Source organism: Phallusia mammillata, chromosome 2 (assembly GCF_965637545.1).
Source record: "Phallusia mammillata chromosome 2, kaPhaMamm4.hap1.1, whole genome shotgun sequence".
Classification (NCBI taxonomy): Eukaryota; Metazoa; Chordata; class Ascidiacea; order Phlebobranchia; family Ascidiidae; genus Phallusia; species Phallusia mammillata.
Window position 1 is genome coordinate 18,407,905 of NC_137253.1, and position 235,867 is coordinate 18,643,771.

A 235,867-nucleotide genomic window follows, 5' to 3' on the forward strand; every position below is an offset into this window, starting at 1 on the left:
CCAGGGTTCGAATCCCGTGAACGACAAAGGGCAATTTTCAGTTCTCGGACTGCCGCCTGATTGTCACGGGCGCAACAATATTTGCGATTGTAGCCTATACTTCTATAATTGCAGTTTTTGGCTTTTCTTAACATAAAAAACACGAAATAGTGAAATGGTTAGTGAAAATGAGCCACAAACACACTTTTAAGGGTTTTCTTGAGTACAGCAAAACGCCGAACTATCGGAGCCACGTTAGATTGCAAATGTATGATGAACACAATCAACACATTCTGGTAGTTAAACTTCTTGTGTGCGTGTTAAAGGGGTCGCGTTGTGTTAGAAAATCTCTGAAGGGGGTCGCATAGCAAAAAAGGTTGAGAACCACTGATATAGACGGTAAATGAAATCGTAATTACGTCGTGATAATTAGCGGCGGTTGCGTGGAAATACCTTCAGTGTGATGTACTTGGATGGAAGAAAGATTTCTTCTTTGAAAAAAAATCTACAGTGAAGTTTTAATATATTTTTGTCATAAAACAAAAACCTAAATTTAAGAAAAATTTTGCCCATTTTTTGCCCTGTTTTATATATTTCGGTTGGAATACGAACAATAACGCGCCGTTGTATTTTAAATAAAGTCGTTACGGCATGTGCAGCTATCGTTGGAGTCGTCCGCGTAGTAAACTCGAACGTTTCCAATTCCAGAAACCACAATTATGACGTCATAGATAATGCGTCGAAAATACAGAGAAACCACGATGCACATGGGTATAGTGACAATGCCATCATTGCAAAGTTATTGGGCAACAATGCCATCTCTTGTTGAAGTGTTTTGTCCACAATACATGGGTCAGAATAGATTTTTAACCATCCTGCATGTTTTGCATGCTAATAATAATTGATCAAGCTGGAGAAAGATGGCCATGACCCATTGCACAAAATCCGTCCAGTTGTTGACATGCTGCAAGGTACATTTAATTTAGCAGTCAAACAGACTCAATCAATTTCCTTGGATGGGGCAACGTGTCCTTTCAAAGGAAGATTTAGATTCCGCAAATATAATCCAAATAAACCACACAAATGGGGAATCAAAACATATGAGCTTTGTGACAGGATCTGGATACTGTTTTTCTTTTTGAATGGCTTGTGACTCCCAACAAAGTGAGAGTAAAGGGTGAAAAATCCATAATCTAGTTATAGACTTGCTAAAAAATTATCTTGACAAAGGTCACATTGTGTATATGGACAGGTTCTACACTTCACCAAAAACAAATCAGTAGTACATGAAACAGAAAGGAGAAAAGGCCATGACCCTGCTGCAGTATGTCATGGAAGTCTCAAGCTGTGTGAGAAAAATAGTACATCAAGGTATGACACTCCAGTTGTGACACCACCATTAGAAAATAGGCTGACAGGGTGCCACTTTATACAGAAGATTTCACCAACAGGGAAATCCAGTATTGTACAGAGAGCATGTAGATATGATGTGAGCAGAAGAGACGAGTCAGCAGCCACAGCATTCCAAAATGCAGTTCATGCTGGTGTCCAACATGCAAAGCAACATTGTGTGTGAACAATTGCTTCGAAAAGTTCCACACCATGGTTGATTATTGTGATCAAGTGTAGTCCTGTATGCCTTGTATGTCTTTCTTCATTTATTCGTTTTTTGAAAATTTCAAAAAAAATGCATATGTTCAATGACCCTTTGTGGAAAAACTACACATGCTATCTTCAAAGTTAAAATTTTCCCTGAAAACACATTTCTAGCACTTCATTTGGTGAAAATTTCAGCTGCTTTGAATAAAAAACAAGCTTGTGAGTATTTCAAATGTTGAGCTGGCAAATAAACACACAAGCGCATGGTATAGTCGCAAATTTTGTCAACTGGTTTAGATTCATTATTGTGGTTAGATGTAAGCAGTAAGCATCCTACAAGACTAAAAGAGCTTCTGTATGAACAATTTCTGACAAGAAAGTTTACTACAACAAAAAAAATCACAAAATTATTTATTGAAATTTTTACCATAAATGATATAAAGTACTATTTTGATAGGTTGCTGCAAAAAAAACTACTGTCAATAGACACAAAATGAAATTTTTCCCTAGTCCTATATTACATAGTGGTGTTACATACCAAAAATCAAAAACATACATGTAACAGTAAGGCTGTGAGTATTTCATTTACAACCATACCTCAAAACAGTCAATTTAACATGGTTTGCCAAAAGTTACAAAAGGTACTGTCAGCATATGGCAAACAAACACATTTCCACTGCACCCAGGCTGCTGAAACTTGCCTAGATACAAGACAGGGTATTACCCTTTCAGATGCGATGCTGGTAACCGCTCAAACTTTAATATTGACGAAATGGGGAGTGGTCAAAGTTCATGATTTTGGGAGAAAAAATCCGGATTCTAGGGCCAGTTTTGCAAAAATGGCCCGGGGTGGAAAGAGTTAAATCACTCCTTTACATTTTGCGCAATACTTGATAAAAGTTGCAGTCAAAAGTTGCACGAAAAATAGAAAAAAGTTGCAACATAAAATTCCTACAAACAGCTTATAACATCATACATACTACATAAATTCTGAGTATTTAGGAAGCTGCCGGAAGCTGTAAAAAAAAGTTGCAAAAGTTGCAAAAACTTGCCCTAGTGATTACCTTTAAACGACTTTGTAAAAAGGTATTCAAGTTGTTAAAATGTTATGCAAGATTACACATAAAGTCTGAAATAAACTTTTATCCATCCAGCTTCCCTCAAGGCAAAATAAACTGTTTTCTGCACACTGTATGGTTAAGTATTTCACCATACTCACCTTCCATGGTTTCATAAAAAGATTTTAAAATCGATGGTTAAAAATCGATGGTTGGTCGAATGAAACTTACAGCTTTTACACCAACCCTCAAAACATCGTTCGTTATAGACCCAGTTTTTCTCAAACTTTAAGTCTAAATGTGTTAACGTAAGCCTGAATGTGTATTTCAAAAAAACGAAAGTTGATTGCAGGATTTTAACTAGTTATGCAAAATTGCGCATAGCAATGATCCAAATCTGACATCACAGACAAGACAAAAACATTACAATTGTGCGCGAACAATTGCATTTTGTTAGTTGTCATGCAATAAAGCCTTTTGTTTAACAATGGGGACGGTTGATTCTCACTTTCATTTTGATTTCAACTTATCCAGTTGCACAAACTGACGCCAAATAAGAATATACAATTACTTCCACCTTTTCGAGATCCCTGCAAAATGTCCTAAAGGACCGCGGACCCCAGTTTGAGAACCGCTGCGTTAACCATTTTTGCGATCCAAACATTTCTATTCCGGAATAAATTAGAATATTCGGAAGTCACACGGACGGCGACACGAGAAAACGTTACATACGATAACGTCAATTACTTTCTGCGTAGGCTTCTGGTTAGTAAATGGGAGTCACAAGGACCATTTAAAATTTGAAGAAAAATGCCACTTTAAAAATGTTTTTATGTCTCACCATAGATAACTTACTATGGATGCCAAACTGCCCTTGTCGGACCCCTTTAAAACATAAAGTATCGCATGTACCGTATGTACCGCATGTATCGTATGTATAGCATGTATAGCATGTATAGCATGTACAGCATGTATAAGCGTTTACCGCATGTACCCGGGACTTTCCCTAACTTGTGTTGTAAGAAAATCAAATGTGAGTAGAAGTAGACTGTACAAAGTAGTGTTGTTAAAATGTGGCTGCTGTTAAAAGACCTGGGCTCACTAGTCACTAGTTTAATTGGTGTGTAACAACAAAATTAAGATAAAAATTGATAGGAGTTTGACTGGTGAAGTGGTTGTAATTGGTTTAAAGTCAGTACTTTGTGCAACCTCTTGCTTTACGAAACTGATCAATGCTCCACTGCAGGCACAATTTTACTTTATAAAATGTACTACTTTCTGTGTTACATTTTGTATTGTAGATTGGTAAAGTTTTTGCGATCAATAGTAAATCATTCATTGTTGCTGTTTTTGTTGCACAAGTTCAGACAGTCATTTCATTAACTTCATTTTAAAAGTCTGGTATTTTAGTCTTATTGTTTTTCATGCAGCAGATTCGTAACAGAGTGGTGTTAATTTTAATTGTATTAATTATAGTGTGTACACTTTACTATGCTTTCTGGTGCAGGATTTATATGTTTTTGAACTAATTCATGATTCCATTTTTCAGCTTAACTTTCAAGATAAATGTTTAAAAAGTTACTGCTATAGACAAGTCTAACAGTTTTTCTGAAAACATATTTGGTTATCATGTTTTAGTTTATTGACAGTGTTGTCCTAGTAGCAGTACAAAGATTCCATCTGTGAATTATGATTGTACTGTTTACTCATTTGCTGACATTATCAATAATATTTTGTGTTTTTTTATGGTGCTTTGTATTTTTTTTATTGTAACCCCAAAGACTAAATTGTAATTAAAATAAATTAAAAACCTAAAATACTTGTTGGAAACTTCAAGGGTAAATTTAATTTCAGAACATCAGCTAATGACTGCGTAATGTATCAGTTGTCCATAAGTGGAAAGTATTGTACAGATGCTGAACGGGTTTTGAACTATATAACAATGCAGAATAGTTGACAGGAGAAAATTCCAAAAAATGTCCACTAGTATGTCAGTGCATTAAAATCATAAACGACATGCAGATAGGTAATAATATAATTTATTCAATTTTTAGTCAGAAGGTGCAGTAAAAAAATACCAAATACACATCAAAAACATACTAAATTTAGTTAGCAGACATGGAAAATAATGTGGTAAAACAAGTGAGGATAAAGGAAAGAATACTTTTTGACAATCATAAACCATTAGTACCAGAAAAAGGTGAAACACAGCAGATAGAGGTTGATATATATGCCGCAGAACTACTGAATCAAAAAGGACTTTATCAAATGCACAACAAAGCAGCACCTATTTTGTTGTAATTATAGACAATACTAGGTACTGCTTAAAGCATATGCATTCCAAACCATTTCTTGCTTGTGGACCAGCAAGGATAGAAAAAAATCATATTTTATCACACTGACCAACTTCCAGAACCTATCATCAATGATGACTAGACTTCTGTGTCTTCTCAATTCTAATGCACTAATCTTTGCCAGCTGACAATCAATTAGAAAGTAAGATAAAAGTTGAGACTGATAAGCAACAAACTTTAAAACCAAATGTCATCATCACACTTGTTTGTATCATCCAACTTTAATGGACCAAACTTTGCCAAGTTTGTTTCCACATTCTCTGAAGGACCCATGACCATAAAATTGCCACCAAAACAAGCTGATAAAAAGCCAGGAAAACACAAATAAATGTTTTAGAGTTCTGAGATTTGGATTTCATTCATTTTGTTGTTTGCTTGTTTTTGCATCAGCAACTGTGAACTGATTCTTCAATAAAGGATGTTGAAATAAAACACTGCTTGCTTTAGTTTTCTATATCCTTGCTTGCCTAACACATGTAATAGACATCCTGTAAGACAAAAGTCTTTAGATAGTAGTTGCAGCAGTAAAGCACATGAAGACTGTTACATTCAGCGTAAACCATACTCACTAAATCAGTTAACTGTAGACCAAGACCAAACTAAACTCGTACCTCATGTAGTTATAGCATTGCAACCGCGTAGTAAAGTACATGCGGTTACTTACAATACAAGTTGGGGAAAGTCCCGGGTACATGCGATAGATTTAGTATATAGGCCGTGTACATGCTATAGATGCGATACATGCGATACTTTATGTTTTAAAGGGGCCCCCATTGTCTCCATTGTTACGTTTTGATTGGACACGCATGAACGCTTCTAGTTTTTTTGCTCAAAACAAATCGCGGTAGATGGTAGTTTGAATACTTTAAACAAGTTTACTCACAGTTTGCGATAAAGCGATGACATTTTGCAACATTTTTGTCCCGGGATGCTTGTCGTAATACCAAACAGCAAAGTCTAACGGCCAAAGAACCACCCTTTTAATGTAAGAAAGTCCGAATTAGGCAAGACCCATACGAAACAACATCGTTCAAAATTGACGTTTTTTGTTGTCATTGAGGGATGTAGCAGCTGGTAATACAGCAAATGTTGCGGAAAGAAACACAAGAATCTACAACTCACAATCTTACATTATCACGCACTACACATTTTCAGCCGCGGTTACTTACACACACTGGAGCTCCATAATGTGGTTACTGGCTACACTATAGTGTATACGGCCTTACATGCAGAAACACTGATAAGACCTTACAGGTCGACAACAGTGTGGCCTGTTTACTGCTCACCTAAAAAGAATCGCACAAAACTGGATTTTGACATTTTAGGACAGAAACTGCACCAGGTTTTCTTGCTTCCATTGTCTGGCATTAAGGGTACAAACACCAAGTATACCAAATATTTGATGTAACCAAAAAGATAGTATTTTATATTGCTGTTTTTTACACTTATAATAATATGGAAATTTTTGTGTAATTTACACTTTCCTGCATCTATTGCTATTTTAAAAAGTTAAAATAGCGTCCGTCTTTTTGTCACTTGTTAAATAACACAATCATTGGCAAATTTGTATTCCACCAACAGGCACTTACATCTCGAACCAGTAGGTCAAACCACCATAAATTAAGAATGACAAGCATAGTAAAAGTTAAGGACAAAAAACAACGAACACCTTGTAGTGTTTGAAAAATGGTCAAGGAAAGAAAACAAAAGGTACAGCTGCATGAAAACTGATGGACATGTGAAAATATTTTCCAGGCTGATTTTGGACCTTCAGAAAATGAAACAAAAAAAATATATGTTAACCCTTTTTTCAATCACCATTCACCACGCGAGCCACTTTAATTGCTTGCTTACTTTTTGAAAAACTTCTTTCCAAATATATATGACAAAACTTTGACCAATCAATTTTTAAAAAACAAATGATAATGGTAAGTTGTTTTACAAACTCATCACTCAAAAAACTATTCTTAATGTGAATAAAATCAACTTAATGTGGGCAAAATATTTTTCATACACTCTGCACAACTAACTTTATATTTAGGAATATGCATGGCTGACCACATCTATATACCTTTTGGAAGAAAATTTCAATGCACCTGCTTTTTTAATTTAAACAAATTAGATCAATGTGTTTGTCACATACTAAGCTTTGTGTCAAATACAACACTTTTTATTGCCTTGTCCACGTGTATCCACCAATATATATATACATATTACAAGGTGTCATTTTTCTTGTTTTGTAGTGTGACATCTGATCTGCTTGGTTGCAGTGGCGTAGGCAGCCAAAAATTTTGGGAGGGGCCAAATGATTTGTTGTCTAATACAATGCTCGGCGTGCTTTTACCAAACACGTGACTTGCCAAACTGTGGTTCGACTGCATAGCCAAACGCTTTATTGATTTATTCCATGTCTGCATAAATAAAAAAAGCATGGATTCGCCTTACAACTTGGTGACAAAAGTCATTTTTGGTAATAAATATATTCCTTTGATAGTTGAGAGACGAAACCACAATGATGAGGGACGAAACTACACTAAATTAAAGCTTATCAATTTACAACTTTGAAAATTTGGGAGGGGCCATGGCCCCTTTGGCCCCTCCCTGGCTACGCCACTGCTTGGTTGCATTCATTTAAACACGCATCCAGTGTCAAGTATTTGCTATAACTTCCAAAAAATACCGGGAGGCATAAACAGCCGTTATCCAATTGGACACATGTTCCAAGCCACTTTCAGAAAACCTAGCATCTAGGTTGATTGTTTTAAGAAAGTCTTTTGGGTAAGAAACTATCAACTTCCTTCATGTTGCTAACCCAAGTTTCAAAATTTCGTTCAAATTCATTCTCTAGTAATAACACAAGTTGTTCGGGATTCTCGAAGTCATTGGTTGTGTATCGGACTTTGGACTTTTTAATTCAAAACATTTTAATTCGTGTAATTGTCGTGTCATATCATCACGGTCAACCCCGTTCATAACTCGCCTTTTTCTACACAAAAGCTTGACCGGCTGTTAAAACTGTTGAAACCTGTTTTACTTATTAATGCATCGGTCAATTACTGCTTAAGGCTATCGTTTTATCGTCCCCTTACGTGTTAACGTGAAGCAATGTCTTAAACTGCTTCCAGCCATGTTACACTTGACAATTCTATAAGCGATTTAAAGTATAATTACGGTTTAGAACACAGTTAATCTTCTCGGGCGTACGTTTTACGACTATGCCGGTGATAACGAGATATGACCTGAACGCTATAAATATAGACGTATTTTAGACTTAAAATCAGTCATCTAGAGTTATCTAGAGTTATCTAAAGTTACCTTAAGTTACCAAGAGTGACTAGAGTACGCATTAGAATTGATGTCTCACAGTTGATTCGTGCGCGGTGACTTTTGTGTTGCGTGTTTAGCCGCAAGAGGCGCTTTCGTGGCATGCTTTATTGAAATATAATGTGGGAACGTTAATTTAGCTTTGCGTCTTGTTGTTTGTTTAGGTAGCGATAGTTTAATTATTAGAGTCAGATATACGGCAGTGTTTTTATTGTCTACCCACTGGGTCAGTACAGTTGCACTGATACTAGCCATTTCTGTTTTTTTTTATATTGGTACAAAGCTTCAAGTCCGATGTTCCCAAAAATAATAACGCGAGCATTACTAGGCGAAGCCGAAATACGTAAAGCGTTTTACAACATGAAAAGTACGTAGCCTGCTAGCAATAACAGTGCACATTTCTCAAGAAACAACCAGAAGCACTCATCCATGACCGTAACAATGGGTTTGTTATCCATGGTAAGTGATCTATGGTCTCACGCATTCGACTTTTAGTTGTTAGTTAGTTCCCTGCATATTAGGTACACAGTTAAGGAAATGAAATTTCCGTTCTCATGTAGCATCGAATGCTGTGTTTTCTTGAGACGCGGATTTTTATTTGTGTATATAACGCATATTGTTAAACATCTAGTAACAAACAGGTATTGTTACGCGCGCACACACACCAAACAGTAACATGTACGTGAAACACCAGCCTCCTTAGAGCCTGTTGGGCGGCAGGTATGGTGTCTCAAGGGAATGGATAGATTGATGACACAAGATTCTTCTCCGTTAGGACGCAACCACAATGGCCTTGCAGGTGCGGCGTGCGTTAGCGTGATACACTCAAGTTGCTCACGATTAACCCGTTGATATAGTCTCACTGCTTTACTTATTTCGTCTGGGTTGTTACCGAAACTAGCCTGTTCAAGATCTGTGCTTGCAATTAAGCCTTGGAAGATTTCACACCTTATCTCCTGCAAACGTCGTCGTAGACCTTCAGCCAGATGTTGATCTCGGTCACTTGTGAATTCGACTAAAGAGATCTCTTCCTCCAAAGAACAAGGCTTGAACTTCAAATCAAACTCTCTATGGTTAGAATTCCAGACAAAGGTTGGAACTGCGTTCTGAACCACAGTTAAACGATTTATCTCACGCTTAGCTTCAGTAGAAAGTCGCAATGTGTGATCGCGGACACGATTTAATTGTTCTTCGTCCTCCTCACGATTTCTGGATTGTCTGTACTGTCTGGAATAGTTAAAGAGTCTTGCGAACCTGATGTTTCTATGTCGGAATGAGCCTCTCAAATTCGCACGATTCATCACTATCTCAAATATTAGGCACACACAGAGTTGATTAACACTCTGTATTCTTGATTATTTGCCTTAAACGATATCGTTGATTAGCTCTTGGCCAGCTAACCATAGCAGTGAGATAAAAACCAAATTTAGCATCCACAAATAGAAGAGAAATAGAATTCCAAAATAGAAGGGCGAAAACATCAAAGTCTACGCTTAAATAACAATGTGAAACCTTGGCCGGTGTACGAATTCTTTTTCTCATATTACTTATATTATTTATTTTAAGGTAGCCATGTAATTTATAGTGCCATAGCGCCTTTTGGTGAAACATATGCTTTTTCACAGGGTGGAAACGACGCGTTCTAATACGAATCACAACTGCGGAAACATTGCAAATACCGACGGAGATATGTGTCATAAGGGAATAAACACTATGTTTACTGTTAGATCTTTCTGGAACCCGAAAAATGGCTGAAAATAACTTATGACTACCATAGAAACGGAAATATAAACATTAGTCTATGCAGAAATGAGGGTAAACATTTCCATTTCGTGGTGTGAAACGTTATTGCGAAATAACATGCAATCGTTTTCATAAACATTGCACAATAGTGTTGTAACCGCTACAAAAAGCTCCCCCCCAAAAAGGATGCACAATGTGTTTGAATGAAAAACACATTTTATCAATATTAATGGTCGTTAGCGACACGCGACAAGAGAGATTGGTCAATAGATGGCGGTAGGTGCTGTTACGTGGGGATTTATACGTTGGGAAAAATATGCACAATTAAAGACGAAAAATGAACATAACAATTATATATCTTGTCAATAAGGGTTTGACTCTTCGGCTCTTAGAATAAATATCGTAAGGAAAATAATAAACGTCGTCAAGACAAGGTTGGAAGCAAAGAATATAATGTATAAGTATAGACTGGCGAAACATAATTTGACAAAATTGCACACAAGAATGTTTTATCGATTTATAATGCGGTTTGATAGCTATGATATTTTTTTTTTTTTTTTTTTTTTTTTAGTTTTATAAGTATATGCGATTCTTGTATAAATATATTGCTTTTACACTATTGTTAAAAAGGAATGGGCGGAAAAATACAATGCAAATTCATACAACAAGTAATGTGTGTTATTGAAATCTCCACAGGTTTCGAATTTTGAGTTTTTAGCCTTATATACAAGCATTGATTATATATTTTTGTAGTGGAGACACAATAGGGGTTTCTGCACTTGAATGAGAAAGGCGAAAACAAAGAAACATTTGTACATGCAAAAAGAAATTGTCATGCAAAAACAAAGTTAGTAATATTCACGAATAAGATATATATATTGGTTTTCCTTAAGCAAATTTTGGTTGACTATTCTAGCAGAATGACAAACGTGAAACGTTAAAGTTAATGTGTTGTGGTATGATCTGCCAAACGGCTAGAGTAATATTACGTTCAGGCTTATCTGAATGTGTGAAATGTTTAATAGTATAGTGTAACATATGCTGTTCGCTCAGCAACTAGTCTGGGAACAGTATTTCAGGCTTCTGGTTCTGTGTTAATGGCTTCCTGAGACTGACCATTCGTGTCGTCATCGTTGTTTTGTTGTTGATGACGTAAATTCCAGCGGCGTTGTAATTCTGCAACTGCCTGGTTGATTTTTGGTCTTGCTATAGGTTGAATACGTTGAAAAAGATGCTTTAATGTCAACAGGGACAAGGCTATTCCCCAGAACAAAGCTTGGATAACGAGGAAGGAGAGGAATGCATTTGCAGCAGGACTGGTCACAGAAGATAAAAGGGTGATGAAAGCTGACTTGAGAAGATTTTGCGGTAGAACCTTGTCATCAATTCCCCCTTCTGTGGAAAGGTTAGTTTGTGAGTCGAAGAAAACATTCATTCGTTCGTTGTTTAGTTGAGTGCTTGAGAGGACGGCTAGAACGTCCGATAATGCGCGATTTTCGCTAGGTATATATTTGAGAAGCTGGGCCGCTTCAACGAAATCATAAGATTGAAAAGATTCATTTATCATCTTGATAATAGGAGAAAGTAGTTGGATGTTGGTTTCGACTCTTGCAAGAGTATAATTGACGAATAAGTAATAAGTATTATGAACTTTGAAAGTGAACATTCGGTTGGCCCGAAATGTTTCCTTGTAAACTAGGTCTGGGAAAACATTACTCTGGTCATAAAGTTGGTAGGTCTTTTCGTCGATGTTCACATGGCCAGTATGAACTTTTTCGAAAAGAGGCCTTGTAGCAAAGTAATTGCTATTCTTTATTCGCAGACTTCGCAACAAACGCATTTTTGATGTGGTACAAGCGGTCTCTAAGAGTATGTCGCCGTGCGTTATCGCTGCTGTGGGCTTTCCCATCAGGTAGGATAATATCTGGCTTGGGGAAATATGCGCGCTGGCCCCAGCCAGTAATGCCGTTATTTGGGTAGACTGGCATTGAAAGTATAAGATGTCTGACAGCTGTCTTCTAAATGTTTAGGCTGAGTCGTAAATGTAGGACTCAAAAATATCGTTTGTAGACTTGTAAATAGTTGGAGCATGTTGCTCGAAATGTCTTTTTTGTAGACTTGTAAGTAGTTGGAGCTCTTAGCTCATAATTTGTAGAATTGTAAATAGTTGGAGCATGTTGCTCGAAATGTCTTGTTGTAGACTTGAAAATAGTTGGAGCTTGTTGCTCGAAATATCTTTTTGTAGACTTGAAAATAGTTGGAGCTTGTTGCTCGAAATATCTTTTTGTAGACTTGTTGATGGTTTGTTGATGGGAACATACATTCATATTGTAGAGTAGGGACGGGTTTACGCAATGCACAACTGAAAACAATATGTATATACATATGTACAATTTGTTGAATCGTAGGAGACTAATGAGATGTTGTCATCTGTAAGCGGTTGCGGGAGATCAAAGGGGCAGGAGGGCGTTTCTTGTTCCGGGCTGGAGTGGGAGATCGTCTCATTTTCGGTGAGTGGTTGGTCTGTCTGTTCTTCTGTCTTTAAGCAAGGGTTATGAAATCCGATGATGCGAAAGCGTAGATGTGAATGGATTGTACCAGGTATTCCAGATGCTGTGGCACTTCGTCGTCTGATTCCCACGATGACTCAACAGCTTCGTAGATGACCAAAACGTCGGCTTGCTCGGGAAACGAGCTTGGCAAGTTCGAACCTCTGGGATAGGGGCACCAGTTTGAAACACCAGCCTCCTTAGAGCCTGTTGGGCGGCAGGTATGGTGTCTCAAGGGAATGGATAGATTGATGACACAAGATTCTTCTCCGTTAGGACGCAACCACAATGGCCTTGCAGGTGCGGCGTGCGTTAGCGTGATACACTCAAGTTGCTCACGATTAACCCGTTGATATAGTCTCACTGCTTTACTTATTTCGTCTGGGTTGTTGCCGAAACTAGCCTGTTCAAGATCTGTGCTTGCAATTAAGCCTTGGAAGATTTCACACCTTATCTCCTGCAAACGTCGTCGTAGACCTTCAGCCAGATGTTGATCTCGGTCACTTGTGAATTCGACTAAAGAGATCTCTTCCTCCAAAGAACAAGGCTTGAACTTCAAATCAAACTCTCTATGGTTAGAATTCCAGACAAAGGTTGGAACTGCGTTCTGAACCACAGTTAAACGATTTATCTCACGCTTAGCTTCAGTAGAAAGTCGCAATGTGTGATCGCGGACACGATTTAATTGTTCTTCGTCCTCCTCACGATTTCTGGATTGTCTGTACTGTCTGGAATAGTTAAAGAGTCTTGCGAACCTGATGTTTCTATGTCGGAATGAGCCTCTCAAATTCGCACGATTCATCACTATCTCAAATATTAGGCACACACAGAGTTGATTAACACTCTGTATTCTTGATTATTTGCCTTAAACGATATCGTTGATTAGCTCTTGGCCAGCTAACCATAGCAGTGAGATAAAAACCAAATTTAGCATCCACAAATAGAAGAGAAATAGAATTCCAAAATAGAAGGGCGAAAACATCAAAGTCTACGCTTAAATAACAATGTGAAACCTTGGCCGGTGTACGAATTCTTTTTCTCATATTACTTATATTATTTATTTTAAGGTAGCCATGTAATTTATAGTGCCATAGCGCCTTTTGGTGAAACATATGCTTTTTCACAGGGTGGAAACGACGCGTTCTAATACGAATCACAACTGCGGAAACATTGCAAATACCGACGGAGATATGTGTCATAAGGGAATAAACACTATGTTTACTGTTAGATCTTTCTGGAACCCGAAAAATGGCTGAAAATAACTTATGACTACCATAGAAACGGAAATATAAACATTAGTCTATGCAGAAATGAGGGTAAACATTTCCATTTCGTGGTGTGAAACGTTATTGCGAAATAACATGCAATCGTTTTCATAAACATTGCACAATAGTGTTGTAACCGCTACATACGTTAACCTGCGCGCCGCCAGTTTACTTCTTTACGTTTTATGGTATAGACGCGGTTGTAGCTAACTACTAGAAACTTTCTCCGTTGGTACATTAATTTCATAGTATACATATGTATTTTTTCTTAAATTCCTGACTTTTAAGTACATTTTAACATTTCTCCCTGACGCAGATTTAAACACCAAATTCCCTGACATGTCAGGGAAAATCCTGACGAATGGCAACCCTATTTCATTTGCCCATATTTGCTAGTTACGTTGATAACTGCACCCAACAGAACGTATATCGACGCCTAATCTGTATCTGCATACGAATTTTGAACCCCAAATCAATTCAAAAGTTGAAGTGTAGAAATAATATCAGTGTAAAATAAAATGTAAGCCGCCCCGATTATAAGCCGCACAAACGGCAGGTAAAAAAACATAATAAGCCGCGGCCTACAATCGAGTAAATACGGTATAGGGAAAAACACATCAATTGTCTGATTTTTGCTAACTGGTGAGCTTTAACGCGAATTTGAATGGCCAAATCTAATGAAACTTTTTGGGTTCCAACATTTGAGCGTGACAATGCAAGAACTAAATTTTTGGGTTGGTTTCATTGAATTTTTTATTATAATACCTAAGCCCAACCTTAATAGCCCTGACCGTAAGCATATTTTTACATGTACCATTTTTAATAGGATTTGTCCTCTTTGCATTACCTATCGAAAATTAGCTAAATGTGTGGCTGACGTGAGTTATGGCAAAGAACTATGAAGAGTTTTTTCGTCATGGTGTTATTAGATTTTCCTCATACCGTATTTGCTCGATTGTAAGCCGCCCTCGTTTATAAGCCGCCCTCGATTGTAAGCCGCATGTTGAGGTGTTAAAAAAATAATGTAAGCCGCCCTCAAATGTAAGCCGCACGCTGGAATTTTAGATACGATTGTTTCCTAATACATCTTTCTGTAGTTATATGGTATGACTATTTGCCCATATCTGTTAGTTACGTTGATAACTGTACCCGACAGAACGTATATCGACGTATAATCTGTACACGCATACATTTTTTGAACCCCAAATAATTTAAAATGTTGGAGTGCAGAAATGATTTCGGTATAAAATTAAAATATAAGCCGCCCTCGATTGTAAGCCGCCCTCAATTATAAGCCGCACAAACGGCAGCTAAAAAACAATATAAGCCGCGGCTTACAATCGAGCAAATACGGTATTTTCGTTTTGAAATTCATACATTTATTTGCAATTTGACATGGTACCTAAGATATTGTGGTTAGGTTTTTGTTTTGGGGGAAATGAATTTGCCAGAACGACACTGGTCCCTTCCATCTACTACATTTATGAGTTAGCTCTGACTCTGACTACATATTTCCCAGAGATCAATGTCAGTGCCTCTGACCGACAAGATGACAGGCAGCACAATGCTATTTTTTTAATTTCGGTGACGTTTTGCATATTAGATGTATAAATGTAAATGGTAAAATACTGTAAAAGCAAAGGTGTTCCAAAATATCCATGTGGATGAACGTTTGTACGGAATGTCTCAGTGATGCCTGCGGATAATGCTATTCCACTTCTGGTCATAGGAGACTATGTAAAGGAAAGATGGAAAATTGTAAGTATTTCTGAGTAAATTTAAGGATGATTTTTTTTTACTGGTGATGGTAACTTGATGTCAAGTCTCACACTCTATTTGGTTTTGTTTTATTTGCCCAAATGCATTCATACTTGGTGATTGCACCATAATACTTCAATGCTGATTACTTAATGGGCCACTGTGGCAGCAAGACAATACTGACTAGAGCAGGGGTGTGACTGTGAACCATAAAATCTATGCGCATAACCATGATTTCTTGCGACCTAATTGGAAGTGGTTTATAGTTTTTAAAGTAATTAAAAATAGTAGTAAACCTTGAAGCAATGGCGCAAAAAAAGATTAGGCAGCGATCTACCTATTCTGCTTTTCCAACAAACACACGCTATAGCAGGGGTGGGCAACCTACGGCAACTTTTGAGCGGCCCGAGACCCGTATTTTATTTTGATCGGCCGGACGGAATGTATGTGTTAAAGCCCATTTTTGAACTGAAGGGCTGTTACATTAAATGTTGATAGTTATTAGTTTATTGCTAAGAAGAGGAATTGTTACGCACAAAGACAAAATCATTGTGTGTTTGACTTTGCATAGCACTGCTATGTTATTGCATGATCATTGTTGCGGCCCGCCGCCACAATATATCACTACTTTTTGGCCCACGCATGCAAAAAGGTTGCCCATCTATGCGCTATAGCTTGATGGAATGCTGAAATTTTTTTTTGCACACTCTTTGAGCCACCACCAATTGACATAATGCTACTGTGGCCATCATTAATAGAAGTAGTGACATGTTTTATATGTATTGTAACCGAGATAGAATATTTACTCTCTCAGAATGAAATCCATTCTCAAACCCAGGTCGCAGATTGCGACGTTAAACATGCCAATAGTCATGAGTATGGTGCAATCAACCACATGTAACAAGCAAAGGTCATTTTTTTTCAATCTTCGTATGATGAACTGTAAAACAAAGATCAAAGTGTTGTGGTCGTATTACAGACCTAATTGTGCTGTCACATATAATATACTTTATTGTGCTGTTTATGCCAGGCAAAACGTTGTTAATCAACATAAAGGTGAAAAAATAAACTTTTTTGAAAGAGTGATAAATGGTCTCAAAGTTCTCGTTGTCAGCTTGGCCGCCACATCACCACAGGTCACTAAAGGTCAACTTGTAGGTATTACATACACAGTTAAGAACGATTTTTCGTCATAACTTAGCTTTTTTTATTTTGGGCAAATCATTTTTTTTTGGCAAAAATCGTTAAAATGAGTCATTAACTGTTATGATTCTGTTATGAGACCCCTTCCCTGAAGAGGACACATCGTGATTTCACCCAGTTTTTTTTCTATCTTATTTCTTTTTTCCGCCGTAAAGTTTGTCCATGCACTTTTGGCAACAAATCTTTGATGGATTTGGATGAAACTTTCATAGATGCTAGATATGGTCATGTAGATGTGTTATTTGGTTTGTTTGTCTTAATAGCCCCAGTATTGACCCCACTAGCCCCCTAAAAGGTGTAATTTTTAAACATTGTCCAAATTGGATGAAATTCGGACAATTTGTTCATTTTGCAATAATTAGGTGTCAATTGTTGTGTTTCTCCCTGCAGCCCCAACATTTACCCCACCAGCCCCTAAAATGGGTGAATTTAATAAATAAGTTCAGAAATGGATGAAATTTTGACATGTTGTTCAGTTTGCTATAATTAGGTGTTGATTGTTGTGTTCCCCCTGTAGCCCCAACATTTTCCCACTGACCCCCTAAAATGGGTAAATTTTGACATTTTGTTCAGTTTGCCATATAAAATGAAATTTGGAAAGTTTGTTAAATTTGGTATTTATATATAGGTGTTGATTGTTGTGTTTCACCCTGCATCCCTAGTATTTGTAAACAATGTCTATAGAATACATCATCCATTGATGTCTTTTACCCTGTGAGCCCCACTTTCACCCCAGTAACCCCTAAATGGGTGTAATTTCTAAACATTGGACGAATTGCATGAAACTTTGACAGTTTGTGCAATGTCTCATTTTTTTGTGTCAAGTTTCACGTTTTATCCTGCAGTCCCACTAGCTACCCCATTAGCCCTCTAAACTGGATTTTTATAATATGCCATTTTGAGGTGTTGATTGTTATGTTTTGCCATGTAGCCCCACCATTTACCCCACTAACACCTAAAATGGTTAATATTTGCAAACAATGGCTGAATTGAATGCAACTTGTATAGTTTGTACCTCATATAGCATGATTATGTCTGCAGACTTTTTTATCACCCTGTTTAAACAGATAGCACCCACTAAAATTTATCATAGTTATTTTGCAAAATGCATAATTTACAACTTTGCATGTATAGGAGAACCATGAGTTTCTGCTTGCAGAAACAACTAAGGCTATAAAAGACAGTGGCTGAGATGGGACCGATTATTATAAATAAAGTGTATGTTATGTATGTGCTGAGCCACCCTTTTAGTTTTTATGTGAATCCGCTCATCTGTTTACAAATATTTTTTGTGTTTGCAGACACGGAAAATTGGTGGTGGTGGATTTGGTATGTACTTTTAAGATATGATTGATTGGCTTCAACGAGTATTTTTTGCTTATACATTTATTAACATGTGCAACTGAATGCAAGTTTTTTATTTTTTTAAATAATTTTCTTTTGGTTTTTAAGTTTTTGTTGGCAATAGTGTATTGCAGACTGCAGAGCAATACTTTTAGGATAGTTTGGCAAAAATAAATTCATGTATATTTGTCAAGGTGAAATTTATGAAGCTGTGGATAGCACTGTTGGTGAAGCTGTTGCAATTAAAGCAGAATCTGCAAGACAAGCTAAACAGGTACGATAATCAAACCTGAACCGGTAAATCGGGGCGGTCCTTGCCTATTATTTGTCGCCTATTAACATACCAGTGCATTACAATACACAGTTTGAGAATCATGAATCTACCCGCTCTAATTAAGTGAAGTTTATTTCTCGTGGTGATAGAAAACATAGTGATTAGCGACAAAATTGCACTAAAACAATCACCAAGATGGACAAAGCATTGAAATGCTATGGGGCATACAGAAGTGTATGGAATTGGTGGATATGTGTAGGCTAAATAAAATCAACTGTCAAATGCACTTACAACTCAAATACACAGCTACACCCCATTGTTGTAAGTCACTCATTATGTTGTAAAAATGCAAGTCATATAGGAAAACACAGTTTGAGGATTTAATATGCCTTTGCTACAACATAGTTGGACTGTCACAAATGTTATGGACCGCCCCATGACAATGTCCCACCAACAAGCTACCACAGATCATGGGTAATTTCTGTTTGTCTCAAATATATTGTTGCAGACGCTATTGTTTTGTTATTGTTCTAATGTGCCAGTTTTATCGCATTGCCGGTTGTAGTGTACATTGCTTTATCTATTGAAAATGGTCATCGCGAGTTAACACCTGTTACCCCGATCATCGTAATGCAAGCTTTATGAGGGCCCCCATCTAACGATTTAAAAATTTAGAATATAGATAATACAGAATAGAGATAACTCCAAAGTAGCGCCGGACTAGTGAAATTGTTGTTTTCGTTGTGTGTGGATAAAGTTGTACTTAAGAGTTATCTCTATTCTGTATTAACTATATTCTATATTTTTAAATAGGGGCCCATATAAAGCTTTCATTACAATGATCGGGGTAAAATGCCTTAACTCGCTATGGCCATTTCCCATGTATAAAACAATGAACACAGCAACAGGTATCGGCGATGCGATATAACTGGCACATTAGAACAATAACAAAACAATACCTTCTGCAACAACAGATTCGAGATGAACAGAAATTACCCATGATCTGTGGTAAATGGGTGGCAGGAAATTGTCATGGGGCGGTCTAGAACATTTGTGACATGGACCAATATCGAAGTTTCTTGATACTGCTCTGTATATAACATGTTTTTGTTTATTTTAGGTCCTCAAGATGGAAGTGGCTGTTTTGAAAGCTTTGCAGGGAAAAGAACATGTTTGTCGATTTATTGCATGTGGAAGAAATGAGTCATTCAACTATGTTGTGATGTCTCTTGTGGTAAATAAAATTGATATTACAGTTTGAAATGCAGAAATTTATATGAATACTTTTTTGCTTTTTTAGGGCAGAAATTTGGCAGAACTCAGACGCAACCAACCAAAAGGAATGTTTACCTTAAGCACAACTCTGCGGTTAGGAAGACAAATCCTTGTTGGCATTCAAAACATTCATAGTGTTGGCTTTCTTCATAGGTAAAGAGCATTTTAAGTTAATTTTCTTTCATTTTACTCTGTTTACTCACCACTGTTCATTGTTAGGGACATTAAACCTTCAAATTTTGCCATGGGAAGAACTTCCAGCACATGTCGCAATGTTTACATGTTGGACTTTGGACTGGCCAGGCAATACACAAACAATGCTGGAGAAATACGTCAAGTATTACCTATATCAAAACTATTTTTATGGATCTCCTTCCCTGAAGGGGACACATATTGATTTTACTCAATTTGTTGTTGTTTTTCGTCCTAATGTTTGTCCGACTTGTTTTGCCATGTAATTATAGGTCCCCTTCCCTGATTGGGGGCCCCATCTTGATTTTACTCAGTTTTCTTTTTTCTCCGGTAAAGTTTGTCCACTTTTGGCATGAAATCTTTGGTGGGCTTGAAAGAAACTTTCACAGATGGTAGATTGAGTTATGTAGATGTGCCATCTGCTTCGTTTGACTTGGTAACCCCAGTATTTACCCCACTAGACCCCAAAGTGTAAACGTTTTTGTATGTTGCTGCGTACCTCAAAGAAAGATTTTTGTGATGTAATAGTATAATGGCAACAGAACATATAGTACTTGTGTTTGTGCAATACTTGGTGGAAGATTTTGCACATGCCTGACAGAGGGGCATGTACCTTATGTAGTGGTTAGAAGTTTAAACATTGTCTGATTTAGATAAAATTTTACATGACTGTTTATTGGGTCATTTTGGTTTCATACTTTATCCTTTTGGGTGTTGAACCCCACCAGTTACCCTACTAACCCCCTAAAATGGGTGCGTTTTTTGAATGGTGTCAGAATTACATGAAATTTTGACAGCTTGTAGAATTGTCATGTATAGGTGTCAATTGTTGTGTTTAACCCTGTAGCCCCAATATTTACCCCTCTACAATGATGTGCAATTTGCTATTAATAGGAGCTGATTGTTTTAGCCTATTTTCTTACCTTTTTACCCTTTTTCCCTAGACAGACCATAAAATAGAGAAACCTTTTAAATACATGAATAAATTGAAATAGTTTCAACTCCATATAGCACATTTATTCACAGTACCGATCACTGTGTTTGACGTTACAATGCCAAACTTTCTCATAGTTATCTCTTGAAATGGATTATTTACAACTTTACATGTGTGGGGACTCATGCGTTTCCTCCTGCGAAACAACTAGGGTTATAAAAGACCGTTGATGATATGAGACGCAATAAAAAATAAGTGTAGGAAATATATTATTGTTTTAAAATAGGTGATAGTGTATAGGGTAATATGTGCAAAGCCAACCTTCTAGTGTTTGATGGATTTGGATGAAACTGACACAGATGGTAGATATTGTCATATAAATGTGCATCCCACTTTATTTGTCTTTATAACCCCAGTATTTATACCCCGCTGGACCCCTAAAAACAATGTCCGAAATAGATGAAATTTGGACTTCATATAGAGTGTGCTATTTACAGTTGTCGATTGTTGTGTTCAACCCCTGTAGTTTCAATATTTACCCCCCTAGTTTTCATTTAAATTTTTCATTTATTCCATTCATTTATTCAAATATTCAAATCCAAATTTGATCCTCCTAAAGTTTGACCCTGAATGACTCTGCGGTTCACCCTCAAAACCTAAGTACTGATCTAGGACAGGGCTACTCAATTAGTTTTGTCATAGGTCCAGATACAAAAGGTAAAAATCAACGAGGCCTGGACACATCTGTCAGTAATGCAAAATATCATAGCCAATTTTGGTTGTAACTAATCGCGGTCCAACATAAGCACATGTGTTCAAGCCGAATGTATGTCAGCAAAACAAAAGCTTGTATCAGGCACTAAACGTTAATTTACTCTTTGCGAAACTATATTGGCACAACATACAAAACACATTTTATCTAGTTTTGTAGAATCACTTTGGCAATGATTTGAAGGTAAGTTTATTACGTCACAGATAAAATTATGCACAAACAATGGCCATTTTGTTATTTGTGAAATAATGGACCCTTTTCACATTACAGTTGCACTATCTGACCTCACTTAAGATTTTGGACATAAGATCACTTAAGACTGTCATATAATCCCTATAAAAATCACAATGCGGTCCCCAGTTTAAAAACTGCTGCTACATTTCAATGATTAAGTAATTACCACATAATTGACAGTGTATGTAGCCGTAATAAAAAGACCGCTAAGGTTCACATCCAACGCCTCGAAGGTCCGGATGTGGACCGCAGTCCGCCATTTGAGTAGCCCTGATCTAGGAGTTTCATGCTTTGTTGGTTGTTGCAATGTAAGATATTCTAATTTTTTTCTTTTAAATCCAAAATTCTTTATTGGATTCACCCATTTTGCCCCCTTTAACCCCAAAATAATCGGTTTTAGTTTTTCCATTCCTCTAGGTCAGAAATGCAAGCCCGATATATGTGCTAGAAGGTAAAATTTAAAGAAAAAAAAATGTTTGCAGTGGGTTACTCATTTAGTGTTCAACATTTTGGCTCAATGGTCAAATGGTTGCCATTACAGCCCATAGTATGTGTACACTAGAAAGCCCAAGGGAGTAATTCACTGGTTTACAACTGCGGCAATTTAATGCATAGTGGGTCTTTTTGCTGATTGGATCAGCGCAGTAATGTTATGTGGGTTTATTAAGTTAGCACCCGTATTTTCAGCTTTAGCGAAAGTTTTGTATCTTAGAAGTGATTAAAACGATATTTCGGTTTTGTACATTTCAGGCAAACATTGTTGATTAACACGAAGGTAAAAAAGTACATGTTTTCCAAGATGCAATAAAAAGTCATTAAACAGGCATTGACAAGTTGGCTAATGACGACTGAAGGTCAACTTGTAGGAAATGCAGAACACAGTTGAGAATGATTTTTTTGTCACAACATAGCCTCTTTAATTTTTACACATATACTCCAGAAACAATACATAAGTTAAATATAAATTGGGAGAAACATAATTGTTAATCACTAAGGACTGTGTGCTATTAAAAACCGTGTCAAAAGATCTTCTAACGGCCGTTCGGCGACTACACCGCAATAGGCTACTGAAAAACAATTATAGGACAATAATGATGCAAAAAGAATACAGACAAAACTTAAGTTGGGTTAATGCTTTCTAATAATTTGTCCTTAAGAATCTAAAAATAACTGCAACATTTGTTTTCCGTAAATCCGCACAAACATGCATGTGGGGACCCATTAATTTTGTTTGCAAAAACAATCATATATGTAGATCAAATGATGTGTATAGTAAATTGGTAAATGTCATACAGAATATGTAAAATGGAAGTATATCAGAAAGCCACCTTTCTAGTTTAAACAGTGTCTGAATTGAATAAAATTTGGACAGCTTGTTGAGTGTACCATTTATATGTGTTGATTGTTGTGTTCAACCCTGTAGTTCCAACATTTACCCTACTAGCCCCCTAAAACAGTAAATTATTAAAAAAATGTGTAAATTGAATGAAATTTTGGACAGCTTGTACAATTTGCCATTAATAGAAGTAGATTGTTGTGTTTTGGCCTGTTTTCTCACTATTTACCCCGTTTTTCAGATACAACACAAACAGGAAAACCTTCAAAAATGTAAAATTGAAAGAAATTTGTACTCTATATAGCATGTTTATTTGTGCACGGTAATTGTGTTTCACTATACAACACCAAACTTTCTCATGGTTGTGTCTTGAAATGCATTATTTACACATCTGCATGTATGGGGTCAGCTCTGCGTTATTTGTAACAACACCCTAATGCAAACACAAATGTTTTACCATATAGATATTAAAAACCCTGTCAAGGTCAAATGGTTATTGTCTGCATTATCACTAAACTGCAAGAGGTTTCTGCAGGACTACATGCACATATTGCAACTGTGCCAATTTGCTACCTTTTTAATACTACCAGGGTTTCGTGACTGAATTAACAATCTCATTTTTTCCAAACTAAGAAACATGTTACTTTTAACACTGTTACTTACACAAGTCTGTGGGGCCCATTCGTTTTAGCAAGGCAAGAACAACTAAGTCAGAGGTCAGATGGTGTATAGAGAAAATTGTTAAAAGAAATAGAACATATGAATTGGCGATATATAGGAAAGCCACCTTTCTGGTTTTTGTAAAATTGAAGTGATGTATTTCTACTAACATTAGAAACACATTAGAAAATATAAACTTTATTTTAGGCCAGACAGGTTGCTGGTTTTCGTGGAACTGTTCGTTATGCCTCAATTACAGCTCACCGAAATCGTGAAATGGGTTGTCATGATGATTTGTGGTCATTACTGTACATGCTTGTTGAGTTTGTGAATGGCCAACTACCGTGGAGAAAAATTAAAGACAAGGAACAAGTAAAAATATTTTGTTTTTAAGAGTTCAAACAAAATTTAATTGACAATGTTTTGAAGGTGGGAATATTAAAAGAAAAGTATGATGAAAAAAGTTTGTTAAAGCACATGCCGCATGAAGTATTTGAGTTTTACAACCACATTTCAAAGTTGCAGTATCATGAGAAACCAGATTATCAAGTTTGTATTTTATGGTTTTTACATACTAGTTTGCATAGACTACATGATACTTTGATGTCAGATAGTTTGCATAAAGTTTTTATGATCGGTGCTGTGTTTTTTATAGTATTTGAGAAATCTGTTTGACAATGCAATTGCAAGAAAAAACATTCAAGACTCTGACCCATATGATTGGGAGAAAGGATGTGGAGAAGGTTCACTCACAACAACAACAACTTCAACACCTCCTCGTGGAGACTATCAAACTGCTGGCCCAGCAGGGTGTGAAAAAAATTAATTTGTGTAAAAACTTAGGTTCAAAAGATGTGATACAGTTACAACTTTGGTACCAGTGCAGGTGTAAATGGGTAGTAAAACTTGAAAGATTGAAGTTGTTAAGTTGTTACAAATTTTGTGTGCCCTCACCCAGAAGCGAATATGTTTTTTTAGACACATGTCTGGTCAACAAAGAGAGCATTATTATTTTTTTAATAACAATTCTCAAGCGTGATTCATTATTATCAATCCTTGAAAATTTTTCACCACGGTTAATCATCAGGAGTCACCTGCACAGTCCGAAAAAATGTTAAAAATGAATGTAATTAAGAACACAACCTAGAAGTTGTGTGGTTTATTGATTAGTACATTGTTTTTATAGCATTTTTTATGGGAAACCTGACAATTTACGAGCACTATTTATATCTGCTGGTACACACTAATGTTACACAAAAATATAGTGGCACATTAACCCATAATCATTTTGGACATAGTAAGTAAATTGACATGCAGCATTCAAAACCTTGCCAACCTCTGAAATAGTGGTACATTATCAGTTTTGTTTTACTTTTTTGCTTTTAGCTTTAAGGTTATAAAAGCTTGTATGCACAGTAGGTGCATTTGTACATTTTATGTGTAGGGTGGTTGTTGGTAGGCTTGTGTGCTTGATTTATGTCAACACTCATACATTCACTAAAAATATGCAACATTTTTATTGAAAAAGCTTTATTTCCCAGCATGGACTATGTATCTGGTATATTGGAGGCAAATACTGACAATGAGCTGGTGGAAGCTGACAACATGGTTTATGATGTGGATAAAATGAGGCCAACCCCAAGAATTTTAGATGAACTTTATCCCATGCAAAATTTAGTTGTTAACTCAACCATTACACAAAACCATCGCCGAAAGTTACCAATCCCACATACTTGTGATCCTTCTGCAGTAAGTTGTGATTTTCCCAATGTAATACTTTCTGACACAATGTGGCATGTTGATCTATAAAAAATAGTAAATCAGTGGTTCTCAAATGGGTGCCCGCAAACCGTTTTCAGGGGGTCCACGACAACTTTTGAATTCTCGCACATCAGGATTGACAAATCCGATTTTAAAAAAACTCTTCTGCTTTTTTCAATGACATTAAACACGGTTGCTATTTTATTCACCATGTTTTGTTTGATTGTTAGTGAAAAAAGAACAAAAATATCCAAAACTCAAAGGGGAGCGCAATTAGATCACAATATCGAAAAGGGTTGCAAAGTCAAAACGGTTGAGAACCACTGTACTAAATGTTGTTGTGAATTAGAAAAAGTGGGCATTCGTGTCTACACCCCCAAGATTTGCATATTGTTTTCGCCTGAACTTTTTTCTGATTTTAGTCAACACAGATTTTACTCACATAATGTTTACTGATCCTAAATTAAATTTCTTTGACATGAAAATGTTAAAAGTCTATCTTTGCTAAAGTACAGAACCCAGGTGTTCATACGGTGTTGGTACGGTGCTGATTGACCTTGTGACTATTTATGGGTCCCCTTCCTTGTTAACAGCCTTATGACATCAGAAGCGTTGAGGAATGTTGCTAATAACACCTCTTGTGGTCAGAATTTTAAACATTGTTCGATTTGGATGAAATTTTACATGACTGTTAATTGGGTCATTGTGGTTTCATATTTTATACTTTTGGGTGTTAAACCCCATCAGTTATCCCACTGACCCCCTAAAATGGGTGAGTTTTTTAAACGGTGTCGGAATTTAGTGAAATTTAAAAAGCTTGCAGAATTTGTCATTCATAGGTTTCAATTGTTGTGTTTAACCCTGTAACCCCAATATTTACCCCTCTAGCCCCCTAAAAAGGGTGAATTTTTAAAACATTGTCCGAATTTGATGAAATTTGGACAGCTTATAGAGTGTGCTATTTATGGTTGTTGTTTGTTATGTTTAACCCTGTTGCCCCAACATTTACCCCACTAGCCCCCCAAAATGGGTCCATTTTGTAAACAATGTCAGAATTGAATGAAATTTACATAGCTTGTACAGTGTGCCATTTATAGGTGTAGAATGTTGTGTTAACCCTGTTGCCCTAACATTTACCCCACTAGCCCCCCAAAATGGTTCAATTTTTTAAACAATGTATGAATTAAATTAAATTTGGACAGTTTGTAGAGTGTACCATTTGTAGGTGTTGGTTGTTCTGTTAAACTCTGTAGTACCTATCATTTACTCCACTAGACCCCTACAGTCAAGTGCAATTCACCATTAATAGGAGCTGATTGTTGTGTTTTGGCCTATTTTCTCACTATTTAACCCTTTTTTCTCAGATAGTCATAAAATAGGAAAACCTTAATGAATGTATGATTGGAATGAATTTAAATAGTTTGTACTCCATATAGCATATTTATGTATGCACAGGACCGATCACCGTGTTTGACGATACAATGCCAAACTTTCTCATAGTTATCTCTTGAAATGTTTTATTTACAACTTTGCTTGCAGAAACAACTAAGGTAATAAAAGACATTGGATGATATGGGACCCAATATAAAATAAGTGTCGGATGTAAATATATGTTAAGAAATAGGTCACAGTGTATGTGCAATGGCAATATGTGCTAAGCCACCCTTCTAGTTTTTATTTGTTGTGCTATTGCTAGACACTTTATTCCATGGTTGTCAAACTCAAACAACTTTAAGGGCCAGACACAAACTTTCAAGTAAGTTGATGGCCGCCCTATAGAAAGATTTGTTACATTGTAACATGACAACAACAAAACTGCATTATTAAAAAGTCAAATGCTCATTGATGCCATTAACATTAAAAAACAATATTTTAATACATCAGGGGTCACCAAGCTTTTTTGGGATGGTTTTTTGATGGGACGGCCAAGAGTCTATGTCTTTCTAATCTTGTTATGGGTCCCCTTCCCTGAAGGGGACACATATTGTTTTTGTCCGTATTTTTTTATATTTTTTTTCTGTCCGGTTTACCCACAGACCCCAAACACATAAAATTTTTAAACGCTGGTTTGTAACACTTGTTTGGTCAAGAAAGAGTGCTTCAAATTTATTTAAATTTGGATAGATGCTAGTTATTATTCAGAATTTGATCCTCCTGAAGTTTGACCCCGTATGACCCAGCAGTTCACCCACAGGCCCCAAAAACGTAATTTTTCAAACACTGGTTTGGTCAATAAAGAGTGCTTAAATTTATTCAAATTTACATAGATGTTAGCAATTGATCCAAATTTAATCCTCCTTAAGTTTGACCCCAAATGACCCAGCGGTTCACCCACAGCTTTCTAAAACGTAAATTTTTATTGATCCCCTTCAGGGAAGTATATTGTTTTTGTCTATTTTTTGTCTTTTTTCTGTCTAACGTAGATTTGTTCCCACATTTTGATCAAGAAAGAATGGTTCAAACTTTTTCAAATTTTCACACATTATAGATACAGGTCTAATGATGGTACATGTGAATTTTGACCCCCGTTTGATCCCTCGGTTCACCCACAGCCCCCCAAAACGTGAAATTTTTAAAATGGCTATACTTGCTAAAGCAGATGATTCTGGAGTTTCATACTTTTTTTATTGGTACATCGCAGCGTATTTTAAAGTATTTTGTAACTTAAAGTTATATATATCCATTTTCAACCCTTTACCCATATTTGTTTGTTTGCTCACATGTTAATGAGGTCAGAAATACAAGACTTAACCTGCTGAAATTTTAAACAGCTGCGGATCGGGTGCTCCTTGTTGGCTGTTAAAAATTTCAGTGCAATCGGCTTAGTAATTACTCTTACAGCCCCGAATATGTTTTTACATGCTGTCTTTTGTCAAATTTGTGCTCGCTCAGTGCACAGCTGACGCAATGGGAGTGATTGACGATAGTGGCGCATGGAAAAAAAATGCCTCTGCTTCCCGCATGAACTCAGTCGTCACTTGACCATTTTCTCACTGGTTGGAATTAAGATGTTATGATATGGCACAGTTTCTGTATGATGGAATATATAGGAAAACCACTATTCCAGTTTAACAATGATAGTGCCCTATTTTTACTGTTACCAAATCGCATATGCACATGTGTATACACACAGCGATAGCCTCGTTTTGTTTCATGCCATGTTTACAATGGAGATAGTGATTACGCTGACGGAAACGAAACCGTGAAATTGCGGACAACCTTTTTTTGTTTCGCACTTTGTTTTCAATCTGATGCGAAAAAAGAGTTTGTCGTTTATAACCTGCGATGGAATACGGTATAGTCGATTTAGACATCTTCTACACAAGATTGCTTGAGTAGTTTATATGCTATGGCAAAAAGTACAGATTTTTTTAGAATCTAAACATAACCGGGAACATTTATTTACCGTAAATCCCCACAAACACGCGTGTGGGGACCCATTTGTTTTTGCTTGCAAAAACAATTGTGTGTGGGGATCAAATTATGTGTATAGTTAATTGGTAAATATGATGATTCTATGTCATGATATAGAATATATATTATGGAAGTATATTAGAAAGCCACTTTCTAGTTATAAATTGCAACTATATGGTAAAAGCTTTTTAGTTTCCTTGTGATATGCTGGACCTATTTTTTGAATACTCTTTCGAAAGGGCTATTAATATTTTGTCTATATTTTTTAGCATTATGTAAACAAAGTATTTTTAAGATGTTACCTTATCTATATTTGATGACACCTGTCTTCTTAGAAACACTCTTTTAATTTATTATTATGGGTCCCCTTTCCTGAAGGGGACACATCGATTTTACTCGAATTGTTTTTTTCTGTTTTTTTCTTCCCAAAGTTTGTCCAAGTCGTTTTTCCATCTAATGTTTGATGGATTTGGATGAAGTTTACACAGATGGTACATATAGTTATGTAGATGTGCATCCCACTTCGTCCTGATAACCCCAGTATTTACCCCGCTAACCCCCTAAAATGGGTGAGTTTTTAAATGGTGTCGGAAAATTTGGATAGCATGTAGAGCAGTGCTTCCCAACCTTTTCCAGCTCACTGCCCACTTCCAAAAAAAAATTTTTTTGGCGGACCACCGTTTAATATTGCAACAAAACCACAATGAAAAAGAACAAACATTAAGAAAGAAAAATAATAACCGCACAAGCAATACTTCTGAAGCCTGAGCTTGCTGATTTGATATGATGAGATCAAGTCGGAGTTTAATTGGGAGACAAGTTCACACACAATGCAGCATTTAGTGTATCAGTGTTAAGACTGTTTCGTGTCTTCGATTAAGTAGTGTTGTAATGCGACAATTGCAGTTTAAGTACTGTTATGATGTAACAATTGCAGTTTGTTTGTGTGATAAAGCTTTGTTTAACGTGAAATTTTATGCGGCTTTCATAGCAACTAATTATGGGTCCCCTTCCCTGAAGGGGACACATTGTTTTTGTCGATTTTTTTTTTCTTTTTTTCTTTCTAACGCGCATTTGTTCCCACGTTTTGGTCAAGAAAGAATGGTTCAAACTTTTTCAAATTTACACACATTACAGATATTGGTCTAAAGATGGTCCATGTGCATTTTGATCCCTCGGTTCACCCACAGCCCCCCAAAACGTAAAATTTTTAACGCGGTTTGTTCCCATGTTTTGATCAAGAAAGAATGATTCAAACTTTTTCAAATTTACACTTATTATAGATATTGGTCAAAAGATGGTTCATGTGAATTTTTACCCCGTTTGACCCCTCGGTTCACCCACAGCCCCCCAAAACGTGAAATTTTTAAAACGGCTATACTTGCTAAAGCAGATGTTTCTGGAGTTTCATACTTTTTGATTGGTACATTGCAGCGTATTTTAAACTAAAACTATTTTGTAACTTGAAGTTGTATATATCCATTTTCACCCCTTTACCCCCAAATATTTGTTTGTTTGCTCACATGTTATTGAGGCCAGAAATACAAGACTTAACCTGCTGAAATTTTTAACAGCTGTGGATAGGGTGCTCCTTGTTGGCTGGTAAAAATGCAGTGCAATCGGCTCAGTAATAGTAAAAATATGTTTTTACATGCTGTCTTCTGTCATATTTGTGCTCGCTCAGTGCACAGCTGACGCAATGGGAGTGATTAACGATAGTGGCACATGGAAAAAATGCCTCTTCACGCATGAACGCAGTCGTCACTTGACCATTTTCTCATTGGTTGGAATTAAGATGATACGGTGTTAGTGATATTGCGCTGTAAACGTTAAAGCTGCGGGGTCACGGCAGGGACAGGCGATGCGTATGATGTCATGACCGTATTTGCCTGTCGCTCAGTGCACAGCTGACGCAATGGGAGTGATTGACCATAGTGGCGCATAGAAAAAAAATGCCTCTGCTTCACGCATGAACGCAGTCATTACGTGACCATTTTCTCAGTCAGATAGAAGTCTCAACTCTCAAGGGAGTAATTCACTTGTTTACGATTAAGGCGGGTGAATGCAGCGGAAGTGCTCAGCTTGACGTCCGGACCAACGTTTTATAAAACAGTCGTGTTGGTGATTAGAAATCAGCTGTTTTTGCGCAGCTATGCTATGTCGTTTTATTAAGTTGTCAAGCACATTTTAAGTTTTGGATAATTGTGTTTAAAAACTGACCTTGAACGACAATATCAAGGTCAAAGCATGAGAATCAATTAAAAGTATTTTTCCTGTTCCTATTGACTGTTTTTTGTAATTATATGACAATAATGATGCAAAAACAATACGGGCAAAACTTTTTGGGTTAAGGCTAAAGTTGGTTAAGCTTGTCCTTAGGAATCTAAAAATAACCAGGATGTTTGTTTACCATAAATCCGCACAAACGCGTGTGGGGACCCATTCGTTTTTGCTTGCAAAAACAATCATATGTGTAGATCAAATGATGTGTATAGTAAATTGGTAAATATCTAACAGTGATTGTGCCCTATTTCTACTGTTACCAAATCGCATATGCATATGTGTGGGGACCCATTAGATTATGCTTGCAGAAACAATTAGGTTATAAAGTGCCAGGAAAAAGATAGGGACCCAATGAAATGTAGGTGACAAATATATATCCATTATGAATATAGTAAATGGAATATGTGATACATCATTAAATATGATGTAGTATATATAACCCGGCAATATATAGGAAAACCACTATTCTAGTATTATATTTTAGAGAAATATAGTAAAACTTGAAAGTACGTTCCCACGAACTGTGTAACTTTTTGAAGTTTGACAAGCTTCGCGGCCCACGAAAAAGAACGTCGCGGACCACCAGTGGGCTGCGGCCCACCGGTTGGGAAGCGCTGATGTAGAGTACCGTATTTTACGACCATAAGGCGCAATTTAAATCCTTTTTTTTCCTCATAAATTGATCGTGCGCCTTATAAGCCGGTTCGCCTAATGTATGGATCAAGTAGTGCTTAATTGCCTAGGCTACACTCAAAACCAGTACCGATACTATTATTATATAAATAAACCACCGTCTTACACATTACTTCTAAAAAAATAAACCACCGTAAAACACATTACTTCTAAAACTTACTTTGCGGACGGCACAAAAATTGTTGGAGACCACATGTAGCCCATGGCCTGCATGTTTGACACCCCTGCTCTGTTTTTATAGGGGCTATGGAAGTAATCAAGAATGGCATTTGCCACATGCATGACCACACATGTCACTTGAAATGTTCTTTCTATTTTGTATGTTTGTAGGATAATCAGCTTCCAGTTATCACTGGAGAACCTGTAGTAAATGAAAATCCTGTTTATTTCCCTAAACCTGTACACCCTACCAACAATGAGGATGATAATATGCCTTCGGATCACAAGGACAATGGGGAAAACAAACCTGAACTGCATGTGCTGTCTGACCAAAAGGTATTTTGTTGGATGTTAAATGTCATCGACAAAATCTTAAATTTTATGTTTTATTTGCAGAGTCGAATTAAAGAAGATAGATTTGTACCTGAAGAAACCAATATGGTTATCAGAAACAATGACTTGTGTGATGATCAAAATTGTTCATTGAGTCCAAATGATGTTGCAGCAAAAGATAATGTCTTCTTTCAAAACAAGCAGCAACTTCAATTAATAAAGGACAGAAGCCAGAATCTTGCTAATTCTTCAGTGACTAAGCTAGGAAAACATAGTTGTACTCATCAAATCAATCATAGCAATATAGTTCAACCCATTTCTCTGGACTGTGATCCAAAAGCTCATGGTGACAGCTGCCCAAGTGCTGGTCATTCCTTCAAAAGTAACAATGGATATAGTGCGGAGTGCAGTGCCTCACAAGACCTATTCCTGTCATCAAGGTAACAATAATTTTATTTAAAGATATAATTTTTAGGTCCCTTGTACAAGCGGGCATTTTTGATATGTTTTGTTATGGGTCCCCTTCCCTGAAGGGGACACATATTGTTTTTGTCCGTATTTTTTTTCTTTTTTCTGTCTAAAGCTGGTTTGTTAAGTGCGTTTGGTCAAGAAAGAGTGCCTCAGGTTTATTCAAATTTGGACAGATGTTAGTTATTGATCCAAATTTGATCCTCCTGAAGTTTGACCCCGAATAACCCAACGCTTCACCCATAGGCCCCCAAAACGTATTTTTTTAAAAACGGTTGTTATGACTAAAGTGCATGAGCTAGGAGTTTCATGCTTTGTTGTATGGTACAATGTAAGGTATTTTAAAGAATTTTGTACCTTAAAAAATGATTTACCCATTTTCACCCCTAAACCACACAATATTTGTTTCTGTCTTACCCTGGTTTGTTAAACGCGTTTGGTCAAGAAAGATTGCTTCAAATGTATTCAAATTTGGACAGATAATAGTTATTGATCCAAATTTAATCCTCCTGAAATTTGACCCTAAATGACCTAGTGGTTCACCCACAGGCCCCCAAAACGATTTTTTCTAAAAACAGCTGTACTGACTAAAGTACATAATCAGGGAGTTTCATGCTTTGTTGGTTGGTTCAATGTAAGGTATGCCAAAGAATTTTGAATTTTGAAACGAAATTTTTGAAACTTATTGGATTTACCCATTTTTCACTCTTTAAACCCCGAAATATTCGGTTTTAGTTTTAGGCCAGAAATACAAGCCGAAATTTTTGAAAATTTTACCAATTGTTTAAGCAGGGTATTCGTTTAGTATTTAAAATTTTGCCAGTTACCTTTACAGCCCATAATATGTGTACACTATCAGTACGATCTAAGTGCCAAGGGAGTAATTCACTGGTTTACGATTAAGGCGGCAGAGCGGGAGTGTTTAGCTTGACATCCGGACAGACGTTTTACGAGACAGTCGTTTCGATAATTAGAACTCAGCTGTTTTTTTTGTGCAGCTATGCTGTGTCGATTTATTAAGTTATCGCGTGCATTTTCAGTTTTGGCGAAGGTTTTACACCTAAGACGTAATTTCAACTCAATAAGCGTGCTTCGGTTTCATTTGTGTCAGGCAAAACAGTGTTGATCAACATAAAGGTGAGAAAATAAACATAAATATTTCGAAAGCCGCGATAAATGGTCTTTAAATTCTCGTTGTCAGCTTGGCCGCCGCATAACCATGGGTCACTAAAGGTCAAGTTGTAGGCATTACAACTCAGTTAAGAATTTTTCTTCATAACGTAGCTTTTTTATTTTTGACAAATCAATTCAAGAATCAATACTTATGCCATGTATAAATTAGGCAAAACAGTATTGTTGAACACTAAGGGCTGCATGCTGTTAAAAACGATGTCAAAAGGTCATTAAACGGTCGTTTTTGCGACACGAAGTTAAGTGAAAAACAAGTTGTTATCTATACCTGTGTAGCAAATGACTTTTCAATTTATAGTGTCTAATACAACAGTTAAGGCTTTCAAGGAAAATTTGTGTTTAAAAACTGACCTTAAACGACAATATCAAGGTCAAAGCAAGAGATTGAATTGAAAGTATTTTTCCAATTCTTTTTTACTGTTTTTTTGTAATTATATGACAATAATGATGCAAAAAGAAAAACTTTTACGGACAAAAAAACTTATACGGACAAAAACTTTTAAGTTGAGTTAATGCTTAGTGAAAAATTTGTCCTTGAGAATCTAAAAATAACAGCAACATTTGTTAACCGTAAACCCGCATAAACACACGTGTGGGGACCCATTCGTTTTTGCTTGCAAAAACAATCATACATGTAGATCAAATGATGTGTTTAGTAAACTGGTAAATACGATATAGAATATATAAAATGGAAGTATATGAAAAAGCCACTTTTCTAGTTTTTTCTGCATCCCTCACAATAGACTTGATATCAGCCCGAGAAGAGTCGATTGCTATCGATATGTTGGGCACCCCTGCTTAAATAAATCACTTGATTACAGCTAAGTATTTATCATGATTTTTTTGTTTTATTTACAGAGAGGCCAGTATGAAATATCCAGCATTGGCATTGGTCATGCATAAAGATCAAGTTGTTCAATCTCAAAGTGAAATTTCTGACTCAAGTGTTGGCATCGGAAATTCTGCTGCTGAAAAAATTCGTTCTAGGAAAAGTAACAGCAGGAAATTTTTAAAAAGGTGTGAAATTTGTGTTTAACTTGCTTTAGGTTCAATTCTCTTCATAGTAGGGGGCCTAAAAAGCCTTATTTTATATCTTTATGACGCCAAGACTTCAACATTAAATATTGAGTGCTGAATAATGAGTCTGACCAGAAAGCAAATTAGTATTTATGGGTCCCCTTCCCTGAAGGGGACACATATTGATTTTACTCAAATTGTTTGTTTGTTTGTTTTTTTTCTTTCTTTTTTTTTCTTCCCAAAGTTTGTCCGACTCATTTTTCCATCAAATTGTTAATGGATTTGGCTGAAATTTACACAGATGGTAGATATAGTTATGCAGATGTGCATCCCACTTTGTTTTTGTTGATAACCCCAGTATTTACCCCGCTAGCCCCCTACAATGGGTATTTTTTCCCCGAAGTTTGTCCGACTCGTTTTTCCATCAAATGTTTGATGGATTTGGCTGAAATTTACACAGATGGTAGATATAGTTATGCAGATGTGCATCCCACTTTGTTTTTGTTGATAACCCCAGTATTTACCCCGCTAGCCCCCTAAAATGGGTATTTTTTCCCCGAAGTTTGTCCGACTCGTTTTTCCATCAAATGTTTGATGGATTTGGCTGAAATTCACACAGATGGTAGATATAGTTATGTAGATGTGCATCCCACTTTGTTTTTGTTGATAACCCCAGTATTTACCCCGCTAGCCCCCTAAATTGGGTGAGTTTTTAAACAGTGTCAGAATTGGCTGAAATTTGGATTTCTTGTAGAGTATGCCATTTATAGGTGTCGATTGTTGTGTTCAACCCTGTAGTCCTAACATTTACCCCACAAGCCCCTAAAGTGTAAACCGTATTTGTATGTTACTGGGCACCACAAATGAAAGATTTCTTTGGCGCAATAGTGTTACAAGGACAACCAGTTGTATGTTGCTCGTTGGTGGGTTGCTTGGTGGACGTTTTTGCGCCATGGCAGTTAGGGGCTTGTTAACAGCCCTATGACGTCAGAAACATTAACGGTTGTTGCTCAAAACACCTCTAGTGGTCGAAATTGTAAACATTGGCGGATTGGGCTGAAATTTTGCAGTACTATTGATTGAGTCATTGTGATTTTTATATATTTTTTAGTTTGTGTGTCGAACCCCATTAGTTACCCTACTAGCCCCCTAAAATGGGTCAGTTTTTTAAAACGTTAAATAGGACATACTTCAAACAATATCTGGGGTGAATCTAATTTTATAGTTTGTATTGTACATAGTATTATTATTTAAGCCCAGTGCAGATCACTGTGTTTTACCTTACAACACTCGACTTTCTCATGGTTATCTCTTGAATTGCATTATTTTCAGCTTTGCATGTGTGGGGACCCATGAGTTTTTGCCTGCAGAAATGACTAAGGTTATAAAAGAAGATGGCTAATATGGGACCCAATACAAATAAGCATAGGAAATATATTAATGTTTTAAAATAGGTTATAGTGTAAATGCAACAACAAAATGTGCTAAGCCACCCTTCTAGCTCTTATCCTAATATTTATGGGTCCCCATGATTTGGATAAAACTTTCACAGATTGTAGATTGTAGATTGTAGATATAGTTATGTAAATCTGCCATCTGCTTTATTTGTCTTGGTAACCCCAGTTTTTGCTGTACTAGCCCCCAAAGTGTAAAACATTTTTGTATGTTGCTGTACACCACAAAGGAAAGGTTTCTGTGGTGTAATAGTGTAATAAAGACAACCGAACATATGGTACATAGGTTTGCTAACTACTTGCTTTGCTTGGTGGAGCATTATGATGTAAGAAGAATTAGCAGTTGCTATTCAAGCACCTCAAATGATCAAAATTTTTAACATTTTCCAATTGGGCTGAAATTTTACAGAACTGTAGTTTGGGCCATTGTATTGTGGTATTTTATCTGTTCAGGGGTGTTACCCCACTAGCCCTCTGAAATTGGTGAAATTTTTAAACAATGTTAGTATGTAGACAGTTTATAGAATAAATTATTTTGAGGTGTTCATAGTTTTTCACCCCATTAACCCCTAAAATGTGTGTAATTTGTAAACATTGACCGAATTGGATAAAATTTTAACAGTTGATGTAATATGTCATTTTAGGTGTCCTTTGTTGAGTTTTGCCCTGCAGCCAGATTAGTCACCACATTAGCCCCCTAAAATGGGTGAATGTTTACACAATGTCCAAATTGGATGAAATCTGAAAAGTTTGCAGCATATGCCATTTTGCGTCGCTAATTGTTGCATTTTGCGTCGAAAAGTTTTACTGTATAGCCCCACCAGTTACTCCACTAACCCCTAAAATGGGTAAATATTACAAACAGCGGCCGAATTGAATGTGATTTGGATCATTTGTAGCATGATAATTATGGGTCCCCTTCCCTGAAGGGGACACATATTGTTTTTGTCCATATATGTTTTCCTTTTATTCTTCTTTCCACGTTTTGGTCAAGAAAAAATGGTTCAAACTTCTTCAAATTTACACACATTATAGATATTGGTCTAAAGATGGTCCATGTGAATTTTGACCCCGTTTGATCGCTTGGTTTACCCACATCCCCCCAAAACGTTGTGGATCGGGTCCTCCTTGTTGGCTGTTAAAAATTTCAGTGCAATCGGCTCAGTAATTACTCTTACAGCCCCAAATATGTTTTTACATGCCGTCTTTTGTCAAATTTGTGCTCGCTCAGTGCACAGCTGACGCAATGGGAGTGATTGACGATAGTGGCGCATGGAAAAAAATGCCTCTGCTTCACGCATGAACGTAGTCACTTGACCATTTTCTCACTGGTTGGAATTAAGATGTTACAATGTTAGTTATATTGCACTGTAAATGTTAATGTAGGTCAACTTATTCGTGTTTCGAAACGCAGAGCGACAACGCAGCACAATTTGTTACACCTGTGTAACGTGACTTATCAAACTGAAAGCGTTAATAAAACTGTTATAAGAAGGAAATCCTCACAAACAACAAAAAACGGAAAAGGAAAACAATCACTGAATGAGCAAACAAACCAAAACCAAATACTTGGATATTGTTTGGATTGCATAAAATATTTTCCAAAAAAAACAATTATTATTGTCATTAATTTCAACCAATTTTGGAGGTTTAACATTTTGGTTTTGTCAATTCAAGGAGCAAACAGGTCTTTAAGAAAATATTGCTTGTTAGGATAACAGCAACCCAAAGGAAATGGCTCGTTATCCCCTACAGTTAGGACAAATGGTTGCGTCTGTGCAACAATCAAACTTCGTGATTCGCCAGTGTTCCTTCTCCTATGTCAGTTTTCTGGCTGATTTTGTGATTGTTACAAAACAAAAGTTTATGAAATAATTCTTACCTAGCATATGCATGCGCCATTCATCCTGTTACGAATTCGAAATATATGTGTGGGGACCCATTGGTTTTTGCTTGCAGAAACAATTATGTTATAACAGACCACAAAAATATTGGTACCATACTGAATGTATCCATCAAATATATATCCCTTACAATTATAATGAATGGTGCATAAATATGGCACAGTTTCTGTAAAATGGAATATACAGGAAAACCACTGTTCCAGTTTAACAATGATTGTACCTAGGGCTGTTATCAAACAAATAATTATTTGATTATTTGACATTTTTAATTATTTGAAAATTTATCAAATAATTTTTTACTCATTTCAAATAATCAAATATTTTTTTCCTATGCAGTGCACCGCGATATCTGTACAAAATCAATTTATTTGAACACATTGGGGACTTTTTGTATGAAATTGCGTTTACACAGAAGCACTTAAACATATGTTTTCAGCCTTCACCCATATTAATGTTCATTACCCATTCCCCCAAAAATGTTGGACAAAAAAGCATGATAATTTTTTGTTCAATCCGGTATTAGTTACACCCAGGAATAATTAAAGTTTTTGAAGCAAGTGATTAAAATGGTGTAGATCAGTGCTCTTCAACCTTTTTGGGCTTGGTGAACCATTAAAGTTGTTGTGACGAACTCATGCACCCTGTTTACTTAAAAAGGTTAACTGAGATAAAAGCGATCATTATGCTTATCATCATGTCAATCAAACCGAGCGGAGCTCGCAAAAATTGCTTGAATTGCTACCAATACTCCAAGCATATGTTCGCGAATTTTCTGTGAAACACCGAAGAAAAAGCCAAAACTCGATGTCCCAATACAACCCGACTTTAACGCAGACACTATCAAACTTGACACGGGGATAAAACATTAAAAAAGTTTGCCTTGGTTCACATCATTTGAAACCTACATCCTTTTTCTAATATCAGTCAAATATTAATGGTTCAATAAAAGTTTGTGATGCACCCTTGTATACCCCTTCACACTGATGCACCCCATGCATATTTTGGTGCACCCTAGGGTGCACCGTGCACACCGGTTGAAGAGCACTGGTGTAGATTACAATTCAATTCAGCCAGTATCCAAGAAAAAGCTGATGTAATAGCGTAAAAATACACACGGAATATGTACACATGGTTTTGCCAAATTACGGAGAATAATTGAAGCTTGTCTCTATCTGTACTAATTTATTATTTTAAACAGAAAAAAAAGATGTAGCCTAGATTTAATGACTAAGAGCTTACAAAATTCGTTTAGTAATTTCAACTATCCTTATTTAATAATGACTCTGGGTCTTATGTATCCGGTATTGTAAATTATTTGAATTATTTGAATTATTTGATTATTTGATTATTTGATTTGAAAGGAACAAAATTATTTGATTATTTGAAAAATTTAAAACCTTTATTTGATAACAGCCCTAATTGTACCTTTTTTACTGTTACCAAAACAGAAACAATTATGTTATAAAGTGTCAGGAAAAAGATAGGGACCCAATGAAATGTAGGTGCCAAATATATATCCATTATAAATGTAGTAAATGGTATATGTGATACATCGTTAAATATGATGTAGTATATATAAACTGGCAATATATAGGAAAACCACTTGTCTAGTTTATGCAGAATTTTGCTTCCCTGTGTACTCATACCACAAAAACTTGGTATGAGTTTACACAAATAAACAAAGGTGATAAAAGTGTTGGCTGTTATGGGACCCATAATAAAATAACTAAACTAAATATAACTAAATAACATAACAACTAAATAAATACATTTTGAAAGAGGCCATAGTGTATGTTGAATGGCAATATGTGCTAAGTCACCCATCTAGTTGTGTTTTTACTTTTATTAACTTTTAGAAATATTGTGATTTTAACATTTTAGAAATATTGTGACCAAAGGTCTTCAAAAAAATAGTTCAGATTTTGCGCACTCTTCTCATGATGATCCTTCATTTTCAAGTTCCCTGTCAACAGAAGATTCAAAACAGACAGGTTTTTAAGTTTCTATTTCTTTGTCTGCTCTTTTCTTATTTTCTTGTTACCCTTATACCTCAGTCCACAGGTCTCCCCAAAAGGAAGTTTTGTAACTTGTGATAACTAATCTGGCAGTGTTATATATAGTGGTTTGGTACGTTAAAAGTGTATACCGTATATACTCGCCGATAGGTCGCACTATTAGTTTTGTGTTAAAAAAGTGTGATTTAGAGTTGACTCGCACATAAGTCGCACTGAAAATCTAGGGATTTAAAAGGCCCTTTACCTATCTTTTTTGCATAAATATGTTTTCTCAACAAAGTGGGAAAATCCAACGCATGTTGAGCCGTCGCGTGTGCGCTCATGAAACTGTCTCGCATTGGTATGTGCGTGTACGAGCGGATAGGTCGCACCTATATTTTTAAAAAAATTAAAAAAGTTGCAACCTATCCGCGAGTATATACGGTAAATAAAGTTTTTTGAAGGTTCATCCATTTTTTTCTTTTCATTCTCTGGTATTTTACATTAAACATACAAGGCCCAATAATTTAAAATTTAGAATTAAGGTGTGGTTGGAATGCAGATGGAACATAATACAATATATTTTTGCTACTGCTCTCGGTTATCAGTTTTCTATAAGAGTCCTTTACAATTAAATTGTTGAATACATGTCCTATACACAAAGTGGTTAAATTTGTTCACAGCACATGTGAAATGACAAGATGAGCAAAACCACTTTTCTACCTTTTTCAGTTTACTCCTAAAAACTTATGTTTTCGCCAGAAAAGAACTTTTTTGCTTGAATATGTAAATGGAAGGATGTCATTTTTATGATAGATTTAAAGGGCCGGGATGGAGATTTAATGAAGCATTATTTTGTTGCTGCTGCATCAAGAGTTGGAGTCACTTTGTCATCAATTACCCATTCTCAACAAGAAAAAAATCAAGTAATTCCCCAAACAAAATTAAGGTAAAAAAGAGACAATTGGTGCTTGTTTTTATTCAAAGTTTGACAAAAAAAACTATTGCAGTCGCATACCTGTTCGCATTGGATTGTGTCCAGCAAAAGAAGAAAAAGGTTTGGAAACCTGAAGTACATTGTTTTTGAAAAATGGCATTAATTGACAAAACAAAAATATTTAGGACATCTACGGAGTCAAAAAGGAATGTTAACTGTTCAAACACCACATCAAAACCAATCTTATGATCAGGCACATGTCAATTCAATGCTAATACCAAGGCCTCCTGAAAGCAAACGTCCAGCCATGAATATAGTACAAGCAGCCAGGTATTTATTGCTACTTTTTAGTAAAAATTACTTGCAAAATGTCACAATCATAAATTTTCTTTTTGTCAATTGAAGAAGTGCACCAGAATTTGTTTTCTTTAGAAAATCTTTAGGAGATACCATAAGCATACCTTAACAGTCTTGCTGATAAAATAAGGCCTTTTGTGTCAGCCAGTTTGGTCTTTACTGCAGCTAAATGTCCATTTGTTTTTTATGCTAAATGGGCTGAACCAGGATAGACCATGATTCACACACAGTCAATGCTGCAAGCCATGGACACTACATTGTTAATTCCCTGGTTTGGTCAATGTCAATCCATGTTATATTAAAAATATTGGGTCCGAATTATCTTTCTACTTTTATTTTATCATAATTTTACTTTCTTAACAAAACATGGATCAGAACATGGCTCTGAAAAAACATACAAAAAAGCATTTCTTAGAAAAGAATGTCAGTGAACACTTTTGGCTTAGACATGATATTTAGGGAACTATCTCAACTGTAAAGGTACAGAAACCCAATTGGTTGATCGAACTGGTATAAGTTGGCTGTTGCCCTTGCCCTTTAAATAAGATTTATATTTCCCTATTTTTAACAAAGGCTCCATTGACTTTCTGTCTTGGTACGATTGTCAACAAGAATGTTTTTAAATCCTGGACAGTCTTTACACAAGGCTGCCAAATGCGCCTACCATCGTAGCAGCGCATAATAATTGGTTTCCTTGTACTCTTATATGAACACCAAGAGAGTTGAAATTTTTTACATTCCTGGACATCTAGCTTTGAACAAAAAGTGATGTAACAAATTAAAAAGCCTAATGTTTGGTGAGTTTACTCCCCTTGGAATTTGTTCCCTTGCATACAGCAACAAACCATGTCACAAAGAGCATGGTATGTGTGAAGCTTTTGGTTGCTTGCAATCTAATATTGGTGCTGCCATAACACTCATTGTAACTAGAGTTGCATAAAACAGGTTCAACAAGCTAATTTGAGGAAACTGGTAACTAATACAAACCTTGGTTCTGATTAGAAACAATTACCAAAAATGCTGATAAAAAGGTATACAGGTGATAAAAAGTTAACTTCAGGACCGAACAAGACTTAGCAACATTGGTTTCCTAACAAAAGTATCTGTCTGTTTACAGAAGGAGGCGCTACAAACCATCACCTGGAATCCTTACATCAAACAGATTAAATAACTGCTATTGACATTATCAACAAACCTTGCCATACAATTTTCAGCTGGAATGTTTATGTCTTATAGTGTTTTGTTTTTGTGCATATTTACTTCATATTCTCCTTTTAAAAGTATTTGCACTACTTTTTGTGTTGTAGTTATTTGTTCAATAGTCCGCATTATTATTTGTTTTTGCATGATTGTGGTAAATGTTTTGATCTCTGCGTCATGTTTATTGAAATGTGAAGGGCATAGACCAGTGGTTCCCAACCAGGGCCCATGGCCCCCCAGGGGGGCCACGAGCTGTGTTCAGGGGGGCCACAGGTGTAGATTTACCAGAAACACCCACTAAAAATTCCCTAAATTAATCAACTATTTTGCATACTATTTGTCTATATTGAGGCTTTTTTACGAATGCGGACCCTTATTTACTCTATTCGACCTGCGTTTAAAGCCGATATTAGTATCCAATTTCCACACGAGTTTGCCATTTACATTTTAAGGGGGCCACATGACTTACAAGGTTACATGAAGGGGGCCACGAGGCAAAAATTACACTTTTAGGGGGCCACGGTCCATGGAAGGTTGGGAGCCACTGGCATAGACCATTGTTACAGTGCAATATTTTTCTCTTTCAACGATAGCATACATGTTTTGTGCCATGGAACATGTTTTAAAATTTACTTCAGAGATCAGTAAAAATGTGTTTATTGTTTTACTTTATGCTTGGTGAAATCTTACTTTCATTGCACAGGTCTTCGTGAATGTAAGCATATTTTATATTTTTATTTATTAAAGCAACAAATGTTTCTGTTAAATATTGTGTTTTTGTAATGATTATATCCAGGCATATCAAAGTTAACAAATAGGACAACAAACATTCAAATGTTATGTTGTTTTAAAATAGCTTCAGTAAAAGAATAAGCTTAAAATCTCGATACAGCAATGCGCACCATCGCCTTTAATTTTAAACATTTTACAAAACCAGTATAAACAGAATAAATATTTTTGTCACAAAAGTAAAAAGAAGTCTAAAGGTGAACACTAACACAGCAAAACAGTGTACATAGCTTCAACAACAAAAATAAATTATGCATTTAAAATCTGTGAACACTTAAGCACCAATTATGAAGTACTGTGGTTATTATCAACAAAGAATAGCAAGACATTTTCAATGGCACATATTTAGGAGTTTGTTACTCCATTTCTATCTTGCCACTCTAATGCTCTCTTGTGAGAGATTCGAATTATGGAGCGCTTGTTTTCCAGACGATGGAACAGATGTTTTACACATATGTGAGTTTGTTTGAGAGTTTGTGTCCTCAAGATATTTGGTGCATGTTCAAGGAGTGAATATCTCCGTAAGCAGCTGCATATATATAAAAAATTTATAGAGGCAGTTATGAATGGTGAAAAATATGGGCAATAACAAAGCAGCTAAAAAATATGTTGTACATACAGATTGTATATATTTACCTTCCCAAAATAGAATCAAACAGTATGAGTCCATTTTCACGTTGCATGTACAATAAGAAACTTGGTCCTGATGTCAACAGGTTAACCTTAACAAAACACAGCAGTTGAAAGTTTTTGTATGATGAGCTGCTGAAAGTTAAGTAAAACTTATAACTATGAAAAATTTGACAAATCAAATGTTATTGAATTTATTATTATAATCTGGTAATTATTTTCAAATAACCTCCCAACCATCCCTAATGTAACCATCTTTTACAGATGAATCAGGTTGATCACATAACCAATTAGCTGAGTTAATTTATGTGATAATCCCAATTCTGTGAAAACAGTACTTGTTTTCAATCAAAAAACTAATGGACACCATTCCAACAAAACTAGAAAGGTGGCTTTCCTATATATCGCCCATTTATATATTCATTACCTATTTAGCAATTTACTCTATACATCATCTGACCTACTGACATGATTGTTTTTGCCTTGCAAAAACGAATGGGTACCCACAGATGTGTACATGCAATTAAGTAACAGTATTAATATGATTCAAATATTAACTCAGAAGAAAAATGACAAAAAAAGGTTGTTAATTCAGTCACCAAATACTGATTATATTAAAGCACTAGCAAATTGGCACAGTTACAATATATGTATGTAGTCCTACAGAAACCTATTGCGGTATGGTGGTAATGCAGCAAAGCCCTGTGACCGTGACGCAGTTACGGTTGTTCATCGTCGATTTGTTTACGACATACCATGTTTTTGTGATTCCTCGACATAAGCAATATTTTGTTGTTTATTGCAATAAAGGTACTACTTTAACTATTTACACCTGTTCAGCCTTTTGTCAAGCAACATATTTTTTGACAAAAACAGCGTTTATGTGTTTGACAAAAACAGTAAAAGCTCTGTGGTAAAACATTTGTGTATGCGTGGAGGGGTTATTTTCTATCATGAACAGTTGGCTCAACCTGGCAATCCTGTCCTCTCTTTCCCTCATGCTGTGCATGGTCCTGGTGGGAGCCTCTGACTGGCTCTGCCCTCAGTAGACAAACAGTATAACATCTGGCACCCAATATATGTAATGTCCGTCATTGTGATACAAATAACTAAAAACGTTACAGCTCTATTCCAGCAAAAACATTACCCAGTGGCATGAGTGGTCATGCATGAAGCTACGGCCATTTCCTACTGACTGTAAACCAACCAATTGCTTTGTGGGATTTCATTGTCTGACAAAGACAGGTGCTCAAAACATTAGGGTAACTACCTGGCGAACTGAGCCAAAAATATTAAACAGCAAACAAGAAACCCACTACAAACAATTGTTTAAATTCAGCACAATAGGCCTTATATTTTTGACCTAAAGGACTGGTAAAGCTAAAATTAAATATTTTGGGGGGTTAAGAGGTAAAAATAGGTGAATCCAATAAAATTTTAAAAAAATCTTCAGAATACTTAACAACCCACCAACCAACAAAGTATGAAACTTCATATAGTTGACTTAGTCAGCATAACCGTTTAAAAAACATTACGTTTAGGGGGCCTATTGGTGAACCAGTGGGTCATTGGGGCTCAAACTTCATGGTTAAGTAACTAACATCTGTGTAAGTTTGAAGCACTATTTTTTGACCAAATGCATGTCACAAACCACTGACAGAAAAAAATCTGGACAAAAAACAATGTGTAAATAAAAATAAAAACAATCCCCTTCAGGAAGGGGGACCCACAATAAAGAAACTAGGACATTCATCTACAGTGAAAGAGATTCTTCCTCGGTTTCTATATCCAAAAGTGGATGAAATTATTCTCTCAGAACCCAATTAAAGTTCATGTGTGTTTCAAAAACAACTAGAAGGGTGGCTTACCACACATTGCCCTTACATATACACCACAACCTATTTTAAAACATTGATATATTTCCTATGCTTATTTTATATTGGGTCCCATACCATTCACTGTCTTTTATAATCTTAGTTGTTTCTGCAAGCAGAAACTCATGGGTCCCCACACATGCAAAGTTGTAGATAATGCATTCAAGAGATAACCATGTGAAAGTTTAGTGTTGTAAGGTAAAACGCAGTGATCGGGACTGCGCTTAAATATTAATACTATGTAGAGAACAAACTATATAAATTTAGATTTACCCCAGATATTGTTTGAAGTATGTCCTATTTAATGTTCTTTTTCAAAGAAATGAAGGAGTAAGTAGTGGCATAATGGGGTAAAACAAAAAATGAATAGCAAATGCTACAAGCTGTCCAATTTTCATTCAATTCGAACATTGTGAAAAGGGTTACACATTTTAGAGATTATTTGGTTAAGTTGTGGTGCTACAGGGCAAAACATAACATTTGAGGACTTAGTATGTTTAATAAACTTTGCGAATTTCCTATAATTAGGACGTTTTTCAAAAGTTCATTTATTTTAGGGGGCTAGTTAAGTAAATGTTGGGGCTACAAGGAAAAACACATCAATTGAAACCTAAAAATAGCATAGTCCACATACTACCCAAATTTTATCCAATCCCGACACTGTTTAAAAAACTGACCCATTTTAGGGGGCTAGTAGGGTAACTAATGGGGTCCGACACACAAACTAAAAAAATATACAACCTCAATGACTTAATCAATAGTACTGCAAAATTTTAGCCCAATCCGCCAATGTTTAAAATTTCGACCACTAGAGGTGTTTTGAGCAACAACCGTTAATGTTTCTTACATCATAGGGCTGTTAACAACCCCCTAACTGCCATGGCACAAAAATGTTCACCAAGCAATCCACAAAGTCACAAACGAGTAACATACAACTGCTTGCCCTTGCAACACTATTGAGCAACAGAAATCTTTCGTTTGTGGTGCCCAGTAACATACAAATACGTTTTACACTTTGGGGGCTTGTGGGGTAAATGTTGGGGCTACAGGGTTGAACACAACAATCGACACCTATAAATGGCATACTCTATAAGCTATCCAAATTTCAGCCAATTCTGACACTGTTTACAAACTCACCCATTTTAGGGGGTAGCGGGGTAAATACTGGGGTTATCAACAAAAACAAAGTGGGATGCACATCTACATAACTTTATCTACCATCTGTATAAGTTTCAGCCACATCCATCAAACATTTGATGGAAAAACGAGTCGGACAAACTTTGGGAAGAAAATAACCCATTTTAGGGGGCTAGCGGGGTAAATACTGGGGTTATCAACAAAAACAAAGTGGGATGCACATCTACATAACTATATCTACCATCTGTGTAAATTTCATCCAAATCCATCTAACATTTGATGGAAAAACGAGTCGGACAGACTTTGGGAAGAAAGTAACCCATTTTAGGGAGCTAGCGGGGTAAATACTGGGGTTATCAACAAAAACAAAGTGGGATGCACATCTACATAACTATATATACCATCTGTGTAAATTTCAGCCAATTCCATCAAACATTTGATGGAAAAACGAGTCGGACAAACTTTGGGAAGAAAAAAAAATGAAAGAAAAAAAAAAGAAAGAAAAAAAAACAATTTGAGTAAAATCAATATGTGTCCCCTTCAGGGAAGGGGACCCATAATTAGCAACGTCCACACTCAACAACAAAGAACATGTGGCTCACATACTGGGAGACAAAAATTACACTTATGGCACAGGATCAATGCTTCCGAAATGTGTCACCACATTTCTAAAATGCTGTGGGATGATGCAATCAGTAAAGTGTGTTTGAAGACAATGCACATCTTGCCAACCACTATGCACAGTTGTGATACTGTTGCTTCGATTTTATCCTTGGTGTTCAGGAAATATATTAATATTTTGCTCAAATTGAGTCTGCTGTCAACTGCCTGCTAGGTTGTTAGTCCCTCGGATCATTTTTATTGTTATTATTTATGACAGTCGGTGGGTTTAATTTAGTACAGCCCATCAGATTCTACTGGGCAAGAGAAATGTTGCCTAAATTTATTGCTCAGGTAAACACAAGTGGCCACATGTTTTAGATCAAAAATATATTGTGCAACTTATGCATAGAAATCCATTTTTTACTTTCCAAAAAATAGGCCATAAAAGATTAGCAACACCTTTGATGTGCGTTTTATGTGTACATATGTAATTTACACTTACGGTAAACTGCAAGTTGTTGGAGCTTTTATCACCCATTAACTCATACAGCTTTTTAGCCTGATTCACACTAAAGCAAGTCATATGCCAGGCACATATTTCATATCCTTGAGTAAGTAATTGCTCCATGATGTCAATGTATGGAGGGTACATTTTCAATAGTCCTGGTTTCTTATCTGATTTGGGACAATTGATTACTGGAGATGATAAAACAAGACAGACTGGTTGAATTTCCATTCCAGTAGTACCCAACAAATCTAAAAACACAACACATGTACTAAGTTAAATTCAGTCTTTACAAAACTTTATTTATGTCATTTGTTTTGGTTCTTAGAAGTGCAAACCTACTTACCAACGTTTGGATTATCACATACTCCCACTTCTCTTCCCTTTACTTTGTCTGGAAAGTAAAGCATTACAAATTAAAAACAAAAAAACAACACAAGGTAACATGAAATACAACTAGAAAGGTGACTTTCCTAAATATTGCTAATTTATGTGTGTCATATCCTTTTTACCACCATACCCCTGTTGACCTACCAGCATGATTCTTTTTGCAAGCATTAGCGATTTTCTTTTGTCCCTGTTCTTACATCATTACATTTTTATTAATTCACAAAAGTGGTGATAAAAGACTAGGAAAAAATACTCCCAGTCATCTGAGAATTTAATATCTCGCTTTAACCCCGTTAAGCACAATAACTACTGTATATGACCGCAGAGTAGCAAGACCAACAATATATGTAACATAATACCTGGCAATGCACCTACCTACAAAGTGCCAAAATCGTGGGTCTTATACTTTATTAGATACAGCTATTTTAATTCCCTGTTTTGGGGTTATGTGACTGTGCGTGAACTGCTTGGTCATCCACAGTAAAATTTTGAGAGATCAACTTAGAATAACTAACTATTATGTGTGCAAATTTGTTCTTGGCCAAATGGGTGGAATAAGTTTTAGACAGAAAAAATCCAAATAAAAGCAACATGTTCCCCCTACAAGAATGAAATCAATAACTACATGTGGAAAGAAACTGATAGCTGTGTACCAAAAAGCAAAATTTGATGAAAAATCATTTTAATTTAAACATAACATTTGAAGATTCTACCTTCTCTCATGACAGAGTAATCTTGCACGAATGGAATTTGCTCCATTTTAAGTTCAAGTGTTTGCTTACAACACAGGCCTTCAGGAAAAAACAATTTCTGCTCTTCACATGCAGCAACATACTTTTCAGACACTAAAGTACAGGTAACAAAGTTAATGGTATTTCTACGGAAGAACAAGTTATTTGTTTTCATTTTACCATGTATTGCATTGGAAAATTCATCTATACCGAACTCTGCTCTCCAGTTTCCATTCCCACAAGTAGTCACTTTATGTGCTTCTCTTGGATCAATAGGTCCAGCAACATCAACAAGTCTTCTTACTGCATTTATCCGTTGTACACAAACCACCAGAGATGCAGAAGATGTCATGTGGCTAGTAAAAACACTTCTTTCCCCAAGCATCTTAAAATATATTTCCTAAGGTGTTACATTCTGAATCTCGTAACTACTTACACATACTTTTTCGTATTTTGCACATACTTTTTCGTATTTTGTGGGCATGACTTGTGAGGCTTGATCCTCAGAAAGAATCGCCATGCGAATAGCAACAACTGAAAACTTCTCCTGGTAAAGGCGTCTCAAAATCTGCATTACAAAAAATATTACTTTTCAAAAAAAACTTTAAAACAGACATGTTTTGTTACTGCACAGCTATTGCTTAAACCAGGGGTGGGCAACCTGCGGCCCGCGGGCAGCATGTGGCCCTTCATTCAAGGTTGTGCGGCCCGCAGAGATGCTTGGATTTTAAAAGTACTGGAAAACGAGTCAAATTATCACATATTTTTGAGCTGATTAATGCGCCCGATGCTAGTTTTCTGCGATCTGGCAAAATGTGGTTAGAATCTAATACGAATTATACTTGTAGTTAAGGATATTTGGTAAGAAACAAAGCAAAATCACTTTGTGTTATGCACATGTGCGGCCCGCGATCCAATTTTGACATTTATAATTGGCCCTACAGTAAAAAAGGTTGCCCACCCCTGGCTTAAACCATTACTAATTAAAAAACTGCATGCACCTTTACAACATGGCGAGGAAAAGCATCAGGTTTAATGATTAAAACAGAGGTAATAGGACGAGGCCAACTCAACATAGCATCCAAAACTGATTCCTCTGTGTGAGATGTTTGATTTTGAAGTGCTTTCTGTTTTCCTGTAGTATAGAAGGTACATTTAGGGGTAAGTAAAGGCACATATTGCACATGCACCAACAGATACATTTTGTTTGAGTTCTGCAATATACCTCAGTTTAAGTAAAAAGATATGTCAGCAGTTAGTGTCTTGTGTTTGAATGTTGTATACTTTTATACAATTTACACTATTGTTTGAACTATCAACAATTCATGTTCATTTGATCCAATTTTGTCACGAAATGCTGGTTCTTGTGTGGCTCATTGGATAAAGCAGCAAAAAAGGGCACATGGGGAAGTGCCATAAAAACAAATACCCCTGGTTGTGTTTTGTGTGAAATATGTGAACTAAATATTTACTTTTTTTTCTTTTCTTAGAAGATTTGCTGCTTGAACTATGAGAAACTCCATGATCCCCAGTTCCTTCCTCCCCATCACTCCTCGACAAATACCCATTAGTGTATTGAGCAACTCTCATTGGGGGAGGAAGAAATTTTAACAAGGGGCGACATCTGTTATCAGCAAACAGCTCTTTTTCACCAAAGAAAGTCTTTATCTAAAAAAATCACAAGAAATGTAAATAGCAATCATAGGCAAATAGTCAGCAAGTGGTTGTTTTTGTCCACATTTTTATTATTTTTAAAATGGGGTTTTCACCACCAAACAATTATAGTATATCACACAGGCATGTATTGTGCATCTGATTGTAAAAAATGGCCACAGGTTGGTAGTACTTCACATGTTGTAAAACCCTGCTTAAGATGACATAGTGTTTAATGCACAGGACATGTGGGTAGTACTTAAGAGACCTGGATCCAAAAAATCTAACAGTTCATTTTGATGTAACAGTTACCTCCTTGCAAAAACTTGGGTTAGTAAATTCAAAAATAATATTTTAAATACATCAGTGTAATCCACCTGTGTTGTTTATTTTTCGACGAACAGTTATCTGTTACTGAACTGCTTTTGTAACACACATAACAATTGCTTTAAAATGTTTAGAGCCCTAAACAAAAATTTGTACATAAACAATATGTGTCCTTCAGAGAAGGGGATCCATAATAAACAGTCAGCCCAAAGCTCATTTTCTGTAAACCCCTGCAAACCCCAGGTTATGGCAACAAATTGTCAAAGGGTTTATTAATATGAGTAACATTTAACAAATTAAAAAATATTTTGGCACAGACAATTTGGCCCAAATAAGAAGGTATGTAAGACAAAAAACAAGCATATAAAGAGTAGTACTTTCATCTAACATACTTGTCTGTAAGAAATTTCAGGTGTAGATGACATAATTCGGTCCATATTTTTAATGTAACTTGAACTTTTGTCAATTTGATGAAGTGGTGGAATCTTTAACACAGCCTGAATAATCTGTGATTATAAAGAATAGTTTTGAAACATTTTCCTGGGTATGTATAACTTAATATACTTACATTAAATGCATTTATTCTCCGTAAGACACATAAAAGTGCAGAAGAATCTTTTATCATAGGTATACTGTCACACCATAGTTCAGTTCCAACTTCAAATGGAGTTAATTCCTTCAAACATGAAATTACATGTTAATAACTTTTACAAACAAATTTCATTGTTATATTTTGAGGGATGCATGACATATTTCACAAATCGGTGATTTTACCTTCGCATGCTGAGAAGAAACCATTGGAATAAGTTTAATTCCTAAAAGTTCAAACCCACGAAATTCTGAACAATTATCATTTCCCATGTCATCAAACAAAAGGTTTGTTGCACTATCCTCATCAGTTTGAAGATAAAACTCCCCATGAAGTAAGGCTTTGTATTTGAGTGAATTAGTTTGATACAAAATAACATCAAACAACATTTAACAGAAACCTACTTTGCAAAATGCAACCACATTCATTGATCATTGACTTGCCAAGTAGAGCAAGAACCACCACTTGTTCTAGCTCTGGATCAGAAAAGAATGACCTTGGAGTAACACCACTGCTTAATTCTATTTCTGGAAACTATAACAATTTTTAACATTAGAAAAGTGCCAGTTGTGTACAATGCCAAAAAAAATTAATCCAAGAATAGCAATTAAAATAAACAAAGAATTGATTTCATATTTTCCAAAGAAGCCTCACAATCAGTCACAAACCTTGCATATTGGGCCTATAATATGGTTTATTGCATCATTGTGTGGGCAAATATGAAAACACTGATTGGTAACTGAATGTAAGTGACCTTGCTCTGTGCTGGAAACCAACCGATAAATCAATTCGGACTGTATACCTGAAATCACATACATGTGGTATAAAGCCTTCTAGCTACCCCATAAACTTTACCGCATGTTTGCATACATACAAACATTTTCGAGCCTAGCAGAACTTACATGCAATAAGTCCAGATTGGTGAATTGATGCATTTTCTCTGCCCAGTAGAAGGATTGTCACTGGTCTCTGCCACCAGTTATCAATTTCATAATACTCTCCACTAAGTTCTTCTTCCATTGAACATTGTGGATTAAAGTAGATAGCATACCTGTTAAACAAAGCCACTATTTTACTGCAATGTATGTAAAAAAAATGGTTTTAAAAATTTCATGTACTCTACATAAGAACATACCGACTGGGAACATTCAATCCAGCCACCTTTCTTTCATTTAAATGTAGTCTTTTTATTCCTTCAATAAAGAATCCCTGGTCTGTAGCAATGGCTATAATATCACCAATGAATTGTGGTGGAAATCTCGAAGATATTACCAAACATATATTAGATGGTTTCCAAGTCACCAAATAAGCATTAGCAGAAAGACTGTTAAGTGCAGAATTTTTGCTGTTTAATTCTAAAAAATCATGGCGTTACAAATCTGAAAAAAAAACATTCCACAATGTAACATTTACTTGGAGTAGAAATGTTTCTGCCTCTTCCTTTATTTTTTGAACTACTTTTTAGTTTTGGTGACTTTAATCCCAAAGTTTTGACCGAGTCCAGGCAGTCGGACAAAATATCATCATTAGGAGAAATTCTACCCCCGAACCAGACAACCAACTGTTGCAACACTCGGTCAATGCCTCTTGGACAGTTAAACACATTCATTTCTAAACACATTGAAAAGTTATGGCATGGCACATTATGTAATGCACAGTTACATTTGAAGGTTATCTACCTGTAGGGACTTCACTGTCTCCTCTACGTTTGGAAAGTTGCTCCCCATAAACAGCATTTAGAGAACCATGATCTGTCATGCGAGCCAAAACAGGGTCACGAGGTCCAATAATATTTTGAACTTTTTTTATTGCAGACTTCCCACGAATTGCAACTGCTGCACATGGAACTATCTCTTCCAAATTCTTTTCACCATGAGATACTATGTAAAAAAAACAATGCCATTGGTGTTATTCAAAGACAGTTTTTATTTGCTTGCAACTTACATATATTCTTCTGTACAATCTTTTTTGTTACAAAAGTAAGTCGAAGACCAACAATATCCAGACAGGAAAGCTGAAGACGTACTACAAGATCCATCAAACACAGTGGGTATGAGAAGGAATCTTTTTGCAGTAAGCATATTGTTGTCTAAAATGCAACAAATGTGAAGCTATTTCTGGTTTTAGGGATGTTTGAGCACAATTGGGTAAATGTATTTCCTTTAACAAGGGAAAGCATATCCTGGTCCAAAATGGAGGAACTGCAATCGATTTTGGAATAAATTTAAAGCAGGAAAACTTTTTATTCTCTTACTTCAAGCTGATTGATTTCAGAAGAACCAGATATCATTGATTGATCATCAGGTGTGGCTACTTTCCAGAAAAAACCAGGTTTTTTGTTGAGGGCTTTATGTAGCATCTTAAACAATGCACAATTTAACTACACATCAATTAACAACCAAGCTAATTCTCACATACCTTTGGGTCATTAGAGATAGTTATGTAAGTAGACAATGGTTTTGTAGAACATGCCAATGCAATTTCATTGAGAGTGTAAATTGGGGACTCCGGTCTTGAGTACCATGGACACACATCTTGGACACGGTTGGATTGCAAAAAATGCCAAACCACTTGGAAGAAGGCATTTTCTTTCTGATTCATTGCATACATTTTTAGTATTGTTTGCAAAACGTGGTCCCAAATTTACTATTCAAGACTCATCCAGTTTTCACAACATAATCCAAATACCACCCAACTGAGTATACTATGCATTATCAGTATTGCCTTAAAACCAATAAATGTGTAAATGCAAACTGGAAGTGTTTAAGACTTGTAATGCATTCAGTGCAATTTTAGGCAAAAAGTAACAATGCACAGAAAGCTATCTCCATTCATAAATGTTACAACTGTTGTTTTTAAAACTGCCTTTTTTCATTAAGTCATAGTCCAGATAAAATGGAGCACACAATAAATGCCAAGGTGCCAAAGTATGCAAATCAAATCTGTATTAGACTGCAGGCTTACTAAAAACATGCAAAGTTGTTTTATGTTCAGGTTATTATTGCTATAATAAAACATTACAAACATGGTATTTACTACATTATTTGGACAAAACCATATTTGGTGACTTAGCACATTTTGTCGTTGCACATACACTATAACCTATTTTAAAACGTTAATATATTCCCTATGCTGATTTTTAATAGGTCCCAGGCACCGTCTTTTATAACCTTGGTTGTTTCTGCAGGCAGAAACTCATGGGTCCCCACACATGCAAAGTTGAAAATAATGCATTTCAAGAGATAACTATAAAAGTGGCTTTCTGATATACTTCCATTTTATATATTCTATACGATATTTACCAATTTACTATACTATACACAATTGTATCTACATGTATGATTGTTTTTGCAAGCAAAAACGAATGGGTCCCCACATGTGTGTTTATGCAGAATTACGGTAAACCTATGTTGCGGTTATTTTTAGATTCTTAAAGACAAATTTTTCACAAAGCATTAACTTAACTGTAAAAGTTTTTGTCCGTATTCTTTTTGCATCATTATTGTCATATAATTACAAAAAATCGGTGAAAAAAGAATGGGGAAAATACTTTCAATTTAATCTCTTGCTTTGACCTTGATATTGTCGTTCAAGTTCAGTTTTTAAACACACAGTTTCCTAGAAAGCCTTATTAGACACTATATAAAAAAAGTCGTTTGCTACAAAGGTATACATAACAACTTGTTTTTCACTTAACTTTGTTTTGGAAAAACAACCGTTTAATGACCTTTTGACACTGTTTTTAACAGCATGCAGTCATTAGTGTTTAACAATACCGTTCAGCCTAATCTATACATCACTTAAGTACTGATTCTTGAATTGATTTGTCAAAAATAAAGAAGATACGTCATGATGAAAAATTCTTAACTGTGTTGTAATGCCTACAAGTTGACCTTTAGTGACACGTGGTTATGTGACGGCCAAGCTGAAAATGAGAATTGAAAGACCATTTATTGCGATGTTTGAAAAAGTTAAGTTTATCTTTTCATATTTTTGTTGATCAACGATGTTTTGCCTGACATAAACGAAACCGAAGTACGTTTTTGAGTTTAAATCACGTCTTAGGTGTAAAAACTTCGCCAAAACTGAAAATGCGCATGATAACTCAATAAAACGACACAGCATTGCTGCACAAAAAACAGTTGATTTCTAATCACCCAAACGACTGTCTCGTAAAACGTCTGTCCGGACGTCAAGCTGAGCACTCCCGCTCTGCCGCCTTAAGCGTTAACCAGTGAATTCCTCCCTTGGGACTTATATCTGACTGATAGCGTACACATATTATGGGTTGTAAAGGTATCTGGCAAAATTTTAAATACGAATACCCTGCTTAAACAATTGTTATTTTTTAAAAATATTTCTGCACCATAGGGCTTGTATTTCTGCCTTAAAACTATAATCGATTATTCCGGGGTTTAAAGGGTGAATCCGAAAAAAAGATACAAAATTCTTTAAAAAACCTTACATTGCACCAAAGAACAAAGCAAGAAACTCCAAGACGCTGTACTTTAGTCAGTACAGCCGTTTTAAAAAATTTATGTTTTGGGGGTCTGTGGGTGAACCGCTGGGTCAATCGGGGTCAAACTTCAGGAGGATCAAATTTGGATTATTAACTAACATCTCTGTAAATTTGAATAAATTTAAAGCACTCTTTCTTGACCAAACGCGTCTCACAAGCCAGCGTTATTAAAACCGATTATTTTGGGGTTTAAAGGGTGAATCTGAAAAAAATATACAAAATTCTTAAAAAAACCTTACATTGCACCGAACAACAAAGCAAGAAACTCCAAGACGCTGTACTTTAGTCAGTACAGCCGTTTTAAAAAAATTACGTTTTGGGGGTCTGTGGGTGAACCGCTGGGTCAATCGGGGTCAAACTTCAGGAGGATCAAATTTGGATTATTAACTAACATCTTTGTAAATTTGAATAAATTTAAAGCACTCTTTCTTGACCAAACGCGTCTCACAAACCAGCGTTAGACAGAAAAAAGAAAAAAGAAAAAAAGAAAAAAAATACGGATAAAAACAATATGTGTCCCCTTCAGGGAAGGGGGCCCATAATTATGAGAAAGTCGGATATTGTAAAGTAAAACACAGTGACTGGCACTGGGCTTAAATAATAATACTATGTAGAGTACAAACTATACAAATCAGATTCACCCCAGATATTGTTTAAAGTATGTCCTATTTAACATTCTTTTTTAAAGAAAAGAAGGAGTAAATAGTGGTATTATGGGGTAAAAAAAAGCCCATTTTAGGGGCCAGTTGGTTGAATTGTGATGCTACAGGGCAAAACACAACAATTCAGGACTTAAAATAGTATGTTCAATAAAGTTGATCCTACAAGTCATTCAAATTTCATTCAATTTAAACGTTGTTTAGAAAATTAACCCATTTTAGGGGGTAGTTGAGTAAATGTTGGGGCTACAAAGTAAAACACATCAATCGAAATCTACAAATAGTATATTTCACATGCTACCTAAATTTTAGCCAATTCCGACACTGTTTAAAAAATTAACCCATTTTAGGGGGTTAGTAGGGTAACTAATGGAGTCCGACACACAAACTAAAAAAATATAAAACCACAATGCAATAGTACTGCAAAATTTGAGCCCAATCTGCTAATGTTTAAAATTTCGACCACTAGAGGTGCTTTGAGCAACAGCCGTCAATGCTTCTGACGTCATAGGGCTGTTAACAACCCCTTACTGCCATGGTGAAAAACGTCCACCAAGCTACCCACAAACATGAGTAACATATGACTGGTTGTCCTTGTAACACTATTGAGCCACAGAAATCTTTGTGGAGCCCAGTAACATACAAATACGTTTTACACTTTGGGGGCTAGTGAGGCAAATGTTGGGACTACAGGTTTGAACACAACAATCGACACCTATAAATGGCACACTCTACAAGCTATCACTGTTTAAAAACTCACCCATTTTAGGGGGCTAGTGTGGTAAATACTAGGGTTATCAACACAAACAAAGTGGGATGCACATCTACATAACTATATCTACCATCTGTGTAAATTTAATCCAAATTCATCAAACATTTGATGGAAAAACGAGTCGAACAAACTTCGGGAAGAAAAAACAAAGAAAAACAAACAATTGGAGTAAAATCAATATCCCTTCAGGGAAGGGGACCCATAATAATTGAGAACAAGGTGGATTGCAAATTATTGAAAAGAGGCAAGATTAACCAAAAACAAAGATGTCAGGGCTCTACCTTTGGTTTTTTTCTTCGCCCGCTAATGTCTGGCTTATAGAAAAAGTTTGGTATAACAACTGCATTTGTTACTATGGTCTGTGTTTCCTCTTGCCATGCCTGATGTAATGATACTACATTGAATGGAACTTCAATTATGCTGGGGATTAGATCATCATGACCTGCAAAGTATTAGGGTTTCATAGTGCAATAACTTTTGTTGTGGCCACAGAACTTGACTGTCAGAGTTCAATTTGTCAAATAATATGTTATATGTTTGTTGCCAATATCTCTCACAAACAAATGTTCACACATGCCAGGGACAGTAATCATAATATGCTTGAAAATGTTTCAAACTAGTAAAAAATTTAGCATACTACACACCATTAGGTAAATCACTATCTGATTCATGATCAGTGTCACAATCCAAGGTAAAAACATCTTCCCGAGGAGGGTCATGCGGTTTTTCAAGCTTGTCTGGAATCTATGAGATTAAGGAAATGACAAAATAATGCATAAAAATTTGCAATCTATATAGAACTAACCAAAGCAAGGAGCCAAGATATTAGCAAAGAGTATGTTAAAGAAAGATTGTTGGGTTGATCAACTGGATTAAATCGGCCAGAAGTAGTTTTGTTGTACACAATGCAGCCTGGTGAAACCATGTGAAATGTCAAAACAACCATTTTTGGAGTACACTGTAAATTGACTGTGTTGGGAACAGTGTCAATCTCATTGCTAAAAGTGGCTTCCTGAAAAAAAAATAACTGTAAAAATAATCCAAGACACATGCAGAGCTCATGGAATTACATTCCGAGGGAGCTTACAATACATTAATGCAACCATTAATTCATTGATTACTGGGTGCTGTTTTTTAACGTTGCCACAATATATTAACATTGTCAGTAGTATTTTAACAACTGGACATATATCACATGTAGATTAGGAAGGACAAGTTCATGAAAGGATTGTTTTTTTAAACGTCTGTTTAGTCAGAAAATTATAAAAGTATAATAAGCACTGAGAAATTGGCACAGGTCTAACAATTCATGCTAAGCTGTGTTTCACAATATGTTTGTTTACCTGAAGTAACCTCTTTACAAAGCACTGTTTCTTGACCAAACAGGTGGAGCAAACCACCCTGGACAGGAAAAAAAGAAAAGAAAAGAGGAGATAAAGATGGACAAAAAGTAAAGGGGATACATAGTTAACATCACCATGTCAACAACTCACCCTGTCATACAAAAATGGAAACATTTTTTTTTCAAGATAATCCTTGTTGTCTTTGTGCATATTTTCCAGCAATTTACATATTTTTGTCCGATTTTCAAAAGACACAGCTGGACCCACTGATGCACATTTTATTGTTAATGTACTTGATCCATGTAGTGGTGGCTAAAACAGAAAAGTGAACGCTTCTCAACATTATCCGTCAGCACAATAACACACTATTTTTTTAGATTCCAAAGCACAATTTGACGATTTAATCCCCGGCTTCAACCAAGCTATTTGTGTTCAAAGTCTGTTTTAAAACAAGTAAACCTTCCAGAAAACCCAAGCAGTATTACAGACAGAAACAGAGTATCAAGCTATATAGTGGCCAGGATAACAATCTTTTCTTAACTGTATTTGGGATGTGATAAAAGTGACCTGCAATGAATTCTGTTTTGTGGTATGCAAGCTGACAATGATCGTTTAATGACCTTTGATGAGGTTTTTGGTAACACAAAGTTAAAATGCTTTGCCTGACATATCCGAACGCAAGTTTTGTTTGCAAGTTTATTTGAAATGTAAAAGTTTGAAATCGTGGTTTATAGCACACAAAGGTTTATATTTCTGACCTAAAGGCATAGGAGCAAAAATTTAGAGTAATCATAGTTAAAAGGGTACAAACAAGTGAGTTTAACTAAAAGCTACAAAATGCTAAAAGAAGTTTGCACTGCACCAACCACTGTACTGTATCTGCTTTAACATTTAAAAAAACATAAAAGAATGAACTTTTCATACCTACCTATCACATGTGCATTTTTTAAAATTAAATGTGTAAAACATATTATACTTATAAATAGGAAAAAACAGAACAAAATGACTTTATCTAAAATATCTATTTCACAACCAATTACAATTTATGCCAGAGGTAATAGTATTAGAAAGACTGAGAATTTAAATAAGTTGAAACTTAAGTATGCATTTTGTGAAAGCAATTTTTCGTTATCTTCAACAACAATGATTTTCCTCATACAACCACACAACACTAAACTAATTTATATGACAGCAAAGCAAAAAAAACAGTCAACAAATAAAACAACTGTTGCCATTAATACTATGATATGTATCAAAACCACATATTTAAGTCAAACTGTAAGTGAATCCAACTGAAAGTAATTTTTTTTACATGATTATGTCCCAACAGGCACAGTTCGGAAATCCGGAGTCATATACTTGCAAGGTAAATGTAAATTTTTATACTTTTGGGACCTGTGGGGCAATAAATCAAAACTCACAGTACGTAACTTAAAGTACCTATCTGTCAATGTTTAAAAACTTTGAACCACTTTCTTACTGTAAATCAAGTCTCACAAACTTTTTGAAAACAAAAAAGGAAATAAACCTGACAAAAACAATTTCTGTCCCCTAATGAAAAGAGGTTCATAATATCCACTTGTCATTACTTAGACTTATTGAGTGTAATTTTACATGTAACATTATAGAGTTGTAATTAATATTTTACTTGTTTCCTTTGGTTTTGAACTATATTGTGCCTGGCCCCACTTGATATCACTTGTCTCGGAATCTTGGTTTCATTTTCTCCTAAAGTAAAAAAGTTTGTAAACGAATCATGTATATCTGGTTAAAGGTACTCACCAAATTTCTTTTGCTCAGCTACATTTTCAGCAGCAGTGGTCAAATCCCTTCGTGAAATGTTTAAAATTTCATTAGCATATTTTTTTTTGTCCTCAAGATTGTACCTAGAAGCAATAAAAGTTTGTCATAAATGTTATGAAAATTTATTTCAATTGAAAAGATCAACATTTTACTAATTGTAGACTTGAATTTTGAGCAATATTAAACAAAAGTTTAAACAATTAATACCATGTTGAAAATGATTCCTCAGTTTGTACACACATGGTTGTTGCTTGTGGGGGTTTGTTTTCTGGTGATATAAGTTGCTTATTTCGGAATATATGGGTTGTGTCAGATGAACCTTAAATGTCAATGCAACAAAAATACAGGATAAATTAGTATTATAGTTTGATAAATTGTAGCAACAAGTCACTTGATAAACTAGAGAGACTTAGGTTTGAACTATTGATATGCAATGCCATTTAGTAACATGGTATGACTTGATCGGTTTAAGTTTGTGAGCATCTCAATTAGCGGTAGGATTTTATAGCAAGCTCATAAAGAACTAGAAAGGTGGCATTCTTATATTTTTCATTTATTTATTCCACATCCGGATGTACCATTTGTTGTTGTTACAATGGACATACAATTGTTACCAAAAGTTTTGGACTCCTATCTCTTATTTGCACTGTACAACGTAATTGTAAAGTGTAACAACTTAAAGTGTAATTGTTTCGCATAAGTCACCACATGCGGGTATGTATAAAATAGAAACATTATTATGAAAGTGCAAATGGTTTAACTGGTAACATCTGTCACACTTCACAGCATGATACAACTGACAAAAAACATTACAGATTTATTCCAAACAAGGATAATATTGCCAGGTTTCACACATGCTCATGTGTGAAGCCAAAGCTATTCCCATTGCAAAGACTCCCAATAGAGCGTCTAGCAAGGGCATGGTGGTGTTTTAATGCATATTTTGGGCTAAAAAGATAATCACTTGGCCGATCTGACTAAAGTTTCATACAAAAACTGAAAAACACCTATATTACAAGTTTAACTAGAAGGGTGGCTTAGCACATTTTGTCGTTGCACATACACTATAACCTATTTTAAAACATTAATATATTTCCTATGCTCATTTTATATTGGTTCCCGTAATAGCCACTGTATTTTATAACCTTAGTTGTTTCTGCAGGCAGAAACTCATTGGTCCCCACACATACAAAGTTGAAAATGATGCAATTTAAGAGATAACCATGAGAAAGTCAGGTGTGATCGGTACTGTGCTTAAATAATAATAGGGGACCCACAATTACTGACCTAAAGGACCTATAAACCTAAATGCAACATTTGGGAGAATGAAAGAAATGAAAATCTTAGAATAAAAATGGGTGAATCTAACCAAAAAAAGACATGATGCTTTCCAACCAACAAAGTATGAAACTTCTGGATCATGTATATACTTTAGCAGATATAGTCATTCTTATATTTTCACATTTTTAGGCCTATTAATAAACCACTGGGCCATCAAGGATTAATTTGGATAACTAACTATCAAGTGCATAAATTTAAAAATTATTATTCCTTAACCAAACAAGTGGAACAAATTAGCATTGGACAGAAAAAAAATACGAACAAAAACAACATGTGAGGAGTAAACTAATAATATACATCAATTTTAGCAAAATATTGGTTTGTAGGTTCAGGGGGGGCAAAAGATAGTGTCATAGTGACCAGCTGTGGTACAAGTTTTTTATGTATCAAATCTCACTCCAAAATACATTTAGTTTCTGTAATTCACAATATACCTGTTTGGGGTTCTTCTGCAAACAAAACCGTAGATTTTCCATGAGATGTTAGTGGCATCTTAGATTGAGTGTCATTGTCACAACATAAACATGGTTTCTTTAGCCTTTGACTTGCATACAATCCATTCGGTGTTTCAGCATTTAAACAATTTTCGTTAGCTTTTATGGAAGTGCTATGTAGTATTGCATGTGGTGAGTTATTGTTTGTATTTTCACAAGACTTTGTTTTGTCATACATTTTACTATCAAACAGCTTGGATTTTCTGTCCTTCACCAATTTCATAGTAATTTCACGTAACTCTTGTTTTGTATCTTCATTGTTTAAATCATTCAAGTTTCCGCAAAAGTTTTTCAAGCACTTTAAACTGGTATTTGATGATTGAACATTAGCTGACTGTTTTTTTACCATCACATCCTCGAATGTTGTTTTTTCATTTTCTGTCATTAATTTATTTGATGTTGTTTTCATTGAAACACACGATGTGCTTTTAAACCTGCAAAAATAAAGAACTAACCACCCTGGCCTAGATCTTTGCAAACACTATTACGTATTTAGGGCAATATTTAATAAATTTTGTTGCATTGGGTACCATATTATCAACTATTTTATGACTTGGTTTTGTTTGGACATTGTTTACAAATTTACCCATTTAGCGGGTGAGAGGGGCAAATACTGGGGCTATCAAGTCAACCAATCCAATGTTTCATCCAAATCAATCAAAGATTTGCGAAGAGTGCATGGACAAACTTCACAGCAAAAAAAAAAGGGAAAAAAGAAAAAAAATGAGTGAAATCCAGGCTTTCAGGAAAATGGGACCCATAAATAAACTGCTTTATTTGCACCTAGTTGAAGTTCAACAAAACTTACCTATTTCGCATGGCTTTCCATTGCTCAAAATCATCTTCAGAATCATCACTCACTATTTCTTCTTTAGTAGTCAGGTTTGGAATGTTTGACCTACAGCATCAATTTATTTATTTTTTTTAGCTTGAACAGAATTGCCAAATCATATTCATTAACTAAACAGGGATTTGTACATGTTGGTAATTTTTATATGCTACTCTAATGATTTAATGACTAGCCACATGTACAATCAACAACACCTACATTATTTATTTTTGTTAAATTAAACCCAAAACTTGTTGTATGCATTATTTACACAAAAAGAACAAAAAAATATACCTAAAAAAATGCACTCAAAAAATTGGTGTGAAATGAAAACATGCATTAAATTGCATTTAAGTGTGAAGTTTTAAATCAATGAAATTTTCCCTACTGCAAACATTATTTATAAATCTGCAGCTTAAATATTACATGTCCACATTTACACTTAGCATTACAAATAGTGACAAATTGACATAATTGAATGAAGTCGTTCTTAACTGCATTTTACAAACAGATGTTGACCTGCAACAACCTCCCACTATGTCAAATCAAAGTGGGTATAGTCACGTTGTAATGGCCTTGTGGCGTAGCATCAGGAAAACACATAAATTCATCCAACCAACAATGAATGAGTCTCTGGGTCATTTACTTTAGTACAGTGGTTTCCCAACTGGTTGAAGGCATTTCTGGTGGTATGCGGATACCTTTCGGTATTTTATTTATTTCGTATTTTTGCACACAAATCAATTATTTTGACATTGAGTTGAGTTGAGTTTGATTCGCTTGGTGAAAGACAACATAGGGACACAATTGCACTAAAACAATCACCAAGCCGGAAACAACATTTGTTACTTAAAACGTTGGGATGTTTATCATTTGCTATGCTGGTGTGTAAATATATGAAAATATAGTATTTTTTATGTAAACAAAGTGTTTTACCTTGAATTGTTTCATCATAACCATAACAAAAACAATTATGTACTCACCATTAAACTTGTTTCTAGGGGAGATGCACTACAATTGCAAAATGCACATTGAATTTTAGACTCAGAATGTAACAGTTGTCTGATTGAAAATACTTATTTCTAAGCATGGGCGGTAAACGGCCACAAAAAGGTTGGAAATCAATGTTTTAGTAAGACTTACTGTTTCAAAACTCCATAGGAGGGGGGCTGTGGGTGAACCGCTGGGGCAAACAGGGCAAAAATTCACAATGCACAACTGCAAATACCTCTACAATATGTGTAAATTTGAAATTGGTTAAACAGCAATTTACTGATCGAAACATGGAAAAACATCCATGTAAGGTAAAAAAAACTACTTTCCATAATTGTATAATCAACAAATGATCAATTCAGAACATGCTTAATTTTAGAAGGGTGGGGACTATAGGGTTAAACACTACAATCTACATCCAAAAGCATGTCTTGTTCATTAGTCACTACAGTCACTACTTTTGAGGGGCTGTGGGTGAACTGCTGGGTTATTCAGGGTCAAACTTCAGGAGGACTAAATTTGGATCACTAACTAACATCTGTGTAAACTTGAATACATTTGAAGCAATCTTTCTTAACCAAACACATGGAACAAACCAGCGTCAGACAGAAAAAAAAAAATATGGAAAAACAATATGTGTCCCCTTCAGGGAAGAGGACCCATAAATAGCCATACTTGCTAAATGAGTGGGGTGAGTTTGTTCCCAAAGATGATGTGGAAGTTCCTGTATTAATTCTCCCATTTTGTATGTTTTCATTGATGGATTTGTTCTGTTAAAACCCATATGATTTAGAATGAGATTTATATAGATATAGATGCAATTCCAAAACGAAGCATTTAACACCCTAACATTAATCATTTGCTTTGGCTGATGTCAATTAAAACAGAAATAAACTGTCTTATTATCACCAACAACTTCATTTACTATAATACTGCATTGGAAATGATTTCATTATTTTGATAAAAAGGGTCACATAAATTAGGTCCAAAATATTTTTTTGTACAAAGTGCCAACTTTTAAAATCGAATCAACCTGAAATTTGTTGTAGAGTTTTGTTGCTGCTTTTGAACGAAGATCCAAAAAGATTGTTGTTGGTTCAGAACATCGCAATTCTATCCAAAATAAATTGTGTAAGTTGCCTCCTATTTTTGTATTTGCAGTTATACACACTCACCAGAAATTAAAAAATTAGTTGCCTTTTGTCTTTCATTCAATGGGGGTTCTACAACAAAAACTGATAACGGAAACATCACAAAATTTTAATTAATAGGTACTGACCACTATTTCTAAATTCCAAATCATGTTTTGTATCCAGATGTTGCTTGTTTAACCTTTGTTCACTGGACTGGTCCACACTTAAATTAACCAACTGGTTCATCAAAACCTCTGGTTCCAAAGAAGGTGAAATCAAACACCCTAAACAATAACAGACAGTGTCACGGTCATGTATTTTTCACATAAAAAGGAAGGTAAATGTACCTTTATCTGGACGAGTGTGTAAGTTGCCTACAGATTCAGAGAAGCTGCTCAGCATATCATCGAGGTCATATGAATTCAATGTCTATACCATAACAAGCAAAAAACATAGCACACAACTTCATGGCACAAAACATATAGGAAAAGATGAATTTTCTATATTTTTTTATTTAATGATTTTTCACAGACATTAGCAGCTGTAACAAGAAAGGTGGCTTTCCTATACGCTGCCAATTTATATGCTTTACATCCTACTTAATGGGTGTCCACATCTACCATTACTTTTGGGGGTATGTTGGTGTACCAATGGTTATATGCGGTCAAACCAAGGAAAACACTAGTAGCTAAACAAAAAATATAGCTTTATGACCTTCTAATGCGATTTTTGTTACACATTTCAGTGTTCACTATTTTATTTAAAAATGGAGTTTAAAATGTAAATTTGAGTAACATTTCGCAAACTGAAAAATGTGGGGCATCATTATTATTTGCTACATAAATATGCTATATGGACTACAAACTATTCAAATTTCATTCCATTCATACATTTTGAATAGTTTGTTGTCCATATAGCATATTTATTTATGCTCAGTACTGGTCACTGTGTTTTATCTTACAACAACAAACTTTGTCATAGTTATGAATAGTATATTCATTCCATCCATACAAGGTTTTTCTCTATCTGAGAAAAAAGGCTAAACACAACAATCAGCTCCTATTAATGGCGAATTGCACGAATTGCACACGATTGTAGGGGGGTAGTGGGGTAAATGATAGTGCTACAGGGTTAAAACAACAATCGACACCTATAAGTGGCACACTCTAGAAGCATGTCCAAATTTCATTCAATTCAGACATTGTTTAAAAAATTGACCCATTTTGGGGGGCTAGTGGGGTAAATGTTGGGGCCACAGGGTTCAACAAAACAATCGACAACTATAAATAGCACACTCTATAAACTGTTAAAATTTTATCCAATTTGGACATTGTTTACAACAGGGGTGGGCAACCTGGCGGCCCGCGGGCCACATGCGGCCCTAGGTTCAACGTTGTGCGGCCCGCAGAGACGCTTGAATTTGAAATGTACTGACAAACGAGTCCAACTATTATATATTTTTGAGCAGATTAATACGATGATGCTTTTTTTGCAACCTGGCAATATGTGGCTAGAATCAAATGCGAATTTTACTTATTTAGAGCTAATTTTGGCTTATGTTTTTGACCCCACAGTAACAAAGGTTGCCCACCCCTGGCTTAAAACATTCACCCATTTTGGGTGGCTAGAGGGGTGAATATTGGGGCTACAGGGTTAAACACAACAATTGACACCTAAAAATGACAAATTGTACAAGCTGTCCAAATTTCATTTAATTCCGACACTATTTAAAAAACTTGCCCATTTTAGGGGGTTAGTGGGGCAACTAATGGGGTTCTACACCCAAAAGTATAAAATATAATATTACAATGACCCAACCAACAGTCGTGTAAATTTTTATCCAAATTGGCCAATGTTTAAACTTCTGACCACTAGAGGTGTTTTTAGCAACATTTGTTGACGCTTCTAACGTCATAAGGCTGTTTTTTTTTGGGGGGGGGGGTTTCAACACGACGTCATAAGGCTGTTAACACCCCTCTAACTGGCATGTGCAAAAACGCCCCCCAAGTAATGCACAAAAACAAGTAGCATTTGTTCTGTTACCTTTATTATACTGTTACACCACATAAATCTTTCGTTTGTGGTGCGCAGCAACATACAAAAACGTTTTACATTTTTGGGGCTAGCGGGGTAAATACTGGAGTTATTAACTCAAACGAAGCAGATGGCACATCTACATAACTATATCTACCATCTGTAAAAGTTTCATCCAAATCCACCAAACATTTCATGCCAAAAGTGCGTTGAAAAGCTTTGGCGGAAAAAAACAGAAAAAAAACAGAGTGAAAGCAAGATGTGTCCCCTTCACGGAAGGGGACCCATAATAACCATTGCACATACACCCATTTGCACAAATGCTGGAACTACTGGGTAAAACATAATAATTGACACCTCAAAATGGCAAATTCTTTAAATGTCCACATTTCATTCAACTTGGACATTGTTTAAAAAATAATCCATTTTCGGAGGCTAATACTAAAAACAGGTAAAATCAAGACCTGAAGTGAGAGTGTTGGTGTAATGAAACTTGAATCATTTACTGTAGAAATATGTTCACATTTTTTATCGTCCCTTTGTTTAGATACTGCATCATCTATGTTGCGGAATGGTGTTTCAAAGATGGGAAAGTCTTCATCTGCAAAAAATGATAAAAGAGGTACAATAAAGGTGTTTATATATGCTCAGTTAATTTCTCACCACACATGTTTTGTAGTCAATTTAGCAATAGTTGCCAAGTTAAAAACGCACCTATATCAATATATGTTCGAGATGGGGCTTTGCATGTTAGACGTTGAAATAGAAGCAATCGGCTATCAGATGTCTCTAAAAATAACCAGCCATATACAACTTTAAATCACCAAAATTGCCATCGGATATCAGAATGTTAACAAATTAAATGTAAGTGGTCACATAACAAAACTGACTGTGGTTGGAGGGCTGAACCAACAATAAGCATGGATATATAACTGACTTTATATAAACAGTTGTTCGCCCAGCCCAGATAAATTTTACAATTGCGTCTGGATTAACCAAGGTTTGCTGTATAAATGCAGTACCTTTGTTTTTGCTTTCATCACAGTTTGAAAATAAATCAGGTGATTCGATTTTATTGAAAATGACAGGATTTCGTTGAAAGACGACTTCTTCTTCATCTGTATCATCGTTAGTAATGCTCACCTACAAGGTATGTAAAGTTTATGAACAAATTAGGTCAAAAATAGCTCAACAAACCACTAAAGAGAGATTTTTTCAATTGAAAAATTTAATTAGGTGTAAGAAAAGAAAACAAAAAAGCGCATTCAGCTTTGTTACAAAATTTTGTTCACGAGCATAGCAAAACACACATGTTTTTAGCAAAAACAATAAGCCATATTGTGTAAAAGACTTGCAACATAATATTTTCCATTAAATATCCACAATACAGACATATCCGGTTAATTCCTTTCTCTTGCAGCCAGATCTATTTTAAAAGATGTGTTTTGTAGCCAGGGGCATATCCTGAAATTTTGGAAGGGGCCAACATTTTAATTTGGGAACTTCCAAAAAAAATTTGGAAACGACAGTCGTTTTAGTTCTGCTTTGGAAAGTTTCCCTTATAAATGTGCTAGGCATCTTTCTTAATATACATGTCAAATGGCATCTTGTTTTTGCCTATGTCGGTTTCTATTTCAGAACGACGTGTTCAGTGGCAAAGTGTGTAAGCATGCCCAAACCTAAAAGTACAAGACCGAAACCTAGTCAAATAGACATTTTGGCACATTCTAACTCGGCGTTTTAGCTTACTCAGTATAGTATAGCTACTCAGTACTTTTAGCTTACTCAGTATAACTGCAGCTGCAAGATTAGTGTATGTGTCCTGTGATCAACGTACGATCTTGAAAAATTGAAACCAGGAACAACTACTAGTGGAATTGGTGCCTTTCTGAATCAGTGACCCACCAGTTAAGTTGCGCAAGGTCAGAGTAGCAGACATAAATTATGCCAAGCAGTGGCATGTTAACAATTGCATTTATCATTGTTAAAACTTCACTTTTAGTGCAGTTCGCAAGAAATTGCAAATCAGCGTCTTTGCCCGAATCAGTTTTGTAATTTCAACACATTGACATCTTCATTTAAACCAGTGGTTCCCAACCTTTTTTGTTACATTCCTCCCTTTGCCCATTTTCAAACTATTCATTCCTCCCCATAAGACGAAAAACAAATATAAAATAAAAAAATATAGCAATTTGAAATAGACCTTATAATTAGGGATGTCCATTTTAGAATCCTTTACAACCGGTTCCAAATGTAAACCGGATCCAAACTATAATGGACATCCCTAATGTAAAGACAAAAATATTCTGTAACATTTTCAATATAATTTTTTTACAGTTTTTATGAAATTCCTCCCCTGAACTCATAAAATTCCACCCTAGGGAGAAATTTCTCCCCGGTTGGGAACCACTGATTTAAACGCTTGTTATATCACTATTGGCGATTAGATAAGCCAACAAAAAAGAATTAATGCGCACGGCTTTGAGATTACAACTCCTTATTGCTCAGCAGTAAACTGAACATCAATTTAATCTCCTAATAACTTTTCAAAAAGGAGGGGTTCCAGAAATATTTGCATGTAATTTATTCAAAAGCTACTACACTTAGTCATTCGAACGTTGCGCAGCTATTTATATACATTGGCGGTTTAATGCAATAGTAAAACTTAATGTGTAGTTACGGTCAGACATGGGGTTGAATACACGCGTCCTGTATTCGAATACTTTACGAATACCTGCATGACTGTATTCGAATTCATGAATACTTTGGCAATTTTTGAGTGACAGCAATTCGAATGGTATTCAAATAAAACGAATCAAGTATTTGTATTCATGAATTGTTGACCAAACTACAACGACAAGTAATTCGAATACTATTCGAATAAACCAAGGCATGTATTCGTATTCATGAATTCTAAGCACTTTTTAAAGTTCGGCAATTCGAATTGTATTCGAATAATGCGAGTCAGGTATTCGTATTCACGAATTGTTTCGTAATGTTAAGGTGGCAGCAATTCGAATTGTATTCGAATAAAGCGTGTCAAGTATTAGTATTCATGAATAGTTGACCAAAAAACAACAACGTGTAATTCGAATACTATTTGAATAAACCCCAAGCGTGTATTCGTATTCATGAATACTTCGTACTTTTTGAGATGTAGCAATTCGAATTGTATTCGAATTAATAGTTCTAGTTATTTGTATTCACGAATTGTTCAGTTGTTGTAAGAAGCAAACAATTCGAATAACATTCAATTTGTTGCGGAAAATAAAAGAAATAAGTTGCGGAAAATAAAATGTCCCGAAAGTTAAAAGGTATTCGATCAAAAAGTAACATGGGTTTATGAATTGCAATTTTATTGGTAAAAATGTAAACCAACGAGCTTTTTTTGCCACATTAGCTTGGCTGATTTAAGTCTCCGTTATAAAAATTTCACCAAATTTACATGAAATGTTTGCTTCATGAACACGCTACACCTGTCATGTGCTGAGAACAACCCAATGTTGCAAGCTTTGTAACACAATTCCATTTATGTAACGTCACAATTAAACTTCTATATGTCATTGTTTCGTAACATAAACAAAAACTTGACAAATCAGGTCACATTCACTGCCAATTTGAATTGTATTCGAATCTATTTGGCAAAAATATAACAAAATATTCTCGACTACTTCTAGTCTGAAGGTAATCGACAATTCGAATTGTATTCGTAAAAATGTAGTCATGTATTCGATTTTACGTATCTTACGTTGCCAAAGGCTGACAACAATTCAAATTGTATTCGTAAAAATGTAGTCATGTATTCGATTTTGCGAATTGTTACCTTGCCAAAGGCCGACAACAATTCGAATTGTATTCGTAAAAAATATCGTGTATTCGAATTTGCAAATTCTTAGGTTGGCAAAAACCTACAACAATTCGAATTGTATTTGAATAAATTTACTCAAGTTTTTGTATTCATGAATTGTTGGTTCAAACTATTCGAATGGTATTCATGGACTATCGAATGAAAGCCACAATCATTCGAATACAGCACGAAGGTGCCAAAACCTGTATTCGAATGCATTCGAATACGAATGACAAATACGAATGGCCCCATGTCTGGTTACGGTTGGTCTTGCGTTTACAATAATTGACAGTTCAACAAAAGTCCATTTAATTTTAAACTGTTGCTTCAGGGCAGGCAATTAGGTGTGCAAAATATCAAAAAGAATGGCCCAATTAAGATTGCGCACATATGGGTTGATTACACTATCATGTAGTCATTTTCCATCTGAAAATCTCTGTGCGACTTTCACAAACAGATCATCAATCCGGATAATCACATGTTTCGTTTCAAATTAAAGCTATTATCCGGTTTATACGATAAACCAGTGTGCGAATAACCAGATGATTTTATTAACAAACGATGGCGCATTTGGAATTTTTAATTGTGATGCAACAAAACGGATTATGCGATTAACCGGTATGAGATTAACCTTATTAAGCAATAACCTAACTAAGCAGTTTTCAGCCGTATTTAAGCTGTGCCACCCTTTTTAGTAGGGGGAGAGTATGGCTAGTTATTGCCACTATACAATACTGAACACACAATACAGATGAAACCAGTTAATTGCAATTTGGTTGACCTGGGCAGTTTTGCAAATCCCCAACCATTGACTAAACTAGAATAGTGGTTTTCCTATATATTGCCAGTTTATATATACTACATCATATTTAAGGATGTATCACATATACCATATACTATATTTATGATGGATATATATTTGGCACCTACATTTCATTGGGTCCCATCTTTTTCCTGGCACTTTATAACATAATTGTTTCTGCAAGCATAACCCGGAAGTATCCTGGGTTTGAACCCCGTGAACGACAAAGGGCAAATTTCAGTTCTCGGACTGCCGCCTGATTGTCGAAAAATACAATTAAAAAAAAAGCATAATCTAATGGGTCCCCACACATATGTATATGCGATGTGGTAACAGTAAAAATAGGGCACAATCATTGTTAAACTGGAATAGTGCGTCGATTTTTCACTGTTGCATTTCCGTCAGCGATCATTGTCTCGCGTCGTGCGAATGTTGTTAGATAAAGATATGGCGCCGATCACAGCAGGAGGGGCCTGTCGTTAACCGCCATAAGACGCAAAACTTCGTGATACAACAATTGCATAACTAACGTTTTTAAATGATCTACAAACATATCTTAATTGCACAGTGCAAAAAGACTGCCTGATAGCACGTCCAGTTATGCGCGAGGCCAAGATATTCGCTTTTCAGTGGGCAGGTTTACGCTTTTCACGCCCAATTGGGCTTTTTTCGACATAGAGTTGCGCGTTGTTTTCATGAGGTGGAAAATGGATGAGTCCAACTATTTAAATTTTTGACAAAGTTTCAACATTTTTTTCCCTCAATAGCCCTTTGTTTGTTGAATTAGTATTTTTAATCCGCACATAGCGTTCAGGGAAGGGGACCCATAAATATATCAGTGAAATGTGATTCATTTAGTTAGCAAATTAGTATGATTATCAAATCATCACCTATGATTTATCAGGAAAATAATTCCAGAAAAACAAATTCAGTTGAGTAATTTTTGCCAAATGGATTGCCAAAAGTTGCACAGCCCCATATTTTATAACATTCTTGTGTGAGAAAAGACATTGTTACTACTCCAAAGACACTAGAGCAGGGCTACTCAAACTTTCTTGCTCTGCGACCCCCATTTAAAAAATTTAGAAATTTCTATGCGACCCCTTGATGGGTAAAGCCCAGGGATGCATAACCTTTTCGCTATGACGGCCCCATCACAGATCATTATTTCATCAACGGCCGCCGCCAATTGCCTGGTTGCTTGTGTTCTAAAATTACTGATGTAAAGAAATACTTGTATATTACATATATATATGCCATCTAATGGCGCCTAAAAAGCCTAAATTAATTTCTAACTTGATACACAGATTGACAGTCTTAGCTTTTATAACGTTATAATTTATACTGTGGCGCTTGTGGTATCTGCTTTTTCGCATTGTTTGCACACAATAAGCACAAAAAAGTCTGGCGCAAATGGCTACTAGGCTGATAATACTCTTTTAAGTTCCACAAAATGTGTTTTGAGCAGTTTGAAAGTCAAAATATTTGGCAAAAAAAGAGATTTTATTTATGTTGCGGCCACCAGTACTTATATATTCTAATAAACGTGTTAACGGCCGCACAAACTCGTCTCTATGCAGCCACAAGGTTGTGAACCCCTGGTATAGCCTATACACAGCAATGATGCTTAAACAATATGCCATTTGTTGTGACTCAGATAATAACGCATAATGTTTCGCGACCCCAAAATTATATTTCGAAAAAAAAACTAGAAGGGTGGCTTAGCACATATTGCCCTTGCATATACACTATAACCTATTTTAAAACATAAATATATTTTCTATGCTTATTTTGTATTGGGTCCCATATTAGTCACCGTCTTTTATAACTTTAGTCGTTTCTGCAGGCAAAAACTCATGGGTCCCCACACATGCAAAGTTGAAAATAATGCAATTCAAGAGATAACCATAAGAAAGTCGGGTGTTGTAAGGTAAAACACAGTGATCGGCACTGGGCTTAAATAATAATGGTATGTAGAATACAAACTATAAAATTAGATTCACCCCAGATATTGTTTGAAGTATGTCCTATTTAACGTTTTAAAAAACTGACCCATTTTAGGGGGCTAGTAGGGTAACTAATTGGGTTCGACACACAAATTAAAAAATATATAAAAACCACAATGACTCAATCAATAGTACTGCAAAATTTCAGCCCAATCCGCCAATGTTTAAAATTTCGACCACTAGAGGTGTTTTGAGCAACAACCGTTAATGTGATTAACCGGATTCGTCTGTACAAGGTTATTTTGAACACATAAGTGCATGGTTAAATTACACTAGAAAGGTGGTTTTCCTATAAATTCCCATTTTATATTTTGTATCTATATATATCATATTTACTGATTTACTATACAAACCATTTGACCTAATATCATGATTGTTTCTGCAAGCAAAAACAAATATGCACTCACACAAGCATTTATGTGAATTGGTTACATTACTAATGGTGAGATTATTTTTGCATTCTTTAGAACAAATTATTAGAAAGTATCAATCCAAACTTAAAAAGATTTATCCATATCCCTTTTGAATTATTTTGAAACCACTACAAACAACTGTTCAAAATTTCAAATTTAGGGTAGCTATCAGTTTGGAGTATGGTGCAGACAGTATAATAAATCCCAAATATTTGCCTATCATTTGTTTAGAAAAAAATTTAAGTAAATGCAATCACTTAATCAGGAAAACCAGTTAATCGTTAAGGTTTTTAAAATGTCGCCTATTATTCGTTAACAAGTATTATGATGGATAAACAGGGCAAAATAAAGTAATGTGTTTGATCAAGTGGATTGTTACATTATTTTTTAAAAGTTGCACAGTGGTCAACAAACCATAAAATTAACTTTAAGATAAACCTGACCACCAAAGAGAGAGCACAGATTAAATTGAAATAGACAGTGCTACCATTGTCCATATTAAATTGAAATAGACAGTGCTACCATATTCCATATCCTATTTACTGATTTACTATACACGCCATTTGATGTACACACATGATTGTTTTTGCAAGCCAAAACGAATACATGTGTTTTTGCGAATTGCTGACAGTCTAAAATAGTGCAATTATTTTTAGATTCTTAAGGACAAAAAATTAGAAAGCATTAACCCAAACCTAAAAAAGTTTTGCCGACATTCTAAAATCATTGCAGCATCATATAATTACAAAAGTAGGAAAAAGAATGAAAAAAATACTTCCAATTTAATCTCTCACTTTGACCTCAATATTGCTGTCCAAAGTCAGTTTTTAAACACTAATTTTCCCAGAAACCAACGAAGTATGAAACTCCAAGATTATGCTCTTAGTCAGTACAGCCGTTAAAAAAAGGTTTTGGGGTGCAGTGGGTGAACCGCTGGGTCATTCGGAGGCAAACTTCAATAGGGGCAAATTTGGCGAACTACCTAACATGAGTGTAAATTTAAATACATTTGAAGCACTCTTTCTTGGCCAAACATGTTGAATAAACCACTGCTGGACAGAAAAAAAGAATGGAAAAAATCATTCTCCCTATGTTAACAGTTTTGTTATTATTTTGACTTTTAACAAACTGCCCAAATAGCAGTTTGCATCTTAGGTAACAAACCATAACAACTAGCTTGAGGCAAATCTGATTAAAAAACGAGAGAGAATTGATTAAGTGTAGAAAGAAGATACTATTACCTCAAAAACAATTTAGCAAACATATGTGCAACGTTTGTGCAATTCGTATGTGTTGCTGATCTGTTATTGAAAATCATGTGACCAATTGCACCACACCCGAAGCAGCAGTTGTGGAATTGGAATCCCAATTAACTGGTTTCATATATATATATAGCATTAAGTGATATGCTGGCTAGTTTTTAGATATATATGCATTTGGCAAACTCAACATATAGTAAACCTCCATTAATCCGGACCCCATTGGATCCAAAAAGTTGTCTGGCCTATCCGGTGTATTTTTTTTATTTAGAATTGGATATTATGGTGGTATTAAACCACCAAATAAAAATAAGAAAACAGTACATGCAAAATTATAAATAAGTATATATCACACAAACTTCAGAATCGGATTCCACACTTGGTAGTTGCTCTACAACATTTGAAATTACAGTCCCCCAATTTGTAGTGATGCCTTTTTCAAATTCAGGCAGATTGTTGTGAGGATCTGTGTAGTATAAACATAAACGGTTTTACCATTTAAAAAGAATGTTTGGACAACAGCCTTTAAACTCTTAAAGCAGCAATGTGATACAGTTTTGAGTACCAAATATTTTTTCTACCAATTCAAATTTACATGTACTATACAAGTGCATTTGTGGTTTTAGTAACATGCTGCATAATAAATAAAAAGGTAGAACAAACCCCACTTAAGATATTTGTCTTTAATTGTCAGATAAACTCAGACTTCATACCAAAAGGAACTGGTGATATTTATCACATTAAAAATACCCAAAACACACTTACCCATGCTGAATAAAAAATGACTTGTTAAGATACCAACTTAAATTGACATCATGAAATCTTGACAAATACAACTGTCTTTTAAGTTGATTGATCGCCACAAACCCAATTTAAATACATCTATGTTCTAAAAAAAAGATACACAAAAAAACATAGTTATAATATCAGTTAATTAGCTTTACCCATTAAGTCAGTGATTACCAACTTTCTAGTGGTCGCAGACCAAGGTTACGAATTGGCACCGCAGACCACCCAAGCAAAAAGAGTATTTTCCATCAGACAATCATTACATTCTAAATCTAAAAACGTAGCACAGCAAAGAGCTCAGCACACTAATGTGCAATCTGTAAATTCCTGCTTTTCATCAGCCGATGAATGCGAAGCAAAACATCATTTGACAATATTTTGTAAGTAATGTTTTAGCTTGGCATTATGCGGAAGAATTTAAATTTTCGTACATTCAATGCACCACTTGCAGTACACCTTAATTCCCTAAAAACTAGTTTGATGGTGAGCGCATAATCGTTTTTGTTTCAGGTAAGCTGAAACGATTTAAGACAAAACATTTTGTTGACAAAAAGTTACTAGCATCCTAGATTGGCACCATCACAGCAAGTGATATGCAACCTGGTATTTTTAGTAACAAACGTTTTACAGGTCAAAATGGGCAATTTGTGTGAAAAAAAATAAGGAGGAAATAAAATACTGAAAGGTATTCGTGTACCATCAGAAATGTCGTCTACTAGTGGTACAGTCTGGAAACACTACACTAAGCTAAATTTTTTAAAAGTTATATAAAATACTTAAGTCACAAAACTTAAAAGTTTTTTATTGGTTCATCCAACAGAAAAATTTTGTGAGCAAATGTGCAGAATGACAAAAAGCAGTGGGATGCAAGTATTAATCATTGATCAACAACAACAGACTTGCATGAAACAAAGGGCCACAAAAGTTACAATTTTACAACCTATTGTTTGTGCATTGCTAAACTTTCGTGAAACATACATGGTCGATTGTATCATACCACATCAGTTATAATGTCACATTCATTTAGTTTTTAAGAGACTAGTTTTATCTATTCCTCTGGTTCCCAGCCTTTTTGAAGTCCATTCCTCCCTCCTCCCTCCTGCTTACCTAAAAACCTTTCTACTAGTAAAGGTCAGTAACTAAACAAATCTTATCACCTAGTGTTGTAAGTTTATGTCACTAATTCCAATTATAAAGTGATATATACACAGTTGAAAGAGCAAGTGTAAATATATATTTTTACACTTATACCAAATAACCAAGAAATTCCTGCCTAGTTGCAGAATTTTCGACTCATCTGGACAAGACAACCAGAAAGTTTAAGTATGTAAATGCAAAAATATGTCCTCATACAGCATATTTTTGAATTTTTAAAATCATAATACACAGACTAGAAAAATTTGAAACTAAACACATTGTTCAACATTTTTTGCTCTGCTTTCTTTCTTGACACTAAGAAATAAAAGTTATTAAAGCTGTGTTTCTTGTCAGTGATTGTTTTTTCATTCATTGAACAAAATTAGTAAACTCGTTGCAACATTGATTTGTGTGTTGAGTGACAAGAAGACTGTATTGTAGTTGTATCAATTAATCTGCTGCTGTGATTGTTCTGCAACCTGTAGATATCAAAAATTTCTAAGCTTCTACGTTATTCCGTAACAAAAATATTCAACGCTTGGAAATCATTGTCCCTGGTCCGCAATCCGCACATTAATCGTTCTGTACAGATCAAATCCAACGACAGCTTCGCTTTGCTGCTCATAGCGACAATGCCCAACGGACTGTATCAACGCATAGAAATCATCATTCTATTTACATAAAATTTTTACATTAGTAACTAATTTTTTCAGTTAGTTTTATTGAATTTTAAGTGCTAATACCTTACCCCGACCCTAATAGCCCTAACCGTGAGCATTTTTGCAGATATAACCAATCAAATTTGGGGTGTGATTCTCGTTATGGTGTTAGTAGCTCTACCTGCCACTGCCATACGTCAGGATTTTCCCTGGCATGTCATGCGTCAGGGAGAATATTAAAATGTACTTAAAAGTCAGGAATTTAAGAAAAAAAAATATATGCTATAAAATTAATGTACCAACGGAGAAAGTTTCTAGTAGTTAGCTACAAGTTGTAGCCTAGCCTATAACCGCGTCTTATGCCATGAAACGTAAAGAGGTAAACTGGCGGCGTGCAAGTTAACGCACAAAGTTACTGTTTCGTTTTGCATTGTGTGTGCACGCATAACAGTACCTGTTTGTTACTAGTTGTCTAACAGTACGCGTTAAATACACAAATAAAAGTCCGCGTTTCAAGAAAACACAGCATTCGATGCTACGTGGGAAATTTCATTTGCTTTAACTGTGTACCTAATATGCAAGGAGCTAACTAACAACGAAAAGTCGAATGTCGTGAGACATAAAAACGTTTTTTCGGGGCATTTTATTTCAAATTTAAAAAGGTTATTGTGGCTCCCGTTGTTAGTTTTTTTCTGTGTAAAATTGGTCCGAATGGCTTTTAGAGTGGTAAAAGTTGGAGACCCCTGATATATGTGCTTATTGTTTCAAGGATAGTAAGAGTAGTGAGCTTAGCGTAATAAACTTAACTAAACAGAAGCCTACACAGAAAGTTAATTGACAAGGATCAGAGCACCGTATTTAACGTTTTCTCGTGTCGCCGTCCGTGTGACTTCCGAAGAATCCAAATTTATTCCGGAATAGAAGTGTTTGGATCGCAAAAGTGGTTAACGCAGCGGTTCTCAAACTGGGATCCGCGGTCCTTTAGGGCAGTGGTCGGCAACCACTGGTCCGCGGCCCGGTGCCAGTCCGTGAGAGGTTTTTTACCGGGCCGCATAAAACTTGCTCAAGGTTCACTTTGAATCAAAGTTGTAATAATTGTCATTAGTTTTCAGTACTGATTATTTGTGGTTTTTGAAGGCCGGTCCGTGATATAAAATTTTAGTTTCAAACCAGTCCGCAGTGCAAAAAAGGTTGTCGACCCCTGCTTTAGGGTATTTTGCGAGGACCGCGAAAGAGTGGAAGTAATTCTATATTGATATTTGGTCGTCTCAGTGCAACTGAATAAGTTTAAATCAAAGAAAAAGTGAGGATCGACCGTCTCCATTGCTAAACAATAGGCTTTATTGCACAACAACCAACAAAAATGCAATTGTTCACGCACAACTGTAATGCTTTTTGTCTTGTTTCTGATGTCAGATTTGGATCATTGTTATGCGCAAATTTGCATAACTAGCTAAAATCCTGCAATCAACCTTCGTTTTTCTGAAATACACATTCAGGCTTGAGGACCGCGAGCCCTCGAAATAATGGCGAAGGGACCGTTTAGAAAAAATAACGAAAATGTTTGAGAAAAAATGGGTTAACGCAATCGAGATAAATTTTGTCAGGGATTGTGTATGATAAAATATGGCAACCCTAACCCAGCGGGCACCGGGCGTAGTATAAACGTCAATTTCACGTCGAAATTCCGTATCGACGTCTTTCTGACAAAAATCGACCATTGTGAAAAAATAGGACGTCGAAATGACATCAAATTAAGGTCGAAAATTAGTCAAAATCTTAAAGGTCCCAAAACAACCGGTATTCGACGTTAATTTAGTGGCATATCAGGCACGTTTAAGTAACGTTGAATTTTTCACGTTTATTCGACGTCGTAATTTAGTATCTTCGCAACTTTGTCGTAATTTGGATTTAATTTCAACGTCTTTTTTTTCACGTTGAAATTATGTGCATTTGTCGACGTTGAAATAAAGTCGCCTAAACGTCGTTGATGAAACTACGTTTGTTGGTTTAATAATCGACCACATTTCAACGTTGAAATCCGACCAAAAACCAAACCAAAGGAAAACTAAAACGTCAAAACCATTAATAAACGTCGATTTTTTGACAAATTAGACACGTTAAAGAAACGTTGATTTTGTCGTGAAAATTCGACGTCGTAATTTAGTGTCTTCGTAACTTTGTCTTAATTTGGATTGAATTTCGACGTCTTTCTTTTCACGTTGAAATTATGTACATTTATTCATGTTAAAATGAAGTCGATTAAGCGTCGAAGAAGTAAAGGCATTTGTTGGATTAATAATTAATCACATTTCAACGTTCAGAACAGGCCAAAAAGCAAGTAAAAATTAAAAGTTATAACCATTTCTGAACGTCGATTTTACGACATGTTTCGAACGTTAAGGAAACGTTGAATTTGTCGTTAATATTCGACGTCGCAATTTAGTGCCTTTGCAACTTTGTCGTAATTTGGATTGAATTGCGACGTCTTTCTTTCCACATTGAAATTATATGTATCAGGGAACGTTAAAACAAAGTAGATTAAATGTTGCGAACGAAAGGGCAGTTACTCAACAAAACAATTAACCACATTTTAACGTCGAAATTTAAACCATTTTGAACATCAATCTAATAGCATATTTTAAAAGATTTTATGTTGAACTTTTCATGTGTAGCCTACTTGTCATCGTCATTGTAATTTAAAGCATGTATAACTACGTTTCAACTAAAAAGTTTCAATTATATCCACATATGAAGAAAAGAAGAAAGCACACAATTTTTGAGTAACTCTTACTAAGTTACATGTTGCTAATTTTCACACGCTGATTTGACAAAAAAAATATCGATGTATAATATTAAAGCGTGATTGAAAAACATAGTCATTGACGTTTTATTTTAGCCAAATTAATTCTTGAAGAAGATTGTAATGGTAACCAAAAAAATACCGGCGCTCCTTTTGTCGATCAGGCTCATATGCCTGTAGTTTCATACGTCTCGTGATATCCCTCTCCCATGGGATCCAAACAATGGTACGTTATCGGACTGGGCGTTCGAACTCCCGCTGTTAGTCACTTTGATGTCAGTTTTAATAAATTCGATTTTGCGCTAATGCTTTCGCGCCTTTTTAGTTTTGTTCTCCCGCGCAAGGGTCATGTGACCACGGGATCCAATAAGCGCAAAGGGCGTGTTTGTCATTTTGGTCGAATCTACGCAAGTTTAGCAGTGTTACGAAAAGACGGACATGAGTATGGCTGCATATTACAGGCTGTCAGGCTTTATAGGATTCTTCGAGTTTTTCAGTATCTGACGACAAAGAAGAACCAAAGTAAACATGTAATGTTTCATGTCAACAATGAGCGTGGGACTATTGAAAGGGATTTAATACAAGCTCGCATTGACTCATCTCATCTCTTTAAAGTTGTGCAAGGTAAATTATTTGTATCACTATTATGAGGATCTTTACCAAAAGTGGCCTATTGTTCTAAAGTCTAGCCGTTTTTTTCTCATGTGATTCGAGAAAGTTGGTTTAAATGTTGCAAGTAGAATACACATGTACATGGTCTGATACGATTCTTCTTGTGGAAGCAATTAATTATGTTGAAATTGTATTTCTAAATGTATGACAAATGGAGTTTGTACGAATAGCCTACAAGAGAAATGCACTTTTTCCAATGCAACATATTTTTAATTAATGATTTTTTTTACACAGAGAGAAAGAGTTCGTGCAAGAAGCAACAAGCAACTCTGGTTCATTAACTTGGGAATTATCTCAAACATGGAAAATCCCGAACGTCCTCGGACAACTACAATTTCTTATTGTGATTTTTGGTAGTTTTTCTTGTAATAAATTCTTTATTCGGTTTAACTTTTGTGTATTGTGCAGGTAATTGGAGGATAGTTTAGTTACGTTAGGGTCGTTGTTAGACGTCAAAGTGGAAGAAAATTTGTTGCAGTTTCGACGTAAATATACAACAAAAAAGACGTCAGTAATAGGCCCGAAAATTACGTCAACAAAACTCGTCAAATCAACGTCATTGTTAGACGTCAAAATTCCTAAAATTTGTTGCATATTCGACCTAAATATGTAATGTAAAAAGACGTCAGGAATCAACGGGATTTTAACGTTAGTGAAAGTCGTCAAATCAACGTCGTTGTTAGACGTCGAAATACCTAAAATTTGTTGCATATTCGACCTAAATATGTAAAACAAAAAGACGTCAGGAATCAACGGGATTTTAAAGTTAGTGAAAGTCGACAAATCAACGCCGTTGTTAGACGTCGAAATTCCTAAAATTTGTTGCATTTTCGACCAAAAAATCTTGGTGCAATCGACGTCTGGTCCGAACCATATATTAACTTCATTTCGACGTCGCGGTGCCTGCTGGGAATTTACTCGATTTTAGGCCGCGGCTTATATTGTTTTTTACCTGCCGTTTGTGCGGCTTATAATCGGGGGTGGCTTACTATCGAGGGCGGCTTACATTTTATTTTGGCGATCCCCTACTACGAAGCTGACATGTGCAGCATACGAGGCAGGCAACGATGCTTGTGATTCGACTATCGGCGGATTCTCTACTGAGCCTGCGTAGCTCAGTTGGTAGAGCGCGAGTTTGGCCGGAAAGACCCCTGTCGTGGGTTCGAATCCCACCGCAGGCTAGATGTTTCTAGCCTACGCCTTGCCATGTGGTGGTAAATGCTTGGTGAACGGCTGATTCGGTATAGCACCTTCAATGGGCATGGCGTACTGTGATTTATACATGAGTGTGCCGTGATCACTGGTCTGCATAGACGCTTCAGGGCTGATCCCAGTTACGAATTTATGTTCTGAATCGTTACGAAGAGCGTACCGTACCAAATGTCAAAAATCCAAACGTACCACACCACCGTACCTGACGCGCGGTACCCAAAATCGTACCGTACCTTCAAATCAACCTATCGGAACCACATTTGGATAAATTTTATGACATGCACTTAAAGGAGAGGTGTCCAAAAAAGCTGCCCCAAATAAAAGGTTGATGCATTTTTTACGATGGGCTCGTGCAGCGACAGTGTGTTATTTTCAACATCATGTTTGTTTATGTCAAATCATTGCTGCAAATGAGACCACAAAACTAGCTAACTTTATTTAACTAACTTCAGAATCAATTACGAATGCAGAGTTAATCGATGCAATTGTCATGTGCGCGTTTTTTTATTAATAGGCCTACAGTGCGTGTAACCCTCCTTTTGCATAGCGATCAGCCCGTAAGCACAAAATATTAAGCAGTGACATCATCAACTTTTTTAAGTCCTCGTTTGGTGCAGTGACATATTGTGATGAAATCATGTCAGAAACAATTTAAATTCAAGTTTTATGCAATTTCAGTATTATCTGCCATTGGTAACGATTCAAAAATGAACGTTTAACCAACATTTTTTATGGGTACCAGTAAGGTGGTACGGTTCGCTTTTTGTACAATGGTACGCTCCGTACCATCGTATACCGTACCCGCACCTCAGCTTTCTTTGCATACCGTACTTTTTGATGAATTTCGCTGCGTACCGTACCGTACTGCCATCCTTGCAAGTGCGTTGAATGATTTCTACGTGATTTTTTCGATTTTTTTCGAATTTGTGACTTTAATTTAGTTGGACTCATCATGTTCCACTGGATAATGGTCGGGTCAACGGCATTTAAGTTTCTACCCAGCGAAACACAAGCAGCCGAGACAGGGAGAGGTTGCGCCACTTGGCGACAACATCAATCAATCAATCAATAGAGGTGCCGTGTCAGAATCTGACGTCGGCGACAATCAAATGTTCCTGTCTTTCCATACACTTCTGGATGATGTCCAGCGTCGATCTGTCCGTGACACGTGACAGCCATCTAAGATAAGTCATACGCTGCCGACTACGATTTGAAGTACTGTCGTGATTGTATACAAGGGGCATTGTACTCCCAGCTCCCTTCCGCCGGAGCTTTTGTCGAGGCTTGCTTGCTCCTCTAGATCCGCGCAGATCCCCTACCGAGGTAAGTTGTGAGTTTTCCTTCTCCTATCTCATGTGCTGGCTAGGCTAATAGTCATGAGCAACCCTTCATTCGACTGGAGATCAGAACTGCCAGTAGGGACATATCCGGAGCCATCGGGCCCTTGCTGGGGTAAGGTACTGCCTCTCAGTGGAACGACCAGGGCCCTCGAGAGCGAAAAAATATGCTGGTGCAAGTTAATTTCTGCCTAATCCTATAAGCCAGTGGTCGGCAACCGCCGGTACCGGTCCGCGAGGAGGTCGTTACCGGGCCGTATAATTTTTTATGTTAAATGCTATAAAACATTTTGCCCATGTATCCCGGGCATGATAAACTAATTTAAGCGTTTTTATAGCTATATATTTGTAGTTTTTTGAAGACCGGTCCGCGATAAAAATTTTAGTTTCAAAACCGGCCCGCAGTGCAAAAAAGGTTGCCGGCCCCTGCTATAAGCCAGTGTGTTACATCACAGACAAGACTACAAGTCTTAATTGCTCGCGAACAATTGTCTACTTTGATCACTTGTGACATAATATAGGAACATTGCTCGGAAGATAAGACTAACTTTAAAAATCGACAGTCGCATCACCACACTTCGAATAGTATTGTAGAAAGATATATTGGCGGTCCGATAAAATTTTTTGGAAAGACTACGTTAAGGCTTGCAAACTATGCGGCCCTCGCAAATCATTGTTAAAACGTATCCGGCCCGCTGTGAAAACAGTTTGGTGAACCCTGGCTTAAACCAAGCGGCAACTACAACACAATGCCAGCGAAAGAAAGGTTTTGCATGTAGCAGCGACTCCGTTAAGTGATAATTAAGCAAAAATAACTGCGAATGGCACAGTAAAGTTCTGCTGTTGTTAGGTTGAAGCCATCTGAACAGGTTATCTCAGGGGTGGGCATATACTACGGCCCGAGTTCATGTGGCCCGCTAAATAGTATTATGCGCATATGCATAGAGAGGTTTAAAAGATACCAGAGCCAGAGTGCGACTTGCCGATACCTATGCAGTATCTGTAGATTCTGTACCCGTACCATATTTAGGGACTAATCAAAAATACTTCGATCGGTTTCGGACGGTTGCTTTAGGACAGGGGTGGGTAACCTTTTTTACTGTGGGGCCAATTACAATTGTCAAAATTAGATCGCGGGCCGCATCTGTGTATAACATAAGGTGATTTTACTTCGTTGCTTACCGAATATGCTTAAATACAAGTATAATTCGCATTTGATTCTAACCACCTTTTGTCAGGTCGCAAAAAACTGGCAGCAGGCACATTAATCTGCTCAAAAATATATAATAGGCTAGTTGAACTCGTTTGCCAGTACATTTGAAATCCAACCGCACAACCTTTAATAAAGGGCCGCATTTGGCCCGCGTGCCGCAGGTTGCCCACCCCTGCTGTAGGACTTCAAGTGCGCATGTACGCACTGAAGAGACGATTTGCCGAATAAACAATTTTAACGACGATTTAGATTTTGGTTAATTTGCTACAGCGGTAGTAAAATAAGTAAATGCGATTTACATTTTCAAATACAGCCCACTTTGCACTGTTGACGCCAAAACTTTGGTCACTTTGGATCAAGTTTAGGTCGTTGCAGTACTTTGCAAACGGACACCTAAACACGGCTTTGGAATCGATAACACAGACTCGCACAACACCCCAAAAGATGGCCACTATAAAGCGACTCGCGTTGTTTGTTTTGAAACAATTACAGTTGTTGCGCTTCAACCAATGTTTTTACGATCAATAAAGTGACAACAGACGTATTTGTATTTAGCTGAATACATACTATGTTAATATTTTGAGTTAAATATAGGCCTACTATGCTGCCCCACAAAATTGAAAACTTTTGAATGCGGCTCTTGCAATGAAAAGTTTGCGCACCCCTGGGTTATCTGTTGAAAAATTTCCTTTTTCACTGCTAATTTGTTTAAAACAAGGTATAACTGCCTTGACGGTAATTTTCACAGGTAGGTAGGCCTACGTCGCCTACAAACCAGTAAAAAATGCTAATACGAAGGCAGACAGCAAAGTAAACGTAACTGTAACGTTTTATAAAATTTAGCAAATATGCTCCAAAGAAGTACTTCGCTTATTAACAAAGCTGTAACCAAATTAAGTACGTGTAACAAATCCTACTTTAAAACCCACCAGCACTATGTAGTCAGCATAAATGTGCACTTAACACCATGCCCTATGTTTGTCCAAATTACCAGGTGCCAAGTTGACCCTTTAATTTTTAACCTAACAATTATGACTCCCATGGGCCCCGGTGCGGCGCACCGGCTGCACCCCACTCTTGTGGGGCCTGGGAACGACGGATGCAGTTTAACGTCATACCCAGGACACGCAACAACATAGCCTACTTAAATATTGATAATCTAAAACTCACCCGATAGACCGTGTCAAAATATGTATTAAGATGTGGATAAATTTTTAATTATGATATTATAGTGAAAAATGACCCACAGGATAAAAAATAAAACAAATAATACTGGTTGAGTGAACCGATGTGAAAAACTTGTCAGAATCTTAAATGTCTTGGCCCAGTCCACCAAGTGACTAAATAGATGTTACTGTAACTATTACTAACTATCATTCTGTTGGAAAAATTGAGTGTATTCTTTTTATCTTTTTTTGGACAGAGTTTTTCTATTTGCAATGTTTTTTTGCCAAAAATGATTTGCTCTTTGTGTCACTTTACAAGTGGTTTGTTTTTGTGTTACATGCATGTTAATGTGCTCCTAAATTTTGCTGATCATGTGTCATACAGACAACCTCCCAGCCACTTTATGTAACAACCTAACCGAGCACAGTTGCTATTTTTTGTAGCACTGTAACTGTCATGCATAAAATTTAAAAATTGTAATGAAAATCTAGACATTTTTACTAAACAGTTTGTTCACAAGTTGTTGTTTTTCTACCATGTTTTTCTATATGTTGAGTGTTGTCATCATTTTTAGTCCCACTTTCTACATGGACCAAATTTTATTTTACAATTTGTTTGTTTGGGAGCTGTACCGTAGGTTGTTTAACATATTAAAGGTTGTGTCCTGATACACCAGGGTAAACAACAGTACTTAAAACTTAAAAGTGCAAAAAAACAAAAAACAAATATCTTGACAAATTAGGCAAATTTTGTGTTTATTTTGGAAAAAATAGCTAATGCACTAGATTTACATATAGTAAACTTTATTTCTCTTGATTGAATAAATTATAGTTACACAATATTATACCTGCACCAATAACCCAAAAAATAAGGTGTGATGAAGATTAAAGGAATGGAAAGAACAAATAGAAGATAGTAGCAAATCTAGAGTTTTTGTTTTATTTGCTTTTCTGTTTTTATTTGCTTTTCTGTTTTTATTTGCTTTTGGTTATGTTTATAAAACTATGCATTTGTGGTTATGTGTCTTGAAGGGTGTCTCACTTGCATGCATTGTGATTTAAGTGGTATTGAAAGCAAACAAAACATAGGTTTCTGTTTTTGAGTTGTAGTGTTACCAAAACGAATTGGCCCAAATGCTTCGTTTTTTACCGCAAATCTTAGCAATTGGTTTATGTTTTTGAAACAGGTTTTACCTAATTAATATTCCAACTGATAAATTTACTTTGAAGCTGTTGTTGCCTTTGCAAATAGATATGTCCCCAATGTACACGTTTCATCATAAAAATAAGGATGTGAACATAAATTTTCATTGAGTTTTGCACATCCAAACTGTCTAAAATGGCTGGAGAGACCTCTGGTACAATGGGAATGGTTGACATGAGATTAAGAACTTTGGAAGAAATCGTGCTAGGTGGAGGCCAGCAAACTGACTGGTTCAGCATTGAGACTCTTTTAGATTTAGTGGTAGTTCTCTTTGATGAATGTTGCAATTCAACTCTAAGAAAAGAAAAAAGTTTTTCTGGATTCATCGAAAGAGGTGATTATAATGTAATATTTTGTGGCTTCAACTAGGTATGTCCAATCGGTTTTGGTACACTTGCAACTGCAGATACTGATAATATTAGAACAATCATTCATTTTTGTTTTTAGAAAATGGCAGGGGTGCAAAATTTTTTTCGGAATTTGGTAGCACATATGTTTTTGTGTATGTGTTCTCTTTCCGCCTAGTGCACAACCATTTCACTATTAAGGAATATCGCAGGTTCCTATTTAACAAACGGCCACCAAATGTCTCAATGTTTTTGTTCATAATCTAATGATTTAAAGAATTTTGATTTATCTCACACTATCCCATTTGCTTGTGCCTGAAAGTTATATACGCCACTATCCAAATTGTTAAGTTGTGTGTTGCCTGAATATTTGACATCGTTTTCACACAATAGCATACAAAAAGTCTGTCAAGTATTGCTACCGAGATCTCTCTAGTAGCCCTGCAAAATCTATTAATACCAGTTTTTATACCTAAAAAAAGAATAAATCAACACATGACCGCCAACACATCTTCTTCCAAATACAGTTTCGCGTCAACACTAATTCATCTCTGAGTACGCATACGGCGACAAGTTGTGGAGCACTGTGCTTCCATAACATCACTGCATAGCCTGCCATCGGTTTTGGAATTGGGGTTTGCCTGATATCCAGTTTTTAATCCGACATCTACAGAATCATCGTTAAAAATGCTGATTTGGCAAATCATTTTTTGGCTCGTCTCAATATGTTCTCAGATACAAACAGCCAACGCTGACGCAGAGATTGTGTTGTAATGGCAACTGAGTCAAAATTCCGTGTGAAGTGACTGTTCCCAAAATTACTTGTAGAAATGGCAGACTAAAGCCTTTTTAATCGTTCATAAATGTATCGGTATTTGTTCCGATGCCACCAAAGTAGTGATGGGACGGGTACCCGGTACTCGGTATCAATGGTATGGAACGATTTCAGTGGTATCGATACTCGGTATCGAAATATTTTGTCTCAGTTTTCGATACCAACATGCGAATACCGATGGTCGTTTTACACCATCAGAATTGGGGATGTTCAAAGTAGAATAGCTGGGTATTCTAGAATAATTGTTTTGAATCTAGATTATTGAATCCAATTCTTCTATTATTTTTGTCTGTGCAATCAGTATTCTTGACAACAACTAAAGTAGACTAGTTTAATGCATTATAAAACATATTCTTCATTTATATATATTGTAAAAACGAACCAACCGCAACAAAGAAAAACACTTGGGAAAAAACTTTGCACAACTGCATTAAAACTAAATGCCCCAAAATCCACAAAGCCAGAAAAATTAGCATAAGGTTAAAAAATAATTATAACAATTTTATTCAGTGATTTTTATTGCCTTCAGTAGAAGTAACTATGTTGTAAGCATGCTGAGGTAATTTGATTTGTATGGCGATAGAGGACTGACATAGATTCCCTAGCGTACAAATATGTAATGTTTGTTAACCTAAAACAACTAAAAAAACAGGCACCCTAGCAAACAAAGTTTGGACATTGGGTGATTAATTATTTCAATTCCCAATAAACTACCTGCACTTTTGCAACACAAAACATGAACTTTGCAGCGTTTATTCACTACATTTTTATGTTTGACCCAATCGTCATATGTTTGGGATTCCTTTACTGTTTTGCGATATTAACACACAATCCCATGCTATAAATTGCTGCTTAACGCCATGACCGTTAAACGTTTTTTGTTGTCAAAGTCGGAAAACAATTAGATGCTGGTAAGACGTTGCAAAAAGTTGCTGGTATGTCGGTTAATGACATAAACGTAATGACGTGATCAGATGCGTAGCAAGTGCGCTAATCGTTAATTATGAGTCCCCTTCCCTGAAGGGGACACATATTGATTTTACTCGAATTGTTTGTTTGTTTTTCTTCCTTTTTTTTTCTTCCCAAAGTTTGTCCGACTCGTTTTTCCATCAAATGTTTGATGGATTTGGCTGAAATTTACACAGATGGTAGATATAGTTATGTAGATGTGCATCCCACTTTGTTTTTGTCGATAACCCCAGTATTTACCCCGCTAGCCCCCTAAAATGGGTATTTTTTCCTGGAAGTTTGTCCGACTCGTTTTTCCATCAAATGTTTGATGGATTGGGCTGAAATTTACACAGATGGTAGATATAGTTATGTAGATGTGGATCCCACTTTGTTTTTGTTGATAACCCCAGTATTTACCCTGCTCGCCCCCTAAAATGGGTGTTTTTACCCAAAGTTTGTCCGACTCGTTTTTCCATCAAATGTTTGATGGATTTGGCTGAAATTTACACAGATGGTAGATATATTCATGTAGATGTGCATCCCACTTTGTTTTTGTTGATAACCCCAGTATTTACCCCGCTAGCCCCCTAAAATGGGTGAGTTTTTAAACAGTGTCAGAATTGGCTGAAATTTGGATTTCTTATATAGTATGCCATTTATAGGTGTCGATTGTTGTGTTCAACCCTGTAGGCCTAACACAGTTGTTGCTCAAAACACCTCTAGTGGTCGAAATTTTAAACATTGGCGGATTGGGTTGAAATTTTGCAGTACTATTGATTGAGTCATTGCGGTTTTTATATATTTTTTAGTTTGTGTGTCGAACCCAATTAGTTGCCCTACTAGCCCCCTAAAATGGGTCAGTTTTTTAAAACGTTAAATAGGACATACTTCAAACAATATCTGGGGTGAATCTAATTTTATAGTTTGTATTCTACATAGTATTATTATTTAAGCCCAGTGCCGATCACTGTGTTTTACCTCACAACACCCAACTTTTTCATGGTTATCTCTTGAATTGCATTATTTTCAACTTTGCATGTGTGGGGACCCATGAGTTTTTGCCTGCAGAAACGACTAAAGTTATAAAAGACGATGGCTAATATGGGACCCAATACAAAATAAGCATAGGAAATATATTTATGTTTTAAAATAGGTTATAGTGTATATGCAAGGGCAATATGTGCTAAGCCACCCTTCTAGTTATGCTTTAAGTGCACAACCGTCGTTATGCGACTTGTGCTTGGCGTTGTATAGCGCTCCCTAAATTTGACGGCGACGAGTCACTTGCCGTCTTTTGCAACTGGTACAATGACCGGGCGTCGACGTAAAATCGTAACGCATGTGTTTACATTTTTACCAACGGCGAGAGCACACATTTATATTGGTTCCAATTACCCGGATTCGATATTCTACTTTGAACATCCCTAATCAGAATACAGGCAACCTTATGCCAATGGTTGCTTCGGACAGCACAAAATCGGGAAAAAGTATCGCCAGGTTAGGTACATTTTTTCGCTATCATATGGAGATTGCATTTTTCTGCATGTGTGTGTGCACGTCTGTACCTCGGCCATGTTAGATAAATAAGCCAGTGTACAACACTACTTAAGTACTCGGTACTCGGTATCGAAGGTATATACATGTGGTACTCGGTATCGGTACTCACTTCAAAACCTGGTGTTTTCCCATCACTACACCAAAGTATCGGGTGAGTAGCAAAACAGTATTACCGTGTCTACCCTAACTACAACAGCATATACTAATTTGTGTTATACGACGCAACATACGAAGATTCGAATCAATGACCTAAGTTTATTTGTTGTGGAAACTTGTTTACCCAAACTAATAGATACACATCCGTTATGAATGTTTGTGCGGCGTGAGTGATGTGTTGTTGAGTGCATGTGCATTGCAAATTCTTTTTGAGACACGCGTTTGCGATTGCACCTTACCCACGACGATTAGCATGTGTGACATCACATTCCCGCCCAACGCATAAGAACGCTTATTGTGAGAGTAAATGTTCTTTTTAGGTTAGAAAAGAGAGTATCGAAACCACTACTTCAATTGATGACAGTCACGTCATGTCAATTGATGATTGCACCTTTTACACAGTTAGTGTAGCATCGATAATTAAAAAGTTTCGAATGCGACTAACGTAATTCGGCCACGGCTTGATCCAAGCAGGTTTTTTACGAAAACAATATTGGTAGATTGTTGCCTAATCTCTGTTTTTACGCTAGTCGTGCCACTGCATCAGTACTTCATTATTATTCTGAGAAAATTAGTTGAAAAAATATAGACCAACTTTAATTGTGGCTACGAATTATGGTTGCGCACACAAGTTTGTTGGTTGCGCGACCACATTTTTGAACCCCTGGAAAATGGAAAAATTGCAATATATTTGGACAACAATGTCTTTTTTAAATAGTGCAAGTTCAAGTTTAGTTTATTTGCACTTTAATTAAATGGAAATAGGTTGTAATACAAAGATTGCCTGTGCGGGGCAGCGAAAGACCTCATGGTCATCCTGTCAGCCACCCCTAAATATGTGAAACATGTATGGCTTTCCAGTTTCCAAGACCCATTAATTACCTTTACACTCCCAAATAACTGTTGAAACACTTATATTTCCCGGACCAGAGTGGCCTAACTGCAGGCCTGAGATAATTTTGTTGGCCCGTGAAATGTTGATTGACATCAATAGATTTCGTTTTCAATGCTTTAAAATGTGAGGATTAGGCGACCACAAAATAATGTAAAATCTCCCATTCTGATACATGACAAGGCTATGTCGGCAAATTAGTCATTGTGATTTGGAGAAAACTATAAAAAATAAAAGCGATAGAAAGAGAAAGCGATAAAAGCGACATTTTTAAATTAATGGGTAGAAAATTATCAATTACTGAAGAAATTTACAAGAACTGGGGGATTCGCAAAATTAATTAGCCAACTATAACTTACAGCCAGCTTTTATTAGGCTTGCAAAGAAGACCAGGCACAAGGGCCGCATCAGCTCAAACATGCTGCTATTTTAATAAGTTGTGTACACTGGCGCTTGTTTGTGTTTTTGTGATCTCAAGAGTGATATTTTGCCACATGAGACACTGGAATAAGGCTATGCAAAGAGCTGGTCCATACTATTTAAGTTTTAAAGCTAGTTTGGAAAGCCACTTTTCTGGATAAGTTTGTCTGTATTTTGTGATCTCTGTGAGCACTGTGAGCAATATCTAGAAAAACATTTCGGTCGCCATATGAACCGTATGGCACTGTTGCAACTTATACTGTTAATAACATTTCTGGAATATTGTTTATTATGGGTCCCCTTCCCTGAAGGGGACACATATTGTTTTTGTCCATATATTTTTTTTCCGTCTAACGCAGATTTGTTCCCACATTTTGGTCAAGAAAGAATGGTTCAAACTTTTTCAAATTTACACACATTATAGATATTGGTCTAAAGATGGTCCATATGAATATTGACCCCGTTTGATCCCTCGGTTCACCCACAGCCCCCCAAAACGTGAATTTTTAAAATGGCTATACTTGCTAAAGCAGATGATTCTGAAGTTTCATACTTGTACATTGCAGCGTATTTTAAAGTATTTTGTAACTTGAAGTTGTGTATATCCATTTTCACCCCTTTACCCCCAAATACAAGACTTAACCTGCTGAAATTGTAAACAGCTGTGGATAGGGTGCACCTTGTTGGCTGTTAAAAATTTGAGTGCAATCGGCTCAGTAATTACTCTTACAGCCCCAAATATGTTTTTACATGCTGTCTTTTGTCAAATTTGTGCTCGCTCAGTGCACAGCTGACGCAATGGGAGTGACTGACAATAGTGGCGCATGGAAAAATGCCTCTGCTTCACACATGAACGCAGTCGTCACTTGACCATTTTCTCACTGGTTGGAATTAAGATCTTATGATGTTAGTTATATTGCGCTGTAAACGTTAATGTAGGTCAACTTATTCGTGTTTCGAAACCCAGAGCGACAACGCAGCACAATTTGTTACACCTGTGTAACGTGACTTCTCAAACTGGAAGCGTTAATAAAACTGTTTCAGAACAGGTTTTGGACATAAAAAGCCCAGCTAAGCAATCATATTGTTGGTATATAGAAACTTAACGGCGCCAGGGAACGCTATGTGCGGATTAAAAATCATAATTCTATTCCAGTTTAACAATGACTGTGCCCTATTTTTACTGTTACCAAATCGCATATGCATATGTGTGGGGACCCATTAGATTATGCTTGCAGAAACAATTATGTTATAAAGTGCCAGGAAAAAGATAGGGACCCAATGAAATGTAGGTGCCAAATATATATCTGTTATAAATATAGTAAATGGTATATGTGATACATCATCGTTAAATATGATGTAGTATATATAAACTGGCAATATATAGGAAAACCACTATTCTAGTTTTAGTCATTCTTAGGAAAAATAATAGACTTCTGGTTTACCCAGAATTGTATTAATGTAAAAAAATTCTAAACGCGTTCTAGTGTGTATATTATGCAGTGAATAGAGAAGCCATTGTTCAAAATGTCATGTGACTATTATTCTAAAAAGTTATTCTACTTTGTACATCTCTACCCACAGATCACACATATATATATATATATTTATTTATTTGTATATATATTTAGAACACTCATGTATTAATGATTTACAGCAAAACCATATGCAAAAATGATCAAAGAAAGTCGACTGCAACGTAATGATTTCGAATTTCTTAAGGTTATTGGAAGAGGTGCATTTGGAGAGGTAGGTCCTTTTGTTTTACTACAGTTGTAATTATGGGACTCCTTTCCCGAAGGGGAAAACCACACATATGGCCTCCAGTAGTTTGACTCCAAATGACCCAGCCATTTCATACCTTGTTGATTGGTGCATTGTAAATTATTCTAAAGTATTTTGTAGCTTTTAATTAGATTCACCTATTTTTTAGCCCTAAATCCCGAAATATTCGTTTTTAGGTTTACCGGTACTAAAATTATTTTTTCATAGGTTTCTTTCCCTGAAGGGGAAACATATTGATTTTACTTGATTTTTTTTTCTTTTCTTTATTCCCAAAGTTTGTCCACCTCGTTTTGCCTTGAAATGTTTCATAGATTTTGATAAAACATACACAGATGGTAGATATAGTTAAATGGGCTTATATTTTAACAGCATATTTGACCTAAATTATGGGCCAACTGAAACTTTGGGGCATCAATAAATAAATACGGTTCAAAATACTTGAGATTATTTCTCTTTATCCTGTTTAGGTTGCCTTGGTTAGGATGAAAGAAAATGAAAGAGTTTTTGCAATGAAAACTTTGAATAAATGGGAAATGCTAAAGCGAGCTGAAACAGCATGCTTTCGCGAGGAAAGGGATGTCTTGGTAAAAGGAAGCTGTGACTGGATAACACGTTTACATTTTGCTTTCCAAGATGAAAGAAACTTGGTAAGTATAACATATTAGAGGTGTAGCAGTAAAGGGCTTCTTTTTTCAGTTTATAATTAGCAACTGGAATGATTGTTTTTCTGTTAAAATACTAGGATTTTTACATCGATATCAAAGATATGGATAAAAATGTGTGTGCATGTCTTGTTATGCTAGTTGTCAGGTTTTAGGATATAAATGTCAGGTTTTAGGAAATGCTGGAAGGGAAAACAGATAAATGATATTAGGATTTTAATTGTACTCTATGAATTAACTTTGTGTATTTTTACAGTATTTTGTCATGGACTACTATGTTGGTGGCGATCTTTTAACACTCTTAAGCAAATTCGATGACAGATTGCCCGAAGACATGGCAAGATTTTACATTGCTGAAATGGTTCTAGCAATTGATTCTATTCATCAGCTTAACTATGTTCATCGGTAAACAATGGCTAAGAAGATTGATGTATGATCGCACAATTTTTTTTTCAGCAACAAAAATTCAGCAATTTATCAGAATATGTGGAGCAATATCTCGAAAATAACAGTAACATATAGATCCATGTAAAAAACCAATATAAAGGAAAGTCACCCTTTTTTGTTCTTTCATTTGGACTTTTAAAGAGCAGCCATATTTTTGGAATGCATGAATTAGCAGTTATTATGGGTCCCCTTAGATATTGATCCTCCTGAAGTTTGACCCTAAATGACCCAGCGGTTCACCCACAGGTCCCCAAAACATTTTTTTAAACGGTTGTAGTGACTAAAGTACATGAGCTAAGAGTTTCATACTTTGTTGGTTGGTGTAATGTAAGGTATTTTAAAGAATTTTTTTCCTTAAAAAAGGATTTACCCATTTTCACCCTATAAACCCCAAAATATTCGGCACAAAGTTTGAGAATCACTGTCCTAAACGAACAATTTTTAAAACGACTGTACTGGCTAAAATACATAATCTGGAAGTTTCTCTGTATTGGATTCAGCTATCTTTCACCCCTTAAACCCCAAAATAATCGGTTTTAGTTTTGCGCCAGAAATATAAGCCCAATGTGCTGAAGTTTTGAACAATAGTTTGCGGTAGGTTTTTCGTTTAGTATATATTTAAAATTTTGCCTTAATCGGCCAAACGGTTACCTTTACAGCCCATAATATGCGTACACTGTCAGTCAGTTGGAAGTCTCAAGGGAGTAATTTCTCAAGGGAGTGTCTGTATTACAATGGTTAAGGTTTTCTAGGAAAATTTGTGTTTAAAAACTGAACGACAAAATCAAGGTCAAAGCAAGAGATTAAATCGAAAGTATTTTTCCATTTTTTTACTGTCTTTGGTAATTAAATGACAATAATGATGCAAAAAGAATACTGACAAAACTTTTAAAGTTGGGTTATTGCTTTCTGAAAATTTGTCCGTAAGAATCTAAAAAAACGGAACATTTGTTTGCCGTAAATCAGCACAAACCTGTTTGTGGGGACCCAATCGTTTTTGCTTGCAAAAACAATCAGATGTGTTGATCAAATGATGTGTATAGCAAATTGGCAAATAGGATATACAATATATAAAATGGAAGTATACTAGAAAGCCACCTTTCTAGTTTTTCTATATTTATGTACATTTGTCTTTCTAAATCTGAAATTCGTTGTGCCATATAAATATGTTTACTAATTTGCAAGTCTGCTTGTGAGGAGGCTGTTAGTCTATAGCAAAGGTGGGCAACCTTTTAGCATGCGCGGGCCAGAAAAGTAATGATATTGTGGGTGCGGGCCGCCATAGGTGCCGAGTATAAAAATGCAAGGTGGCAGACGTAAAATATGACGTCACTTCAAGTGACGTCACTAATGCGTGCAACCACAAGTATCAAATTGGAAAATAATAATAATGCGGAACACGAACGTTTATCATGGTTCGGAAACATTTAAAAATGTTTCGTCAAGTTGCTTTATATCACCTGGGATTGTTGCTATATTACGACACATTTCCATTGTACGTAATAATGGCCAAACATCCATGAGTAAACAATTTTGTGTTTGACGTCATAAACAAGGCACTAACTCAAATACGTTGCAGTTTCAAAGCACGTTTTGTTGCTTTTTCGACAGCACGCTTGTTTAAAAGCAAATTTGTTTCTAATTTTTTTACGTTTTTTTCAAAAAATTTTTGTTGTTTCGTATGACAAATTAACAAACCAAAATATCCACGGCGGCCGCCACCGTGGCTAACAAAACCAAGGTGGCGGCGCCTATGTGGGCCGCAACGGTTCCAATGCAATAACAAGAGTGTACACAACTCAACTTCAAGTATTTGCTCAATGTGAATGTATACAATTGTCAAATCAACCTTGGACAGGTTTGGTTAGGTTACTAACAATCAGGCCAAACCACATTTACAACACAGTCCAAAGGCTAGCACAGCACACACACAATAATTTTGTCTTTGTACGTAACAATGCCTATTCTTAGTTATAACTATCAGCGTGTAGTTTGAAAATTATTTGGTGTACAAAAGAAACATAACGCATAAATTCGAATAAAATGCGAATTTTTAATGCGGTTGCGGGCCGGATACATGAAGCATTGGGAAATTGTTCGCGGGCCGCTCAAAAGCTTCACGCGGGCCGGATCCGGCCCGGGGGCCGTAGGTTGCCCACCCTTGGTCTATAGTTATCAAAATGCTATGTTGGTAAATGCCAGATAAGGATCCATTAAAACTGAGTAAAAAGGTATATCTGGCATACAAGTTTCAAATAATCATACAATGGGATGTAGTATGTATAAATTTTCATCATAATTACAGGGAAGCCACTTTTCGGGGGCATCTTTTTATTTACCCAAGTTTACTTGTTACTGCACAGCTTAAGTCGATTAGATTGAATCAAAGCTTTCTATTTTTTGTAGAGATATTAAACCTGACAACGTCTTGCTTGATGTCAACGGCCACATTCGCTTGGCTGACTTTGGTTCTTGTCTTAAACTAATGCCTGATGGAACAGTAAGTAAAACATAGTTCCCTCTTTTCACTTCTGACACTTTATTCTAAAATGATTTAGGTACATTCCAATGTTGCGGTGGGAACACCAGATTACATATCACCTGAAATATTGCAAGCCATGGAGGATGGAAAAGGACGCTATGGTCTGGAATGTGATTGGTGGTCTCTTGGTGTCTGTATGTATGAAATGTTTTTTGGAGAAACACCATTTTATGCAGAATCTCTTGTGGAAACATATGGAAAAATAATGAATCACAGGGTGAGTTACTTTTAGTTGTGTAGGCACACTAAACCAAAACTCTTACAGAGTAGCCTTACAAAGAACAAAATTTACATTAACAAGTGTAAAATGTGGTCATTGTTGGTCCCTTAGCAAAAATGGGACACATATTGTTTTGATTTGTATTTTCTTGTCAAATGCTGATTAGATCTTCCATCTTTTATTGCAAAAATAGTGTTCCAAAGTATTTTTAAAGCACATGTTACTTATGTTTGGCTACCACATGACAGGAGTTACTGCGGTTCATCGTATTTGTTTTGCAAAACTCAGCTTTAGAAGTACCTTAGTTTTGGTAAAAAGGCAATATCTTTAAGGTCAACATTACATTTCTTTGATTTTAGGAGAAGTTTCGGTTTCCAGCTCATATTGTTGACATTTCTGAAGAAGCCAAAGACCTGATGAGCAAGTAAGTAACATATATATGTCTGATGTGGTAGGTGCAGTCAATCATTTTTTTAAATTAGCAACATATACATAGGAAAAACGTATTTCCAGGTTAACTCTGTACTTGCTTACAGACTTGTTTGTGACGCAAATCAGAGACTTGGTGCAAATGGTGTGAATGACTTTAAGAAACACCCTTTCTTTGTTGGAATTGATTGGGAAAATCTAACTAACACCACTCCGCCATATCAACCCGAGTTTTCTTCACCTACCGACACATGTAATTTTGATGTTGATGACATGGATTTAAAACCAGCCACTGCAGATTCTCAACCTCCACCGCCACGCTCCCATGCAGCATTTAGTGGAAGCCATTTGCCATTTATTGGTTTTACATTTACTGCCACATCGTAAGTCAAAGAATAATTTGTTGCATTCAGCATGTTACTCATATTGTTTTTGTCCATTCTTTTGGTGCTGGTTTGTTCCACCTGTTTGAAATCAAATGGTGGTAAACAATAGAAATTCATTGCAATTGTGGTAAATTGTATATTATATGTGTACAATCATAAAATAAGTGAATAGAAATATAGTAGCCACTCTTCTACTTTTCATTACAATTTCATTTGCCAAAATACTTAAAATGTTCTACAGTTTTTAAATTATTTTTAAGGAATAGAAATATAGTAGCCACTCTTCTACTTTTCATTACAATTTCATTTGCCAAAATACTTAAAATGTTCTACAGTTTTTAAATTATTTTTAAGGATCTTGTCAGATGCTGGTCGACAAAGACTTTTTTCATCCACCAATTTAGTTTCTAAAGGTGACCAAAGTATAAACAAGTCTCATGGCGATGGTAATAATGCACAAACATTTGAAAGAAGAATTCACCGTCTTGAGCAAGAGAAAGCACAGTTGGAAAAGCGCCTACAAGGTTTTGTTTCTTTATTTTAATAGATCATATTTTTTGTTTAAGGGCAGCTTTTAATGTTTAATTTAAAAATATATTTGTAAGGTTATTTTTGGTACTATACGTTTTGTTTTATCTAAAGTTTATGTGGTTTTTATGGGTATCGTTTATTGATTTCACTCTTGTAGCCTGTCCTCGCACATGTGATATTATTGGGTCCCCTTGCATTAAGAGGAAACATATTGTTTTTGTCCTTATGTATTTTTTCTGTCTAATGCTGGTTTGTTATACGTGCTTGGTCAAGAAAGAGTGCTTTAAATTTATTCAAATTTGGACAAATGTTAGCTATTAATTTAAATTTGATCCCCTAATGACTCAGCGCTTCACCCAGAGGCCCCCAAAATGTATTTTAAAAATAAAACGGCTGTACTGGCTAAAGAACATCATCCAGGACAGTGGTTCTCAACTGGTGGTCCATGATGACTTTTTGGGTGGTCTACAGAAGTTTTGCTGATAAACTGAAGATGATTGCTTATTATGGGTCCCCTCCCTGAAGGGGACACATATTGATTTTACTCAAATTGTTTTTGTTTTTTTTCTTTTGTTTTCTTCTTTTTTTCTCCTCAAAGTTTGTCCGACTCGTTTTTCCATCAAATGTTTGATGGATTTGGCTGAAATTTACACAGATGGTAGATATAGTTATGTAGATGTGCATCCCACTTTGTTTGTCCTGATAACCCCAGTATTTACCCCGCTAGCCCCCTAAAATGGGTGAGTTTTTAAACAGTGTCAGAATTGGCTGAAATTTGGATAGCTTGTATAGTATGCCATTTATAGGTGTCGATTGTTGTGTTCAACCCTGTAGTCCTAACATTTACCCCACAAGCCCCCAAAGTGTAAAATGCATTTGTATGTTACTGGACACCACAAACGAAAGATTTCGGTGGCGCAGTAATAGTATTACAAGGGCAACCAGTCGTATGTTACTCATTGGGCATTGTGGCTTGCTTGATAGACGTTTTGCGCCATTGCAGTTCGGGGGTTGTTTACAGCCCTTTGACGTCAGAAACATTAACGGTTGTTGCTCAAAACACCTCTATTGGTCGAAATTGTAAACATTGGCGGATTGGGCTGAAATTTTGCAGTAGTATTGATTGAGTCATTGTGGTTTTATATATTTGTAGGTTTGTGTGTCGAACCCAATTAGTTACCCTACTAACCCCCTAAAATTGGTCAGTTTTTAAAAACATAAAATAGGACATACTTCGAACAATATCTAGGGTGAATCTAATTTTATAGTTTGTACTCTACATCAGGCCTGTCAAACTCGCGGCCCACGTAGCCCTCCAATGCAGCCCACAAACGGTCAACAACAATTGTAGTATTTTGTCCGATTTTTATCTAATTATACTCAATTTTTCTTACGTTTCAAGTTAAAAGCTATTATTATGGGTCCCCTTCCCTGAAGGGGACGCATCTTGATTTCACTATGTTGTTGTTGTTTTTCTTTTTTTTTTCTCCGATGAAGTTTGTCCATGCACTTTTGACATGAAATCTTTGATGAATTTGGATGAAACTTTCACAGATGGTAGATATAGTTATGCAGATGTGCCATCTGCTTTGTTTGACTTGATAACCCCAGTATTTACCCCGCTAGACCCCAAAGTGTAAAACGTTTTTGTATGTTGCTGCGCACCACAAACGAAAGATTTCTGTGGTAAAATGGTATAATAAAGGCACCAGAACATTTGCTACTTGTGTTTGTGCATTACTAGGTGGTCGTTTTTGCACATGGCAACAGAGGGGTGTTAACAGCCTTATGACGTCAGAAGCGTTGACGAATGTTGCTTATAGCACCTCTAGTGGCCAGAGTTTTAAACATTGGCCGATTTCGATAAAAACTTACACAACTGTTGATTGGGTCATTGTGATTTCATATTTCATACGTTTGGGTGTTGAACCCCATCAGTTACCCCACTAACCCCTAAAATGGGTCAGTTTTTTAAACGGTGTTGGGATTAGATGAAATTTGGACAGCTTGTAGAATTTGTCATTTATAGGTGTCAATTGTTGTGCTTAACCCAGCTAGAGGGGTATCTAGCCCCCTAAAATGGGTGAATTTTTTAAACAATGTCAGAATTTAATAAAATTCAGATAGCTTGTAGAGTGTCCCATTTATAGGTGTTGATTCTTGTGTTCAACCCTGTCGCTCTATCATTTACTCCACTAGCCCCCTACCATCATGTGAAATTTGCCATTAATGGGAGCCGATTATTGTGTTTTAGCCTATTTTCTCACTATTTAACCCTTTTTCTCAGATAGACCATAAAATAGAAGAACCTTCAAAACTGTATTAATGGAATGAGTTTAAATAGTTTGTACTCCTTATAACATATTTATTTATGTAAAGTACCGATCACTGTGTTTGACCTAACAATACCAAACTTTCTCATCGTTATCTCTTGAAATGCATTATTTACAACTTTGCATGTGTGGGGGACCCATGAGTTTCTGCTTGCAGAAACAACCAAGGTTATAAAAGACAGTGGATGGTATGGGACCCATACATAAATAAGTGTAGGAAATATATTAATGTTTTAAAATAGGTTATAGTGTATATGCAAGGGAAATATGTGCTAAGCCACCCTTCTAGTTTAAACAGACGTTTATGGAAATTTAATTTATACATACAAATTCATATGTTATGAATAGAAACGATAGTAATTAAACCGTTCCTTAAAGTTAAACAACCCGGGGCCGTACGGCCACATTAAAATATATGTACTGGCAGGCGTGATGTAATTAAAACTCCTTTGCCAAAACTTTTGATTTTCAAACTACCCTAAACAGATTTTGTGTTATTGAAAAGAGTATTACCAGCCTAGTACCTATTATGTGCAAACAAGGCGAAAAAACAGGTACGAAAAGCGTCACAATATAGATTATGACGTAATAATAGAGTTGAAACTGCTGGTCTTCACATTGTGGAGCTTAATCTGTACATTAAGTTGGAAATTAATCTGCGCTTTTGGGGTGTCAGTAGATGGTATATATATATGATATACATTTTTCTTGTAATTTTTAAACAGAAACCAGCAGATAATTGGCGGCCGTTGGTGAAATAAGGATCTGCAATGCGGTCGTCGTAGCGAAAAGGTTGTTTAAGTGTATAAAACTAGACTAAAAATTACATGCGGCCCTCGGCATAATTCCCACTGCAATGTGGCCCGCGAACCCCACGAGTTTGACACCCCTGCTCTACATAGTATTATTATTTAAGCCCAGTGCCGATCACTGTGTTTACCTTACAACACCCGACTTTCTCATGCTTATCTCTTGAAATGCATTATTTTCGACTTTGCATGTGTGGGGACCCATAAGTTTCTGCCTGCAGAAACAAGTAAGGTTATAAAAGACGATGGCTAATATGGGACCCAATACAAAATATGCATAGGAAATATATTAATGTTTTAAAATAGGTTATAGTGTAAATGCAACAACAAAATGTGCTAAGCCACCCTTCTAGTTGTTTAGGTTCAGGTAATTGGTAACGTGCCAATGATTGTCATTTTTTATGTCTTCTATTCGTGACCTTGCACAACGTATCAGGTAGGTCACCAATTAAGGAAGGCATTTATTCCTCTAGTTATATACTGAAAGAGGGTCAAAATGTTAGTTGTTAATACTTTTTTCATATCCTGAATTTCGGTTTTATAGAATTATGTTTCAAGCCAAAATTTTTGTCATGCGGTCTTACTTCAATCTTGCTAAAAATGGAATGGTCCATGATATTATTTTTAAAAACCACTGATCTAGGAGTTACATACTTTTTTCATTGGTAAAATGTAAGGTTTTCTAAAAATTTTGGTAATTATGGGTCCCCTTCCGTGAAGGGGACACTTATTGTTTTTGTCCGTATTTTTTTTCTTTTTTCTGTCTAAGGCTGGTTTGTTAAACGCATTTGGTCAAGAAAGAGTGCTTCAAATTTATTCAAATTTGGACAGATGTTAGTTATTAATCTAAATTTGATCCTCCTGAAGTTTGACCCCGAATTACCCAGCGGTTCACCCACAGGCCCCCAAAATGCAAAATTTTTAAAACATGGTTTGTTATATGCGTTTGGTCAAGAAAGAGTGCTTCAAATTTGTTTAAATTTTGTCAGATGTTAGTTATTAACCAAAATTTGATCCTCCTGAAGTTTGACCCTGAATGACCCAGGGGTTCACCCACAGGCCCCCGAAACGTAAATTTTTTAACGCTGGTTTGTAACGCTCGTTTGGTAAAGAAAGAGTGCTTCAAATTTATTCAAATTTGGACATATGTTAGTTATTAATCCAAACTTGATTCTCCAGAAGTTTGACCCAGAATTACCCAGTGGTTCACCCACAGGCCCCCGAAACGTAAATGTGTCTAACGCTCGTTTGGTCAAGAAAGACACTGTAGGCAGAAGTCCCAAGAGAGTAACTCAATGGTTTACGATAGCAGGAGGGCTCAGCTTGACGTCGGACAGACGTTTTACGAGACGTCGTTTTGGTGAACAGAAATCAGCTGTTTTGCACAGCAATGCTATTTCATTTTATTAAGTTGTCACTCACATTTTCAGTTTTGGCAAAGGTTTCACACCTATGACATGATTTAAACCTAATAAGCGTGCTTCGGTTTCGTATATGTCAAGCAAAACTTGTTAATCAAAATAAAGTTGAAAAAATAAACTTGACATTTTTGCAAGATAAATGTTTTTTTTAAATGCTCGTTGTCAGGTCGACCGCCGCATGTCCATGGGTTACTTAAGGTCAACTAGTAGGCATTACTAACACAGTTCAGAACTTTCTCTCGTCATAACGTAGCGTTTTTTTGCAATAAATTTAGGAATCAACACTCAAGGCATGTATAAATTAGGTTAAACGGTGTTGTTGAACAGTAAGGATGGCGTGCTATTGAAAACGGTGTCAATCGGTCAAACAGTCGTTTGGCGTGTGCACCCTGAGAGGTTACTACAGGTCAATGGTTTTGCGAAACAAAGTTAAATGAAAAACAATTTGTTATGTGTACACTTGTAGCAAATTGCTTTTTAATTTAAAGTGTCTGTAACACAACTGTTACAGCTTTCTAGAAAAAAATGTGTTTAAAACCTGACCTTGGACGACAATATCTGGGTCAAAGCAAGAGATTAAATTAAAGTATTTGTTTCGTTCTTTTTTAATGTTTTTGTAATTATATGACAATAATAGTGCAAAAAGAATACGAACAAAAAAAATGTATTGTTGGGTTAATGCTTTCTAAAAATTTGTCCTTAAAAATCTAAAAGTCACCGCAACATTTGTTTACCGTAAATCCGCACAAACACGCGTGTGGGGACCCATTAGTTTTTGTTTACAAAAACAATCATATGTGTAGATCAAATGATGTGTATAGTAAATTGGTAAATATCGTATAGAATATATAAAATGGAAGTATATCAGAAAGCCACCCTTCTAGTTTTAATAGGGTTCAACCATTTTCACCCCTTAAACCCCAAAATATTCACTTCTGTCTAACGCTGGTTTGTTATACAAGTTTGGTCAAGAAAGATTCTTTAAATTTATTCAAATTTACACAGATGTTAGCTATTGATCCAAATTTGAGCCTGCTGAAGTTTGATCCCGAATGACCCAGCGGTTAATCCACAGGTCCCAAACGTATTTTTTTTAAAACAGTTGTACTGACTAAAGTACATAATCAAGATGTTTCATGCTTTGTTGGTTGGTGCAATGTAAGGCATTCAAAGAATTTTCTAACTTTTTATTGGATTTACCCATTTTTACCCCGAAATAATCGGTTTTAGTTTTAGGCCAGAAATATGCCCTCATTTGCTGAAATTTTAAAAAAAATTTAAAATTTTAACTCATTTTGTATTTAAAATTTTGTCTTAATCGACCAATTGTTTACCTTTATAGCCCATAATATGTGTACACTGACAGTCAGATAGAAGTCCTAAGAAAGTAACTCACTGGTTTATGATTAAGGCGGTTTAAATTCTCGTTATCAGCTTGGCCGCAGCATGACCAGTATATAGTAAATTGGTAAATAGGATATAGAATATATAAAATGGAAGTATATTAGAAAGCCACCTTTCTAGTTAAATGTTGTGTATGGATATACCCAACTAAAATTTGGGAAACAATTGTACTTTATTGTATGGCACATGATGTATGTGGTCCATTAACCATTAGTAGAATGTGTGTGTACAGTGTGAGTGTGAAATTTTATACTGACTAAATAGGATGGACAATTTAATCACAGTGGCCGCAACCATGCTTTAAACCAGGTGTGTGCAACCCGCGGCCCGCGGGCCACAATCCGGCCCGCCAAGCCGTTTAGTGTGGCCCTTAACAACACTCTGATTCAGAGCAAGTAAAAATGCACATTTTAGCAAAAAATCTCCGCTAGTTTTCAGTAAATCTCCTAAGTTGCTAACGTAACAAGAATAAGCTAAACCAGCGCATGGAAGTATGGAACTTAATTCACCCAGAACTATGGTCTTCTATGCGCACTAGGTGGTGGTTGCGTATCTATACCGAATGTGACGTAATATACCTCATTGTCTGGTAAACAATTACTTTGTTGTCGAAGGCAGTGTTGCGACGAAACTAACTTGCACCTAGCATTTTCAAGTTGATTTTAAACGCAAAATAAAACAAAACGCAGGGGGGTGGAAATAATATCGACATGATATTATAATGCAAGCCGCACCAACAGTAGCGTAAAAAAACGTGTAATACGGTACATGAAAAAGTTTATGTGGCCCTCGCTTGATGTCCGAAGTTGGTTTTATGGCCCACCGACGAAAAAGGTTGCACACCCCTGCTTTAAACAACTGTTAAATCCTCCTATTTTTGTTATGTTTACAAAAAAGCTGTAGTAAAAAAAACCTAACCAAGACTGTTTTATTTGTATTTCTTTTTGTCACAGACTCTGCAAACCTAGTGAATAGTGCACCAACATGGAACAATTCTGCGGAAAGTGATGAACTAAAAAAATTAAAAGATGAGGTAAACTTTCTAAGAAAAAAACTGGTTGTTGCAGATCAAGAACTTCAAGCTGCTGATGTCTTACGAAAAGACTTGGAAGGTGCTGTTTTTTTTAAAAAAATCTAAGTTTGAATCTATACAGACTAAATTATTATGGCAAATGTCCATTTTTATATTGCTATCAATTAGCAAATGCATGTAAAAATATAAGTGGATGGATTGTTGCAATATGACATAATAGAGGTAAGTCATTATTAGAGTGCCAGTTAATTTTGTGTAGATATTCAACAAAAGGTTAAGACTTTGGAAAAAAATAACCGACACATGAAACAAGAACGAGATGAGGTGCACAGGGACTTTGTTGCAGCTAAGGAAAGGGCAAAAGAGCAAACTCGACAACTGCGTGATGCTCATTCGCAGAAAAGATTAGCTATGGATGAATTTACCGAGATAAATGACAGGTAAAAATTGTCTATGCAAACGTTGAAGGTTGTCCTTTTTTACTTTGTCTACGTGAGTTTGTTGCCCCAACATATAATACGAAGTGTTTTAATCTTTTTTCGAATTTATTCACATGATAGGTATCTGAAGTTGATCTATGCAAGTTTTGAACCTGGTTTACCCATAAAATGTCCTATTAAAATGCCTGTTGATACCAAAAATGTTTTTGTTGTTCGCATTTGTTTGTCCATTAAAATTAAACTGCTTTATAAGGTACATGATTGAATGACAACCATGATTTTACTTCCACACTTTATTTGTCATCCTACTTTGCTGCCATGTTAAGTCTTTCATTAAACTTCCCTTCCCTGAAGGGGACGCATATTGTTTTTGTCTATATATTTTTTTCTGTAAAGCGCAGGTTTGTTCCCACGTTTTGGTCAAGAAAGAATGATTCAAAATGTTCCCACGTTTGGTCAAGAAAGAATGGTTCTTTTTCAAATTTACACACATTATAGATATTGGTCTAAAGATAGTCCATGTGAATTTTGACCCCGTTTGATCCCTCGGTTCACCCACAACCCCCCAAAACGTGAATTTTTTAAAACGGCTATACTTGCTAAAGCAGATGATTCTGGAGTTTCATACTTTTTCAATTGGTACATTGCAGCGTATTTTAAAGTATTTTGTAACTTGAAGTTGTGTATATCCATTTTCACTCCTTTACCCCCAAATATTTGTTTGTTTGTTCACATGTTAATGAGGTCAGAAATACAAGACTTAACCTGCTGAAATTTTAAACAGCTGTGGATAGGGTGCTCTTTTTTGGCTGTTAAAAACTTCAGTGCAATCAGCTCAGTAATTACTCTTACAGCCCCAAATATGTTTTTACATGCTGTGTTTTGTCAAATTTGTGCTCGCTCAGTGCACAGCTGACGCAATGGGAGTGATTGATGATAGTGGCGCATGGAAAAAATGCCTCTGCTTCACGCATGAACGCAGTCGTCACTTGACCATTTTCTCACTGGCTGGAATTAAGATGTTACAATGTTAGTTATATTGCGCTGTAAACGTTAATGTAGGTCAACTTATTCGTGTTTCGAAACACAGAGCGACAACGCAGCACAATTTGTTACACCTGTGTAACGCGACTTCTCAAACTGAAAGTGTTAATAAAACTGTTTCAGAACAGGTTTTGGACAAAAAAAGCCCAGCTAAGCAATCATATTGTTGGTATGTAGAAACTTAACGGTGCCAGGGAATGCTATGTGCGGATTAAAAATCATACAAAGGGCTATTGAGGGAAAAAATGTTGAAACTTTGTTAAAAGTTTGAATAGTTGGACTCATCCATTTTCCACCTCGTGTAAACAACGCGCAACTCCATGTCGAAAAAAGCCCAATTGGGTGCGAAAAGCGCAAACCTGCCCACTGAAAAGCGAATATCTCGGCCTCGCGCATAACTGGACGTGCTATCAGGCAGTCTTTGCACTGTGCGATTAAGATCTGTTTGTAGATCATTTAAAAACGTTAGTTATGCATTTGTTGTATCACGAAGTTTTGCGTCTTATGGCGGTTAACGACAGGCCCCTCCTGCTGCGATCGGCGCCATATCTTTATCTAACAACATTCGCACGCCGCGAGACAATGATCGCCGACGGAAATGAAACTGTGAAAAATTGACGCTAACCTCTGTTGTCTGGAGCTTTGCATTGACCCCAACCACAGGAAAAATGTTGCCCCTATATAACATTTGATGAAACTAGTTGTCGTCGATTTATAAAAATCTCCTACACAAGTTTACTTGAGTAGTTTATTGTGCCATTCATCCTGTTACGAATTCAAAAGAAATGTGTGTGTGGGGACCCATTGGTTTTTGCTTGCAGAAACAATTATGTTATAACAGACCACAAAAATATTGGTACCATACTGAATGTATCCATCAAATATATATCCCTTACAATTAAAATGAGTGGTGCGTAAATATGGCACAGTTTCTGTAAAATGGAATATATAGGAAAACCACTATTCCAGTTTAACAATGATTGTGCCCTATTTTTACTGTTACCAAATCGCATGTGCACATGTGTGGGGACCCATTAGATTATGCTTGCAGAAACAATTATGTTATAAAGTGCCAGGAAAAAGATAGGGACCCAATGAAATGTAGGTGCCAAATATATATCCATTATAAATATAGTAAATGGTGTATGTGATACATCGTTAAATATGATATAGTATATATAAACTGGCAATAATAGGAAAACCACTATTCTAGTTGATGTAGTGTATTTCAACCATGAAGTTTGACCATAGATTTTCATATTATTACATTTACGTGTGAAATTAACAGATCTTTTTACATTTTGTTTTTCAATAGCTAAATGAATCACTAAAATTGTGTAAACAAGTCATCAAAACATATTGCCTTTTCGGCTGCTGCACGGCCCAGAGGTTACTGCAGGTTAACATAAACATATTGCATGACAAGTTTCTGTCACACTATGTTGCAGATTAATTGATTAGTATTTATTGCTATGTTGGGTTCTAGCCAATGTTATGATCGTTTTCAAACAAGCTTTAAACTTGAGTAGTACAGCTAGTTTTTGTTGGAATACAAAAAAAATCACTTCCAGCTTTAGTTTACTTCTCTCGGTATGTGAGGTATTTTCTGTTTGTTAATTATGGGTTCCCTCACCTGAAGTGGACACATTTTGATTTTACTCAATAAGTTTTTTTGTTTTTTTCCCCTAAAGTTTGTCCGACCTCTTTTGCCATGAAATGTTTGATGTATTTAGAAGAAACTTTTGCAGACGGTTAAAAATAGTGAAAGCCTGTTGTTATGTAATTAACCGTAAAATATATAGTATTTATAGATTGGTAACATATAGAAAAGCTGATTTTGTAGTGTTATCCAATAGGCCTGATGTTAAAATGTATCAGTAATACAATGAAGATATTTTTGGCAAGACATTTCTAAGGATTTGTAAAAATAGTCCAAACATTTTATGGATCAAAACATGGGCAACCTTGAATTTCTGTTAGCACAAAAACACATGTTGTTAAATGTCAAAAAAATGATAAAAATCTATTTGAAGGTTGTGGATGAACTTATATTCGTTGTAACTATAGTTAAATATGTGTGTAAAATCAATACAGGTTTGTTCAATGTAAATATACAGAAAACCTCACCCTCGCCTTCTAGTTTGTTTCTGCCTTTGATCCGATTTGCAGTACATGAAGGTAGGGATGTTTGAAGCAGAATATTGAATCTATTGGATTCGAATCCAATTTATTTAGGGTAATTATGGGTCCCCTTCCCTGAAGGGGACACATATTGATTTTACTCGAATTTGTTTTTCTTTTTTTTCTTTCCAAAGTTTGCCCGACTCGTTTTTCCATCAAATGTTTGATGGATTGGGATGAAATTTACACAGATGGTAGATATAGGTATGTAGATGTGTATCCCACTTTGTTTTTGTTGATAACCCCAGTATTTATCCTGCTAGCCCCCTAAAAAGGGTTATTTTCTTGCCAAAGTTTGTCCGACTCGTTTTTCCATCAAATGTTTGATGGATTTGGCTGAAATTTACACAGATGGTAGATATAGGTATGTAGATGTGCACCCCACTTTGTTTTTGTTGATAACCCCAGTATTTACCCCGCTAGCCCTCTAAAATGGGTTATTTTCTGCCTAAAGTTTGTCAGACTCATTTTTCCATCAAATGTTTAATGGACTTGGATGAAATTTACACAGATGGTAGATATAGTTATGTAGATGTGCGTCCCACTTTGTTTTTGCTGATAACCCCAGTATTTACCCCGCTAGCCCCCTAAATGAGTGAGTTTGTAAACAATGTCGGAATTGGCTGAAATTTGGATAGCTTGTAGAGTATGCCATTTGTAGGTGTCAATTATTGTGTTCAACCCTGTAGCCTCAACATTTACCCCACAAGCCCCCAAAGTGTAAAACGTATTTATATGTTACTGGGCACCACAAACGAAAGAATTCTGTGGCGCAATAGTGCTACAACGGCAACCAGTTATGTGTTACTCATGATGGGTTGCTTGGTGGACGTTTTTGCGCCATGGCAGTTAGGGGGTTGTTAACAGCCCCCCTATGACGTCAGAAGCATTAACGGTTGTTGCTCAAAACACATCTAGTGGTCGAAATTTTAAACATTGGCAGATTGGGCTAAAATTTTGCAGTACTATTGATTGAGTCATTGAGGTTTCATATTTTTTTAGTTTAGTGTCAAACCCCATTAGTTACCCTACTAGCCCCCTAAAATGGTTAAGTTCATAAAACAGTGTCGGAATTGGCTAAAATTTGGGTAGCATGTGGACTATGGTTATCTCTTGAAATGCACTATTTTTAACTTTACATGTGTGAGGACCCATGAGTTTTTGCCTGCAAAAACAACTAAGGTTATAAAAGACGATGGCTAATATGGGACCCAATGCAAAAAAAGAATAGGAAATATATTTATGTTTTAAAATAGGTTATAGTGTAAATGCAACGACAAAATGTGCTGAGCCACCCTTCTAGTTGAAACCGATATTAATGTGTGCTCTGACCGTTTGGAAAAATGTGAACATGTTCATTCCTTATTTGCACCAGAGCACGGTTATTTAACTGGTCGCAAAATACAGCAGTTTGTAATAACTCCATAACTATGTGACACTAGTTTGGTACACATCGGTGACTACGTTTTTGCCATGCGGTTTGCAACATTATGACATCATTTAGTTGTATTCCAAATTTGGCAGCCAAAAACTATCAACGGGTTTGCGTTAGGCAGCAAGAGAAGCTTCTCCAAGCTTTTGATTGTCTGTAAATATCCTTAAAAAATGCAGTCCTGGCCCGTGCAAAAACATGTTTGGTATGTTTCTAAACACCAGACTAACATAAAAATGTAGTGAGTAATTTTCAACTTATGTGCTGCAGAAGTGCAAGTAGTTTAATAGGAATTTAAAAATTAAGCACCCAATGTACCAATTTTGTTTGTAGTCTTCCTGTTTTGGACAATTAAATAAATTGTACTTTGGAGAGTCTATGTCAGTCCTCTCCAAACAAACCAAATTACCTCAGCATGCTCACATTACTCCCTAAGTTTTTTCTGCAGTGGATTTTCTTTTGTATTGGTTGTTTCTTTTATTGCTATGAAAAAAATAGGTTTTATATTCTTTTAAACTGGTTTACTTGGATTGTTGTCCAGATTAAATATTACACAGTCAAAATTTATGTAAGACTTGGATCGATATTCTGTATTCGAAGCGATTATTCTAGAATACCCAGTTATTCTACTTTGAACATCCCTACATGAAGGTTTTGTTGGAACAATGTACTGTAATTTCCATGCTTATGGATTGGTGTTTTTAAGAATGACGGAGTTGCAATCTCAAAAAAACAAACTTGGTCGACAACTTCGTGAAAAGGAAGAGGAACTGGATATTGTTTCCACCAAACTTGATCAACTGCGACATGATCACAGGAAGAGTGAAAAGCAGCGGAAGTTGGTAAGTGTTTTGTTTCAATTCAAGTGGGGCAAGATACATGTTTGACATTACACACAATCAAGATGTTTTGGTCTAATTCAGTGAATCAGCAGGCATGATAAGTTTGTTGAACTAGAGATTTTTATTTTCGCTGGATATTGGTTTGCTGTTTGTATGTTTGTTGTGTGTGATACCTAGTGTTTTCATTTGCACAAAAATAGGATGAAAAAGTACATCCTATGTACAGAGCATGGTCAACAACCCTTTTTCACTAAAAAGTGGCTAATTTAAGAAATCATACATAACTATATAACTACAAGACCTAACATAGTGTTTCCGAAACTGGGGCTGATGAAAAAAATGTTACAGGGTATAGTTTGGTGACCCACTACACATTGCCTTAAATATAAAAAATAAAGACATAGTTATTATCAGGTGTTATAAGTTAGACATAATAACACCACAGTTTGCTAGTGTTATGCAAACACACATTGTTATAAACCACTTTCTTAGTGAAAGATTTCATGAACTTTTTTTAAATTTTAGTATGAAGAACGCTGTGATGAGCAACAGAATACAATCAACAGCAAAAAGAAGCTTTGTGAGTCTCTTAATGAAAAAGTTAAACAATTGGAGGATGGACTACATCAGTTCAACAGGAAGCCTTCCACAAGCAATGGTAAAGTACAGTGTTTTTGTAGCTTATTAGGCCACAGACTAACGACATTCTTGTGTATCTTGTATTCATTATGTGCTGAATTGTGAGGAATCAAAATGTAATTCCATTTGCACATGGGACCAATGTTAAATCCATATTAATTGATGATTTTTTTCTTTCTTTTTTTCTTTTTTCTCCGGTGAAGTTTGTCCATGCACTTTTGGCATGAAATCTTTGGTGAATTTGGATGAAACTTTCACAGATGGTAGATATATTTATGCAGATGTGCCATTTGCTTTGTTTGACTTGATAACCCCAGTATTTACCCCGCTAGACCCCAAAGTGTAAAACGTTTTTATATGTTGCTGCGCACCACAAACGAAAGATTTCTGTAGTATAATGGTATAATAAAGGCACCAGTACATATCATACTTGTGTTTGTGCATTACTTGGTGGACGTTTTTGCACATACCAGTCAGAGGGGTATTAACAGCCTTATGACGTCAGAAGCGTTGACGAATGTTGTTAATAACACCTCTAGTGGTCAGAATTTTAAACATTGTTCGATTTGGATAAAATTTTACATGACTGTTAATTAGGTCATCGTGGTTTCATATTTTATACTTTTGGGTATTAAACCCCATCAGTTACCCCACTGACCCCCTAAAATGGGTGAGTTTTTTAAACGGTGTCAGAATTTAGTGAAATTTGAAATACTTGCGGAATTTGTCATTTATAGCTGTCAATTGTTTTTTTAACCCTGCAACCCCAATATTTACCCCTCTAGCCCCCTAAAAAGGGTAAATTTTTTAAACATTGTCCGAATTTGATGAAATTTGGACAGCTTAGAGAGTGTGCTATTTATAGTTGTTGTTTGTTATGTTCAACCCTGTTGCCCCAACATTTATCCCACTAGCCCCCCAAAATGGGTCCATTTTGTAAACAATGTCAGAATTGAATGAAATTTACATAGCTTGTAGAGTGTGTCATTTATAGGTGTAGAATGTTGTGTTCAACCCTGTTGCCCCAACATTTACCCCACTAGCCCCCCAAAATGTTGTGTTCAACCCTGTTGCCCCAACATTTACCCCACTAGCCCATCCCCCCCCCCCCCCCCAAATGACCCAGCAGATCACCCGCAGGCCCCCAAAACGTATTTTTTTAAAAACGGCTGTACTGACTAAAGTACAGCATCTCTGAGTGATATGCTGTGTTGTTTGGTGCAATATAAGATATTTCAAAGAATTTTTTATCTTTTTTTTTCGATTCACCCCTTAAACCCCCAAATATTCATTTCTGTCTAATGCTGGTTTGTTAAATGCGTTTGGTCAAGAAAGAGTGCTTCAAATTTATTCAAATTTGCACAGATGTTAGTTATTGTTCCAAATTTGATCCTCCTGAAGTTTGACTCCAAACGACCCAGTGGTTCAGCCACAGCCCCCCCCCCAAAAAAAAAAAATTAAAAACGGCTGTGCTGACTAAAGTACATAATCTGAGAGTTTCATGGTGTGTTGGTTGGTGCAATGTAAGCTATTCTAAAGAATTTTGTAACTTTTTATTGGATTCACCCATTTTTACCCCTTAAACCCCCAAATAATAAGTTTTGGGCCAAAAATACAAGCCCTAATGTGCTGAAATGCAATTTGTTTGCAGTAGGTTATTCGTTCAGTACTTAAATTTTTGCCTTAATCGGCCAAATAGTTACTTTTACAGCCCATAATATGTGTACACTGTCAGTCAGATAGAAGTCTCAACTCTCAAGGGAGTAATTCACTTGTTTACGATTAAGGCGGGTGAATGCAGCGGGATTGCTCAGCTTGACGTCTGGCCCGGCGTTTTACGAGACAGTCGTTTCGGTGATTAGAAATCATCTGTTTTTGCGCAACTATGCTATGTCGTTTTATTAAGTATCAAGCACATTTTCAGTTGTGGAAAATTGTGTTAAAAACTGACCTTGAACGACAATATCAAGGTCAAAGCATGAGATTAAATTAAAAGTATTTTTCCCGTTCTTATGTACTTTTTTTTGTAATTATATGACAATAATGATGCAAAAAGAATACGGACAAACGCGCGTGTGGGGACCCATCTGTTTTTGCTTGCAAAAACAATCATATATGTAGATCAAATGATGTGTATAGCAAATTGGTAAATATCGTATAGAATATATAAAATGGAAGTATATCAGAAAGCCACCTTTCTAGTGATAAAATGGTTTTATTTTAAATCTACAACTTAATAGATAGTTATTTAAAGTTTGTCCCTGGAAATTTTGACCTCAATCAACCCTGGGGTTCACAGGTTCTAAAACATGAGATTGAAAAAATGACCACACTTACCACAGTTAGTTCCTTTGTTGGTCGCAAATTGGTTTAAAGCAGTTCGTAAATTTTGAGTTGGATCATCCTCATTAAACTGTTTTAGCCACATATATTGGTTTTTGTATGATTAGTTATCCAAACTTAATCCTCCAAAAGTTTGGCCCCAAATGAAACAACTGTTCACCCACAGGTCCCCAAAACGTTTTTTAACTGCTCTACTTATTAAAGTGCACAATCTAGGAGTTTTATATTGTGTTGGTTTGTGCATTGTAAGAGATTCTAAAGTGTAACATATTCCCCTTGACCCCACAATATTCATTTGTAGGTTTACCAGTAATAAGTTTACAAATACAAGCCCTAAGGTGCTGATATTTATGGGCCCTGAAGGGGACACATAATGATTTTACTTGAATTGTTGTTGTTTTTTCTGTTTTTTTCTTCCTTTTTTTTCTTCCCAAAGTTTGTCCAACTCGTTTTTCCATCAAATGTTTGATGGATTTGGCTGAAATTTACACAGATGGTAGATATAGTTATGTAGATGTGCATCCCACTTTGTTTTTGTTGATAACCCCAGTATTTACCCCGCTAGCCCCCTAAAATGGGTATTTCCCCCCCGAAGTTTGTCCGACTCGTTTTTCCATCAAATGTTTGATGGATTTGGCTGAAATTTACACAGATGGTAGATATATTTATGTAGATGTGCATCCCACTTTGTTTTTGTTGATAACCCCAGTATTTACCCCGCTAGACCCCTAAAATGGGTGAGTTTTTAAACAGTGTCAGAATTGGCTGAAATTTGGATTTCTTGTATAGTATGCCATTTATAGGTGTAGATTGTTGTGTTCAACCCTGTAGTCCTAACATTTACCCCACAAGCCACTACTAAAGTGTAAAACGTATTTGTATGTTACTGCGCACCACAAACGAAAGATTTCTTTGGAGCAATAGTGTTAAAAGGGCAACCAGTTGTATGTTGCTCGTTGGTGGGTTGCTTGGTGGTCGTTTTTGCGCCATGGCAGTTAGGGGCTTGTTCACAGCCCTATGACGTCAGAAACATTAACGGTTGTTGCTCAAAACACCTCTAGTGGTCAAAATTTTAAACATTGGCGGATTGGGCTAAAATTTTGCAGCACTATTGATTGAGTCATTGTGGTTTTTATATATTTTTTAGTTTGTGTGTCGAACCCAATTAGTTGCCCTACTAGCCCCCTAAAATGGGTCAGTTTTTTAAAATGTTAAATAGGACATACTTCAAACAATATCTGGGGTGAATCTAATTTTATAGTTTGTATTCTACATAGTATTATTATTTAAGCCCAGTGCCGATCACTGTGTTTTACCTTACAACACCCGACTTTCTCATGGTTATCTCTTGAATTGCATTATTTTCAACTTTGCATGTGTGGGGACCCATGAGTTTTTGCCTGCAGAAACGACTAAAGTTATAAAAGACGATGGCTAATATGGGACCCAATACAAAATAAGCATAGAAAATATATTTATGTTTTAAAATAGGTTATAGTGTATATGCAAGGGCAATATGTGCTAAGCCACCCTTCTAGTTTCAACAGTTGTTTGTAGGGTATTTTTTGCTTGTTATTTACAATTTTTAGCGTGATTGGTAGAGTGGTTACATCTACAGACCTGAATATGTAACCTTCAGGCACGAAAGCGCAGAAATCCTAAGAAAGTGATTTATTGGTGTGTGATTGTGGTGGTTTAATGCAGAGCCAGGGGTCTCTGCTTTGCTTTATGCATGGACAGATGTATTACTAGGCAGTATTTTCAGCAATTGGAAATCGCCTGTTTTACTGCGGCAATACAATGAGCTTATATTATGACTTTCCTTCCCTAAACGCATTGATTTCACTTGATTTGTTTTCTTTTTATCCGCCAAATCTGAATAAAAAGGTACAGATTTTGGAATTTAATCTCTATGTTCCACAATCATATTTTTAAACTTAACGTCCTAAATATTTACTGCCTGGTGTTTTTGACTTAGATGTTGTTGACGGCGCAGTAGCAAAAAGTGATCAAGTAATTCAGCAGCTGAAAGTGGAAATGGAGAACCTGGAAGTATGATTTGCAAAATTGTTGCTAGAAGTTACTTTTTATTCCAATCTTTTTCACAGAAAGAACATCAATCAGAAATCATTAAAAGGGAAGGATTGCACATGGCTGAAGTAAAAAGCCTGAAAACAGAAGCAAGAGAAAATGAATCACAAATTATGTCACTTCAACGGGAAATAATGATTCTGAAAGACAAAGTAGAGAAAATACGAAGAGAGAGGTAATTATACCAATCTAAAATCTGGGTGGTTAACAAAAGTTCATTAATTGAAAAAGTGTTACTATTATTTTAAATGTATCAATATTACATTTGCAGCAATCAAGAATTACAGGATTCTCTAAAAGAAGTTAAGCAAAAACAAGAGCGTCAAACTAAAATCCTTTCTGACAACAACAATGCCTTGCAATCTGAAGTTGAAAGATTAGGTATGGAACTAGAGAAATCAAAGCAACAAAACAGGGATCTTGATGGTGAAGTAAAAGAACTAAAAGAAAGAAAAGATTTGATTCAACAGTGGGAAGGACAAGTTGGTGAGATCGTGCAATGGTATGGAACTGCTTATGTTTGTGTTACAATAAGTGAAACAATAAGTTTATTATAATTATTGCTTAAGGGTTTCTGATGAAAAAGATGCTCGGGGTTACCTACAGGCGTTAGCTGCAAAAATGACTGATGAAATGGACAATTTAAAACATGCAAGCGCACGAACAAATACTATGGATAAATGGCAAACACAAAGGCGACAAAAAGTGGACAGACAAGCAATATTGGAGCTGCAATCAAATCTACAATCAGAGATTCAAGCCAAACAAAATATATCTGAACAGTTGACCAAAGCTTCAGAGCATTCTCTGGTTTTAGAAAAGTATGTTCAGTTTTTTTTTAGATTGTGGTTGTTTCGTTTTTATATTTTTTACACTTTGGTATAGGCGACTTCAGGAAAGTCTGAAACAAGTTTCAAACCTTATGGAAGAAAGAAAACATCTTGAAGATCAAGTAAATGAGTTGAAGAAAAAAAGTAAGTTGTGGCATTCCCACTTTTATTGCAGTAAACATCTCACAAAATAGTACAGGGTTCCCGCGGGTATGGAAAACCTGGAAAAGTGATGACATTTAAATTTGTATTTTTAAGGCCTGGAAAAGTTTTGAAAAACGCCAACTTTTACAAAAGTCCTTGAAAAAGTATGGAATTTGGCGACTGTTTTAACCTGAAAATGCCAGATAGATATAGGAATTTTAAATTATGTAACATAAAAATATTTGACCTTGTATTGCTCATCCAGCAGTTATATTGCAAACAATCGACGTTTCGACGTCCTATACAAGACGCCTTCATCAGGATAATGACATAACTTGCAAGACAAATTTCTTTTAAAGCGACAAAATGCAAAACACACACACGTAAAACAGCGATAACAAGATCGCGCGGCTGCAAACTCGCACCACCGTAGCGATAAAACAAGCTCAGTGGTGTAAAAGCGACCGATAATTTATCGGCATTAGAACATCTGTTTTAACGTTCATTGTGTTGGCGCGTGAATGGATGTTCCAAGACTCTAGGAAACTTCGCTTGTGATAATCAGTTTCCTTCACCAACACTTGAGCAGCAGAAAAGTTAATGCTGTGATGGTGAGTGGTTGCATGGTTTGCCAACGCTGATTTCTTCGCATCATTCTTGCCCACATCCCTTTCGTGCTCCTTCCGGCGCGTCTTCTACCAGTCTCACCGATGTATATTTCGTCACACTCCCCGCACGGTATAGCATACACCACACCCCTAGTTACAGTAGCATCTAGACTCTAGAGGGTCTTTTGGGTGCGACAGCATCTGACGTAGGGTGTTTGCTGGTTTGACCCCAACTGATACTCCGAAATCGGTTAACATATGACGGATTATATCTGTTAACCTTGGTATGTAAGGTAAGGTGACGAAGGCACAATCTTTGTACTGGATCTCTTTCCGTGAAACCTTTTTGTGATCACGGAGAATCCAGTTCGGGTAGCCATTTAACCGCAGGGCCTCATTTACCCTGTGCAATTCCGTTTGAAGCACTGCTGGGTCTGTCGGTTAAATGGCTACCCGAACTGGATTCTCCGTGATCACAAAAAGGTTTCACGGAAAGAGATCCAGTACAAAGATCGTGCCTTCGTCACCTTATATTACATACCAAGGTTAACAGATCGGTTGGGGTCAAACCAGCAAACACCCTACGTCAGATGCTGTCGCACCCAAAAGACCCTCTAGTAGATGCTACTGCAACTAGGGGTGTGGTGTATGCTATACCGTGCGGGGAGTGTGACGAAATATACATCGGTGAGACTGGTAGAAGTCTAAATACGCGCCGGAAGGAGCACGAAAGGGATGTGGACAAGAATGATGCGAAGAAATCAGCGATGGCAAACCATGCAACCACTCACCATCACAGCATTAACTTTTCTGCTGCTCAAGTGTGTGTGTTTTGCATTTTGTCGCTTTAAAATGAAGTTGTCCTGCAAGTTATGTCATTATCCTGATGAAGGCGTCTTGTATAGGACGTCGAAACGTCGATTGTTTGCAATAAAACTGCTGGATGAGCAATACTTGGTCATACATTATGCCTGGCAGCAATAGCTTATTTCATAAAAATATTTGTTGCAAGTATGGTAAATTGGCTGCATCTAATGAAGTTTAATTCTTACTAGTTTCAAGATTGGAATTGCTCACTGTTTTTTCAAATAAGGTTATGGAATTTGTTTTGTTTTTCCTTTTTGGTTTTGGAAAAGTTTTGGAAAAGTCATGGAATTTAAGAACGAAAATTGTGCGGGAACCCTGATAGTAGATACATATTATCCTTTTTGTAGATTCCAGTCGACCGCTTTCATCCATTCTTAATTGGGGTGATCTTGATGATGATGAAAACTCTATTACTGATACCCCACGATCACATGTTACGAATGAATCCATTGACTCTGATTTTTCAACAAATAAAACAGACTTTGAGAAGGAACTTTCCTCATTTCCACCCAAGGTATTTTGACCAGGCAGATATAGTATTGCATATTGAACAAAAAATAGTCTACTTTGCTAGCTTTGATATTTTTTCAGATATCCTGTTGTATGTTTTTACCCAGAACGGTTCTATAGGAATGATGTTTTTTTTTATTACCCCAAAAATTTCATTTGTCTCCTGAAAGTGTACGCAAGGGGAAGGGGATAATAACTTCCCTGAAGGGGACGCATCTTGATTTCACTCTGTTTTTGTTTATTTATTTTTTCTTGCTCGAAGTTTGTCCAAGCACTTTTTGCATGAAATCTTTGATGGATTTGGATGAAATTTTCACAGATGGTAGATATGGTCATGTAGATGTGTCTTTTGGTTTGTTTGACTTGGTAGCCCCAGTAGTTACCCCACTAGCCCCCTAAATGGGCAATTTTTTAAACAGTGTCGGAGTTGGATGAAATTTAGACAGTTTGGTCATTTTGCCATTTAAAGGTGTTGATTGTTGTGTTTTACCCTGTAACCCCCCCAATATATTTTTTTTATTAAAATTTAAAATGCTTCACATAATTATAAAAGTATCAGCTCCATTTGAAAGAAAACAAAACTGACCTTCTGTTGACCAAAACAAAAGTTTGGGAACAACGTTTCCAAAAATTGTTTTTTACACCACTTTTATATATTTAGCTACAGCTATTTTTCTTCTGTTTATAGTAAGAAAGTTTTAAAACTTTGTATCTGCAACTATACTGTGCAATAATACATTTGTCACCATTAATTGCAGGATGATGCTACCTCCAAATCTACTCATGGAATGTTTGTGGAACCCACTAATAGACCCAATGCTCATCGCTTTGTTGTAAAGACATTTTCATCTGTAGGACTTTTATCATGTGAAATCAAGTATTGTCAGTTACAACAGTTCTATTCTTGTTTAGCCGATGAAATGTAACCACTGTTCGTCACTAATGGTGGGACTCATTAGACAAGGTACAACATGTGGTGTTTGTTCCTTTTCTTGTCATGTTGCTTGTGCACAAAAGGCCCCTGCTGTTTGTCCCATTCCCGCCGACCAAGGTATCATATTGTTTTTCTGTAAGTTTTATCAAGCTTAAAAAACAAACTCTTTTACCTTTAGCCAAGCGACCTTCTGGCATTGATCCTCATAGGGGCATTGGTACGGTGTATGAAGGTCATGTTCGGGTAAGTATATTTTAACACAACCTGATAAAATTTATTATGGGTCTTTTGCAGCCCAAACATTTGCTCTGAATGCCCTTGACATTTTGTTTTTGTTGAAAAAATGGTCATTTAGATGTGCTATCTGTTGCCTTGGACTCAATAGCCAAAGGTTTTGCATGATGCTGAGCAGCACATACAAAGTTTCTTTTGGTGACAGTGTTATAATTGCAACCGAACATGGGTTTGTTTGTGACATAGTTAAAAAGTTTTTTGCACATCCCAGTTAGGAAATTTTACAGTAATGTAGTTTGGTATTTTATTAGTTATGGGGCCCCTTCCCTGAAGGGGACTCATATTGTTTTTGTTCGTATTTTTTTTCGTTTTTCTGTCTAACGCTCGTTTGGTTAAGATAGAGTGCTTCAAATTTATTCAAATTTACACAGATGTTAGTTATTTATCCATACTTGATCCTCCTGAAGTTTGACCCCAAATAACCCAAGGGTTCACCCACAGACCCCCAAAACGTATTTTTTTAATTTTTAACGGCTGTACTAACTAAAGTAAATGATGAAGGAGTTTTCATCTTTGTTGTTTGGTGCAATGTAAGGTATTCTAAATATTTTTGTACCTTTAAAATGGATTTACCCATTTTCACCCCTTAAACTCCGAAACAGTTGGTTTTAGTTTTTCTAGTCCTTAAGGTCAGAAATGCAAGCCCGCTACATGTGCTAAAATTTTTTAAAAAATGTTTGCAGTGGGTTACCCATTTGGTGTTCAAAATTTTTGCTCAATAATAGCCAAATGGTTACCATTTCAGCCCATAATATGTGTACACTGGAAAACCCAAGGGAGTAATTCACTGGTTTACAATTGCAGCGATTATATGTATAGCGGGAGATCGCTGCTTGACACGGGCGTTTTAGCAGGCAGTCTTTGTGATTATTAGACATCAGCGCATTATGCTATGTGGTTTTAATAAGTTAGCACACTTTTTCCGTTTTAGCGTAAGTGTTTTTTATCTTAGAAGTGATTAAAATGATACTGTGTTGATTTTTTTTTATTAACATGCAGGTAAATTACTAGACGTTTTTCAAAGATGCTATAAAATGTCATTAAACAGTCGGCTGCCCTATGATGACTGAAAGTGTACTTGTAGGTAACACAGTTAAGAAAGTTTTTTTTTTTTGTCACAACATAGCTTATTTAATTTTTACACATAAACTCCAAAACCAATATGAAAGTTAAATACAAATTGGGAGAAACGTTATTGTTAATCCTAAGGACCAAAAGATCATTAAACGGTTGTTCGGCGATAACGAATCTGTTTGAAGTTTGGGTTGATGCTTTCTATGAAATTGTCGTTCTAAAAAAAGAAGCTTTTTACCATGACAAATTTGCATAAACATGTGTGTGGGGACCCATTTGTTTTTGCTTGCAAAACATTTGTTTTTTGCTTGCAAAAACAATCATGTTTGTAGATCATACGGTGTGTATAGTAAATTAATAAATAGGATACACAATATATAAAATGGAAATATATAGGAAAGCCACCTTTCTAGTATAAGTCTGGAGTTATATCAGTTACCCCACTAGCCCCCAAACTGGGTACATTTTTATACGATGTCCAAATTAGATGAAATTAAGACAGTTCATATACACGATTTCGAGATGTCGATTGTTGTGTTTTACCTTGTAACTCACCGTTCACTCCACAAACACCCGAAAAGAGTGAAATTTGCAAACAATGTTTCAATTCAATGAAACTTCAATAGTTTCTACCTCAGATGATGGTTATCTCGTAAAATGCATTATTTACAACTTTACTTGTCTGGGGACCCTTAAGTTTCTGCGTGCAGGTTATAAAAATGTAGGTTGTTATGAGGACTCATTATAAAATAGGTGTCAAATTTTTTTATATAGATGTTTTGAAATAGGTCATGGTGTGTGTGCAAAGGCAATATGAGCTAAGCCACTTTCCTAGTTTACATAATTATTCCTAAACCAATGTCTGAACATATATTTTGGTTTGGTACATTTTGTGTAAATATTGTTGTAACCAATTACTGTGTGGAGTGGACCCACAAGTTTGTTTGTAAAACAATTATATAATAATGTGCAAAGTTAGGAAAGATGGCAATGTAAATCATTGTAAAATTATTGACAGAAATTTAGTGAGGTACAGGTGAAATTGCACTATAGCCAAATAAGCTTTCTGTGTCAAATTAATCATTTGAGATATTTATTTTTGTGCTTGATAGATTCCCAAGCCTATGGGTGTGCGAAAAGGTTGGATGAGACAACTTGCTGTTGTTTGTGATTTTAAGGTTTGTTTTATGTGTGTGATCATTCATGGCTTTTTTGATAAACATGTTATTTTTCTTTTAGTTGTTTCTATACGACATTAGTGAGGGAGGACGTGGTGTCACAAATCAACCCAGTGTTATTGCCAGTCAAGTAATTGATATGCGGGACGAACAGTTTGCAGTGTTATCGGTCACAGAATCTGATGTTATTCATGCCAATAAAAAAGACATCCCATGTATCTTTCGGGTTGTTGCATCATGCATGTGGCGTCCAGTACTGCGATCACAGGTTCTTCTGTTAGCAGAATCAGAGAGTGCCAAAAATAAATGGATAGGGGCCTTAACAGAAGTTCATCGCATATTGCGCAAACATCAGCTCAAAGACAAATCAGTAAGAATGTTACTTAAAATTGTGGATGTCAAATTGTGATTACAACTAATTTATGTTTTTTTAGGTTTTTCATCCAATGGAAGCTTATGATTCTACACTACCTTTAATCAAGACAGCTTTGAGTTCTGCAATCATTGACCCAGACAGAATTGCCCTGGGAACTGAAGAAGGTTTATATGTTCTGGAGCTGAGAACGGATGGTCAGATTGGGTGTTTTTATTGCAAGATTTGGTTTTACAATTTTTTTGCTGAACAGAAATTGTAAAAATTGGAGATGCGAAGAAGATATATGCCATTGAAGTGCTTCGCAATGAAGATATGATTGCAGTTGTGTCCGGTCGCAATCGACACATTCGCTTGCATACAATAACTGCACTTGATGGTTCAGATGCAGAGGCAATTAAAATTGAAGAAACGAAGGGTTGCACTGTACTTGCAAGTGGTGCTGTAAGACAGGGATCTACTACCTGCTTGTGTGTGGCCATGAAAAAGTAAGAGGTTAACTTTTTGCATGTTTCAATTTTACCCAAATATTCAAGACATTTCTGTGGCTTTTACAAATAATAGAATTTTTGTTTCAGACATGTTTTTATTTATGAAATGAACAATACACGGCTACGTCATCGAAAAGTTAAAGATTTGATGCTACCAAGTCCTGCACAATGGATGTCTGTCATAAGTGAAAGGCTGTGTGCTGGTTATGTTTCTGGTTTTGCACTGTTTAGTATACAAGGCAATGGAAAACCAATACGTATGATAATCTTGCGTTTCCATGCTGCAGTTGTCATTTAATGTAAATACATGCATTTATTTCATTATTTAGCACTGCTATACTATGATGACAACTCACTTGCCTTTTTATATCAACCACCAGTTGATGCATTTTGTGCTGTGGAAATAAGTGGAAAAGAATGCATGCTATGCTTTGGAAGTAAGTCATGGTTGTGTTAAATTTAGACATTGAAAAACGTTTTTTGATGTGTTTCAACATTAAAAATGTATTTCTGATTCACATTTTTTTGTTTTAAATGAGTTGAATATTTTTAGCTTGTGGTGTTTATGTTGGTTGGGATGGAAGAAGAACAAGGCAGCAAGAACTAATGTGGCCAGCACCACCAACCTCAATAGGTATGTATAGTTCTTTTTGTAAATTAGAAAAAAAATATACTAAGAATAACTTTTTTTTTTCATTTACAGTTTACAATGCGCCGTATTTGATAGTCTACTCTGAAAATGCAATTGATGTTTTTGATCCTTTGTCAATGGAATGGCTTCAAACAATTCCATTGAAAAAAGTCAGACCTCTATCAAGTGATGGTGCAATGAACATTGCAAGTTCAATGGAACCCCCTAAATTAGTTTACCTGAAAAACAAATATGGTGGTATGTTATCGGTGGATTTACTGACAAAGAGTTCATTTGTGCAATAAGGCTTTTTTTCATTTTTAGAGGAAGGTGGCTTGGTGCTTCCTGACATGATGACAGTTGGACGCAGGCAGCTCATGCGGAAGAACAAGAAACGCTCTATTTTTAAAGTGCCTCCTGAAGAGCATAGAAGCAATTTGCGCACGTTAGTTTTGATAGTTTGTTTGGCTCAAATGTTGATCTGCATGATGTTATAATATGGTTTACAGGGAACTTTTAAAAAATCCGGAGCGAAAAAGTCAGTTAATTTCTGCACCCCAGAATTTTAACCATGTTGCCCACATGGGTCCTGGTGATGGCATCCAAATACTAAAAGATCTACCTGTGGTAAGTTGATTTGTTTTCAGCTGCATTGGTTGTGTTCTACTTTTTTGTTTCATTTCAAATTGGTGGATTTGTGTTGAAAAAACAATAATACCTACTCGTTTGGTGAAATGATTGGCCTTCAGACAGCTTTAATTTGTAATTCCATGTAGCCAGCAGCTCCACAGTCTCACAGTCATGATTTGATTTCTTCTCCATCAAACTTCAACCATGTGTACCATTTGGGACCAGACTCATCACAACATGACAGTGCTGCCATTGTTAGTTTGAGGGTATGACACGACCTCAGTGTTGTATGTTCACTTAAATGGCACTAACAACTTCTGTGCAGTCTATAGTTGAATTTTACCTGGATTAGGGTCTATTGCATGTTACTAATACAAGTTTGCAAGAAGTAATTTTTGTATGCATGCACTGTTAATCTTGCTGAAATGTTTTGGTTGTTATTGGATAAATTACATATAAGACACTTTTTCTGTTTTATTTCACATACCGTCGGGTTGTTTGTAGCTTTGGGTTAAGAAAGCCATAAAGTTATACATGCCTCAGACAGGCTATTTTACTGTAGTTCACATACCAATAAATGTTTAAATGGGTTGCCACAAAAATGAGTCTCGTTTTTGCACATAATAGATTGATATTTGAAGCGAAACACTATCATTTTGTTTGCCACAAATGACCCAAAAGGCAAAAACAGTGCCAGTTTTGTTATTGTATTTGTTTATTGGGTTAAACTTCTATGGTTGGTATCCTGCTAGCATTTTTGATTGATCCTGTGATTGAGACGTAAGGAACATTGACAAATGGATTTGTAGAGCTTGGAAAATGTTTTTTGTATGTGATTACTAGATTAGTATCTTTGTCCTTCACCAGATTGTTTTATGTAAGTGGTTTTTACAGATCCCCTTTCCCAAATGAGGCTCTGATTGTTTTCATCCATATTTTTTTGCATTCTCTTTTACTGTCCAATGTTTGTTCTTGGTGTTCATGCAAGAAAGAGTGGTTTTATCTAAAGTTGGTCCATGTAATTTTTAACCTGTGTTAACATGGTGGCCCAAAACAGATAATTTTGAAAATATACACCCCTACCAAAGTATTTGAAACAGGTTCATACCATGCTTCACTGTGTAGAATTTACCTGTTATCTGTTATGTTTTTTGATGGTTGAATTCATGCTTTTCATCTATTTGTCCGTTGAAGTGTAAAAATATTCATTCACTAGTAATTCCTTTACCAATTTGTACTTAGACATTTTTTTTCCTCCACCCAATTTTGCATTCTCATTATGTAAGAAGCTTTTGGTCCACAAACATTAACTAATGTGTGATATGAGCAAAGTGCATGCTAAATAGGCTTGCATAACACCCAAAGGTGGGCGCTACCATGCAGGTTACGTTGCCTTGCCTTTTACCCATATTTTTGTGTGCTTTACATTATTTTAGGACCCTCGACATGCTGCAGTGAGGGGAAGTCAGAGTTTTCAGCATGACCCTAGAACCAACCAATCGTTCAGCGCATCTACTATTACTCATTCAAGTTCACTTCGGTAGTTTAAAGTGTTTTTATCAGGGCCTAATTGAGTCATAATTTGTATGTGTTTTGAGGCACAGAAGTGCATCATCACAGCATTCATCCAACACAGCTTCACCTGAGAGAGTATTCGGCAGTCACAGACCTATATGCAACTATACAACTGGTGATTTTGAGCATGAAGATTCTGACTCCAGGATTTCCACAGGTAAAATGGCAAAGCAGTGACAAAAAAACATTTTATAGTTTTGGGTGCCGTTCTTTGATGGGGACGCATGATTTTACTCGATTTTTTTTATCTTTCCAAAGCGTGGCCAACTCATTTTGCCATGAAATGTTTGTTGGATTTGAAAGAAACTTTTACGGATGGTGCACATAGTTATTCAGATGTGTCATCTACTTTGTTTGTCTAAAAAACTACAGTACCACTAGCCCCCTTAAGCAGGTGTGTGTTTAAAACAGTGTTGGAATTGAATAAAGTTTAGAAAGCTTGCACAATTTGCCATTTATAGGTGGCGATTGTTGTGTTCAACCCTTTAATGTTTACTCTCCTGACACCTTAAAGGGATAAAACTTATAAGCAATGTTCGAATTAATTGAAATTTGTAGAATATGCTTTTTCACTTGTCGATTGTTAAGTTTTACCCTTATAGCCCAACCTTTTTCAAGGACTGAATTGATTGAGATTTTGTTAGTTTGTACCTTATATAGCATGGTTATTTAAAGCAGAATATTATTCATTGTGTTTAACTGATAGCTCCAAACTTAATAATGTTAATCACAGAAGATGCATTATTTACAACTTTGCATGTGTGCGGACCCAATTTGTTTAAGGGTACATACTTTTTAAAATAGACCATAGTGTATGTTCAGTGGCAATATGTGCTAAGCCACCCTTCTAGTTGTTTTGGCCCTATTGGCTTGTTGATTACCCTTACAACCTCAAATATGTGGTAAAACATTACGTTGCCCTGGACTGAGATGCTGTACAACATTAGACTTGACCCTGTGGGCGATGGATAGGATCAGTGCAGTGGAAACTTCCGTTCACCTATAACCAGGGTTGCCATTGATTTGAAACCAAAAATCCGAAAAAAATATGAAACGAAACAAACGTTTTGAACAAATCTTTGCACTTATACATATCATTGGCAATATTTTAGTCAGAAACAAGCTGTTCCAGCAACTCCTTGTTCGTAGAAAATACTTTGTGCATCTCACAACACCTCAGGTCAAGGTTTACTTTTACCTGTAGCAGGGATTTGACAAGTAAATGATGAAAATAAGACAAATAAGGACTCAAATCAAAAATAAGGACATTTCTTAGACATAAGGCCGTTATGGCAACCCTGCCTATAACTATGTGGCAATGTTGTTGTTGTTTAAAATTAAGCTTGCTGAGTGTATTTGTATGGTAATAACAAATAAGTTATAACACAATGGGTCGAATGGCTCCATTCACATTTAGTCTTGCTACTCTGCTGCCATGCACAGTAGTTTAGGGCTATGTGGCAGTATATTTCTCATAATAGTAAACCTTTGTATTTTTAGTTTTGAAGCAAAATTATTTTCAACAGTGACAGTGACGAAAAAGTTTTTTTTCAGACTAAACAGCTTTGCGGCAGGATTTTGGCCCGCAGGCTACCTTTTGCACAGCCCTGCTTTAGCACATTACTGTTTTGTTAAATACTTAATATTTTTTAATTCTCAGCGTCAAACAAAAGTTCAGACTTAAGTTCTCCGCCTAGCCCTGGATCTCATGGAAAATTCACTTTGGATTCCGAAACTGGTTCATGGGATGCTTAGTGGATTACAGATAAAGTGCTCCAGCTTCTGATTCTTATACTCTGTTTATGCCAAAAACTTCATATGGTTATGTTTAACAATATCCAAATTCATATGTATGCATACATATATACTTATAATTTTGTATTTTGTGTAAATTTCTTCTGCACTTAAAATTCGAAAATGAACTAAATCAAAACCAACATATCTACACAATCCCAAACATTTACTAAAATCACCACTTTGCAAAATGATTTGCATAAATAATTTTTTAATTAAACTAATTTGATTACCTGTACATTCTCTTTTCTCTGTTATAATGGCATCATTTATTTAAACAGCTAAAGTGCTTTTGAGTTTTGTTACTGACCCAATAATGTTTGGTGCTGTTCTTACTTATGTGTTTGAACAGAATATAATCAAAAGTATGCTCTGTTTTGTAAGCAAAAGGCAATGAGCTTGGTGAAATGTGTTACATATATTAAAAATGTTTGTTTTTTTGCTGCAGTTTACACTTATTTACTTTAAGAAACCAATGATTTTATTTTGGTAACATTACTTTATTTAAACAAAAATATATGAATGTGACATGATTTCAATGTTTTGATTATTTGATTGCCAAAGACTGGTTTGCTTTGGCTTATCACTGTATAAAAGGTTTGTTGTTGTAGATACGCAGTTAACACTGGCCCTGTGTTTTCATTTGTTTTGATTAAGGGTGCATACTTATGCACCCACAAAAATTTTATTACCGGTCGTTGTGCACTGGATATGCTGTATGGAACTAATTGCCAGCTCTTTTGCACTTTGTTTATTGTATTTCACAACAACCGTCAAAGATAGCTTCTGCACAACTTTTCGCACATGATCAACTTCTACAAAAGTTATCCATGCTCATGTATTTGCACTAGTCTTTTTTCAAAAATACTTCTAACCATTTAAAGTAATTTTGAAATAGTCTTATGTCCTAACATTTTCAAAAAAACAAAAAATACATTAGTAAAATTTATGAAAGGCATGTTTATGGTATTATCACAGCATGCTGTTTGTCTCAGTATACTCGCCAGAATATTGGTTATTACGTATTTTTGTTTGGCATGTCTGCTGACTTCAAATAGAGGCAAAACACAGTTAGCCTGTGTACATGGTCTCACTAAAGGTGTCAAAATGTACACTAGTTGATGCCAATTACTTTACAAAACAATGAAATTTGGACTGTTGTTGTTGGTTGTTACAAAACAAGAAAATGTCATACTTTCTCAGTCATGTAATCCAGGGGCCGGCAACCTTTTTTGTACGGCAAACTATTTTTAAAACTGAAATTTTTTGGGTGGGTCGGCCTTGAAATAACAGCAATTAAAACATCTAAATTGTCATGTCTGGGATACATGGGCAAAATGTTTTAAAGAAATAAACCTGAAAAAGTATACAGCCAGGTAACGGACTCCTCGCGGACCGGCGGTTGTTGACCACTGATGTAATTTGCCACTATTGTTATTCAAAGGAGATTTGATAATGTTAAGTATTCTTCTAATTCGAAAGTAGATTTTGGCATTGGTTGCTCAATATGCAACAATATATATGCATTGTACTTGTATTTGCCGACCGTTTTCGTCAGTGTCCGAACTTTGCAACAAAAGTCAAGTAGGCCATTCCATGTACTTGATAGAGAAATATAACGGCCCGAATTGTTACCCTATATGTCAAGAAAGACTGCTTAAATATTTTCTCATAAAAGTTGGATATCTAAATTTGATACTCCCAAAGTTTGACCATGGCTTTCTAAATTAAACGCAAAGAACTCCCATTCGTTCCTGCTAACGGAAAAATAGGTTGTTAAATTCAGGATAAATATAAAGACCAACTAGAAAAGTGGCTTTCTGATATACTTCAATTTTATATATTCTATACGATATTTACTATACTATACACAATTTTATCTACATATAAAATATATGATTGTTTTTGCAAGCAAAAACGAATGGGTCCCCACACACGTGTTTATGCAGATTTACGGTAAACCTATGTGCGGTTATTTTTAGATTCTTAAGGACAAAGTTTTCACAAAGCATTAACTTAACTTTAAAAGTTTTTGTCCATATTCTTTTTGCATCATTATTGTCATATAATTACAAAAAATCGGTGAAAAAAGAACGGGGAAAATACTTTCAATTTAATCTCTTGCTTTGACCTTGATATTGTCGTTTAAGTTCAGTTTTTAAACACATATTTTCCTAGAAAGCCTTAACTGTTATATTAGACACTATATAAAAAAAAGTCGTTTGCTACAAAGATATACAAAACAACTTGTTTTTCACTTAACTTTGTTTCGCAAAAACGACCGTTTAATGACCTTTTGACACTGTTTTAACAGCATGCAGTCCTTAGTGTTTAACAATACCGTTCAGCCTAATTTATACATCACTTAAGTACTGATTCTTGAATTGATTTGTCAAAAATAAAGAAGATACGTTATGACGAAAAATTCTTAACTGTGTTGTAATGCCTACAAGTTGACCTTTAGTGACCCGTGGTTATGCGACGGCCAAGCTGACAACGAGAATTTAAAGACCATTTATCGCGGCGTTTGAAAAAGATAAGTTTATTTTTTCATATTTATGTTGATCAACGACGTTTTGCCTGACATAAACGAAACCGAAGTACGTTTATCGAGTTTAAATTACGTCTTAGGTGTAAAAACTTCGCCAAAACTGAAAATGTGCGTGATAACTCAATAAAACGTTACAGCATTGCTGCACAAAAAAACAGCTGATTTCTAATCACCGAAACGTCTGTCCGGACGTCAAGCTGAGCACTCCCGCTCTGCCGCCTTACAAGTTGACGCACCGTAGCCTTCAACGATGGAAGAACCGTTTGGGGTGAAGGCTCGTGATGTTCTTGGCGGAAAAAATCGCCTGGAACGGTGATGGCAGAGCCGTAAACAAGTTCGGCCGATGAAGCCTGCAGGTCTTCCTTTGGAGCTGTGCGGATTCCAATCATAATCATAAACCAGTGAATTCCTCCCTTGGGACTTATATCTGACTGATAGCGTACACATATTATGGGTTGTAAAGGTAACTGGCAAAACTTTAAATACTAAACGAATACCCTGCTTAAACAATTGTTATTTTTTTAAAATATTTTTGCACCATAGGGCTTGTATTTCTGCCTTAAAACTAATACTGATTATTTCGGGGTTTAAAGGGTGAAAATGGGTAAATCCGAAAAAAAGATACAAAATTCTTTTAAAAACCTTACATTGCACCAAAGAACAAAGCAAGAAACTCCAAGACGCTGTACTTTAGTCAGTACAGCCGTTTTAAAAAAATTACGTTTTGGGGGCCTGTGGGTGAACCGCTGGGTCAATCGGAGTCAAACTTCAGGAGGATCAAATTTGGATTATTAACTAACATCTCTGTAAATTTGAATAAATTTAAAGCACTCTTTCTCGACCAAACGCGTCTCACAAACCAGCGTTAGACAGAAAAAAGAAAAATACGGACAAAAACAATATGTGTCCCCTTCTAGAATGGGACCCATAACCCCTTAACGCCGTATGTGACGAATTCGTCACACTGTGCCTTACACCAATTTTTACAGTGCGTTTGGTGTTTTTTGGGCGGAAAACGGTTGTCTCGAATTTGTCTCGTCCAACTTATTCATAAAACATCACATTTGACCACCTAGCCAGAAAAACTAAAATTTTATGTATTTCAGGATTTTGGTTTCCAACATTAGCAGAAAATTTTTTTTTTCATGAAACTCGCTGTCAAACTTTTTTAATTTTTATCAGTTATCTGAGAAGAAAAAAATCGTGTGTACATACAAGATGAATGCCTATTCTACTGCGCAATTTTTTTCAAAAAAATTCAAAAGGTGTACAAAATATGGGGGGTGAATGTCGTGTACCGAATTCGTCCCATTCGTCATTTGCGTCACGAAAGTACACGTAAATGGTCACGTGTTCGCTAAAACATAAACACAATATTCTGGTCCTATACCAGTATTTATCAACTACATATTGTCATTTTGCACAATAATAAATAGTGGCATTGCAATGACAGCCAGTTACGTGTCAACCAATTACGTCATAACGGAAAATCTTCTGTATGACGTCATACTACCAAAACCCTAAAACATCGTAAAATCAAGTTTTTACGTTGTTTACCGAGAAATAATACACATTTTTGGTAGCAAAACATAGTTTAGATTGAGGCAAACACAAGCGGTTGATGTGGTTTCATTCTTACGTTGTTTACGTGCAAGTTTTTGCAACCGGTTGCGTAATACTTGGCCATTGAATGAATTATTTTTTTAATTTTATTTGCTGGCATCACCTCTTTAACGTCATAACCATCGTGCTTTGTCCTAAACCCGAGTGTTAATAACTGTGTTTTCACGAACAATTACACAGAGGTCTCCAACACAAGGTTTACCACCACGCGTTGTGTGGCTCGACTATCGAAACTTGTTACATTTAGTACACCTGTTCTAGAACAAATGTATTTACTTTGCATTTTTCGTAAAATTGCATATTCCAAAATATCAAAATTTCTGGCGTCTGGGACGTTTCGTTTCGCTTTCACTAGAGACGCACAAAAAGTAGGTTACGAGTATTGACAAGGCAATCTCAAAGTGGTTTTAAACGAAACAAAATTGACAAAAAACAACGGCATTTGAATTTTTTTATGACGTCATAGAAGTATATGACGTCATAAACCGATTTCGATATCGTCTTTGTCGATATAATTACGTAATAACACAAAACTTTTCATTGAAACCTAATAGTGTACGAATAACTACGAGATACATACGCGGAAATGTTTGCATTAGTTTAGTCTTAATGGACGAACAGCACGACCTAAACGAAACGAAACGAAAGCCTGCCTGTTCTTCTCTCAACTTCTCATCTAAGGATATCTTTAATCTGTGCCGAAGCACGCAACAGAACACTTTCCGTGGAACAGAAAGCAGTGTGATTTCTCGCCAATTACCACAAATGCTTAGATTTCTTTTTTGGAAGTTTCGCAATTACTCCTTTTTTTTCAGTCAGATGGTACAGTCTGCATTTTCCAACATAAGTTACATATCTTTCTAAGCTTTTTCAACTGTAGCCTACAAGCAGTGCATTCTCACCATTTTTTAGCATTTTAGCAGAAATTTGATGGAGGCCTGCAGCTTTGTTGTTTTTGAGCGTTTTCAATGTGCTGGAGATTTCTTCTGTTGTGATGTCGCCCATATCTACTCCCATCGTTGGTCCATCTTCATCTACAAAAGTAGACAGTTCGCAAGGTGCTAGTTGGTTCAGAATTTCCTTAAAGTGTTCGTACCATCGCCAGTCTTGTTTTTCCTCGGTTAGAAGTGTTTTTCCAGTTTTGTCCTTCAGTGGTACCCCAGAGCTCTTTCCTGTCCTTGTCAGATGCCTAATTATTCCAAATAACGCTCTAGTGTCATCTTTCTTCTCTGATCAATCAGGGCTCATGTTTGTGGTCGGATCCAACTTTCTTTTCTCGTTCCGCGCCTTCTGCCCAGGGTGTGATCTGCAGCTGTTGTCACTATTTCTCGAAATTGTTTCCATTGATCTTCAATATCATTTTTTACTTGTACAGCCTGGAATCTTGTGCTCAAATCTTTGTGAAACTTTTTTACTATCTTTTTATCTTTAAGTTGAATAAGGTCGTATGGTTTTGTTCCACTGTGTTTTATATATTTTTTCAGTTTTAGTTTCAGTGACCCTTTGACGAGGTAGTGATCGGAGGCTACGTCTGCACTTCTGCAGCTACGTACGCAGGGTTACCATCGATTTGAAACCAAACACCGAGACAACCAAAAAATTAAATTTTCATACAAAACGAAACAAACGTTTTAATAAATCCTTGCACTTATACATATCATTGGCAATATTTTGGTCAGAAACAAGCTGTTCCAGCAACTCCTTGTTCGTAGAAAATACTATGTGCATCTCACAACACCTCAGGTCTAGGTTTACTTTTACCTGTAGCAGGGATTTGACCAGGAATTGATGAAAATAAGACACAATAAGGACTCAAATCAAAAATAAGGACATTTCTTAGAAATAAGGGCTATGACATTTTCTAAGATATAACCCCTAAAAATAAGACAAATCTTAGAAATAAGGACGGTATGGCAACACTGAACATAGCCCTTCCTATAGTCTTTGAATTGGTGTTATTTTGCGACGCAAAAATTCTGATGCGACATGAAACCCAGCAAAAATTGAATTTTATTACACAACCATTTTAACTGTTTGGTTGACGATGGCCAAACGCGCTGCAGCACGACTAGCAGCTTGATTTTTTTCTGTCAAAAGATGTAAATGGAGAAGCTATGCTTGTTTTCTTTTTAACAATTAGGGCTGTATTTGCCGCGAGGCTGTGAATTCCTACAAAAGCTTTTCTAACCATACAGCGAAATAAATTACCATCTTCAGGATAAGTATAGTAAGTGGCAACACAAAGAAATGAAACCCCAAAATAAAACACAAAATGAATTAAAAAAAACACAAATCAAAATTGAAATGCGAATCAAAACAGGTCCTTATTTTGCCAAATGCCGCCGATTTTTTTTCATTTTGTTTGTTTATAAATTGAATTGAAAGTTAGCTCTATGTTGTCACCTGCACTGATGATGACAACAGAGATTGTCGAAACGTCTGAACGATGTATTCTATATACACCAGTACCTTGGCAGTAATGTTTGTGATTAGACTGTATATTTGTTTGTTATTTATTACAATATTGTTTTTTAATGTAGGCCTAGGCCCTAGGCCTATTTAATGGCATTAATGAACATTTTACTTTTTAATCATACAATTTTGCTGATGATAGTGCGACCCTCGACTAACAGAAAAAAAAAGTTTTTGGCCCTCAAAGTTGTTTGAGTTTGACACCCCTGCCATAGTCTTTACATACTAGCCTACTCACTAGTGTACTACTATGCTAGTACTTACGATTACAACTCTCGCCGGATTCATATCGATAATTACCGCAGTTTCCTGATAAACAACTGATTTAATTCAGAAAGGCCAGACTAGCCTACTGTGAGTTATATGACACTGTTTTTTAAATCCCAAAATCTTATAGAAGACAAGTTTACAATTACACCATGTCAAGCGACATTAATCATGTTACTAACACAACACACAACATCATAGGCGTCGATTTTCGGGATGGCAGGGGTGGCAAGCCTCCCTATTCAAAACCAGCTATTATAAAATAGCTATGCTGCCACCCCAGAAATTCCCTGACACCGTGTTTATACTCGTGAATTCCAGATATGCGTTTATTTTATAGACATGCGCTCTTCCAAACAGTCGGGTTTCTTCCAGAACGTGCAACGCAAGCGAGGCAATTTTTTTTCTGTTTTTAATTTTTTTTTCTGCTTTACAACGCATGGTGAAACCCATTTTGCGCTACTCTCGTCAGCGGTTTTCAATAAGTTTGCTACGCCAGAGCAGGTCAGAACTAGATTTATAACGTAACAATGTAAATTTTGACGTTATCATGTATTCTAAATATTAATTGACAGTTTGTCATTTATTGCTTCATTATACGTATAGGCGCCTCCCCACATTGGGTTTGTAAAGCACGGTGGCGGCCACCGTGGATATTTTGGTTAGTTTGTAGCTGTATCGTGCGGAATATCGTCAAATCTGAGGAAAATTAGCTTTTCTTTAACAACAAGGGTGCTGCCAAAGAAGTTACAACAGGTGCCTTAAAACAAAAACCTGTTTTGGTTAGTGTCTTCTTTATGACGTCAAACTCTCAATTGTTTGGTAGTTAATGTATGTTCTGCGTACAATGCTAATGTTTTGTCATAAATGGTTATTTTCGGATACAAAGCAATAACCACTTGACGAAAGGTAGACCTGTGTGCATTTCAACGTGCGAAAAACTTGTTCTTTGTTTGGCCCAGGGCTGCATGCGACCTCTCTGTTTCCTGTGGTAACGCTCTTATCTTATCGTTTTAACTGCAACATCCTGTATCCAACACCCTTTTATATCGTGATTTGTTTATTTCCTGTTTAGGACTGACGATGCCATATTTTTTGGCGAAATCGTTTTCCGAAGTGTTTTGCAATAAGAAATATACAGACTGATATAAGTGTGTGCTGAATTTGTCAGCTAGTTATGTACGTGTCTGGAATCGCTAGTTATGTGTCTGGAAACACATTTTTATTACAGGTTTAATACATTTGCTCCTAGCATTGCATCTTAGTCCAATCATCGAAAGGCCGGATAAATAACATTGGCAGGCAAACCTGAAGTCCAAGCAAACACTCTCTGGTTTGCTCGGACCATTTTTAAGAAAAATATATGAACCATACTAGCCAAATTATCACTCTAAGAGAGGATGCTGTTTCCCCATGAATAAAGACTAACCAATACAGCAGGTGATAATTAAATTGTATTAATTGAAATAATGAATTGGAACATTAAAAGTAATACATGAAAGAATGAGAACATATTTAAGCAACAACTGAAATTGAAACAGGTTAAATGGCACCAATAAAAGGAAGATTAATACTGCCTGACAGTAAGTTCCTCAGGTTTAAAGAAAAATAATGAATTTCCAGAATCTATTAGCCCATAGCTTTAAGTCACCCCTACACATTTCTAATAAGGCATCATGGGAATCATTCCTAGATAGTGCTTATATATTGTTGGTCTAAAATTGCCTGATGACACACCATTGCATTAATCAAGAAGAAAAACTGGCTTCAATGAATTTTTGACTTGTATTAAAATTACTGAAGGCATATTTCAAGATTTAGTACACGAAAATGACTCACCCTTAAAATTATTTGTCAATGTACAAATTCATACAAGTACATTCTAAATTCCATTCAGAGCTTTTAAAAAAATATTTTATTCTATTGCGGGCTTCAACAACAACCCAGCTATTTAAAGCAGCATGCAAGCGCCTTCTACAGAGAAGCATCATCACAGAAAAAAAATCAAGATTCTACGAATATTTTAAATGTATCAAGTAATACAAGCAGGATCAGAAATAAGGGAATTTCACATTTTGCAACAAATAGAAAGTATGATTTAGAAGACTGGGATCCACTCCAAAATGATCACGATTATGCAGATGTTCCAGCAATACAAACATTGTCGGTCAATAAAACAACAGCACTTTCATGCATTGGATTAATTAAGAAGCAAATGCTTCTGACTCAAAATCAGTAGACACTGGGTTGGTATATTCGAGATATATATTTCACCTATTCAGGCATCGTCAGTCTCTAAAAACTGCAAACAACGAAGGTAAATTAAAAGAGAACAGATGTAAAAGCATACAAAATAAAATAGTAAAAAACTTAAAACACTAAAAGCATTTATATCTAGTTTGGTTAACACAGTCTACACGAGCACAAAAGCGTAAATGTAACGAGGACGAAAAACAGACGCAACGGCAGAAAAAAGGAGAAAATGTGAGAGGCGTAAAACGGAAAAAGATAACGTCAACAGACACGCGCAAGATTAGAAATAAAAATGCGGATCAGCGCAATCTAGGTAAAACCATTTTTTGAATATTGATGGTGGCCTGTGTTATTTTAAGCCACTTGGCTTCACATGCATCCAGGTCTTTAGGTGCCGGCTGCTGTAGAAACGTTACGCTAAAACATTGTGCTATGTCGGGGTGTGTTGAAAAAACTGCCGTGTGTTTTGTGGCGTAGTGGTGCAATAATGCTGCATTGTCATTTTCCTCATTTACTTTGTGTTCTTTCCATGTGGATCTGTGATGTGTCCAACGGGTGCTAAACCGGTTTTTTGTTTGTCCAATGTATTGTGCGCTGCATATGTTGCAAGTAGCCGCATATATGCCGTAGCACTTGCAGTCCAGGTCTTGTTTCAATTCTAAAACTTGTCCGTGTGTTGTGAATTTGCGTTGTTTATAAACCATGCTCTTATGACTGCCATGATTGCCACACAAAGCACACTTTTCGCAAGGGCGCGACTGGCCGACGGGCTGTTTTGGCGCATGGGCCAAGCTTCTGTAATTAGTCAGAAGGTTCCCCAGGGTACTTGCTCTTTTATAAACTACAGTCGCGGAAAGTTGTAAGTCCCTTTCCTTAGCTGTTAACTTCAAGGCCTGTGGGAAAGCTGTACCCCAAGCTATCCTTGGTTTGCGGATAATACAGCATGGTATCCAGCTGGTTAAAAGCCCCCCTCCGGAACAGTTTCAAAATTAGGGTTGTTTACGGCCATTATATTCGCATTGAAAAAATTAAACAGATGTTTGAAAATTTGAAAAAGGTCTCTCGCGTAAAGCGCTCTGCTGTAAAAATGCGCAAAGGGTGTGTCGTAGCGGCAACGGGATAGAAAAGAGTAAGCTCTGGGCTACAACATGGTATCCAGCTGGTTAAAAGCCCCCCTCCGGAACAGTTTCAAAATTGAGGTTGTTTACGGCTAATTTATTCGCATTGGAACAATTAAACAGATGTTTGAAAATTTGAAAAAGGTCTCTCGCGTAAAGCGTTCTGCTGTAAAAATGCGCAAAGGGTGTGTCGTAGCGGCAACGGGATAGAAAAGAGTAAGCTCTGGGCTACAACATGGTATCCAGCTGGTTAAAAGCCCCCCTCCGGAACAGTTTCAAAATTGAGGTTGTTTACGGCTAATTTATTCGCATTGGAACAATTAAACAGATGTTTGAAAATTTGAAAAAGGTCTCTCGCGTAAAGCGTTCTGCTGTAAAAATGCGCAAAGGGTGTGTCGTAACGGCAACGGGATAGAAAAGAGTAAGCTCTGGGCTACAACATGGTATCCAGCTGGTTAAAAGCCCCCCTCCGGAACAGTTTCAAAATTGAGGTTGTTTACGGCTAATTTATTCGCATTGGAAAATTTAAACAGATGTTTGAAAAATTGAAAAAGGTCTCTCGCGTAAAGCGTTCTGCTGTAAAAATGCGCAAAGGGTGTCTCGTAACGGCAACGGGATAGAAAAGAGTAAGTTCCGGGCTACAACATGGTATCCAGCTGGTTAAAAGCCCCCCTCCGGAACAGTTTCAAAATTAAGGTTTTTCACGGCTAATTTTTGTGTGTTTTGACACTGAGAGCTATGATTTCTATGATGACAATAAAATTCGAAAAAATGTCACAATGGACGCACAAGATTTTGCATGATTCTATTTTATTTGGAGTATTTATATTCTTTGACGCGTGATCACATTAAAATGTTCTTTATCATGTCATTTTTCCATTGATTTTTTCTTTTTTTAATTGTGTTTTACATTAATGTTTCATTTGATATGGTACCTGAAATTTTGTGGTAAAATTTTTGTGTTTAGGGGAAATTATTCTGCCAGAATGACACTGGTTCCATGTAGGCTTCACTTTTCCGCTTGGATGCGCTATCCAGGCTTTTTTCTAGATCAGTGAGACGCGGTTGTAGCTATCTACTAGAAACTTTCTCCGTTGGTACATTAATTTCATAAAATATACAAATATTTTTTCTTGAACTCCGGTCTTTTAGGTACATTTTAACATTTCTCCCTGACGCAGATTTAAACACTAAATCCTGACGAATGGCAACCCTAATCTGGTTAACCTTGCCTAGTTTTCGAAATCTAGTTAACCCATTGATCAATTGTGACGTAATAAACCAAGTTTGGCTACTCTATGGTCGGAGTGTGAGACACTTACAGAAACGACAAACGACCAATCCAAGTAACATGGCAAATCGTTTTATTGAAGTCAACTAAAATTTAGTGCTTGGGGTGTGTTGACTAAAAACAGTGTCGTAGGCCAGGGGTCGGCAACCTTTTTTGCAATGCGGCTCGGCTCGGCTCGTGCTTGGGGTGTGTTGACTAAAAACAGTGTCGTAGGCCAGGGGTCGGCAACCTTTTTTGCAATGCGGCTCGGCTCGGCTCGGCTCGGCTCGGCTCGGCTCGGCTCGGCTCGGCTCGGCTCGGCTCGGCTCGGCTCGGCTCGGCTCGGCTCGGCTCGGCTCGGCTCGGCTCGGCTCGGCTCGGCTCGGCTCGGCTCGGCTCGGCTCGGCTCGGCTCGGCTCGGCTCGGCTCGGCTCGGCTCGGCTCGGCTCGGCTCGGCTCGGCTCGGCTCGGCTCGGCTCGGCTCGGCTCGGCTCGGCTCGGCTCGGCTCGGCTCGGCTCGGCTCGGCTCGGCTCGGCTCGGCTCGGCTCGGCTCGGCTCGGCTCGGCTCGGCTCGGCTCGGCTCGGCTCGGCTCGGCTCGGCTCGGCTCGGCTCGGCTCGGCTCGGCTCGGCTCGGCTCGGCTCGGATTTTTCTTTGTGGGGTTCCGCAAAATTTGACAAAATACTTCAAGGGTTCCGTGCCACTAAAAAGGTTGCAGAGCACTGTACTACTACTAATTTATGGTCAAACCTGAACTGCCACGTTTTTACGTCATAAACAAAATTGCATTTTTTTAACTAGCCGCCCCAAAATTTGGCGCGTACCACTTAGATTTTCAGGAAAAATTTTCCCAAAAAATTAGCAACATTTTATTTTTTCCGTTTTATTTTAAAGGGCCCCAGCAGCGGCGATGTGACTTTTTCTACATTTTAGATATTTAGAATTGCCAAAAATCAGGGATTCCGAATCACTAATTTTTTTGGTCCTATGAATTGTCATTTTCGAGATATTCAATTAAACAATGAGCTCTCGAGCGACACCTTGGTTTGATATGTAGCAGCGATTGTTACGTCACCTCGTACCAACTTCTAACAATGGCGTTGGTCAGCTGTTGTTTTTATTGTTTGTTTTAGCTTTGATGCGTACATTTTTCTATTGTTTACAACTGAATAAATGTACTAACTATGTGATAATGGAGGAGAGAAAATCATGCGTTTGCTGCCATGAAATTAGTAAGTGCAAGTACAGCAGTTAGCCAAGTTCAACGAATATTCTGAGTCGAATCTGCTTTGTATAAAAGCATATCCTGGATTTGAATCTATATGTCTCAACGTGTATTACAAGTAGCATGTTATCGATTTAAACGTCAATTGGGAAATCATGATGAGGGTAATTAACACCCGTCACGAGTAAGTTTTACTGTACTAACTACTAACATGCAACCAGCAACCTCCATGCGTTACAGGTATACTGCCTACTAAAATTTGTTGAATGGTGCTGGGGAAGACTTCAGAGTTACGTTGCCAGACTGAGAGCCACTTGTCAACTATAAGTTGTGAATTCCCTTGTGATGTTGCTGCACAACAATACATGTGGTTTCATATGCTTTTCACCCAAGGTCCCAACTCCTTGCAATAGGCTTTGTTAGAAAGTGCTGTCAGTTTCTTTTGTATTTCTGAATTGAAAACCATAAACACAAATATACTGGTGTATGCTCATCTTTTATCTCTATCATACTTGTAGCTACATGCCAAACATAATGTTCTGTTTCTGACGATTCTTCACTAATGTATTTAATGATTTGTGGATGCCTGTCAGTCACAAAGGCTTTAATAAACAATCCTTTGCTTGTGATGTTTTCAATGCATCCCAAGAATCCTTCTTTTTCCATATCATTGCTGTTTGCCACTTCATTGCTCTAGAAAATATTATGAAATTACCATCTGAATACATTAACAAGGTTAATAGCAACAATTTTATTGTTGCAAAGATCCATCATTTATCATTGTGTATGTACCAAATTTAGCTGAGTGTCCAGGGAAATCTGCAGTTAATTTACTTCTGGTACACCATTTAAGAGGTAAAGAAGTTTTCCTTTACGCACAATGTATTTTGATTCATAGCTTAGATTGGGTGGTTCCCAAATGAAAATATATTGATATTATCACACCTTTTTTTCATAACCACACTTTTTTGTTCTTACCAAGTAAATGGCATGACAATAAACTAAATTAGTATGACATAATGGTAATATTAAAGACTATCATGTTAAATGAGATTATGTCAGAAAACAATTAATTAAAGCATACCATATGCTACTTTTCTTACAATTGCTCTCAATGCCATTTCTTGCTGAAGAAGATGAGTACATGAAATGGCATTTGGCTTTAACACCAGAACTTTTGCCATACTCCTGTCTGCTGCATTTTGTTTGTGAAACATTCATCTGTGAAATGTAGGCTACAAAGAACACTGTATTTCGTTGGTCCCTTTTTTCACGTTAACAAATTTAATCCAAGCTGATCGCAATCACTTTATATTTGGAAAGCGAAAAAGTGTCAAATTGCTGGCCTTTTGATTTCCTCTTGAATTGCAACCATACAAAGAACACACTGCAGGCATTTTTGCACACTTGAGTATAAAAATGAAAACATTTAAACACCAAAATACCTAAACTGACTAACGTATTTGGCGCCGCAGAACGTTAACAACCACCGACTACAAACAAGCTCCAAACCAAGTTGGTACGAGGTGACGTCACATGGCGTTTGAGGTCAGTGACAAAATATCCGCAAGGTGTCAGTGTTTTTAGATTTTAAACGTAAATATTTGACTAGTAACTTCGATTTTTGTGTTTTCAAAACTGAAATCGTGTTTATAAAAATACGACAAACAACATATCAAAAAATAATTTTCCGGTGCCGGGGCTCTTTAAGTTACCAAAATCGGGATATTTCGGTCCAAAAGTTTTTGGGTTTTGTAGCACATGTTTTTTTGCAATTTTGAATTCTGCATGCTCGACTTAGTACCGGTGTAAAATTTCACCTTTCTACCTGTTCTAGAACTGAAGATATGCGATGTTTTGTGTGTTTGCTGGAGCCCTTTTTTCGCGGTTTGCCCTGGGCGCGCTGGCGCCTGGTTTAAAGTCGTTCGATAGGTGGAGCAACGGAGCATAGGCGTTTATGGTGCTGACACAGCAATTTGGGTTTATGGTAAGAACTAAGAATGATTGCTGAGTGAGCACCATAAACGCCAATGCTTCGTTGTGCCACCTACCAAACCGGGCGCCAGCCAAATTCCAGTGTTAGTAGTTCTACCGGGCGGTATGTCTTTTTTCATGTTGTGTTTGGCGAATGTGTTGGTATTTGGTAATAATTAACATATTTTTTCAACACTTTCAGGGCCAGTTAAGAGAAGTTAAAGTTATTTTTTACAACGATACTGAAATGACTTCAGCTTTTATTTCTACAATCAAACTTTTTGGGAGTAAATTCTGTTCAAATGAAATTGCTTGTGCATTTTCAACTAGGTAAACCCATTTCTTGGATAATATTTGTTTCTAATTAAAAAAAGACAATCTGAGTTTACATTTTTACCAATAAAAATTTAAACAAAAAAACTTTTTCACAATTTTTTACCAATACCAGATAAAATTAAACCAAATTATAGTGTTACTGTACTTTGTTTCTGTACTCCTGTGCTTATACACCATTGCATTGAAAAATTTAGGAAGTTGGAACATATTGGAACGCTTCAACCTTTGCAAAATAAGCCGAAATATAAAACAGGTCAAATGTTTTTACACAAAGTGTTTGCCTATCGAGGGGTGATCTTATTTCCATGGACAGTCAATGTCTATGAACGAAAGCCAGAGATCCGTACACCACAGTAAGGGTAATCATTGAAACTTTTGTCAACTATTTAACATATGAAAGTCAAAAAAGCTTTAAATCGCCTTTACAGGGAAAATGATGTAAGAAATTTATTGAAAAATGCTGTCCCTGATATCAGGACCTACTATCAAGTATTGATGGACACTCGGGATACATCTTCAATTGTAAGTAAACAAATGCTTTGAGGTTTAAAAGGTAAAACTAGAGTCAAACTATGTGCCTTAATGTCTTTTACTTTCGCTCCCCTTTTAAAAAGGGGAAAGATATTGTTATCAAATAAAGGTTTTCAAATAATCAAATAATTTTTTACCTTTTAAATGAAATAATCAAACAATTTTAACTTGAGATAGGTCGAGAGCCATTATTCAACAAGGATATTCAAATGTTTTTTAATGTGGTTCTCTTAGTCAATAAATCTAAGCCATGTCTTTGTTTAAAAAAATAAACTACCTAATCCTTTGCCATGACAAATAAACAACCTAATCCTGTGGCCGGAATAACCTATTATTGGGGTAATTAAAACCAGAATGTAGGTTACAGTAACATGTTAGCTTTTTTGTACAATATTTTGGGGAAAAAGGAAATATAAGGTTGAAAATACATGTTGCAGTAATTTTGTTTAATTTCCACTTGATTAAAATATCACCAATATGTTCAATCAGATTGATTCTGCACATACATCGAAGTGCATAGAAAAAGTATATATTTGATAATTGTTTAAAAAAAATATTTGATAACTTTTCAAATAATTTGAAATTTGAAATAATCAAATAATTTTTTGTTTGATAACAGCCCTACGTAGTGATGTATCTTGTACAACTGCAAATATCAATTGAAACATTTGCTAATTCCAGGGGTGTGATTGAATGGTTTACAAGTGAGTTAATGCAGAGCGGGAGGTCCTCTACTTCAGGGGTATCAAACTCAAACAACTTTGATGGCGAAACATTTGTTACAGTGTGACATGATAACAACAAAATTGCACGATTAAAAAGTCAAATGTTTATTAATGCCATTAACTACATTAAACACATAAAAAACAATGTTGGAACAAATAACAAACAGACATGCAAACAGAGTGAAATACCAACTACCCTGCTTCATTGCTTTGTGTGAAAACAATGGCATACAATTACAATTGCTGATTCTAAAGATGGGCTATTTCGATCATCCTGTTAAAACTTGCATATACAACTAATAGAGAATGATTTTATCACTTAAACATTGCTCTACTTCACACATGAATGGATTTGTTACTGGGCCGTCTTCAGTTATTGGAAATCAGCTGTTTTTGCATAGCAATGCTGTGGTTTTCTGTCATAAAGTTAAATTCACACGTTCAGGTTTAGCATAAGGATACTTAGCTTATTATTTTGACATGACAAAAATTTGTCAAACAGTGTTGCAGGTTACTGCAGGTCACTTTACAGGTATCACAAAACCAAGTTATAACAATTTGCCATAACATTGTCACAACATGACCCCTTAATTATGGGTCCCCTTTTCTAAATATCGTTTTCAACTTTTTTAATGCAGGTTTATTCCACCCTGTTTGGTTGTAAAATAGTGCTTAAAACTTTTAAATGAAAAATGCACACATGATAGTTAGTTATCTAAAGTTGATCATCCCAGAGTATGACTCTGATTAACGCAGTGGTTCACCCACAAACCCCCTAAATAAAAAGTTTAAAATTGCTGTACTTGCTGAAAACCCTGAAGTTTCATATAATGTTGGTCGGTACATTGCTAAGTCTTGTGTAACTTTTAGTTCAGTTTTCCCTTGTTCATTCCCTTTTGCCCACAAATATTCATTTGTGTGTTTACAGGTCCTTTAGGTCAGAAATACAATTTCTAACATACTGAAGTGTTTTACAATTGTAGATATGATGCTCATCCCTATAATGCCAAAATTTTAAGCAGTTGTTTGCAGGGTGTACATTGTTTGTTGTTTAAAATTTTAGCCTGATCAGGATAGTTTTTACCTTAACACCTCCAAATATGTGTCAAAGTGTTATTGTGTCCTTGCTTAACATTTAAGTCCTACAGGAGCAGTGGAAGTGATTGTTTGGTTTACGTTTTTAACGGCCTCGGCTTCATGCTTGATAAGGTCATGGTAATACAACATGGCTTCTCTATTTTAAAATTACTTAATTTGGTCAACACAGTCAAGAATAATGTGTCATACCCAATTTTTACATAAAATAACCCAAGAAACAATACTTGGCTTCCTACTTTGTCACTGTCTACAAGACTATCTTGGTTTGTTTTTTTACGAGAGTTTTAACTGTTTTAAAACAGGCCTTCAACACAATGCTGGTTAAAGCTAGAGATAGGGAGCATTTTTTTTCTGTTTGGTTTGCTGTTTTTGAAAATGTATAATTGTAAAAATATATCTCAAACTTTCAAAGTTGGGGTTAAATGCTTTCAGCCAATTTGTTCTTTGGATTAAAAAAATATTCACACAATATTTATATTTTGGCTTGTACACATATAAATGTGTATGGGTGCCCATTTCTTTGCTCTCTCAAAAAATAGGATTTCGTACATATAAATTGGCAATCCAGACGAAACCGGTTAATAGAGATGAGACTTTTGTTTTTTGCAAAATTCAGCCTTTCACAGTTGTGTTTTCAGTTGGTTTATAGAATATGCTTAGAACTGGCATTGGATGTTTGAGGTTTTTTGTTATTATGGGGTGTAGCAAGATTATGATACAGTAGGACAATTGCGAAAAATACAATCGAAATGGTAATAAAGATTTATAATCATGGATGAAGTGAATGTGTGTCTAGTGATGCCACAACACACTCAGCAATGATAACTTCAAATGCCAGAACAATTGATACAGATAAATAGATATACTTTGAAAATACTGGTACCTGGCAAGCCTGGCTATATTGTCACTTAAATCCAGTGTTACAATGTTAATTCAAAGTTATGTTTTTAGGCAATGCAAACTGAGGCTGTTACATTTTTATCTGCGGCTGATCTGGGAATGGGAAACACAAATGTTCTATATACAATCCCTGGAATTGATTATGTTGCACATGAAGATATTATACCTTACACATCAGTTGAAAATGCTCCATTGCAGCACAAGTTATTTGAAACATTTCTCAAAAGAGGAGCCAATGAAGGTAAAATTAATTTGATCAGGATCGCATTGCATTTTACCCTGTTTTTACTCCATAGAGCTATATGCAACAGAGTCTTTCAATAACTGGCAGAGTACAAACCACACTTGTTTGGAACTTAGCAAAGTTTATCTTGAAACAACTAAAAACATACAAGTGACAGCAATCCCATTTTTCTTAGGATTTAAAGTTAGTATCCATAATTAATCTCTCGAGTGACAAACCTGTTTGACATTGTCGTTATTCACAGAAATCCAGAAAATCGCAGCCTGCAGAATACTGGGTATGGTTTTTAATCTAACATGTGCATATTATAAAAAATTCAACCTCCGCTACTGTATGCATGTGTTAACTCCTCAGTGGCGGTACTGTATTAGGGTGGAAAACCTTGGTGAAGCAAGTGTCCAATTACAGGAACGAAACTGGCGGATTTTTAGCAATGGATCTGTACAAGCTGTAAAAGGACGTGGTGTTGTAGGAAGGGTAAAACAGTTTTTTACACTCATTACAAGTAACAGAACAGCAATAAATAATGAATTTCTTGAATTTCGGGTGTTTTAAAAAACTTTAAAAGTTACTTCATTTTATGATTCATACTCATAAAACTTACTACGAATTTTGTTTCCGGATAAATGATGTACAAAAAATTGAAATATTCCAACATAGAAAACCAATTTGTGTTTTTACATGATATTTAAAAAATCTGAACATGTTTCTTACAGCATAATATTACACACAACAAAATAAATCATGTCAGTAGGTCAAATGGTGTGCAGAGTAAATTAGTAAATAGAATGTAGTACTGTATATATAACTTTCCAATACATAACAAAGCTACTTGTACAGTGTTTGGTAACTTTTTGTTCATCACAAAAAGCATAAATATAAACTTGCTAAATTCAAAAAAGTCAATTTGTGTGAAAATTAATTGTGATAAGTATATGTCACATTTGGTAATCTACATGTTACCAACAAATGCTTTGTTTAAATTTAGGAACCAGTTTTGGATAGCAATCAACCAGCTTTTCAGTACAGCAGTCATGTATCACTTCGATCACCTAATGGACATATGTGGTAATTATGGGTCCCCTTCCCTGAAGGGGACGCATCTTGATTTCACTCTGTCTTTTTATTTTTTTTCTCCGGTGAAGTTTTTCCATGCACTTTTGACATGAAATCTTTGGTGGATTTGGATGAAACTTTTACAGATGGTAGATGTGGTCATGTAGATGTGCCAAAAACTGAAAACGTTTTGTATGGTGCTGTGCACCACAAACGAAAGATTTCTGTGGTGTGATAGTGTAAAAAAGATAACCGAACACATGTTACTTGTGTTTGTGGATTGCTTAGTGGACGTTTTCACACATGGAATTTAAGTCAGAGGGATGTTACCAGCTTTATGACATCTGAATTGGTAATGAATGTTGCTAAAACACCTCTAGTGGTCAAAATTTTAAACATTGGCTGATTTGGATAATTTTTTCAGCACTGGTCATTGTGGTTTCACATTTTGTACTTTTGGGTGTAGAACCAATCAGTTACCCCACTAACCCCCTAAAATGGGTTGGTTTTTTTAACACTGTCGTCTGTCGGAATGAAATGAAATTTGGACACCTTGTACAATTTGTCATTTATAGGAGCTGTTTTTGTTTAACTCGGTAGCCCCAATATTAACCCCTCTAGCCCCCTAAAATGGGTGAGTTTTTTGAACAGTGTTGGAATTGGCTGAAACTTGTATAGCTTGTAGAATGTGCTATGGATTGTTGTGTTTTACCCTGTAGCCCCACCAATTACCCCATTAACCCCTAAAATGCGTGAAATTTGTAAACAATGTTGAAATTGGATGAAATTTGGACAGTTAGTAGGTTAGGCCATTATTTTTAGGTGTCAATTGTCAAGTTTCACCCTATGGTTTCAGCATTTACCCCACTAGCCCCCTAAAATGAGTGAATTTTTAAACAGTGTCGGAATTAAATGAAATTTGGACAGCTTCTACAATTTGCTATTTATAGGTGTTGATTGCTGTGTTTTACTTTATTTTGCCACTATGTACCCTTTCTTCCTATAAAAATGAACATTCAATATAACATAAGCATAGGAAATATATTAATGTTTTGAAATGGGTTAGAGTCAGTGGTGGAATTCAAATTTTTTGTCAGTCAGTTTCATGACAAATGACACATTTTTCAGCCGGTTCTGTTACTAAATGTCCATTGACAGTAACCAGTAATGCTAACCGGTTCGCTGGTCTTATATAATTTCATGAGACAGTTCTATAGAATCGGTGCGAACCGGCTGAGTCCCACCACTGGTTATAGTGTATATGCAATAGCAAAATGTGCTAAACCACCCTTCTAGTTGTAAAAAATAAAACTGTTGGAAATGAAATTGTGGAAAACCTACATCTTTACCTTTCAGGGGTACCTTTTGTTTTGAGAAAGAAGATGGGGAACAGTTTGACATCAGAATTCCGTCATTTATCCTTGAAAGCAAGTCTTTGAAATCCTGTGATTTGAACAATGATGTATGACAGAAAATTTCTTTTTCTTATTTGTTTACCAGAGGCACATAATATAGGGTAGTGATTTTTAACCTGTGGGTCACGCCCCCCATTATGTTTGCCATTTTACTGGGGTCAAGTAGTTATCAGCAATAAAAAGTAAAACATCTGTAAGCAATAAAAAAGGCAATTATCTTAAACTTTTAACTTGGAGTTATAGTACGGTGTTTCTGTCCAGACCTGTTACAAAAGGCCACTTGGAAAAAAACGTTTCATTGATCTTGTTTTGCGTCACATTATTAAAATAAAAATCAAACGCTTTGTGACGTGACTATGCAGAAAGTAATTGGCTTAAGGCTGGGGGCGCAAATCCATTGCAAATAGTTGAGTTCAAGGCGAAAATAGCTGCACGACGGTTAAACGTTGTGGAGCGCAAAACAGTGAAGGACACAATTGGTGGATCATGACTCGACATGCTGCAGCAACACCGTATTATTAAGCAGCACTTTGGTGGAACCAGTCGAGATGACAGTAGAATCTAACCACCTGCTGGGGAAAGAAGGTGTGGTTCGACAGGAAAAAATGCCGAATAATTTCGAACGCCGAAAGAAAGAACACACATTTGCAGGAGGACGAATTTATAATTTAGATGGCCGAAGTGGACGAATTTATAATATCCTGTTCCAAGTACTGGCCCAATCTACAAATAAATGGGTTACAAATACATAACAAAGAGTCTCCAAACCATTTATGGGTCCCCTTTCTTGAGAACGGAACGCATCTTGATTTTACTCTGCTTTTTTTCTCCGGTGAAGTTTGTCCATGCGATTTATTGCGCTAAAATCTTTTGGTGTATTTGGATGAACGTTTACAGATGGTAGATATAGTTATGTGGATGTGCCATTTGTTTTGTTTGACTCAAAAGCCACAGCAAAAAAATGGTCCGAGCAGTTACGCAGTATAGGCTATAAAGGTCGACAACAGCAGTCACGCGGTATTTACATACACCCTATATAGGTGCTGATTATTGTAAAATGGAATCTTTTAAAGAACGCCAGATCTAGGCTATATGAAAAAACTTTAGACAGTTTGTAGAATACATCATCCATCGGTGTGTTTTACCCTGTAAGCCCCACCTTTACCCCCATTAACCCCTAAAACGGGTGTAATTGGTCGAGTTGTTTGAAATTTTGACAGTTTGTGCAATATATTATTTTTAGGTGTTAATTGTGAAGTTTTACCTTCCCAATCGGAAAAATTATGTCCGATCAAAGCAAAGTTATCACGATTTCATGTATGATAATACGCTAGACATGTCCTATATTGCCCATTGTTATTATCCCCGATTGTGCACGCAAATGTAACATCGGCCATAGATAGATTTTCTTGGATGAATCATGTTTGTCATCATGCTTGTAAAAAGCATGATGCCCATTGATAATACACGCATATCTGTCATAATCCACACATAATCAAGACTTGCAATAGTGTCTATCAACGTTTATTTCACATTACACCAGTCAAATGAAACAACAAAAATCACGACTTTTGCAAATGCGTAAAAAAGTACATGTGCAAGATAGCGAAGGTATTATAACGAAAAGGGTGTGCAACTAACAAGTGCAGTGTGCACTCAATCAGAATCTGTATCTTCTGATGAAACGTATTTTATGGTATCATCAGATGAAACATCTGCACCTTCACATGTTTTGTTGTCCTTTTCGCCTTTTCTTAAATTTCTGCCGCCATCCCAGTCCGCAGCACCGGACAATACTGCCTTGATGTCATTGACAACCTCTTGACTGCTTGCTGATTGATGGCTTGTGAATTGCAGACACTCTAAACAAGGAAAAATGTCAATAAAGTTGCAAAACTGTTGGGCAGTTGAAACCAAGAAATGCCAAACTGCGGTTTGTGGACCTCCAGGGGTACATGGCAAACTGAAAAAATCCTATACCAGCCATAAATTTGTTCTATTGTTTACCTATTTTATTTCTCCATTGCCAATAGGTTAGGCATCAGTGATTAACAGATCTACAAATATTGGTCATTAACCCCAAAACCTTTTTCATAACCTGCAATGCCACAGGTGTTGAGTTGAGTGTAAATATAACTTACTTCGACGGACATCATCCAATTGAGAACCACCAAATGGTTTCTTAGTTGCTTTTCTTTGACTGCCAAGTCCAGACCATGAGTAGGTCATAGCCAAGGGCCTTGTCATGAAGCACCTCATAAATGCTCTCAGTTGCACGCAGCATTCCGCGATCAATTTTTCTTCCAATATTTTGAAAATCCTGTAAATATAAGAAGTACTTAACAAATAACTCTGACCAAAAAATTATATTTGAAAACATTATAAATTCTACTGGAACATTATAAACATTGTGTATAACAAACATTTTAAAAATAAAACACCATCTTTACTTGAAAGTTATTCAGAATTTGACTTAGTTCTTCTTCTGATGAAGCTGGTTGAAATGCTGTCCATGTAGTTTCCTTTTGGTGTTCTACTTGTTTTAAACTTTTGATATAGGCAAGAGCATCTTCAATCATGACTTTGTTGGATTTTACAGCATTCAAAACATTAGCAACATCCGTTCTGATAATGTTCAACTCCCAACAAATGTTGCTCAGATTAGTTAGGTCATCTACCTTTGCCCTTTTTCTTGGTGCTGGATGTTGAGGAGATAAAAATATCCTGAAACACAAGCATTAAATTTGCAATGTAGTTTATACATTGTTTGTATTCTACCCACTAAACATACCTTTTTGGTGCAATAGCATTCTCCCGCTGTAGTGTAGGTATTTGTGTACTGGTGCTGCCATCATCTTCGGAGGAGTCATTAAGCTCCTCGGTAGTGTAAGCCTTTTTTAAGCATCGATCATAGGAATCTAATAAACATGAACAAATTATGTAGCCAACAATTACACCTCAAGGCCACACAAAGGATTTTGTTCAATGTAATAGTTAAAGTGTAATTTAAAGCAAAAGTTCAGGAAGATACACCATATTTGTGAATTAGGAGAATATTGTTGACATTTGCAAGTAAAAATACTTACTTGACTGACATAAAATTTCACATGAAAATACTTTCCAATTTTCTTCCGATAAAACTTTATTCTTAACCATTTCTTGTACATTTTGGTCATTTTGTGGCCATCGGCATCGTGTTTCAGTAATCATCCATTGTTTACAAACAATATCAGATTTGCTTCCTCGGATAAATCTCACACACACAAAATTTTTCATTTTTTAAACTTCAGAAATCTAAACAAAAACATGGTTTTGAAATGACTGACCATATTCATATAGTTTTTTTGTTTTAATTTATATAGCCTAATGAAGTAACTCAATGGCCACAAACTTTTTACCATAAGGTAATAGAAAACATTTTTTAACAGATACATCAAATGGCACAAGACAATAATCACTTTCCAAATCAAAAACAACAAAAATGCCAACAGTGAACGATGAAACGGGTGTTTTAAACAGTTGTTTCATTTTTAAGTATTTTTTTACTACAAAATACTTGTCTGAATTGAATGTAACAATATCATTTACTTCAGCAATAACAGATCCACTTTTTATGGTGGAATCTGCAACATTTGAAACAGAAATAGTACAACCATTAAACAACCTTGCTCTTTTATAATGCCGTACATCGGTTCTTTCAAACCCAGTCAATGATAAGCCATTTACATTGCATTTAAAAACACAACCAGGAGGCAAAGATAAAACTTCTTTCTTCATGGATATTACAATATTTTCATTTTGGTTGTAGGCATGTGTCCCCACTTGCTCAAAAGGCTTGTAGCCAGAATGCACACATTGTTTTAAAATACCCAAATAGCTCTCAAAAGGAAAACAATTTATTAGCTCTAAAGAACCAAAGAGATAACAATCATCTGGCAAGTGGATTAGACTGTGCACATTGTAAGACATGAAACCATCCTGGTAATATTTGGGACAATCCATGCAAAACTCTTTCAACAACTTTCGAGACACATCAATGTCTGAATCAGTTGGACACGGTGATACCAATATTCTCATTGAAATACTAAATTTAATAAAATGCTTGTATGTTTGCTTCGACATTATTGCTTTGTCCTTTAGAATTGCAACACCAACATACAAAAGAAACATCCGAAACTCTGCTGCTTTCCAGTAACTTAACTCAGCCATGGGCCTAAGTTTTCTGTTGAATTCTTTTGGAACATACAGTTTTACTTCATTGATTTTGGTGCTGAGAAGTCTTATCGCACAACTAGAAAGCTGTGCATGTCTTTTTCTGCAAATGAAAAAGAAGTAAATTTTATTACATCCTATGTTTAAAAAAAAACTGTTTATTACCGATAAGATCCATTCCAAAAGGAAAGTAGATGCTTCATAACACCAAGGCAGGCAAGGTGCATGTAATCTAATATAAAACAAGAAACCATAGGGATTCCAAACTCTGTCAGTACAGAAGTGTCATCATTATGGTGAAAAGAACATGAACTTGATGCAAACAGTGCATCAGTTCTAGGCTGACAATTGGTTTCTAAAAAACATACATGTCTCGATAAAGAATCATATTTTCCCACAATGTGACATCGCTCACAACTGCTATAACCGGAGTGTGCTTTGATTTTTTTTAACGATGTTCTGGCAGGGGCATCGCAAACAAAGATGCAGTTTTTACTAAGATTGAAGCAAACATCATTGATAACAATGGGATTTAAAATCAGTTCTTTCACATCTGACAAAAACTTTGACAAAAAGGTTCCGGGATCTGGCATTTCTCGATTACAACCTGTTTCAGAACAATAGATTCCCGCACAAATTGGCCACATCTTTGTTTTGTACACTGACACCAAGATTGGGTATAGCTTATAGTCAGGTGAATGTCGAAACAAAGGCAAACCATCTATATTTATTACCAGGCAATAAGGTACAGATCCATTCGAACTGCTATAACAATAACCTAACACAGATTTTAATGTTGATACCCAGTTGGGCATGTGAATGTACCTGCCTTCATTCATACATTCATAGGCAAGATTTGGAGATGGGATTAAAGTTTTATAGCTGCAAGGAAGGTTACTATGGACTTGTTGCAGTGATTTTAAAAGTGCTGTGACTGCAGCTTTTGGTACATTAACTTGTGATAAAGCCCAATCAGTTATTAATTCAGTTACTGTCAATGGTCTTTGTTCTACATCTTGTGCATCATTTTTCCCAGCTGCTGAATTTTCGATCTCATTATTTGAAGATATAATTAGTGCAGACACAGGCAAATTTGAAGTAGGAATGTCTAAACTCACAGTTTGTGAACCTAGTCCCAAACTGTTATCGCTGCATGTAGTCTCACACAACTGCTGTGCATTTTTTCGTCGAAGCCATTTCTGCTTTCGTGATAAGTCACTGTACGGCTTATAAAAAGTTCTTTGGAGCTTCGGTCTTTTACCAGGCATTTTCAATGCATAGAGCTGAACACACACACACAAAGCAGTTTGTTTAAGGTTTGCAAGCTGTGGCCTAAACCTACATAACACTGACAACACTGCATGTTAAGCAAAAGGAAAGGTTTATAAAACATGACTGGCAACAACACTTTTTTTACTAAAATAGCAGTATTTAATGTCCAAACAAACAAGTCTTACCTTTCTTGGTCGGCAATCCAATCCTGTCGCCTACCTTAACTTTTTTTTCAGAGCGCGTTTGTCAAGCGTGACCGAGATAACGATGAAAGGCACTTATTGGCTAAAACAAGTGACGTGACGCAAAAAACGCGCTAAACAAGTAATTTGCAAGATTGTCTCACCAGTTACCGCATGGTCAAAAAATGTACAATCTAATATCATAATCCAAACTTTTATTTTCTGGGTCAATAAAGATCTCAAATCGAAGTAATTCTTGATTATTACTTTATATCTGATTTATACTTCTTTCAGTGCAAATCTCTCTGATGTTTATTGCAAGGGGATAAAAAACGGGGGATGCAATTTAAAAATGTACTCTGGTCAAAATTGAAAACTTACGTCAGATGTGTGATCATAGAATTATATGGTGTGATCATGTGTTTATTACCTTTGAAATTAAGAAACTGGGTCATATATGACGATCGTAGAAAATACATGCATAGATTATGCACTTATTATCGTTGAGATAATTTGCCAACGATAATCGGAGAAAACCCAAAAGAGTTCAAACATGATCGGGTATAAATCGGACAAAAATTCTGATTGGGTTGTAGCCCCACTAACCCTAAAATAGATGAATCAGCATGATTATTTCCGCAGACTTCTTTCGCCCTGTTTAAACTAATAGCATCAAAATTTATTACAGTTATTTCGTAAAAGTTTGTTTGATTAGACGTTGCGACAAAACGTTATTTTTACTTAAAATTGTGGATTCCAGACGACGTATATAGGATGTTGTAAAAAACGGGTAATAAAAATTCGTGACGTTATTTTAATGTAAAAGTGTCGACTCCAGACGACGCAGATAAAACGTTGTTAACGAATTTTTGCAATTCCTCCTGACGACGTACTTCTGACGTTGTTTATTTGCGTTAAACATACTTTCAACCAAACGTGATTACTAATTTTTAAAATCACATTGTATGACGTAACTCATTGTATGACGTTATTTTTTGGTAAGATGTCTACGCCAGACGATGTAGATATGACGTTGTTTTAAACGTTATCGGTACACATAAATAAAGATCACTAATCCTAGGTATATATCAGCTATTGCTGCCAGGCATAGTATCAAGTTTAAAGAGCTCTTCTGGCAAATGTAATTTTATTCCGACGTTTCGACGTCCTATACAGGTCGTCTTCATCAGGGTAAATAACACTAAATGCGACTAGTACAGTGCACGATAGACAAAGGAAAAAAAGAATGGAACGCAAGCACGTCACAACGAAAACACGGCGCGATAACAAATGATTGGGCTTCTAATCTTTTTTTTTCTGTTTTGATGTTCATTGTGTTGCCCCGTTGGTGAATATTCCATGACTCAAGAAATAGTCTTTTCCTGTAGTCAGGCTCCCGGGCTACAACAGACGCCGCATTGAAATCAATACGGTGGCCTTGTGATTGGAAAGGGCCGACTTCTTCGCGTCGCTGTTGGCAACATCCCGTTGATGTTCTTTTCGGCGGGTATTGAGTAACTGTCACGTTCCCGTTTGCACGGTTACGCAAAAGATTTGGGACTGACTATCGGAAGTTCTTTAACAACTAACGCTCGTGTACTCTGATCGGCAGCAGTCCTTTTCTTTTACATTTATTCACGTCCAACCAAAACAACAAACAAACAATCCAGCACTACTTCGCAGTTATCACTCAATTCTATCTTATTCTATGTTATGTTACCTTCTCTTATATCGTTGGACGGGGCGCTTATATATCTCTGACGTAACAATGATAAGAAAAAAGGCGTTAACTCACTATGACCATTTCCCATGGATGAAACAATGGGCACTGCAACGGGTAATGGCGACGCGATAAAACTAGCACATTAGAACAATGACACACAATAGCGCCTGCAACGATGGACTCTAGACAAACCGAGATTGCCCATGATCCGTGGTAATTGGGTTGCGGGATATTGTCATGGGGCGGTCTAGAATATTTGTGACACAACCCCGTTTTTAAAAGGAGATTTTCTTCAAACAAGAAAATCTCGCTCAATCTGACACAAATGTTCCCACAACTCATCAGTGCCATCCGAAAGTCAAAGCTCTTGCCTGCTGAAGATATCGCTTTTCCTATCCAATATTTTGCTTACGTCTGCACCGGAACCACGTGTGGAAATCCCCCCGGAAGTGACATGGCTTCGAATCTCGGAAGGATGATTCCGCAAATTCGCCACCTGACTGCATGGGCTGTTTCATCTGAGGGCGGGTTGTCACGGACGACAGGACACGGATACATGCGCTTTGAATATTGTACTCACTGGTCGGCGATACAACGAGACTGTCATCAGTTGGTTTCTCGAGAACATGTTGCAATGAAGAAATAGACATTCTCTCATCCAGTGTTTGCACCTCAACACTAGGGCGATTTTGAACCAATTCTTGATCTTGCTCATTGATGACAGCGTGTGATATGCCGCTCTGCTTCGCCGTCGTCTGGTTAGAAGAAACCGTCTTGCTTCCCTCTACTGTATGTATTTGCTTTTTGTCCAACTCCTGCGACAACTCGGCTTCTTGCTCACTGATCATCGTCTCAACCGTGGCGTTTTGCTCCGTCGCTTGTGTCGCAGAACCTGATTCTTCTTCGTCACACATCTCCACTTCCGTTTCAGCGTGACCTTGCGACAAGTTCGTTTGCTCCTCTAGCGATTTGACTTTTTGCTCCATTGATTCGCAGATTTTCGTCTTCCCAACAGAAGTTGTCACCAGCCGTTTATTCATTGGCCCTGGAATGCGCCCCTGCTCATCTTCCACCAGGTGGGCACGATCCAGGTCGGCATTCTTGTTTGTTTTTTCTCTACGGCGGTTCAAAGCTTCCAGCTCAAGCTCAAGCTTCTTCATAGCCAGCTCGTGCTCGCGGTTTCGTTGCCGTTCTTCCACTTCTTGTTTTCTTTGCTCATCTTCACGTCTTTGTTGTTCAGCCTCACGGTTAAATCTCCTTTCCTCACGGTCATGTTCCATCTGCTCCCTCACGTACTCGCGTAACTCCTCGTCAACTGGCTTGCAGACGCCATTGCCGATCTTACAGGGGTTAGTGTTCAACTTCGCGTTTTTTAAGTCAGATCCCGGACGAGCCCCCAGATGTCACGTTCCCGTTTGCACGGTTACGCAAAAGATTTGGGACTAACTATCGGAAGTTCTTTAACAACTAACGCTCGTGTACTCTGATCGGCAGCAGTCCTTTTCTTTTACATTTATTCACGTCCAACCAAAACAACAAACAAACAATCCAGCACTACTTCGCAGTTATCACTCAATTCTATCTTATTCTATGTTATGTTATTTTCTCTTATATCGTTAGACGGGGCGCTTATATATCTCTGACGTAACAATGATAAGAAAAAAGGCGTTAACTCACTATGACCATTTCCCATGGATAAAACAATGGGCACTGCAACGGGTAATGGCGACGCGATAAAACTAGCACATTAGAAAAATGACACACAATAGCGCCTGCAACGATGGACTCTAGACAAACCGAGATTGCCCATGATCCGTGGTAATTGGGTTGCGGGATATTGTCATGGGGCGGTCTAGAATATTTGTGACAGTAACCTTCCAGTCTCCCCGATATATATTAACGGACACTCAGCGCAGGGAATAGAATATACAACACCACGTTGTTCAAAGGTGCTGATTGGATCTTTCGGGTGACTTAGTAGCTTGCGGAGAGTATTGGCAGGTTGAACGTCAACCGCTACGCCGAAGTCACGCATCATACGCCGTAGAACAGGGGTGTCCAACCCGCGCCTCGCGAGCCGCATGCGGCTCTTACGTCGTTGTCGAAGTTTGGGGGTGTGTATATTTTGGTTAGTATGTAGCGATATGGTACAAAAATCGTTAAATGTAAAGTAAAGCTTTAACAATTTTGCTTTTAAACAAACTTATTATCGGTATGGCCACAGACCATGCCTTAAAACCGCAACCTTATGTGGCAATAATGCCTTGATTATGATGGCATATATTCGATTGTTGAACAATGAATGCTTGCTCATTGTTGCGTACAATGCAAATGAGACACAAAGCAACAGCAATATTTACAACAAATGCGTTCCAAAATAAATAATTCTTCAAGTTCAATCCGTTGTTTTTCAGGTTATGACGAACGTTATATTTTATGGGCAGTTTCTCTTCGGTTTGAATTGAGCGATTGTTGGTGGTGAATGCATTAGTGACGTCGCAATGAATTTAGTTTCGCCACTTCGGACGCGTTCCGACTTACGTGTTGGATCACGCTTTAAACGCCGCAGACTCGATCATACCCGCAGACAAAGGTAACTGTACTGTCATCATGAACCGCCCAGATTACGACAAGAAAATGTCTGACTTATTACTGGATACTTCGACTTACAAGCGTTTTTCGTTTTCGTCATTTTTTCGCGCGGATGTTTGCGTGGACTTACAATTTTCTGCGCGGATTGATAGATTTTTGATTGACAGGTGGATTTAACGATTAACGCACTTTGCATGTAACGCCTGCAACACTATCTGACAAAAAGAACAACAAATAAACACTACGAATCTTCAGTTTTGCTCTATTGCGCACCCAAACTGCTTTTAATTATTTGTCAAACAAAAAACATTATTTAATGTAACTTGCCGAGCCGGCAGTCACTTTAATGTCATAACCCAGTGTTTTTTTAAGGTGTTTTGGGGGACCGAAACGGTCCCCCAAGTTTCTCCAGCGGTTTCCCAAAATTTGGATATGGCTATTTTTTGATATTTAAATGAAAAAATTGCGGTCTCTTAAAACTACTTAGCGGTCACCCAAACCAAACCTTAAAAAAAACCTGGTCATAACTACGTCCTAAAAATACTGATAAATGTACTTCAAACGACTATGTTATCGTATTAGAAATGTTATTGCAAGCGTGACGATCGGTAAGTTACGATTCATTGTTCAACGCAAATATAAAATTTTACAGAAAGTTTATTGAAGTTACCTATGGAAGCTGTGCTAAGTTGTGCGGACAACTTTTTTTTGCGCGGATTACACGTCAAAAGCCTAAATTTGCGCGGATTACAAGGGAAAATCCGAAATATTGGGGCCAGGCCATTGAGATTGTTAGCATTTTCGAATAATAGAGGTTTTAGTTGAAATTAGTTTATTATGGGTCCCCTTCCCTGAAGGGGACACATATTGTTTTTGTCTATATTTTTTTTTTCTTTTTTTCTTTTTTCTTTTTTTCTTTCTAACGCAGATTTGTTCCCACGTTTTGGTCAAGAAAGAATGGTTCAAACTTTTTCAAATTTACACACATTACAGATATTGGTCTAAAGATGGTCCATGTGAATTTTGACCCCGTTTGATCCCTCGGTTCACCCACAGCCCCCCAAAACGTGAAATTTTTAGCGCGGATTTGTTCCCACGTTTTGGTCAAGAAAGAATGGTTCAAACTTTTTCAAATTTACACACATAATAGGTATTGGTCTAAAGATGGTCCATGTGAATTTTGACCCCGTTTGATCCCTCGGTTCACCCACAGCACCCCAAAACGTGAAATTTTTAGCGCGGCTATTGTTCCCACGTTTTGGTCAAGAAAGAATGGTTCAAACTTTTTCAATTTTACACACATTACAGATATTGGTCTAAAGATGGTCCATGTGAATTTTGACCCCGTATGACCCAGAGATTCACCCACAGGCCCCCGAAACGTAAATGTGTCTAACGCTCGTTTGGTCAAGAAAGACACTGTAGGCAGAAGTACCAAGAGAGTAACTCACTGGTTTACGATAGCGGGAGGGCTCAGCTTGACTAGAAATCAGCTGTTTTGCACAGCAATGCTATGTCGTTTTATTAAGTTATCACTCACATTTTTAGTTTTGGCGAAGGTTTTACACCTATGACGTGATTTAAGCCTAATAACCGTGCTTCGGTTTTGTATATGTCAAGAAAAACTTTGTTAATAAAAGTTAAGATGAAAAAATTAACTTGACTTTTTTGCCAAATAAATGTTTTTTAAATGCTCGCTGTCAGGTTGGCCGCCGCATGATCACGGGTTACTTAAGGTCAACTAGTCGGTATTACAAACACAGCTCAGAACTTTCTTCATAACGTAGCGTTTTTTTAACAATCAATTTAGGAGTCAATACTCAAGGCATGTATAAATTAGGCTTAACAGTATTGTTGAACACGAATGACGGCGTGCTATTGAAAACGGTGTCAAAAGGTCAAACAGTCGTTTGGCGTGTGCACCCTGAGAGGTTACTACAGGTCAATGGTACTCGTTTTGCGAAACAAAGTTAAATGAAAAACAATTTGTTATGTATACACTTGTAGCAAATTGCTTTTTAATTTAAAGTGTCTGTAACACAACTGTTACAGCTTTCTAGAAAAAAATGTGTTTGAAACCTGACCTTGGACCACAATATCTGGGTCAAAGCAAGAGAATCAATTGAAATTATTTTTTTTGTTCTTTTTTAAAGTTTTTGTAATTATATGACAATAATAGTGCAAAAAGAATGCGAACAATTTTTTTTATTGTTGGGTTAATGCTTTCTAAAAATTTGTCCTTAAGAATGTAAAAATCACCGCAACATTTGTTTACCGTAAATCCGCACAAACATGCGTGTGGGGACCCATTAGTTTTTGTTTACAAAAACAATCATATGTGTAGATCAAATGATGTGTATAGTAAATTGGTAAATATCGTATAGAATATATATATATAAAATGGAAGTATATCAGAAAGCCACTCTTCTAGTTTTAATCGGTTTTGACATATATTGCGGTGACTGGTGTTGGCGTGTGACGGCAAAGTGGATATTTGAAGACAAACAATCTAAAAAAATGCCATGCAATGTCGTAAATACGTTATTTTATTTGTTTTTAGATTGGTCCCAAAGTTAAAATGTGTGCTTTATATCAACAAGGTAAATATATTTTAAGAATTAATCTGCATGGAGGTATCGTATCAAATCGTTTATTCAGCAACAGGGAAAAAGCTGAAACATGGAAACTTTATGATCGAATTATTCGAGTGGACCAAGCAGGTATTTTCATTCCGTTTGCAATTATTGTTTTCTTGCTTTAGATTCAAAATATTTCTGGTGTAAATTGCTTTTGAAAACATTGATTCTACTCACCTTTTACTTAGAAATGATACAGCAGTATGCTCATATTATCCAGGGGAGCTTGGTGCTGATAGAATATATGCTGGACAGATGTTTGTGCTTGGAAAGACTGAAGTAGGTCCTACAATACAGGTGTGTATATTTTTGATAAAGCATAGTGGTGCATTAAGTTTTGTTTACAATGTAGTTCTTAAAACTACAATATGCACTTTGAAGAGATTACTTCTGTTAAAATAAAAACAACTTTTGGTTGGTAAACAACATGAGCTTAAACAAGTTGAGCAAAGTGCAATGAGATTTTACATTTTGTTTAAAAAGCACATGTGGGATCAGGAAAAGTTCCATTTGAAAACTTTCAATGAATTTATCACCAAGTACAGAGCTCGGCCAACGATTTTAAGTCCTGTTTGGAATATTGCTGGTATGTGTTTTTTATGGGTCCCTTTCCCTGAAGGGGACACATTTTGATTTACTTGATTTTTAGTTTGTCCAACCGCTTTCGCCAGAAACTTTAATGGATTTCAATGAAACTTTTGCAGGTGGTAGATAATCATGTAGATGTGCCTTTGTTTTGTTTGACTCTATAGCCCAAACATTTACCCCACTAGACCCCTAAAATAGGTGAATTTTTTAAACAAAATCCTATCTAATTGAAATTTAGATAGCTTGTAGAATTTGCCATTTATAGCTTCAGGGCTGATCCCAGTTATGAATTTATGTCCATCTTGCCATTTATAGGTGTTAATTGTTGTGTTTTACCCTGTAGCTCCAACATGTACCCCACCAACCCTATAAAATGGATGAATTTGTTAAACAATGTCCAACTTGAATGAAATTTAGACAGTATAACAGATAGGTCATAGAATTTTCATTTATAGGTGCTGATTGTTGTGTTTCACCCTGTAGCTCCAACATGTACTGCACCAACCCCCTAAAAAGGGGGAATTTTTTAAACAAAGTCCAAATTAAATGAAATTTGGACAGTTAATAGAATATGCTGTTTCAAGTCATTGAATGTTGAGTTTTACCCTATAGTCTCCTTATTTACGCCTTTATTCCTTTAAAGTACAACATAAAATAGGACAAACTTCAAACAGTGTCTTAATTTAATAAGTTTTGGCTAGTTTGTACTTTACATTGCATGAATATTTAAAACCATTTCTGATCACGGTGTTTGACCTAACAACACCAAACTTTCTCATGTTTATTTGAAATGTATAATGGACAACTTTATATGTGCTTAGCCACCCTTTTAGTTTTAATATAAGATTATGGTATGTTAAAGTAATTGGGTTTTGATGCCAAATACAGTTCACATAAAACAAGTTTGGTTGGAAAACTAGGATTTGTCCTTGGAGCTGGAACTGCAATGCTTGGTAAAGAAGCAGCAATGGCTTGCACAGTTGCTGTGGAAGAATCAATTTCAGAGCACTACAACCAGTAAGTTGTGCTGGGAAGTAAACATATTTTTAAAAAATCATGTTAGTTATGAACTTTTTATTTAGGCAACTGCGCACTCTGCTTGCTGAAGGTGAAAATAATGAAAATATTAACTCAACCCATTCTGAACTGCTCGCTACAATTAAACAATTTCGTGACGAGGAGATGGAACACCATGATATTGGTTTGGATTTGAATGCTGAAAAGGCCCCAGCCTTTTCTTTGTTGAAGTCAACAATTCAACTGGGTTGTGGTGCTGCAATATGGCTTTCTGAACGAGTTTGATTGTAGATCTCTACTGTAGATATAAATATGCAATACAAAGCAAAGACAGCAAAAATGGGTACAACAACAATGTATTTCAAATCAAAACACTGTAGTTAAGTTATCTCAGAATGTAAACCACTAACTGTCGAAACAACCTCGGAGTTACGCCACCGTTTCCTTTCAAATGTCTATATGTTTCGCGTAAATATTATGTAATTTCGTACAGTTCTGATTGTGTCCCAAAAAATATCCAAGACTGCTATCAGGCGTTTTGATGGTGATGATTTTTTGCCATAAAGCCCAACCCAAATTCCCCGTTCTGATGGATGTTTTAAACTGAACTCTTCGTTGGTAATGACTGTGACTCGCCTTTTCTAAATAGAATGATTAGTAAATTTGTGGACTTCTTGACATTTTAGGCCAGTCGTTGTTAACCTTAGTTCGACAAGGCCGTATCAGGGATTCGACGAAGGTCCTCGAAATTATAAAAAATATGTATTATATCTTTGGCGATGAGTCCAAAAATAATCTTCAGTTTCTTAACAGCATTCACTATAAAGCAAGTGGTCAGAAGACTATTTAAGGTATGGTTTTGTGCAACAGAATCAGATGGAACACAGCGTCAGCAGTGCGTTCTTTGCAAAAGTAAGTTCCGCAACTTCTAACAATTTTACGAGACCAGTTTAAGTTCATGGGCCAGTGAAAAAATGCCAAACTTGATGTATTCAAATAGAAAAGGGCTAGATTTGATTCAAATGCAACCATTACTTCTTAAGGGTTTGTTTTAATGATAAACCAATTCTTCCGGTATCATTTAAAGTTTTCATATCTGATTGCGACGGAAATACACCGCACACGATAGGCGAGAGACTTGCCAGCTGCACTCTAAATGTCCAACACTATTTTGGTTAAAGCGGCCAAAGACAAACTTACTTTGGTAACGATATCAAATGCCGACATTCTCAACTAAGTTTTGGAGGAGTCCAACAAAGTTTAGCACACGTCTTGACGAAACATCCGATGTTGCTAAATTATGCAAACTCCACGTTTGTTCGCTACGTAAAAGGGTTCGAGGAAGAGTTTCTCTTTTGCAAACCGCTCGGGAAAACTTCTAGGCAGCTTATGTGCAAAATATCTTAAACGATGAATAGCAAGCAATTGCGAATGCATACAAACAACCTTTTTTTTTATTACGATAACAAGTAAAATGAGAAAGAATACGAACAAGACAAGAAATACGCTAAGTCAAGTACGCGACAATCAAAGGCCGGACCACTTACGTAAAAAATCAGGGCGTTTGTTGGTTTTAATTGCAAGTGGGAAAGGGTGGGAATAACCAAAGTTTTTAGTATAGCCTACAGACCCGTCCGATCAGGGTCTCTGGCCATGTAAGGCCTTTATCTAGGTAGGGTTTAATCAGCGATGATCGTTTGGACCCAATGTAGAACGCTAACGATTTTTTGATGTTTATTTTACAGCCCGACATAATGCCAAACTCATTAGGAATCGCAAAGGCTCCATCAAAATTGTTTGGTTCCCCTTTCAAAAAAACCAGCGTATCATTGTCGTGCCATTGTATCGTCATAACTTACTATGCTTGTCGCGTTCAAGTGCACGTGAACAAAATAAAATACGATACGATACGATACGATCATCTGCCAGGAGCGAGGCTTTAAAGTCATTGCCCAATAAATGAATTCCTACTTCGTCATCTTTTCGCATCGCAGCAGCTAGGCATTCAATGGCAAGTACAAATAGAGTTGGAGATAAAGGGTCCCCCTGCCTTACCCCCCTTTTGATTCTAATTTGCCGTGACAAAAAAGTATTGTTAAGTATGGTGCTTGTGGGATTCGAGTAACAGCATTGTACCCAAAGCAAAACATTATTTCCGAAACCAAATGTTTTTAATGCGGCGTAAATGAGCCTCCACTTGATTGTATCAAAAGCTTTGTACATATCAAAAGACAGTATAGCCCCTGGATATTGTTGATTATCAGCAAGGTCAATCACATCGAACAGTAAACGAATATTATCCCCGATGAACCTCCCTTTAATGAACCCGTTCTGGTCTCGATTGACGAGGTGATTCAGATTGGATTTTATGCTGGTTGAAAAGCACTGCTATAGAGGCACGTCAACCATTTCGCGGAACCAGCAAAATTGCTTCACGGACCCCTAAAGGTCCGCGGACCCCAGTTTGGGAACCGCTGATTTAAATGTATGAATTACAAAATCGTTTGACAGCGATTAGCCTGTATAACTTTTCGTTTTTTCGCGATGCAAAGGCTACACAGCAATAACAATTAACTTATTAATTTAACCACAAGCTCGAAAATGCAATACCTCAATCAATCACAGAGGCAATTACTAAACTTCTTCCCTATCGTCCAACAATTTATCATGTCCTCATTCCGTATCAAGTTGATGTGTAAAGAAGACATAATCAACTTGTAAAATAACCAAAGATCTTGTAGATTTGTTTTTTTTTTCAGCTCAAAATCAAAATTGATAACTGAACTACGCTAGAAACAAACAGTCTTTTTTGTGTTTTCTATGACTAAAAAAAGTATTGTTGATTACGACAAAAACTATGTTGTGGCCCTCGGGAATCAATGTTTAACATTTTTGTTGCAAATAAATAAATCTTATTAAGGGTTGATAATTATTATTTTCGCAAGTGTCAACAACGAAAATTCCTGTTTTTCATTTTTAGCATTGTACGTTGTCTATGCTTTCACACATTTTGTCACGTGAATGAATCCTCCAATCGTAAGTGGGTGCATTACAACACCGTCTCTTGTAGTTGATCCAAAGTAGCAGCTGTCGCCATGATATGTGTAGTTGCAGGTTTGTAGTGTGCCACAAATACCAACAAAAGTTTTGTTGACAGTGTAAGTTGTGTTTCAGACTGACACATAGCACAGCGGCACCAGTTTGTGAAAACAATACCCGCATGTCCAGGCTTGTTGTTTTGGTTTTGTTTGTAGGACTTGTTTGCGAAAATTTCATATTATTTTAATTCAGCACGTATCACTGAGGTGACTTCGTCAGAAAATGCATGCAGTAAAATAAGTGTTATGTGTTGATAATGGGAAACGCAAACTGCTCCTTATAATGTGTTGTGTAAGAGGTAGATTTGATTCCACTAACAATCAAGTGTGGTTAAGGACTTAGAGTGCTGTATGAAATATTTAGATTATGTTGTCATGTGAATATCAGTAAAACGAGATTGTGGTAGGCCCTGTGCCAAATGTGAACATTTTACTTCATAAGTTTCATCGCCAGAAACTTAATAGACAGAGAGCAAATGACGTTGATTTTTTTTGTATGTTAGGAAACCGAGAAAATAAGTTTATTTCCCAAGAATCTCAAGATGTTAATTTTTTTGGCTTGCAAGTGTCTGTTGAAAAAGTGCATATTTTGGGTAAGAAATCTCTCTAAAACAGGGTTCTTAAATGGGGCCGCCATCGCCCCCCAGGGGGCAATTTTGTCCACTGAGGTGGGTGATGATGACAATTTTAAAAGTTGGGGGTGATTTTACTTCAAAGCCATTCTGCATAGCATGGCAGTTCCCGACGAGATCTCGCGCGTGCAGGACCGACATGTCCCGCGTGCGCGCGTGCACGACCCGCAAGTTCGTGTGCAAGGCCAGGTTTAACAGGCGCAAAGCAAGTAAAAGAGGTCAAAACAGTACAATTAAACGCCTTTCGTGCGAAATTTCCGCATGCAACCCCCCAAAATTGGCGGGCAAAAAAAACTGTGAGACTCAGCTAACTATAACTTACAAACAGATTTTTTCGTCCTGCAAACAAACACCAGGGACTAGAGTTCCTTCTCGAGAAATCTTGAAAAAATCTAGTCTCGATTCTCGAGAAATAAATAAGAATTTCTTGAGAAAAATTATGTCACGTATTATAAACAAAAAGTAAATGCGACACCTCTTATTACGTGTATTTTTAGTTTTAACTCGCTACAGCGCATTGAGCATATAACTTTCTTATTTTGCTTACGAAACAGCGATTTTTAACGAGCTTTGCCAGTAAACTTTCACCTTTCCCAGGTAGTAGTCACGCCTGGTTGCGTTGGATCTTTAACAGTCGTTTCGTTTTTTTTGCTGGTTTGCTACCAAATACCTACTTGCGATCGCTGTTTTTGTTTGAAAATTGGCTTAAATAAAAATTTCGAGACTCTGGAGATTCTCGAAAAATGGATTTTTAATTTCTCGTTTCTCGAGAAACGAAAAAGTCGAGAAATAGAGGAACCCTACCAGGGACAAGGAGCACATCAGCTTAAACACGCTGCTATTTAAATGCATTGTGTTTACTGGCGATTATTTGTCGTTTTTGTGATCTCGAGAGCATTTGATTTGCCACAGGGGTTTATTAAGGCTGTGTATTGTGATGGGCCATACTTTTTAAATGCAACGGTAACAAGCTTTACCTCAAACTTGTTTTGCTTTCACACTTCCCATGGGCATGAAGCGCTTCCCAAATTGCGAAGTGTTTATATCATTAGGATTCACCTCTATTGGCTCATTGTTTTCAACAAAAGAAGGCGATTGTTTGCACATAATCATCATATTGTTTTGTCTCTGATGTAACAAATTCTTCTCAGATGCGTTAGATCAGGGGTGTCCAACCCGTGGCCCGCAGGAAGGTTTTGAGTGGCCCGCGCGGTATTCTTTGAAACGACTTATACTATCAACTTAATCGCCCACGTATTTATGAAAAAAAAATATTTTTTGCTTTATGTTTTTGGTAATAGAGTAATATACAACTGTTCAAGTTACTTTTATTGCATCACAATACACATTGTTATGCATCACCATTTCTACATCGTTATGTCCACAATCAGTCATATTTCTTCATTGAGGTACATCAGATAACAGAGACTCGCACAAAACACATTTAGCAGTGAAATATCTTGTGCACTCTGCAGTGATATAGATTATGCCAAATAGAAAACGAAAAGTAAGTAACGCTAACTGAATACACCAAGAAGGGGGACATGTGATTTAAAATCCCCTGTAAGATCAGTAATTTCTGACAGCCATGGAAAACTCGCTTCGCATTGCTTCGTCGTCCATCTCACCAAATTTTGCCAAACTTATTAGAGAAAAACAGGGCCAAACTTTACATTGAAATGTTGAGTAAAAACGTACAGGTAGTAAAAACTTTGTAGACTTTACTATATCCTGGTGTGTTTATTGTTCTTATAACTGTAAACGAGGATAATACACATTTCTAAGATAAGAATTCCGGTAACAGCATTTTAATTATAAATTATAAAACAGCCGTTTCTAAGATTACAAATTAGCAGTAACACTTAAGTGGCCCGCGCAATTATTCACCAACCGCATGTGGCCCTTTGACCAAAAAGGTTGGACACCCGTGCATTAGATGAATTGCATGAAATGGACCTTGCGTGTTGTAGTAGCAATTAAACTCGGTTTTAACTGTTACCTAAAGCTTTCATATTGCTAGGTGAATCTAACCACTCACATCTGCTCAAAAGGCAGAACTTTTATACAAATAACAATCTCGTATGGGGGCGATTTTGAGCCTGTGACTTTGAAAGCGGGTGATTTCGCCAAAAAGGTTGGAGACCCCAGCTCTTGAAGAATACTGGAAGGATACCTAGATTTAACTAAATCTTTGGCCTTAAATTCAAAAGAAAGTTGCATGTAACTGGATTCGTTGACACAGTTTTTATAGTTTTTTCCATAAAGGTTCCCCTTTTTCCCAGATTTTTAAATCCCGGGACCAGTTACGGTCTTGTTTGAAAAACACCTACTTTATCATAAAAAAATATAAAACGCCGTATTTCAGTGACTAAAAGCTGGAAAAGGTATCATATTTTTACAAAATTATACACAAAAACATGTTTTTGCTTGAGTGTCTGTTCCTGGGATTTTGAAACAAATTTCCTGGGATTTGGGAAGGTAATTTTCCTGGGAAATGCCAGAAATCTCGAGGAGAACCCAAAAATCGTAAAAGTCTTAAAATTTTTAGGGTAAAAAGCTGATTGTATGCTTTTTCTGTTATCTTTTTATATTTTTTGGAATTCTAGTTCTGATATTTAAGAATAATATTATAAGCAGGGTTGCCATCGACATGCACTCCAAAATAAGGACAACCGAAAAATTAAATTTTTATACGAAACGAAACAAAATCTGTTCCAGCAACTTTTTGTTTGTAGAAAATACGTGCATGTTACGACCAGCTCAAGTCTTGGATTACTTTTTTTGTAGCATGGATTTGACTGTCAAGTTTGTTCCTTGTAATTGTTGAAAATAAGACAAAATAAGGACTCAAGTCAAAAACAAGGACATTTCTTACAAATAAGGACAACAATTATTTCTAAGACATTGCCCTTCAAAATAAGGACAAATCTTAGAAATACAGACGGTATGGCAACCCTGATTATAAGTATCATGTTGCTCATTTAGAAGTGATTTATTTGTTTCATATAGATAACTTTTTAAAAAAAACATAACCTTAGATTTTTTTTTCAGTAAAAATTGTGTTTAAATGCTATTTTTTATTCTAAGTTATGGTTGTTGTTTGATCAGTCACAATATATTTGACTTCCAGTGATACTGTAAAGCTGTTTGCTGCAATTTTTCTTTGGCACTTTTTATAATTAGAAGCTTATGTCATGTTGCAAATATCGCATGACATTAAGTTATTATCTATGGCTGCTGATGTGTATTTATATCTTAAAAGAAAATGAAAAAAAGCTATTAGATGTATGTTTCTTAGAATCCTGATAGCAAGTGGATGCTACATTACCTCATCTTCTGGCAGCTCCAACCTGCTAAAGTTGAGATACTGTATTTCCTAGGATTTTGTTGTAATGTAACAATTTCTGTGCTTTGTTGCACCTTTGCACATTTTCCAGTCAAGCTGCAGACCGGGACATAGCTAATGGAGTTTAGCTCACAAAGTTAAGACACTATGACTTCTGCCGGCTCTTTTGCAAATGGAGCTCGTTTGGATGATTGCCACTCAACTATTTTTTCCTTGGTAAACCTGTGTAACAATGTTGCATGTACTTTTTGTGACTTTTGAGCTGTGACTATACTTTATGTAGGCTGATCTTAGTGGAATAAAGTGGCGGAAATTTTCTTCATTGGCTGCAGGAACCAACGAAGACCCTATCCTAACCTCATTTACTGAGTGCTTGGCTTCTGACATACTAGCTGTGTGGAGACGTTCACCCAAAAAATCTTCCGCTGCTGTTACCAACCAGGTTGGCTAAACTGTATGTAATTAAGATGACTTTTTTTCTGAAAAAACAATCTACCATTACAAAGCTGTTTACTGTGGTGGCAGATTTTCGTGTGTAAGTTAACCAATTATTATGGGTCCCTGAAGGCGACGCAGCTTGATTTCACTCAGTTTTTTTTTTTTCGGTGAAGTTTGTCCATGCACTTTTGGCATGAAATCTTTGGTGGATTTGGATGAAACTTTCACAGATGTTAGATATAGTTATACAGATGTTCCATCTGCTTCGTTTGACTCGATAACCCCACTATTTACCCCGCTAGCCCCCAAAATGTAAAATGTTTTTGTATGTTGCTGCGCACCACAAAAAAATATTTCTGTGGTGTAGTAGTATAATAAAGGCAACAGAACATATATTACTTGTGTTTGTGCATTACTTGGTGAAGGTTTTTGCACATGCCATTTGAAGGGGTGTTAACAGCTTTATGACGTCAGAAGCGTTAATGAATGTTGCTAATAACACCTCTAGTGGTCAGAATTTTAAACATTGGCCAATTTGGATAAAATTTTACATTAATGTTGATTGGGTCATTTTGGTTTCATATTTTATACTTTTGTGTTGAACCCCATCAGTTGCCCTGCTAACCCCCTAAAATGGGTGATTTTTTTTAAACAAGTGCAGAATTAACTGAAATTTGGACAGATTGTAGAATTTGTTATTTATAGGTGTCAGTTGTTTTGTTTTACCCTGTAGCCCCGATATTTACCCTCTAGCCCCCTAAAATGGGTGAGTTGTTAAAACATGTTTTACCCTGTAGTCCCACCATATACCCCATTAACCCCTAAAATGGGTAAAATTTGTAAACAATGTTGGAATGGAATGAAATTTGGACAGCTTGTGGAATTATAGGTGTCGATTGTTGTGTTTTACTTTATTTTGCCACTATTTACCCCTTCTTTCCTGTAAATAGAACACTAAATAGGACAATGTATGAATTGATCAGATTTACATAGTTTAAATATTTAGTAGCATGATTATTTAAGCCAAGAACTGATCACAGTGTTTTCTTAAAACAGCGAACTTGCTAATGGTTATTTTTTGAAATGCATTGTTTTTACCTTTGCATGTGTGGGGAACCCATGAGTTTCTGCCTGCAAAAAACAACTAAGGTTATGAAAGACAGTGGGTGATATGGGACCCAATATAAAATTAGTGTAGTGAATATATTAACGTTTCAAAATAGGTTATAGTGTATGTGCAATGGCAATATGTGCTGAGCCACCCTAGTTTTAAAAGTTTTGAAACAGAAACTGAAAAAAGATCGACAACAGTTTTAACTGTAGTGCATGAGTACCTGGAAAATAACAGATAAATCTGTTTATTATGTACCCTTCCCTAAACATTGTTTTTGTGATTTTTTTTTCTGTTTAATGCAGGTATGTTCCACATGTTTGGTCAAGGAGAGGCGCTTCAAATGTATTCAAATTTACACACATGTTAGGAATTTATCTAAATCTTATTCTTCTGATGTTTGACCCAGTGGTTCACCCACAGGCTCCCAAAACGTAATTTTTAAAATTGGCTATACTGACTGAAGTACATGATCTAGGAGTTTCATGCTTTGTTGATTGGAGCTTTGTAAAGTATTCTAAAGAATTTTGTAACTTGTAATGTGACTCAGCTATTTTTTACCCCTTGAACCCCAAAATATTTGGTTTTAGCTTTTTCAATTTAGGTCTGAAATACAATCCCTATTGTGCTGAAATTTTGAACATTTGTTTGTACTGGGTTACTCGTTCAGTATTTAAAATTTTGGCTTAATCGGCCAAATGGTTACCTTCACAGCCCATAATATATATGTATACACTGGAAAGCCCAAGGGAGTAATTCACTGGTTTACAATTGTGGAGATGTAATGCATAGCGGGAGATCGCTGCTTGACTCATGAATAGTCGTTTTATGAGGCAATCTTTTAAATGATTAGACATCAGCTCAGTAATGCTATGTGATTTTATTAAGTTAGCACACTTATTTTTAGTTTTAGCGTTTTTACATCTTAGAAGTGATTAAATGATACTTTGGTTTCGTGCATGTCAGGCAAACAATGTTGAACATGAAGATAAAAACTAGATGTTTTAAGACGTCATAAAGTCGTTTCTCAACCTTTGGAAGTCGCAAAGACACAACCCAATTCGGGACGATTTTATCTGTATCGTCTTTTTCATTTGATTTCTGTCAAGCATTGTTACCGACGCTGTAGTTTGATTTTGAACTGTCACAACATTGTGATTGTATACTTCTGTATGATTGTGGTCTTTGGCTTTTTTGACCAAAAAAAAAAAAACATGAAACAGTTTAAATGTTTATGGTGACATGAGCCATAGTCACAACTTTTAGGGTTTTTTTGGTAGGACATTTGTTAGTAAATGTATGAACACATTCTGGTGGGGGGCGCATTGTGTTACAAAACCTTGAAAGGGGGTGGCAGAGCAAAAAAGGTCAGAGAAATACTGGTTTAGAATGATTTTTTGTGTAGCTTATTATGGGTCCCCTTCCCTGAAGGGGACACATATTGTTTTTGTCTATATTTTTTTTTGTTTTTTCTTTTTTTTCTTTCTAACGCGGATTTGTTCCCACGTTTTGGTCAAGAAAGAATGGTTCAAACTTTTTCAAATTTGCACACATTATAGATATTGGTGTAAAGATGATCCATGTGAATTTTGACCCCGTTTGATCCCTCGGTTTACCCACAGCCCTCCAAAACGTGAAATTTTTAAAACGGCTATACTTGCTAAAGTACTTTATTTAGGAGTTATATGCTTTTTTGTTTGGTGCAATATAAGGTATTTCAAAGAATTTTGTACCTTAAAAAAAGATTTACCCATTTTCACCCCTTAAACCCCAAAATATTCGTTTCTGTCTAACGCTGGTTTGTTAAATGCGTTTGGTCAAAAACGACTGCTTTAAATGTATTCAAATTTGCACAGATGTTAGTTATTGTTCCGAATTTGATCCTCCTGAAGTTTGACCCCAAACGACCCAGCGGTTCACCCACAGGCCCACAAAACGAAAAAAATTAAAAACGGCTGTACTGACCCAAGTACATAATCTGAGGGTTTCATGCTTTGTTGGTTGGTGCAATGTAAGCTATTCTAAAGAATTTTGTAACTTTTTAATGTATTCACCCATGTTTACCCCTTAAACCCCAAAATAATAAGTTTTAGGCCAGAAATACAAGCCCCAATGTGCTGAAATGTTAAACAATTGTTTGCAGTAGGTTATTCGTTTGCAGTAGGTTATGCGGGAGTGCTCAGCTTGACGTCCGGACGGACGTTTTACGAGACAGTCGTGTTGGTGATTAGAAATCAGCTGTTTTTGCGCAGCCATGCTATGTCGTTTTATTAAGTTATCAAGCTCATTTTCACTTTTGGAAAATTGTGTTTAAAAACTGACCTTGAACGACAATATCAGGGTCAAAGCATGAGATTAGGGTTGGGCATTTGTCCGGTCAAATAAAATCTGGTCAATTGACCGGTCAAATACTGGTCAAATATTGGTCAAATACTATACACACTATTAAATCGCATTTTTAGTTAAATGTTGGAAGTTTAATCTTCTGCTAAACCATAAGTAATGGAAATGAAGGTTTCAACTCATGTAAATTTGTTTGTGAAATAGGAGATGTTCAGTTTATTTTATATTACAGACTTTTCCGACTGCATTGCATGCTTCATTTCATCAATGGCCCCACCTGTGTGTCTCTAATTTTCATTCAGTAATCACATTTGTGAACTGGATTCTCATAATATTCTATACATCAGATTAAAGTCTAATTTTGACTGAGATTGAACTGCAAAACTCGCTTATCCTGCTTAAAATCTTAATTTATGCTGTTAAGCTGTTGTCACATCTCCATTCATGCCAAAAAAGGAACATACAAAAGCTTGATATGTACGTACTTTATCCCAATAAGTACTGGCCTGTAACTTATCCACAAAAATCTATTCTGGGCACTTATAAGCAAAATATATAGCTACAAATTTTTTTTGGATCTACTATAGAAAAAAGGACTGTAGACCTACAAGTTTACACAGATGCTTTAAATTACTTAGATTTTTTTATCGGTCAGTAAAAATGTGCAACATTTGCAAAATGCCCAAGAAAATACTAATGAACTAACTTCCCTCATGGACCTATCACACCCGATTTTTATTAAGATAAAACGGTGCTAGAAGTGATCCATTTTTTTTAATTGCATTGTAAACCTTGCAAAGTTTGCCATAACGTAAATCTGATCTTAATTTCAAATGAAAAGTATCTCCTAATTCTTATGGGATTTATTTCAAATGAACAAAACACATCTACATTGGCTTAAAAAGCACTTATTAATACAAAAGTATGCCCTAAACTGTTCTACCTGAGGGTTATTAGAAATATATTACCCTTTCAACAACCAAAAAGCAAGTCCAAGAAAATTTACCACGTTTGATTGTTAAAATTAAAAATAGTATTTGACCGGTTAAATAAAGTGCTGTCAATTGACCGGTCAAATACTATTTTTTAATTTTAACAATCAAATGTGGTAAATTTTCTTGGACTTGCAATTGACCGGCTTGCCAACCCTACATGAGATTAAATTGAAAGTATTTTTCCTGTTCTTATTTACTGTTTTTTGTAATTATATGACAATAATGATGCAAAAAGAATACGGACAAAACTTTTAAAGTTGGGTTAAGGCTAAAGTTTTTCCTCAAGAATCTAAAAATAACCAGGATGTTTGTTACCATAAATCCGTACAAACGTGCATGTGGGGACCCAATCGTTTTTGCTTGCAAAAACAATCATATGTGTAGATCAAATGATGTGTATGTTAAATTGGTAAATATCTAACAATGATTGTGCCCTATTTTTACTGTTACCAAATTGCATATGCATGTGTGTGAGGACCCATTAGATTATGCTTGCAGAAACAATTATGTTATAAGTTCCAGGAAAAAGATAGGGACCCAATGCCAAATATATATCCATTATAAATGTAGTAAATGGTATATGTGATACATCGTTAAATATGATGTAGTATATATAAACTGGCAATATATAGGAAAACCACTATTCTAGTTATGCAATTGTTGTATCACACAGTTTTGCATGTATCCCTTACAATTATAATGAATGGTGTGTAAATATGGCACAGTTTCTGTAAAATGGAATATAGGAGAACCACTATTCCAGTTTAACAATGATTGTGCCCTATTTTTACTGTTACCAAATCGCATATGCACCCATTAGATTATGCTTGCAGAAACAATTATGTTATAAATATGTCAGTGCTCTTCCTTTTTACCTAAAGTCAAAACTTTTGACGTAAATTAATGTCAATCTGCACTGTGCGCAAAGCGTCTTTTGAAGTAGATATACGTTGACCGGACTGAAAGTGTTAGACATCAACATTTAAAAGAATACAGAGGTTCATTTATACATCAATTGAAACCTACACCCTTTTGCTAATATCCTGAAGGTCAAATATGAATGGTTCATTAAAAGTTTGTGATGCACCCTTGTATACCCTTTGGTACTGGTGCACCCCATGCATATTTTGGTGCACCCTAGGGTGCACCGTGCACACCGGTTGAAGAGCACTGGTATATGTGATACATCGTTAAATATGATGTAGTATATATAAACTGGCAATATATAGGACAGGGATGGCGAACCTTTTTAGTTGAATGGGTCATACATGAGATCATAATTCGGAAAGAAAACAAAGTGGGTCACATATTTTTTTTATGTGTCAATGTCAATGCTAAGATGCTTGTTGCTGGCGCTTCTCTGCAAGTCTTGCAATCCCATAGGTAGTTTTCAGCTTAATGCACGCAGCAGTCATATCTGAGCTAAGACGATTCCTGGCACTTGATTTTACCAAATTCATGTGTGAAAACAAGCATTCGCATGAATATGTTGAACCGAACATCGTCAACAAAGTTACAACAAATCGTTGTTGTACATTTAAATAAACATATCTGTTGCCTCACAATTGACTCAACAATCTATATTTTAAGACAATAGGCAATCTGGCGAAGGGTTTTAATTTAACTGTTGTGTTGCTTTTTAATCTTGGAAGTCTGGTAACCCTACCTATAGTAATCAGTATAAATTTTTAAAACTACAAGTGGGTCACTGGAATTCACGTAGTGGGTCACTTTGTGACCCGCGGGTCAGTGGTTCGCCATCCCTGATATAGGAAAACCACTATTCTAGTTTAAAAACAATTTCGTAAAAATTAGGAGAAGTAATTTACTGTGAACCTCTTTTTCCAGGAGCACCTAGAAAAAGAACTGTGGATATTTTGGTGGGGTGAAGAGCCAAGTGTTGATGAGATATCTCGACAAAGGGGTTTGAAAGGTACTGGTTGTTGTTGTTGAAGACATAGGTGCCGAGAAGGCGGTGGCGGGATGGCGCCGCTACCTTGGGTTTGTAAAGCACGGTGGCGGTCGCCGTGGAAATTTTGGTTAGTTTATAGCGGTATCGAATGAAATATGTAAAATCTGAAGAAACTTAGGAACATTTTTGCCTTTTAACAAGTGTACTGGCGATTCAGTCACGTATCGTGGCTTAAAACTGCAACTTGTTTTGATTAGTGTCTTGTTTATGACGTAAAAAACACAATTGTCTGCCAGTGAATGTTTGGCCATTGTTGTGTACAATGTAAATGTGTTGTAACAAATGGTTATATAAGATGATATGAAGCCGCAACAATTTGACGAAACATTTCTTAACGGTGCTAAACCAATGATAAACGCTACAGCAACGTGTTGCAATTGCCAACTAAATATTATTTCAGACATACCGTTTTTCTTCTGATAAGTTTGTTGGGCTTTGAGTTTGAGTTCTTGAACATAGAGGGAAGGGGGCCCATATTGTTTTTGTCCGTATTTTTTTTCTTTTTTCTGTATAACGCTGGTTTGTAATGCTCGTTTGGTAAAGAAGGAATGCTTCGTGGGAGGGCTCAGCTTGACGTCGGACAAACGTTTTACGAGACAGTCGTTTCGGTAATTACAAATCAGCTGTTTTGGGACAGCAATGTGTTATCACACACTTTTTTAGTTTTGACGAAGGTTTTCCAACTATGACGAGATTTAAACTGGATAAACGTGCTTCAGTTTCGTATATGTCAAGCAAAACTTTGTTGATCAACTTAAAGATGAAAAAATAAACTATTTTTGAAATGCTCTTTGTCAGCTTGGCCGCCGCATGACCACGGGTCACTAAAGGTCAACTTGTAGGTATTAGAAACACGGTTCAAAACTTTTTTTTCGTCACAACGTAGCGTTTTTTTGACAATCAATTTAAGAATCAATACTTAAGTCTTGTATTAATTAGGCAAAACGGTATTGTTGAACACTAAGGACAGCGTGCTATTGAAAATGGTGTCAAAAGGTCAACTGGTCGGTCAGCGTGTGCACCACGATAGGTTACTACAGGTCAATGGTACTCGATTTGCGAAACAAACTTAAGTGAAAAACAATTTGTTATGTATACGCTTGTAGCAAATTGCTTAATTCATTAATTCATAGTGTCTGTAACACAACTGTCATAGTGTCTGTAACACAACTGTAAAAATTGTGTTTGAAACCTGACCCTGGACGACAATACCTGGGCCAAAGCAAGAGATTAAATTGAAAGTATTTGTTTGGTTCTTTTTTAATGTTTTTGTATTTATATGACAATACATGAAGCAAAAAGAATATGGACAAATTTTTTTTTATTGTTGGGTTAATGCTTTATCACCGCGACAGTTATTTACTGTAAATCCGCGTGTGGGGACCCATTCGTTTTTGTTTACAAAAACAATCATATGTTTAGATTAAATGATGTGTATAGTAAATTGGTAATATAAGTTATTGATTATATAAAATGGAAGTATATCAGAAAGCCACCTTTCTGGTTAGTTGCTGACAATTTGTTTTACCATTACAAGGACAGTAAAATCCCAAACGGAATAATTTTTTTGAACAGTAACCATATGGCACAAAGTTTTGAAAGTACAGACAAATCCGGTTAATCACATACCGGTTATCGCATATCCGTGAGGATATGGTAGTGAAGTCTACCAATCTGTGCACAACTTTAACTGACCCCTCCTTTCTAATTTTGTCTGGGTCTACCCTGATGCAACAGTTTAAAGTTCAAATTGACTTTTGTTAGACTGTCAAGTGTAGTTGTTCTTAAATCAATTACATGCAAATATTTCCTGAACCCCCCTCTTTGAAAAGTTATAGGAGATTAAATAGACATACTGTTTATCGCTGAATGATAACAGGATGTCGTTATCTCAAAGTCATGTGCATTAATATTTATTGGCTCATATAATTGCCAATATTCATATAACAAGCTTTTAAATGAAGAGTTCAATGGGGCAAAATTACAAAACTGATGTTCCGGCAAGAAGACACTGATATTAATTTCTTGCTAAGTGCCAACTGCTCTAAATTCAAAGTATCAAACTGTATTGAGTTTTGAACAATGTTAAATGTAACAAATGGTTAAAAACATTTACTGTTATATTGTTTTTGACCCACCAAACACACAATGGTGGTCATAAATGTTAAATCGCAGGTAGTCAAACCACAGGGTTTAGGTTCACGTAATTGGTAACCTGCCAATGCTTGGCCTAATTATGGGTCCCCTTCCCTGAAGGGGACACACATTGGGTTTGTCCGATTTTTTTTCTTGTTTTTTCTTTTGTTTGTCTAACGCTGGTTTGTTATATGCGTTTGGCCAAGAAAGAGTGCTTCAAATTTATTTAAATTTGGACAGATGTTGGATATTGATTCAAACTTGATCTTCTTGAAGTTTGACCCCAAATGACCCAGATGTTCACCCACAGGCCTCCAAAACGTATTTTAAAAAAAAACGGTTGTATTGACTAAAGTACATGAGCTGGGAGTTTTATGCTTTGTTGTTTGGTGCATTGTAAGGTATTTTAAAGAATTTTGTACCTTCATAAAAGATTTACCCATTTTCACTCCTTCAACCCCAAAATATTTGATTCTTACTAACGCTGGTTTGTTATGTGCATTTGATCAAGAAAGAGTGCTTCAAATTTATTCAAATTTACACAGATGTTAGTTATTGATCCAAATTTGATCCTCCTAAAGTTTGTAAATCACTGGTTTACGATTAAGGCAAGTGCTCAGCTTGACGGCCAGGCAGACGTTTAACAAGACAGTTGTTTCAGTGATTAGAAATCAGCTGTTTTTGCGCAGCAATGCCATGTCATTTTATTAAGTTATCACACACATTTTCATTTTGGAAAATTGTTTTTAAAAACTGACCTTGAACAACAATAAGGTCAAAGCACAAGTTTAAATTGAAAGTATTTTTCCCGTTCTTTTTGACTGTTTTTGTAATGATATGACAATAATGATGCAAAAAGAATACAGACAAAACTTTTAAAGTTGGGTTAATGCCTTCTGAATGTTTTTTTTTAAGAATCTAAAAATAACCGGAACATTTGTTAATCGTAAATCCACACAAACGCGCATGTGGGGACCCATTCGTTTTTGCTTGAAAAACCAATCCTATGTGTAGATCAAATGATGTGTACATTAAATTGGTAAATAGGATATAGTATATGTCAGTTAAAGAGTGTATATGCAATGCATTGTAACTGTTTTTTCAAAACACTTGTGCGATTGCACCGTAGCCACGATATTTAGGGAGCATGACGTCATGTTTTGCGCTGTCTGAGAAAATATAATTTTAACTAAAGAGAATTTCTTTCTATTTTCAGCAACAAAAGATAGAAAATACTGCTCCGTTTTTAGATAAGCCAATACCAAAGGTTGAAGGCACTTGGTAATGACTCCCTGTTATCATGCAGCGGTAAACGGAATGTTTTGGGCCTATTAAATTGGTTTAGCCAGATTTATCTGCATGTTGGTTTCAGCCCAAACATTTTAGTGTTGACTTGTATTTTTAGATGAAAGCAGTGGTTGTTGGGAAGAAGGTCTTTCTTATGAATGTCGTTCTTTGCTGTTTAAAGCAATTCATAACTTGGTTGAAAGGTGAGTAAGGGTTTTTAAGGGTGCTGTAAGTGTGTAGCATAGTATTTGAAACCGGATAACTTCAAAATATGTTTTTACAAAAATCAGAGATGATACATATAGTATGCAAGAATTTCTGCCAATTGCCGCCTTATGCATATACCTGTAGAGACAAATGTTTTTCTCAAAACATGAGAGGCATGGGTTAAGTTTTTTTCAAAACATAGGTGAATGATTGCACAATTTCAGCCGCAGTGTGTTACATGGTGTTCTGAGTGAGAAAGTTGCTCTTTACTTTTTCTTCTCAGTTTTAACAACCATCTCCCATATTTGCTTGCACAAACTTTTTTAAGAAAAAAAAACTTAATCACAACATCTGCTAAGATAAACATCACTAGTACATTTTGCCCCACTGCTAATAGACACTTAATTTCCCAAGAAGCAATGAGTTTGGTTGATTGGTTTATGGCCGGAAATGGTTACTGCTTTATTCATGACCATGCTTGCCACCAGACAATGTTCTCACTGGAATATAGCTGTAACATGTTAGGTACTTGTCCAGTGCAAGAAAAAAAAAAGTTGCTCTACGTAACAAGATTATAAAAATAAACCCACTGAATTTCACTTGTATAACATTGAACTTTTCCCACATAAGGTGTTAACCAAATTTAATAATGTCTATTGAACCCCCTCCCACCTACTAAGTTTGTTGAAAGCTGTTTGGACATTTATGATTTTAGCTGAGAAATGCATCTATCAAGGTGGTTAGGCCAACAATAAAACTAAACGTCAAATAGCCTGGGTGACTTTATAAAATCACGTTACATTCAGAGCGACAAAAAACAGGAAACCTACTTACCCGCACAGAAATGCAAACAAAAATACTACTGTGCAGTACTTGCTCAGCTTAGATTTACACTTTACTTGAGAAGACCTTTTGTGGTTTTAATTGAAACTACACTGTACTACTATCATCTTTTCTGAATGTTTTTGAACAAACTCGTTGGTCAATAAAAATAAATAAGTAACAAAGACTAAAATTTGACACTAATGCCCTTGTGCATTGTTATTCAAATGGTATTGTAGCGCACGCTCAAGACGAACAAACATACATGTCCACCTAAGTGTCGTTATGTTATCCCAGTGCAATAATTATGGGTCCCCTTCCCTGAAGGGGACACATATTGATTTTACTCAAATGTTTTTTTGTTTTTTTTCTTCTCAGCAAAGTTTGTCCGACTCGTTTTTCCATCAAATGTTTGATGGATTTGGCTGACATTTACACAGATGGTAGATATAGTTATGTAGATGTGCATCCCACTTTGTTTTTGTTGATAACCCCAGTATTTACCCCGCTAGCCCCCTAAAATGGGTTATTTTCTTCCCAAAGTTTGTCCGACTCGTTTTTCCATCAAATATTAGATGGATGTGGATGAAATTTACACAGATGGTAGATATAGTTATGTAGATGTGCACCCCACTTTGTTTTTGTTGATAACCCCAGTATTTACCCCGCTAGCCCCCTAAAATGGGTTATTTTCTTCCCAAAGTTTGTCCGACTCGTTTTTCCATCAAATGTTTGATGGATGTGGCTGAAATTTATACAGATGGTAGATAAAGTTGTGTAGATGTGCATCCCACTTTGTTTGTCCAAATAACCCTAGTATTTACCCCGCTACCCCCTAAAATGGGTGAGTTTGTAAACAGTGTCAGAATTGGCTGAAATTTGGATAGCTTATAGAGTATGCCATTTATAACTATGTCGATTGGTGTGTTCAACCCTGTAGCCCCAACATTTACCCCACAAGCCCCCAAAGTGTAAACCGTATTTGTATGTTACTGGGCACCACAAATGAAAGATTTCTGTTGCTCAATAGTGTTACAAGGGCAACCAGTTGTATGTTACTCGCTTGTGACCTTGTGGATTGCTTGGTGAACATTTTTGTGCCATGGCAGTTAAGAGGTTGTTAACAACCCTATGACGTCAGAAACATTAACGGTTGTTGCTCAAAACACCTCTAGTGGTCGAAATTTTTAACATTGGCGGATTGGGCTGAAATTTTGCAGTACTGATGATTGAGCCATTGAGGTTTCATATTTTTTTAGTTTGTGTGTCGGACCCCATTAGTTACCCTACTAGCCCCCTAAAATGGGTCAGTTTTTTGAACAGTGTCGGGATTGGATAAAATTTGGGTAGTATGTGGACTATGCTATTTGTAGGTTTCGATTGATGTGTTTTACCTTGTAGCCCCAACATTTACTTAACTAGCTCCCTAAAATAAATGAACTTTTAAAAAACGTCCTAACTATATGAAATTTGCAAAGTTTATTAAACATACTAAGTCCTCAAATGTTATGTTTTGCCCTGTAGCACCACAACTTAACCAACTAATCTCTAAAATGTGTAACCCTTTTCACAATGTTTGAATTGAATGAAAATTGGACAGCTTGTAGAATTTGCTATTCATTTTTTGTTTTACCCCATTATGCCACTATTTACTCCTTCGTTTCTTTGAAAAAGAACGTTAAATAGGACATACTTCAAACAATACCTGGGGTGAATCTAAATTTATATAGTTTGTACTCTACATAGTATTAATATTTAAGCCCAGTCCCGATCACTGCGTTTTACCTTACAACACTAAACTTTTACATGGTTCTCTCTTGAAATACATTATTTACAACTTTGCATGTGTGGGGACCCATGAGTTTCTGCTTGCAGAAACAACTAAGGTTATAAAAGACAGTGAATGGTATGGGACCCAATATAAAATAAGCATAGGAAATATATCAATGTTGTAAAATAGGTTATAGTGTATATGCAAGGGCAATATGTGCTAAGCCACCCTTCTAGTTAGTTTTGATTTTTTTGTCCACCTATCGGACAAATGTGAGTAGGACTGTTTTCCTGCCATGGAGCTGCTCCATTTCCCCACACTGTGAAGGGATAGCAAACACCATATGTTGGTCTTGCTACTCTGTCGCAATGTACAGTAGTTTATGTGCTTGTATGTTTTCCAATGAGAGTAGGCCCATGTGTTTGTAAACAAGGTTCTGTCTGGCAAAACTTTTGATTGAATACAACAGAAAATGTGTCATTGAAATCTTGGTAAAAGGTCATTAGTGGTTTGTTTCTGCTTGGCTACCTCATAGGGGTAGGTTACAGCAGGTCACCATGAACACATTGCAATTTGTGAAACACAGTCACGAATGATTTGTTCTGCAGCAAATAACTAAAGATTCATTATGAACAGTAGTTCTTAAGCAGAGAAGCTTTTTCACTTCAACCAAGGTTTCTGAGTTTGGGTTTTTCTTTGGACTTGAGGGCATGCACAATGAGCTGGACTGTGTGCAATGTGTAGCCAATGTATGTGGCATGTGTGCCATGTTGTGAAGTTGCTGATCTACATTTGATACACATGTGACTAATTGCACAATTATGTTGCAAAGTGCCAATAGATGAGACCCAGTTAAGTTTGGGACAAAATGTGTATCCATTGTAAGTCTGGCAAATGGTGTATGTGGTAATCGTCAAAAAACACAATGTAAAACGCAATTATACAAAGAGTAACCTATGTAGTTTAACACTAGACAATGGCAGAATTTTGTTGATGAATACTGGAATGACAACTTTGTTTGAAGTAGAAATAAAATTTGTAATATTGATTGTGTACAGAAGTGCATTGAAAAAAGAATTGTATTAACTAAAGGCAGCAAATTTGATCAAAATTGATCAAGTGCAGGAGTAAAAACCAGGGAGTCGAACCGCTTGTCATACGGGTTCAGGTTTTGTTCGGGTTCACTTGGTTTTGTTTTTCAGGGTTCGTGTCCGGTTCAGGTTTTTATGGGTCCCCCTTTCCCTGAAGGGGACACATATTGTTTTTGTCCGTATTTTTTTTTCTTTTTTTCTTTTTTTCTCATTTTCTTTTTTTCTTTTTTTCCGTCTAACGCAGATTTGTTCCCACGTTTTGGTCAAGAAAGAATGGTTCAAACTTTTTCAAATTTACACACATTACAGATATTGGTCTAAAGATGGTCCATGTAAAGTTTGACCCCGTTTGATCCCTTGGTTCACCCACAGCCCCCCAAAACGTGAAATTTTTAGCGCGGCTATTGTTCCCACGTTTTGGTCAAGAAAGAATGGTTCAAACTTTTTCAAATTTACACTTATTATAGATATTGGTCTAAAGATGGTCCATGTTAATTTTGACCCCGTATGACCCAGAGGTTCACCCACAGGCCCCCGAAACGTAAATGTGTCTAACGCTCGTTTGGTCAAGAAAGACACTGTAGGCAGAAGTACCAAGAGAGTAACTCACTGGTTTACGATAGCGGGAGGGCTCAGCTTGACGTCGGACAGATGTTTTACGAGACGTCGTTTCAGTGATTAGCAATCAGCTGTTTTGCACAGCAATGCTATTTCGTTTTATTAAGTTATCACTCACATTTTTAGTTTTGGCGAAGGTTTTACACCTATGACGTGATTTAAACCTAATAACCATGCTTCGGTTTTGTATATGTCAAGAAAAACTTTGTTAATCAAAGTTAAGATGAAAAAATTAACTTGACTTTATTGCCAAATAAATATTTTTTTAAATGCTCGTTGTCAGGTTGGCCGCCGCATGATCACGGGTTACTTAAGGTCAACTAGTCGGTATTACAAATACAGCTCAGAACTTTCTTCATAACTTAGCGTTTTTTTGACATTTAATTTAGGAGTCAATACTCAAGGCATGTATAAAATAGGCTTAACAGTATTGTTGAACACGAATGACGGCGAGCTTTTGAAAACGGTGTCAAAAGGTCAAACAGTCGTTTGGCGTGTGCACCCTGAGAGGTTACTACAGGTCAATGGTACTCGTTTTGCAAAACAGAGTTAAATGAAAAACAATTTGTTATGTATACACTTGTAGCAAATTGCTTTTTAATTTAAAATCTCTGCAAAACAACTGTTACAGCTTTCTAAAAAAATTGTGTTCAAAACCCGACCTTGGAGGACTATATCAGGGTCAAAGCAAGAGATTAGATTTAAGTCTTTGTTACGTTTTTTTAATGTTTTTGTAATTACATGACAATAATAGTGCAAAAAGAATACGAACAATTTTTTTTATTGTTGGGTTAATGCTTTCTAAAAATTTGTCCTTAAGAATCTAAAAATCACCGCAACATTTGTTTACTGTAAATCCGCACAAACGCGCGTGTGGGGACCCATTAGTTTTTGTTTACAAAAACAATCATATGTGTAGATCAAATGATGTGTATAGTAAATTGGTAAATATCGTTTAGAATATATAAAATGGAAGTATATCAGAAAGCCACTCTTCTAGTTTTTAAGGAGATACATGCTCCTGAAATTTGGCTACAAGATTCGGAATTCTTTGCAAATATTATGTTTTTCAAAACAAAGTGCATAATATCTACAGTATAACAAAACAGTAGAATCTGTTCAAATGGCTCTGTGGCCCATTGAAAATGTCTTGGTGGCCCAGTACTGGACCATGGCCCACAGTTTGGGAACCACTCGTCTATTATAACAGTTCAGGCTTTTGTGTTTAAAAAGGAAAATTTGTGTTTAAAAACTGAACTTGAACGACAATATCAAGGTCAAAGCAAAAGATTGAATTGAAAGTATTTTCCCCGTTCTTTTTTCACCATTTTTTTGTAATGATATGACAATAATGATGCAAAAAGAATATGAAAAAGAACTTTTAAAGTTAAGTTAATGCTTTGTAAAAAATTTGTCCTTAAGAATCTAAAAATCACCGCAACATACGTTTACCGTAAATCCGCATGAACACGCATGTGGGGACCCATTCGTTTTTGCTTGCAAAAACAATCCTATATGTAGATAAAATTGTGTATAGTAGTAAATTGGTAAATATCATGTAGAATATATAAAATGGAAGTATATCAGAAAGCCACTTTTCTAGTTAAAAATGTATATTTTCGGGTTCGGGTTTTGTTTTGATGTAAGCAAATTATCCGGTCCGAACCCTGATAAACAAAACCAAGTGAAAAAAATTATCCGGTTTATTCTACCCATCATCTACCTATCCTTATCAAACTCCAAAAGAATTTTGCCTGTGCAGTGATTTTGATTTTTTTGCCCGTGCACAAAATTTAAACCAGACTGCATTTTTTACTGGTTCAGTTCCGGTGCGGGTCCAACGCCAAACAAAATATGGGGTTTACAAAATCGTAATTAGCGGTTCGGTTCGGGTTTAATGAAAATAACTCCTCAAACCGAGTTCGGGTTCAGTTTCGGTTCGACTCCCTGGTAAAAACAGACATTAACCTAGCACTAGTAATTTTAAATTATCTTAATTGAACTTTGTTAAAATTAGTTCTAACCTTAAAATAATGTTTTTAGGTGTTTGTTAAATGAAGGATTTGTCAGAGTTGGTCGATGGTTTATAAAGCCCTTTGGCAGAGACACTGAGGAAGATGTTTGGTAAGAATGCTACCAACTAATTATGGGTTCCCTTCCATAAGGGGGCACATATTGTTATTGTCCAGATTTCTTTTTTCTTTTTTCTTTTTCTGTCTAGCGCTGGTTTGGTCACGTATTTTTGTCAAAAAACTGCTGTACTGACTAAAGTACATCATCTAGAAGTTTAATGGTTCGTTGGTTGGTGCAATGTAAAGTAAGGATTTTTCTAATGTTTTATGAGATTCAACCATTTTTCACCCCTTAAACCCCGAAATAATTGGTTTTAGTTCTAGACCAGAAATACACGCCCTAATGTGCTGAAATTTTAGACAGTCGTTTGCAGTAGGGTATTCATTTAGTATTAAAATTTTGCCTTAATCGGCCAAACATTAACCTTTGCAGCCCATAATATGTGTACACTGTCAGGCAGACAGAAGTCCCAAGGGAGTAATTTACTGGTTTATGATTAAGGCGTTTTAGTGCAGAGGGGGGTACTCAGCTTGACGGCCGGACAGATATTTTACGAGACAGTTTTTCGGTGTTTAGAAGGTATTACAAACACAATTAAAAACGATTTTTCATCATAATGTAGCTTCTTTATTTTTGACCAATCAATTCAAGATTCCATACTTAAGTAATGTATAAATTAGGCAAAATGGTATTTTTAACACTTAGGACTGTGTGCTATTGAAAACAGTCTCAAAACGTCAAATAGTCTTTCGGCGTCTCACTGCACCGTGAGATGTTACTACAGGTCAATGGTACTCGTTTTGCGAAACAAAGTTAAGTGAAAAACAATTTGTTATGTATACACCTTTGTAGGTAATTGCTTTTTAATTTATGTGTCTGTAATACAACTGTTAAGACTTTTTTGGAAAACTTGTGTCTAAAACTGACTTTGGACGACAATATCTAGACTCAAAGAGATTAAATTGAAAGAATTTTTTTTGTTCTTTTTTACTGTTTTTGTAATTATATGACAATAATGATGCAAAAAGAATACGTACAAAACTTTTTTGAGTTGGGTTAATGCTTTCAAATAATTTGCCCTCAAGAATCTAAAAATAACCGTAACATTGATGTGTACAGTGAATTGGTAAATAGAAGAAAGAAAATATAAAATGGAATATATTAGAAAGCCACCCTTCTAGTTTTTATGGGTCCCCTTCCATGAAAGTGACACATATTGTTTTTGTCTGTATTTTTTTTCTTTTTTTTTGTCTAACGCTGGTTTGTTACAAGTGTTTGGTCAAGAAAGAGTGCTTCAAATTTATTCAAATTTACACAGATGTCAGTTATTGTCCATATCCTGAAGTTGACTCCGAATGACGAATTTAAAATAACTCAACATTCAATAAAAAACGTCTTCTTTGACACACTTACTTTTTGGCTGGATAAATGCCTGTATATTTGTTTGACTAGTCATTCCTGCAGTTAACATACAGCAACAACCAGCCTGTACTGAAGATAAAACAACTAACAATCACATAACAATGCCGATTGTTACTGCAACCACTATTACGTTGCGTAGCAAACCACGAGACACTTGCGTTTATCATTGATTGTGACCTTCAACTACTTTACGCCATAGGCGTGTATGTGGTCTTTTTGGCAATAATTTATTTTAAACAAAAACAGGGGAGACAATACATATGTTGTCAGTTGTCCCCCCTGTTTTTTTAAGAGGTTTAAGAGGTCACTCCTAAATCGACGCCTATGGATTGTATATATATAATATATAAGTATTTTTTACATTAGTAATTTAAAAACAAAGCAACCAGGCAATTGGTGACCGTTGGTGAAATAAAGATCTGTGATGCGGATGTCATGGCGAAAAGGTTGTGCACCCCTGGGCTATACCCATCAAGCTACCTTTCTAGTTTTTTTCAAACTTAACCAATAAAACGAGCAATTGTTAATACTTTCTACTGGTTTGTTGGTTTCCCCGTCTCTACCACAAGGTGGCCGTAAAATAATATTTTTTATTTTCTTGTTGCAGTGATAGATTTTCATTTTCTTTTTCATTCTTTCTTCATGGAGAAAGCTCAGTATGTACCACTGTGGAAGTTGCAAAACACCAAACTTTGGAACGGCTAAGCTACCAATATGTTCAAAGAATTCTTTCAAATATCCACCAAAATAGATCAGGTATTCAAACAAACAAATTTATGACAATTTTTATGGGTCAACTTATTAGATCTCCTATTTGGGGACACATATGTTTTTATGGGTCCCCTTCCCTGAAGGGGACACATATTGATTTTCTTTTCTTTTTCTTTCATTTTGCTTCTCGTTTTTCCATCAAATGTTCGATGGATTTGGCTGAAATTTACACGGATGGTAGATATAGTCATGTAAATGTGCATCCCACTTTATTTTTGTTGATAACCCCAGTATTTACCCCGCTAGCCCCCTAAAATGGGTTATTTTCTTCCCAAAGTTTGTCCGACTCGTTTTTCCTGATGGATTTGGCTGAAATTTGCACAGATGGTAGATATAATTATGTAGATGTGCATCCCACTTTGTTATGGGTCCCCTTTCCTGAAGGGGACACATATTGATTTTACTCAAATTGTTTTTTCTTTTTTTTTCTTCCCAAAGTTTGTCCGCCTCGTTTTTCCATCAAATGTTTGATGGATTTGGCTGAAATTTACACAGATGGTACATATAGTTATGTAGATGTGCATCCCACTTTGTTTTTGTTGATAAACCCAGTATTTACCCTGCTAGCCCCCTAAAATGGGTATTTTTTTCCCGAAGTTTGTCCGACTCGTTTTTCCATCAAATGTTTGATGGATTTGGCTGAAATTTACACAGATGGTAGATCAGGGGTGCAAAAATGCGGGTGCACGGTCGCGCCGCGCGACCAATAAACTTGTGTGCGTGACAGCAATTTGTAGCCACAATTATAGGTGGTCTATATTTTTTTGAATAATTTTCTCAAAATAATAATAAAGTTATGATGCAGTTCACAACAAGCGGAAAAAGTAAAGATTAGGCAACGGTCTACTAATATTGTTTTTCGCGAAAAACACGCTTGGTTCTAGCCGATTTACGTTAGTCACATATTTTTTGAAGCACTATCGCGATGCTACGGTAACTGTGCAATCATGAATTGACATGATGTCACTCACGCCGCACAAACATTTACAACGGATTTGTAGCTATTAGATTTGTAGCGACGCAATATTTTGGCAAAAATTTTTTCCAAAAAAAGCTGAGGTCATAATTCCCAATCTTCGTGTGATGTGTCGTATTACACAAATCAACACATGTATTTAGGGTTAGCCCGATAATACTGTATTATTTTGCACCCCTGTGGGAGATATAGATATGTAGATGTGCATCCCACTTTGTTTTTGTTGATAACCCCAGTATTTACCATGCTAGCCCCCTAAAATGGGTGTTTTTTACCCAAAGTTTGTCCGATTCATTTTTCCATCAAATGTTTGATGGATTTGGTTGAAATTTACACAGATGGTAGATATATTCATGTAGATGTGCATACCACTTTGTTTTTGTTGATAACCCCAGTATTTATCCCGCTAGCCCCCTAAAATGGGTGAGTTTTTAAACAGTGTCAGAATTGGCTGAAATTTGGATAGCTTGTATAGTATGCCATTTATAGTTGTCGATTGGTATGTCCTTCTAGTTACTCTTACAGCCCCAAATATGTTTTTACATGCTGTCTTTTGTCAAATTTGTGCTCGCTCAGTGCACAGCTGACGCAATGGAAGTGATTGATGATAGTGGCGAATGGAAAAATGCCTCTGCTTCACGCATGAACGCAGTCGTCACTTGACCATTTTCTCACTGGTTGGAATTAAGATGTTACGATGTTAGTTATATTGCGATGTAAAATGGTGTGTAAATATGGCACAGTTTCTGTAAACTGGAATATATAGGAAAACCACTATTCCAGTTTAACAATGATTGTGCCCTATTTTTACTGTTACCAAATCACATATGCACATGTGTGGGGACCCATTAGATTATGCTTGCAAAAACAATTACGTTATAAAGTGCCAGGAAAAAGATGGGGACCCAATGAAATGTAGGTGCCAAATATATATCCATTATAAATATAGTAAATGGTATATGTGATACATCCTTAAATATGATGTAGTATATAAAAACTGGCAATACTGTATGTAGGAAAACTATTCTGGTTACAGATAAATAATGCCCCCAGCACAACAAGTTAGCTTTTCCGGACACTTGCCAGTGACAACTGCTGTCATTAAATCACTATTGTTTTTTGACGTTATTACTCCGCAACTAGCTGGACAACTTGTCATGTGACTTCTATAAGTGTCACATCCAAGTTAAGCAAATTTGCTAGTAATGTGGTAATGTATATGTTTGTGCACTGGCGATATCGGCAATAACAAGCTATGAACCTTATCACCGACATAGTGTGGTTTTACCCCGAAACGAACCACCTGACTTCACCAAGTTTGCCACCCCACAGAGGAAAAAATATTCTCAAATATCGACACCTATGACTTTTGGTAAACTTTTTTATGTAAACATGTTTTATGGCAAGCTTCGGCATATCTTTGTAATGTTTTTCACAGATTTTCACTATTTTAAGTTTGACTTTTTTACACATTAATTTGTTTGGATTTGTAGTTGTCCTGGCTCCCTTTGGACTGGAGGCCAAACTTACTGGAGCAGTTTATCGTTCACCACATGATCCAACAGTGAAAAAGCTAATTGAAGAGTGGGCCCCATTTTATCCTTTAGGAAATGCAGACGATATAATGCCAGTATGTGTTAAAATAGTAACATAATGTTTAGTGGTTTAGAAGTGACATTTGAAAAAAGTATGTAAGAAGTAAAAATAGTAGATTAATGCATCTGGTGTCTCAACAAACCCACTTCTTTAAAGGATGATGAAGCAAGTGATGATGATGGTTATGATGACCATATTCCTGTACCTCCAGTGGTTGAAGTGGTTGTTGGTAAGTCTAACATAAAATATGTACTCCACAACTGTTATTATGGGTCCCCTTCCCTGAAGGGGACACATATTGTTTTTGTCCGTGTTTTTTTTCTTTTTTCTGTCTAACGCTGGCTTGTGAGACGCGTTTGATTGATTCAAATTTACAGAGATGTTAGTTAATAATCCAAATTTGATCCTCCTGAAGTTTGACCCGATTGACCCAGCCACAGGCCCCCAAAGCGTAAATTTTTTAAAATGGCTGTACTGACTAAAGTACAGCATCTTGGAGTTTCATGCTTTGTTGTTTAGTGCAATGTAAGTTTTTTTAAAGAATTTTGTATATTTTTTTCGGATTCACCCATTTTTCACCCTTTAAACCCCGAAATAATCGGTTTTAGTTTTAAGGCAGAAATACAAGCCCTTTGGTGCAGAAATATTTAAAATTGTTTAAGCATTTTGCCAGTTACCTTTACAACCCATAATATGTGTACGCTATCAGTCAGATATAAGTCCCAAGGGAGGAATTCACTGGTTTACGATTAAGGCGGCAGAGCGAGAGTGCTCAGCTTGACGTCCGGACAGACGTTTTATGCGACAGTCGTTTGGGTGATTAAAAATCAGCTGTTTTTTTGTGCAGCAATGGTGTGTCGTTTTATTGAGTTATCACGCACATTTTCAGTTTTGGCGAAGGTTTTACACTTACGGCGTAATTTAAACTCGATAAACGTAGTACGGTTTCGTTTATGTCAGGTAAAACGTCGTTGATCAACATAAATATGAAAAAATAAACTTAACTTTTTCGAATGCCGCGATAAATGTTCTTTAAATTCTCGTTGTCAGCTTGGCTGTCGCATAACTACGGGTCACTAAAAGTCAACTTGTAGGCATTACAACACCGTTAAGAATTTTTCGTCAACGTAGTTTCTTTATTTATGACAAATCAGTTCAAGAATCAGTACTTAAGTTATGTATAAATTAGGCAAAACGGTATTGTTGAACACTAAGGACTGCATGCTGTTAAAAACATTGTCAAAAGGTCATTAAAGGGTCGTTTTTGCGAAGCAAAGTTAAGTGAAAAACAAGTTGTTGTGTATACCTTTGTAGCAAACGACTTTTTTATATATTGTGTAATCTAACAGTTAAGACTTTCTAGGAAAATATGTGTTTAAAAACCGAACTTGAATGACAATATCAAGGTCAAAGCAAGAGATTAAATTGAAAGTATTTTCCCCTTTCTTTTTTCACCAATTTTTTGTAATTATATGACAATAATGATGCAAAAAGAATATGGACAAAAACTTTTGAAGTTAAGTTAATGCTTTGTGAAAAATTTGTCCTTAAGAATCTAAAAATAACCGCAACATAGGTTTACCGTTTTACTGTAACATAGGTTTACCGTAAATACGCGTGTGGGGACCCATTCGTTTTTGCTTGCAAAAACAATCATATATGTAGATAAAATTGTGTATAGTGCAGTAAATTGGTGAATATTGTATAGAATATATAAAATGGAAGTATATCAGAAAGCCACTTTTCTAGTTTCAATTTAATCTACCGATCATCTACCTGGCCTTATAAAACTCCAGAAGAATTTTGATAGTGCACTGTTATTTTTGACACCCCCTATAAGTGTTATCTCACGTGCGCTGTTTTGAAAAAAAAAAGATATGAAACAGACTGCGTTTTTTACTGGTTCAGTTTCGGTTCGGGTCCAACGCCAAACAAAATATGGGGTTCAACTCCGGTTCGGGTTTTTGGAAAATCGTAATTAGCGGTTCGGGGTCGGTTTGGGTTTAATAAAGTTATCCGCTCGGTTTGCAGGTTCGGGTTCAGTTCCGGTTCGACTCCCTGATTTAAACAGAATATTGATATCGGTGTTTGACCTTACAGCACCAAACTTTCGTATGGTTATCTCTAGGAATGTGTTGTTGTGGACCCATCAGTTTTCGCCTGCAGAACTAAAGGTTGAAAAACGTTGTCTATATGAGACCCAAAATAAACTAAATTTAGGGAATATGTTTCAAAATAGGTTATAGTGTATATGCATTTACATACAAGTGGGTTTAGGAGTTTTGTCAATTCTGCAGGTGGAGTGCATATGAACTATCCTTCACAATTTGTTCTGGTCCCTGTTGTTGGAATTTCAGGTGGAAGTGAACTAACAAACAAGCAAACTCTATGGGGAAGTGGTGGGTTACTTAATACTTGGTGTAACTCATTTTCTTGATTGAAATATTTTAAGGAACTGTATCTTCGTTTGAACAAGTATGGACAAATAGCCAGTTGTCAAGAAACTCAGAAAATTTGTCCGGTGACCTTTGCTGTTCAGAGCTAACATCGACAAACAATACAAGTTTGTGATTTCTTTTTGTATCTCTTTTGCATCAATTAATGCTGAATTATTTTGCAATAAAGACGTCTACAGTGCAATCTTTACATGTTTTTGTTTTGTTTAGCTAAACCATATCAGCGTCAAGTTCCAAACAAAGCTTGTGTTTTTTCTAATGGCATGGTAAAGCGTGTTCGCAGTGGAAGTCACAGAACCCACAGATTAAAATCAGGTTCTTCTTCCAACCATGTCACTGAAAACACTTCAAGGTATTTCAATATTTTGGTACCTTTGCCAAACAAATTATTATTTGTTTTCCACAAACCCCTTAAATGTTAAAATTTTGAAATGGTTAAATTTACCCAAGTACATGATTCAGGAGTTTTATACTTTGTTGGTGCATTCGTAAAGTATTTCGAATGGATTCTTCCCTTTGCCCTGAAACATTTGTTTTTAATTATGGGTCTCTTTCCCTGATGGGTTGGAATTACATTAAATTTGGACAGCTTATAGAATTTTCTATTTATAGGGGTCGATTGTAGGGTTTTACTTTTATTTGCCGCTATTTACCCCTTCTTTGCTATAAATAGAACATTAAATAGGACACACTTCAAATAATGTGTGAATTGAATCAGATTTGCATAGTTTGTACTTTTAATAGCATGATTATTTAAGCCAAGAACTGATCACAGTGTTTAACCATACAACAACAAAACTACTGATGGTTATCTCTTGAAGTGAATTGTTTTTAACTTTGCATGAGTTTCTGCCTGCACAAACAACCAAGGTTATAAAATATGGTGGATAATATGGGACCCATTGTAAAATAAGTATAGGGAATATATTAACGTTTCAAAATAGGTTGTAATGTATGTGCAATGGTAATATGTGCTAAGCCACCCTTCTTGTTAATTTATAGTATCTGTAATACAACTGTTAAGGCTTTCTAGGAAAATTTGTGTTTATTTAGGGCAAAAGTTTAAATTGAAAGTATTTTTTTGTTTTTTTTTACTGTTTTTTGTAATTACATGACAATAACAATGCAAAACCCGCCAGTCAAAAAAATATATAAACCCGTCAAATAGATAAAAAGCTAATACAGTAAATAGAAAAGCCACCTTTCTAGTTTAAATAGAATATGGATAAAACCTTTTTGAACATTAGGTTGATGCTTTCTACTAATTATGGGTCCCCTTCCCTGAAGGGGACACATATTGTTTTTGTCTATATTTTTTTTTCTTTTTTCTTTTTTCTTTTTTTCTTTTTTCTTTTTTCTTTTTTTCTTTCTAACGCGGATTTGTTCCCACGTTTTGGTCAAGAAAGAATGGTTCAAACTTTTTCAAATTTACACACATTACAGATATTGGTCTAAAGATGGTCCATGTGAATTTTGACCGTGTTTGATCCCTCGGTTCACCCACAGCCCCCCAAAACGTGAATTTTTTTAACGCGGATTTGTTCCCACGTTTTGGTCAAGAAAGAATGGTTCAAACTTTTTCAAATTTACACTTATTATAGATATTGGTCTAAAGATGGTCCATGTGAATTTTGACCCCATTTGATCCCTCAGTTCACCCACAGCCCCCCAAAACGTGAATTTTTTTAACGCGGATTTGTTCCCACGTTTTGGTCAAGAAAGAATGGTTCAAACTTTTTCAAATTTACACTTATTATAGATATTGGTCAAAAGATGGTCCATGTGAATTTTGACCCCTTGGTTCACCCACAGCCCCTCAAAACGTGAAAATTTTAAAATGGCTATACTTGCTAAAGCAGATGTTTCTGGAGTTACATACGTTTTGATTGGTACATTGCAGCGTATTTTAAACTATTTATGGGTCCCCTTCCCTGAAGGGGACACATATTGTTTTTGTCTATATTTTTTTTTCTTTTTTTCTTTTTTCTTTTTTTCTTTCTAACGCAGATTTGTTCCCACGTTTTGGTCAAGAAAGAATGGTTCAAACTTTTTCAAATTTACACATATTACAGATATTGGTCTAAAGATGGTCCATGTGAATTTTGACCCCGTTTGATCCCTCGGTTCACTCACAGCCCCCCAAAACGTGAAATTTTTAGCGCGGATTTGTTCCCACGTTTTGGTCAAGAAAGAATGGTTCAAACTTTTTCAAATTGACACACATAATAGGTGTTGGTCTAAACATGGTCCATGTGAATTTTGACCCCGTTTGATTCTTCGGTTCACCCACAGCCCCCCAAAACGTGAAATTTTTAGCGCGGCTATTGTTCCCATGTTTTGGTCAAGAAAGAATGGTTCAAACTTTTTCAATTTTACACACATTACAGATATTGGTCTAAAGATGGTCCATGTGAATTTTGACCTCATATGACCCAGAGATTCACCCACAGGCTCCCGAAACGTAAATGTGTCTAACGCTCGTTTGGTCAAGAAAGACACTGTAGGCAGAAGTACCAAGAGAGTAACTCACTGGTTTACGATAGCGGGAGGGCTCAGCTTGACGTCGGACAGACATTTTACGAGACATCGTTTCAGTGATTAGAAATCAGCTGTTTTGCACAGCAATGCTATGTCGTTTTATTAAGTTATCACTCACATTTTTAGTTTTGGCGAAGGTTTTACACCTATGACATGATTTCAGCCTAATAAGCGTGCTTCGGTTTTATATATGTCAAGAAAAACTTTGTTAATAAAAGTTAAGATGCAAAAATTAACTTTACTTTTTTGCCAAATAAATGTTTTTTTAAATGCTCGCTGTCAGGTTGGCCGCCGCATGATCACGGGTTACTTAAGGTCAACTAGTCGGTATTACAAACACAGCTCAGAACTTTCTTCATAACGTAGCGTTTTTTTAACAATCAATTTAGGAGTCAATACTCAAGGCATGTATAAATTAGGCTTAACAGTATTGTTGAACACGAATGACGGCGTGCTATTGAAAACGGTGTCAAAAGGTCAAACAGTCGTTTGGCGTGTGCACCCTGAGAGGTTACTACAGGTCAATGGTACTCATTTTGCGAAACAAAGTTAAATGAAAAACAATTTGTTATGTATACACTTGTAGCAAATTGCTTTTTAATTTAAAGTGTCTGTAACACAACTGTTACAGCTTTCTAAAAAAAATTGCGTTCAAAACCCGACCTTGGAGGACTATATCTGGGTCAAAGCAAGAGATTAGATTTAAGTCTTTGTTACGTTTTTTTAATTTTGTAATTACATGACAATAATAGTGCAAAAAGAATACGAACAATTTTTTTTATTGTTGGGTTAATGCTTTCTAAAAATTTGTCCTTAAGAATGTAAAAATCACCGCAACATTTGTTTACTGTAAATCCGCACAAACGCGCGTGTGGGGACCCATCAGTTTTTGTTTACAAAAACAATCATATGTGTAGATCAAATGATTTGTATAGTTAATTGGTAAATATCGTATAGAATATATAAAATGGAAGTATATCAGAAAGCCACTCTTCTAGTTTGTAACTTAAAGTTGTATATATCCATTTTCACCCCTTTAGCCCCAAATATTTGTTTGTTTGTTCACATGTTATTGAGGCCAGAAATACAAGACTTAACCTGCTGAAATTTTTAACAGCTGTGGATAGGGTGCTCCTTATTGGCTGGTAAAAATTTCAGTGCAATCGGCTCAGTAATAGTAAATATACGGTTTTACATACAATGTTCTGTCATATTTGTGCTCGCTCAGTGCACAGCTGACGCAATGGGAGTGATTAACGATAGTGGCACATGGAAAAAATGCCTCTGCTTCACGCATGAACGCAGTCGTCACTTGACCATTTTCTCATTGGTTGGAATTAAGATGATACGGTGTTAGTGATATTGCGCTGTAAACGTTAACGCTGCGGGGTCACGGCAGGGACAGGCGATGCGTATGACGTCATGACCGTATTTGCCTGTCGCTCAGTGCACAGCTGACGCAATGGGAGTGATTGACCATAGTGGCGCATAGAAAAAAAAATGCCTCTGCTTTACGCATGAACGCAGTCGTTACGTGACCATTTTCTCAGTCAGATAGAAGTCTCAACTCTCAAGGGAGTAATTCACTTGTTTACGATTAAGGCGGGTGAATGCAGCGGGAGTGCTCAGCTTGACGTCCGGACCGACGTTTTATGAGGCAGTCGTGTCGGTGATTAGAAATCAGCTGTTTTTGCGCAGCTATGCTATGTCGTTTTATTAAGTTGTCAAGCTCATTTTAAGTTTTGGAAAATTGTGTTTAAAAACTGACCTTGAACGACAATATCAAGGTCAAAGCATGAGAATAAATTAAAAGTATTTTTCCTGTTCCTATTTACTGTGTTTTGTAATTATATGACAATAATGATGCAAAAACAATACGGACAAAACTTTTTGGGTTAAGGCTAAAGTTGGTTAAGCTTGTCCTTAAGAATCTAAAAATAACCAGTATGTTTGTTTCCCATAAATCCGCACAAACGCGCATGTGGGGACCCATTCGTTTTTGCTTGCAAAAACAATCATATGTGTAGATCAAATGATGTGTATAGTAAATTGGTAAATTTTTACTGTTACCAAATCGCATGTGCATATGTGTGGGGACCCATTAGATTATGCTTGCAGAAACAATTAGGTTATAAAGTGCCAGGAAAAAGATAGGGACCCAATGAAATGTAGGTGACAAATATATATCCATTATGAATATAGTAAATGGAATATGTGATACATCATTAAATATGATGTAGTATGTATAACCCGGCAATATATAGGAAAACCACTATTCTAGTTCGTTCTTGAGAATCTACATCTGTTGTAAGAATGGCACTGATGTATGTGATTAATCTTTAAATAGCATTAAGTAGATTTAAATTTTAAGTATACAGGAATTCACCTTACCAGTTAATTCGTGCATTAACATGTATGTGCAGCTTTTTCACTTTTTTTTGGTAAAAATCAGAAAACATGGCATATACTAAATTAAAGGCTAAGTACGTAGAGAGAGAGAGAAATTTCAAACTTTTATTTTTTTATTTTGTTTTGTAGCGAGTATCCAGATGTGACAGGATCAGTCCAAACTTCCTCAGAGTCATCTCTAAATTGGGGTTTGGGTGATACTTATAAAAGTGTTAGGTAAAGAGCAAGTATATTCAATGTAGGTGCATTAGTTGCTCATAGTTTTTTAAACAGAATGTTGTTGTACATTAAGGGGCAATTGTTGTGCGACCCATAACAATATTTATTCACCCGATGAAAGAAAGAACAAACTCGGAAGACCTTCTTATCTGCAAAATTTTCATCACCGTGGTTCAAGCAATGAAACAACTAGCACATCCACTTTAGTGTCCCCTAGCTCAAATGCTCCAAAATCTATGGAAAGGACTAATTACTCAACTGATTTAAAGAACTTTTCTATTGCATCAAATTACTTTGATATAAAGCAGCAAAATGCTGTAGAGGAACTGATGACTTCAGAAACTCCAGATGTTAAAATGTTGCAATATAAGCAACCAGGGATGAATGTAGATATGAATTCAAGACCATTTGTGAATTTAGAGTGCTCAAATCAGGCTTGGGCAAATGAAGAAATGGACCGGGAAAATTTACCTGAAAACAATCCATTGCCAACATATGTTGATGATTTAATTGAGATTAAACAAATGGTGATTGTTATAAATGAACACAATATAGCACAAAGAATATGTTTTTAAACCAAACAAAACTTGTAAAAAATGAAACTGTATGTGTAAAAACTAAAACAGACCTTTAAAATCTTAAAGGTTCGAGACTGGAAAACATACAAATTACCAAACAACTTGGATGATATGGTCAAAAATACTTCTGTAAAAAAGCCTGGAATGTGTCGAGATGGTCTGGATCCGGGTTTGCAAGTTGGCTTTGTGCACCAAAGAAATTCTGTTTTAGCTGTTGGAGATCACTACCTATGGTGAGTTTCCTTTGAAACTATATTTTGGGTATCTGGTGCAGCTGCTTAAGAGGGATCTTGAATATGTTTTTTACCATCCTTCATTTTTAAAATTTATAAAAAAAGATTTGAAAATACTTCATTATGGACTTTGTTTAACAAATTGAACTCAATACAGTTAACCATTGGTTTGTCATCAGGCCCTAAAACAAAAAATGTAATATGTACATTTCGAACTGCTTTTAAACTTTGAACATTTCTTGATTTTTATGCTTTGTGCAGTATTTAAATGTATATTAAAACTAAAAAAAAGAGAATGGATGGGGTTGGTCCATAAAGGGTTTGCTGCATAAGTTTAATTTCGAACCTTGTAAATTGGTCATGTGGCGATGTCGCCAGTGCCCAGTTTTACAAAACTTTGTTTTTGTAAATGTAATTCACAACCCAAGAACAAAACTACAAAATGAATTTGTTTATTTTCATTGTTAAATAAATCTTTTAGAAAATTGTGCTGATTCAGGCCCGTATCCAGAACTTTTAAAGGAGGGGGTCCAACATTTTATTTTGGGAATTTCCCTATTGACATCATTAAATCTGTTTGGAAAATTTCCCACACAAATAAGCTAGACCACATGAGACTGAATACGTTATTTACACGTCAAACTGCCACCAAATTGTCCCGTTGCCTATTTCATTTTCTGGTTCAAAACGAGCGCTTTGTCCAAAATTGTAAGCAGGTCCAAACCCGAAAGTCCGAAACCCAATCTAACTTTCGACTTTGGCGGTTTCTCTTCCCGTCCAATTGGCGGAAAGAAAAAATAATTCTCGCAACAGCTTTGTAGTTTCCTGATTTCGTATTCAAAATCGTTGCTTAAAAAAAACAGGGGCCAATTTCCAAAGAACTAAATCCCTTGCTGAAGCGTTAATCCTACTGTTAAGTTGCGCAATGTCACGAATGTAATAAAGTTGGTATCTGTGGAAGGCATGAATTGTGACAAGTTACAAATTCTGTGCACCCTAATAACATAACACGATTAACATCCATATAATGTTTGTAACAAACTATTACGTGTTTGCCGGGTCGAAACAATACAACATTAAACGTTTTTAATCATTTTTTACTTACTTTACGATGTTAAAATGCAAAATCAGTTTGATAAGTTACATTTAGTGCAGTTAACACCAACCAAGAAATTGCAACCAGCGTCCTAGCCAGAACGTAACTTTCTGATTGTTAACGCATAAAACTCCGCATTAAACCCTTGTTACATCACAATTGGTGATTAGATAACAAGTGAATACAAATGATTAAAAGCTCACAGCTTTGAGATAACGACCCCTGTTATCACGCAGCGGTAAACGGAACGATTTGGGCCTATTTAATTGATGCACAACTTTTTCCAGACCCTTCTTTGTAGTGACAATTCCTTACTTGTTTTTTAGCCAAGATAAAAAACGACTGAAGCTGGTTGTTGATGAAGTGAATAATGTGATGGATGACAAAAGGTATGACTCACTTGGCAACTCAGACTTGAAAGAATGTACTTCTCAGCAGGTTCTATTTGGTAAGAGTTTGAATCAATTTACAGCTTTTGAACTTTACAATATTTATGGGTCCCCTAGCCTGAAGGGGACACATATTGTTTTTGTCTATATATTTTTTTTCTGTCTAACACGGGTTTGTTCCCACGTTTTGGTCAAGAAAGAATGGCTCAAACTTTTTCAAATTTACACACGTTATAGATATTGGTGTAAAGATGATCCATATGAATTTTGACCCCGTTTGATCCCTTGGTTCACCCACAGCCCCCTAAAACTAAAATTTTTAAAACGGCTATACTTGCTAAAGTACTTCATTAAGGAGTTATATGCTTTGTTGTTTGGTGCAATATAAGGTATTTCAAAGAATTTTTTACCTAAAATTTTTTTATCCATTTTCACCCCTTAAACTCCAAAATATTCGTTTCTAACGCTGGTTTGTTAAATGCATTTGGTCAAGAAAGAGTGCTTTGAAGTTATTCAAATTTGCACAGATGTTAGTTATTGTTCCGAATTTGATCCTCCTGAAGTTTGACCCCAAACGACCAAGCGGTTCACCCACAGGCCCCCAAAACTAAAAAAAACGGCTGTACTGACCAAAGTACATAATCTGAGGGTTTCATGCTTTGTTGGTTGGTGCAATGTAAGCTATTCTAAAGAATTTTGTAACTTTTTATTGTATTCACCCATTTTTACACCTTAAACCCCCAAATAATAAGTTTTAGGCCAGAAATACAAGCCCTAATGTGCTGAAATGTTAAACAATTGTTTGCAGTAGGTTATTCGTTTAGTTTTTAAAAAATTGCCTTAATCGGCCAAATAGTTACTTTTACAGCCCATAATATGTGTACACTGTCAGTCAGATAGAAGTCAACTCTCAAGGTAGTAATTCACTTGTTTACGATTAAGGCGTGTGAATGCAGCGGGAGTGCTCAGCTTGACGTCCGGACAGATGTTTTACGAGACAGTCGTGTTGGTGATTAGAAATCAGCTGTTTTTGCGCAGCTATGCTATGTCGTTTTATTAAGTTATCAAGCACATTTTCAGTTTTGGAAAATTGTGTTTAAAAACTGACCTTGAACGACAATATCAATTTCAAAGCATGAGATTAGGGTTGCCAAGCCGGTCAATTGACCGGTCAAATACGGTCAATTGACCGGTCACTTGACGGCACTTTATTTGACTGGTCAAATACTATTTTTTAATTTTAACAATCAAATGTGGTAAATTTTCTTGGACTTGCTTTTTAGTTGTTGGAAAGGGTAAATTATTTTTAATAACCCTCAGGTAGAACAGTTTAGGGCATACTCTTGTATTAATAAGTGCTTTTAAAGCCAATATAGATGTGTTCTGTTCATTTGAACTAAATACCAAAACAATTAGGAGATACTTTTCATTTAAAATTTAAATCTGATTTACGTTATGGCAAACTCTGCAAGGTTTACAATGCAATTAAAAAGCATGGATCACTTCTAGGACCGTTTTATCTTAATAAAAATCGAGTATGATATGTCCATGAGGGGAAGTTAGTTCATTAGTATTTACTTGTCACACATTTTTTGCACATTTTTACTGACAGATAAAATATCTAAGTAATTTAAAGCATCTGTGTAAACTTGTAGGTCTACAGACCTTTTTCTATAGTTGATCCAAAAATTGTTTGTAGCTGTATATTTAGCTTATTATTGCCCTGAATAATTTTTTGTGGATTAATTACAGGTCAGTACTTTATTGGGATAAAGTACGTACATATCAAGCTTTTGTATATTCCTTTTTTGTCATGAATGGAGATGTGACAACAGCTTAACAGCATAAATTAAGATTTTAAGCAGGATAAGCAAGTTTTGCAGTTAAATCTCAGTTAAAATTAGACTTTAATTTGATGTATATAGAATATTATGAGAATCCAGTTCACAAATGTGATTACTGAATGAAAATTAGAGACACACATGTGGGGCCATTGATGAAATGAAGCATGCAATGTAGTAGGAAAAGTCTGTAATATAAAATAAACTGAACATCTCCTATTTCACAAACAAATTTACATGAGTTGAAACCTTCATTTCCATTACTTATGGTTTAGCAGAAGATTAAACTTCCAACATTTAACTAAAATTGCAATTTAATAATGTGAATAGTATTTGACCGATATTTGACCTATTTGACAAGTATTTAACCGGTCAATTGACCAGATTTTATTTGACCGGTCAAATGCCCAACCCTACATGAGATTAAATTGAAAGTATTTTTCCTGTTCTTATTTACTGTTTTTTGTAATTATATGACAATAATGATGCAAAAAGAATACGGACAAAACTTTTAAAGTTGGGTTAAGGCTAAAGTTGGTTAAGTTTTTCCTTAAGAATCTAAAAATAACCAGGATGTTTGTTTACCATAAAGCACACAAACGCGTGTGTGGGGACCCATTCGTTTTTGCTTGTAAAAACAATCATATGTGTAGATCAAATGATGTGTATAGTAAATTGGTAAATATCTAACAATGATTGTGCCCTATTTTTACTGTTACCAAATCGCATCTGCATATGTGAGGGGACCCATTAGATTATGCTTGCAGAAACAATTATGTTATAAAGTGCCAGGAAAAAGATAGGGACCCAATGAAATGTAGGTGCCAAATATATATCCATTATAAATATAGTAAATGGTATTTGTGATACATCGGTAAATATGATGTAGTATATAAAAACTGGCAATGTAAAGGAAAACCACTATTCTAGTATTTACTGATTTAAACTTTTAACTTCAACTCATTTCAATTCGTTTCAGTCGAAACTGGTTAATTGCAAGTTGGTTAATTGGGCCAACCGGTTATACAGGGTGGTTTTGCAAGTTGAAAAATAGATGTAAGGGGTGATGTTATGACTTCAAAACAATGTTGCAAATATATGTACAATATGTGCCAAAAGTGTGTGTTGCTGATCTTTAATTAAAATTCACATGACCTATTGTTCCACACCAATAACAGTTTGTGGGGGAGTTGTACTGCAATCCTGATTAACGGATTTTGTGTATACCTAATATTTTGTCTATCCAAACTTCATTCCATTGCGGCCATATATTTGCCTTCCTCTGGCTTAAGTCACATTCATAAAAAACACTTCATGGATACCAGATTGTTTAAAAAAAAACCTCTTCATGGATACCAGATTGTTTAAAAAAAACCTCTTCTTTAATTCTTATTTGTTTTCCTTTTAGGCACGGTTAAAGGTGAACTAGCAGGAATGGTTGTCCCTTCTGATCCATATGCTTTTGATGAAGAAGTGGATGATACAGCTACGTCCAACAGCTCAACATCGGCAGACATTATACTAAAACATCCTCAAGCACCACAGCAAACCACTTGGTCAGATTCTTCATGGCAATCAATGACCAATCCTGTTTCTAAAAGTAACTTCATGGACCAAAAGATGGTTAAAGTAGGAAGATATATTTTTGGTATTTTGTTTCAATTGGGAGTATAAACCTGTGTTTCTTTTATACAGGAAAGTTACAGTACCAGTGGAAAAAGCCAATTGGAAGCTTTGTTAACGAACTCATATTCCTCATTGCCAACTTCAGGTAGTATTTTGTTACAGGTTCCCTTCCCTTAAGCATCCATATTTTATCTTTTTTTTGTCTTATAAAGGATTGTTTCTCCCCTTTGACCCATTTTTTAACCCATTTTAAAGCATTTTGATTTTCACTCCTGAAGAATTACTAACCTTAAAAATAATAAACGGTTTGTTAAAATTAGGTACACTATTTACGGTTTTGAATAATCTGAGCAAAAAAATCAGAGCCAGTATATTTGTGTAGAGCAGGGGCGTGCAACATACGGCCCACGGGCCACTGTCCGGCCCGCCAAGCTGTTTAGTGTGGCCCCCACCAACGCACTGATTATGATAAAAATGCAATTCTTTTGAGAATTTAGCAAAATTTTCCACAAGGTTTTGGTATATCTCAAGTTGCTATACGTAACAAATATAAGCTTAATCGGCGTTTTCCAACCGGTGGATCATACAGCAGTTGCAACTTGCAAGTAGCCTACTGCACCGAATGTGACGTAACAATGGCCTTTGTCTAGTAAACAATTGTTTTGTGCGAAAGCCAGTGTTGCGCTAAAACTCTATGTGTGGCCCTCGCTTGAGGTCCGGAATTGGTTATACGGCCCACCGACGAAAACTGTTGCACACCCCTGGTGTAGAGCATAACTTCTTATAACCTGACGATGACAATAGTACTTGTCGTAACGTAGTTATGCTCTACACAAATATACTGGCCCTGATTTTTTTGCTCAGGTGTGTTAAAATGTTAGTAGTTGGGGTGTTTGTTTGTTGTTTAAAATTTTAGCTTAATTAGCTAAGATTACCTCAACTGCAGGGCAGCTTAATGCATAGAAAATTGTGTAAAAAACATCTGCTTCGTGCATTAACTGACTTGCTGCAGTTTTTTTCAGTAATTAGAGTCTAGCTGCTTTTGCAAACCCGTCTGTTCCATCTGGTTTTGGCCAATAAGGCATTTTGATGCAATGTTTTGCACCTTATTATTTTGACATGAATAAATATGATAATAAGGTTTCATATGCAGTCAGTAAATATTGCTGTTCAACATAGGTCATCTGCATGTCAATGAAACTGCACTAGTAGATTATAAAATGTACCTTGTTGGTTTTTCAAAAGCTAAATGTTTTTGTGCTTTTCGTCATTTTTTTCTGAATTATTTACACCAAATAAATACTGCTACCAATTCACAAAAATACTGGTGTGTTGTGACCAATTCATTTCCCTCTAAATTAAGGGACCTAGTTGAAATTAGACAACAAATATATTCATCTCTTGTAAACAACTATTAAATAAATACCAATGCTATAAAATTTGCAACTATTAAAAAAAACTTTATTTTTCGTATTTTCCTACATGTGAATGTAAAACGAGTGTTGTTTTTAGATGTTGCTGGTCCTCCTGCCTCATATCTTACAACAAGGATATCTGAATCTGACCTCAAGGTAATTGTGTAACATTTTTTAGCCATAATGTACTCTCAATCAGCACTTTATCATGGATTCCCTTGTCTGAATAGGTCATATACCGTTCTTGTTTGTTTTTGTATTATTCTGTCGAACATGAGTATGTTGACACTTTCAGTAAAAGGTAGGTTCAAACCAATTCACATTTCACCAGATTCCTGTGACATTTGACCAAATGGTTCACCCACCAGGAGCCCTAAAATGTTAAATCGCTGTGCTTCTGTAGGTACATATCTCAGTTGTTTAATGCCTTATTTAGTGGTATATTTTAAAGTAGTAAAGTTCATTTTGCAACTTTTGTTTGTATTCGCCCATCTGTCATCTTTATACCCATAAATATATTTTTGTTGCATACTTTTATGTACAAAATACAAGCTTTAATAGGCAGAAATTTATAATATACAGCGGTGGTTAGGTTGATGATAGAGAAAACCATAAGCTGCACTTGCCTAGTCTGTGTTAGTAACTTAGTTATTCATAGTACTGCAAAAAACTCCAATTGCACTTGCATAGGCGTTGACTTTAAGTTTTTCCAGGGTATGCCATATTATATGACGTCACAAAATGACGTCATGAAATGCCAAATTTTGTCGCTACATTCGGTGAGACTACACTAAAGCTTGCAGTATATGAATTTACACATCGTAATTCCACAGCCAGGCCCTACTACTTCTGTTGCAATTTTACGAATGTTTGTGCGACGTAACACTGCGTTACACATTGCTAAAAAATGGACCCACCTGCCGAAATTATGGGAAAGCGGAACAATGAAGATAAAAAAGATTTAGCTCGGACATCACCTTAATTCACAAATCAATATAATGTTTAACATTCATTTTCTCTGTAATAACTATTACAAAAATGCTTTGCTTTCACTCAACAAAGCACACATACTTCTGGCCTAGCTATTACAAAAATCGTTTTATACATTTTTAACTGTTTCGTTTACACCATGTCGACTATTTAACGCAATGAGTTGTATGTGACGCATTACTAAATTAAAAGGAGGGTACTTCAAGCGATGTCCTAAACTGCCAGAGACTTTCGATAAGCTAACACGCTAATATTTGTTAGTATACGTTTGTGATATACCAACTTATAAGTTTGTGACATATTAATAAGCGTTGTCCTTGCGGTAGAGGCAGTGAGAACAATTGACTTCTCATAATTATGGGTCCCCTTCTATGAAGGGGACACATGTTGTTTTTGTCCGTATTTTTTATTCTTTTTTCTGTCTAACGCTGGTTTGTTAAACGTGTTTGGTCAAGAAAGAGTGCTCCAAATTTATTAAAATTTGGACAGATGTTACATATTAATCCAAATTTGATCCTCCTGAAGTTTGACCCCAAATGACCCAGCGGTTCACCCGTATGCCCCCAAAACGTAATTTTTTTAAAACGGCTGTACTGACTAAAGTACATCATCTAGGAGTTATGTGCTCTGTTGGTTGGTGCAATGTGATGTTTTCTAAAGATTTTTCTAACTTTTAACAGGATTTACCCATTTTTACCCCTTAAACCCCAAAATATTCATTTCTGTATAACGCTGGTTTGTCAAACGTGTTTGGTCAAGAAAGAGTGCTTTAAACTTATTCAAACTTACACAGATGTTAGGTATTGTTTAAAACCTGATCCTCCTAAAGTTTGACCCCAAATGACCCAGCGGTTCACCCACAAGCCCCCAAAATGTAAAATAGTTAAAACGGCTGTACTGACTAAAGTACATGATCTAAGAGTTTCATGCTTTGTTGGTTGGTGCAATGTAACGTATTCTAAATACTTTTCTAATTTTTTATTGGATTTACCCAGTTTTTACCCCTTTAACTCCGAAATAATCGTCACCCCTTAAATCCCGAAATAATCTTATTTGGTTTTAGGCCCGAAATACAAGCCCTAATGTGCTGAAATTTCAAACAATTGTTTGCAGTAGTTTACTCGTTTAGTATTCAAAATTTTGCCGTAATCGGCCAAATAATGACTTTCACAGCCCATAGTTTGTGTACACTGTCAGTCAGACAGAAGTCTCAAGGGAGTCATTCACTGGTTTACGATTAAAACGGTTTAGTACAGAGCAGAAGGGATCAGCTTGACGTCCGGACAGACATTTTAAGAGACAGTCTTTTCAGTGATTAGAAATCAGCTGTTTTTGCGCAGCAATGCCATGTCGTTTTATAAGTTATCACTCGCACTTTCAGCGAACGTTTTACGCCTGAGACGTAATTTAAATTTGATAAAAGTGCTTCGGTTTTGTGAATGTCAAGCAAAACATTGTTGATCAACATAAAGGTGAAAAAATAAACATAATTTCTTTTAAAAGCCGTGATAAATGGTCTTAAAATTCTCGTTGTCAGCTTGGCCGCCGTATGACCACAGGTCACTAAAGGTCAACTTGTAGGTATTACAAACACAGTTAAGATCGAATTTTCGTCATAACGTAGCTTCATTATTTTTGACAAATCAATACTCAAATATAAATTAGGCAAACCGGTATTGTTTTACACTAAGTCTGCTTGCTATTGAAAACGGTGTCAAAAGAGGTTACTAAAGCTCAATGGTAGTTGTTTTGCGAAACAAAGTTAAGTAAAAAACAATTTGTTATGTATACCTGTGTAGCAAATGGCTGTTTAATTTATAGTGTCTGTAATATAACTATTAAGGCTTTGTAGGAAAATTTGTTTAAAACCCGACTTCGGACGACAATATCTGGGTCGAAGCAAGAGATTAAATTGAAGTATTTGTATCGTTTTTTCAATGTTTTTGTAATTATATGACAATAATAGCGCAAAAAGAATACGAACATTTTTTTTTATTGTTGGGTTAATGCTTTCTAAAAATTTGTCCGTAAGAATCAAAAAATCGCCGCAACATTTGTTTACCGTAAATCCGCACAAACACACATGTGGGACCCATTAGTTTTTGTTTACAAAAACAATCATATGTGTAGATCAAATGATGTGTATAGTAAATTGGTAAATATCGTATAGAATATATAAAATGGAAGTATATCTGAAAGCCACTCTTCTAGTTTACTTTCCTAAACTGTTTTATCATGTGGTTGTTCGGTGTGTCCGTGTTCGGCGCCTATGTGCACTTGGTCTTGTTACTTTGCTACCATGTTGACTATGCTCCACCATATTTTCTCACAAGAATAAGCTTGTGTGGTTTTATTTTCGGTACATTTTTATTGTCTTGAAATGAAGTAAACTCATCAAGCTTTGTCCATTTGTGAATTTACAGTTTTCTATGACTGACTTGGATGGTGGAATGTTTGAAGAAGAAGAGGCAGGTGTTCCTACTCCCCCAGATGATGCTGATGAAATTCAGCATCAACAAAGGCCAAATACTGTTCCATACCAGCCCAGTGTTACTGCTGCAATGGCAACAGATCTTACGTGTGAGTAACTTTTGACACACAAATGACTAAACACTGTCATTGCACTTTGTTTGGAAGCAGGTCTTTAACTGTTATTTTGGAATTTCAATGTTTACAGCTAATGTTGACTTGCAAAGGATATATCCAACTCCACCATCTTTGGAACCTTGTCAGCCCTTCTCCCCTGAGATTCGACAAACTTTGCCCCAGCCCTTGAGCAATGACAATCTCCTATCATCACCTGAACCAACAATCTCCTGCCAGTACAGAAATGGTTTGATAGACTGTGATCAGCCCGATATACAGCCAAATTTGTCCAACATAAGTCTGGCTTCCCCAATATCTATGACAAGACACTCAGAATTACTTTCAACACACAGCTGTCACAAAACAGAAAACTACCCAACCCCCTTTGCATATGCTCCTGTGAAGTGCCTTACCCTTGACCTACCTCCAAGTACTGTGTCCTACACTCCAACATGGCAGGTTTGTAAATGTGTTGTTTATGGGTGCCCTGTTTTTATCTATTTGCTTTCCTGTTTTTGTTTGTTGTTTAATGCAGGTTTGTCCATATAATTTAAAACAAATGATTTTTATGTAATGTCACAATCAGAAATAATATAACATATGCAGATTAACATATAAATGGTAAATATTGAAAGTGTACATATGATAATCATGTCATAATATATTGCTTTATAGCTCCCAGCAACGATTGTTCAGCCTCCTCCTGCCTATCCCTTACCTACACCAAGCGAGGAATATGTTGGATTTCAACCACTAACTCCTGCAACTCCTGCAAACTGTGTCAGAACTCCTGGTACACCAGGTCGAACATCGGTTAAAACCCCAGCTTCTGTGCAGGCTTTCCAACAATCCCCTGCTCAGTTGTCTGTTCCAACACCAAGAACTCCTGGGCGCTCTGGCATTCGAAGTGTTGACCAACTAGATTCTCCTCTGTCCTCAATGACTACACCTTCCTCTCTAATAACTCCAAGACGTAGCTACTATGATCAGCATGGCAATGCTGCGATTTGTATGAACCTTTTGTTGTCAGACTCAGTCATGAATTTGTTTCGAGACCATTCTTTTGATCAATGTGCATTATGTGTGTGCAACTCCAATATCACTGGAGCTGATGTAGAGTTTGGATATTTACCTGCTATTTCCGGAAAAGACTCTCCTTTTGCATGTACCTGCGGCTTTAGGTTTGTAAAATGTTGTTGTCGAATTTTGTTTTTTTGCACAATGATTGTTTATGTAGTGCTGTCCGAAATCGCATGGCATCAGTTGGTAGCGGACTTTTTTTGGAAGACGAGTTTGATGTGGTTGGAAAACGGTTTGAGAATACTATTTTAGAATTTAGAGAAGCTCAGTTTAAAAAAAGACACTTAAACCAATCAAAAATTGCCCAGAAACTGACTGATATTGAAGGTAAGATATGGCTATATGGATTATAAGTTACTGACAAATTTTGACAAACATTTCTTTCAGATGAGATTATTCGAATTGTTTTGGAACATTGCTCATCTCCATTTAGTATTGTTGACATATGCAAGCAAACTGTGAGAAATTCTCCAGTACCAAACTATGACAATGTGATTGTAAAACATGGTAAGTTTGGACTGTTGTTTGGTTCATACTCGAATCTAACAGGGTGTTAAATTGCCCTTATATTAGGCATTATGCATCATTGTTTTATTCTTTGCTATTTAGATATAAGTGAAGCAATTGCTCAAGCTTTAAGTGCCAGTCTTTCAGCAATGGAACCTCCTTTACGAATTGAAGTTGATGTGTTAAATGCTCCACCCATACATCCATGGAAACAAACTGAAAGTAAGTTGATCATTGTTCATGGTTTCGAAGGCCATACTGATGGTACATGAGCTTACTTTAGATGCGTATGAAATATTATGCATCATGCATAACTGTGCCATAATTACTTTGAAATGCATGTCACACATTCGTGATGCAACAAAGAGTACTGTAGTGATGTTAGAGGTTGTAGTGTAGCCAAATTTATTTGATATATAGGTGGTATGCCAGTGGGAGTAGTTTCAGAATCACTGAGTTATTGATAAGTTTTCCCAAGCACCCCTTTGAAAATGCTTTTTTGTTTTGGGTCTACGAATCTATTTTTATGCTTGTTGTTATTTTTTCATATTTGTTATAGGTGACGTATTAAAGTGTGCCAGTACTTTGGATGTCTTTCGGTTGCTTATCTCTTTGAAGCCAGTCTTGCAAGATGCTATTCAAAAGAAAAGAACATCCCGTTCGTTTGGAACAACGCAGCATGTAAAAGGCCCTTTAACGTGGCGAGAGTTTTGTAAAGAAGCTGGAAAAAGTACTGATTTAAAAACTACAATAACAACCAGTGGTTGAACGGTGTTTTTTTCTTCAGATGCCGAGCCTCAGCCTATCCCGTCAATGGTCGTTGGTTACGACCAGGATTGGTTATGTGTGTCGCCGCAAGCATTGAATTACTGGGAAAAGTTATTTCTTGAACCCTACTCTCGCCAACGCGATGTTGCCTATGTTGTCATGTGTCCCGATAGTGACGATGTTTCAACAAGCACAAAATATTTTTTCAAAGAACTCGGATCGGTGTATGAGGTACTCGGATGGCAACCGTAATTATGCTAAACACTCTGATCTAGTAGCTTAACGATTCTAATTCTTATAACTTTAATTTTCGGACAGTTCTATTTTTACCGAGTATTGTGTGGTTGGCTTTTTAAATGATTTGTTTGGTAGTCTTGCCGATTAGGAAAACTGAAACCCATCAACCGCGTTTTGCGCGATAACGGATTGCTTCGAATTAGTGAGAACAACGCGAATTTATCCCAGACCCCTCTGGACAACTGGTTTTTAGAGTACATTGGTTCAGGTTCGTCATACATTTTAAATCTGAACAGTTTGCTTTTTTCACGGTATAATGAAGGTATCTTTTGTTTCAGTTAAACACATGGACAAATCAGTTTCAGAGGACAGCATCCGCAAGCTGCTTCTTTATGCCAAAACTACGGTTAACATACTTGGTAAGTTACAATTTTTGTATCTAGAACGCTGTGCAACCCCACCGTTATTTCGGATCCATGAGTTTTTTCTTCTCATAAAACGCTTTGTTTTTAACTTTCACATAGGTTGCTTAAACTTAAATTTTGTTTGTTCGTAAATTTCATATTTTATCGGCATCGGAAGTTTCATACCTCAAATAAAGAAACTGGTTGTATCACTGCTTACAATGAGTAAAATTCTGATGCAAGTAAAACATGAAATTTAAAAACAAGAACCTCTCACCCTGCTTTGTAGCCCCTCTACTAAATGCTGAACCAAGTTTGGATTTATCATCGCTTCATGTTCGCGATGTACGATCACGATCCCACAACATAACCTCAAATATTCTCCAATTTTCCAATTACAACTCCCAATCGCAAAATGTCTCCAATACTACCTCACAAAACAGGTTGGTTGCTGATGATGCAAATAGTTTTGTATCATTTAACCTGGTAATATCTGTTTTTTGTAGTTCCAAGGACACCCGAAGTGGTTTGACATCATATAACGCAGCAACTGCAGCAAGCATTGTTGTGTTTTTTCTTGATCCTTTTCAAGGTTGCCTTTCTCGAGGATTGTGGCAGTGTTTTCTAATGTTGCAAAAGTATCTCAGCAAACCCTTGTGCGATCATGTTTTTTTTCAGGTACTTTTATTTTTTTAAATATATGTAACAATACTGTCATCACTAAACATGTCCATTGGACAGGTCATTCCAGTCGAAAAAATGTCACAGGCGACCACATCTGGCGACCAGGACTCGTTTGTGCACAACATCCGCTCATTAGCTTTTAATACCTTTGCACAGTGCAAAAAGAATATGCATTACACAAACAGCATCAAGTCGATGACGGGTTTCGGTCCTGCTGCGTCTGAAAAAGAAACTTTACAAGAAATAAACGTGAGCTCGTCGAAGTATATGTATGTGGTTTGCAATCTTACCTAACCTTTGTCGCAATTATAGGGAATGGATGGCGCTTCGCTTTTTTCGCCACCTTATGTTCTAAGTTTACCACGTGACCGCCATGTTGAGTCGTCGGTTGGAGGCAATACAGATAAAGGCTCTGATGTATTGTTTGTTTCTTATTGTCTTTCACACAACCAAAAATACGTGCTTGCTTCGGCCACCGATCAATGTGGAGAAATACTTGAAACTTGTTGCATTAATATCGATGTTCCGCCGAGGTATGTCAATTGCGTTCATGGTGTTGGACGGTACAGTAGTTTTTTGTGTTACTTTCAGACGAATGTTAGTGTCGCGAAAACATCGGGTTTCTGTAAGGGGTGAAGCCATTCGAAAACTGTGGGAATTTTGCACTTGCATTATTTCCAAACTTTCAACCAAGGCGTGGCGCATTGTGATTGGCCGGTTGGGACGATTAAGTCACGGGGAAATTCGCGGTAACTTTGAATTTATTTGATATTGGAACGATCTTTCAAACGGACTTGTGTGTTGCAGATTGGGCCAAATATTTGAATCGTAAGAACCTGCTTTTAAGCGGGCAACGTTCACACTGTTCACAGTGCAAGTTGCAGCATACGGGGGAAAGTACTTTTCTGGTCAGCGCTTGTCTTACATCGCTGGAACCCGACAGTGCACTTATGCTTATGCCAGGTACATAAGCAATTTTTATTTGTCGTGCTTGGCCTAAAGCAAATGTTTTTGCTTTTGGACAGATGTGGTGCAAACCAACAACTTCGGACGCTCTAGTAATAGCTCCAGTCAAAATGCACAGTTGAAGACCCCGGAAGACATATCGTGCACTCACATTTATGTGTTTCCTACTTCAGCTGTGGCGCAACCTACTCCAACCACCTACCAGTCGGCAAACGGAGAAGATCCTTACCTGGGTCCAACCGGACCTGGTACATTTAATACATTGTTAATGGCGTCTGCTACATGAATTGCAAACTGATCGGACTTTGACAATTTGCAGAACTAATTCTTCCTGATATCGACGGACTATCGGAGGAGGATGACATGTTGATTAATCTGTTAAACGTAAACAATTTTTTGGGCCCTACTTCACCAAACCCAAATCCACTCCCGTTTGCTATGGAGGAGGATGATGTTGTAAAGGTAAATGCTTTTTCACTCTGTGGCGTTAACAATATTGTTGTTTCTTGCTAAGTTCTAGACTAGATAGATCAATACGTTTTACGACGCAAAACGACTATGTTGAAAATTATCAGTACTGTATCGGACTTTAAAATCTCAGAATAGCTGCCACCCGTCGTTGGTTGTTTTTCCACAGGTTAAAAATTTTGGTGCCATACAAATCCAAGGAAATTTTCTGAAGGAAGTGGTAAATGATTCTCCTCTCTTTTTGACCTGGCTTTACGAATGTAAAACTCTATGCAGTGCCTAGTACGCGTTTCTCTGCAATAAGGCTTACTGATTTTTTCGAACTGTTGCTACTCTAAATGCTTTTTTTGTTAAGGTTTAATGTATATTTTTTGCAGCGTCAAACTGCCGAACCTCTTTTGCCAATCGATGGTACTGGAACTGAAGAACCACTTTCCCAACAACCTCTTGCACTTGGTTATCTTGTCTCTACCGCCCCACCTGGTCCTTTGCCCTCCTGGTTTTGGAGAACTTGTCCTGTCGCCCAACACCGAAATCCAGTGTTTTTCCGTTCTGCACTGCACATTCAAGGTAAGTATTTGGTTATTGTCGTTGTAATGGTAGTCACACTGAGAAACTAACTTCATTTTCCAAACAGCAACCAGTACCGAGCCTTCCCCTGGGGGTAAGACGGAACAGCACCCTTTAGATTCAAACAAAACCGCAGTGACTTTAAGGTATATTGTCATAATGTCAACAAAATGCAGATTTAACAAGTCCGATTGCTGTTTTATTAGGTTTGTTTTGGAATGTTACAACGCATTGTCATGGCTCAGTCGTGATCCAGCGACTCGTGACAGACGATCTTGTTTGCCGGTTCACTGTCTTTCTTTGATGCAATTGTACCAGTTGATTCAAAATTTATTATGAAATTTAATAAATGGTGAATTTAATCGCATTTTTAACTTCACATCCTATGTGTGCCCGAATTAGCTGTTTTAATGCACTACACAAGACATCTTAATTTTCGAGAAAAAAAACATGATAAATGTGGACACAATAGTATACTCTTCTGGTACTTTGGTCAGGTTTTTATTTTCATGTGAACGTTTCTAGCCAAGGTCATCAGACCGCGATCGCTCGTTGTCAGCCTTACAATACAATTAAGCGGCTGCCTTTAAAAGTGTTGACATTCAAGTGCAATATTACAGTGGTCGGGCAAAATAATCATGGGTGAGGCACAAACATTTTTATCACTCGCATGTATTTATTAATCCGGGTCCGCTTGTGTAAGAAATCCGTGAAAACATCTCCGCAGTCCAAAAACGATCACTGCCGTTGACCTGGAATCACCTCGTTTTGCTTGGGGTCGTTTCCGTATTCTTAAATGAAATGCATTATTGAAGTATTTTTTCGTTTTTGAACATATTTTGTACAAGTTTTAATAACCTTATGTTTTACTGTCTGACCTGCCTCGTACTTTCGTGGCAAGTTTTCTTGCTTTGCAAAATGTCAATAAGCAAAGGTGTTCCGCACTAAACAGTTTAAGTTTAATTCGCCGTATTTGTTTTGGTACACCACTTAACATATTGCTTAGCCCCGATATGTGTTCACCTGGGTGTCCAACTCGTGTGGGTTTTTGTACATACGATATCATGATTTGCGTAAATAAAATATAAAACCTATACTTTTATTCTGTCCACATCGGGAAAGGGCCTTATGTTTGCATGAAAAAAAGACATAAAAGCGATAACCAGGAAATGTTTGTGTGCTAAAAAAGGACAATTGTTCAAATATTTCTGCGCTGTGTGGCATACGTTCCACGTTTTGGTCAAAAAGTGGTTAAACCTAAATTCAGTTCATATTGCAGACGCCAGACGTATCTGTTATGTTTAAACATTCAACATAAAAGCAATTACTTTTACAGACATTAAAAGCTACATAATCAAGCCACGTTGTGGTGCAACGAGTTGTGCTTGACTGTTTTTCTTTTTCGCAATACGTATTTGCTGACCAGTGATGAACTCCCGCCGTACGGAACCAAGTAGACCTTGACCTTTATTAAAAATTGTAACGCGGTTTTACCATAGTATACTAACATGGTAGTCCAGCTCCTCTTTTCCTCTCGTTTCTTTTATTATCCTGCGCATTTCGGTTACGCATGAATAACACTGCACGTCGCCTGAAGTTTTGTATGAGGTACATGGTAAACAGCTAGTTTTGAAAAGCCGCTGGCGACAAATCTGTGTCTGTTTTAAAGTTTTTTAGTTATTGGGTTTATTGTTTAATGTATGTAGAGCTATTAAAACGTTTTTAGCTTTCAATTGTATGAACTCTTTAAAGTATATTTTTAAAAACTTATAGACAGGCATCTTTTTTGTAAGAATTGCTTTAAAATTGCGGCAATGAACCGAATTGGCGAGGCAAGGTTTTTCAGCATGTTACTACACTAGCCAACATGTCCTATGTCTTATCATCATGTGCGCTGATGAGACCTTACAAGTCAAAACAGTGAGCAGTATTTGCAGCTTACTTATCATCTATCTATTGGCTTATTAATCATATTGTCATCACTTTGGTTCCCCAGCAGTTGCTTAGGCATTAAAAATCAGTTTTTTTTCTGTGGTTTATACCCATTTGTGGTATTGAACAGATTTGGTGAGGAATTAATGTTCTGCCTGTTACTTCCAACAAACTGGAGGGCCATCAGATGGCTACACTAACCAATATGGCATATGTCTTTTAATCAGCTGTACTGATGAGACCTTATAGGTCGAAACAGTGTGCACTGTTTACTTCTACAGCTTCTGTTTTCAAAATCCTATAATTAGTAAATCACTTGGCTTTATACTGCACTCGGATACGATTTTCATAGTAGCCTACTGTTAGCTATAACATTATTATTAAAAAGCTAACATAAAGTAGTTTCATATTTTGTAATTTTAAAAAAGAAGCACATTTGTGCAGAAAGTACAGGCACTTTTGACAGTCATTTTGATTTATTTTTCAGAGCTCCTCTTTTAGACCTTTGGAACATTTTAGAAAAGAGCTTTTTGGCAAACGTGAATGACAAGACATGAATAAATAAATCCACGAATATTAAAACCTATTGGGTACTTTCTCTTTATCCATATCAACTTTCAGAATATCACATGTCCTATTTTGGAAACTTTCATAATGAGGATCATAGAAAACTTTTGCAATACACAAAAAAAGTCTAGCTTGTTGGTTGGCTAAAAAACTTTCTCTCATTTCAGGTACACACTTTGAGAAAGTTGAAGTAACTCTAATGAAGGATAAGTGAGACTTCCAGGCCCTTGCTCCATAAAAGAAACCAGCTGGCCCTGCGATTGCATGGTGGACAACTTGCTAACAATTTTACTTACTTTTGCAAAATTGTTTTTTGCCTTGAACAAAACATCACCTTCCAAATACTTTAAACTCCATGTTACTTATCACAGTATTTGACTGTTTTTCTGCACCACTTTATTAGTTGTTTATGATGTCTAGAAATTGTTTTTGTACCTTGATTTTTTTTCAAATAAACTTTTTGCTTCACATCACTCTTTTGCATGGTTTCTCATCTAATCAGTTCTTTTAGGAAAAATCTACCTCTTGTTGACAGTTTAAAATGAGTAACTTTGGAAAAAATATGGTCTTCGTTTAAGCTTGACTTTCCGTCTGTCCGGATCGAGTTCCTGGTCGGGGTCAAAGTCGTTAAACATCAGTTTATTAAAAATGCAGTCAGTTTGGAAAAGTTCCATTTTCACCAGACTTTAGTTTGATCCGTAACAAGCTTTATGCACCCTTGAATATGTTAGGTAAAACCACGCTAAAATCACTTCAACGCGGTTAAAGAAGGACTAAAAGGCAAAAAAACTCAGTAAATTCCCTCCAACAGCATAATTCCAACCAAACGTAGTAATATTACACATGGTAGATGCATACAACCGACCACACACGCACAGTTTTGTCATTTTCCTGCTCTTCAGGCACCCAACTCAATGCAAGCATCCGACAAGCGTGCAGAGTTAATCAAGCGTGACGGTAACAATAGCTGGACTACCATGTTAGTATACTATGGTTTTACTGACACGCAGTTCATCATTTATGTTCAACAACAACGTTTTTGCTGGATGCATACATATTTTGATGAAATTTACGTTTCAGCGTGACACTAGCACTACCTTATGTTTGATACTAGCACCAGCTTAGCCTACATTAATAAAAAGAAGCTAGATTTTTCTAGCCTTTGCCTTGCCATATAGCAGCGGTTCCCAACCTTTCTGGTGCCGCGATCCCTTAAAACAGTTCCCAAGTTGCGGTGACCCCACGTATAGGCGCCGAGTTTTACAAAAATGCAAGGTGGTGGATTTAAATTATGACGTCAATTTTATGACGTCACTAATGCGTGCAGCCAAACGAGCTCCAACTCAAAGCCCAATATACTTTTAATAAAAAGCAAGTTCGTCAATTTTAACAAAAAAATGTTTTAAAAATAATTTTAAAATAAAAATAATATTGATTTGGAACAATTCGCTTGAAGGTTTTTTGGTTTAGCAATGTTTAGAAACAGTTTCGTCAAGTCGTTGCTTTTGTATCACCCAAAGTGACCATTTATTACAGAACAATCGCATTGTACACCATAGTGGCCAATCATTCACTGCCAAGAATTGTGTGTTTGACGTCATACAAGTAAGGCACCAACCAAACTAGTTGCTTTTTCGTCAGCACGCTTGTTCAAAAGCAAAACTGTTCCCAAATTTGTTCAGATTTTACGGTGTTTCGTAAGATACCGATACAAACAAACCCAAATATCCACGGTGTTCCGCCTATGACCCCAGGGATAAAATTAGTAGGCTATACATTAAAATTGACTTCTAAATACCGCAAAATATATTTCTCACTATACTTTCTTTTCCTAATACTTGTCTTTCGATGCATCATTGACAGCCTGAAATTTTACAAATTAATTTTTAGTTCTGTTGACTATTAAGTTATAATTGGAGGATAGTGATATTATCGCGAGAATACAAAACAAGTTGGCAGGTTCTGACTTGATGATTATGTGAATGCAGTATTATTACGTAATACAAGGCAATAATTAGCATTTTGTGAAAACAATTAAGTCTTCGAAAATTAAAGATCCACCCCAGATGTAGTTATTAGTTTACATACTTTAAAAAACAATGAAGGGGAGGAATGTGGTGCCCAGTTCTTTTGTTTTTTATTTGTTAAATTAGTCTATGGCCTAAAATGAGTTGGGAGCCATTCCCTTAGGCGACCCCAGGCAAATTGCCAGGCGACCCACAGGTTGGGAACCGCTGCCATATAGGAATGCTTGGGAGACCAGCTGATTCGGTACACGCCTTTAACAGGCCTGGCGTAAATTTAAAAAGAACCTATGTACGAATGGGCAAGTTTTCATACTGTCATACAGGCAAATCCGGTTAATCGCAACTTATTTGTCAAGTCTTGTTACGCAATGGGGCAGTTAAGGGGTCGAAAATTCCGCATGGTGTCGCCACGCAACAGTTATAGTTGTCATAACGGCACAAATCGAAAGGCCTAAATTTCGCATTACTCCGTCAACACTACTCTCATATTTTTACCACTAAACATCGTTATTTGCCAACTTAAATCAACTAAAAATGGATTATTCTAAATGGAAATCTGAGTTAAATAAAAGATGTCCCAAAATAACTGGCAAGAAGGAGGATTTAATTTTAAGATGCGTTGTATTTCTGTGTTTTTTTGCAATAGCTTCTTGTTTTTTCTCTGCATAACTACTTGTACACAGACTTCAGGCTCATGATAGGAATGACAACTTCACTTGTGCTGTGAGCTTGATGGAGAATGTAGGTAGCAGCTCTGAGTTACAGTGGCATAAAGTAGAGTTTACTCAAATAATCAGCTAGAATCAAATACCACACACAACTGAGGAACAAGTGAAAGTTTATTTCATTTCAAGTCCACATGTGACAAAATTTCCAACAGTGATGTGAAGGCTATTGTGAAAGGACGCTTAGTCTGAAATGTTGATCTAAGTTTTATTTAAGTGGCATTGTACATGCTTCACTGAAAAAAATGTTTCATATGATGTCAAAATAAAACTTGAAAACAGTGGAGAAATTGTAAATTCAGAATGTGAGTGTGCAGCAGGAAGAGGACCTGTTGCTACATGCAAACATATACAGATCAGCTTCAAACGTTTCACCACCCTGCAACACAATTGATACAGATCAGCTTCAAACGTTTCACCACCCTGCAACACAATTGAAAAGTAATCACTCACTTTATTTATTACATGTACTGTATAGTGGTGACTTGTAAACCTTGTTTTCTACAAATTAAAAAATTGAATGAAACACAACTGAACAAAGTAAGTGCAAGGAATGTTAACCAATGAAAGTTTCGCATAACAGCACCAAAATTTAGGGATATTATTTTGGCAACTGAAAGAAGAAATATGCAAAACTATGTGACTCTAAGTTTGTACTGTCCACAGGAGCAATATGTCATGGCAAAATGTATGAAAAAAGGGCACTTACTTTGTTCAGCAAAACAAAAAATATCCACATGAGTGCGGCAGGTCTGTTTATTGACAACCAACAGCCATACTTTGCTGCAACACCAGATGCAAAGCAAGAGAAAACTGGTTTGGTTAAGATTAAATGTCCATCTAGGGAAAGATTGCAATTATTACCGAAGGTGCTAACTTCCCATATCTGAATTTGTGAGTGACAGCCTTCAATTAAAAAAATCATAAATACTACTTTCAGATTCAGGGACAAATGGGCATTGCTAATAAGCAGTACTGCTACTTTGTGGTGTATGAATTCGAAGATTTTTAAGTTTTCAGATTCAAGGACATTTGGGCATTGCTAATAAGCAGTACTGCTACTTTATGGTGTATACATTTAAAGATGTATTTGTGCAGAAAAATTGCGAATCGGTCATTGGTTTAAGTAATTATATACTAAATGTTAGTACTTTTTGGAAAACAACACACATTGTCCCGGACAGAACTGACATAGGCCTACACAAAGAAATGTAACACTTATCTCTAACAATACATTGGCTAACATTTGTCCCCATAAAACAAACAAAAATAAGTTTATTTGACAGATGCAGCATACTGAGGCATGGATTGCTTTAATATATTGTATATTTTAGCTAGTCCTATGACTCTCTCAACATGGATCCTTTCTGATGCAGTATGCCTCTCCTTTAGTTACTACTGAAATATTTTCAAGCTGGCTTTTTCCTTTTAGCATTGTTAGGGATGTTAACAAATATATCAAAGGATGTAAACAAATATTGCACTCTGATTCCTCTATCTGCCATAATGCTGTCTACGGGTTAAGAAAACTCTGAGACATTTTAGTATAGTACAGAATCTTCTATTACTAGCATATCACTTGTACATCCTCCATGAAAATTACTTAGAAAAGTCACTAGCCCTTTTGGTAAAATTCCAACCAGAATCCTTATGGTATTTTTACATGTTGAATATGTGGAATTTTGAGCTTTAACATTTTTTTTTTTTTTATAATTTTTGTGGCATCTAAAATAACTCTGGTAGCAGGAAACTGCTGTTTAAATTTGGCGATCATTGATTGATCAACAACTTCTCGTGCTGGCCATGTATTTCTTTCATCTGATAGAATAAATAAATTATCGGTTTCCACAACTTTTCAGTTTAAGGGTCACAACGCTTGATAGTCACCTTCCTTTTCTCATGCAGTTGACTGTTAAGTGGAAATTTATGGCCACCTTTACTTTCCAGGCAAATTGGCACACAATAGTATTGTGACATTGTAGCAGCAATATGATTAATTTCTTAAATTTTTCTTTCAAACGTTCGATTTTATCAGACAACAGTAGCCCCGCAATACAAATCCGCCGCTAACTATAACTGTTGCGTGGCGACATCGTGTGGCCATTTAATATTTTAATTAACTGCCCCATTAACTGGATGTGCTATAATTCAATGCTGTATTAACAGTACCGGCTTCAAGTTTCACCTGCTTATCTGACGCTCATATGCGACGACAGGGTGCTATTTATTTCCTTGTTAAAAAAACGATACGGCTTTGCGGCATTTCCAATGACAAGAGTTGTTTATACGAGTCAGCTGTCAGTTTTATTACGCGTCGGGCAACGGTGTTATTTGAAACTCCGATGTCTTTAAATCGCTTTGACTTTTCTGGCATAACATTTACACAGGGATTCGAACGACTTCTCACATGGCCTCTGAATCGACAAGGTTTCATTTTTAATGTTATGGTGGGTTTGGTTCGGTTCGTTTTTAAAAAAAACATATTTTCGGGTTCCTGTTTTGTTTTGGTCGGACAAATTACCCAGGCCGTACAGGTTGTTTTTTGTAACTCCCTTTTTTGTTTAATGTTAATTCTACTCTCTCTACACGGTCCTGTCAAATTGACCAATAAAATATGAACTCTTGCGTCATACACTTTAGTAATTACAGTATAATATACGTTTAAATTTTAAGATTTTTGGGTTTGAGGGTTAACCCAGTGGGTCAACCAGGTTTTAAATTTGCCAGGACCAACTTCGAATAACTGCAGGTCACATGTGTTTTGCAGCAAAAGATAAAGAAAATACGAACATTATGTTTCCTATTCAGAAACGGAAACCCATAATTTCTCGATTAATATATTTGTGCTTACTTTGTTTGCGCCATACACTCTGCTGAGTGTGTCTTGATGGGTTGTTTGCGCCCACGTTACGGTTTGTTTGAAATAATTAAGAAAATAAATTAGTTAAAAATCAGTCATGAAACGTTTTTGCGAATTTTAATTCGGTCGATTCAATGGTTATGCTACCCTATGTTATAACATTCGCAAAATGGCAATTGTTCGGTCATACAGGCGAAACAGTTCCAACCGAATTCCTACTAATATAAGCCAAGCATCAAATAAAATATAAAAAAACGATCCTTGGGCCAAGTCTGTTTTGCTGCGTATCTTTATATGTAGGCTATGCGCAACAGAATTTTTCGACTAAAACAACCGCTGGTTTGTGGTTTTGTGTGTTCGGATGTTTCTAGCAGAAAAACATGCCAGTCTGTAAAGCGACAACGCAGCAATATATTAGTGCTCTTTGCTACAATCCTATTTTTTGGACCATGGCTCTAACGTTGTTGGACATATTTTGTTTTTCAATAATGCTAAAATACTTGTCGAGCGTTGGTCACTTTTGGTGTTTTTTTGAAAAATTGTTTATTCTGCAATACCCATTTAATAACCAAGCCTTTAATTTAAATTCCCAAATTCAAGCTAACCAACCTTAATTTAGTCAAACTTAAAATTTCCACATACATCTTATTAGGGCATATTCAGCCTATGTTTTTGTATGGAGTTTTTTCATTTCGTTTTCACTTTCGTTTTGAAAAACGAAATTTCATTTCGTACGACACTTTTTAGTTTCGAAACGAAATTCAAAACGAAATTTTTGGGAAAAAAACATAATACTAGGAAACAAAATTTTTTGGCAAATATTTGGCCACTTGATGGTATACTTGAGCTAAGAAAATGAGTTGATTTTTTCAAATCAAAGTTCGTCTGAATAACGTTTGCGAAACGAAATTTTATTTTGTGTTAGATTTGAAAACGAAAAAAGCGATGGTATTGAGTTCCACCAAGAAATTAGTAAAATATTACAACATTTGCGGGAATAAATGAAATTGTAACTTAATTATCTGCCAATTTCGATATTTTCGAGTTGTTTGATGCGACACTGCACTGTAAAGTTGTCATTTATGCAGAAAACAGTTAATTTTAGTGATAACATTCTCACCACACACAAAATCAGCAAAACATCGAGGGTTTCACAGTGAAGTAAGACAAAATAGTAATTGTTTATCGCGATAACGTGAATCTTGCACTATTTACGCCAACAGATAATGTAAGACCTTGTATTCTAAACGAATCTGATCCTGTGTCGTGAAAGGGAACTATAGAAACGAAATTTTGGTTTCGAAATAAAATTTCGTTTCCATCAACGTTTTGAAAACGAAATTTCGTTTTCATGTTAGGTTTGAAAACGAAATGCAAGTTGATTTAGGTTTCACCAAGAAATTAGTTAAGTAATAAAACATTTGTGGGAATAAATGAAATTGTACCTAAATTATCTGCCAATTTCGATATTGTCGAGTTGTTTTATGCGACTGCAAAGTGTAATGATTTTATTTGTGTAGAAAACAGATCAGTTCAGTAATAACATTCTTACCACACGCTAAATAAGCAAACCTTCGAGGGTTTCACATTGAAGTAAAGCAAAATCGTGATTGATTAATTATCGAGATAAAGTGAATCTTGCACTTTTTACGCCAAAACATGATAAAAGATCTTGTTTAAAAAGGAATTTGACCGTGTGCCGCAAAAGGAAATTAGAAAGAAAAATTTTGATTTCGAAATAAAATTTCGTTTCGAATAACGTTTTCAAAACGAAATTTCGTTTTCATGTTAGGTTTCAAAACGAAATACAAGTTGGTTTAGGTTCCACCAAGAAATTAGTTAAGTAAAAAAACATTTGTGGGAATAAATGAAATTATACCTAAATTATCTGCCAATTTCGATATTTTCGAATTGTTTGATGCGACACTGCACTGTAAAGTTGTCATTTATGCAGAAAACAGTTAATTTTAGTGATAACATTCTCACCACACACAAAATCAGCAAAACATCGAGGGTTTCACAGTGAAGTAAGACAAAATAGTAATTGTTTATCGCGATAACGTGAATCTTGCACTATTTACGCCAACAGATAATGTAAGACCTTGTATTCTAAACGAATCTGATCCTGTGTCGTGAAAGGGAACTATAGAAACGAAATTATGGTTTCGAAATAAAATTTCGTTTCGAATAACGTTTTCAAAACGAAATTTCGTTTTCATGTTAGGTTTCAAAACGAAATACATGTTGGTTTAGGTTTCACCAAGAAATTAGTTAAGTAATAAAACATTTGTGGGAATAAATGAAATTGTACCTAAATTATCTGCCAATTTCGATATTGTCGAGTTGTTTTATGCGACTGCAAAGTGTAATGATTTTATTTGTGTAGAAAACAGATCAGTTCAGTAATAACATTCTTACCACACGCTAAATAAGCAAACCTTCGAGGGTTTCACATTGAAGTAAAGCAAAATCGTGATTGATTATCGAGATAAAGTGAATCTTGCACTTTTTACGCCAAAACATGATAAAAGATCTTGTTTAAAATGGAATTTGACCGTGTGTCGCAAAAGGAAATAAGAAAGGAAAATTTTGATTTCGAAATAAAATTTCGTTTCGAATAACGTTTTCAAAACGAAATTTCGTTTTCATGTTAGGTTTACAAACGAAATACAAGTTGGTTTAGGTTCCACCAAGAAATTAGTTAAGTAAAAAAACATTTGTGGGAATAAATGAAATTGTACCTAAATTATCTGCCAATTTCGATATTTTCGAGTTGTTTGATGCGACACTGCACTGTAAAGTTGTCATTTATGCAGAAAACAGTTAATTTTAGTGATAACATTCTCACCACACACAAAATCAGCAAAACATCGAGGGTTTCACAGTGAAGTAAGACAAAATAGTAATTGTTTATCGCGATAACGTGAATCTTGCACTATTTACGCCAACAGATAATGTAAGATCTTGTATTCTAAACGAATCTGATCCTGTGTCGTGAAAGGGAACTATAGAAACGAAATTTTGGTTTCGAAATAAAATTTCGTTTCGAATAACGTTTTCAAAACGAAATTTCGTTTTCATGTTAGGTTTCAAAACGAAATACAAGTTGGTTTAGGTTCCACCAAGAAATTATTTAAGTAATAAAACATTTGTGGGAATAAATGAAATTGTACCTAAATTATCTGCCAATTTCGATATTTTCGAGTTGTTTGATGCGACACTGCACTATAAAGTTGTCATTTATGCAGAAAACAGTTAATTTTAGCTATAACATTCTCACCACACACAAAATCAGCAAAACATCGAGGGTTTCACAGTAAAGTAAGACAAAATAGTAATTGTTTATCGCGATAACGTGAATCTTGCACTATTTACGCCAACAGATAATGTAAGATCTTGTATTCTAAACGAATCTGATCCTGTGTCGTGAAAGGGAACTATAGAAACGAAATTTTGGTTTCGAAATAAAATTTCGTTTCGAATAATGTTTCCAAAACGAAATTTCGTTTTCATGTTAGGTTTCAAAACGAAATACATGTTGGTTTAGGTTCCACCAAGAATTTAGTTAAGTAATAAAACATTTGTGGCCAAAACGAAAATTGTAACTAAATTATCTGCCAATTTCGATATTGTCGAGTTGGTTGATGCGACTGTAAAGTGTAATTATTTCATTTATGTGGAAAACAGATCAGTTCAGTGATAACATTCTTACCACACGGTACGGCAGACATAGTAATAAATGGCTGTGATCGAAAAAATCGTTTCGAAAACCGTTTCAAGAAACAAATTTGTTTTCAAAACCGTTTCAAGAAACAAATTTGTTTCTAAACTGTTTCAACAAACAAAATTTGTTTCGAAATCCGTTTCAAGAAACGATTTTGCCCTCAAAACGGTTTCAAGAAAATTTTAATAAGAACATAAACAATCTTTACAATACAGCTGACAATATCCAGTAGTAAAACAAACGGAGAACAAAGCGTTAAAATAAATAATTTGAACAGAACAATTGTCTGTTTAATAGAATTGAAGAAGAACATAAACAATTTTTGTAGAAAATGCTAACAATATTCGAAGAACAAAAGGCAATCAATCTGTTTGAAGTAACTCTTTTACATCAAGCGAAGCGATTTCTGGAAGATTCACCGTAATTCAAGTGGAAAGCTGCTTGCTTATGATCAAAATCAAAGTACAAATACTTTGTTGGTAGGTTAGACGTGAAAAATCCAAAAAATGGTGCGTATTATAGTAATTCAGTTGATATTAGTGCTACATGCTTATTGAATTTTCTAAACTTCTAACCACAGCCACTGACTACACAGCATCGTGCCACTATCATAGAAATTGACTGTTACGTCATAAGCGCGGGAATAAACAACGGTCAGTGAACAAAGAAAATGTTGCACACACTGGAGTACCAAAAACCCTACGGACTACAAGTTTTCTTTTTTTTTCAACCTTTACAATACCGATGCATGATTCTACAAATACTTCAGTTTTAAGTAAGGTTTGGAGTAACATTTGGTGCCAAGATTTATTGATATTATTGACTAGGTATTTCGTGATCTTGAAATAGGCTTTAAAAATGTTGGTGACTTCCGTTATTGGCCTTTAATCACAAACAAACTGAAATAAAGTTAAACAGTTTCCACGAGTCAACTAGTATTTGTTACGTCATAATCTGCCTGGTGCTTCAAGAGAATCAGTAATGTTTCTTGGTTTATTGAAATGCATCTGGTATCAGAGACTCGCGCAAAACGCATTTAGCAGTAAAACATCTTCCGAACTCTGCAGTGATATAGATTATGCCAAACAGAAAACAATAAGCAAGTAACGCTAACAGAACTTTCCGAGAAAGGTTGGCATGTGACTTAAAATCCCCTGTAAGATCAGTAATTTCTGATAGCCATATGGAAAAATCGCTCTACATTTCTCCATCGTCCATCTCACCGAATATTGCGTGGGGACGACCGCTAATAGATGTAGGTCGCTGTAAGTATACTTTAATGACTCTTAAACACGAACGAATTGAGTTAAAATTAAACGGTATTCACGAGCCAACTTGGATTTGCAACCAGAAACAGCTTGCAAAGTGTCAGTCTGTTCAGGTTAGTCAAACAAGAATGACAAGCGAACATGATACTTATTTGCGTGGGGACGACCGCTAACGCGATAGATGTAGGTCGCTGTTAGTATACTTTAATGACTCTAAAACACGAACGAACAGGTTTAAAATTACTCGATTTTCAAGATCCAACTTGGAAATGCAACCAGAAACAGCATGCAAAGTTTCAGTTTGTTCAGTTAAGCAAAACCGAAATGACAAGCGAACATGATAGTTATTTTCGTGGGCACGACCACTAACGCGATATATGTTGGTCGCTCTTACTATGCTTTAATGGCTCTAAAACACGAACGAGCAAGTTTAAAATTAAACGGTTTTCACGAGCCAACTTGGAATCCCAACCAGAAACAGCATGCAAAGTTTCAGTTTGTTCAGATAAGAGATCCTGAAATGACAAGCGAACATGATACTTATTTGCGTGGGGACGACCGCTAACGCGATAGATGTAGGTCGCTGTAAGTATACTTTAATGGCTCTTAAACACGAACGAATTGAGTTAAAATTAAACGGTTTTCACGAGCCAACTTGGATTGGCAACCAGAAACAGCTTGCAAAGTTTCAGATTGTTCAGTTAAGCAAAACCGAAATGACAAGCGAACATGATAGTTATTTTCGTGGGCACGACCACTAACGCGATAGAAGTAGGTCGCTCTTACTATGCTTTAATGGCTCTAAAACACGATCGAACTGAGTTAAAATTCAACGGTTTTCACGAGCCAACTTGGATTGGCAACCAGAAACAGCATGCATAGTTTCAGTTTGTTCAGATAAGAGATCCTAAAATGACAAGCGAACATGATACTCATTTGCGTGGGGACGACAGCTAATGCGATAGATGTAGGTCGCTTTTAGTATACTTTATGGCTCTAAAACACGAACGAACTGAGTTAAAATTAAACAGTATTCACGAGCCAACTTGGATTTGCAACCAGAAACAGCTTGCAAAGTTTCAGTCTGTTCAAATTAGCCAAACAAGAATGACAAGCGAACATCATACTTATTTTTTCTTATTGTAGCCACTGACTGCTAAGCATTGGGTGACTGTCATCACAGTTGACTGTTACGTCAAAAGCGAGGGAAAAACAGCGCTTAATGAACAAGAAAATGTTGTAGATAGTGTATCACATAAGACCCTACTATTGTTAGCACGTCAAGGATTATACGCGCTATAACTTTTCTGAAACTTTTACTAAACAAATGCATTTATTTGCAAATACTTCGGTTTAAGTAAGCTAGTTAATTGTATTGATGTTTTCTATTGCTACCACCAAAGCAAGCACTCAGGTCATTTCCTGATCTAAAACACGAACAAGACCAAACAAAATTGAACGGTTTTCACAGTCCGATTTTAAATATACGGTAGCATCGTGTTCCAAAATTTTATTAGAACTAAATTAAAAACAAGCAACGGACGGCCTGATGTCAACCTGCTGGTGGACTAGTCATGAACGACCAACGTTTATTTGATTGGCAATTTTAAAACCAATTTTGTAGAAAGAAAACGGTTTTTACAATTCGATATTTAATAGACTGTAATATCACTCTGCAAACTTGCAGTAGAATTAAAGTTAAAACAAACAAAAAACCCTGTCAGTCCCTTTGTGGACTGGTCACGGCCAGAGAGCCATTGTTGCGCTGATACTTTGTATGTCGAAAATCAATTGATTGATGCTTTTGGAAGCTGCGTCTGGTTGCAATTCCAAGTTTTCTCGTGAAAACCGTTTAATTTTAACTCAGTTCCTTCGTGTTTCAGAGCCATTAGAGTATACTAACAGCGACCTACATCTATCGCGTTAGCGGTCGTCCCCACGCAAATAAGTATCATGTTCGCTTGTCATTTCGGTTTCGTATAACTGAACAAACTGAAACTTTGCATGCTGTTTCTGGTTGCCAATCCAAGTTGGCTCGTGAAAACCGTTTAATTTTAACTCAGTTCGTTCGTGTTTTAGGGCCATTTAAATATACTAACAGCGACCTACATCTATCGCGTTAGCGGTCGTCCCCACGCAAATAAGTATCATGTTCGCTTGTCATTCTTGTTTGACTAACCTGAACAGACTGAAACTTTGCATGCTGTTTCTGGTTGCAAATCCAAGTTGGCTCGTGAAAACCGTTTAATTTTAACTCAATTCGTTCGTGTTTAAGAGCCATTAAAGCATAGTAAGAGCGACCTACATCTATCGCGTTATCGGTTGTCCCCAAGCAAATAGGTATCATGTTCGCTTGTCATTTCAGGATCTCTTATCTGAACAAACTGAAACTTTGCATGCTGTTTCTGGTTGCCAATCCAAGTTGGCTCGTGAAAACCGTTTGATTTTAAACTTGTTCGTTCGTGTTTTAGAGCAATTAAAGCACAGTAAGAGCGACCTTCATATATCGCGTTAGTGGTTGTGCCCACGAAAATAACTATCATGTTCGCTTGTCACTTCGGTTTTGCTTAACTGAACAATCTGAAACTTTGCATGCTGTTCCTGGTTGCCAATCCAAGTTGGCTCGTGAAAACCGTTTAATTTTAATTCAATTCGTTCGTGTTTAAGAGCCATTAAAGCATAGTAAGAGCAACCTACATATATCGCGTTAGTGGTCGTCCCCACGAAAATAACTATCATGTTCGCTTGTCATTTCGGTTTTGCTTAACTGAACAAACTGAAACTTTGCATGCTGTTTCTGGTTGCGATTCCAAGTTGGCTCGTGAAAACCGTTTAATTTTAACTCAATTCGTTCGTGTTTTAGAGCCATTAAAACATAGTAAGAGCGACCTACTTCTATCGCGTTAGTGGTCGTGCCCACGAAAATAACCATCATGTTAGCTTGACATTTCAGTTTTGCTTAACTGAACAATCTGAAACTGTGCATGCTGTTTCTGGTTGCCAATCCAAGTTGGCTCGTGAAAACCGTTTAATTTTAATTCAATTCGTTCGTGTTTAAGAGCCATTATAGTATACTTACAGCGACCTACATCTATCGCGTTAGCGGTCGTCCCCACGCAAATAAGTATCATGTTCGCTTATCATTTCAGGATCTCTTATCTGAACCAACTGAAACTTTGCATGCTGTTTCTGGTTGGAATTCCAAGTTGGCTCGTGAAAACCGTTTAATTTTAAACTTGTTCGTTCGTGTTTTAGAGCCATTAAAGCATAGTAAGAGCAACCTACGTATATCGCGTTAGATGGTCGTGCCACGGAAATAACTATCATGTTCGCTTGTCATTTCGGTTTTGCTTAACTGAACAAACTGAAACTTTGCATGCTGTTTCTGGTTGCAAATCCAAGTTGGATCTTGAAAATCGAGTAATTTTAAACCTGTTCGTTCGTGTTTTAGAGCCATTGAAGTATACTAACAGCGACCTACATCTATCGCGTTAGCTGTCGTCCCCACGCAAATAAGTATCATGTTCGCTTGTCATTCTTGTTTGACTAACCTGAACAGACTGAAACTTTGCATGCTGTTTCTGGTCGCCAATCCAAGTTGACTCGTGTATACCGTTTAATTTTAACTCAATTCGTTCGTGTTTAAGAGTCATTAAAGTATACTTACAGCGACCTACTTCCATCGCGTTAGCGGTCGTCCCCACGCAAATAAGTATCATGTTCGCTTGTCATTTCAGTTTTGCTTAACTGAACAATCTGAAACTGTGCATGCTGTTTCTGGTTGCCAATCCAAGTTTTCTCGTGAAAACCGTTGAATTTTAACTCAATTCGTTCGTGTTTAGAGCCATTAAAGTATACTAACAGCGACCTACTTCCATCGCGTTAGCGGTCGTCCCCACGCAAATAAGTATCATGTTCGCTTGTCATTT

At 36.2% G+C, this 235,867-nt stretch overlaps 12 protein-coding genes, 6 long non-coding RNA genes and 1 pseudogene across 33 annotated transcripts; 8 read left to right on the plus strand and 11 right to left on the minus strand.

Moving 5' to 3' along the window:
* Window positions 1-8,961: 8,961 nt before the first annotated feature.
* LOC145213100 (uncharacterized) lies at window positions 8,962-11,131 on the minus strand. The gene has a single exon (XM_080081337.1). The coding sequence runs from the start codon at window positions 9,613-9,615 to the stop codon at window positions 8,962-8,964; it is 654 nt and encodes a 217-aa protein (XP_079937463.1). The 5' UTR covers window positions 9,616-11,131.
* A 45-nt stretch (window positions 11,132-11,176) lies between these two features.
* LOC145214234 (uncharacterized) lies at window positions 11,177-15,475 on the plus strand. Of its 5 annotated transcripts, none has more exons than XR_013856999.1 (5): window positions 11,179-11,470; window positions 11,880-11,969; window positions 12,466-12,567; window positions 12,659-13,199; window positions 13,733-15,475. It is a non-coding gene; the product is annotated as an uncharacterized LOC145214234 (long non-coding RNA). The 5 variants fall into 5 exon arrangements; XR_013856998.1 differs by having other exon boundaries at window positions 11,188-11,462; XR_013856997.1 differs by lacking the exons at window positions 12,466-12,567; window positions 12,659-13,199 and having other exon boundaries at window positions 11,177-11,470.
* Window positions 12,561-13,733, minus strand: LOC145214233 (uncharacterized). Its single transcript, XM_080082727.1, has one exon. The coding sequence runs from the start codon at window positions 13,406-13,408 to the stop codon at window positions 12,599-12,601; it is 810 nt and encodes a 269-aa protein (XP_079938853.1). The 5' UTR covers window positions 13,409-13,733; the 3' UTR covers window positions 12,561-12,598.
* A 69-nt stretch (window positions 15,476-15,544) lies between the features above and the next one.
* On the plus strand, window positions 15,545-43,785 carry LOC145214232 (tau-tubulin kinase 1-like). 3 transcript variants are annotated; one of them, XM_080082724.1, is made up of 18 exons: window positions 15,545-15,629; window positions 18,134-18,161; window positions 18,371-18,450; window positions 19,571-19,684; window positions 19,751-19,878; window positions 19,945-20,062; window positions 24,061-24,225; window positions 24,283-24,402; window positions 24,509-24,663; window positions 25,395-25,602; window positions 32,335-32,499; window positions 32,560-32,936; window positions 35,014-35,172; window positions 40,412-40,521; window positions 41,341-41,473; window positions 41,535-41,581; window positions 41,647-41,791; window positions 42,936-43,785. In XM_080082724.1, exons 1-18 carry the CDS (start codon window positions 15,564-15,566, stop codon window positions 42,997-42,999), a joined length of 2,382 nt encoding a protein of 793 aa, XP_079938850.1. In that variant the 5' UTR covers window positions 15,545-15,563; the 3' UTR covers window positions 43,000-43,785. The 3 variants fall into 3 exon arrangements, with proteins under 3 accessions (XP_079938850.1, XP_079938851.1, XP_079938852.1); XM_080082725.1 differs by lacking the exons at window positions 41,535-41,581; window positions 41,647-41,791; XM_080082726.1 differs by lacking the exons at window positions 40,412-40,521; window positions 41,341-41,473; window positions 41,535-41,581; window positions 41,647-41,791; window positions 42,936-43,785 and adding an exon at window positions 37,271-38,760.
* A 128-nt stretch (window positions 43,786-43,913) lies between these two features.
* On the minus strand, window positions 43,914-79,022 carry LOC145214231 (dynein axonemal assembly factor 8-like). 5 transcript variants are annotated; one of them, XM_080082718.1, is made up of 40 exons: window positions 77,259-79,022; window positions 76,853-76,959; window positions 69,189-69,309; window positions 68,881-68,955; window positions 68,631-68,767; window positions 66,480-66,561; window positions 66,279-66,416; window positions 66,175-66,222; window positions 66,033-66,112; window positions 65,675-65,769; window positions 63,986-64,075; window positions 63,118-63,611; window positions 61,550-61,661; window positions 61,322-61,425; window positions 61,188-61,267; window positions 59,690-59,851; window positions 59,002-59,208; window positions 58,841-58,940; window positions 58,478-58,638; window positions 54,665-54,838; window positions 54,501-54,605; window positions 54,191-54,335; window positions 53,926-54,126; window positions 53,660-53,857; window positions 53,382-53,601; window positions 53,149-53,297; window positions 52,915-53,048; window positions 52,651-52,780; window positions 52,432-52,586; window positions 52,226-52,333; window positions 52,050-52,163; window positions 51,150-51,345; window positions 50,679-50,812; window positions 50,120-50,245; window positions 49,858-50,062; window positions 49,660-49,791; window positions 48,903-48,950; window positions 48,554-48,807; window positions 44,444-44,529; window positions 43,914-44,336 (listed from the first exon to the last, which is right to left on the minus strand). In XM_080082718.1, the coding sequence occupies exons 1-40, from the start codon at window positions 77,260-77,262 to the stop codon at window positions 44,153-44,155; spliced, it is 5,595 nt and encodes a 1,864-aa protein (XP_079938844.1). In that variant the 5' UTR covers window positions 77,263-79,022; the 3' UTR covers window positions 43,914-44,152. The 5 variants fall into 5 exon arrangements, with proteins under 5 accessions (XP_079938844.1, XP_079938845.1, XP_079938846.1 ...); XM_080082719.1 differs by having other exon boundaries at window positions 50,141-50,245; window positions 77,259-79,021; XM_080082720.1 differs by lacking the exon at window positions 68,881-68,955.
* Window positions 79,023-81,927: 2,905 nt separating this feature from the next.
* On the plus strand, window positions 81,928-82,943 carry LOC145214797 (uncharacterized). The gene is made up of 2 exons (XM_080083401.1): window positions 81,928-82,505; window positions 82,788-82,943. Exons 1-2 carry the CDS (start codon window positions 82,091-82,093, stop codon window positions 82,832-82,834), a joined length of 462 nt encoding a protein of 153 aa, XP_079939527.1. The 5' UTR covers window positions 81,928-82,090; the 3' UTR covers window positions 82,835-82,943.
* Window positions 82,944-87,667: 4,724 nt separating this feature from the next.
* LOC145214524 (serine/threonine-protein kinase MRCK alpha-like) lies at window positions 87,668-131,323 on the plus strand. 3 transcript variants are annotated; one of them, XM_080083070.1, is made up of 36 exons: window positions 87,668-89,019; window positions 95,501-95,592; window positions 96,096-96,275; window positions 96,547-96,695; window positions 99,144-99,237; window positions 99,296-99,496; window positions 99,859-99,923; window positions 100,036-100,311; window positions 100,669-100,838; window positions 107,766-107,924; window positions 108,105-108,285; window positions 113,649-113,784; window positions 114,310-114,442; window positions 118,745-118,818; window positions 118,875-119,032; window positions 119,129-119,359; window positions 119,427-119,678; window positions 119,743-119,831; window positions 121,654-121,820; window positions 122,575-122,667; window positions 122,729-122,867; window positions 122,929-122,993; window positions 125,231-125,296; window positions 125,358-125,666; window positions 125,731-125,866; window positions 125,923-126,157; window positions 126,248-126,417; window positions 126,490-126,597; window positions 126,714-126,794; window positions 126,864-127,049; window positions 127,116-127,236; window positions 127,301-127,418; window positions 127,568-127,687; window positions 128,858-128,961; window positions 129,020-129,153; window positions 130,657-131,323. In XM_080083070.1, the coding sequence occupies exons 1-36, from the start codon at window positions 88,821-88,823 to the stop codon at window positions 130,749-130,751; spliced, it is 5,286 nt and encodes a 1,761-aa protein (XP_079939196.1). In that variant the 5' UTR covers window positions 87,668-88,820; the 3' UTR covers window positions 130,752-131,323. The 3 variants fall into 3 exon arrangements, with proteins under 3 accessions (XP_079939196.1, XP_079939197.1, XP_079939199.1); XM_080083071.1 differs by having other exon boundaries at window positions 129,026-129,153; XM_080083073.1 differs by lacking the exon at window positions 127,568-127,687.
* LOC145214526 (uncharacterized) lies at window positions 119,276-120,611 on the minus strand. Its single transcript, XR_013857064.1, has 2 exons — window positions 120,079-120,611; window positions 119,276-119,908 (listed from the first exon to the last, which is right to left on the minus strand). It is a non-coding gene; the product is annotated as an uncharacterized LOC145214526 (long non-coding RNA).
* A 123-nt stretch (window positions 131,324-131,446) lies between the features above and the next one.
* Window positions 131,447-136,972, minus strand: LOC145214525 (uncharacterized). Its single transcript, XR_013857063.1, has 2 exons — window positions 135,867-136,972; window positions 131,447-133,772 (listed from the first exon to the last, which is right to left on the minus strand). It is a non-coding gene; the product is annotated as an uncharacterized LOC145214525 (long non-coding RNA).
* Window positions 136,973-139,139: 2,167 nt separating this feature from the next.
* Window positions 139,140-140,936, minus strand: LOC145213101 (uncharacterized; the record flags this gene model as incomplete). The annotated part of the gene is made up of 1 exon (XM_080081339.1): window positions 139,140-140,936. A coding segment is annotated over one exon (681 nt), but the record flags the coding sequence as incomplete, so codon positions are not given.
* Window positions 140,937-143,237: 2,301 nt separating this feature from the next.
* On the plus strand, window positions 143,238-144,335 carry LOC145213888 (uncharacterized). Its single transcript, XR_013856909.1, has 2 exons — window positions 143,238-143,753; window positions 143,810-144,335. It is a non-coding gene; the product is annotated as an uncharacterized LOC145213888 (long non-coding RNA).
* Window positions 144,336-145,512: 1,177 nt separating this feature from the next.
* LOC145214315 (polymerase delta-interacting protein 2-like) lies at window positions 145,513-152,197 on the plus strand. Its single transcript, XM_080082820.1, has 10 exons — window positions 145,513-145,667; window positions 145,746-145,873; window positions 146,074-146,232; window positions 146,308-146,401; window positions 149,185-149,374; window positions 149,430-149,560; window positions 149,622-149,654; window positions 149,732-149,854; window positions 150,366-150,445; window positions 151,790-152,197. Exons 2-10 carry the CDS (start codon window positions 145,791-145,793, stop codon window positions 151,899-151,901), a joined length of 1,005 nt encoding a protein of 334 aa, XP_079938946.1. The 5' UTR covers window positions 145,513-145,667; window positions 145,746-145,790; the 3' UTR covers window positions 151,902-152,197.
* Window positions 152,198-153,356: 1,159 nt separating this feature from the next.
* Window positions 153,357-157,775, minus strand: LOC145212717 (uncharacterized; annotated as a pseudogene). The gene is made up of 6 exons (XR_013856773.1): window positions 157,518-157,775; window positions 154,935-155,142; window positions 154,640-154,766; window positions 154,299-154,572; window positions 153,990-154,168; window positions 153,357-153,710 (listed from the first exon to the last, which is right to left on the minus strand). The product of XR_013856773.1 is annotated as an uncharacterized LOC145212717 (transcript).
* LOC145212715 (uncharacterized) lies at window positions 155,142-157,519 on the minus strand. Its single transcript, XM_080080951.1, has 2 exons — window positions 156,226-157,519; window positions 155,142-156,163 (listed from the first exon to the last, which is right to left on the minus strand). The coding sequence occupies exons 1-2, from the start codon at window positions 157,326-157,328 to the stop codon at window positions 155,212-155,214; spliced, it is 2,055 nt and encodes a 684-aa protein (XP_079937077.1). The 5' UTR covers window positions 157,329-157,519; the 3' UTR covers window positions 155,142-155,211.
* A 1,354-nt stretch (window positions 157,776-159,129) lies between the features above and the next one.
* Window positions 159,130-161,118, minus strand: LOC145212718 (uncharacterized). The gene has a single exon (XM_080080952.1). It carries the CDS (start codon window positions 160,515-160,517, stop codon window positions 159,630-159,632), a length of 888 nt encoding a protein of 295 aa, XP_079937078.1. The 5' UTR covers window positions 160,518-161,118; the 3' UTR covers window positions 159,130-159,629.
* Window positions 161,119-164,019: 2,901 nt separating this feature from the next.
* LOC145212720 (uncharacterized) lies at window positions 164,020-164,707 on the minus strand. The gene is made up of 2 exons (XR_013856774.1): window positions 164,643-164,707; window positions 164,020-164,338 (listed from the first exon to the last, which is right to left on the minus strand). It is a non-coding gene; the product is annotated as an uncharacterized LOC145212720 (long non-coding RNA).
* On the plus strand, window positions 164,356-166,732 carry LOC145212719 (NADPH-dependent 3-demethoxyubiquinone 3-hydroxylase, mitochondrial-like). The gene is made up of 5 exons (XM_080080953.1): window positions 164,356-164,549; window positions 164,686-164,762; window positions 164,949-165,051; window positions 165,974-166,070; window positions 166,136-166,732. The coding sequence occupies exons 1-5, from the start codon at window positions 164,408-164,410 to the stop codon at window positions 166,353-166,355; spliced, it is 639 nt and encodes a 212-aa protein (XP_079937079.1). The 5' UTR covers window positions 164,356-164,407; the 3' UTR covers window positions 166,356-166,732.
* Window positions 166,733-173,070: 6,338 nt separating this feature from the next.
* On the plus strand, window positions 173,071-219,931 carry LOC145215216 (mediator of RNA polymerase II transcription subunit 13-like). Its single transcript, XM_080083890.1, has 39 exons — window positions 173,071-173,362; window positions 173,430-173,588; window positions 179,882-179,966; window positions 183,547-183,631; window positions 189,981-190,061; window positions 192,040-192,188; window positions 194,673-194,809; window positions 194,932-195,004; window positions 197,073-197,174; window positions 197,228-197,338; window positions 197,442-197,583; window positions 202,308-202,394; window positions 202,471-202,924; window positions 203,042-203,208; window positions 204,631-204,752; window positions 207,943-208,163; window positions 208,230-208,305; window positions 209,673-209,731; window positions 212,989-213,145; window positions 213,243-213,610; window positions 213,827-214,332; window positions 214,389-214,558; window positions 214,619-214,738; window positions 214,841-214,960; window positions 215,298-215,468; window positions 215,526-215,737; window positions 215,879-216,011; window positions 216,082-216,162; window positions 216,437-216,590; window positions 216,654-216,825; window positions 216,889-217,080; window positions 217,144-217,364; window positions 217,423-217,580; window positions 217,639-217,794; window positions 217,857-218,045; window positions 218,117-218,259; window positions 218,643-218,835; window positions 218,903-218,981; window positions 219,042-219,931. Exons 1-39 carry the CDS (start codon window positions 173,294-173,296, stop codon window positions 219,172-219,174), a joined length of 6,207 nt encoding a protein of 2,068 aa, XP_079940016.1. The 5' UTR covers window positions 173,071-173,293; the 3' UTR covers window positions 219,175-219,931.
* Window positions 219,932-224,182: 4,251 nt separating this feature from the next.
* Window positions 224,183-226,215, minus strand: LOC145215217 (uncharacterized). 3 transcript variants are annotated; one of them, XR_013857231.1, is made up of 2 exons: window positions 224,796-226,215; window positions 224,183-224,509 (listed from the first exon to the last, which is right to left on the minus strand). It is a non-coding gene; the product is annotated as an uncharacterized LOC145215217 (long non-coding RNA). The 3 variants fall into 3 exon arrangements; XR_013857233.1 differs by having other exon boundaries at window positions 224,183-224,465; window positions 224,540-226,215; XR_013857232.1 differs by having other exon boundaries at window positions 224,540-226,215.
* Window positions 226,216-235,867: the final 9,652 nt, after the last annotated feature.

What these genes read in the sequence shown, in the direction of transcription:
- LOC145213100 (XM_080081337.1), bottom strand. Translation starts at nt 9,615, where the DNA reads ATGAATCGTGCGAATTTGAGAGGCTCATTCCGACATAGAAACATCAGG.
- LOC145214233 (XM_080082727.1), bottom strand. Translation starts at nt 13,408, where the DNA reads ATGAATCGTGCGAATTTGAGAGGCTCATTCCGACATAGAAACATCAGG.
- LOC145214232 (XM_080082724.1), top strand. Translation starts at nt 15,564, where the DNA reads ATGCCTGCGGATAATGCTATTCCACTTCTGGTCATAGGAGACTATGTA. An exon ending in AGTGTTGGCTTTCTTCATAG is followed by an intron (nt 19,879 to 19,944) that starts GTAAAGAGCATT and finishes GTTCATTGTTAG; the next exon opens with GGACATTAAACCTTCAAATT. An exon ending in ATACTTGTGATCCTTCTGCA is followed by an intron (nt 25,603 to 32,334) that starts GTAAGTTGTGAT and finishes GTATGTTTGTAG; the next exon opens with GATAATCAGCTTCCAGTTAT.
- LOC145214231 (XM_080082718.1), bottom strand. An exon ending in AGCTGAGCAAAAGAAATTTG is followed by an intron (nt 61,268 to 61,321) that starts GTGAGTACCTTT and finishes TTTTTACTTTAG; the next exon opens with GAGAAAATGAAACCAAGATT. An exon ending in CCAACAACTTGCAGTTTACC is followed by an intron (nt 44,530 to 48,553) that starts GTAAGTGTAAAT and finishes TGTTTTGTTAAG; the next exon opens with GTTAACCTGTTGACATCAGG.
- LOC145214797 (XM_080083401.1), top strand. Translation starts at nt 82,091, where the DNA reads ATGGGATCCAAACAATGGTACGTTATCGGACTGGGCGTTCGAACTCCC. An exon ending in TCTCTTTAAAGTTGTGCAAG is followed by an intron (nt 82,506 to 82,787) that starts GTAAATTATTTG and finishes TTTTTTACACAG; the next exon opens with AGAGAAAGAGTTCGTGCAAG.
- LOC145214524 (XM_080083070.1), top strand. Translation starts at nt 88,821, where the DNA reads ATGGCTGGAGAGACCTCTGGTACAATGGGAATGGTTGACATGAGATTA. An exon ending in TCCAAGATGAAAGAAACTTG is followed by an intron (nt 96,276 to 96,546) that starts GTAAGTATAACA and finishes GTATTTTTACAG; the next exon opens with TATTTTGTCATGGACTACTA. An exon ending in GCCAAAGACCTGATGAGCAA is followed by an intron (nt 99,924 to 100,035) that starts GTAAGTAACATA and finishes ACTTGCTTACAG; the next exon opens with ACTTGTTTGTGACGCAAATC.
- LOC145214315 (XM_080082820.1), top strand. Translation starts at nt 145,791, where the DNA reads ATGACTTCAGCTTTTATTTCTACAATCAAACTTTTTGGGAGTAAATTC. An exon ending in GCTTGTGCATTTTCAACTAG is followed by an intron (nt 145,874 to 146,073) that starts GTAAACCCATTT and finishes TGAAAAATTTAG; the next exon opens with GAAGTTGGAACATATTGGAA. An exon ending in CGCAGCCTGCAGAATACTGG is followed by an intron (nt 149,655 to 149,731) that starts GTATGGTTTTTA and finishes TTAACTCCTCAG; the next exon opens with TGGCGGTACTGTATTAGGGT.
- LOC145212715 (XM_080080951.1), bottom strand. Translation starts at nt 157,328, where the DNA reads ATGCCTGGTAAAAGACCGAAGCTCCAAAGAACTTTTTATAAGCCGTAC. An exon ending in TTTTGGAATGGATCTTATCG is followed by an intron (nt 156,164 to 156,225) that starts GTAATAAACAGT and finishes TTTCATTTGCAG; the next exon opens with AAAAAGACATGCACAGCTTT.
- LOC145212718 (XM_080080952.1), bottom strand. Translation starts at nt 160,517, where the DNA reads ATGGAACATGACCGTGAGGAAAGGAGATTTAACCGTGAGGCTGAACAA.
- LOC145212719 (XM_080080953.1), top strand. Translation starts at nt 164,408, where the DNA reads ATGTGTGCTTTATATCAACAAGGTAAATATATTTTAAGAATTAATCTG. An exon ending in TATTCGAGTGGACCAAGCAG is followed by an intron (nt 164,550 to 164,685) that starts GTATTTTCATTC and finishes CATATTATCCAG; the next exon opens with GGGAGCTTGGTGCTGATAGA. An exon ending in ATTTCAGAGCACTACAACCA is followed by an intron (nt 166,071 to 166,135) that starts GTAAGTTGTGCT and finishes CTTTTTATTTAG; the next exon opens with GCAACTGCGCACTCTGCTTG.
- LOC145215216 (XM_080083890.1), top strand. Translation starts at nt 173,294, where the DNA reads ATGACTTCTGCCGGCTCTTTTGCAAATGGAGCTCGTTTGGATGATTGC. An exon ending in TATCTGAATCTGACCTCAAG is followed by an intron (nt 209,732 to 212,988) that starts GTAATTGTGTAA and finishes GTGAATTTACAG; the next exon opens with TTTTCTATGACTGACTTGGA. An exon ending in TCCATGGAAACAAACTGAAA is followed by an intron (nt 214,961 to 215,297) that starts GTAAGTTGATCA and finishes TATTTGTTATAG; the next exon opens with GTGACGTATTAAAGTGTGCC.